Here is a 288,358-nt window from a genome sequence, read left to right as displayed (position 1 = left end):
AAGAGACAGCAGTTTAGTGAACCATTTAAAGGAAGTTTTGTTTTCAAGTGAGAGACTGACCTGTGTTTCTACCCCCCTCCACACAGATAAATAGAACCAGTGAGGACGAAAAAAATGTAGGGAGGGTACCCTTTCAGAGACTTGTTAAGAAACTCATGAGCAGGAGGGATACAAGACAAGATAGCATTAAGGCATGATCTTGCAATTACATACTACGGAAGGACGTTTCAAACGAAATTGAAATTGAAAATGCAAATACTTTTTTTATTGAAAATAAAAATACTTGTGAAAAATGTTTATTTCTCCCATTTTCTTGATGGAACTTGAAAATGATTGATGCTTTCAGTTTGTCAGTTTGGGTTCACACTCCCCACCACCACCATCACCCCCCCGCGGCCCCCAGTCCTTTTCAATAAAAATGTGGGAAAAGGGGGGAAAAAGATGAAAAACAAACAAAAAAATTAAATTATCCTCCCCAAATTTTCTAAACTGCAATTTTTTGCAAACAACACTTTTTTTTTCAAACTTTTTGGTGAAAAATTTTCAATCAACTGAAAATTGTTCCTTTTTGAAACTTGTAAAAAAACCCAAATGATTTCAAAACTTTCCATGCAAAATCTTCACTATATTTCATCCAGCTCTATTTATTACTCTGTATAGTGCTTACTGTAATAACTCCTGGTAATAAAAGCATTTAGGATTGGCCCTGATTTTGTATAGCATCTTTGGGAAGGTGTGCACTACCCCTTTAAAGGACAGACTCCAGCCTACAGTTGGGACAGGGATGCCCTGCCCTGTTTTAGGACTGGGCTACATAAATAGGAAGAAGAAGGTGATGAAGAAAAAGAGGAGTAGAAACCATTCAGACTGCAGCAGGTGGTAGTTTTGCTCTGAGGCTCTAGGAGATCAGCCCTTCCAGATTCAGAGATTTGTGAAAATTAAATCTGGAAACGCTGAATCAGGATCTGGACCTTATGATCTGTAAAGGCCTGGGCTATTTCCACATGCCCTGATCCCTTTCCTGTTTATATAGACCAGCCTTAGGACCTCCTTGATTACACCCAAGGAAATCCTTCACAGTCTTTCATACAAATACTCTTACAACACACTGGATGAAATTATGCCACCATTGAGGGCAATGGGAGTTTTGACATTAGCTTCAATGGGGCCAGGATTTCACCTGCTTTTCAACACTGTACAGTATAAGATCTTGATTTGTCAATATTTCAGATATTCAGAAAGTGGTCCCGTAAAACATTGTATGCTGAAACAATCAAAGCATTCAATAATCAAAAGGGGACATAAATTAATCAGCATAGGCAAGATGTCTACGAAAAGAAATATTCTGAGCTGTGTGTTTGGGAACAGATGGAGAGTTGAGGAGGTGTTGATAAATGGTGAGATGCTGTGGAGGGGACAGAGGAGATGAAGGCTCAGTGTGGGTGGAAGGAACAGGAAAGGATTTGTGTGATGAGGCACAGATCCATAAGGAGGCTGTAAAACAGAGGGCTGTTTACTACAGTATGACTCTTAACCTTCCTAATCTGTTTCAGAACTTAACACACTGGGCGATGACAACAAATAACAGGGATGGAACAGGGTTACAGGAGGAAATGGGTTACTTGTGTGCCGAGTCCACTGTCTATCATGCTGAACAATATTGATTCATTGTTTCCTTGTACTCCCCTGTCTGTGAGTATCCAGCTGTTGTCTCTTGCCTGACATTTAGTTTGTAAGCTGTTTGGGGGCATGGACTGGCTTTTTGTTCTCTGTTTATACAATGCCTAGCACAATGAAGTCCTGATCCATGGCTCAGGCTCCTGGACACTATGAAAATACAAATAAATTATAAATAATATGAAGAAAGGACAGGGTCATGCCAAAATTATTCCATTCTAACCTATTCAGATTCTTAAGATGCCTCCATCATCACAGTATCTGACCTTGAGTGGTTACTTTGGCTAGCTATGAGCACATAATCATCGCTGCCAGGCACAGAAATCCCTGCCAGGCACTGCCCCTTCTCAGTCTATTTAGAGACATGTACAAGATTCCCCAGCTATGGGAATGCTCTTTACCTCCATCAGATTTCACATCCCTGCTGTGTGCAGCAGGAATGACCCACAGGACCTTGCTTCAATAGGTACAGCAGTGCATGGAAAACTCTCCTTAAGGTGGCTTCAGATCCTATTTTGGGAAGCACATAAAGTTTGTCATTCTGAGCAGACAGATAGTTAGATGATTATCTTCCTGTTCAAGGCCTGATAAGCTTCAGAGTTGGGTACAGACTTTTCTCTTCTCCTCTCCCCCCGGTTTCCTATATGCTGTTCCGTTTCTCTGTGTCTCCATTAGGTATTAATCATTACCGCAGAGGTAGAACATAAATGACTCTTGTGAAGCTGCTACTGCTGCACATCTATCCGTTTTCCCATCCCCACTGACTCTGATGCAATTCACTCCCTAAGTGACAGCTCCTCTTTGGCTATCTAAAACCCTCCAGAAGTTAAATGCTGAACAGAGCCCGGTTGTTGGGTTGGCTTCCTGCAACCAAATGATCGATACTTTCTCCCTTACAGTTCCTTTTTAATGGGAGTGTGCAGCCTCCTGCTAAGGTTCATAACCTTGGCGGTCATCTTTCATCCTGAACTCTCTTTGATTAGAATTTTAGATCACACAAATCTCATTCTATCATCTCCCAAGTACAGCCATGCAGTGACCAAAGCTGTCTCAGGATGATGCCAAGTCAATAATTCATGCCTTTATTACATCTCAGCTGGATGGCTGTAATTCATCCTCGTTGTTGTAACTGTAGTACTCTAGCACCTGTAGGCTGGTGTGCCTGGAGCACTTCTCCATCCAATGACAGCTCTACGCCTTTCCTATATCTGATGTATATGTCTAATGGGTCTGTAACATGCCAGGAGCTCTGCACAGCTACCACACCTTTAGCTGGTATTGCTACATGGCTAAGAGTTTATACTTGATTTTATGGGCATTGTTTAGAACTGTACAGGCCAAAGATCAGTCTTCTGTCCTGTCAGTAATGCCCAGGCTTCCCTTTCAGTGTATTATCCCCTATCCTCCCACCTCCTCCCTTAGAATCATAGAAGATTAGGGTTGGAGGAGACCTCAGGAGGTCATCTAGTCTGACCCTGAGCTCAAAGCAGGACCAACAGTAACACCTTTATCTCCAGAATCCCATTCTTACAAATTGCATGGACCCAGATAGGATTTCTTGGCACAGATCTGTCAAAACCAAACCTCTCTGATTTGTTACACAGCAGGGCACATAAGTCCCAATCCAAAACCCATTGAAGTCAGTGGATTGGGCACACAGGCTAGAATGGTGGTACAGATCCAGATGATGAGAAACTACACAGAAGAACAAAGAAACATTAATGGTCCTCCAAAGTCATGCTCATAATCTTAATTCACTTTTGCCTCCCTTTATATTGCATCTATTTTAGTGACCCACAATCGCACCATTGCTCAGACATCCTCTAACATGGATACATGGGAAACCAGCTCTGATCTTTCAACCCAATATGCTAGGGATGCAATGTTGTTGTCATAAATATAAACGGAAGGGTAAACCCCTTTAAAATCCCTCCTGGCCAGAGGAAAAGTCCTCTCACCTGTAAAGGGTTTAAGAAGCTAAAGGTAACCTCGCTGGCACCTGACCAAAATGACCAATGAGGAGACAAGATACTTTCAAAGCTGGGAGGAGGGAGAAAAACAAAGAGTCTGTGTCTGTCTATATGCTGCTTTTGCCGGGGACAGAACAGGAATGGAGTCTTAGAACTTTTAGTAAGTAATCTAGCTAGATATGCGTTAGATTATGGTTTCTTTAAATGGCTGAGAAAAGAATTGTGCTGAATAGAATAACTATTTCTGTCTGTGTGTCTTTTTTGTAACTTAAGGTTTTGCCTAGAGGGATTCTCTATGTTTTGAATCTAATTACCCTGTAAGGTATCTACCATCCTGATTTTACAGAGGTGATTCCTTTACTTCTATTAAAAGTCTTCTTGTAAGAAAACTGAATGCTTTTCCCTTGTTTTAAGATCCCAGGGCTTGGGTCTGTGGTCACCTATGCAAATTGGTGAGGATTTTTACCAAACCTTCCCCAGAAAGTGGGGTGCAAGGGTTGGGAGGATTTTGGGGGGAAAGACATGTCCAAACTACATTTCCCAGTAAACCCAGATAAAGTTTGGTGGTGGCAGTGGAAATCCAAGGGCAAAGGGTAAAATTAATTTGTACCTTGGGGAAGTTTTAACCTAAGCTGGTAAAAGTAAGCTTAGGAGGTTTTCATGCAGGTCCCCACATCTGTACCCTAGAGTTCAGAGTGGGGAAGAAACCTTGACAGTTGTCATCTAAGTGAAGCCTTTGGAGGAGAAAGCAGCAGAAAAGAGAACGCTGTGCATTTTGTAGATTCTACACTGATAAATTTCTAGGCCAGAAGGGACCCTTGTGATTATCTAGTCCAGTGGTAGGCAACCTGCTGCCCATGGTCCATCAGGGTAATCCGCTGTTGGGCCTCCAGACGTTTTATTTACATTTGCATGGCCGCCCGCAGCTTCCAGTGGCCGCGGTTCACCATTCCCAGCCAATGAGAGCTGTGGGAAGGGGAGTGGGCCACAGGGACATGCTGGCCACCACTTCCTGCAGCTCCCATTGGCCAGGAATGGCGAACCGTGGCCACTGGGAGATAAGGGGGGGGGCGTGCCTGCGGACGGTCAACATACACAAAATGTCTCGCAGCCCGCCAGTGGATTACCCTGATGGGCTGCATGACGAAGGTTGCTGACCCCAATATAGAGTTTGGGCCAAATATCTGCAGTGGAACTGCACCTGGGATGAATTTTGCCCTATGGAGTTAGTTCTAAGCCTTAACCTCACGCTTGTTCTTAACATGTTACTGTTTGGAAGTACTGATATGGAAAGCTGGCTGGCTCAGGGAATGGTAATAGAATTTGGGTCAGTAGTTTAAATCTAATCCAAGTCATAATGACCCATAGTCTTTTATTCTCTGACAAGTGATCATTTAAACTCATTTACATTCCTAAAGTCAGATCCTACATAAGGGAAGTATCTAGGTTCTTAAGGCCATTATAAAGGAAGGAATCCCACTAGCTTCAGTGGGTCCTTTGTCAGAGTAAAGATAGCAGGATCAGATCCCTAATGTCAACATCACAACTACTATTGCAATGGATAGAAAGGCCAAGTGCTTCCCAAGGAGTCGTGGAAGTCAGCCTACTTAAGTACAAGTGAACTTGGCCACTCATGTGATTTTGAGTGAGTCAAGTTACATAAGGCAAAAAGGTTCTTTTGTATTGCAGTAGTACCAAGGAGTCTCAGACACGGCTAAAGGCTCCATTGTGCCAGGTGCTGTACAAACACATCCCTGCCCCAAAGACTAAACTGGACACCTAAAAATGGAGTCATCCAAAAATCAGATGCCACTTTTGTATATTTTGGTTGTAACTTTCTTTTGCCTCACTTTCCTCATTTGTAAAATGGGGAAAACAATTCTTACTTTGCATGGGTAATGCAGAGGCCTTATTCATTCAGAGATACATGGATCTACGGTGCAAGAAAAGATAAAATTAATATTAATTATTATTATTTTTATTATTATTTTTATTATTATTTATTATGAAAATCACATCTGCAGTAACGATGCAGTAGTTGTATGTTTTGTTAGCCATTTTCAAAGTATATTGAAGACACAGCTCAATATATCATAGCACATTTAATGCAGTGCTTTCATTTAGAGTTTCACTGATGTACTAAAACTAGATTATAGTACTTCCAGAACCTGACTCTCAAAGGTTTCATTTAGTTATATGGTGTACTGGCTGGGCATGCACAATGTCTTTCCATTGGTAACATGGTTGAAATTCTGTTTAAATGAATAGGGTGGCAGGTGCATTTCCTGCTCTCCCTGGAAGGCTTGTGGTCCAGTTCCACTCTGAAAAAGAGCCATTGGAAAAAAGGGATCACGGGCTTCCTTACTAACACTGGATCCTGCACTCATGTAAATCAATGGCAAAACTCCTATTGACATCAATGGTCTTGGATCAGGCCTTTGGATCCTGCTCCTGATTTTGGATCCAAGCCCCTTGAGCAATGCACCCATGCAGTGCCTCATCAGAGGGCTTTATCTTCTCTCAGTGACTTTCAGATCAATAAATATAATTTATCTCCCCTCCCTCCCGCCCCACATCTATCAGCCTGGAAAGCTCAGCCTGGGATATGAAAGTGAGGATGGATTTTGTTGAATTTAGTTAATAATTCTGGTGATGATGTATGGGCCAAAATAGAATCCAGCTTGCTGTCCCAAAGCTGTATCACCTCTGAAGAGTTAACCAGAGTAATAAGTAGCAAAGATATATTTTAGTCAGTCAAGCCAGCAGAACTGACTCTGAAACAAGCAGGGACAAATGCAGTGGGATGGTCAGGGGGAGTGGGGAAAAATGGAATTCAACTGAAGCTACCTCTCCCTCCAGCACCTTCTGGACTCAGAACCGTGCAGACAACCCCCCCCCCCCCCCCCCCCCCCCCGGCACACACACACTCTGGGGACACTAAGAGTCACATGGGAACTTCCCCATGTGGCTTGGGAGAAAACTACAGGAAGGAGCCAGCCAGAGACTCCTCCTGTAGGAGTAGAAGCTGCCAAACAGGGACACTGAGACCTTTGGACATTCAGAGAACTTACTACAGTTTTGACCAGACTTTCACAACATTGGGCTGGTTGGCTTTTTCCTCCAACCCATCCCCACCCCTTCCATCACAGTCTCTTCACCTCAGCTTCACTCTACACCTGTCTGTCTTACCTTCCTGAACTTTCCATTTGGCTTATCCTTTCTTAAGTAACCTTCCTCCCCAAGAAAAAGAAAAACATATGGAACTAACATGACATTTGCTGCCATTGCATTGTTCGTTCCGGTTGTGTTTTCTACTGTTTCCCCCACCCTGTGTCTGTCTTCGGTATTTAGATTGTAATGGGTGGTCTATTACTCTGTTTGTACAGTGCCTAGCACAACATGGGAATTCTTTTGGTTGGCCCTTAGCCACTATGGTAATAAACATGATTAATAATGAAATAATGATAAATAATAATTAAGTAATCAATACATGAGCGAGTGCAGGGCACTGGACTATTGAGGTCTCTTCCCTTCACCCCTACGCTTTATTATTTTATGACAAAATCAGGTAGATTGAATCATAAGACAACATATTTTATACGGTCACTTTTCAGAGTAGAACCACAGTGTAAAACCTGGTGGAAAGATTTTCAGTTTCCTCAGGCAGGAACAAAATGTGTATCTAGATAGGCGATACTTTCAGTTTATCAAGAGTTTGCTTCTGTGTGAAGGAAATTTCTGGGGAAATGTAGGGCCTGAATCTAACCTCATTTCTACCGGTGTTAATCAAGAGTAGCTCTTGATGAAGCCACTGGAATTACACCAGTGTAAAACCAAGTGTAAATGGGGTAGGAATCAGATCCAAAGACTGGCTGAGACACACGCTGTTGTACAATGATACTGGAAAATCGCCAACGTTTACAAGACATTGTGCTTTTCTCTCTCTCTCTTGTTGTAAAAAACAAATCCTGGTCAATGCCATGCAGCAAGAGTGCCTAATTTTTTCTCAAACAAGGATTGTAGTGTTGGTCTAAAAACCAGTAAAAACATTTGGGGGGAATGTTTAAACCTTTTTTCTTCTTTTTTTCTCAACATTTCTTTGAAATGTTTTGATTGTCAAAAATTTTGACCAGCTGTATTGCTTGTCAAAAAGTCAGAAAACTTGACTTCTCAGGGCCTTATTTAATAGGCATAAAAAAGGGAGCAGCCTAGAGCTGCCCCCATCTTGAGCTTGAAAGCGTGGCCATGGGAAAGTGGAAGTCCAAGCACCAATGTGAGGAAGGTGGTTCTATTGGCTAAAGCGCTTCTCCGGGACTTGAGAGAATGGTGTTCACTTCCTTCCCTCCCTCCCCCCCGCCCCAGACTTCCTGTTTGGCTTGAAGGAAGTCACTTACTCTCTCTGTGGCCAATCATTAAAAATGGGCTAACAGTGCTTCCCTACCTGACAGGAAAGTTGTGAGAATAAATACAGTAAAAATTGGGAGGTCCTCAGATATTATGGGAGCTGTATAAATACCTTAAATAGATGTCACACCTTGACTCAAACAGGAAGATCCTGGATTAGGAATGGGGCTCCCCTTCACACCACATGTCTATACTGAAGTTTATAATTATTAACATCACTTGTATTGCAGTAGTACCTCATGCCTCAACTGAGATGGCCCCCCATTTTATTAAGCATGGATCAAGCACATCATTGCCTTTCCCTTCCCCAGAAAGTGTATAATCAAAGTCTCTGATCCTACGAAATACTCGAGCCCAGCTCTGCCAAGAAGTTGGCCGATGATATAAAGTCTATGGGCTGCATTTGGCCCTTGGGCTATGCTTTGGCCACGCTGTCAGTAGAGGAAAGGAGTGGGATTCACCTGGCTCAGAACGAAATGACCCTGCAATTCTGTCTGACCTCAGTAGTCAAACCCAGACTTTTTAGCCTCTCTGAACTATCAGGTGCTGAAATGCAGCTTCCTTAATGTAAAGAATGTATTTGCAGAGATAAGTAGCAGAGCCTTGTCAGTAAGGCCTCGGAGATGATAATAACATCCATTTTAATCTTGAATTGCACCATGGCTTTTGGCTACATTTATCAAGCTTTACACACACACACACACACACACACACACACACACACAAAGCTATAGATGGGGTAACTGCAGGCAGGTAATCTGTAGAGGTCACTGGGATCATTTAAATCATTGTGGATATTGATAATGACGTGATTTTTCAGGTTTTCAAGTTCTTACGTATCTGTGGCTATCCTTGCCATAAAATAAATTGTCTTTAAGATAAATAGCAGTGATGAGTTATAGCTTAGCTAAACAAATCCCCACTAAAAGTCTGTACAATGGCATCTTGATTTAGCCTGGTTTCTGGGTTCTGTACAAACCTTTTGCATGATCCTAGTATATAGCCCTTACCTATTTCAAAAGGGGGGAAGCTGGGAGATTTAATTAAATGGAGGCAATGTTACCCAGTGGCTAGAGCACTGGCCTGGAGCCCTGGGTTCTATTCCTGACTCTGCCAAGGTGAACATGAGCAAGTCACTTCCTCTATCCTTGCCTCAGTTTTCCCATCTGTAAAATGAGGGGAATGATATTCATTTCTTTTGTAAAGAGCTTTGAGATCTACAGATGAAATATGCTATATAAGAGCTAAGTATTATTGTTATTTATCTAAGATTTCTCAAATGAATCAAAGGGAAATGAAAAATAAAGGGCCTTGAAATTGATAGGAGTCATTGCATTGGCTTCATTGTGTGCGTCTGTGGGTGTAGTGCATGCATTTGATTAATCTGCAGTCTTGATTTCTTGTCCCAACTGCTGGCCTTTTGTTTTCTTTCAGGAAGACTAATGAGCAGAGCAATGGTCAGAAATAACTTTACCACAGGAGGCCAGTGCATTGCATTTCAGAACCCGCTTTGTACCTCTGGCCTTTTTCTATGATGTAAAACAGCTGTACAATTAATTCCCTACATTTCAAACAGCTTTTCTATTCTTTTTCAAAGTTTGCCCCCAGCACTTTCCAACAAAGTCACCCAACTTTGCTCCAGCACAGACATTGTTCCCTTTCAGTGTCCCTCTATTTGAATCCAGACATCGAACCCAGCCATCCTTTTCCCTATCACAGAAACCCTCTTGGGTTTGATTCAACATAATTGTCGCACTGCCTTGTGAAAACCGGCACTGACATTCAGCCCCTCATTAAGTATGTTTGGATATTATGGTTTACAAAATCAGAGCTGTGCCAGCTTGCATCTCCCAACTACAATGGTTAAAACTCACATTCCGTCTCTCTTTTTTTGTTTTTTTTCTCTCCCCCCGGCAGACAAAAGCTTTTACATTATTCAGGTCTCCGTTACATGCCACCCTTTTTTTTTTGGTTTGTAAGTGTGACTTTGAAGATCTGTCGTTCTTTTCAACTTTCAAGGACTTTGGACCCCTTACCTGTATTCCGTGCTATGCCACTTGAATGAGTATTACCCTTCAAAGCCCGATATTTCACAGCAACAGCAGCCACTGTGTAGAGAGCTTTGTCAAAGCTGTTATTGCTCAGATGCCTTTTTGTTTTCAGATGCCTTCTATCTTTCTGACCAAAAGAAGTGTTTGATTGGAAAATCGGCATGTTTTCAGTGAGGAATTTTTCATTCCCTTAAATGACGACAAGAATTAGGTTCAATTGTGTAGGGTTTTTGTGTGTGTGGTGGGTTTTTTTAATGAGCAAAGCGGGAAGCCTGATTCCAGCCCTGCGACATTATGGTCCATTTGATTAAATGGAGGGAAAAAATGACTATCAAAAGGATTGGAGCACACAAAGAGGCTGAATGCTCTGCCTATTTAGGGAGAAGGGCTTCTTTGTTTTGCTTATTTAGCTAATGTTTCTCAGATGAACTAGGGAAGTGAAAAATAAAGAGGCTTGAAATGGATAGGAGTCTTGCCGCTGGCTTCAATGGGAGCGGGACTGGACCATATTATCACTGTGTGGGTCTATCCATGTATTGCACGCATTTTATTTGAACCCACTGGAGTAGGTTTTCAGATTGTACCTTCTGCAGCTTGCAAATAAGAAACAGTAGAAATACTATTAGTGCGAGTGTCATCTTTGCACAGGGACCCAGCTGTTATGCATAGCTGAAATCCTGGTCTCACTAAAGTCAGTGAGAGATTTGCCATTGATTTAATCAAGGCCAGGACTTCTCCCCTTGTAGCGAACTTCTTTGAAATCAATGGCCCTGCTCCAGCCAAGCACTGAAGCACATGCTTAACTCAAAGCGTGTGAGTAGTGCCATTGACTTCAATGGAATGGTTTACGTGCTCTGGCTCCAGCATAGGTTTAAGAGTTTGACTGGACTGGGGCCAATGGAAATAATTGCAGCATCTGGCCACATACTTATGGATTTCTACTTTTTACAGCCCATAGCAGTACCATGCTTACAGTACAAATACAGATAAGAAGACACAGTCCCCTACTAGCACTGGGCAAATAATGGATTTTTCGGTTCTCTGGCAGTTTTGAAAAATACAATTAAAAATTGCATCAGACTGAAGCAAAAATAACAGTTTTAATATATTTTGGGCGAGTTGAAAAGTCAGAAAAATGCTTTAGTCCTTTTGTTACCAAGCCAAAGAGGAGGAGCTTAGGTTAGTGGTGTCTCCTTGTAAGCTTTAGCCCAGTGGTTAGTGTACTTGTGGGCAGCCCCATGGAGAGAAATTTGGGACCCCAGTACATCATACTCCCCCTCCAATTTAACCCCAGTTACAGAAGTTCTGGACCACCATCCCTGTTTGAACACGAGGCCCAAGTACAATTGCCCACCCCACAACTCTGCACGTGGGAGGTAAAAGTTCAAGTCTCATTCCAGCCGGCTCTGGATAAAGGAGTTGAACTTTGCTCTCTTTCATTGCTGGACTGTGGGATATTCTGATATGGGACTGTCTCCATCTCTTCTCTTGAAGCTTATCCACTTTGTATGGATAATTAAATAGTCATTGGAGCAAGGAATCGAATCTGGGTCTCCCAGGGTATGTCTTCACTGCAATTAACAACCTGTGTCAGGCCCCTTTCAAGTTGACCCTGGCTCGCAGGGCTCAGGCTAAGGAGCTGTTTAATTGTAGTGTGGATATTCGGGATCAGGCTGGAGCCTGGGCTCCAGGACTCTGTGAGATGGGAAGGTCGCTGGCAGCAACCAGAGTCCAAATATCTACCCTGCAATTGAACAGCTCCTTAGTCCAAGCCCTGTGGCACGGGCCAGCTGCGGGTGTCTAATTGCAGTGTAGACATACCCTCATAGCCTAGGTGAGTGCCTTCGATACCGGGCTACAGTCATTTTCACTCTCTTTTCCTGTCCCGGTGACTATTGTCATGATTCCCCTAGGAATGGATAATGAAATTGTGGGGGTCATGTTTTTAGCCAGATACAATATACCTATAGTGTATTCAGGAGCATGCAGTTCAATGGTAGTAGAACGCAGCATTGTTATGTCTTCCTCACTGTATGCCTAACGTGTATGTGATGACTGCCATCCTATCCAACTGGGGACTTTCAGCTCTAAAAACAGATGCTGTTACAACTCAAACTAAAGCGTCAAGGCCTTCTAGGTTGGCCTCTAACGGATTCATGTCCTCTGTGGACTGGATACAAAGGAGGAACTTGTAGCACCCATTCACCAATGGATTACATGTACAGTAAATCAATCATACTTCGCACTCTGGTTAAATATTCCACAGTGAGTTTTCAAGAGGATACAGCATTTTGAAGCCAGTCCAGTATCTACCATTTAATGCTTATCAAAGTGCACCTCGCTCATTCACTTTAAAATTCACCATTCCATTTAGAAAGACAGCCAGGTTTTATAAACTTGATATCATTTTTCATACACACATAACCAGTTCTCATCAATGAGCAGGGAGCAGGTCAGGAAAGTAAAGAGAGTTAAATTGACAGTGAGTGTTATTAGACTGTGGAAAAATAGTCTTATGTTTCCCTATGTGGGATACAACATTGAAATTTAATCCTCTGCTGAATGCCTTGAAATTCTCTAATATAGACAGGCTTTGTTTGCTTTTGTTTTAAAAGCTTGCTTTACTGAGCAACATTCAAACCAGTGTAGTGCAGCTTGTCACTACACTTCAGCATTATTTTCGGACACATTTGCACAGGCTTATCTACAGTCTAGATCAAACTAAAAGTAAATAGACAAACAAAATATTACACATGAATTTAGGCCAAGATTTTTCTATCTGAGCACCTAAAGTGAAGCATCTAAAACATTTTAGACACCTAAAATTAAGCATTAACCCTTCCAATTTTTAGAAGTGATGAGCACCTACAGCTCACATTGATGGTAATGACAGGTTTCAGAGTAGCAGCCATGTTAGTCTCTATTTGCAAAAAGAAAAGGAGTACTTGTGGCACCTTAGAGACTAACAAATTTATTAGAGCATATGCTGTAGCTCACGAAAGCTTACGCTCTAATACATTTGTTAGTCTCTAAGGTGCCACAAGTCCTCCTTTTCTTTTTATTGATGGTAATGTGAGCTTGGAATACTCAGCACAACCTCTGAAAACCAGTCCCTTTATAGTTTGGCAGCCCAGTTACGAGTTTAGAAGTGGAGCTGAGCGTAGAACTGATTTTGTGGTTTAGTGGCTGAATTGAGATATTAATATGTAAAAAAATTGTTGTGGGTTGACCTGAAATGAAAATGTTTGAAAGATTTTGGCAAATGAAATGTTTGGGGAAAGTTTCAAAGATGAGGTCATCTTCAAAACCCTTTTTTTTAAAAAAAAATAAAATAAAATAGTGGGAAATTTTGAAAAAAATAATCATTCTGAAATGAAATGCTAAAACAAACTGTTTTGTCATTTCCATTTATTTTTCTTTTCTGGCCCAAAACAATTTGACAAAATTGACCCGAAATGCTAAATTGTTTCAGTCACCTGAATCTGCATTTTGCAGTGGGGAAAAAAAGTTTTGCATTAAAAATTTTGCCCAGCCTAACTTTAGGCATCCAGTTTTCCAAAAATGTTGGTTAAAGAGGCTCACCAAATCTTGATATTTGAAAAATCTCAACCACTTCCAGGGCGACTTTTAATTTACAATAATATTCTGTACTTCTATTGCCATTCTGTGTGTGCACTTTATTAACTTAATCTCATTGCTTCACACTTTACTCCCTTGGGCGTCCTGTTCCACAGAAAATTAGATTTTGGGGGAAACTGCATTTTCTGTGAAAATCATCATTCAGACAGAAAATTCGTCACTGTGTGTAGTAAATAATAATAATAATATAGCAGCATCCGTCGCCTAGCACAATGAGGCCTCAGCCTGGCTGAGGCTTTTTGGTGCTGCTACAATGTAAATGCTTAATAATAACCATGTAGGCACCATCAGAAGCAAGGGAATCTCCAAACTCCTCTCCTAGTTTGGTAGGAGAACTTTAACAAAAGGTTCCCAAAAGCCCCACTCCAGCACATCCCTGGATCTAAGTGAATTACCCAAGTCCGCACTGTGGCTACATCTACACTTGGAGCTGCAGGTGTGATTCCCAGCTCATGTAGACATACACTTGCTAGCTCTCATCTGAGCTAGTGTACTAAAAATAGTAGCGTAGACATGGTAGCCTGGGAAACAACAAAAGGGACTAGCCTCCCTGAACACAAACCCGTCTGGACCTCCGGAGTACATACTTAGGGAGGTTAGCCCCTGCCGCTGCTCACTGTCTCCTGTGCTACCATGACAAAACCACCAGTCTGTCTACATGAGCTGGGAGTCACACCCCCAGCTCCAAATGTAGGCACAGCCGGTGGCAGAATTGTATATAGAATCCAGGCCTTCTGACTCCCGGCTTTTGTGCCTTAACCCACAAGCCCATCGTTCCTCTGTCCGTGGCTCTTACTGTTGCTTTTGTAATTGCTTTCTCAGTTATGAGTTTTTTTCCGCCCTATAAAAGAAATTACAGCTTGTCTCTGTAGAAGATAAAACCTGAGTAACGGCTCTCCTGAAGAAATGCAGCAGGTTTGTGCAATAATACAAGGGAGGGAGGATATGGGACTTGTGGGCAATTAAATGCATCCAACACAAAGGCCCATCACAGAGCCTCTTATTTTTTAACTCTTCCTTCTCAATTCTCTTTAAAAGGGCATACGCCCTCCAGCTTCTCTCTGAAGGAACTTTGAGACTGGCCGCGGCAGGACTCATGTTGCTAGCCCTGCTGGGCAGCATCGCTACAAAACGTGATGACAGAGTCACCCACAGAGAGAACTGTCTTATTTATCCCCGTGCTGGCAAACTAATGCGTTCCCAGCAGCTGTAGCTTTTCCTGTAATCATTTGTATTATTATTTATAACAAATTACATGGCAAGTACGCAATGACATACTGGTGCATGCCATTAATTTTTGTATGCAGGGTGGTGGGGGAATAAAAGGCCATGAACTGTTACTAGGCACACATTGACCATTTATTTTACCTGGGAACTTAGAAGTCCTTTTGTGTTTAAACTTTTATGAGGCAGAGAGAGAGAGAGAAAGAGAGAGAGATGGACATAAGAGAATGATGAGAAAAACAGAACAAGGGATGAGAGGGGCTTGAAAAAGGATTAGACATGGATCTGAATAGCAATGGAACCTGCAGTTCCAGTAGAATAATAGAAGATTAGGGTTGGAAGGGACCTCAGGAGGTCATCTAGTCTAACGCCCTGCTCAAAGCAGGACCAATCCTCAACTAAATCATCCCAGCCAGGGCTTTGTCAAGCCGAGCCTTAAAAACCTCTAAGCACCTTCCTAGGTAACCCATTCCAGTGCTAGTGAAATAGTGTTTCCTAATATCCAGCCTAGACCTCCCCCATTGCAACTTGAGACCATTGCTTCTTGTTCTGCAATCTGCCACCAGTGAGAACAGCCTGGCCCCATCCTCTTTGGAGCCTCCCTTCAGGTAGTTGAAGGCTACTATCAAATCCACCCTCGCTCTTCTCTTCTGGAGACTAAACAAGCCCAGTTCCCTCAGCCTCTCCTCATAAGTCATGTCTCCCAGCCCCCTAATCATTTTTGTTGCCCTCTGCTGGACTCTCTCCAATTTGTCCACATCCTTTCTGTAGTGGGGGACCAAAACTGGACACAATACTTCAGATGTGGCCTCACCAGTGCCGAATAGAGGGGAATAATCACTTCCCTCCATCTGTTGGCAATGCGCCTACTAATGCAGCCCAATATGCTGTTAGCCTTCTTTGCAACAAGGGCACACTGTTGACTCATATCCAGCTTCTCGTCCACTGTCACCCCTAGGTCCTTTTCTGCAGAACTGCCGCTTAGCCAGTCGGTCCCCAGCCTGTAGTGGTGCATGGGATTCTTCCATCCTAAGTGCAGGACTCTGCACTTGTCCTTGTTGAACCTCATCAGATTTCTTTTGGCCCAATCCTCCAATTTGTCTAGGCCACTCTGGACCCTATCCCTACCCTCCAGCATATCTACCTCTCCCCCCATCTTAGTATCATCCGCGAACTTGCTGAGGGTGCGATCAATCCCATCATCCAGATCATTAATGAAGATGTTGAACAAAACCGGCCCCAGGACTGACCCTGGGGCACTCTGCTCTGCTAACTAGACATCAAGCCATTTATCACTTACCCATTGAACCCAATGTTCTAGTCAGCTTTCTATCCACCTTATAGTCCTTTCATCCAATCCATACTTCTTTAACTTGCTGACAAGAATATTGTGGGAGACTGTATCAAAAGCTTTGTAAAGTCGAGATATATCACATCCACCACTTTCCCCATATCCACAGAGCAGTTATGTCATCATAGAAGGCATTCTATTCATTAGAACAGGACAAGGAGTAATGGTCTCAAGTTGCAGTGGGGGAGGTTTAGGTTGGATATTAGGAAAAACTTTTTCACTAGGAGGGTGGTGAAACACTGGAATGTGTTACCTAGGGAGGTGATAGAATCTCCTTCTTTAGAAGTTTTTAAGGTCAGGCTTGACAAAGCCCTGGCTGGGATGATTTAATTGGGGATTGGTCCTGCTTTGAGCAGGGGGTTGGACTAGATGACCTCCTGAGGTCCCTTCCAACCCTGATATTCTATGATTCTATGATTCTATGATTCAGGTTGTTCAGGTATGACTTGCCCTGGGTGAATCCATGTTGAGTGTTCCTGATCACTTTCCTCTCTTCCAAGTGCTTCAAAATGGATTCCTTGAGGACATGTGCCATGATTTATTGAGTACACACTACTCAATAAATATTCATGTTTCAAGACATTAGCTGAGCACCACTTGGGGTAAGGAAGGGCATTTTCCCTTCATGTTTTCTATTATATGAAGCTCATTATGTGGCAGACTTGGGGTGACAGTCCTTTTACTGATGTGGTGTTGAGATCAAAATGGACAAAGATGTATGCTTAGGTTGTTCTAGGAAAGAAAGGGAGCCTCCTAAGGAGGCTTGGAAGGATTAGATTTTTATTGGTAAATGGTGGTAAAGGGTGATTTCACCATATACACACTAACTGATGAAAGGATTTTTCTATGGATGATAATTGCAATTTACAGATAGGCAAAGTAAGAAAAATGCAGCTTGAGAATTTATTCGAGTTTCATTTAAAGACATTTACTTTGTACAGTTTGACATGTGACATTAACACTTTGTTTTAATGGTCAGAAACCTTTAACTTTTAGAATCTCAATGTGTATTCTCGGTAAATAATTATTGTCTGACTCCTCCATAATTTCATGAAACTTGGACAATTTAAGTGGATAAAAAGCTTTAAAGGGCTGAAAAATAAATATCGATATTATCTGTCAAAATTAGAAAAATCTATGTCAATGTCTGCAAAGCCTACTCATTAGCAATCAGAAACAGAGATTGGGGTATTGCTAGACATCAGAGACCATTTGTTGAGCATCTGAGAATGCAAGAGATCATAGAATATCAGGGTTGGAAGGGACCTCAGGAGGTCATCTAGTCCAACCCCCTGCTCAAAGCAGGACCAATCCCCAATGTTTGCCCCAGATCCCTAAATGGCCCCCTTAAGGATTGAATTCACAACCCTGGGTTTAACAGGCCAATGCTCAAACCACTGAGCTATCCCTCCCCCCACCCATCTCTTATGAGATGCCCAGCATGAGAGTGTTTGTCACTAAGGGAGAGGATCAGGGAATTAATTTTCTGACACTATGGTCTGTGTTATGCAAGAAGGTCTTCTTGTTGTGTCCTCAAACTGCTTCCTGCCACATGCAATTGCCCAATCACTGCTCTCCACCACGTCACCATAAAAAACATTCATGCTCAAGCAGCTGGCATCACAGGAGAGGCTTTGTATTTTGAGGTTCTCTGCCACAGTCACAAGTACTGGGGCCAATGATGTAGCCCCACTTGATCATCACATCTCTAGATCGGCCAACTCCAGTGTACAGTTGATTAAGGCAATGCCACATAGTCCAGAGTGGTCTGCACTGGGTGGCAGGTGCCCTTACCTGTAGTGCACAGGCCACAGGGTTGTTCTTCACTCTCGTTTGTCATAACTGAACTCTTTTCTGTTTGGGAGACAGTCTGAGGTTTTTAACGGTGGCAAGATAATTTTATCATGACTTCAGTTGACTCAGCAATGGTGTTGTATCATATAGCAGATGTCTTGAAATTGTGCATTGCCTTGTCCTCTCAATTCTATTAGCAACTTTCCAGCATGTATCAGGAGGATATTGACATGGGTAGGCTTAAGGCATCCTGTAATGTAGCAGCAAGCAACATTAAGTACAGGGTCTAGCTTCTTTGCATGAGGTGATTATGCCCACATTGCACAAGTGTACTGGACAGAGCATTCACTAAGTACTAGTGCTGTAGATCATAGAGTGAGTGGGTCTACACCCCACAGTGATGTAACCAGCTTGCTGAGAATGTTGTTTGAGATGCTAACGTTGGCTTTAGTTTTCTCGGTATGGGCTCTAAGAGAGAGTGTATAACTCTAAGGTTTATGGCACCTATAGGATGAGTAAATTTCATCCCAAAACAACTGATGTTGAGTTCATGTTTGGCCTCTTGGTTTTTGAGATGCAATGCACTGACTTGCGTTAGTTATGCAGGAGATCACACAAGATGATCATAATTGCCCCTTCTGGCCTCCAAATCTATAAATGTATGAATGAAAGGATCTCTCACTCAAAGATTTCAGGTCCAAAGTCAAATTCATCAGTTAAGACTTATGAAAGGACATGATTGATGACTACTCCTGTCCATATAGCATATGTGAGAGGCTACTGCTTTTTAAAAGTGTTCTGACTTACCAAGAGGGGAAGAAATATATATATATACACACACACACACAGTCTTTGTCAACATCAATTTTTCTTCCAGGTTTATTGCAATCATAAACTGTACTGCACTATGAAAAAGTACAGTGTCACCTCGGGTCCATCAAACTTGACACTAAAAGGTTAAATGAATTTCTTAGCCTTAGCTTGATCCAAAGTGGAAAAGTACACACACAATACATGCTGCACAGATTAATCCTTTTTTTTTTGTAGTTGCAGACAAAGTTTATAGACAAAAAATGGACACTGAATTCAACTCAGCAACACAAAGATCACTGTATCAAAAGTTTACACGATTTGCGGGGCTTTGATTCGCGGCGCAAAGCACTGTGGCTCCAAAAGGCACAATAGATTATTGTTGCTGCTTCATCTAGTCTCCTTTATTGCTTAAGTTGCTCTTAAAATTTTGCATCTGCGTAGATATAAGATGACTGTTCTGGCATCTATGTGGAGGTCAGTGAGAAATTTTACTTGCCTCTTTTTAAGTGAAAAAAGGTTTTTTGCTAGACTGTTTCCAGTCTCAAGAAGTGTTCAGGCATTCTGGACACCCTACTGTCATCTGGAGGATAACCGGTAAAACAAAGCCCAGCTTAAAGAAAGTATACAGTGAGAAAAGATACCCTACCTGAGGGACAGACATCAGCCTATAACTGATTTACAAAGAGTAATATATCGCAATAGTTAAAAAGCCGAAGAGTTCTGTTATTTTGTATTTTAGAAAGCGAAACAGGCAAAATTCCTAGGCCAGAACCTCTGTTTACACAGCTGCTTGGTTTGCATTTGTATAAAATGTAAGTTTGCATTGGAAAAAAAGAACAGATGCAAACATATTTAAGAAACTGGTTTTCATGGCTGCTTGGAACAGCATTCTGAGCTATGCAAATTGAACCCAAATCTACTCCAACTGATGAGAGAAGGGTCTAAGGGCCTACTTTCCAAAAGACCATGTGTGCCAATGCATGCATGAAACTGAGCACCTAATTCATGGATACCAACTGGGTACATGTGAATGGTTGCATCTAGTTGGACCTTTGGACAAATACCTGATTTGCACACGCAATTGCTGTAATTGCACACAAGAGTTAGGCATCCAAATGTAAAAACTACACACATTTTTATCATCACATTGGCGTATCTGTCCTTTCAGAAATTAGATCCTAAAAAGTCAAGGGGCCAAATTCTCTGCTGGTGTAACTCCATTGGTAGTAGATATTGGAACCCTACTAGGAGAAGCGTCTGACTCTCGGTGGCAGGAACAGGTGAATAATTGCATCCAGGGGTTAAGGAAGGTGAAAGTGTCCCTCTGATCAAAGTGAGCTGGTGTCTGGGGCAGACAAGTTGTAAGGAAAGACCACTAGGGCTGGCAATCGTGGAATGAGCATGAAGTGATACAACACAACAGAAATGCCTGGTTGTTAGCATTAAGCACACATTCCAAACTTTTAGCATAGCAGAGCCCAAAGGACAGATATATGCCATGATAATAATAATAAAGATTGTGTCTAATGGTTTCCTTTCAGAATGACTTTGGGATGCTGGTTTTTGGTTGGAGTTAAATGGGTGTGAACTAGTGGGGTATCTCTGTAGCTATGTCAGTTAATAGAAAGAGTGTCCTCTACTGGCAGATAAGACTTTGTAGCATTGGCTTTAACTTAGTAGGTTTAATAAAGTGAGAGTGAAAGAGAGAACAAAAGGATTGAGAACACTGACACAAAATGTCTCAAAAATAAAAAAAAAGGAACCAAGTCGAGGTACTCAAACCTGCTACTAAATGTGAAGCAAAAACAACTAAATGACCACACCTGTGTGGAAGATGACAATTCTGTTGCACGGCAACTTTCAAAGTTTAAAAATTTCTTTTCATTCTGCATTCAGACAAAAACAAAAACAAACCTTATTGGAATTGTTTGAGAAATGGAATTGGGTGTAAATATCCAATTTTGGATCAAAAAACCTCAGGTTTTCAATTTAGGTCTCTCTCTCTCTCTTTCTGGTGAGAAGGGGCCAGAGAACCGTGGTCCAAAATAAAACCTTCCCAAAAATCTTCTCCACAAAACATTTCAGCTGTAATGTATTAGCAGATCTGGACAAAATGTCTTTTTGTTGAAAATGTTCTGAGCAACTCTATAAATAAACTTTCACTCCCTGCCCCCAAATAAGAATAGAGAATCCTCATCTGTATGTGGAATGAGATTGCTGGAAACAATTGCACTGGCATCTAAGGGAAGAAGTTATAATGCTGAAATGAATGTGATGCTTCTACTTCACATGTTAGTTTGGAGTCCCTGGGGAAGGCTGTGCACTGCAAATATAGAGTCGCAATTCTTGTCACTAAGTGTGTGCTGAAGCTTGTAATGGGTTTCTTTTGAACCTTTCACACCTCTGCTTTCCATAGAAGGTTCATTTACCTTTCTGAAGCAGAACAGAGCTGTTTTTAGATCGTCTTGATTCCTATAGACACTGAGATCCCCCGAGCCTGCATTAGGATGCCTTTGTCTAGGCAAATTCTTATCTGACAGCTGAACAGTGGAAGGTAGACATGGCACCTGCTCTTATAGGCCTGATCCCCACTGTCTTGTAGTTTATTGTTACTCCCAGTAATTTTTCCACTCAATAGCCTAATCCAACTGCTCAGCTAAATCTGTTCATACGATTGCCCAAAGCAGTTAGCCAAAATTCTAGGAGTCTTGCAGTGCTTCTGTCAGGATAAGAAATTGACACTACAAGTCAGGTCGATACTTGTTGTAATCTCATTTGTTCACCAAAAACAGCATACAAAGCCGTGTTTCCCTAAACGCAGTAGGAACATCCAGCAGGCAACTTCCTGGCTCAGAAATCCCTATGTTTACCACTCCAGCAAGTTCTGTGCCCATGCGGTTCTGTCTCCACTTTCTGTCAGAGACACACTCATAACTTCTCCTGCTGGCTTGCTCCCTCCAAGACACAGCTCACAATCAATATTTTAGCCCCTGCATTTACAACCAGAGAAAACAACTGTATAATCTCCTGGTTTAGTTCTACCATGGCCATGGGGCTTAATGCCTTGGAGAGCTCCATGGATTGTCTGCAGCTAACTTGATTAGGACCAAAACACCCATGATAGCAGCTATGAGCATCTTACAGCATCAAAATGCTAATTGCTTTTACTGTGGCTCTTGGTACCGATACTATGACAATTACTGGACATAGGTGGGTGGAGAAAGGTAATTTCATTCCACAGAAGATTTCAATGTTTTGAAATCTGGTTTCATTCAGATTCAAAATGAAAACTAAAAATCTTGACATTTTCCACAAAAGGGAGTTGACCCCTGGTTCTGGGGCAGTCTGCATATCAGGTTGCTCCTAAGCACACCCTAGATACTCCAGGGTCCTTGACCCTGAGCCAGTCCTCCTGTTGGGCTGCCCTGGAGCCATGGCCCCTGGAAGCCCAGGCTTCTGAGAAGCCATGAGCGTGGCAGTGGGGGTTCACAGGCCCTCAACTACCTACCAGCATTCCAGGTGAGCTGCTAGGAAACCAGCAGGGAGGAAAACAAATGTTCTGTCATCATTTTTCCAACCAGTTCCAGTACTGGTGTTAATTGCTAGAACTATTGTGTGAAATATGCAGGTTTCTGTTGGCAAGTTGTTGGGGAAATATATTTCCTAGTGTTGCTTTATGTGGGTTTGGTACCCCTGAATATCCCTTTGAGTTTGGGAATTATCATTCTATATTTTTCTAATTTTGATTTTTTGACCAAACACAGTGAAAATATGAATTGGAAAAAAGGTGGAGGAAATGATGCTTTCTGGAAATTAAATAATAATTACCAGATATAGACATGGTTGAAAGTTCTCAATTATGAATCATAGTTTATAGCAATTTTGGGTTATGACCGATACCTAAAATTTATCCAACAATATTTTCATGAAATTGTTTTTTCTTTTTATTTATTTTGTGGAATTTCCCAGAATGGGCAACACACACACTGGAGGACACAGCCCCAGGCCTGGAGAGCTTGCAACCCAAGACACTAATCCTGCAAACACATAATTTTAAGCACATACCTATTCCCATGGGAGTCTTCACTGCTTTCTATTGTTTGCTCCAGCTGCACAGCTCACAAAACGTATTTAGTTATCTAGCTCCCAGGTCAGCAAAGCATTTAAGAATGCGATTAAGTCCATCCCTGCTCCGCAAAGCACTTAAGTATGTGCTTAGGTCCACTGAAATCAGTGGGACTGAAATCCATGCCTAGAATTAAGCACATGCTTAAATGTTTTTGTGAGCAGGGATGAACTGCTAAATCAGAGCCCTAGTGACTGCAAGATCTTTTATTTGATCAAACAGATCTGGAGCTGACACTATTGTTCAAGGCACTGCTTTCTGGCCTGCTTCTGCTAATACATATCCTCCATGCCTCACACCAGCTGTAAGCTGCTTAGATGCCCACGTTGGGTGACCAGATAGCAAGTGTGAAAATCAGGATGGAGGTGGGGGAGTAATGGGTGCCTAAATAAGACAAAACCCCGAGTATCAGAACTGACCCCATAAAATCAGGACATCTGGAAACCCTGTGCCCATGGTCCATTGCAGGAGATCAGACCAGTGTAAAATCTATCATGTTTCTTATTGGCAGGATCAGTTTGAAAAGGAGTCACTATCAATAAACTTCTGTGGAGTTGGGAGTCCCCAGTGCTTAAGCTGTAGCAGCCCGATAGAGAACTTTACTCTGAGATTGTACTGTATATCACTATTATAACTCCATCATGGTCAATTAGCCAGACATGTTCCTGGCTCTTATCTTCAAAAATGATGCTTCTTGATTATTTATGTTTCCAGAGGCTATTATTGAGTAATTCAGTGTAGTGATGAACTTCAATATGCTCTACCATTGTGATTGTAAATCCAGGTGTTAACACCCCCGCATGACCCATCATCTCACCGCAGACACCTAATAAAGTTGCCATTAGCTGGCAGGATATACTGAAGTAAACTATACAGCCAGCTGATCTTCCCATTACGGAAAGGGGTGCTGGTGAGCGCTAGAAGATTATCTGAGTGAGGAGCTGTCCGAGTTATTAAAAAGCAAGAGAGAAAGAGCGAGAGAGCGAAAACTAATTCCTATTAAGAGGGATTCCTATTTTGCCAGGGCAGATAGGGAAAGGTAGAATCAGTAGCCTGTGAAATAAAAATAAGAGGAGGAAACCATTGCTCAGCTAAAGGATCCTAGCTCTCCAAGCCCAGTTAGCAGCTGAACATTGTTTTTCCAGTTCTGCTTGGAAGATTAGCTTTAAGAGGAACAAGAGATGGGGAAAATCTTCTACGACATTTCGCTTGTCTCCATTTCTCAAACGATGCAGTTCCCCAACATTTTGCATCAAAGCCCCTTTGAGCCTCTGACAGCTCCTGCATGTGCCCAGACTGCCCATGCAGCATCCCCAAATATGGGACAAAATATGATCGAGCCCAGAGCTATCGGGGCTCAAAAAGGACTTTCCCCCCTGAAATTGCTGATCCTACCAGCTGTGGGCCAGGATGAGGCCAGGCACCAGAAATGAGAGCAGGGAGACTTTCTCTCCTGTGCTATCCGTAATGTCCCCTGACGGAGTCCAGGCAACATGGAAAGGGAAGGTACCTGACTAAAATGCAGAGGGGACAAGAGTCCCACTGAAAGTAACAGCAGAGGAGTAGACTGGGACAAGGCTGGGGGTGAGGGGAGAAAAACTGGGAGTGGGAACCAGTGGAGGGGAAGACTGGAGTTGGCTGAGGAAGGAGACTGGGAGTGGGGTGGAGACTAGGCCTAAGACGCAGTTCCCAGAGGGGGTAAGACTAGCACTGGAGGGGCAAGGAGACCGAGGACTGGAGGCTGGGAATGGTTAGATGAGGAGAATGGCACTATAAAATGAGCCAGGAATGGGAAGAGACAGGAGTGGGATGGGTTGGAGGGGACAGGGCAAAAGAGGTCAGGCTTGGGGGAAATGGGCAGTATGGTCTACATCCACTAGAGAACAGAGCCTGGAATGGAATCCAAAATTTTCAATTCTCACCATTCCTCTGTTGTAAGCAAATGCCTGTGAAACCCAGCAGCAGTGTGTCATTCCCCTGTGCTGCCGGCCCAATAGGTGACAGCAAGCAATTGCTATGAGTTGCTCTGTTAGCTCAAGAGGCCGAGGTCTGTTTGGAGGAGCTAAAGGTTCCAGTCCTGTTGATAAGCCATACCAGTGTTAATATAATACCATATAATAGAGTTTGTTAGTTGGTTTTTTTCAGTTTGCTTTTTAAAAAAACCTAGCAAATTACACATTAAAAATACATTAAAAGAGCACTAATGCTTCAAAGTCCAGCACCCAAAAGTTAGAAATGCCAGAATTAAGGTTAAAACAACAAGGAGTCCTGGTGGCACCTTAGAGACTAACAGATTTATTTGGGCATAAGCTTTTGTGGGCTAAAACCCACGAAGGTTTAAGGTTGTCTGTGCACAAGTCAGAGCTGATCACCAGCCTGGTCAGGATCAGGAGGGAAGGTTCTGCAGGTCTGACTGCAGGGGTGACTCTTAAGAGGGGCTTGATAGCATCCGTATTCACTGTATCAGGGATTTTTCCCCTGCGTGAGGGGCACCATGGGAGAAAGTGCAAAGACTGCTCGGTTCCACCTGTTTGCCTCTGATCTGATCATATCCCATTCTTTTTTGAATCCCGACTTACCCTTACATCACACAATTAATGTATATGTCTGATCTTTGCCTTCAAAGCCCTTCCTAATTCCATCCTCACCTGCGCCAAAGACTTGGGCTCCTCTTGTGTCCCCAAGCAAACCCTCAGCTCTGCCATAGATAGCCTGCATGCTTCCTTCACCGTCTCCACAGAACAAGCTTGCATTCTCTGCTGTGCATCACAAATAGGCTCATGTGATTAAAGCTATATCCTCACAACAATCCTGTGAGGACAGCATTATTTTATAGATGGGCCATAGAGGTTAAATGATCACACCAAGGGCCTGTGACAGTACCAAGAGTGGATCCCAGCACTTGGCTCTCTAAGAATTAAACAAGTTTTCCTCCCCCATTCTGTACGGGGAGATTTTGGCAAACCAGTAAAGTGCCTGAAACCACTATGGCTTATTGCTAAAAGCAGCCAAGTTAACAGGTCATAAAGTGGCCTTGCAGCAGCCTTAGCTTGACCAAGGCAGGAGGGGAGGGGGTTCTGGGTGCCACAGAAAGGGCAGCTTGATGCTGTGTCCAATAAGAATTGTGTTGAAGTTGCTGATGTATGCATTTTAGAAGAGCAGGATGTGCCCTCAGGAATGTCTATTAGGACCTCAAGGCTGCAAACTCTGGGAAAAACCCACACCTGGTTAATCAATAATCAGAAGGAAACCTCTTGCTTGACCATTGAAACTGCTTGCTTAACAAGTTTTCTTTAAGGGACATGTCCTTGTACTATAAATAAGGGGGGAAAGTTTGAGGTAATGGTTATCTTTGGGACTGCACTCTCCCTCTGGATGCATCTTGAGTTCCCCGCCGACAGATGGGCTGCCGCTGTGCCACTCAAGAGCCACACTCAGTTTCGGTAATTATCGAGGGTTGGGGGTGTTTTACTAACCTGTTGCAGACGTGTGTAAGTGCTTGAGACTAAGTAAAGTTTAGCTTTAAGTGAAAGTACTCTTGTGTTGCCCTGTTTGTGCCAGTCATTGATCGGTCAGACGGCCATGTCTCCCCTGATTTATTTCCTGACACCACCTCTCACAGAGTAAAAGTTACCAAGAGCTCTGGGTTGAAAGAACCCAGGGTAACAATTCATTGGTCCATTAATAGGATAGGTCCCTCAATGGCTATTAGCTAAGATGGTCAGGAAACAGCATTATGCTCTGGGTGCCCCTAAACCTCCAACAGCCAGAAGCTGGGACAGAATGACAGGGGATGGATCACTTGAAATTGCCCTGTTCTGTTCATTCCCTCTGAGGCATTTGGCATTGGCTGTGTTGGAAGACACAATACTGGGCTAGCTGGACTATTGGTCTGACCTAGCATAGCAGTCTTCATGTATTTATTGCAAGAGCAGTACAAAGCAGGCAGACTCGAATAACTTTTCATAGCCAAATGAGGTGACCTGCAATACTTAGCTACACGGTTTCTGATGTGCTTCCACTTGGTTTAATGCAGAGTAGTTTAAATAAAAATAGAACTTCTAACCCATCAGGCCCCTTCTTTCTGAAGACATTGAAAGGAAAAGACTCCTAGAAATTTAAAATAAGACAAAATGTTGCAGGAAAAGTTTTTTTTCTGTATTAAACTCACGGCTTCCAAACCAGCTCATTCCAGATGCACAGCTGGTAGCCATTGCAACAACTGTAATTCTGTAATATCCTCCCATGGAGGCTGTTGCAGCTTGTCTGTTTTGCATCCCCTGTAGTGTCTTAGCCTCTTTTTTACTGTTTCACTGTTTATACTAAGGAAAAGTAAACAGGGGAAAAAATATATTTTTTCTGGGTATTTGTGCAAGTTGCAGCAACAGATCTGTGGTGAAGAGCGAATCAGCTGGGAACTATAAGAGATTAGCACATACAGTAGCTTTGGACTAACTGTTTATTGCACAATAAATTCTGGTTTTGTTAATGGATCTGCTATAAAAGATTAAAATTAATTTATAAATATTGATTCACAGACTATTACTATAAGAACATAAGAACATAACGTAAGAACATAAGAACGGCCATACTGGGTCAGACCAAGGGTCCATCTAGCCCAGTATCCTGTCTTCCAACACTGGCCAGTGCCAGGTGCCCCAGAGGGAATGAACAGAACAGGTAATCATCAAGTGATCCATCCCCTGTTGCCCATTCCCAGCTTCTGGCAAACAGAGGTAAGGGATACCATTCCTGCCCATCCTGGCTAATAGCCATTGATAGACCTATCCTCCATGAATTTATCTAGTTCTTTTTTGATCCCTGTTATGGTCTGACATACAGATTATATACAGATTAAATATGGAGTTGATGTTCAGATATCATGACAGACCACAGATGTGCAGCAAAAATTACCATGGTCCCATTTAGACCTATAGGGCCCAATCATGAAATCATCATTGAAGAATAATTTGTGACCCCTCCTCTAACAGCCAGAATGGTCACACTCCAGCCACTGCTACAGTCTACAGAGTCAGAAGGAAAACCAATGCTTCAGACCTGAATGATTCAAGTTGGACTCTTCTGACTGTGAGCAAAGGCTAGTGAGGGTTGGGAAGAGGCTATTAATTTTTATGACTGTTTTGAAGCTCTGTGGTTTTCCCTCTATATGTACATATTAGAGCCGGTCAAAACCAGAATTACTGTCCCATGGGAAATTCAAATATTTTGACATTTCAGTCCTTAAACTCAAGAATATTTAAAATTTTCACAAAAGACGTTTCAAAAATTTTGATTGGGAAACATCAAAACAAAAAGTTCTTACATTTTTTACATAAACAAAATGTTTTGATCTTTCAAACTGGTTAATTCAACGTTTCACATTGAGTTTCATCTTGAGTTGACATTTTGCTTCAAAATGATGCTAGCATGACATTTTAAGTTGAATTGACATTTCGTATTGAAACCTTTTGGTTCAAATCGACTTTTGATTTTGTTTTGGTTCAAAATGTCTTGTTCAAATTTATTTTTTAAATATAAAAATCATATTAAAACTACATTTTCCCGTGGAAAAAAGTTCCATCCTAAAATATTTTGTACCAATGGTTATATTGTAGCCTTTATGCCACAGACCTATGTAGAGGTGGTGTGATGCCACCCCTCTCACCAACAAGGACTCTGGGAGAGACTGGGGGACAGAGGCTATAGTTCCACAATTCACTATCTGGGGTTATCCCTGAGTAGGGGAGTCCCCAGTGCACCCACATCTGGCACAGCTAGTTCCTATACCGCTCTCCCTTCAGTTCCCATTAGATCGTGCCTTTGGGGGCAAGGAGGCATCAGGTTTTTGCTCCGGCAATCCCCAGATGGTGGTGTGCTGAGGAAGAATCAGGAGCTGGTGCAGGTTAAAGCAGTCTGTACACAGCCCAAGCAGAGATTCAGGGAGCTATTACCATCTCACCACCCTTTTGTGCCCAGTGCAAGCTAAACACAGCAGAGAATCTGACCCTGTAACTCATGTAGGCACAGCCTCTCCTTGTGCTTTTCAGTGCACACACAGATTGTGCGCTCTACATTACACATTAGGATGATACAAAATGCTCCCTTCAGTACACTGCCCCATGGCTCCATCCCCAACTCCTAGCGCTGTCTGAGAATCAGGCCCTTTAAAGGGTCTTGAACTGGGTACCCCCAAATTGGAAAATACCAATGGCCAGTTGTACCAGTTAGGCATCATATCCCAGGGAAGTCCCTCGCATTTCATTTACATCGATAGCTACATCTGTCTGTCTATGTAGTTTAGGACAAACATACGAATGCACACATACACACACCAATGCACATCCCTATCTTTTAAGGATTTTTATGTCTAGATGGGGGTGGAGGGATTCCTTCAAGAGTGTTTATTTTAGTTAGTAATGGTGTTGGACATTATAGGACATTTTTTTATAAACATTAAAACTATATATAGCTAAAACTCAATGCAATATAAAACTGTGTATATGAAACCTACCATCACTCTTGAAAGTAATATTAGAGGAATGTATACAGATAGTCATTATTGTGGGTCATTTATATGACATGGGCCAATTCTGTCTGTTATATTCTGTAAATATTTTCTATTTACTTTTTTTCACAGTAGCACCTAGGTCCCCATTGTGCTAGACACTATACACGCATGCAACAGAAAACCAGTCCCTGCCCAAAGATCATACAATCTTTGGGATGGTCTGAAGCCCACTGGAGTTAATGGAAAGACTCAATGATGAGAGAATGGCTGAGTAAACCAAAGAAACATGAAGAAGGGATGGGAGAACACACACATGAATTGGACTATGTATGGTACTGTTTTGAGCTGGGTGAAACCTTGTAATGGGTTGAGTTGAAATCCCATTGAGACTGATAGGTGTGAAATCACCCTTCAGTTAACATAACTGTAAGCATAAGCCTCCACCTAAGACAAAAGTTGCATGTGAACCCACCCAGGAGCATTTGGCTGACTTTAATTTTGGGTAGGTGTGGTGGGGAGAAGGAAGAGAGATCCCATAGGAACTGAGAACATCCAAGCACGGTCAGACGGGGAGAGGCAAGGAAGCCAAACAGGAGCCTGCAACCACAGTGTGACCCTAGAAAAAGATGAAGAGAGAACTTTTGGGTCTGGTGCTGGCTACAGAGGCACAAGCTGCTCCTTTTGTGCTTAGTTCCTTCTGTGTCCAGAGACACAGGATTTTGCACATTTCTTGTCAATAAACAAGACAGATTTAAAAAAATACCAGACTCCATCAATTTCTACTTCCAACTGGAACATCCCAAGGGCCCCAACCTTTGACTGGCCGCTTGGGTTGAAACAGCACAAGTAGCAGTGTGAACACACCAACTGCCTGCATGCATGCCAATGCAAAACTCCAGTAACTCCAGTGACTTCTAGCCCAGTCCTCTGGATTTACAGCGGTGTAACAGACAGCTGAGTTGGATTTCCTGGGTCTAGACATGAAGGGCCAAATCCTCAGGGAGTTATAGAGTAGCTCCGTTGAAGTCAAAGTAGCTGTATTGATTTGCATCACCTTTGGCCATAGCTCATAGTCCCTAGAAAGGGAGAATTCTCTATGAAAGGAAGGCGTGTCCACCTACATTCTGAATTATAGGCCCAGTACTCAAAGAACTGACACTCTGAAGTGGGATGGTACTGGTACGGGCAGATCATATTGATGCCTATATCCAGGGCCAATACACATGTGTAATAAGGTATCTTATAACTGTGATTCTACCAACTTTATAGCAAGTTTTATGCCGATTTGATTAGGGTGCTATTGGCTGACAGTAACCATAGTTTATGCTGCTTAAACATCGTCATTATCTAATGTAGGAAAGGGAGCTAATTAGTTATAACGATGAAAATGATAGTTTTATCTATGTTATATTACAACCAATTTTACACATCTGAGAGGATTTCATTCAGTGATTCACTCCAAAATCAAAAGACTTAAGTAAACTAAAAAGTCAGAAAGGAATAAAAACGGCGAGTCGTTAATTATTTCTCTATAAAATGTGTAGTCAATATATAAGCCTTCAAAAAACCCCAAACCATCCTGTAAATTGTTCTTATACAGTGATCCATTGCTTTTCATGGGCTGTGTGTTTTATGTAACAGTGCATTTATTAATGTATCATAATAGATCAGTCTATATTTCTTTAGTCCATCTTCAGTAACATATTATTTAAAGCTCATTATTCACTGAAATAACACATGCAAAAGCACAAGTTGGTTAGCTGTGATATTTTATTAAAGTGAGCATTTCGGGATTTTTATTCTCCATCCCTCTTCAACATAAAACATAGTAAAGAGTTCATAAATCTAATTAAGGACATTAGAATAAGGAAAAATCACTGTATATTTAGTTAGGCTATGCAAGCCTTTTGTACAAGCAAGCCATCAGAGGCAGTCATAAATGCCAGTCGAAAGCATTCAATAATTGCTAGTTGGTGAGAGTACAACAAGACAGATGTAAATGGGTTGGTAGCCTGCAAAGGTAGAAGGATTATGAGTTTTGTTGTTGTTTTGTTTTATTTTCTTTGTTTTTAAAAGTCTCAAAATGCTGTGAAAGCCAGTGGATTGAAATCCACAGTATAGTCTTTCGGTTTAAAGCATTACTGGGATACAGAAGATCTATCCTCCAAGGTACTGAAGCACACAACTCCCATAGATTTCAATGGAAATACCTTTGAGGATCTGGGCCTTAGGGCCAGATTTTAAGAACATAAGAATAGCCATACTGGGTCAGACCAATGATCCATCTAGCCCAATATCCTGTCTTCTGACAGTGGCCAATGCCAGGTACTTCAGAGGCAATGAACAGATAATCATCAAGTGAACCATCCTGTGTCACCCCTTCCCAGCTTCTAGCAAACAAAGGCTAGGTGAACCATCCTTGCCCAATCCTCCATGAACTTATCTAGGGTTTTTTAAAAAAAAACAACCTATTATAGTCTTGGCCTTCACAACATCATCTGGCAAGGAGTTCCACAGGTTGACTGCTGCCTTCATTTGGTGACCCCTAGTTCCTATGTTATGAGAAAGAGTAAATAACACTTCCTTATTTACTTTCTCTGCACCCATCATGAGTTTATAGACCTCTATCATATCCCCACTTAGTTGTCTCTTTTCCAGCTGAAAAGTACTAGACCTTTTAATTTCTTCTCATATGGAAGCTGTTCCATATCCCTAACCATTTTTGTTGTGCTTTTCTGTCTTTTCCAGTCCCAATATATCTTTTTTGAGATGGGGCAACCAGATCTGCATGCAGTATTCAAGATGTGGGTGTACCATGGGTTTATATAAAGACAATACGCTATTTTCGGTCTTATTATCTATCCCTTTCCTCATGATTCCCAACACTCTGTTAGCTTTTTTGACTGCTGAGTGGATGTTTTCAGAGAATTATCCACAATGACTCCAAGATCTCTTTTTGGAGAGGTAACAGCTAATTTAGACCCCATCATTTTATATGTATGGTTGGGATTATGTTTTTCAGTGAGCATTACTTTGCATTTATCAACATTGAATTTCATCTTCCATTTTGTTGCCAAGTCACCCAGTTTTGTGAAATCCCTTTGTAGCTCTTCACAGTCTGCTTGGGACTTAACTCTTGAGTAGTTTTGTATCATCCGCAAATTTTGCCACCTCAAAGATGCAGCTAGGTGCCTAGTGGGATTATCAAAAGCACATAAATGGGAGTTAGATGCCTACCTTGCTTAGTGTTTTGAAAATCCCACTGCATCTTTAGGTGCCTAAATGTCTGAAAATTTGACCCTAAGTGACTTAGTCACCTAAGTCTTATTAAAAATCAAGGGGACTGAGATGTTACCTTCTGTGCCAGCGTTCCTAATTTTCTCCTTGTCTGAGCTATCCCTTTCTTACACCCTTTGGATAGGTCTGAACTGCAACATAAGCCCATGCTTCAGCCTGTGATCAAGCCTACCATCCCTTGCATTCACATTGCAACTGTGCTAACCCAGGGCTGAAACTCAGGGCCTCAGGGCCCTGCAGAGTTGGGGGGGTCTGAGCTCAAGTTAAGCTGGGATCCACAGTCTGAGCCTTATTGGTTTGCAGTGTAGAATCAGACCTGCTTGACTCCAGTCCCCGAAATTAGCCAGAATTATCCCACAATCCCATGGGACAACTTCCTTAGTCTTTTCTATCCCAACAATCTGCAATCCACTCTATTGAACACGGAAGCAACACCACCTCCTTTGCAAATGGCAGCAGCTTAGGTCAGCATTAATCCATTCTCTTCTAATCACTGATCTGCAAGCACACTGTCAGAGAGTCTACTGGGTTTGTCATGGAGAGCGAACCGACCTTGCCTTTTGTGCTGAGCAGGCGGTAAAGTTTTCCCACAATGCACCATGGTCTTAGGACTACAGCAGCCACATTTTGGAGAGGGGCACTAGAGTCTCTGAGGCATGTTTACTTTCACTCAGGTCTGCACACTGCAGAATGAATGCCAGAGCACTAGGTTGGAGCATTGGTTAGAAAAGTCTTAACAGGGCTAAAACACAATGTAGAGATCCAAGCCCAGGGTTCCTTAACATGGCTCAGCTGATCTGAGTCCCACTTACATTGCAGTGGAGACATAGTCTTTGTCTCTCTTGTCTTTTTCAGATTGCAAGTGCTTATGGGCTGTCTCGCACTATGTGTTTGTACCGCACCAAATGCAATGGAGCTATGAGGCACTAAGGTAATACAAATAACACCAATAATGGGCAACTTGTTCTTTAAGGTCCCAATACTGTGAGATGCTGAGAACCTCCAATTTTTACTGAGTTGCCCCATTGCTTTTAATTGAAATAAGGAAATGCCCCCAAATTTATTTCTTTTTAAATCAAAAAGAACATGTTTTCCTCATGCCGTTTTAAGGCCATTGATTTCTGCAGCCTTATGATACATTTCAGATGTTAAAGGGAACTGGTGAAAAATCAACCTTTCTAGTTAAGTTTCTTTTTCCATCAGGATCATTTTTGTCCTCAAAAAGCCACACACACACACACGGGTAGAGACAGGTTTCCTATACTTCATGTATCCACAAATCTGTAATAGATAATTTGCCATGGAACTGGTGCTGCTGGCCAAGTGGGAAATGCAGTGTCCCGTATGTCACACTGAGTGCTGCCTGTATGATCATCAGACTTCACTGGAAGCTCTTAGCAAGAGAGAGGGAGGTGGAGAGGAAATGAGCTGGGTGAAATAGGGAATAAAGCTATTTGATGGCCTATGGGAAAGGAGTATGTGGTGTCATTCCAGCCGTGTGAGCGTGTATGAATGTCCATATCTCCACACCATTGCTGGCACTGATGGAACTGCCAAAATGGGCATCAAATTCAGAGGACAAGGAGGCCCTGGGCAAAGGAGTATAGTTTAGTAGTTAGGGCACTGGACTGGTAATCAGGAGACCTTGGTTTCATTTTCAGCTTTGCTGCTGACCTGTTGTGTGACCGGGAGCAAGTCATTGACTCTCTGTGCCTCTGTTTCTCCTCTCAGCTTTTGTCTGTCTTTAGATTGCAGGAAAGGCACTGTTTCTCCCAATGTGTTTGTATAGAACCTAGCACAATGGGGCCCTGAACTCCCTTGGGGGCCTGTAAATGCTACTGTAATGCACACAATAAATAATAGCAGACCGTAGAGGCAGTCCCTCCAGATTAGGGTGGATATATATTGGTAGAAGCATTGTGGCTGAAGGAGGAGGTGGGAGAGATAGTTTTGAATGTCCATATCTAGTTCTTCTGCAGATAAAAATGGAATTTCGGTCTCCGGGGTTGCCTAGCTGGTACTTCTTACACAGTCTTACACACAAAGCAAAGAGATGAACACTACTGAGTCTGAAATAGATGAATACAGACCCTGCTTTGTGTTTTTGTTTTAAACAATGTTCTTCCTTCCTTCATCATTGTGGGAGAGAACAGGTGTAGGTGGAAGGGAAATGCTGGCAAAGAATCCAACTAAAAATAAAGATATAAGGAAAACAAAAATGATGAAACGACTGACTTGGAGAGGTGTGGCTTAGAGGGCTTCATAAACCCTCACTCCTCCTGTGAAAAATGCCAAGCAGTAGAGTTGAGAAAATACAGCGGAGGTAGCAGCTCTTAGATCTTTTCTTATGGACTCCTTTTATCTCCCTCAGTCAGTAAGTATCTCATGTTCAGGGAAGTGCTACAGGGGAAAGGAAAGTGGCATAGGAGAAAAAATGACCAAGATTTTCAAAAGTGATCAGGATTAAAGTACTTAATGAACTTGAGCTGAAGCAATCTCAGAACAGCTAGCAATTATCTTCAAGAATTTATGAAGGATAGGTGAGGTCCCAGAAGATAGGAGAAGGTCAGACATAGTGGAACAAATAGGACTTGGGGAATTATAGACCAGACAGTCTAACTTTGACACCTGGAAAGATACTGGAACTAATTATCAGTCAGTTTGTAAGTATTTAGCAGACAGTAGGATAATGAGTAATACATGGATTTGTCAAGAACAAATCACACCAGGCCAACCTAATTTCCTCCTCTGGCAGGGTTACTAGCCTAGTGGATGGGGTAAAGCATCTTGATACATCTTGATTTCAGTAAGGCTCTTGACACAGTCCCAAATGACATTTTCATCAATGACATTAACAAACTGGGGAAAGGTGGGCAAAATTAAATTACTGCAATAAGGGTGCACACCTGGTTGAAACACCGTTCTCAAAGAGTAGTTATCAATGATTCTCTATCAGATTGGGAGGGCATATCTATTGAGGTCACACAGGAGTCTGTCCTGGGTCCGGTACTATTTAACATTTTCAGTAATGACTTGGAATGGGGTGGAGACTGTGCTTGTAAAATGTGCAGATGACATCAAGGTTGCAAGCACTTTGGATGACAGAATTAGAATTCAAAATGACCTTGATAAATTGGAGAATTGGACTGAAATCAACAAGATAAAATCAATAAAGACAAGTGCAAAGTACTACACTTAGGAAGGAAAAATCAAATGTATAGCTATAAAATGGAGAATAACTGACTAGGCAGTGGTACTGCTAAAGATGATCTGGAGATTATAGAGGACCACAAATTGGATATAAGCCAAAAGTGTGATCTAGCTGTGAAAAAGGCTAATATCATTCTGGGGTGTATTAATAGGAGTGTTGTATGTAAGATAAGGAGATAATTGTCCCAATCTACTCAGCAGCAGTGAGACCTCATTTGGAGTATTGTGTCCACTTCTGGGCACTACATTTTAGGAAAAACATGGTCAAATTGGAGAGAGTCCAAAGAAAAGCAACAAAATTGATAAAAGGTTTAGAAAACCTGACCTCTGAGGAAATATTAGCTGTGTTTAGTCTTGAGACAAGACGACTTGGGGGGGGGGAGAGAGGGAGGGACACCTGAAAACAGTCTTCAGATATCTTATGGGCTTTTATAAAGAAGATGGTGATCAGTTGTTCTTCATGGCTACAGAAGGTAGGACAAGACACAATCACCTTAATCTTTAGCAAGGGAGATTTAGATTAGATATTAGGAAAAACGTTGTGTCCATAAGAGGAATTCAGCTCTGGAATAGGCTTCCAAGCAAGATTTGGAATCCCTGCCATTGGAGGTTTTAAGAACAGGTTAGATTAACACCTTGAGGGATGATCTAGGTATACACTTGCTCCTGCCTCAACACATGGGCTGGACTAGAAAACCACTCAAAGTATTGTATTCTACAATTGTCTGATTGAATGCCTCAATTTCTGGATGTCCAACTCGAGAAACCTGACTTTCAGAAGTGCAGAGCACTTACCCTTTGAAAATTAGGTCCCTTTAAGGCACCTCATTTTGAGTACTTGAAAACTGAGGCACACAAAATCTCTAATCACTTATGAAAAAGTTGGTCATAGTATTCTAGCTGAAGTGATTCGCAATATAGTTCACCTAGATATCTACTCTGAAGAGAAGAGCTCTTTAATGGCACATTCTCTTTTATTGTATTCTGTCTAGGTTTTGGGCCTACACATTTACACTAAATGTCAGTTTATGTGTAAAAAGTGAGTGTAAGTTCATAAGATGTCACAATAACTTGTAGTAACAAATGTTGATGGAGTGATGTGCAAGAAAACCAAAGAGAAAAACTGAATTATTCCAAACAAAAAGCCTACTGATGTAGCTCAAGGACTGTGTTGAGATCATGCTTGTTAAACAAGAAAATGTGGGTCAGGAAATTAATGAAACAAAATTGGTGTGTCAGAAACTAGGCCAAAATAGTGAAGGAATAGGCTATTCCACCTATCACTCCCTTTTGGGGTCCATAAAGAAAAAGATTTTGCGGGGGGAGGGCAAAAAGAAATGAAGGCTACTGAAGCAAGCTTCACCACCATGGCTGCCAACTGCAACATTTCGTGGGACCCCAGGCCATCTTCACCCTTATTCTGAGAGATGTCCTGATCAGACCAGGCCAGAGAGAGGCATCTAGAGGGCATCACCACCCCAACCACCTCCAGATGAATTCCAAACACAACTAGGGATGAAGCAGTTCTTACCTTCTTTAATACCCTCTAAGAGACTGTCAGACAAGGGGGCTTTTCCTTCTAAGACTTATGCTAACAACAACAGCAAAACCAGCTCCATCTCATCTCAACCAGCTTCTTCTCTTTCCCCAAAAAGACAGTTATTACCATCTTTGTTACCATCTAAGAGACTGTCAGCCCGCTAAAGGGAAAGGGATCAAGAAATGTTAAAATGAAAGCCTCCCTTAATACTTCACATATTAGCTTTTCAGTATCTGTAATAGAGGTTATAACAATTTTTAATGGTGTGTTTGCCATGCCGCTTAGGTGCTAAGTAAGCTCAGATGTTTGAATATCAAACTCCAAATCTTATTTCGCACTGTTTAACATGGGACAGTGACTGGGTTATGTTAACACCTTTGGCCCATATTTATTCCATCTAAATTGATAAATCAGTTCCCTTCCGTCTATGGATTCCCTCAGATCCTAAGTCAGGACTGGATGCCTCTTTTTAAAAGATCTAATCTAGCTCAACCAGAAGTTATAGACCACTTGTAGTCTGTTATAATTCGTCACTAGCCTTTGTTTCCTTTCAGGAGTAGATTTATTTCTTTATATTGCGTAATATTTAAAAATACAGTTGATGTATCTTCTGTAGCTGATGGAATCACAAATGTAATTGCTCCATTTTCTCTATTACCCTAAGTAATATTTCAATTAAAATGTCCCCTCAGAGTGGCCCAATCTAAATGATCTCAGGCTTCTCTGCCTTCTATAGCCTTATTGACTTGAAAAATAACAAACAAGTGTAAATGACATTTACAGCTCTTAATTGGCATCATTAGCAGATCTTATTATTCAGCAGGACAAGCAGTGGCCCTTTATTGAGAATTCAGTGAGGCACATCTGGTTTGCACTCATCATACTTAAAGACAAGTAATAAAATGAATTAATGACTTAGGGCCATATTCATCACTAAGGATACAGATACAGCCTCTTTCCACTTGATTTTTTTTTTTGGTAAAGCATAATTTCGGCAACTGTGAATATATAAGGGTTAAAGCTGCATTTATGCAGGTAGATATTGAAATAATAATGTACTGATGCATGAATATATAATATATAATATCACACTACATTTTTTTTTATTATCAGGATGATTGGAAGTCAGATCTTGGGCAAATCACTTAGGGCCAGATCAACAAAGATACTTAGGCTCCTAATTTCATTTGATTTCATTAGAAGATGGGAACCTAAATACCTTTGAGGATCTGGTCCTTAATCTCTCCATATCTCTGTTGTACATCCATAAAATGGGGATAAAAGCACATGCTTACTTGTGGTTGTGGTGAGGGTAAATATGTTAAAAACTGTAAGGCACTTGTATGCTACACTAATGGAGGGGATTGTGACGTTGCACCCCATAATGCTTTATGGAAATATGCTTATGAAAGTAAATATGACATAACTGGAATATGTTTTATGCTAGATATGCCATGTAATGTATCTCTGCAAAGGTTATGATCTACTGGATATATTCATCCTATTTGTATGCATGTATCATTTTTGTATTCAGAGTTAAGAATATTGGCTATGTACTAGTTTAATTTTAAGTAGCCTCAGTGAAGCAGTTGGTCAACTTCCTGAGAAAAGACTATTCTCAGTAAGTGCCCAATCAAGAAACACTTAAGCTAACAATGAACTTGGAGATGCCAATCCATATCTGAGCTTTCCTGGGAATGTGGCCTGGCTGGTAAGGAAGTCGGTCATGCATGGACATGTGACTTGCCCATGTGACTCCAAAACTCCATCTTGGAGCTGGATTCTGCATAGGAGAGAGGAGGGGGTCTCCACCTACAAGAGAAAGTCTAAGCTCCTGGGACACCCCTCCATTTTCTCTTCAGCTGGCTCGAGAGATAGCCTCTCCACCCCCAAAGGGTACCTGAAATAAACTGGAACAATGGACAGTAACCGCAGGGGTGTGAGTGATTGCTGGACCCAGACTATAAGGAGTCTAGTCTGTAAAAGAAGCTTACTGGAACATCTCTGAGGGCGAGATTTGATCTGTAATCATTTTCCTATGGTATTAAGTTTAGATTGAGTGTTTTATTTTATTTTGCTTGGTAATTCACTTTGTTCTGTCTGTTATTACTTGGAACCACTTAAATCCTACTTTTCATATTTTATAAAATCACTTTTTACTTATTAATTAACCCAGAGTATATATTAATACCTGGGGAGGGGGGGATCAGGGGACAAACAGCTGTGCATATCTCTCTATCAGTGTTATAGAGGATGAACAATTTATAAGTTTACCCTGTATAAGCTTATTTGGGATTTGGATCCCATTGGGAGCTGAGTGTTGGAGACAGGAAAACTTCTTAAGCTGTTTTCAGTTAAGCCTGCAGCTTGTGGGATGTGGTTCAGACCTGGGTCTGTATTCATAGCAGGCTAGCAGGTCTGGCACAACCAGGCGGGGTTCTGAAGTCCCAAGCTGCCAGGGAAAATGGGCTTAGAGGTAGTCCCAGCACATCAGTTGGCAGTTCCCAAGGGGTTTTCTGTGATCCAACCTATCACAGGGACCATATAACTGGTCCCACAGGCGGTATCTCAGTCCACCCTGTTCTTTGCCTGTAATAAACAATGATATCCTGAGGACTGAAATTCTTTAGCCTAACCCAAGTTTTGGGCTCAATACAGGGGTAATTGGGTGAAATTTATTAGCCTGTGATATACAGAAGGCAGACTAGATTATCTAATTGTCTGTTCTGAATTTAAGCTCAAATGTAAAACTATGAAAGTTATGTAGATAGAATCTCGATAATAATCTGCCTACTAGATAAGTGCACCAGAGAGATAAACTGGGTCATTGAAAATCCAATTTAGGTACAGCCAGGTGTGAATTAAAAGCTTGATGTAGAACAAAAGTTACCTGCCAATCATCCTAAGAAATACTGGCTTAGTTTATCTGGTTTGTATGCTGTGGCAGACATACAACCAAATAATCATTACCACTGTGCTGGCTGTATTGTATGGGGGAAAAAATACTTTTTGGAAATCAACTAGAATTACGCAGGAACATCCTGTAACTTATATTAACTAATTTCTTAGGCAAAAAGTGGTTTATGACTTTCACATTGCTGAACCAGAAGAAGCCCTGCTCTGGTTCAGTTGATTTACAGTGAAGTCAGATTGTGATTTTCAAAGGCATCTAAGGGAACTAATTGCCCAATCCCCATGGGCTTTCTCTGAAAATACCAGCCTGATTCAAGATTTTTACACAGCTTTCATTAGTGAAGGTGGTAAGAAGCAATCAGCTAGTAGAACAAGGGAGAAATTCAACCTGAATTTGAATTCCAGTTCTTCAAGGATTTACTCCTCAATAATAGTATTAATAATTAGTAATACCTAGCTTGTATACAGCACTTTTCAGGTGTAGATCTAAAAGCATTTTAAAAAGAAAGGCCAGTATTATTTTTTCCATTCTACAGATGGGTAATCTGAGGCACAGAGAGGGGAAGTGACTTGTCCAAAGTCACCCAGAGACATACACAACATTCATAATGAAATGATAGGTTTGCCTGAGCCAAAACCCAGGGTTCCACCAGCTCTAAACTTTGGGGAGCTTGAACCTGAATCAAGGCCATTCTTGAGCTTGAATTTATCCTGAACTTGGTAAGAGTGAAATTCACCCCAGATCACAGGACTAGTTCAAGGCTTGCACTCTGCTTAAGTCCCACTTATGCCTAATTTTAAAGCCTTATGTATGATTGAAGTCATACCTTATACTGGACCTTTGTGTGTGTGTGGGGGGGTGAATTTCATCATAAATCAAGTCATAGAATCACAGAAGATTAGGGCTGGAAGAGACCTCAGGAGGTCATCTAGTCCAATCCCTGCTCAAAGCAGGACCAACACCAACTAAATCATCCCAGCCATGGCTTTCTCAAGCCGGGCCTTAAAACCCCCTCTGAGGATGGAGTTTCCACCACCTCCCTAGGTAACCCATTCCACTTCTTCACCAACCTCCTAGTGATTTTTCCCCCCTAATATCCAATCTAGACCTCCCGCACTGCAACTTGTGACCATTGCTCCTTATTCTGTCATCTGCCACCACTAAGAACAGTCTAGCTCCATCCTCATTGGAACCCCCCTTCAAGTAGTTGAAGGCTGCTATCAAAGCCCCCCTCACTCTTCTCTTCTGCAGACTAAATAACCCCAGTTCCCTGAGTCTCTCCTTCTAAGTCACATGTCCCAGCCCCTTAATCATTTTTGTTGCCCTCCACTGGACTCTTTCCAATTTTTCCACATCCTTTCTGTAGTGGGGGGCCCAAAACTGGATGCAATACTCCAGACGTGGCCTCACCAGCTTCGAATAGAAGGGGAAAACCACTTCCCTCGATCTGTTGGAATCCTCCAATTTGTCTAAGTCCCTCTGTATCTACCTCTCCCTCCAGTTTAGTGTCATCTGCAAACTTGCTGAGGGTGCAATCCATCCCATCATCCAGATCATTATTGAAGATGTAGATCTCAAGCACTTTAAAAAGAGAGGCCAGTATCATTTTCTCCATTCTATAGATGGGTAATCTGAGGCACAGAGAGGGGAAGTGATGGAGAGGGGAAGGACCGACCCCTGGGGCACTCCACTTGATATTGGCTGCCAACTAGACATCAAGCCATTGATCACTAACCATTGAGCCCAGTGACCTTGTCAATGTCTATCTACCTTATAATCCATTCATCCAATCCATACTTCTTTAACGTGTGGGCAAGAATACTGTGGGAGACTGTATCAAAAGCTTTGCTAAAGTCAAGATATATCACATCCATCGCTTTCCCCATATCCACAGAGTCAGTTATCTTATCATAAAAGGCAATCAGGGTGGTAAGGCATAACTTGCTCTTGGTAAATCAATGTTGACTGTTCCTGATCACCTTCTTCTCCTCCAAGTGCTTCAAAATGGATTTCTTGAGGATCTGCTTTATGATTTTTCCAGGGACTGAGGTGAGGCTGACCGGTCTGTAGTTCCCTGGATTCTCCTTCTTCCCTTTTTTAAAAAGATGAACACTATATTTGCCTTTTTCCAATCATCCAAGATCTCCCCCAATAGCCATGAGTTTTCAAAGATAATGGCCAGTGGCTCTGCAATCACATCAGCCAACTTCCTCAGCACCCTTGGATGCATTAGATCCGGGCCCATGGACTTGTGCACATCCAGCTTTCCTAAATAGTCCTTAACGTGTTCTTTCATCACTTAGGGCTGCTCAAAATACAAAATCATTCATAATTTAAGGCTGTTCCAAACTCAAATTTGGGCCCATCTTGCCCTGCTCATCTCCATTCAGAATATTACCAAAAAGTTAATTTTCCTAGCCTTTCACTTTGACCACGTCACCCCCTCTTTGAAACCCTCCACTGGATCCCTTTTCTCTACTGGAGCAAACAAACTGCTTTTGTTCACTTTCAATGCCCTTCATGGCCTTTCCCTAAGGCTAAGATTTTGTCACAGTTATTTCTAGTAAAAATCACGGATAGGTCACAGGCAATAAACAAAAATTATCAGAAGTCCCTGACCCGTACCTGACTTTTACAAAAAATAACTGACAAAATGGAAAGAGTGGGGTCCAGTACCCACCACTGTTGGGGCTCTGGGCTCCCCCAGGTGCCCATGGCAGCTCGGAGATCCACGGTCCCCCAGCCATCCACGGTGGTTCAGAGCTGTGGAGTCCTGCCGATGCACCTTGGAGGTCTGAGGCCAGCAGCTGGGAGCTGAGGGGGGCCCCCGCAGCAGCTGGGAGCTCCAGGGTCCCTCTACTGCCCATGGAGACTGGAAGCTGCAGGGGTCTCCCGCCATGGTGTGGAGCTCCAAAGCTGGTGGCTGGGAGTTGCAGGGGACCCCGTCGCTTCTGGCGACTGAGAGCTCCCAGGCCCCCACTGGCTGACAGCTCCAGCCCCGCCATGCCAGGGCTGAGGCAGAAAATGTCACAGAAGTCTCTGGAATTCTGTGAATTCTGTGAGTTAATCTTACCGTTATCTATCCCCCATCCTATCTGTCATCTCTCATTCAGTAATGAGAGGTTGATTCCCACCTCTCATTGGCGCAAGATCCCAGCCTCCTTCACCAACTTCTTACATTTTCAAACAAGCACCTTCATGCTCTCTTCTCTGCAGCCTCTCATGTTTGGGAAGTGCTCCATGTAAACATGTGCAAAACTAAGTAATTATCCTACTTCAAAATCCTCCATAAAATTCTCATTTGCCATGATGCCTACAAAAACCTTGACAACAGTTAGGCCTCTGTTCTGCTGACACCACTGCCTATCATGCTGACCAATACTATCTGATTGTTTCCTTGTACTCCCCAGTCTGTCTGTGACCATCTGTTTTATCTTCTTTTATTCTTAATTGTAAGTTCTTTGGGACAAGGGCCATCTTTGTCCTTTCTTTATTCAGCACCTAGGTCAATGGGGCGCTGGCCCGTGGTTAAGATTGCTAGCTGCTATGGGAATGCAAATATTAAATAGTAACTCTAATAATGTGAAAGACCATGGACCAAACATTGTGAATTTTGCACAGCTCCATCCTGGACTCTTCTATGTAGTTGGACCATACTACCTTTTATTTTTATTTTTTTTCCTAGCACACAGCTTTGTTCACAAACACAGAATCAGGCAGAGTTGTATGCATTAAGCTACTGCATTCATTAAAGCACATTTCTGTGGAATGCTGGATTTATACTAATAGTTCCCACATAAAGAAACACTCGAGAGAGGCACAGTTTATGTAATGTGAAAAGCAGGAAAGTTTTATGTGGTGCCGTTCAAGGTAAACGGTGCTGTTGTGGAGATGAAGACCGAGAAAGAAATTGACACAATTATGGATGCTTAAAAGATTCCAACCTTTGCTGCTGCTTTGCATTGAACTGAAATGTTCATGTTCATTTTAAAAAAAACCCACAACCTTTCGGAATCACTAATAGAATATACGTGTACCTTAAAAATTATAGATACACACGCACTGTAGAACAAGAGTTCTCATCCCATGATCAATTGAACTGCCTGCCTACATTCCTGTTGCAGAACACAGATACTCAAATAGGAGTTTGCTTTGGATTCAGCTGTGAAACAACAAAATGCCAAATTCTACTCTGTCACACTAGCATAAATCTGGAAATATGTTATTGATTTACTCTGAATATACTGTGGTAAAACAGGGAGCAGAAGCTGGTCTCTCTTCAGTAGACTGCGTTGTTAAATGGCCCAAGTATTCAGAATATCCATTTTATCTCTTATCTGAAATTAGCATCTTAGCCCTGTGCCATACTGCGTCTTGGTCCAATTGTGACTCAAAAGGAGATTGGCACCCATTGTGGATATAAACATGATTTGGTACCCTCTTGGCTAATGGGATCTCTTCTTTATATGGTCTATCCTGTAAAGGCAAATAAATATATAATACAAAACTACCACTGGGTGCGCTCTCCACTCTAATGCCTCCTGGCATCAGAATGGTTTCGCGGGGATCTTCATTTTCAGCTCTCCTGGTTGACCACTTCTTTGGCCCTGGAATGACCTGTCTTTGGCTACATCTTCCATGTCCTGGCCTTCTCCATCCAGATTACCTCTTTCCAGTATTGTCCCCTTCCAGAGTAACAAAAGTCCAACTAAAGAATCGGCATCAGTAACCAAACAGAAGCTCCTTCTGCCCCTCTCAGTCTATGTTGAAGTTCCCTGGTCTTCACCCCTATGCCCAGAGACTGCAGAGCTCTTCTTTGCTCCTCTTGGCTGATCTCTGCCTCTCAGAGCTTTTCCCCTGGAGCGCTTCTTCCTGGCCAGTTTTTCCACTACTTCCATTCCCTGTGGACTCTGGCAGCTTCTCCTAGGGGCTTCCCAGTTTCTTACAGCCCTATTTTAGGACCTCCCACAGGAAGCCTTCCCTGCTCCCTGTGGTTATTTCCAGTGTGCCTTCAGCAGCCCTTTCCCAGAGAGAAGGAACTTCTTTTTCTCATCTCTCCTGGGTTTCTTCCTCTCTGAGTTCTCTTCCTTCTCTGTGTAGTCATCCTTGACCATCTCACACTGCTGTCACTAACTGTAATTAAATCCATTCAGGATCAGATGGGGGTTAACTTATCTCACAGGAGAGGGCTGAGCCCAGCTGCCCTGAAAGATGGCCAGTGACAATGCCACTTTAAATATGGTCCCAAGTCATGAAGTTCAGGTGGAATCAATCTGAATTCAAACTTTCCCAAAGTTTCCTTTTGGGGGAAGGGTTAAAGACGGCATATGTGCATTGTTTGGAACTACAGTATGGGCATATTTTTAGCTACATTTTATTTTTTTTATAATGTGACAGTGGAGTTATGCTAATATTCTTATTTGTACTACACTAGAACCTAGATACCTCACACTCACCTTTTCAATGACAGGCAGCAATTTGCACAGCCTGCAGCAAATTTACTCTTCTTCTTTCCTAGTGGGGTAGGGAAACCTGCAGTCTAAATCCAACAAAACTGGCAAAGTCCCTGGAACACAATCCTTATAGCAGACCATGTGGATCCTTGCACTGCTTCACCATTGATTTCTTCTGTGTGGTTCCCACTCTCCTGTTTATAAACCCCTCCCCTACCCCTTTAGTTCTCATTGGTTCCACTCTCAGAGAAAGGCTCTGAGTGTGTCCTCCCAGGCTGCTTGCCCACAATGGAAATCACCCAAGTAGCTTCAAACAGCTAATTAGCACACCTAGAGCTTGCCATACCCAAATTCTGGATGATTCTGGCACATCCAGCGGATGGCAAGTCTGTAGGCACACACAGTACTCCAAATAAAAACAGGAAACTAGGTAGTCTGTACTGTTTCTTCCCTTATTTACACCACTAAATGTTGCAGGGCATACATTTGAGTTACACTTGTACATAATAAGAGCCAGTCTCTCCCTTGAAAAGCGTACACATCTAAGTAGACAAGACAGGTAAAGGAAGCAATGTTATCCCTAGTTTACTGATGAGGAATTGAGGCACAGATAAGTGAAGTGACTTGCCCAAAGACACAGCAAGTTTGTGGCTAATGTTTGGCATTCAACCCGGACTTCCTGAATCATAGTCCAGTGTCTTGACTACAAAAACAGCCTTCCTGCCAGCCAGTGACAATACTGCTCAGGAGAAGAGAAGAAACTTGGGCCACCTGGTCCCCAGCCTCATTCATTCACCCTCACAGAAACACACCTCCTACCGCCTCACAAATCCTAATTAAAGAGGCCACTGAACTTCCCGCTACTGGCCTGGCACTTCTACATTTACAAACCAACTGTTTTTTTCCAACTAGGCTTATAAATGTCAGCTGGTGCCTAAGGATCAGCATAAGTAACTTTCTTCAATGCATGGATGCTGATTGCAGAGTTACTGCTTCTTGGCTGGTTAACAAAGGGTGCTCTTGCAAACAGTCCTTGGCCATTCTCCATGGAAGTTGTGTGCATGTGTCTTTGCTCTCCAATGTCCTTAGACAGCAACAAAACAATTATATTGCAGCGGGAACTAGTTCAGAAGCCATTAAGTGCCAATATGAGGATCTCCTCAGATGGCTAAATTTACTATTAAAGGCACAACTGAGAATGAAGCAGCCCCAATAGTAATTCTAGATGGCAGACAGCACCAGAGTTCGGGTAACTGCCACATTTGTAAAAAGTATTAGACAAAGAATGGAATTGACAGTGTGGGACAAATCCACTGTGGCATGATCAGATGAGACTGTAAAGATGCAATGATCTGATCCTATTGGCACTACAGATGGTGTTAAACCAGGGGGCATTATCACCCCATCTCTATCTGGACTTTTCTTTGCAGGGATGTTAGATGAAACAACTCATAACCCAGCTCTGGGAATGAAGATTAGATTCCATTCAGGCAAACTCTGTATCTCATGTTGTGCGTAGTACCAAAGGTTCTGGATGCTCTTATTAGAGAACTGCTCTCTGAGGATAACTGTGGTACACATATGTAGCTCGCTCAGAGAAAAGAAAAATTAACTCTGCAGATGATGGCATCTCATTTTGCAACTGCCAATGCAAAGTTGGGCTAGATCATTAGAATGTCAAAGACCAAGGCACTGTGACAGTGAAAGCCAAATAAACCCTATCATGAATTGAATGGAATACCAGGGAACTAGCACAGGGCTAAACAATGGCAAAATTCACCTACCGGAGAAGTCCTCAGTAAGAATGGTTTAAGTGAAACATAATAATTGCCATACCGGATCAAACCCATGGTCTGTCTACTCAAGTACCCTGTGGCCAGCAGCAGATATATGAGAGGAAGGTATACAAAGTGTGGTAGAGCACCTTCTCTGCCTCAGTGGGTTCCACGCTTCCTCTTAGTGGTGGGATAGGGGATTCCTGTCTCCCTGGGAATTTCCCCATTGCCCCCACATTGTCTGGGCAGGGGTTCCTCCCAGTCTCCCTGAGAGGGGTAGAGAGCCTCTGTCTCTGGTAACTCCTCCAGGTGTAGTGGTGGCAGACCATGCACCCAGTTCAGTCTCTCCCCTCTGGCAGGGTCTCTTCTCTCTAAACCTCTGGGGCCTAGAAGAGCTGTATGCCCTTGGACAGGGTTGGACAGAGTTTACCACTGTGGTGGACAGGGTTTCCTCCTGCTCTTCACATCTGTACCTGTGAGGTCTGTCTCCGGCGTTTGTCAGTGTCTGCACTGTCTGGCTCTCCAGTAGGATGCCTACTCCCCACAGCTTCTCTTGTACACACCTATCTGACTGGAGGGGAGGATTTTTACAGGTTCTGGTAGGCCCTTGATTGGCCCCAGGTGTCCTAATTAACCTGGAGCAACTCCTGTTCAATTACCAGGGGAAAAGGAACCTACTTATCCTGGGGCTAATATACCTGCCATCTATCATTCTCCTATATCCCTCTGGCCTCACCCGGTCACAATAGGCAGACATGGGATAAGCTGCCCTCAGAGGAAGTTGTCACAGACATTGTAACCTCATACAGTATCTCTGAGAGCCATTCTTTTAAATGAATGGTTTATGTATGTCTGTGCTGTACTCTGTAGGGGGAGACTACCACAGCTCCTACAGGAAACAAAACAACAGGTGTCTGCTTAAGGCAAATCAACCAGGTTGTAAACCCCACCCAGAGAGATACCACCTCCTGTGAAGGCATGCATACGCTAGTTCAAACCAAATTCTCCAGACACCAACAGACAAAGAAAGGACTTTTGGATAAATAGCCTGAGCTTAAATTGACTTGGGGCCTTCCTTCTGATCTACCAAATGGACAGGACTTTCTGTCCATGGCAGGGGACAATTCTTGCGGAAGGGTTGAAAAGACTTTGGCATACTTTGTCCACATAAGACTGATGGGTGACCTCTAGTAAGCTGTTAGCATGTGGCTAGAAATATTAACTGTTTTTTATATATTTTCTCTGTAAAGCTTTTACCTGAAAAATAAATATGCTTGCTTAGAAAGACCCATGTGGAAACTTGTAATTGCTGGAAATACTGTTCATAGCCCACAGAGAGAAAGCAAAGCCTAGGCACTGGCCATCTTAGTCAATCCGATTTGCTGGGGATAACACATGAGATGATGGGAAGCTGTGCACCCTTAAAACACCTAGTCAGGTAGGAATGAGATGCGGGTCTCTGCCAAAGCAACATGACAGCTAGGAGCCAGAAACCTTTAAGTGGGTGCCTCAAGGGAACATAGGTGCAGTTACCCTGAAACTGTGACAGAAGTCTGTCCCTGTCCCCTGACCTCTGAAGTACAAGGTTTTATACTAGTTCCATATCTTTTTCTTTTACAAGTTTACAAACATAACCTGGATTTTCTTCTTATCCATATAAATGTCCTATCCTTGTTTGACTCTTGCTAAGTTCTTGACCTAACAACATCCTGTGGCAATAGATGTAGATATTAAGCTGTGCATCCCCCAAAATAGATGTCTCTGTCAGTTCTTAACCATTGCATGAAGCCTCTGCTTTAGACAAACACATACTGTTCTACTAATGAAAACAAAAAAATGTGAATGATAATTGAGAACTGTTTAAGAATGTTTTACTATAAGCCCCAAAAAGTCATAATCCCACAGTTGAGAAAGAAGGCTACCCTGGTTAAAAAACAAACAGTCTGGCTTAGGCAGGAAATGAGAACAGCAGTAAAATATTAATGATTATTGTTACTATTATTTATACGAAAAGGGAAAAAAGAAGTTCATATCAATGAACATAAATTAGAAGCTAGAAATTGTATAAAATTGATAATGGAAGTAAAAGGACACAAGGAGACTTCTATGACCAGAAAAGGACAATAAGAAGGAAATTTTTACAAGTATCAGAAATAAAAGGAAACTGAACAATAGTATTGATCGACTGCTAGATAGAGCCATCAATAATAATATAGAAAAGGCAAAAGTGTTCAATAAATATTCATGTTCGGTATTTGGAAAAGAAAACAGATTATGTATCATCACAGACCATACAGTAATGCTGAAATACTTTCCATTCCAACAGTAACTAAGGAGGATGATAAGTAGCAGCTACTGAAGTTAGACTGTTTAAAATCAGCAGGTCTTGTAAACTTGCATCCCAAAATTTTAAAAGAGCTGGCTGAGGCACACTCTGAACCATTAATGTTGATTTGTAGTAAGTCCTGAAAAACTGAGGAAACTCCAGGGGAAAAAAAAAAAGCTAATGCAGTGCAGATATTTAACTAAGACAAAAGGGATCACCCAAGTAATGATAGGGTCCCAGTCAGCCTGACCTCAGTCATGGGCAAAATAGTGGAACTGCTCATATGGGACTCAATTAATAAAGAATTAAAGGAGGGTAATATAATTTGTACCAAACAACATAGGTTTATGTAAAATAAAGCCTGTCAAATTAACTTGATCTCTTTTTTTTAATGAGATTGCAGTTTTGGTTAATAATGGTTACAGTGTTATGAACTTTAACTTCTGTAAAGCATTTGACTTGCTATAGTACAATATTTTGATTAAATAACTAGAACAATACAAAATCAACATGGAATACATAGAATGGATTAAAAACTGGCTAACTGATAGGTCTCAGAAAGAACTGTCAATGAGAACTCCTCATTGAGTCGGTATGTTTCTAGTGGAAGGATCAGTTCTTGACCCAGTGCTATTTAACATTTTTATCAATGACCTGGAAACAAAAACATAAAATCACTGATAAAGTTTGCAGATGATACAAAGATTGTGGAAGTGGGAAATAATGAGGAGGGCAAATCACTGATACAGAGCAATCTGGGTCACTTGGTAAACTGGGTGCAAACAAACTATATGTGTTTCAATACAGCCAAATGTAAGTGTGTGCATCTAAGAAAAAAGGATGTAGGCCCTTCTTACAGGATGGGGGACTCTATTCTGGGAAACAATGACTGAAAAAGATTTGGGGGTCATGGTTGCTTTATCAGCTGAACATGAGCTCCCAGTGTGATACGGTGGCTAAAAGTGCTAGTGCGATCCTTGGATATTTAAACCGGGGAATATTGAGTAAGAGAAGGGAGGTTGTATTGCCTCTGAATTGGTGTGATGCAACCACTACAGGAATAATGTATCCAATTCTGGTCTCCACAATTCAAAAAATGATGCTGAAAAATTGGAGAGGGTTTAAAGAAGAGCCATGAGATGACTAAAGGATTGGAAAACATGTCACAAGGTATAGTGAGAGATTCAAGAAATTCAAACTATTAATTTACCAAAGAGAGGGTTAAGAGATGATTTGATCAAATGCTATAAGTCCCATATGGGGAAAATAAATTTAATAATAGATGTTTTTTCATTACAGCAGAGAAAGGTATAACATGATCCAATGGCTGAAAGATGAAGCATGACAAATTCAGACTAGAAACAAAGTGTTAGATTTTGAATTATGAGATTAATTAACCATTGAACAATTTACCAATAGTTGTGGCTTCTCTATCATTGGCAATTTCCAAATCAAGATGGGATTTTTTTTTCTAAAATATCTGCTCTAAGAATTATTTTGGGGAAGTTCAATGGCCTGTGTTACACAGGAGGCCAGAGTAGATGATCACAATAGCCCTTCTGGCCATGGAAACTATGAAATTCATGCTTCCACATCAGTTTACATACCATAGACTGGTCCATCGTTGGCAGGTTACTTACACCATGGAACTGCCTGACTCCATGACTCAGAAAAGACTTTTCCAGTACAAAGGATCAGAGTATAAAAAGGAGAGACAGTGACCTACTCATCACCCTTCCCACCCCGTCTCTGCTCATGACACCTACAATGCTTGAAAGAGCAAAGGAAGCTTTTGGAATGAGGTGGACGGGTCCTAGCTAGAAGGCTTTCTAGCTAGCATGGACTGCAATAAGCTTTTGGGTAAGAGAAACCTTTTTTGCTTATTAGCCTGGGTAAAGTTTAGGAAGTATCTTGCGTGTTTATCTTTTAATTTCTTTTGTAACCAGCTCTGACTTATCTGCCTTATCACTTGTAATCACTTAAAAACTATCTTTCTCTAGTCAATAAACTCATTTTACTGTTCTGTCTAAAGCAATGTGTTTGATTGAAGTGTTTGGGAAATCCCTAAACAGGCCAATGGGGCTGGTGCGCATTCATAACCCTTTGTTGTAATGATGAACTAATTTATGAGCTTGCACAGTCAAGTGAGCTACTGAACAATACAAGGGGTACATTTCTGGAGGGAAAGGCTGGGACTGAGGCATATGTGGGTGTCACCCTGTATATATTCATGGATGGCTGGGCATAGCATTCATGTACTCAGCTGGGGGGTCTTTGCATGCAGGTGGCTATGAGTGATCAGCACCTGGAGAGGTTTGTTGTTCACTAGCAAAACAGAAAAAAAGGCATCCCAGGCTGGAGAATGAAGGGACACAGCAGCTCAGTAGTTCTGGTTGCACCCTGGGGAATGTCACAAATATATACATTATATTCAGCACCAAAGCCATTGCCCTATGGTGAACAAACTCATGAGAAACAGACGGAATATAGAAAAAGGCATCATTCTCATTCTCACAAAGAATACACCGTGATGTAATGATGACTCAGAGCACTGGGAACTATTAGCTGCCATCCTAATGAAGTGGTGACGAACAGTAAAGGATGGAATAAAGCTATTTTAAAATAACCTCCAGTGTGATCACCAAAGACAAACTACAATGCTGGGGACATGGGACTAGATTCACAAAGTAGCCTAGGCATCTTGCTGCCCAGTGGAATCCACAGCCTTGCGTTAGGTGGCCAGATTCCCCACACAGTGCCTGGGGAGAGGTAGGCATTTAATCATTGGAATCATGAAAGCCAATAAGCTGTGCGGGAAGCCACCCAAACTAGCCAATAGGAAATGCCAAGAAGAAGGGTGTGGCCTACATCCTGGCCCTCAAAGGGAGTTAGATGCCTTCCTCCATTTGGGGTTCACAGCCATAAACCATCTCCGGGTGCTAAGCACCTAAGCCAGGTAAATCCCTTCTCAAGAGAAAACAGAGAGGATGAGGCAGTGGCCTCCTTCTTACTTTTAGCCCAATGGGGTTAGAGCTCTCACCCACACTGTGGGATAACCAGGTTGGAATCCCCTTTCTGCCTGTTAGGGAGCAAGCATCTGAATTTGGACTTTTTACCTCCCACGGAAGTACCCTAACCACAGGGCTATAAGGTTCTTTGGGGAAGGCGTTTCTCAATCTCTTCTGCTGCAGCTATTCCACTGCATACAAATAATTAAATATTAGGCACTCTTCTGGGAGACGCAAGCTCAATTTTCTTCGTCCCCCTCAGGCAGAGGGAAGATTTGGACGCCAGTCACTCACAACCTGTGTGAGTGCTAGGACTGCTAGGCTAAAAGTTATGAGATGGGCACCACAACTGCCACCATCTCTTGTGTGAGTTGAAGCGTGCTCAGTGCATGACTACCAGATTGAATGCCGAAGGCAAGGAGGTGAACATCTAGTTTGCGAATCCTGCTGGGGCTTAGGCATGAGAGGTGCTGAGCTACTGGTTAGGGTCAGGTTTTTAGCAACTATGGGCAGGGTGGCCATTGTAAGGTTGGCACCTTGGGGATTTTACTAATAGAAACATAGGCATGTAATGACTTTAAGTGCCTCCAGGGTTAGGATGCAGCTGAGCAGTGGTTTTGTGAATGGCAGCAGTGCCTAGATGCTGGACATAGGTACCTAAAGTGAGAACCTAGATCATGGCTAGTCAATATACAACAAAGGTTTTGTTTTCGAAATTAACACCCTCACCCCAACAACATCAGACCTAAATGTAAATCTATAAGCAAATTAGACATATGGTCCCTCACTCATCCATCTAGCTGTATCCACCTACTCTCTCCTGTTTTGTACTTCAATTGTAAGCTCTTCAGGCTAGGGAACATGTTTTTGTTCTGGGTTTGCAGTGGTGTCATGATAAAAAAAGAAGTGTATAAACTAATCTTCTTGGTATTCCAGGCCAGACAGAGGCATGGTAGGCACAAAAGGTGCAGAGAGACCCTTATTTTGAATTTGGCATAAGCTAGTAAAGTACGTAAAGTAGTAAAAATAAATGTTGTATGCTTTAATGGTCAGCAAAATGTATTGCGTCAATCTATACATGCAGTGAATGGTTCAATGCATAGATTCATAGATATAGATTCATAGATATTTAGGTCAGAAGGGACCATTATGATCATCTAGTCTGACCTCCTGCACAACGCAGGCCACAGAATTTCACCCACCACTCCTACAAAAAAAACCCTATTTTTACAGGCCACGATTTCTGCGACTGATCTGTTACTGAGTGCAACCTGCTGGTAGATTGTACACACGTCATTTGTGGTGGTAGAGCACCCAAGATTTGCTTATCACAGAAGATAGAGAGTAAATGCTTTATTCCTTAAATGAGAAGTGGGTAAACTCTCTGTTTCGCCATGTTTACCCTGCACCATTGTGTGTTTCTACAGTGCCTAGAACAGTGGACTCTACTACTATACAAATATTAATTAACAACACACAGACCAAAAGTGATTTTGATTGCCTCATTTGGTTGCAAAGATTGAGCCCCTTTTAACAAGGCCTGATATTTACCAGATGGTGACCCAAAGCTTTCTGAAAACCAGGCCCCTTTATAGTATCTCACGCTGAACACTGCAAAAATGGAGGACACCCCAAACCACTAGTAACTTCTGGAATTTTCAGCCAGGGTGACTGCAATATTCACACCAAATTGAGCATTGAGCTTTGGAGGGTCATTGAAAGACTAAGCAGATATTTCTCTCCAGATTGAGGACATCACAGTAACTAAACTGTGGATTTTTATTTGTTAAACTATAGCACTTCTTTACCAGTTACTGGCTTCCCCAAATCATGCAATAGTACCACACAAAAACTAAACAAAAACCAAAAAAACCCACACGCGATAAGGACTGTTTAATGCAGAGCCTAAGATTTACAGGACTCTAGATTAAACTCTGTTTCCACAGCCCTAAATGGTTACACTAATAGAAAAGCTCTCTGCATTGTGCTAGCATGTTCAATAAGCCTTGTCTTTTTAGGAAAGATCAAATACATCTTTGATTTAAAGTTATGCTAGGTTTCCAATTAGTCATGTTTGCAGTGGTTCAAACCATAGGTACTTAAAAAAGTCGGAGGGGTACAGAGAACCTATGCATAGGTCAAAATATTTGCCTGCCAGCTCTGCTGTTTTCAGATGAAAAGAAAAGAGCTAAGGAGTTAACATTCAAGGCTAATTTTTTTTTGTTTGTTTTATGGCTCACGGACCTTCTAAAGTTTAAAACCTCAAGCTATAAGTACTGCAAAGTATTTTTTTAAGTCACTGATTTGATTTTCTGCATTGATTTTTTTCTTCATTCCTCATCCCAGACTTATTAGGCCATCTAGCTCATCCTCATGCGAGGGTGGAAAGGGTCTCTATAGTGTATCGTCCAGTGTTTTTTTCATGAGGCAGCATGTCCAGCTGTGAAACTTACCATAGGCAACATATAGCATCCCAGGGGCAGTTGCTTGTAATGCATTAAAATAACAGAGCCACCTCCTCAGCTGGTGCAAGTAGTCATAGTTGCCCAGAAGTTGTTGGAGCTATGTCGATTTATACCAGTTCAGGCTGTGGCCTAGGATGTCCAAGATTGCAAAATTCAGGGGGAACATATTCACAGTTCCTGCTCCTATTGGCTCCTATTGACATAGATGAGGTTTACTTCTGGGTCATCTATACTGTATGTCATAATGAAAGATCTTAGCAAGAGCAATTTAGCCCCATCTTTGAGAAAATGTATTCCTAGGGATCTCACAAAAACAAAGGTGAGCTTCTTTATTGTTTCTAGCTTGCTGCATGAATCACGCAAATAAGAGACAATAAAGACCCATTAGGTGCCCTCATCTTTTTCCAAAACACAAGATTCCCTAGAGTAAAAGTTCCAAGGATTTGTCGTCCCCCCTGGCCCCCGCCCTAGAATGTTTTGGGGGTCATGCCCTTTTCTTTCAATTGGGACCATGAAGTATCTCCCACAATTTCTCCATAGGGAGCTCCAGACTTTTCATCTCGGCCTATCTGGGACTTGAGAAGGTTTGAGTTTTCCCCCATCACATACTCTAGACGTACATGTCCCCATGCTTTAGAAATCCCCTGCATACTCACTGCCCACCCCCCCTGTGCCTCTCTGGATCCTGCAGTGGCAACTCTTATGTGCATACTAACCACAATGAGGATCTCTCTGGTACCTCTGTGGGTGTGTCCTAGGTCATTGTGAGGATATCAAGTCACTGCAGTCATTTGTAAGAACTTCAGTGTGTACTGGATAAACTGGGACTGCTGGCAAATATGCAGGGAAAGGGATTGTGTGTCTCCCAGGAGAATGAGTCAAGGATGATATGGGGATTTTGTTTGAATAAGGACAAAGTGTATCACACTGTCTCGAGAATCCTTATTGAGGTTACAGGGACAAACCATCCCGATGTGTAGAAAGAATAGTAAATATGGCAGGTGACCAGCTTGGCTTAACAGTGAAATCCTTGCTGATCTTCAGCACAAAAAAGAAGCTCACAAGAAGTGGAAGATTGGACAAATGACCAGGGAAGAGTATAAAAATATTGCTCGGGCATGCAGGAGTGAAATCAGGAAGGCCAAATCACAACTGGAGGTGCAGCTAGCAAGAGATGTTAAGAGTAACAAGAAGGGTTTCTTCAGGTATGTTAGTAAGAAGAAGAAAGTCTAGGAAAGCGTGGGCCACTTACTGAATGAGGGAGGCAACCTAGTGACAGAGGATGTGGAAAAAGCTCATGTACTCAATGCTTTTTTTGCCTCTGTCTTCACGAACAAGGTCAGCTCCTAGACTACTGCACTGGGCAGCATAGCATGGGGAGGACGTGACCAGCCCCCTGTGGAGAAAGAAGTGGTTCGGGACTATTTAGTAAAGCTGGACGAGCACAAGTCCATGGGGCCGGATGCGCTGCATCCGAGAGTGCTAAAGGAGTTGGCGGATGTGATTGCAGAGCCATTGACCATTATCTTTGAAAACTCATGGCGATCGGGGGAAGTTCCGGACGACTGGAAAAAAGCTAATGTAGTGCTGATCTTTAAAAAAGGGAAGAAGGAGGATACTGAGAACTACAGGCCAGTCAGCCTCATCTCAGTCCCTGGAAAAATCATGGAGCAGATCCTCAAGGAATCAATTCTGAAGCACTTAGAGGAGAGGAAAGTGATCAGGATTGCATGGATCATGGATCCAGTCAGCATGGATTCATCAAGGGCAAGTCATGGCTGACTAATCTAATTGCCTTCTATGACGAGATAACTGGCTCTGTGGATGAGGGGAAAGCAGTGGATGCGTTGTTCCTTGACTTTAGCAAAGCTTTTGACACGGTCTCCCACAGTATTCTTGCCAGCAAGTTAAAGAAGTATGGGCTGGATGAATGGACTATAAGGTGGATAGAAAGCTGGCTAGATTGTCGGGCTTAACGGGTAGGGATCAATGGCTCCATGTCTAGTTGGCAGCCGGTATCAAGTGGAGTGCCCCAAGGGTCGGTCCTGGGGCCGGTTTTGTTCAATATCTTCATAAATGATCTGGAGGATGGTGTGGATTGCACCCTCCGCAAGTTTGCAAATGATACTAAACTGGGAGGAGAGGTAGATATGCTGGAGGGTAGGAATAGGATACAGAGGGCCCTAGATAAATTAGAGGATTCGACCAAAAGAAATCTGATGAGGTTCAACAAGGACAAGTGCAGAGTCCTGCACTTAGGATGGAAGAATCCCATGCACCGCTACAGACTAGGGACCGAATGGCTCGGCAGCAGTTCGGCAGAAAAGGACCTAGGGGTGACAGTGGACGAGAAGCTGGATATGAGTCAACAGTGTGCTGTTGTTGCCAAAAAGGCCAATGGCATTTTGGGATGTATAAGTAGGGGCATTGCTAGCAGATCGAGGGACGTGATCGTTCTCCTCTATTCGACATTGGTGAGGCCTCATCTGGAGTACTGTGTCCAGTTTTGGGCCCCACACTACAAGAAGGATGAGGAAAAATTGGAAAATGTCCAGCAGAGGGCAACAAAAATGATTAGGGGCCTGGAACACATGACTTATGAGGAGAGGCTGAGGGAACTGGGATTGTTTAGTCTGCGGAAGAGAAGAATGAGGGGGGATTTGATAGCTGCTTTCAACTACCTGAAAGGGGGTTCCAAAGAGGATGGCTCTAGGCTGTTCTCAGTGGTAGTGGATGACAGAACAAGGAGTAATGGTCTCAAGTTGCAGTGGGGGAGGTTTAGGTTGGATATTAGGAAAAACTTTTTCACTAGGAGGGTGGTGAAACACTGGAATGCGTTACCTAGGGAGGTGGTGGAATCTCCTTCCTTAGAAGTTTTTAAGGTCAGGCTTGACAAAGCCCTGGCTGGGATGATTTAGTTGGGGATTGGTCCTGCTTTGAGCAGGGGATTGGACTAGATGACCTCCTGAGGTCCCTTCCAACCCTGATATTCTACGATGCTATGATTCTATGAGAGGCTCACATCCTTTCTGGGATTCCAGGTGTCGCAGTGGGGCCAGTTCCCCTGCAGAGTCCCAGGCAGCAGGGACCTTGGACACCTGGTCATAGTTTATAGAATCATAGAAACATAGGCTTAGAAGTGACCACAAGGGTCATCTCATCTAACTGCCTGCAAAAATGCAGGATTTCTTGTGTCTAAACCATTCAAGACAGAAGGCTGTTCAGTTTCCACCAAAACTCTCTGTTCCCACTCTGAGGTTTTCCTCTTAAAGGATAATCCCCTTTGCGAGCACAAATACTCAAGGTCTTTTGTCCCTAGACCTTCGTATAACTGTGATTCACTCATTGTGATTAACTTTTAGCCTTCAAAACTCTCAATATCAATCAGACTTTTAGCAACGCTGGGATTTATGATCTATAAACCCAATCAGCCTGTGGCATGTGAATGCTCTCACGACTATGCCAATTGTCACACTGTCTGGAGTGGCTCACGACAGTGAGTGCCTGACTCAGGGCAGATACCGCAAATGAGTGGTATGTTCTATGATTAGATTTCACCAACCCAGTGCCAAATGTGAACTTCTCCAGCCTATCTTGCCACCTTGGCAATCTGAACTATGTGATAAATGCTCACTTACACCAAGAATCAGAAATATTCAGGTTGCACCTAGTCTTAGGAGACCAGTCACTTACCCAGGTTGGCTTGCATCTTAGATCTCACACCAAAGACAACACTGGTAACCAATTCTATAGTAAACTAACCAAAGGTTTACTAGTTACAAAAAATAAATGAGCTATTAAGAGGTTAAAGCAGGTAAAATATATTTTACAGGTGAGTCACAGTCTATAATGCCAAATGGTAGCAGAGATTTTATAATCTGCCAGTTTCCCAAAAGTCTTCTAGTGCTATTACTCTGGGGATCTCTGTCTTATTGTGCAGTTATTCTGCCCTGTTAGAATCCAAACAATCCAGAGACGATGAACTTTTCCCTGTGTCCATGCTTACAGCTTCTTCTCACAGAAAACAAGTTGACAGTCTGGCTACCCGCATGGGCTCTTTCTTTGGTGATAGAGAGAGAGAGGGGTGAATGCATTTTCAGTCTTTGCTCTCTGATCATCACACACAATGACCATTTTACTCCTGGGGGAATTCTGCACCACTGCGTATGTGCAGAATTCATGTCCCCCACAGGTTCTTTTCCTTCTCTGCAGCAAAATGACTTTCTGATAGGGAAACTAAGGGCAGCTGCAATAGTGGCCACATACTGCTCCCTAGCAGTGCAGGCACATCGTTTCAGTCACCCGGAGCAGTTGGCGGAGAGGAAAATCACCATGGTGGTTCTTACCCTGCACCGGGATCATCTGGTAGACTAACCCACAGAAACCTCCATTGGCTGCAGGGAGGTCAGCATTCTCCTCTGATTCCTGCCCCCATCACTCCTCAGCCACAGGGAAGGGGTCACTGTATGGGTAGCTTCTCCCGTATCTGTCCAACCCCCTGCATTGGACCCCAACATACTCTGCCCCCACACCAAGCCTCACCCTGTAACACCAAGAATCCCACACCCAGACCTCCATACCTTAAACCCACCCTGCTGAACCTCAACCCCTGCATCTGGACCCCCTGCCTCCAGACCCCCTCCTCTGCACACAGACCACCCCCTGCAACTGGATCACCCTGACAAGCCCACACACACAGACCCCCACCCCACTGAACCCCAGCTAGCTGTACCTGGACCCCCAAACCCCACTCCCCCAGCAGCCAGACCCTCCGCCCCACTGAGCCCCCCACACCCAGACCCCCCACTGAGCCCCAACCACCTTCACCTGGAACCCCCTGCAGAGACCCATTGCCCCTGCACCTGGAACCCAGGCCCCCAACAAGCCTCTGTGCATCCATATCCCGCCCACATCTGGATCCCCCCACTGAACTGTCTGCATCCAGATTGTCACACACAGAACACTCTCACCCCACACCTGGATCCTGTCTGGTTAAGCCTGCCTGCCCGCAACTGGTGTGTCTGGCACAAAGGGGCAGGGCCTCGGGGTGTTTCTGGGGCAGGCCCAGACCTTGTACTGTGTCAGGGTTGGGTGCAGCCTCACCACCATGCCAATGTCCTGGGAGGGAGAACAGAGTCTGGAGGGTGATCTCCCACCTCTGTGCAGACAGTGGCCTGTGCTCCCCACTGCCATGCTGGAGCTTCCACATTTATTTATTGACAAATAAAACTTGCAGAATTTTGCAGAATTTTAAAATATTGTGTGCAGAATATTTAATTTCTTATTGCAGAATTTTTAATTTTTGGCACAGAATTCCCTCAGGAGTACCACTTGCTTTTAAATACACAGGAATTAGCACCCTCCTACTGTAGTTCTTCATTTGCATTACACGAGGCTTCTTTCTGTTTGATAGATTATTAGTTACAAGAGTATAAACAATGCAAATCTTTGCTTTTTCATTGTAACATTGGGCATTGTGCAGTGAGAACAAAACATGCAGCATCCTAAAAGTATTTTATGAAACACTGAACACATTCTTAATAATCTAAACACCTAATATTTATTCTGATAATGCAACCACACATGTAAGCAAGACTGGTTTCCAGCTATGCATTGTAAGTATTCAGTGAGGCCTGGGGTCTTGGCATGAGCTGGCACCTAGTCTTCCTGCATCACAGAGTGAAATACTAAGTAAGGTCCTCAAGATTTAACTTGACATGAGCCTGACAAAAAGACTCTTGGTCTGTATCCAAACTTTACAGCTCAAATAAATTGGTTAGTCTCTAAGGTGTCACAAGTACTCTTTTTCTCTTTGTGAATACAGACTAACACGGCTGCTACTCTGAAACCTAGCTTTACATCTGTATATCTGGATATTCTTCTGGGGGAAATAAAGATTCAACTTGAAAGGTGCTGATCAAATCCTGGAGGTCACGCTGGGTATCCTCACCTCCTCGTGAAGTCAGTGGGGTTAGACATCACTCAGCACCTGGCAGGATCATATCCTGCAGCAGGAATGTTACATTTTTATGAAAATAATGGGGAGTCCTATTTCCAAATATTTCTGATACTTACAAATTCCTCTTAGTTTGGGTGACAGCTTCTTAGCAAAAACTGTAGAGCCAATCAAATGATAAACTAGGATAATCTCTTGTATACATATATTAAAGAAAAACCATTCACTCTGGAATATAAAGCATATTAACAATTATTCACTAGCCCTGAATATAACTTTTCACTGCAGTTCTCCAGCAGGGTAGATGGACTGAGCAGTAAGCCTCAACATGTGGAAAAATCAATTTAATAAGAGATATATCTTCATGTGTCATGACCCCGTGTATGATAGTGCCCTTTCATGTCTCTTTAGCTTACAGAAAATTTAAAGCTGTAACTTTTAGTTCATAGTGATATTAGCAGTAAAATAACTGAACAATTAAATAGCAGCTCTCTCTTTGGTAGCTGACTATAATCATCTCCCAGAAATGACCTTGAGGGACTGGGCATTCTTCTTGGTTTAAGTGCCATTAGTGATATTTTTTTTTTTTCAGAAAGCAAACCACTTAGGTCATTGGCAAAAAAATGCAGATAAAAATCTACTCTTGGTTACTCACTAAATTGCATTGCACTATCTGCTTGCCAGCTGAGGGTGAAGAACATTGTATATTAAAAGATTTTCATTGTGTAATAATGTGAACACCAGCAGCAGTAATTATAAAATCAATAATTCGTAATAAATATGTCCTCCTTATATAATTACTAAATGATTGCAAAACCAATATTATGCACTCGTTAGAATGGAAAAGGTTGCTGCTAAAGACTTTCTATATTATACATTATTGTTCAACTCTTAAACACCCTTGGTCAAATGAAGCATAGCTTCATCCTCATCAGAATTAAGTTAAATGCTATTTTGGTTTGATCTCCTTAAAAAGTATTTGATTCATGGGGAAACTAATTACCAGATTAAAATGCAACAAAAAGTGACTTCAATACATGCTGTTAAATACCCTTCGTTGTGAACTGGGAAGCAGAGGACAATAATTCAGATCACCCAAAAAGAAAAGGAGGACTTGTGGCACCTTAGAGACTAACCAATTTATCTGAGCATGAGCTTTCGTGAGCTACAGCTCACTTCACCGGATTGGTTAATCTCTAAAGTGCCACAAGTCCTCCTTTTCTTTTTGCGAATACAGACTAACTCAGCTGCTACTCTGAAACCTGTAAAATACCCAATTTTTTTTCTGCCCTTACATCACGGCTAAGTATTCATGTTCCATGGGAACCCACATAAACTTCAACAACTCAGCCTTTGTATCTGTGTTTCTGTTTTTCACAGGCTTTTCTTTTTGCCTCTGGTAGCAATTTCTGTAGCTGAGATAACAGGAAAGCTGGTCTTTCTGTGGGATTTACACCCTCTGGGAACTGAAATAAAGTAAGAAGGCCAAGCGATTTGTTATCTCTGTCACAAAATATGGCTCCTGGTTTTTCAAAATAGCTTTTGATTAACAAATACAAATGCAAATACCAACAAGTGAATAGAGACACAAACATAAATTCTAGAACCATTGTTGCATGCAGTGCAGTTGTAGCCATGTTGGTCCCAGGATATTAGAGAGGCCAGGTGGGTGAGGTAATATCTTTTATTAGATCAACTTCCGTTGGTGAGAGAGACCAGCTTTCAAGCCACACAGAGCTCTCCTTCAGGTCTGGCAACTCTCGGTGGCTAGAAAGCTGGTCTCTCTCACCAACAGAAGTTGATCCAATAAAATATATTACCTCACCCACCTGGTGTCTCCAATTCTAGAACCAACATACTTCCCCACTGCCCTTACGTAGCCTAAACCTACCAAGATGTAATAACTCCTTTATGTCCAAAGAATGATGTGAATGGAAAAGCATGGCAGGCATTGTACAGGGTTTATTATTCAACCCTTCATTTTTCTAAAGAGTTACCCATCTCTTCTCATCTTCATACACATTTCGTAGCTGTAGCTTTCTGATCACACTTAGATTATTATTAATTATAGCACCTAGGATATGCAGTCATGAACCCAGGCCCCATTGTGCTGGGTACTTTACAAACACAGAACAAAAAGCTAGCCCCTTCCAAGGAGCTTACAATGTCACTAAAAGACAACAGATGGATACAGTCAGGGCTAAAAGGAAATAACGGGATAATATTGGTCAACATGATAGACACTGGCCCTAGCACACCAGCGGCCAAACCATCATAACATTTCTTAAAGAGAATGCAAAAAGTTCCTTGAGGAGCAGGGAAAAAAAGAGATGAATGGACATAAGACACAAAGATAAAAGCGTGAACTTCCGTGGGACCTTTAAATTGCTGATACTATTCATGCTTCTCACTAGATTCACTACTATGTACCCTCTCCCCTCTTCTTCCCTCACCTCTCAATATAGGTACATGTTGAGTTTGCTAGTAGCCTGTCCCATCCAAGTGCTCAGCATGATTGTCCAACAACGGGGGAGAGATAGCTCAGTGGTTTGAGCATTAGCCTGCTAAATCCGGGGTTGTGAGTTCAATCCTTGAGGGGGCCATTTAGGGATCTGGGGCAAAAATTAGGGGATTGATCCTGCTTTGAGCAGGGGTTTGGACAAAATGACCTCCTGAGATCCCTTCCAACCCTGATATTCTATGATTCTATGAACAGCCTCCCAAGTGTTCAGTGGGTGCCACAGATGTGTGAGAACTTGATCAAAATATCTACTTGGCAAGCAAGTGCCAGATGTTTCAGAGGGAATGAACAGACCAGGGCAATTTTGAGTGAACCATCCCCTGTTGTACAGTTCCAGCTTCTGGCTGTTGAAGGGTTAAGGACACCCGGAGCGCAGTTGGGTCCCTGACAATCTTGGTTAATAGCTATTGATGGACCTATCCTCCATCAACTTACCTACTTCTTTTTTGAACCCAGTTATACTTGTGGCCTTCACAACATCCCCCGGAAATGAGTTACAGAGGTTGACTGTATGTTGTGTGACTAAATACTTCCTTATGTTAGTTTTAAACCGGGGGACTATTAATTTCTCTGGGTGACTCTTAGTTCTTGTGTTGGGTGAAGGGGTAAATAACACTTCCTTATTCACTTTCTCCCCAGCAGTCAAGGTTTTACAGACCTCTGCAATGTCCCCCCTTAGTAGTTTGTTTTCTAAACTGAACAGTCCCAGTTGTTTTAATCTTTCCTCACATGGAAGCTGTTGCATATCCTTAATCAATTTTATTGCCCATCTCTGCCCCTTTTTCCAGTTCTAATATACCCTTTTTCGAGATTGAATGACTGGAACTGCAGAAATTATTCAAAATATGGACATAGCATGGATTTATATAGGTGCATTTTTCTGTTTCTGATATTTTCGGTTTTATTATCTATCAGTTTCCTAATGATTTCTAACATTCTGTCACCTTTTTTGACTGTTGCCACACACTGAGCTTATATTTTCAGAGAACTATCCAAAATGACTCCAAGATTATTTGGGGTATACATTTAGTTTGAGCCTCTATTATGGTGTTTTTGAATACTCCCCATTCATCTTGCAGGCATTTCACTCTTGGGACTATTCCTTTTAATTTCTGTTTAACTAGCTTGTTCATTTTTGTGTAGTTCCCCTTTTGATTATTATCAAATAATAATCGGGACTATTTAGAAAAGCTGGACGAGCACAAGTCCATGGGGCCGGATGCGCTGCATCCGAGAATGCTAAAGGAGTTGGCGGATGTGATTGCAGAGCCATTGGCCATTATCTTTCAAAACTCATGGCGATCCAAGGAAGTCCCGGACGACTGGAAAAAGGCTAATGTAGTGCCCATCTTTAAAAAAGGGAAGAAGGAGGATTCGGGGAACTACAGGCCAGTCAGCCTCACCTCAGTCCCTGGAAAAATCATGGAGCAGGTCCTCAAGGAATCAATTCTGAAGCACTTAGAGGAGAGGAAAGTGATCAGGAACAGTCAGCATGGATTCATCAAGGGCAAGTCACGGCTGACTAATCTAATTGCCTTCTATGACGAGATAACTGGCTCTGTGGATGAGGGGAAAGCGGTGGACGTGTTGTTCCTTGACTTTAGCAAAGCTTTTGACACGGTCTCCCACAGTATTCTTGCCAGCAAGTTAAAGAAGTATGGGCTGGATGAATGGACCATAAGGTGGATAGAAAGTTGGCTAGATTGTCGGGCTCAACGGGTAGTGATCAATGGCTCCATGTCTAGTTGGCAGCCGGTATCAAGTGGAGTGCCCCAAGGGTCGGTCCTGGGGCCGGTTTTGTTCAATATCTCCATTAATGATCTGGAGGATGGTGTGGATTGCACCCTCAGCAAGTTTGCAGATGACACTAAACTGGGAGGAGAGGTAGATACGCTGGAGGGTAGGGATAGGATGCAGAGGGCCCTAAACAAATTAGAGGATTGGGCCAAAAGAAATCTGATGAGGTTCAACAAGGACAAGTGCAGAGTCCTGCACTTAGGACGGAAGAATCCCATCCACCGCTACAGACTAGGGACCGAATGGCTCGGCAGCAGTTCGGCAGAAAAGGACCTAGGGGTTACAGTGGACGAGAAGCTGGATATGAGTCAACAGTGTGCCCTTGTTGCCAAGAAGACTAACAACATTTTGGGCTGTATAAGTAGGGGCAATGCCAGCAGATCGAGGGACGTGATCGTTCCCCTCTATTCGACACTGGTGAGGCCTCATCTGGAGTACTGTGTCCAGTTTTGGGCCCCACACTACAAGAAGCATGTGGAAAAATTGGAAAGAGTCCAGCGGAGGGCAACAAAAATGATTAGGGGACTGGAACTCATGAGTTATGAGAGAGGCTGAGGGAACTGGGGATGTTTAGTCTACGGAAGAGAAGAATGAGGGGGGATTTGATAGCTGCTTTCAACTACCTGAAAGGGGGTTCCAAAGAGGATGGCTCTAGGCTGTTCTCAGTGGTAGCAGATGACAGAACAAGGAGTAATGGTCTCAAGTTGCAGTGGGGGAGATTTAGGTTGGATATTAGGAAAAACTTTTTCACTAGGAGGGTGGTGAAACACTGGAATGCGTTACCTAGGGAGGTGGTGGAATCTCCTTCCTTAGAAGTTTTTAAGGTCAGGCTTGACAAAGCCCTGGCTGGGATGATTTAATTAGGGATCGGTCCTGCTTTGAGCAGGGGGTTGGACTAGATGACCTCCTGAGGTCCCTTCCAAACCTGATTTTCTATGATTCTATGATGTTAAATGCTAGTTTGATGGGTTTCTTTGGCATTTTTGCCCCTAAAGGAAACTAAATTTAAATACATTTTGGTCGATATTACTTTGCAGTTCAGCTATATTTTCCCCTTGTACCCGCTCCTATGCTCCACCTAGGACTACATCAAGAATTGATTCTCCCCTTATGGGTTCCAGGGGAAGCTGCACGAAGAAGAAGTCATTTATGGTGCCTACAAATTTTATGTCTGCCTCCTGTTCTGAGTTTTTGTCCTGTTCTAAAAAGTTTAAGTCTCCTTGATAGACAAAGGGACTTGGGCTCTCTGGCTGTCCCTCAAGTTCTTGTGGCCAGAGAGGCACACTCTACATTGCCCCTCTGGTCCCAGCCAGAAACTGACCTGCTAAGGCCCTGTGGTACTTTTTATCTGAGTCTGCTCAGCTCTGATTGGAGGTCGCTCACCCTTCTAGCTGTTGAAAGATTGGGTCTCTTTAGCTTCCAAGTTGACTGCTCCATTGAGGCCTCTCTAGGCAGGTGAACAGAACAGGGCAGGACTCACCTTTGATGCTTTTTTCCTCCTACCTCTCAGCTTCCTGGTTTGGGGTGCAGCAGGATCACAGAGCCTCCCGTAGGGAGCCACAAAGGCCAGGTCCACCCATCACAGCCAGACTGTGGCTTTAAACCACTTGCTGCACTGAAGACAGTGAAGAGGATTCAGATTTGGTCTAGCTTAACTGAGGTTCTTCCAGAGGTGCTGGGGGAGGACCCAAGGAGGTAGGGAAATAGAAGCAGATATGGTGCAGTGCATACTCTGCCTTAGAGCAACTCAGAACCCCTCACTGGTGTTGAGTGGAATCAAGGGCCAGGCCATGGCTTGACCCATAACGTGCCTCTCCATGCCCTCTTAGGGGAAGTCAGTACTAGCCTAGTGCAGTACCAGCACATGCCACCCTGACTGGGTTAGCTCCAGGGGCATGGACAAGGGGGAGCAAGCAGGGTCATAATCAACAGGGGGAGTGAGCAGTGATGGGGAGAACAAGCTCCTCTAGCCCTGAGGCCATGGTGGGGATAGCGAGTTGCTCCAGACCTGGGGCTGTGGCGAGGTCACAGAAAGTGCCCCTCCAAAAGCAGTGAATTTTTATTCTTGCACACGCCCTTGGCTGGCTCCTGCACAGGGATGCAAATGGGAGGGGTCTCCACATGTTCCTTCCTCTGACTTAGACCCCTGAGCAGGGCTCGTCACAATCTGTCCACTGAGACTGTCACTGCAGTATATGACTTACCCCATCACATCCCCAGCACTCAGTTTGTGTCATCTCTCCTGTTTCTAAAAGTCACTCATTATTTCACCTCCTAGGCCTGATTCTCCACCTGATTGCCCTACACCTTGTGTCACCATTGTTCCCAGGTAGAACACCACCATCCTGATTTAATAGCAGTTGGCCCCCACTTTGCACTGGTGTAAATGACAATGGAAGGGGCAAGGCAACACGGAATCAGATTCTCCTTGTGCATCTGGAGATGGAGCTCAGCTGTATCTGAATAGAGGCAGGAATCAGTGGGTGAGAACTATGGTCTGTGTTATGCAGAGGTTCTCCTCCTCTCTATTATGAAGGGATCATAATGGTACCTGAGGGCCTTAAAAATCTATTAATTTAAGACATGGGGAAATTTTTAAGCAATGCTAGAGACTTGCCTTTCTGGAGCTGCCTATAATACAAGGTATATTTTTATGCATTCCTATATATATATATATATATTCATTCTTCACTGAGTAATTTTTTTTGTATTACATAGTACAGCATTTTGTAAACCTAAGGCATGAACTGCATGGCTTCTGTGAGTCTTTAATGTAAATATCAATATGCCATAGCAGTCAAAGTGTCATTTTTTTTATTTATACTGAATCAATCATGAAAGAGAAAATAAAATGTTTTTGTTGCTAGACCAGAAGGGACCATTATGGTCAAGCGTCAGATGTCCTGGATAATACAGGCCATTAGAATTCCACCCAGTAATTTCTGCATCAAGCACACAACATCCGGTGATTATAAAGCAGGAGACAAGATTTCACATAGACAGGAACCCTTTCCCCCTTGACGTATCTGATGTATAAGCTACCCTCGTTCCTTAATGATGCAGTGTCATTACCATCTGATGACGGTTTGAAGGGAATACAGTGGCTTATACTAACTGATGGCACTGGGGAAGAGGAGGGTCTGAGTTAAATTGATCCCAGTGTGGAGGGATGGCACAGGGAGCTGTTCTCCACACAGCTTCTGAATTAAAGGTTGCCATGGGCCCTAAATGATGATACTGTAATTGTGTCTACAGAGGTGGCCTAGCGATCTAAATACAGATTAGCTATAAGGAACTCCTGGGTTTTATTCCTAGCTATGACAGTGATTCCCTCTGTGATTATGATCAAGTTACTTAACCAGTCTCTGCTTCAGTTTGCCATTGTGTGAAATTATTATTACAATACTTAGCCAATTCTTGAGGAGGTTGGGAGAACTAGTTAGTGTTTGTAAAGTACTTTGAAGATGTAACAGGATACATGAGTGTTGAATTCTATTCTGCTAGTACAATTATCGGCCTATGAAAAAGCACGCTGTATCTCTGGAAGGGAAGTTGTCCAGATACCACAGAGAAGGGAACTACTAAACAGCATAGAATTGAATACTCAGATGTATAAATTAGAGATAAGACTCAGTGTTATCCCCAACCTAAACCCATGAACTTCGGGGAAGCGTGGATTCAAATCCCTTGAATGAAAGCCACTCCTAGAGCTTTGTATTTAGGGCATATCTACAACTGGAAAGGAAGTGGCACCTGGGCCTGGCTCCAATGTGACTCAATAAGGCAGACAACCTGAGAGAACAGCTGATCATTTGGGACTCAAAACTCACAGGAGAACAGATCACAAGGTTTTGTCATCATTGAAACCACACCCAAATCCTTGCCCCAGTTTGGACTTGCTTTCTTTGAGGAAGGAAGGCCCAGTGGTTCAAATGCTAGCATTTGTCTTGGGAGACCTGGATTTAATACCAGGCTATGCCACAGACTTCCTGCGTGATCCTATGTCACAGATCAAGTCAAGCATCGCCTCGTGGCCACTCTCTAGACAGCTGTGAGGGGACCCAGCTGTTGATTCCCCTTGTGTTTATATAACTCCCTGCCTTGTGGGTAGGTGGCATGTGTGTGCATTTGGTGCAAGCAACTCATGGCCCTCAGAGACACAGTACAGGCTCTTGAGGCCAGAGTGGCTGAACTGGAGGAGATAAGGGAGACATAGTGGGACAGCTTCTGTGCTAAGGAGGATGAAAGGGTCGTAGAAGGAGCGCATCAAGCTGGAGTACAGGGAAACCATCCCATAGTGGGAGCCTCCTTCCAGATGACATCATGGAATCTTCTCACACTGAGGAAGAGGCCAGGGAATAGTAAGGACAGATTTCATTGTTAGCCATAGAGATAGTTGAGTTTGTGATGACTGGGAGAACCCGATGGTGAAGTGCCTGAGAGGTGTAAAGGTTACAGATTCCATGAGACATCTAGACAGACTTATGTGCAGTGCTGGGGAGGAGCTGTTAGTCGTGGTATATGTAGGTACCAATGATATAGGGAAAGGTAGGAAAGCGGTCCTGGGGGCCAAATTTAGACTGACAGGGAAGATATTAAAGTCCTGCACCTCCATGGTAGTATTTTCTGAAATGCTTCCAGTTCCAAATACAGGGCTAGAAAGACAGGCAGAGCTGCAGGGTCTCAGTACATGAATGAGATGATGGACTAGGGAGGAGAGTTTTAGGTTTATTAGGCACTGAGGAACCTTTAGGGAAAGGACGATCGTATACAAGAAGGATGAGCTCCACCTAGACTAAAAGAGAACCAGACTGCTGGCATGTACAATTAAACAGGTTGTAGAAGATTTTTAAAGGCTGAGAGCAAGCTGACAGCAGTGGAGGAGCATATGATTCAAGCGGAAACATCCCATATGAAAGAATTTATTAAAGGGGGGGGTGTTGTATCCTAGTAAAGAGGATAGGAAAGAAGTTGGTAAAGTACAGGTAGAAGCTAGTGAGGGACAGTCAAAATAAAAACGTTCCATTTAAATATAACTCATGAAGGCAAACAATTGAATATTGACAACATGTACAAGTGATCACATACAAATCCTAGAAGTCTAAATACCAAGTTGGATGATCTAGAGTGCCTGGTATTAAATGAGGATATTTGCATAATAGGCACCACAGAAATTTAGGAGAATAATGATAATCAATGAGATATGATAATACCAGGGTACAAAATATGTAGGAATGACAAAGTAGGCCATACTTGTCGGAGAGTGGCACTGTATGTGAAAAAAAACCATAGAGTCATATAAAGTGAAAATCTTTAATGAATCAAACTGTATCATAGAATCTCTATGGATAGAAATTCCATGCTTGAATAATAAGAGTATGGCAGTAGGGATATATTGCCAACCACCTGACCAGGATGGTGATAGTGATTGTGAAAAGCTCAGGAAGAACAGGGATGCTACAAAAATAGAAACCCAGTAATAATGGGGGAAATCAACTATCCCCATATTGACTGTGTACGTCACCTCAGGACAGGATACAGATATAAAGTTTCTAGGCACCATAAGTGACTGCTTCTTGGAGCAGCTAGTCCTGGAACCCACAAGGGAAGAATCAATTCTTGATTTAGTCCTAAGTGGAGTACAGGATCTGGTCCAAGAGGCAAATATAACTGAACCACTGAGTAATAGCACCCATAATATAATTAAATTTAACATTCTTGTAGGGGGGAAATACCAGAGGAACTCATCATAGTAGCATTTAACTTCAAAAAGAGTGAAATGCCTGCAAGCTCCATGGAAAATATTTAAACACACAATAAGAGAGGTGCAAACTAAATGTGTTTCCCAAATAAAAAAAATAAAAAGTAGCAAGAAGTCCAAAAAAAAAAATGCCACCATGACTACACAGCAAGTAAAAGAGGTGGTCAGAGGCAAAAAGGCATCTTTAAACATTGGAAGTCAAATCTGAGTGAGAAAGATAGAAGAGAACATACAATTCGGCAGGACAATTGTAAACATATAATAAGGCAGGCCAAACGTGAATTTGAAGAGCAATTAGCAAAAGACAGAAAAACTCATAGCATTTTTTAATGTAATCAAAACATGAAGCCTGCCAAACAATCAATGAGGACAATGAATGATCAAGGTGCTAAAGAAGCACCCGGAGAAGACAAGGCCATTGTGCAGAAGTTTAATGCAACCAAATGCAACTACACAGGATGTGAGGGAGACCCCCACGCCTGAGCCATTCTTTTTAGGTAACACATCTGTGCAACTGTCCCGGACTGAGTTGTCAATAAAGGAGGTTTGGGAACAAATTGATAAACCTAACAGTAATAGGTCACTGGTACCAGATGGTATTCACCCAAGAGATCTGAAAGAACCCAAATATGAAATTGCAGAAAGACTAATTACAGAACTGAAAGCCTAACTTCAGTAGCAGGTAAATTGGTTGAAACTATAGTACAGAACAGAATTATCAGACACATAGATGAACACAATATATTGGGGAAGAGTGAACACAGATTTTGTAAAGGGAAATTGTGCCTCACCAATCTATTAGAGAGTCAACAAGAATGCAAACAAGGATTATTCAATAAATAGAGTGTATGTGGGGTTTCAGAAAGCCTTTGACTAGGTCCCTTATCTAAGGATCTGAAGCAAAGTAAGAAGTCATGGGATATGAGGGAAAGTCCTCTCATGAATCACTATCTGGTAGTAAGGTAAGAATAAATGGTCTATTTTCACAATAGAGAGAGGTAAATAGCAGGGTATCCCAAGGATCTGTACTGGGACCAGTGTTGTTCAACATATTCATAAATGATCTGGAAAAGGGGTGAACAATGAGGTGGCCAAATTTGCAGATGATATCAAATTACGCAAGAGGGTTAGGTCAAAAGCTGACTGTGAAGAGTTACAAAGGGATCTCACTAAACTGGCTGACTGCGCAACATAATGGTAGGTGAAATTCATGTTGATAAATGTGACAGAATGTACCCCTATGTCCCCACCCTACATACTACTGTAATAATCTTTGTACAAAGTTTGTCATAATTTGCTGGTCAATATCGCCCTCATAAAATATGTGTGGCAACATTGTCTGTGAAGTTATAACATTCCACTCTATGGTAACATTAACACAAATTCCAAGATGAGGCTGGCAAACAAGGGAATGTGTGCTTTGCTTAATTTGCATTTAAGCAGTTAACAGGGTCATCAAGCAGGAAGCAGAACAAAAAGAAGCCCTAACAGGTGATGAAAAGCAGCAGGGAACAACTCTCTGTGTCCTGAATCTCAACTAAAAACTGTTTTCCAGGATGGGGACTGACACTACAAAAATAAGAGACAAACACTGCCAAGACTGTCTGCCCATCAATTTACTGCACTGGGAGGGACAAAGGAAGCAGCTATTGAACTGGAAAAGGGTCCTGACCGAAGAATTTTGGTCAGTAAGACTACTGAATGCACATAGTGAGAAAACCTTGCTTTGAATTTAACATAATTTGCTAAGTTAGGCACCAGTTGCATTTTATCTTTATTTTTCTTGTAGCCATTTCTGACTTTTAGGGCTCATTACTTGTAGTCACTCAAAATCTCCTCTTTGTAGTTAATACATTTGTTTTTTGGTTCTATCTGATCCATTGTGTTTGAATTGAAGTGTTTGGGAAAATCCATTTGAGGTAACAACAGTAGGTGTGCAAATCATTTCTATTAATAAAATGATGGATTTTATATAAGCTTATATTGTCCAGGAGAAGGCTGGGCAGTACAGGCCACACATTTCTGGGGGGAAATCTAGGACTGGGGGTGTGTGCAGTATAACCAAGGCTAGTAAGAGCCAAGGTGTGGTTGGCTGACAGCAGCACACACACAGAGACATAGCTGGGAGAGACTTCATGCTGGAGTCTGTGTGGGAGCAGTCCAGACTGGAGGCTACAGCAGCAAAGCAGAGTAAAGGGCACCCCAAGTTAGAGGGCAGCGTGACACAGTTATTCATTAGTCTGGATTGTACCCTGGGTATGTCACAATAATTGCAAAGTCATGCAGCCTGGAAAACATAATTCCAACTATACATACAAAATGATGGGTCTAAATTAGCTGTCACCACTCAAGAAAGAGATCTTGGAGTCATCATGGATAGTTCGGTGAAACCCAATGTGCATCTGTAGTCAAAAATGCTAACAGAATGTTGGGACCCATTCGGGAAGGGATAGATAATAAGATAGAAAATATCATAATACCACTATGTAAATCTGTGGTATGCCCACAGTTTGAATACCGTGTTGAGAAAAAAAAAAGAAATAAATTAGAATTTGAAAAGATCCAGAGATACATTTTTGGCAACAAAGTGATTAAGGGTATGGGACAACTTCCATGTGAGGAGAGATTAAAGAGACTGGGACTTTTCAGCTTGGAAAGGAGGCAACCGAGTGGGAATATGAATAGTGTGGAGAAAGTGAAAGTGTTGTTTACACTTTTACATAACGCAAGAACCAGGGATCACCCAATTAAATTAATAGGCAGTGGGCTGAAAACAAACAAAAGGAAGTACTTCTTCACACAATGTACAGCCAACCTGTTGAATTCATTGCCAGGGGATGTTCTAAAGGCCAAAACTATAACAGGGTTCTAAAAAGAATTAGATAAATTTATGAAGGATAGATCCAACAGTGCCTATTAGCCACAATGGTCAGGGATGCAACCCTATTCTCTGGGTGTCCCTAAACCTTGGACTGCCGGAAATTGGGACTGGATAACAGGGGATGGATCGCTCAGAATTGCCCTGTTCTGTTCATTTCCTCTGAAACATCTGGCACCATTCACAGCTGGAGGAGAGGATAACAGGCTACATACACTGACAGACTTTACAGCCAGACAGAACCATCATGATAATTTATTCTGACCTCCTGCACATTGGACACAGAACCTCAGTCACCAATTCCTGTAGTAAGCCAATAACCTCTGGCTGAGATACTGAAATCCTCAAATAATGAAAGACACACTTCAAGTTACAAAGAATCCACCATTTACATAAGTTTAAACCTGCAAGTGACCCATGTCCTATGCTACAGAGGAGGGTGACAACCCCTTTGGGCCTTTGTCAATCTGACCCAGGGTAAAATTCCTTTCTGACCCCAACAATGGCAATCAGTTAGACCCTGAGAATGTGGGCAAGACCCAGTAGCCAGACACCTGGGAAAGAATTCTCTCTAGTAACTTAGAGCCCTTCCCATCTAGTGTCTCATCACTGGCTGTTGGAGATATTTGCTACTTGCAGTCACAGATCTACTACATGCCATTGTAGGCCGTCTCGTCAAACCATACTCTCCATAAACATATCAAGCTGAGACAGTTAGGTTTTTTTCCCCCACTACTCCCCTGAGAAGGTTGTGCCAGAACTTCACTACTCTGACGGGTAGACTCCTTTGTCTAATTCCAAGCTTAAACGTATTGATTGCAGATTTATGTGTGAGACCCAGCATGGCCATTTTTCTGTTATTAAGTCTTACTGAAAATGAGACATTCTGTGTGACCCTGGTCACTTCATCTGATTTCATCTGATTTCACCTACAACTTATTTGGAGTCCAGTTAACGTCCTTGTTCTAAGAATCAAGTTTGCAAACTGATTGGTGAACACTTTCCCCCCCTCCTCCTCTTTCTGTTTTTATAGTTCTTCACCCATGTTTAATATTTTTAAAGAATATTGTTCTAAAAATAAGGGGAAATGTCTATCATTCTTGTCCAATAGATCTGATAATCTTCAGGTTCTTCACTCTTAAATCAATTTAGCTGTAAGCTCAATTTTCCTCAGTCCAAAGCTCATCTTGATAAACTCCCCAGGAGAGCTTTGTTAACCCTAATTTTATTAAAACTGAGGATATGAAAATCTTGTTTGCATAATTTTCTACATTAAATATTTCTACCTTTTTCTTTGGAGACCTCATTTGTAATCACTCCATTTTTTTCCATTTTTACTTTTCAGAAGGTAATTTGAAATAAAGTCTTCCTAGATTCTTTGTTCGTATGTGTCACAAGTTGATATCTCGATTGCTCAGCCATCTAACTGCTGCATCATTGAGGGCAACAAGGTACTGCAGTGCACCTTTCCATCTTCTAATTGTGCTTTTGAGCATCTGAATTGCTGGCCCATACTCACACTGTGAAGACTAGACTAAGCCAAATTTCTGCACTGTGGCTGCCACTCTGGCTTAGATGCCTAGATTGCAGAACTAAGATTCAGCAGTTATGAAGTTTGCTCAGTTGAAGCTAACTAGGAATCATAAGGCTCTTCCTTAAATACAACATCATTTTGTGGTGTGGTCCTGTCAGATGTTGCACGGTAAGCAAGGTGTAGCCTGGTCAGTACTGGGATAGGAGGCCTCCAGAAGAATATCTCTGTGCTCAGAGAAGTGGTGGGATTGATTTAGAAGAGGACATTCTTTCCTTTGAGTCAGCACTGATGTTCTGGAACAGTGTTGGAGAAATGCCATGTCACATGCTGAGCTGGGCCTTTATGGGTTTGTCTACAGTGCAATTAAAAACCTGTGCCACCTTACTCAGGCTCGCAGGACTCAGGCTAAGGGGCTGTTTAATCGCCATATAGAGGTTTGGGCTAGTGCTGGAGACTGGGCTCTTGGACCCTAGGAGATGGGAGCATCTCAAGCGTTGCAAATAAACAGACCTTTAGCCCAAGCCCCGCGAGCCCACGTCAGCTGGCACAGGCCAGCCACAGATGTGTAATTGCAGTGTAGACATAAGAGATCTTCAAGCCCTAGAAGTGACCAATGCCTATTTTCCTCCCTGCTGAAGAGAATTCTGGGACTTGTAGTCCAGGGACGACTGGACTACTGAACAGGAGGAAAGGGGGTATAAAATGCAGTTCCTGTTCCCTAGTGTGTAGAAGAACCCTCCAGAATCGATATACTATAAATAACCTATACATGAATGCTCAAAGCAAAAGTGTCAACAAATAGTTAATCAACAACACACAGGCTGAAATGTAGTTGCATAAGGTACTCACAGAGATTTAGAAATAATTAATATATTAACAGGAATCAGGACCAGTTCATAAGCTATTTGCAAGCAGAAAAAGGGCCAAAATTAATTAGACACATCACTTGTAATGAATAGCTGAACCATCTCTAATTATTATTAGGGTAATTAACCAATGGGACAATTTACCAAGTGTTATGGTTGATTCTCCAGCACTGGCAATTTTAAAATGACGATTAGATGTTTTTCTAAAAGATCTGCTCTGACTGAAACAGGAATTATTTGGGGAAATTCTATGGCCTGAGTTATGCAGGTCAGATGAGATGATCACAGTGGTCCCTTCTGACCTTAGAATCTACGAGTTCATTATTAATTATTCACATTTCATCAGTGACTAGTGAAATTCATTCACGATGCAGTTCAAATTATTACAATTATAAAAAATACTTTGCTTCTCATCCAAAAATACGAAGGCCCTTTACAAAAAATAATGAAGTTCGTGTCCCAGCTCCCTGAAAAGTAGTATTGTAGTTACTTTGGAGATGGGTGAACTGAGGCACAGAACACTTACGGGTAAGCTACATGAAATCACTGACAGTGGGAAGATTAGAACCCAAGAATTCTATTGCCTAGTCTCTTCTTCCAATTGCTATACCACCATTGCCCTTCCGGAGCAGTTTTTGGCATTCACTGAAACAAGACGTTGAGTGTCCCATTGTAATCAAACCCCTGAGCCAAATACTGACTTCAGCTATGCCATGACATTCTAGTTAATATCCAGCTGCACAAGGATGAATGAGGAAAGAACTGGAACATCCACTCTTTTTGTAGTTACTCTGATAGACTTTCGATAGCTGGCCAGAGAGTTCCTACGTGCCTTGTTGCTATTTGACCTTGAACAGGTCATCTACAAGGAAAGACATCTCTGCTTTCTCCATTTATGAGCAAAATTGTCTGGCAGACACTTGATTTATCCTGACTTTGGGATGCTCTCTATCCCTTTCAAAGCATAAAGGTTTTGTATGCTTCTCTTTAATCCTCCTGGTTACATTCAGTACATGGTTATACATGGAAAAGGAAGCTTACCCAAAATGTGTGAAGGTCTGAGCCTGTGACCTGCTCTGGGCAAATATGAATCATGCCCGTCATCCATTTTCACCCTTCCCCCCCATAATGATATTTTTGCTTTTGTATGTATGATGTCCTTGACTTCCTAGTCCTTCTGAATACAAAAGTCTAAAAGCATTCATTTAATATAGGCAAATACTTCTAATAATAGTAATAATAATAATAATAATAAAATCTATTAGTTTTTGGTGCCCACTTAAGACCTGATATGCAGAGATGCGTAGCCTCTCCAGGTCCCATTAGCTTCATCACAAGTGGCAGGTGCTCACCACCCTGAAAAATCAGACACTTCTTGCCCCACGCTGAGCCCTCAAAAATGGAGGCACCAGAAATGAATAGGCATTCCTGACAATTTCAGAGACAGTCTTCATGCCCATAAAGTCTTAACAGCAACCAGCACGGCTGTAGCCTCCCAAAGCCTTTTGTTTTTTCACCCTTTTAGCGTTAAGGCAGCGTCTGTTTTGTTACCCTATGGTGTTTTATTCGGCGAATTTAATGCTGATGAAAAGTGCTGGCCTGAAAGCTTTGAAAACGGATGTTTTGAGTTCATCTACATAAGTTCAATGAGGACAAAAACAGTATAAGCTTCTCCCATAGGACTTCAGCTGAACATGCACGGATAAGGTGGCAGATCAATCACCATGGCCATTCTAAAAGAGGTGAAAAATGAGATTTTATATATCTCTGGGATAAAAAGCTATGCTCAAAGGATCGCTCCTTTTGATCCATTTTAGAGTGAAAAATGTACACAGAATAGTGAAAGTTTCACGAGAAAGACACCATTTTACAGTTCATTGTATGAACAACCTTGAAATTCATGAATAGTATTTCACATGTACTAATACAAGCAAAATGCTGCAGTGGGGGTATATCATAGAATCATAGAATATCAGGGCTGGAAGGGACCTCAGGAGGTCATCTAGCCCAACCCCCAGCTCAAAGCAGGACCAATCCCCAATTCTTGCCCCAGATCCCTAAATAGCCCCCTCAAGGATTGAACTCACTGCCCTGGGTTTAGCAGGCCAATGCTCAAACCACTGAGCTATCCCTCTCCTAAAAGCTTTTTACATTTCCCTATACAGCTAGCAAAAGATGCACTTTCAGTCTAAAATTATTTCTAGTTTAGATTAAGGAACACAGCAACAGGAAAGAACTAATGTAAAGTCTCCAGGAGAGGCCACAGTGTTTGGCATCTCCTCTGGAATGTGATACAGCAACTCTCCACAAAGTGGCTGCTGAACTTCACACACAGGGAGAGTATTTAGAAATGTAAAAGTGTAGCACATGAAAGCATTATGGTTTTATACTAAAATAATGACAACAGACTGCTGAATGAAGCTATAAAATTTATAGCTTCATACACCAGTCTGTTCTCATTATTTTTCATGAAAGCATTTCTATATACATTTTGTAAAATCCCCACATAAGCCCCAATTCAGCAAAATGAGTACAATTTCCAATGCCATTTATGTAATTTAGACATCTAAATCCCATATTCCATTGGATTTAAGAATCCAGTCCCCACTGAAAATCAATGAGACTTTGCCTCCTAGGTGATTTAGGTGATCTTGAAAATTTTAACCACCATCTCTACTGAGGACAAATCTTTAGACATGTGCTTAAAATTAAGCAAATATTTAAGTGCTTTGGTGAATCAAGGCCCTTAAATAAAAGGAGTTTGGGATTTTAATTTCTTGACATGTCTCTTTAAGGATAACAAGGACTGATTTTGCTCTCTTTTGCACGGGTGCAAATCAGGATTAACTCCATAAGACCACTGAAGTTAAATTGGTGTAACACAAGTGTAAGTGAAATCAAACTCAAGGCTCTAATCAGGACAGGATGAGATCTTGAATAAAATTACGAATAATTTATTATTAATTATTATTATTTGCAGGTAAGAAAGTAAAGCAACAACACATTAGAACAAGTGGCAAATGTATCAATCCTAAATTCAATGTTTTGGTTGTTTTATGTTTTGCAAAGTGGGATGTGTTTTTGTTGCTATTATGCACATTTTGAATCTTGTCCACCAAAAGAAAAAAAAGCCATAAACTTTATTTTAACTATGTACTGGGAAATTTATTTTGCTTGGTTCATCCTAGTGCTATATCTTATTGTTAACTATAAATAACAGGGCTACAACATCTGCGTTCTGCTGAATAGCCTTCGAGCTTTTTCATCAGTAAACACTCATAAGATATGTATGTGGCTATTGGTTTTAGTTCCTCTGTTCTCCTGTGGATTGTAAGTAGAGTCTATGTGTGTTAGAGAAAGTGGCATTTTATATTCACTGAGACAAGCCTAGCAACCTCCAGTGCCTCAGCTGCCATCACAGTAATTCCACATCTCATCCAATTTATGAATGAAATGTAACTCTGTGCTTTTGAAGTTTTGATGTAATAGAAAAAGAATGGAAGGGGCCATCTGAAAGAGAGACGCTTGCGGTAATACAACAGGGCATACATTTCAATACCAAAGATTTGCAGTTGTCCGTCAGCTACAGTGTTTGAGGGCATGCCTGGCAAACTTGGAGAGGATGAGGGACACAGCTAGGGCAGTTCTGGACCAAGCTGGGAGATCTGGGACAGCAATAAGAAAGCCAGTGGCTTTACATGAGGAACAGTGATTCTGGCAGAGTTTTACTGTCTTGTTGAAATTCAGGAGCATGAAACTTTACCCATTTTTTTAAACAAATCCCTGTGAACTGAGAGTTGTGTGTAAGAGACATTGGTGTTCAGTTTGATCTTGGAGAAAATTCACAGCAACAATGCAATGTGAGACCACGTGAACCCAGACAGGTTAGATTTTGCCTCTTCCCAGCAATCCTTGGGACTCATCCTCTTCTTCCCAAGTTATTGTGTCTGAATCAGGAACCAAAAATCTGTAGGCCTGATTCTCTACAGCCTTCCACCTTGGGTAGTCATTCATACCTATAAAAGTGGATAACTACCATTCTGAGCTGCTAGTATGTTACACTCAGCAAAATTGCCCAGCAGTCACTACAAAAAGCGTGACAATCATGTCCTGAATGGTTATTTGAAGTAGAGCTGTGCGGGGACCAGAATTTCCCTTTTGCAGGGAATTTGAAAATGTATTTTTGTTCTGAATTGATATGAAATCATTTTTTTTTAAAAAATCCATTTGAAAAGAAAACCATGTTGGGTCAATCCAAAAGTTTCATTTAGATAAAACTGAACAACTTCATTCCAATTTTGACTTTAAAAATTGTATATTATAATATAAAATAAAATGTTCTAAACAAGAAGTCATTAAGAAATGAAAAATCAAAATGGAACAATCCAATAAGGTCAACCTGATCAAACACTTCATTTGAATACCTTTTTCTAAATGAAATACTGTTGAAATTGACATGTTCCTTTGGAAAGTTTTGGTCTTTGACAAAACATTTTCTGATGCAAAATGTGTCCATTAGAAATTTTTCAACCAGCTCTAATTTGAAACTTCTCTGAATTAGGAACATGTCTGTAGTCTAAGCAAAAGAGTAATTCCATTGGTGCCAATGGACCTAGGGGTTACAGTGGACGAGAAGCTGGATATGAGTCAACAGTGTGCCCTTGTTGCCAAGAAGACCAATGGCATTTTGGGATGTATAAGTAGGGGCATTGCCAGCAGATTGAGGGATGTGATCGTTCCCCTCTCTTCGACATTGGTGAGGCCTCATCTGGAGTACTGTGTCCAGTTTTGGGCCCCACACTACAGGAAGGATGTGGAAAAATTGGAAAGAGTCCAGCGGAGGGCAACAAAAATGATTAGGGGACTGGAACACATGAGTTATGAGGAGAGGCTGAGGGAACTGGGGATGTTTAGTCTTCAGAAGAGAAGAATGAGGGGGGATTTGATAGCTGCTTTCAACTACCCGAAAGGGGGTTCCAAAGAGGATGGCTCTAGACTGTTCTCAGTGGTAGCAGATGACAGAACAAGGAGTAATGGTCTCAAGTTGCAGTGGGGGAGATTTAGGTTGGATCTTAGGAAAAACTTTTTCACTAGGAGGGTGGTGAAACACTGGAATGCGTTACCTAGGGAGGTGGTGGAATCTCTTTCCCTAGAAGTTTTTAAGGTCAGGCTTGACAAAGCCCTGGCTGGGATGATTTAGTCGGAGATCGATCCTGCTTTGAGCAGGGGTTTGGACTAGATGACCTCCTGAGGTCCCTTCCAACCCTGATATTCTATGATTCTATAATTCAATGGTTGCACTAGGTTTATACCAGGGGTAGGGAATAGGTGGACCGCAGGCCAAATCCAGATGTCTAGATGCTTTTGAACAGACCCTGAAATCTTTTTATTTACTTATTATCATTCTTCTTGTTGTTTTTTTTATTATTATTAATTATTATTATTATTTTCTGTGGAGTCTGGACCTTTACTATACATTGCCCAAGAAATGTGGAATTTGACAAAAAATAATTGACTAACCACCCCTAGTTTATACTGATGTAATTGAGATCAGAATTTGATCTCTAATATTTATGTTTCCTGGTTAGGTTAGGAATAACAGCACAGCAGGAGTCCTTGAGCCATTAGCACAGCTAGGTGGAAACTTTTGTCACCCTCCAAACCAAACCAGACTTGCCTAGTAGCTCCACCTTGGTTTGGTTTCCATTACAAACCAGAGACTCACACAGTCCAGGTCTACCCAAAAGAAGAGCACTTAAGTGTCCATATTTTGTGTTTTCTTCCTGTTCTTACACTGCAGGAGACAGCTCCTCAGCTGGCATAAGTTGTCATAACTCCATTGGAACCAAGGGAAACCAACTGGGGATTTGCTTCCAGACATTTATTTCTCATGTAAAGCAAACAAGCCTAAACCCTATTGCCAAAATGTATCTACTTAATGAAGTTTCTTTCTCAATCAGAATTAAAATATCCACATTTTCTACATGTCAACAAACATTAACATTTCACACACTTTTTTTTTTCCGGGTAGGACACATAAAATGTAATTCCTTGACCTCTTTCCCTGATGTATAGGAGTCATTTCCCAACAGCGTTAGACAAGGTAATCTATTCTTAGGGGAACTTCGTCAAGCTTGACTAATATTCTCCATTTTTCTCTCCCTTCTCACACTCCTGTTTTCCTTTTTTTCATTTAAAAATGTGGTAAAGTAAAACAGCAATGGGGGAGATAGGAAGCATAAACAGTCAGTTCTACCAGAATAAAGTGGGGAGTCAATACAATAAGATTAAAAGTGGTTCTGGGAGAAATCTGTCAAACCGGAGATCTAATTCCCCATTGCCTTGTCTTATTGCTCATTATTTGTATTACAGTACTACTGAGAGGTGCCAACTCATATCAGGGCCCCATTATGCACAAACACACCCTACTCCAAAGACAGTCCCTACCCTAAAGAGCTTGCAATCTAAATGCAAGACAGATAAATGGTGAAAGGGGAATCAGAACTTCAGAGAGCTTAAGTGATTTGACCAAGGTCACTGATCAGTGTCAGAGCCAGGTTTACATTACATCCACTTTGCACTAGTATAAATGAATATCAAGATGGAAGGCATTGGAGAATTGAGCCCCATATCTGTAGATTGCTTTTCTATATATTTCTGTTTTCACTGTTGGTGAAAGATTGACACCCCTGTATCCTATGTCTTCTACGTGTCCATCAACAATATCAGTGGATGCTTCCTCCACGCTGTCTCATCATTGCTCTTCAATGTTGACTTGGAGAGATTCCGACTAGTAAGGAGTAACTAGCACACCATTTCTCACTCAGTCCCTAGCTCAGACTATCCGTTACGAAATGCGGGCACATCCCCAGCAGGAAGAGGACTCAGACTACTAAGTCCTGAATAGCTGGCCACTGAACAGTTTCAGATGGTAATAACTTACACTCCTAACCGACCTGGGCCAGGATTAAGTCTATAGTGAAAGGCCCTGCTACTCATTGCCAATGGGCTGAACCAGCCAGCCAACCCTTCTAGGGTAATAGATTTTTAGCAAGGTGTCCTGTTAAAATAGATAGAAGCATACCAGAGAGAGACAGAAGACACCTATTATGGGGAGGATGTTGGTACATTGATTAGAACAGTCATCTGGGAGCTTAAACTTCTGTCTCCTATTTCTGACTGTATGTCCATCAGTAAAGTTACATTTATCTATCTTAGGTACTTCTTTAGCCCTCTTTTCCATAGTATCGGAGCACCTCACAAACTTGAGTGGATTTCTCCTCTCAACACCCCTGTAAGGTAGGGCAGTGCTGGTATTATCCCTGTTTTACAGGCAGGGCACTGAGGTACAAAGAGGATAAGTGACTTGTCCAAGGTCATACAGGAAGTCTGTGGAGGGAGCAGGGACTTGAACCCAGCTCTCCTAAGTCTTCAGATAATGCCCTAGGCACTGGACCAATCTTCCCCTCTTCCTTCCACTGCTACTTAACCTCTTTGAGACTCAGTTTATCCACCTGTATAATTATAATATTGCCTACCCAACAGGGATATTGTGAGGCTTCATTCATGTAATGCTTGCAAAGCCCTTGAATGAAAGGTGCTATGGAATTTGAAAGCACACATATTACTATTATGTAGCAATCCATCCCATGCAAATGCAGGCTTGTTGTGCAGTGCCTTCCTTTCATTTGATCAAAGTCCTCAAAGCGTGTGTGGAGGGCGGGGGTGGGGAGATTTCCTTTCATTTAAAAGTTAGAGAATACCTCTTTGCTTTGAAAGCAAGCCAATAATGCAAGAGCACCTGATTTACGCTGGCAGCATTTCAGGCTGTACAGTTTACAGATATCTAGGCTGGCATTTTATGTTGAGACCATATAAAAAAGCCTTTAGCAAATTGCCAAAGACCATTTTTTTTCTTTGCCTTTTAAGCTCTACCTGGGCTTGTATTGCTGTTCAAAGCAGCAAGTAGCAATTCTGGATACATCAAACCCCAGGTAAGGAGTAATTATGATTCAGTGTGGAGATTAATGTTGTCATAAGTTAAAAAGATGGCTGATATGACAACCGCTGTTTGAGGATAGCCTAGCTACAAAGGCGTTAGAACACCTCGAGCGTTTCCCATAGCATGCGTTGTGCAGAGCATGTTTCAATCCACTTCGCAAATAATGATGGCATGAAGAATAGAAAAAGGAAGAAGAAAGAAAAGCCTGGGGGTCAGGGGGAAAGCCCATCCCATCCCGTGGACAAAACAGTTGTGAAGAGGAAAAAATTGTAAGATGAAATAAATAACTTTAGAGTTTGTTTAAAATCCCCCATAGTTAGAAGTGTTTGGGACATCAATAGGTAATGAATTACAAAGAGCTATGCAAACCCTTTGATGACTTGAGAAATTGTCTCCTTGTCTACTCATTACCACTTAAAATAAAGAAACAAAGAAAGATCTGACAATTCAAGTGCTCGTCTTTAGCTTCTGTTGTTTTCCATTAGCAAGGGGAACATATTCTTTTAGGGAAACACAAAAGCTGGTTTCCAAAGCTACCGCTGAATTCTGTGGCATGACAGGACCGAATTTGCTTGTAGAAATAGCTCAGAAAGGTGGTTAGAGACAGTTTTCAGTACTTTATTTGTCCCCAATTATCCACTCTTGCCTATTAGGATGAATGGAACATCATGGCATTGTTTAGCACAGGCTTTATATTTGCTAATAACACTATTGTTTATTGCTTCAAACATCTTGTATTCAGTCAATGCCACTTCAGTTATTCCTTTCTGCTAATCCCCACAAGCTTTGAGTCCCACTTCTTTCAGAATCGAACTGCACACATCAGAGGCAATGAACTTCCCCCACAGCTTTTAAAATCATCTACTCTAGTTTGGATTGAATGTGCTGATGCTACACTAACAATAAAACATAATTTCTACTTATAAGTGGTCATGAACCAAGCCCTTGGATTCAAGCATCCCCAGAACTTTACAGTCATTTGCATCAGGCTCTGGATGTGAACTTCAAAGCTGCCCTCTATTACTGTAACAGGCAAAACCCAAAATCCTGGATTTGACCAACAGTGCTACGTGGGGCCCAGATGTGAATGCAGTAGCTTAGACTCATCCCTACATAAAGGGCCAACCACCATTCCTGTTCTTCTGCAGGTAGTTCCACTGGGCTAGATTCTATATCCTTGCCTAAGTTTTACACGAGTATAACTCCACCAACCTCAGTGGAGTTACTCCTGATTCACGGGGGGGGATGAGGGCCGATTCAGTCCCAGTGAGCTGTGAGAGTATAAGTAGGTTTTGACCCAACCTAGGTCTGACCCTGCAGCCCTTACTTGTAAGCAATCCCACCCAGGTCCAGGTGAAAGAAATATTTGTATCAGTAAAGATTTATGCAATTGGGCCTTGAGTTAGTGAAAACCTAATCCTTCAGCCAATTTGGGGCTACTCCTATCAGCAGGGATCTAATTGGACAAATAAAGGTAATGCCTCCCAAATAAGCTCCAAGCATGAGAGACACCACTCACAGTAGATTATGCAGCAACTCAATATATGACCACATATACATTCTGTGATCCTTGGACTCAGCTTCCCGCAGCGAGGTCTGAATACACCCATTGATTCTGCTGGGTCTTGGCTTCCCCTCCATGAGGCTCTTTATTTCCCACTGGGCTTCTTGAGCTTAGCTGCTCCTTGAAGGGGCTCAGATGCCTTGCTGGGTCCCAAAAGGCTCTGTGGGCTTGGGTCCTTCTTGATTAGGAGTAGAAAAAGGCGGCAGTGCTCTCCCAAATCCACCTGCTGGTGCACTGCAATGAGGTGTCACTCACAGCACATAATTCAGATCTTTATAATGTGATCCTCCCTCTCCTTTCTTAAGTGCTCTGATGAGCAGTAAGTTAACAACGCTGATGTGTAAAGTACTGTCTTTGGGCATGTGAAGTGGCCTCTGTTGCAGGGAATGGAGCTGATGACACCTCACTCAACCACTTGGACAGAGAGCTGGGCAGCTAACACATTTCCTATCCCTTGAACATTTCTGAGATCAACACATTTTCCCATCCGGAATCACCACTAAAGTAAAAAAAAAAATTTTCATTACTGAAAATCCCTCCTCCACCCCAAAAAAATGGGTTCAGTTAAAAACATTTCATTTGAATAATTCTGGCATGTTTTGTTTCAATTTCCCCTAGTATTTTTTCTTTTAATTTTTTTACTATAATTAGCTTAAATTGTTAAGTGAAAAGTGATTTTGACAGGAAAACATGTTTTTTGTTTTTTTTTTTGCCGTGAAAATGTTAAAATGAAATGTTTTGACTATTTTGAAACTTTTCCCCCCTTTTTTTTCCTGAGTTGAAAAATGAGTCAAAATGAACCCTTTTCCTGCAACCAGTTTCAGTTTTGGTAATATGGCCATTTGTAATTTAAAACGTTTTTTCGGAAAATTCCCAATCAGCTCCATTTGGCCAGTTCTGCAAATGTAAGTAGACATTGCTGTGTCACTTAAACTGGGGTCACATGTTAAAATGAAATCTTAGCCCTGGTCTACACTACAAGTTTAGGTTGAATTTAGCAGCATTAGGTCCATTTAACCCTGCACCCGTCCACACGACCAAGCCTGTTTTGTCGACTTAAAGGGCTCTTAAAATCTATTTTTGTACTCTTCCCCGGCGAGGGGTTTAATGCTAAAAACAACCTCGCTGGGTCAAATTTGGGGTAGTGTGGACACAATTTAATGATATTGGCCTCCATAAGCTATCCCAGAGTGCTCCATTGTGGCCGCTCTGGACAGCACTCAACTCAGATGCACTGGACATGTAGACAGGAAAAGCCCCGGGAACTTTTGAATTTCATTTCCTGTTTGGCCAGCCTGGCGAGCTGATCAGTACAGGTGACCGTGCAGAGCTCATCAGCACAGGTGACCATGCAGTCCCAGAATCACAAAAGAGCATGGAATGAACGGGAGGTACTGGAATTGATCGCTGTATGGGGAGAAGAATCCATGCAGGCAGAACTCCATTCCAAAAGATGAAATGCCTATATATATGCCAAAATCTCAAAGGGCATGATGGACAGAGGCTACAACAAGGACACACAGCAGTGCCATGTGAAAATTAAGAAGCTCAGGCCAGCCTATCAAAAAACAAAGGAGGGAAATGGTCACTCTGGGTCAGAGTCCCATACATGCCATTTCTATGATGAGCTGCATGCAATTCTAGGGGGGACTCTACCACTACTCCACCACTGTCCATGGACATCTGCAAGGGGGGAGTCTCACGCAACAGGGATGAGGATTTTGTGGATGAGGAAGATGAGGAAGAGGAGGAGGTTGAGGATAGCACACAGCAGGCAGCAGAGAATCCCTTCTCCTTTGCAGCCAGGAACTGTTCATCACCCTGGAGCCAATACCCTCCCAACCCCCCCAAGGCAGGCTCCTGGACCATGGAGCCGGAGAAGGCACCTCTGGTGAGTATACCTTTTTAAATATAAAACAGGGTTTAAAAGCAAGCGTGTTTAATGATTAATTTTCCCTGAAGACTTGGGATGCATGCATGGCCAGTATAGCTACTGGAAAAGTCTGTTAACATGTCTGGGGATGGAGCGGAAATCCTCCAGGGACATCTCCATGCAGCTCTTCTGGAGGTACTCTAAAAGACTTTGCAGAAGGTTTCTGGGGAGGGCAGCCTTATTCCGCCCTCCATGGTAGGACACTTTACCATGCCAAGCCAGTAGCAAGTAATCTGGAATCATTGCAGAACAAAGTATTGCAGCGAATGGGCCCGGGCTTTGGTGCCATTCAAGCAACACCCATTCTTTATCTCTCTGTGTTAGCCTCAGAAGAGTGATATCATTCATGGTCACCTGGTTGAAATATGGGAAATTTGTTTAAAGGGACATTCAGAGGTGCCCGTTCCTGCTGGGCTGTTTGCCTTTGGCTGAAAAGAAATCATCCCCGCTGTGAATCACTTGGTGGGGGGAGGCCCGTTCATGCTGAGCTGTTCATGTTTGGCTGACAGGGATCTTTCCTGATACTAGCCATGTGGTGGGGGTGGGGTGAAGCGATCATCTCAGAGAATTGGGTGGGGGGGGAATTGGTTTGTGCTGCACATTCACCCTAAAACTGCAGCCCCTCCTTTTAAATCGCCAACCCAATGGGCTTTGCTTTGTATGGGAAAGGAGGGTGCTGCTGTTTGAAACCATTCCCACATGTTATGAAGGTTGAAGAAGAAACCCTTTGCCTTACCATGGCCGCCCTCAAGCCAAATTCTGTTGCCCAGCCGAGCGTGTGTGATGTCAACCACCAAACCGGCAAGCACTCAATATAAGAGGCAAAATGCGACCTTGTACCCAAAAACACATGTGCTATGTAATGTGAATCGCTTGATTCAGTAAAAAGAACAGGAATACTTATGGCACCTTAGGGACTAACACATTTATTTGCACATAAGCTTTCGTGGGCTATAGCCCACTTCATCAGATGCATAGAATGGACCATATAGTAAGAAGATATATAAGGTGGAGTAAGAGGCTAATTAATTAAGATGAGCTATTATGAGCAGGAGAAAAAAAAATTTGTAGTGATAATCAAGATGGCCCATTTAGACAGTTGACAAGAGGGTGTGAGGATACTTAACATGGAGAAATAGATTCAATATGTGTAATGACCCAGCCACTCCCAGTCTCTATTCAAACCCAAGTTAATGGTATCTAGTTTGCATATTAATTCAAGCTGAGCAGTTTCTCATTGGAGTCTGTTTTTGAAGCTTTTCTGTTGCAAAATTGCCACCTTTAAATCTGTTACTGAGTGGCCAGAGAGGTTGAAGTGTTCTCCTACCGGTTTTTGAATGTTATGATTCCTGATGTCAGATTTGTGTCCATTTATTCTTTTGCGTAGAGACTGTCTGGTTTGGCCAATGTACATGGCAGAGGTGCATTGCTGGCACATGATAGCATATATCACATTGGTAGATGTGCAGGTGAACGAGCCCCTGACGGCATGGCTAATGTGATAAGGTCCTATGATGGTGTCACTTGAATAAATATGTGGACAGAGTTGGCATCGGGCTTTGTTGCAAGGATAGGTTCCTGGGTTAGTGTTTTTGTTGTGTGGCGTGTGGTTGCTGGAGAGTATTTGCTTCAGGTTGGGGGGCTGTCTGTAAGTGAGGACTGGTCTGTCTCCCAAGATATGTGAGAGTGATGGATCATTTTTCAGGATAGGTTGTAGATCTTTGATGATGCACTGGAGAGGTTTTAGTTGGGGGCTGAAGGTGTGGGCTAGTGGCATTCTGTTATTTTCTTTGTTGGGCCTGTCCTGTAGTAGGTGACTTCTGGGTACTCTTCTGGCTCTGTCAATCTGTTTTTTCACTTCAGCAGGTGGGTATTGTAGTTTTAAGAATGCTTAATAGAGATCTTAAAGGTGTTTGTCTCTGTCTGAGGGGTTGGAACAAATGCGGTTGTATCTTAGAGCTTGGCTGTAGACAATGGATCGTGTGGTGTGGTCTGGATGGAAGCTGGAGGCATGTAGGTAAGTATAGTGGTCAGTAGGTTTCCGGTATAGGGTGGTGTTTATGTGACCATCGCTTATTAGCACTGCAGTGTCCAGGAAATGGACCTCTTGTGTGGACTGGTCCAGGCTGAGGTTGATGTGGGATAGAAATTGTTGAAGTCATGGTGGAATTACTCAAGGGCTTCTTTTCCATGGGTCCAGAGAATGAAGATGTCATCAATGTAGCGCAAGTAGAGTAGGGGCGTTGGGGGACGAGAGCTGAGGAAGCGTTGTTCTAAGTCAGCCATAAAAATGTTGACATAATGTGGGACCACGCTGGTACCCATGGCAGTGCCTCTGACTTGAACGTATATATTGTCCCCAAATGTGAAATAAAAGTCACAAAGTCAGAAAGGACAAAGTCACAAAGTTCAGTCACCAGGTTTGCCGTGACATTATCGGGGATACTGTTCCTGATGGCTTGTAGTCCATCTTTGTGTGCAATGTTGGTGTAGAGGGTTTCTACATCCATAGTAGCCAGGATGGTGTTTTCTGGAAGATCACAGATGGATTGTAGTTTCCTCAGGAAGTCAGTGGTGTCTTGAAGATAGTTGGGCATCCTGGTAGCGTAGGGCCTGAGGAGAGAGTCCACATAGCCAGACAATCCTGCTGTTAGGGTGCCAATGCCTGAGATGATGCGGCGTCCAGGATATCCAGGTTTATAGATCTTGGGTAGCAAACAGAATATCCCTGGTTGGGCAATCCTCTGGGGTGGAGTGGCTAGGTTCCCGTAGGCTTCCCTAGGCATGTGTCTGCACAGATCTGTTCCTGTGCTTTTTCAGGGAGTTTTTTGAGCAGATGGTGTAGTTTCTTTTGGTAATCCTCAGTGGGATCAGAGGAAAATGGCCTGTAGAATGTGGAGTTAGAGAACTGCTTAGCAGCCTCTTGTTCATACTCCAACTTATTCATGATGACTACAGCACCTCCTTTACCAGCCTTTTTGATTTTGATGTCAGAGTTGTTCCTGAGGCTGTTGATGGCATTGTGTTCAGCTCAGTTGAGGTTACGGGGCAAGTGATGCTGCTTTTCCACAATTGATTGGTTCAGTGTGAAATAGTCTTCCCTTCGTTCTCTAAAATGTATCTTTTTAAATACTACTCTCCCTTTTTTTCCTCCCACAGCTGCAAATGTTTCTACACTCCCCCATCATCTCCATCCCAGAGGCTAGCGCAGATTAAAAGGCAAAAAACCCCTCACTCGCGATGACATGTTCTCAGAGTTCATGCAGTCCTCCAGCACTGAAAGAGCTCAGCAGAATGCATGGAGGCAAACAACGGGAGAGTCCAGGAAAGCTTTAAATGAATGTGATGAGAGGAGGGAGGAGCATGATGAGAGGAGGCACGATGCAATGCTGAGGCTCATGGGGGAGCAAACTGACATGCTCAGGTGTCTGGTGGAGCTGCAGGAAAGGCAGCAGGAGCACAGACCGCCGCTGCAGCCCCTGTATAGCCGCCTGCCCTCCTCCCCAAGTTCCATAGCCTCCTCATCCAGATGCCCAAGAACGCGGCGTGGGGGGTGGGGCGGGAAGCCTACGGGAACCTAGCCACTCCACCCCAGAGGATTGCCCAAGCAACAGAAGGCTGGCATTCAATAAGTTTTGAACTGTAGTGTGGCCTTGTCCTTCCCTCCTCCTCTCATCAACCACCCCCACCCCATGCTTCTCTCCTCACCCACCCCTCCCGGGCTACTTCGTGAGTTTTCCCCCTATTTGTGTGATGAATTAATAAAAAATGCATGATTTTGAAACAATAATGACTTTATTGCCTCTGTAAGCAGTGATCAAATGGGAGAGGTCGGTTGGCTCACAGGGAAGTAGAGTCAACTAAGGGGACGCTTTTTCATTAAGAAGAAAAAAAACAGAACTGTCGCACCGTAGCCTGGCCAGTCATGAAACTGGTTTTAAAAGTTTCTCTGATGTGCAGGGCACCCAGCTGTGCTTTTCTAATTGTCCTGGTGTCTGGATGCGCGTAATCGGCCACCAGACAATTTGCCTCAACCTCCCACCCCACCATAAACGTCTCCCCCTTACTCTCACAGAGATTGTGGAGCACACAGCAAGCAGCAATAACAATGGGAATATTGCTTTCGCTGAGGTCTAACCTAGTCAGTAAACTGCGCCAGCGAGTTTTTAAACATCCAAATGCACATTCTACCACCATTCTGCACTTGCTCAGCCTATAGTTACACTGCTCCTTAGTACTGTCCAGGCTGCCTGTGTATGGCTTCATGATCCATGGCATTAGGGGGTAGGCTGGGTCCCCAAGGATAACTATAGGCATTTCAACATCCCCAGTGGTAATTTTCTGGTCTGGGAAGTAAGTTCCTTCCTGCAGCTGTTCAAACAGACCAGAGTTCCTGAAGATGCAAGCATCATGCACCTTTCCCGGCCATCCCATGTTGATGTCAGTGAAACATCTCTTGTGATCCACCAGTGCTTGCAGCACCATTGAAAAGTACCCCTTGCGGTTTATGTACTGGCTGCCAAGGTGGTCCGGTGCCAAGATAGGGCTATGCGTTCCGTCTATCACCTCACCAGAGTTAGGGAACCCCTTTGCAGCAAAGCCATCCACTATGACCTCCACATTTCCCAGAGTCACTACCCTTGTTAGCAGCAGCTCCGTGACTGCATTGGCTACTTGGATCGCAGCAGCCCCCACACTAGATTTACCCACTCCAAATTGTTTCCCGACTGACCAGTAGCTGTCTGGCGTTGCAAGCTTTCAGAGGGTTATCGCCACTTGCTTCTCATCTGTGAGGGCAGCTCTCATCTTGGTATTCTTGCGCTTCAGGGCAGGGGAAAGCAAGTCACAAAGTTCCATGAAAGTGCCCTTATGCATGCGAAGGTTTGGCAGCCACTGGGAATCATCCCAGGCCTGCAACACTATGCAGTCCCACCAGTCTGTGCTTGTTTCCTGGGCCCAGAATCGGCGTTCCACGGCAGGAACCTACCCCATTACCACCATGATGTCCAAATTGCCAGGGCCCGTGCTATGAGAGAAGTCTGTGTCCATGTCCTCATCACTATCATGATCCTGCTGTTGTCACCTCCTCGCCTGATTTTTCAGGTTCTGCACATACTGCAGGATAACGCGCAAGGTGTCTGCAATGCTCACAACAGCAGCGGTGAGCTGAGCGGGCTCCATGCTTACCGTGGTATGGCATCTGCGGGAGAGCAGAGTTGCAGCGGAAGCGGTGGATGACAATGGATGCCATGAGAATAGATATTCATACAGAATGACAGGAGGACCTGTGAGGTGGATTCATGGCACCAGGAGAACAGAGTTGCAGCGGAAGCAGTGGATGACGACGGTTAGCAGTCCTACTGCACCATCTTCTGACAGCAGCACCCAGGACACAACAGCAGCGGTGACGGTGAGCTGAGCTGAACGGGCTCCATGCTTGCCGTGGTATGGCGTCTGCATGGAAAAACAGTGCAAAACAATTGTCTGACATTGCTTTCACAGAGGGAGAGGCAACTGACAACATATACCCAAAACCACCCACGACAATGTTTTTGACCCATCAGGCATTGGGAGCTTAACCCAGAATTCCAATGAGTGGCAGAGACAGCGGGAACTGTGGGATAGCTACCCACAGTGCACCTCTCTGTAAGTCGATGCAAGCCACGGTAGGGAGGATGCACCCCTCCGACTTAATGCGCTTAGTGGGGACATACGCAATCGACTGTATTAAATCAATTTCTAAAAAAATGACTTTTATAAAATTGACCTAATTTCGTAGTGTAGACATACCCCTAGATTCTCTTGTACATGAATGTATCATATTAGGGGTGCCATTACGCTGCACTGCCACACACCAGTAAAGAATGGCCATTAATTAACTTCTGCTAGTACAGTTCATAAATATTTTATTCATCAACCCACCACACAGGTATCATGGTCAGGCTTTTTGTAAATATTGGGCTGGGTACATTGTTTCAATTGTATTCATCATGGTATAAAAAAAAAATCACAGATAGTAAATTCATAAGGAGAGGTCTGGGACCACTCAGTCCAACCCCTAGCATCTAGTTAGTCAGATTCTACCACTCATTCATTAAAAATATTCCTGAATATGTAGTTTGACCAAGTATGAAACATACTAAATATATGGAGTTTTGTAATGAAATCTGCAGTTACTAATAGCTTATAATAGAGAAGAATGGCCCATAGAAACCAACCCATCCAGTTTCCCAGAATAATCCCCTGCCTTTTTGTTATTGACCTTTTAACTCCTGAGAAGATGTCAATAGAGCTGGTTGGAAACTGACATTTCTGTTCCAGAGGAAATTCCAACATTTTGAAGTTTCTTTTTGTTCTGTGTGAGAAAGAAAATCCAAAATTACCTGTGAAATGAAAATTCTGAAAAATTTTGATTCAGGACTGTCAAGGTTCCTTCCCCACTCTGAACTCTAGGGTACAGATGTGGGGACCTGCATGAAAACCTCCTAAGCTTATTTTTACCAGCTTAGGTTAAAAATTCCCCAAGGTACAAACTATTTTCCTTTTTCCCTCGGATTTTATTGCTGCCACCACCAAGCATCTAACAGATATATAACCGGGAAAGAGCCCTCTTGGAAACGTCTTTCCCCCCAAAATCCTCCCCAAACCCTACACCGCCTTTCCTGGGGAAGGCTTGATAAAAATCCTCACCAATTTGCATAGGTGAACACAGACCCAAACCCTTGGATCTTAAGAACAATGAAAAAGCAATCAGGTTCTTAAAAGAAGAATTTTAATTAAAGAAAAAGTAAAAAGAATCACCTCTGTAAAATCAGGATGGTAAATACCTTACAGGGTAATCAGATTCAAAACATAGAGAATCCCTCTAGGCAAAACCTTACGTTACAAAAAGACACAAAAGCAGGAATATACATTCTATTCAGCACAGCTTATTTTCTCAGCCATTTAAAGAAAACAGAATCTAACGCATATCTAGCTAGATTACTTACTAAGTTCTAAGACTCCATTCCTGTTCTGTCCCCAGCAAAAGCATCACACAGACAGAGAGAGCCTTTGTTTCTCCCCCCCTCCAGCTTTTGAAAATATCTTGTCTCCTCATTGGTCATTTTGGTCAGGTGCCAGCGAGGTTATCCTAGCTTCTTAACCCTTTACAGGTGAAAGGGTTTTTCCTCTGGCCAGGAGGGATTTTAAAGGTGTTTACCCTTCCCTTTATATTTATGACAGGGACCATTTAAATATTTTCTTTTGATTATGTCAAATCACTTCATTTTAAAACATGTATTTCAGCTGTATTTCTTCAATATATTTTGCTTTGACCTTTATATTATATTGCATATGATGTCAATTATATTTGTACATAACATTAAAATATTTTAATATAGAAGTTTAAATGAAATTAACCAAAGATAAAATTGAAACAAAACATTTTTGTCTTATTGAAGTGAAATGTTTCAACATCAAAATGAAGCAGGAAAGTTAGAATGATTTTACATAGACTTTTTTCCCATGGGAAATTTTGGCAAAATCAACATGTTCCCGTGAAACATTTCAATATCAACAAAATTGAATTTTTGATGGAAAACTTTCAGCCAGCTGTAGTTGCCAGTGGTGACCTTCAATTGGGGCAAATTTTGCCACTCCTCTGTGGTCAAGTTTTCCATTAATCCATTCACAAGAATTGGCTTTTGAGCTACTTTATCCTGTGTTATAGTCACATTCCTTTTCAGTAAAAGACCAAAAAATGTGCTTCATTAATAAGTGATTGAATTGGTAGAGCATTGGACACTTGTTGCTGTTACATGCTCAATGGAAGGAAGGAAGGAAGGAAGGAAGGAAGGAAGGAAGGAAGGGGAGAAATACACAAACAGAGACACTTCAGAAGCTGAACAGAACTCCAGTGCAATAAAACTGACAGATACTGACAATCACTTCTCTTGGTGTTCCTTCTTAAAATGGATTTCCCTGAACTCCTTTAGACTGTATTCCCCTCACTGTCCAACTCTATATCCCATCAAGAGGTAAAGATCACCTGTCATGCTGAAAGGCCCAACAGTTCCCACATTCCTGTGCCATCCATAGTATCTCACTTCTTCCAGCTTCCTCCAGGGCCGTTTTCCTGCCCTCCCCTCCATGCTCCCACAGTGGTGCAGGTAGTCTGCCACAATGAGCTTGCCTCCTAAAAACTGTCTGTCCCTTTGGACAAAACACAGAGGTTAGCATTATTTAAACAGGCTTCCAGGAAGTGAATATCACTGAACTCTACAAAAAACAACACCAATACTGGAATTGTGGCTCATTCTTTCACAGCCTTTCATTGCATATTGGCACTGAAGACTTTAACTCATATTGGGTTAATGAGTGGGTCCGCTTCACCCTTAGCATTAGAAGCCAAAGGACAGGAACCAAGAAATATTAGTTATTTTCTCTCTTTTCCCTATGCTGTTCCCTTCTCCCTGTCAGCTCAACATTTTCCCGCCACCCAGCTGCAAAAAAATCCCAAACCTTCCCTCATTTTTCTAATCCCATAGAGCACTCCCGAATCTCTGAATATGACAATTCAAACACCTAGTTGGTGAAAAAGTCTTGTACTTCCTGGCCACCTTCCTTCCTTTTTGGCCATAAACAGCAACCAAAAAGTTGAGGAGGAAATTCAGCAAGGAAAATGGCCATGGAACAACTTCCTATTCTTTGTTGATACTGTGGAATTATCCTTACACTGATCACAACACACCTACTTAATGAGGACTGCACTTAGTGAGAGGACAGGTGTTCTTGTGTTAAGACCCTAGTCTAGGAGTCAGGGTTTAGGGCTCAATCCCTAACTCTACCACAGAGTTCCTGTCTGACCATTCTCTCTTTATCTCAGTTTCCATCTGTCAAACTGGGATAATGATGCTTTCTTTTCTCTGCTACTCTTTGGCTGTCTTGTCTAGCTAGAGTGTAATTTCTTTGGGGCAGGAACTGACTGCTACTGTATGTACAGAACCTAGCACAATGGGATCCCGATCTTGGTTGGGATCTCTAGGAACTACTACTTATTACTATTAATAATATAATCCTTAACAATTATACAGTTGGAATAGCTGTCAAATATTTAGAGACCATAGTCCAGTCTGGCACTGAACAAAATGTGCAAGAGAAGACCAGTATCATTAAATGTTTTTCCTATTAAATATGCCAACATAAGTAAACAAGTCTTACTGGAGGTGTCGCACATACACTGAATGCTTTGGGCTTGCACATTTGGGGCTAAATTCTGCTCTCAGTAATACCCAGGCATGCCTATTGGCTTTGTTTCTTAATTCACTATTTCTAATGATTCCGAGTAGTTTGTCTGCTTCCCTTTAATTTGCTCACTTTCCAACATGTACTATATACATCTCCAGATCCTGGCATCATATTACGGATGAAGAATTGTTTGTTATTTTTAACTCAATTCAGCTATGATTTAATTTATATTAAAAAGCACATGGCTTATATTTTCTTGTTAATTGAATGCAGAAGCCCTATAGAAAATAACATCATCCTGATAACAGAGTTTATTTACCAAGTTTACCATGAAATACTGAGGGGTTTTTTGTTTGTTTGTTTTTGGGTTTTTTTTATAATTACTAATGTAACTCCATTTATCTGCATGGTAATTCTTAGCAATGCTAAGTTCTATTGGCCATTTGTAAGTTGATACAATTATATAGTACAAACAGATGTTAAATTAGTTTATAAAAACACCTAGGAACAACTGGAGCAGCAGATTGCTTGTAAGTAATAGGCAAGATTATAAAATTCAGATCACAACAAAATGCACTAGTATTATGCACTGGCACAAAGGGAAAAAAACAACACCTCTATATTCCATGAACGAGAAGGAAAATGGATCAAATTAAGATAATGCCAAAATAAATGGACTCAATATTATGTTAATAATAGAGAACTTTACTAGCTCTGTTATCCCACCAAGGGATTTTAATGCATCTTCTACCTATATTGGTAATGTTGCCTGCAAAGTGTTACTTTGAATGTCTTACTAACAGTCTCTGAATGCAAAATATATGCAGCATATTCCAAAATGGATCTATGCTATGGAAAGATTGCATCTCCATTACCTTAAAGTATGGTAACAAACTTAAATTCAGTTACATTCAAACTACAAATTTTCATATACAAGGAAGTTGTATTCAGTAAAATAGAGAGGTTCTATTATAATGGAAGCACTGACATAACCTTAACTACAACAGCTAAAGTGGCATTTCTACAATGAAGTAGAATTCTCTGCAGCTTTGCTAATCTCTAGAGACATGATTCTAAAACAAAAACTAGAAAATACGCCAGAAACAGGCTGATGTTGTTCTCTCCCCGCCCCCATAGGACATGTTGCCAATCCAAATTAGGTAAAATAAGACTTGAAATTAGCTCAGTTTCTATCAACAGCCTAGTAGAAAGAGGGGGGGTGGGGGTGGGAAATGTGATTAAGAACCTGAAAGGTACTACAGATTGAAAAGAAAGAACGGACCACTGGACAAGTGATAGGTATGCTGGGTTGAAATAGGTTTGGTTATTGAGCAAGTTAGAATGTCAGGGGAGAAACTGGGAAACCTAGATTTATTTTTTAACTATTTCAAAATATACTCAATTGATTATAAACAGCCTCTTACTGCTGCCTTGTAAAATCATTTATTGTGGCTTCTTCAAAAACCCTGTGATTCAAGGAGTCTTTTATACATTGTGACTAGCATTACAATGACTGACGCAACACAATGAGTAAAAATATAAAGTTCTCTTTTTCCCCTCGGTCCCCCACCTCTCTGTCTCTCTAGCAGATCAATATGCTTGAAGAAAATGTCACAGACTTCTTTGAAGGTAATAGGTTTAGATCACCATTACATTTTCTATTCAATGAACTGAATCTGTTTGGTCCATTTCTGCTGGAAAATTCACCTGTTTGAAAAGATTCATTTTCTTCAGTGCAGTCGAACACAGCAGCCGAGCAGCGATGCCTGCAGTATACCTGTGGTTCATGAGGTTTCCTTCCATTGCATTTCTAACCTGGCAAATAAATAAATAAATGAAAAGCAGAAAGGGGAAAAAGGGAAGATGCAGGCAACTAATTGAAATACATGGTCAAAGTTAAAAAAAAGCAAGGGAGGTTGGCGTATATAGCTCTATTGCGATATTGGTAGAAAAGCTAAATGTGGTCTGGAGTGAGCCTCATGCCCATAACTCATAATAATAATAATAATGCATTTAAATACTATTTAAATTCAGATGGCTAGAATGATACTTGGACCACAAGTCCATGCCATGAAGTAAGAGGAAGTAAGAAATTCCCTTATACATCAGTGTGGGCTACTCAGACCTTTGTTCCAGGCATGCAGGAATAAGTGGGTACTATAATGCCAGCTTTCTCCCTTACCAGATCAAATAGGAAGGGAATGGAGAGAAAAGGGCAGGGAACAAATGCATAGATTTTAAGGACAGAAAGGACCATTAGATCATCCACTCTGATCTCCTATGTAACACAGGCCCGAGGATTTCACCCAGTTATCCCTGAAATGAGCCCAGTAACCTGTGTTTAATTCAAGCATACTTTCCAGAAAGGCACCCAGTCTTGATCTGAAGACATCCAGAGATGGAGAAGTTACCACATCCATTGGTAGTTCGTTCCAATGGTTAATCCCTCTCACTGTTAAAAAAATGTGCCTTATTTCTAATTTGAATTTGTCTAGCTTCAGCTTCCAGCTGTTGATTCTTGCTTTGTATTTATCCACTGAATGAATTAAGCATCCATTTGTAACCAGTATTTTCTCTGAGTGACAGTATTTATATAATATAATCAAGTCACCTCCTAATCTTCTTTGCAAGGAGCTAAACAGATTCTGAGTGGCCATAGCCTTGGTCCATCACCTTCACTCTCTGGCCAGTGCAGATGAGTTGTCACAGGGATATAATAATTGCTTCAGTTTGATTTTTTTTTAAAAAAATTATCAATTTCCATGATTTTTTTTTAACAAAAAACTGAAAACTTTCAAAATAAAAAAAATCCATTTTGAGGAAAACACAATTTTGTCATTTCATCTCATGCTATTTGGTATTTTTATTAAACTTCCAGCTCCTGAGATCTTCTGACTACATGTGAATCCAACATTCATTTTTAAGAAAAGTACATTTCTAGTCCTCGTGGTTGCAGAGAAAAGCATGAAATTATGACCTATGTTTAACTGTGGGTAGGCCCACCCAATTAGCATCCAGGCCCACCCAAATCTGTCAGCCCATGTTCTCACCCCCTGCCACCCCCCACCAGTTTGCTGCACGGTTGCCAGGAGGGCGCTCATTCTCCCCGGCCCCCCAGAGCCCAGTCTCCGCCTCACACAGAGCCAGGGAGAGGGGTGCTGCTCAGTCTCCATTGCACAGTGGCAGGGAAGCTCTGACGTAGACAGGTCTGATGCATCTCCCCCTGTACCAGGCAACAGTGCCTCTTCAGTGGGTGGTGCTGGACAGCTCTGGCTGGTGCCCAGGGCAGGAGGAAAGGCCAGTCCAGGCCCAGCCGTATCTGAAGTAGGTGGGATGGTGTGGGGAGCCATGACGAGTGACACACACAGCATCCCCACCACCAGGGTTAGAGTGCCTCAGGGTCGCCCTCGCCAGGAAAGGTAACCTCGGGACTGGTTACCCACCTGAGAAGCTCTGGAGTGCTGTGATATCAGATCTTTAGTCATTGCCTGTCCACTGAAAGTTGGGGCCCACCCAAATTTCCATTCCTACTTACACCACTGAAGAGACCTCCCCACAGGCTCAAGAATCAAAAGGCAAATAAAGGAACCCAACATTTACTACTTTTTATTTCAATCTCATTAGTTTTAAGGACATCTCATAATTTTGGAGCCTGACTCATATTTTTATTAAATTATTGGAGCTGGCAATAATGTAAACATACATTCCAGCCTAGAAAATTCTACTTCTTTTCTAGTCCTGTTCTTATACCACTCTGACCAAAATGTTATTAGAGTGCCTGACTCACTGCGGGCTTTGGAAAACAAAAGCAATTTTGATTCTTGAATATAACTTAAGTATGCTGGGTGAAGGATCAGTAAAAGTTCAGAGCTAGATGCGTTGGGTACACTCAATGCCTTAAATGATTTAGCAGTGCAAAGAGAATTCTGATGCTAATGAGGGCTAAAAATTGGAATCACAAGTTTACAGAGTACACCAAAGTGAACAAAATTGTCAGCATAACATTTAAATTACTTTTTTGATAAGCTTGGCTATTTACAAATCATCAGACAATTACATCTTCCAAAAACTATTTAACATCAATTCACTCTGCCTTTTCAACGGTGCACTTGACTAATTCCAAATAAATTGAAAAAAATTACCTTGCAGATTGCAAGAAACTGACCAAAAACAATTGCTACAGTTTTAAATTGCATATGTTAAGCTTACTCTGCATAATAGTTTCCCTTTGCATTGTCCTAACTTTAACCCCTTGGTGCAAAGACAGAAACAAATTATGACAATTAGTTTGATATTCTCATATTACTGTGGACATCTCAGGATAATCTATTTATTTTACCTATGTCAAGGTTCCTCCCCCACTCTGAACTCTAGGGTACAGATGTGGGGACCTGCATGAAAAAAACCTCCTAAGCTTATCTTTACCAGCTTAGGTCAAAACTTCCCCAAGGTACAAAATATTCCACCCTTTGTCCTTGGATTGGCCGCTACCACCACCAAACAAATACTGGTTACTGGGGAAGAGCTGTTTGGACACGTCTTTCCCCCCAAAATACTTCCCAAAACCTTGCACCCCACTTCCTGGACAAGGTTTGGTAAAAAGCCTCACCAATTTGCCTAGGTGACTACAGACCCAGACCCTTGGATCTTAATAACAATGAACAATCCTCCCAACACTTGCACCCCCCCTTTCCAGGGAAATGTTGGATAAAAAGCCTCACCAATTTGCATAGGTGACCACAGACCCAAACCCTTGGATCTGAGAACAATGAAAAAGCATTCAGTTTTCTTACAAGAAGACTTTTAATAGAAATAGAAGTAAATAGAAATAAAAAAAAATCCCCCCTGTAAAATCAGGATGGTAAATACTTTACAGGGTAATTAGATTCAAAACATAGAGAACCCCTCTAGGCAAAACCTTAAGTTACAAAAAAGATACACAGACAGAAATAGTTATTCTATTCAGCACAATTCTTTTCTCAGCCATTTAAAGAAATCATAATCTAACACGTACCTAGCTAGATTACTTACTAAAAGTTCTAAGGCTTCATTCCTGGTCTATCCCCGGCAAAGACAAAATATAGACAGACACACATACCCTTTGTTTCTCTCCCTCCTCCCAGCTTTTGAAATTATCTTGTCTCCTCATTGGTCATTTTGGTCAGGTGCCAGCGAGGTTACCTTTAGCTTCTTAACCCTTTACAGGTGAGAGGAGATTTCCTCTGGCCAGGAGGGATTTTACAGGGGTTTACCCTTCCCTTTATATTTATGACACGCCCCCCAAATCTCAGCTAGGGTGAAACACTGGCTGGGATTTCTTCCTGGAGCTCTAGGAAAAACAGAGTTAATAAGACACATGCATCTCTAAATATACTACCAAGTACATAAAGACTAACAATATTTTCTACATCTCAAGGACGATTTTAACCAGTTGATTCTGGGAAACTTTCACGGGAGAGTGCATCAGCCACTTTGTTAGAAGCTCCTGAGATGTGTTGGATGTCAAAATCAAAATCTTGGAGAGCTAAACTCCACCGAAGAAGTTTTTTGCTATTTTCTTTGACCGTGTGAAGCCACTTCAGTGCAGCATGGTCGGTTTGCAGGTGGAAACGCCGTCCCCAAACATATGGGCGTAGCTTTTCCAGAGCGTAGACAATGGCGTAACATTCTTTTTCAGTGACTGACCAGTGGCTTTCCCTCTCAGACAGTTTTTTGCTGAGAAACACTACAGGGTGGAATTCTTGATCAGGTCCTTTCTGCATTAAAACTGCTCCCACACCACGCTCGGACGCATCTGTGGTTACTAGGAACGGTTTGTCAAAGTCTGGGGCCCTTAGTACAGGGTCAGACATGAGTGTCGCTTTAAGCTTGTTAAAGGCCTTCTGACACTTTTCGGTCCACTGAACCGCATTTGGCTGTTTCTTTTTGGTTAGGTCTGTCAGTGGGGCGGCGATTTGGCTGTAGTGCGGTACAAATCGTCTGTAATAACCGGCCAAGCCTAAGAAGGATTGAACCTGTTTCTTTGACTTTGGGACAGGCCACTTTTGGATAGCATCCACTTTGGCCTGTAGGGGGCTGATAGTTCCTTGACCCACCTGGTGTCCAAGGTAAGTCACTCTGTTTAGGCCTATTTGACACTTCTTAGCCTTAACAGTTAGTCCTGCCTCCCTTATGCGCTCAAGGACTTTTTGTAGATGTTCCAGGTGGTCTGCCCAGGAATCCGAAAATATGGCCACATCGTCAAGGTAGGCGACTGCATATTCTCCTAATCCTGCTAGGAGACCATCTACAAGTCTTTGGAAGGTGGCGGGTGCATTTCGCAGCCCGAAAGGGAGTACATTAAATTCATACAGCCCGAGATGTGTGGTGAAGGCTGACCTTTCCTTGGCAGATTCATCTAGCGGTACCTGCCAGTACCCCTTGGTTAAGTCCAAGGTAGAGATGAACTGGGCCCGTCCCAGTTTCTCTAATAGTTCATCTGTGCGTGGCATTGGATAGTTGTCTGGGCGAGTTACAGCATTTAGCTTACGGTAGTCCACGCAAAAACGTATTTCCCCATCTGGTTTGGGAACTAGAACCACTGGAGATGCCCATGCACTTTCAGAGGGGCGGATTACACCCATCTGTAACATATCCCGGATCTCCCGTTCTATAGCAGTTTTAGCTTGAGGAGACACCCGGTAAGGTTGGACTCTAATTGGGCGAGCATTACCTGTGTCAATGGAGTGGTATGCCCGTTCAGTCAGTCCTGGGGTGGCTGAGAACGTTGGCGCGTAGCTAGTGCACAGCTCCTGGATCTGCTGTCGCTGCATACGCCCAAGGGTCATGGAGAGGTTCACCTCTTCCACACCACCAGCACATTTCCCTTCGTAGTAGACACCTTCAGGCCACTCAGCGTCGTCTCCTCCCTGGGCTGTAAACTGACAAACCTTTAATTCTCTGGATCGATTAGAAGAGCTGAGAGGCGGTGGGTGGCTCCGTGCCGCCGTCCAAGCTCTCTGGAGGCTTTCATCTGCTTCCTGTTCGGTCTGGAACTGTTCCCTTGATGCTGGAGACATCAGTTCCTTATTGGATTGTGGACCTAGGCTTGGTCCCTCTGGAAGCGATATAGGGGATGGGGCTGTTTCTGTTGACTGTGAACCGCTCTCCGCTGGTGAACTATGTTGGGATTCAGGCTCCGGCTGAGCCTCTTGTGTCGGGTTATCGGCTGCTGTCGGTTCAGGGTCGGTGGGGCCCTCTGGTGTTGAGGTTGCAAGTACTGGATTCAGTGCTGGCAATGGGTCTGGTGTTGGTTGTTCGGCTGGTTCCGGTTCTGGGACTGGTTCCGTCTGGGTCTCTGGGACTGGATCCACTACTGCTGTTGCAGACATTGGTCTGGGGTCCGGATCCATCACCTCTGACCGGGTCCTGATAGAAGTTTCCGGAACAGAGCTAGGCCTCACGGCTTGGTTAGCCTGGCTGCGGGTGACCGTTCCCACCCTCTTGGCCTGCTTCACATGATTGGCCAAGTCTTCCCCCAACAGCATGGGGATGGGATAATCATCATAGACTGCAAAAGTCCACGTTCCGGACCAGCCCTTGTACTGGACAGGCAACTTGGCTGTAGGCAAATCGAAAGAGTTGGACTTGAAGGGTTGAATCGTCACTTGGATCTCTGGGTTGATTAAATTGGGGTCCACTAAGGAAGCATGGATAGCTGACACTTGTGCTCCGGTGTCCCTCCACGCGGTGACCTTCTTCCCGCCCACACTCACAGTTTCCCTCCGCTCCAAGGGTATCTGGGAGGTATCTGGGCCTGTGGACCTCTGGTGTGATTCCGGTGCAATGAACTGTAATCTGTTGGGGTTCTTGGGGCAGTTGGCCTTTACATGCCCCAGCTCGTTACATTTAAAACATCGTCCAGCTGACTGGTCACTGGGGCGAGGAGGGTTGCTGGAGAACAGGGTGGTGGGACGATAAGGGGTCTGGAGGGTTCTTTGGGAGGTAGGTGGGGCTTTGGGCGGCCCCCGGTAATAGGGTGTGGTCTGGGGTTGTCCCTTCTGGTCTCCGCTCCAACTGCGACCAGTTTTTTTCTTCTCTGCCACCTCCACCCATCTGGCTCCAATCTCTCCTGCCTCGATTACAGTTTTGGGCTTCCCATCTAGGATGTATCTTTCTATTTCCTCAGGAACACCCTCTAAGAATTGTTCCATTTGCATTAGGAAGGGCAAATTTACTGGAGATTCAACACTTGCTCCGGATATCCAGGCCTCCCAATGCTTCACAATGTGGTAGGCATGTCGGGTAAATGACACATCTGGTTTCCACCTTAGGGCTCTGAACCTCCGACGAGACTGCTCGGGTGTTATCCCCATTCTGACTCTCGCCTTGGATTTAAACAGTTCATACTTGTTCATGTGTTCTTTAGGCATTTCAGCTGCCACCTCAGCTAAGGGTCCACTGAGCTGCGGCCTCAGCTCTACCATGTATTGGTCAGTAGAGATGTTGTACCCAAGGCAGGCCCTTTCGAAGTTTTCTAGGAAGGCCTCAGTATCATCGCCTGCTTTGTAGGTGGGGAACTTTCTGGGATGGGAAGTGGTACTTGGAGAAGGATAGCTAGGGTTTGTTGGGATATTCTCCTGAGCCTTTATCTTCTCTATCTCCTCCACATACTTCCTCTCTTTTTCCTTCTCCTCCAGCTCTTTGTCCCTTGCTTCCATAGCTCTCCTGTGAGCAGCCGCTTGGTGTTGTTCTGCCTCTTTCGCTGCCTCTTTCGCTGCCTCCCTTTCTTGTTCCTTCTCCTCCTTCTTCAGCCGCATGAGTTCTATCTGTCTTTCATGTTCCCTTTGTCTTTCCTCAGCCTGAAATCTGGCTAATTCCAGCCGTAGTCGAGCCGCAGATATTGTCATTCTAACCTCTCTGTTTTTAACTAACTTTACACCCGAGGTTTAGAAATAAACAAAAAAAAACTTGGCTGTAAAATTTTGCTGTGCTGGAATAGAATACCTATTCTCTGATAGTGATTGTCAGCCTACAAAAAAAAAAAAAAAACAATTCCCTTGTCTCTGCTCTGGGCCCAAATCAAAGCAAAAACTTCCAGCTACTTTGAAACCTGTTTACCCAGCCCAAAGAAAAACCAAGTTTCCTTTTTAAACTTGTGCTCCTTGTAAAAAATCAAAATCCAAAAAAAAAAACCCTGCCCCTTTTGTCTCCAGGCAAATGGGTAGAACACCCCCCCTTCTATTTACTTTTAGGGAAAAAAAACTCTGGGTTGGAAGACTGTGAATTTCCCTGCAGGAGTTAAGTACCCTGCCTCCAGGCAAAGAAAACCTGCAATTCACAAAGATAATCCCCTTTTGTCTCTGCTTGGCCACAAAGCAGAGAAAAAAACAAGCTGCTTTCAGTTTCAGCTGCTTCTGGACTTCCTTTTTAAAAATCTGTATTTCTAGTTCAACAAAATCTCAACTGGATCTCAAAATGATTTCAGGTTAATCCCACCACTCTGCCACCATGTCAAGGTTCCTCCCCCACTCTGAACTCTAGGGTACAGATGTGGGGACCTGCATGAAAAAAACCTCCTAAGCTTATCTTTACCAGCTTAGGTCAAAACTTCCCCAAGGTACAAAATATTCCACCCTTTGTCCTTGGATTGGCCGCTACCACCACCAAACAAATACTGGTTACTGGGGAAGAGCTGTTTGGACACGTCTTTCCCCCCAAAATACTTCCCAAAACCTTGCACCCCACTTCCTGGACAAGGTTTGGTAAAAAGCCTCACCAATTTGCCTAGGTGACTACAGACCCAGACCCTTGGATCTTAATAACAATGAACAATCCTCCCAACACTTGCACCCCCCCTTTCCAGGGAAATGTTGGATAAAAAGCCTCACCAATTTGCATAGGTGACCACAGACCCAAACCCTTGGATCTGAGAACAATGAAAAAGCATTCAGTTTTCTTACAAGAAGACTTTTAATAGAAATAGAAGTAAATAGAAATAAAAAAAAATCCCCCCTGTAAAATCAGGATGGTAAATACTTTACAGGGTAATTAGATTCAAAACATAGAGAACCCCTCTAGGCAAAACCTTAAGTTACAAAAAAGATACACAGACAGAAATAGTTATTCTATTCAGCACAATTCTTTTCTCAGCCATTTAAAGAAATCATAATCTAACACGTACCTAGCTAGATTACTTACTAAAAGTTCTAAGGCTTCATTCCTGGTCTATCCCCGGCAAAGACAAAATATAGACAGACACACATACCCTTTGTTTCTCTCCCTCCTCCCAGCTTTTGAAATTATCTTGTCTCCTCATTGGTCATTTTGGTCAGGTGCCAGCGAGGTTACCTTTAGCTTCTTAACCCTTTACAGGTGAGAGGAGATTTCCTCTGGCCAGGAGGGATTTTACAGGGGTTTACCCTTCCCTTTATATTTATGACAACCTAATAAACAAAAGCAATGACTTAGTAAAGTATTGTATCTCAGGCCAACAGTCACCTGGAACGCTGTACTTGTGTTGCACCCTGTCCACTACACCTTTGTAATTACCAGTATTTCTAAAACAGCCAGAGTCTCTGATAGCGATTGGGGATCCATTGTGCACACATGGCTAGAGACAGTCCATGCCCTAAAGAGCTTCCAATTTAAATAGACAAAGGGTGGGAAGGGAACAGAGGAACAAAGAGATGAAGACCAAGTTCCTCAAAGATATTTAGTTATCTTACTCCTATTGAAATAAATGGGAGTTACAAGGCTAAATACCTTTGAGAATCTGGACTGAAGTGATTTGTCTTTGATCACAGACTAGGTCAGTGGCCAGGCTAGGAACAGAACCCCATTAGGCCACACTGTCTTTGTCTCTTTGCCAGTTTGATTGAAGCAAATGGGGATTCATAGAGGTGCAAGGGCCACCCACGCAAATCAGCTTGCAGGCAAAATTTTTAGGATCAACAGCTGACAGAAGCAGCAGTAGGAAAAGAGCATAAATATAGATGCCATTAAATGGTATTTATAGGAGAAAATCATTCAGTGCAGCTATTCTTTGGCTGTATAATACTATTCCACAAAGAAGGCTTGGCACAGATTTACAGTCTCTGGCTTTTGGACAAGGAGTAACCCTAATGATTTAGCATTGTAAATAGGTTTCTAGTCTAGGTTTCTAGAGAGGGGAAAAGATTCCACAATTGCTTCAGCTTACCTCTTCCATCAAAGGAATCACCTTTTAGGACAGCGATTAAGTAAAGATGTATTAGCAGTCTGTAATCAAAAAACAAAACAAAACAAAAAAATCATCCATTGTAGATATTTTCTTTCTTAGTGCAAAAGTAATTAGTTTGATTTACTACAGCCGCAGTCCACAGATTTACCTGAGTTTCCACTGACTCACCAAAATTGAGGTGGGGGGGTGGGGAGGAGAGAGAGAGAGAAAAAACAAGAGATGGTAGGTATGTATAAAGGAATTGATGTGCCAAATTCTGACACCCTTGCTCACACAGAGCAGACTCTTAGAATGGGATGTTCAAAGAGGGCCTAAAAGGAGTTTGATGCCCAAATCCCATTGACATCCAACAGGCTTTGGATGCTTAAACCCCCAAAGCCTTTAATCCCAACCTTACTCCAAGCATAGCTGAAATCAGTGAGACTGCTTCCAGAGCAATGTGAGTAGAAGTATGAGAAATCTTGGCCTTTGGGGCTGGAAAAGTGAAGGACATCAAGAAGCATAACTATCACAATGGTGTAAATAAGAAAAATTACAGTAACTCCCCTCCAAAATAACCCCACTTTACCTATTCCCCAGCCTCTGTTTGTGTAAGATACCACAACATAATTGATATAAAGGCCAGGAGGGACCACTCTGACCATCAGTTTAGGTTCCTTTAAGTCTCGTTTAGCCCTACTTAGACTCCCTGGGCTCTTTTTTTATCCCAATTCAGGACATAGTTATTTTATAATTAACCAGTAATGAATAACTGCTCACGGTTAATGAGCAATCATTACTTCTGCTGAAACCAATGGGAGTTACTGATTGCAGCTGGTAAAAAAAAATGATGAACTTTATTTTGGTTGAAAAAATACCAATTTGTGGAAATGTATTCGTTTCAATGAACATTTTGCCAGGAAGGTATGTCAGGTCCAGGATGGAATTTGTGGGCAGAGGAAAACTCCACAGTAACCTAGTGGTGTGGAAGATGAGGGACATTCAGACAATGGTCTTGGACCGCTAGGTGTCCTAACCACCAGGCTAGTCTGGGGTCTCTCTCCTGTTCTGCATTTGAACAAAAACAATTTCAAAACCTTGACATTTTTCATGAAAGAAAATTGTTGTTTTCCAGCCAGCCCTGGATTCCTGGAACAGGTCCTCTTTCTACCTGCATACTCACACAGTAAGTTACATCACTTCTGAATCTGGCGCAGCATTTTGCTTGATGCTTATGTTATCTACAGCATAAATGTCTCGATTGTAGCTTGGGGTCTTTGATAACACCATGTGACACATAGCACTGAGACTCCATAATCATCTCCGAGCCACAGGAGCTTATGACCAAGTCTTAAGCCATCTTTCAAGTATGAATGCACAAGTAAGCAAAGACACTAATTAAACTTCAATTGCTATTTCATTTTTAATTCAGCTGCAAAGAGCAGGATCTCGTCTTCAGATTTAATTAACAACCTTTCCCTCGGCCCCCTCCCACATACGCAACCATCCATATATTAACATGCAGACAAATTCTCCTCTCACTCCACCCCACTGAAATCAAGGTGGAGAATTTGGTCAGCAGTTTACAGAGTGCCAGTGAGAACTCTGTCATAAAAGCATGAACTTTGAGCTGAAACTCCCACCTACTGTTAGAAGATGTGAGAGGACTTCTTGATTTTATTAATAGAAGTCTATCCTGCCCTACTCCTCCTGAAGTGTCTTTCTTATCCACTGACGTATGGCCTGCATATTGGCTCTTTTTAAAAACTTTGGATGCCAGATTGTCCAGTTTTCTCCTAGAGTCTGAAACCAACGTAGAATACTACACGCAGATTCTCACAGGAAAGATTGCCAAATGCTTGTCAGAGACAATTAGAGAGAAAGAAGAGAAAACTTCCATTATTGACAGCCATGAAACAGGGGTGAGAATGAGGTGTGCAGCAAAGCTGAAAAAATGTTCAACTTTGAGTCAGGAGGGACAGCTCTCCTCTTACTTACCTCGTCTTTGTACAGTGTTACTCATCTATTTTTCATTTTTTCCTCTACTTTTCAAAAAGCACGCCCTGGCACAGGCTTGCAGATTACAGCCTGAGAGAGGTGGCAGAAGGCATAGAATAGAATCATAGAATATCAGGGTGGGAAGGGACCTCAGGAGGTCATCTAGTCCAACCCCCTGCTCAAAGCAGGACCAATCCCCAACTAAATCATCCCAGCCAGGGCTGTGTCAAGACTGACCTTAAAAACCTCTAAGGAAGGAGATTCTACCACCTTCCTAAGTAACCCATTCCAGTGCTTCACCACCCTCCTAGTGAAAAAGGTTTTCCTAACATCCAAGCTAAATCTCCCCCACTGCAACTTGAGACCATTACTCCTTGTTCTGCCATCTGCTATCACTGAGAACAGCCTAGATCCATCCTCTTTGGAACCCCCTTTCAGGTAGTTGAAAGCAGCTATCAAATCCCGCCCCTCCCCCCCACTCTTCTCTTCTGCAGACTAAATAATCCCAGTTCCCTCAGCCTCTCCTCATAAATCATGTTCTCCAGCCCCCTAATCATTTGTTTCCCTCCGCTGGACTCTTTCCAGTTTTTCCACATCCTTCTTGTAGTGTGGGGCCCAAAACTGGACACAGTACTCCAGATGAGGCCTCCCCAATGCCAAATAGAGGGGAACAATCACATCCCTTGATCTGCTGGCAATGCTCCTACTTGTACAGCCCAAAATGCCGTTAGCCTTCTTGGCAACAAAGGCACACTGTTGACTCATAGCCAGCTTCTCGTCCACTGTAACCCCTAGGTCCTTTTCTGAAGAACTGCTGCTTAGCCAGTCGATCCCCAGCCTGTAGCAGTGCATGGGATTCTTCTGTCCTAAGTGCAGGACTCTGCACTTGTCCTTGTTGAACCTCATCAGGTTCCTTTTGGCCCAATCCTCTAATTTGTCTAGGTCCCACTGTATCCTAATCCTACCCTCCAGTGTATTTACCACTCCTCCCAGCATAGCCACCTTCGCTTCACAAATGGCAGGAACTGGTCTGCAGGAGCATTGTTCTCGAAACAAAAACATTGGCGGTGCAAGAGGAATGAATGTCCGGCACTGGACAAGCATTACTGTGAATCATCTTTCAATTCTATTTGGGTTCTTAAGCCCACCCATGACTGTGGTATCTGAACACACTGTCTTTGACTTGTTTCTTCAGACAGTAACGGGAAGACCATTGCCATGGACTTTATCCAAATATTTTGGGAGGGATGTTCGTTTCACTCCATTCTTGCACCAGAAAGATACTGAGAAAACCTCATGCTTCAAAGAATAAGTCAACTTCTAACTAAGGGAGTTAGGAAGAGACTAAGCAGGTTATGCCATAACTGCCCACTATGGGGTCTCTTGTGTGACCCCCTTTTCTTCTTTTCTTTTCTTTTCTGTGTTCACCCAAAAAAAGTATTGGTGTAATTACAGGTGCTGTTTCTATTTGCTCTGAGTTGATATGGTAACATTCCCATGCAAGGAGGCAGTATAGATGCTTGAGTGACTAAGCAAGTAATACCAATTTCAGCACACAAGAGGGGGTGCAGGAATTTGTTAGCCATGCTCTCTAGCTGTTTTGAAGGTGGTGTGGAAGGCTTTGTTAAGGGCAGATGTTTCTGATGTACACACATACACAGTGAGAATCTGGAAGTTCCTGAAGAGTCAATCGAGAGTTCTATCAGGGGTATGAAACTGGCAGCCATTTTCAGCACCACTCAGATCCAGCCCAGCCTTGGAGGAGGAAGTAGAGCTGCAGGCATAACCCAGACTGAATCTGTAGATTGGATCTCAATACAGTTCCCTGGAATTTTACAGAAGTCAGTGGGATTGAGACTGGGAAACCACCACAAAGGAGGAATTGTAGACTGGAGGCCAAGTGGTTCTGTAAGTTGCATCACATCATTGGACCAAAGACACCATGTGAGCCTAGCAATTACAGTAATTGTCAGTTTTATTTAAAGTTCTTTATGCACTCAATATTGGGATGCTGAAACACTTAGTTATGGGGGACAATTAAATGTTTTATCTAGTTCTCAATAAAATATCCTGGGGGAACATATGTGAAAGCAGAAGATCTCTGATTATTAGAAGACCCAATGAGTTTGACAGACAGATAGTGGGATATAGGCCCCATGTTATATTTTTCATTTTAAAGAAAAATAACAAACCTTGAGTTGGTGATGTTAGTCCAGCTTGGGTGCATTGTAATTGGTGTGCTGTAATATTTTATCTTTTATGCATCCAATGAAGTGAGCAGTAGCTCACAAAAGCTTATGCTCAAATAAATTTGTTAGTCTCTAAGGTGCCACAAGTACTCCTTTTCTTTTTGCAGATACAGACTAACACGGCTGCTACTCTGAAACCTATCTTTGGAGTGTTATTCAGTAAAAAGAAATTTGAAACTGCTAATTGTGTGTGTACATACAGGTGTCTGTGTGGTGTGTGTATAGCCATCTTATGGTAAAGACTGGCATTGGATTCTTAGAAGAAGAGAAAATAAATCTTCTTATAATTTCCACTTTTAGTATTTAAAGGTTTCCTATAAAAATCCAGCTGCAGTCTCCAGCAAGTATATGAATTCAGGTCTGTGCAAATACTTCATCATGTAGAGGAATTCTGTAGCACAGAATTGCTAAGTAAACTGACTTACTCCCCTTGATGTAGGCTACATTTGCATCTTCCTCTTATACATCTGGTGCTCGTCTCTGTCTCAGAGACAAGATTCTAAACTACTTGGACCATGGGTCTCATCCTTTGTGGTAATTATGTTCCTATGTACAAATTTCAGGGAATTCAGTGAAAAATCAGCAAAATTAATTAGGGCATGGGCTATATTGGCTTCTGATGAAGAATTAAATGAGAGAGAATTTAGCTCAACACACACATATGTGTAGCTTTTTGCTAATTGATTTCTAAGAAAGGGGATTTGATAACAATTATAGACTGTGAACGGTATACGTTTCAACGAGCGTGAGGTATTATTTACTGTACTTCTCGAAGGCATAATTAAGAGAAATATGAAAACAGGAGAATTTAAGTTGAATACTAGGAAAAGCTAGCTTCCAAAAGTGGCTCTCATTTGCTACACTCTATTGGCCTGTTTTGCTGAGTGATGGCATAATACAATTTTGTGACTCAAACAGAACTGGTTTAAAACTCAGGGGTTTTGGTTAGCAACACGTTGGTGTTTTGGAATTTGCATTTGTTCTGTTTCCAAACAAAACCAAATGTACTGAAATTTCTTGTGAATTTAAGCCTCCTCCCTGAAAAAATCATGTTGGATACACTGAAATATGGTGTGCCCAAAACAAAATATGAGAAATTGATGGAGCGGGGAACCCAGCAGCTCAAGAACTGGGGCTCTGGACCCTGGAAGATTGGCTTGCAAGCAGGTTTCCAATGTCAACATGGCTGTGTTTTCAATGAAAGTTTTATCAAAACTATAACAGATTTGACAAAAGAGTTTGTTTTAATCCAACTGGCATTTTTCAATAAAACTAAGTTTCATCAGAAAATTTCAAATCATCTTGACTCTTGAATTTATCACTGTGGACGCACTATTTGTAAAGTCTTTTGAGATCCTACAGTGAAAGGCTCTATAGGAGTACAAGGTTTCATTATTGATAAGACCTGTTCAGCATCTTTCAATCCTATAAGCACCCACCACACAATGATTACAGGGCCTGATCCAAAGCCCAGCGAAACCAATGACAAGACTCCCTTTGACTTCAATGGGCATTGGATCATGGCCACAATGAATAACTCCTTATGGAATTCAAATCTATGGCATTTATGCCTCTTTAAGTCTTTTAGGTTGGAGCCTGCAAATGAGGTTTGTTAGCACAAACCTTCCCTCTTAGTCTGAGTCTCAGTATAATCGGTGGAGTTCCATGCAGAGGTTAGGGTCTATAGTAATGGCTCCTGTCGCAGTACTGGGGACCAAGAAAGAAACTCTATAAAGGGATTATTTTGATGGTGTATTACGTAGAGCTGAGCTAATTTTTTTTTTAAGCACAAAATGCACATTCAGTGATACTGACGCCAAGTCTACAATTGGAGCTGGGGGTGAGATTCCCAGCTCACATAAACATGCTTACGCTTGTGCTCGTTGAGCTAGCATGTTAAAAACAATCGTATAGCCATGGTAGGATGGGCAGCAGCAGAGGTGGCATGGACTTGCCACCAAGGGACGTACCCACGGGGTAATGGTGAGTTTGTACTTGGGATGACTAACTCATGCTGCCGCTGCCCATGCTACTGCAGCTACACGACTATTTTTGACATGCTCACTCAATGAGAGTGAGCATGAGTATGTCTACGTGTGCTGGGACATCCCCCCCCCCCCCAGTTCCGAGTGTAGACGTAGGCTGAACCATTTCATGGATTCTTTTCTGTTTCACCAAATTGTTTCAGGCAAAGTAAAAATGTTCAGAAAAGGTCAACTTGTTTTGATTTTGGGGGAATCAAAGTGATTTGCATTTCAAAGTCTCTTCAGTTTATTTTCCTAAATGTTAAAAATGCTCAAAATCAAACATTGGGCTTTGGGTTAAAATGATTTTAAATTTGCAATTTGCTGAAAATTTTGCAAAAAACTGAGTTCAGGTCAACTCAAAATAACATTTTCCCGCAGATTTCTCAGAATTGCCAGCAACCCAAAAACATTTGTCATTAGCACAGCTCTCATATTAAATATACAGACCCTATGAATCATAGACAGTTATTAGGTCATACAGTACCTAAAGGTAAGCAGATATATAATTCAAATAATGAAAGAATACAAATGAATGTCAAACAATTTGTTAAATGATGTCTTGTACAAAATCTCTTCTACCTGACCTTGTTTTGTTTTGCAGAGGAAAGAATACAGCTACTTCTAATAAGTCACACACTAGTTAAATCATATTCTAAACACATGGATATAAAGATATTACAATCATTTTCCTTCCTACTGAAGTCTGCAGATACCATGGTGACACTGAAAGGAATCTTGCTTACAGGAATAAACCTAGACACTAGGTAAATATAAAGAGCCTTCTAATAATTATAATCTGTTGAAAAGCAAGTTAGGAGTGAAACAATATAGCCAGCCTAATTGAGTAGTGGAAGTGAGTTAACAGTCCAATAATGTAGTATAAATTAAAATGCCATGAAATCATGGTAATATAATAAAACTGTCTAAATAAGATTCAGTAAAAATACTATTTCAGAAAAAAATCCCTCTTTAACATAGAACTGTCTAAATTATGCACACAAACTATGTTAAAAGATCATTAAGGCTGAAAATTCAAGCACTCAGAACAAACTGGCAAATACCAGAATTAAGGTTGCCTATGCAAAGGAGTTTTACGATAGTAAATATCGAGCAACCTTAATATTAGGCGGCATTACCAGTCCTGCCTGTAATTGGATTTTCATATTCCCCATCACTGTACTATCGGAGTGCCTTCCAAAACATAACAGTTACATTCACTGATCTGAACTTTTTCCCCTCTCTAACCACTCCCCTCAAGCAAATGCAGCCATCTATTTCCTCTATTTTTCCTCTTGCCATTCACCTCTTTTGTGTCCTCTTCCTCCTTCATATTGTTTTTAGTGAAGAGATTTATAGATTTTTAAAGCCAGAAGGGACCATTAGATCATCTAGTCTGACATCCTGTATATCACAGGACAGAGAATTTCACAGTTTTATTGACCCCAATAACTTGTGCTTGACTAAACCACATCTTCCAGAAAGGCATCCAACCTTGATCTGAAGACATGGAGGAGGAGAATCCACCACTTCCATTGGTAATTTGTTCCAATAGTTAATCATGTTCACTGTTAAAAATGTGTTCCTTATTTCTAATTTGAATCTGCCTAGCTTTAACTTCCAGCCATTGGTTCTTGTTCTGCATTTCTCTGCTAGATTAAAGAGCCCTTTCATAGCTGGTATTTTCTTTTTCTGAAGGTACTCATACACCGTAATCAAGTCACCTTTCAATTGTCTTTTTGATAAGCTAAAGAGCTCTTTAAGTCTCTCGCTCTAGGACATTTTCTCCAGCACTCAACTCATTTTCATGGCTCCTTTTTGCCCCCCTCTCCAGTTTAACATCCTTTAAAAATGTGGACACTGGAACGGATTCCATTTTCTAGTATTTGTCTCACCAGTGTCATACATAGAGGTAAAATCACCCCTCTACACCTATTCACTACTCCCCTGTTTATACATCCAAGGATTGCATTAGCCCTTTTTGCAACAGTGTCACAACTGGGAGCTTGTGTTGAATTGTTTGTTCACTATGATTTCTAAATCTTCTCCAGTGGAGCTTCTTGCAAAGATACAGCCCCCCCGCCCCCCATTCTGTAAGTATGGCCTGCTTTCTTTATTCCTAGATGAATGAGCTTTTGCATGTGGGTGTATTAAAACATATTTTGGTTGAATGGGCCCATCAGCTGCAGGAAAGTCAAAAAACTAAACAAAAAAATTAGCTCAGAGCCAAATTATGGCTTAGATAGCCCAATAGCACTGCGGTGTAAAGGGACACATGCTGCACAGGAAGTAGCATAGGGAAAGTAGTTAGCTTTGTGGTGCCACCCTATTCCCACTCCCCTACCATTGCACAAGTAGGCAGGAGAGGATGGACTAGGGCAAAGAAGCAATGTGCCCAGCTGCCTCGTGTAGTAGGAAGAGAGCCTGAGACATATGACAAGCCCGGCATGAGGCAGAACCTGCTCACAGAATCTGGCAAGAACAGGGCTGATATTGTAGAAATACACATTCCTAAGAAGCGCACAGAGTACTCACGCAAACACATCCCAATATAAATGGTACCAGAACATCCCGATATCAAGGATGGTACAAAAACGTTCCCCAAAGATAACAGGAACACGCTGACCCCTCCTAAAAGATAAGGTCAGGATGACAGCATGCACTAAAGATGTTTTTGATCGAACCAGCATGTACAAGGTGATGGGTGATAACTAGCTACATCAGTAACTAACTTTGTCAGAGGCAGTACGTAACTTGTTTGTATCAGGGTATAAAGATGTATCTCAGAGGGAGTATCTTTGTCCAGCTGAGGGGGGAATGAAAAGTCGCACCTTTCACTGAGCTGCATCCATTCTCATGGGCATACATGTCTTAGTATCCTTGAAAAGTCTGCCAGGTGATATTACCGTGCTTTGTCAAGAAGAAGTCTGGCCTGCCACCTTCGTACTTTAATGGATCTTGTGGTCACTGGGCGGTTCATTCAAGGTCTGCTGAGCGGCTCTGCACAGAGCTGGGGCAGTACACAACGTGAACACACACACACATGCAGCCAAACATCTAACACCACCTAGTTGCACCAGCACATTAGGTAATGTACATGGCCTGGACATAGACTGGCACCATTTACTGCATCAATAGAAGAGCAGTGAGAATTGAAGGGGGATTATGCTAGATCTGGATGGGAAATTTTGCCAATTTTTTTTTAAATATACGCGCTTTTGGTGACACCAAAACATTTAGCATATTTGTGACAATTTCACCACATTATTTCAGTCCAACAGTTTTCACAGAATTTTAAAAAAATCTAAATATATTGACATTTTTGAAACTAAACATTTTGATTTGAAATGACTGTTTCAAAATTTCCTTTATTATTTTTAATTAAAACAAAAAAATTGAGATTTTTTTTCACTCATAAATTATTTTTTTAAAAAATAACGTTTCTATTTGATTAAAATTTTGGAAAAAAAAATTGGTTCAACCCACAATGATTCCTCTCCCCACCTCTTTTTCAGAATTGCCAAAGAACCGGGCGGGGCAGGGAGGACACACACCACTCTTTGCATGGCTATGTAGTGGAAGGAGAGCGCCTGAGGCATGAGGCCTGAGGGCCTGGTGTAAGGCCTAAGGCCCAAACTAAATTCAGGCCCCTCCCTGTTACAAAGTAGATGGCTGCTTGTGGATTCACTATCCAATACATGAATTTAGAAAGAACTGGGCTTGAACTGCAAAAACACAAGCATGCCTTGGCATTAAGTATTCATGGAAACACATTTCAGAAGGGTAGTATCAGAACACCCTGATACAAGGTTATGGTGTAAACACACTTCCCAAAGATGATACAAGGATACACTGACCCCCTCTTAAAGATAAGGTCAGGATGACAGGATGATGAATAGAGATATTTGATCGAATCAACACATACAAAGTAAAACTAAGCATGTCAGAGGGGCAATACATAACTTGTTCGTTTCAGCATATAAAGAGGGGGTGTCTTTATCCAGCCGAGGGGGGAATGGAAAGTCATTCATTGAGCTGAGTCCATTGCAATGAGCTTCCATGTGTTTGTGTATCTGTAACCATTGAAGTAGGACCATGCTTCGTTGACAATAAACCTGGCCGAGTGCCTTCGCTATAGAAACCGAGTCTGTGGTCTTTTGGAGAGTTCAGTTGGGGCTGCCGTACAGGCTATCTGGCCAGAGCCAGTGCAGCACACACAGAGAACACACACACAGCCAGCGACTGACTACAAGCTGTAACTATGACTCCCCACATACCAGTCACCTTCATGTCTGCACAAAGGCATAGTATTAACATGCAGCCCTATTCTCCAGGCAATTTAAGTTAACTCCTTCGGTAATGGGTTGGCCTTGTCAATACCAGAGCCTGCCCTTCTGTTATCATGAGCTTCACCCATGAGTCTGACAGGTTCATGGTTCTTGAAGACCATAGCTTTGGAGGAATTGTCATATGCAGAAAGAGAGGTGCTGTCCGAGGTATCTTGGGCCAGATCCATGGAGGGGATTAAAAATGAATCAAAATTCCAGGCTCATTTACACTGATGTCAATGGAGTTACGCTAGTTTTATACCAATGTGACAAAGGTAAGAACTACAGTCCTTGAATTATACCTGGTATTCCATGGGGAGGCAGTGCACTGAATGGAGAACCAGAACAATATGCATCTCAATGGTTGACATTACTGTGGATGGGTCCTGCTGTATTATGGACTAATAGGAACTTTTTTTACAATGTTGTAGTTCTTTGCCCTGGATACAGAATTAACTGGAGGCAGGTGCTGCAGAATCTTCATGAAAGAGTGGTGAATTTAGACTGGAAAAATGGAAATCTCATCCAATCAGGGAACAGATATATTCCATGTAACCTGGGCATCCAACCAACACAGATCAGGTTCCTTGCACTTTTTCTAGCTATAGATCTTTTGTTTCTTTATTTGATTTCTGTGTGCTTACTTTTTTTGGACATATCACAGTGAGACATGACTACTGCCGGTGGTTGCAGAGCCAAACTCAGTGGCACCAGCATCCACTTCCCAGGTTTTCTTTTCCTTTTTTTTTCTTTTGGGTTTGTGTTGTTCTATATACCTAGATATATAGAGCTGATGAATGAATAGTCCTGAAATGTTAAGCTTCATGTTGCCTGGTGCAGCTGAGGAGAAGTGGCCTCTGACATTAACTCTAGCAACAAATTTCTCTCCTGATCTGGAGAAACTCATTTCTTTCAGTATGACAGGTGCAATTAGATACTGATATGTTTTCCATCTTTTTTCCCCTTCCCGCCCCCCTTCCTCCAAAGGATGCTGACTACTGTGCATTCTGCTGAAATACATTATATATATCTGCACCAGGGTGAACTACTCTGCTCAGAGCAGCAGTGTAGAGGCCATGATATTTGTTTGGCACAGGGTGACTTAAATAGGTTTTCAGACTGTATTTGCTGAAGGGTAGGAACCAGAACATTAATTGTTTATACTCTGTCCACAACTCTCTCTCTAAATTAAATACTAATACTTTTTTTTGTATTCTAAGTGGAAATGTAGTGGTGGTGGAAAGTTTCCCAGCCCTGGAGAGAAGAAGGCTTCAGTTTATGCTGGAACCACTGTGAGGAGAGAAGGTAGTTCAGTCCCCATGGAATGCACACTCTTGACTTCTCTATTGAGACGCAACCTGATCCAATGCCCACTGAAGTCAATCAAAAACCTCCCACTGATTTCAAGAGGCATTGGCCCAGGTCCAGTGCGCATGATGGTAGCAGTTAGTATGTATTATGTGGTATTTTTTCATAACATGGAGATATGCCTACTAGCCACCAGGTTGAGCAAAAATATATTTCATGAAGCCCATTCACCAGCCATTTAGTTTATATACGTGCTAAAGAGATACTAGATATTAGATAGTGCTAACACTAAATAATGATGATTAATACTTTGCACCTATATATTGCCTTCAGCCTGAGAGTTCAGAGGTCTTGATACAACCGATTGAATATTATTAATCCTCTTTGGGAAAACTGAAGTGCAGAAATAGCCCAAGATCACACAGTTTTTTGAGCAGAATCCAGGCATCCTGTCTCCAGTCCCAATTTCTCCAATCACTACAAAAAAACCTTCACTCAATGGAAATGCTGGATACTTTGGGGTCTTTATAGATCTTCATCCATATTCCAATTCAAACTAAAATGCCAAATTCTGCTTTGCGTAGGCCAGATCCAGTTTGCTTTGTGTTACACTGGCAAAGCAAATAGAACTTACAGCTACCATAAAGGTACAGGATTCCCCCAGCATGGAGAAATATTCAGTTGTCACAAAGTCATCAATAGCTACCACTCCAGGCCTTGCCCCCTCTGTAGGGGGGTATCAGGAGGCATGACTCAAGTGTGCTGTGTTTCAGCAACCATTGCAAATCCAGTGACTCATAGAAGGCTGTTAGACTCAATGCAACTTAGAGCAGTCCTGAGCAGGCTGTAACTGATGCTGAAGGATGAGCCAGGATCTGCTAGCCCCAGGATTAGGAGATATGGGAGCAAAGTGTCAGAAAGCCAATTTGTCCCAACCAGCCACACCCCAGGTGCACCAAAGACTGCCCCAGTCAATTGGAGGTCTCAGCCCTCTAACTCCAGTGGGGCCATTTCAGACCTGGCCCCTGTGAGAATAGATCTGGTCCAGAGACCTTATATTCTCTTACCAGTTTCATGAGCCATTGTATTTTTTAAATCAGGATACACGGGGGAATTCATTTTATTACAGGACACAAAATATTAGCTATGAAAGTGGCTGAAACTATGGTTTTATGGTATACCACAAACAAAACAAAAAAACCCAACAAATCAGGTAACCCACAATTCAGACTCTCTAGTTATGGGAATGATCACTAATCCTCCATGTAGCTATTGCTTTTTAACTATTCATGGGGGTCATTTTTCAGCTTTTATACCACCTACTAAATCCTCTCACCAACAAAATGAGCAGCCTTGAATACCAAAAAAAAAAAATTGTTAACATCCTTCTGATCTGTATGTGCTAATGTAACATTTTGCACGACTGACAAGCCAAGCGCTGAACAGAAGCTGAGAAGCCCAGAGCAGAAATACTTTGGCACATTAGCTTTTTGATACAAAATAAGATGGGAGAAGAAAGCAGAGTTACAACATAGTTTGTTTTCATTGTTATTTGGCTGAAATACCAAATGGGACAATCCTAACGAGGTCTCGTCAACTTGGTCAGCAGATCTCAGATAGATATTAAGAGCAGCAAAACACTAGAGAAAAGGTTTGCCCAGATGTGAGTTATTCTGCAATGCACTGTAAATGTCAAAGCCCTGGTGCCTATGCTTTCTTAGTTTGTCATTAGCTAAAGTTGCTAGTGCACAAAAAGCTACCATTTATGGATGTGTAAGTCATCCTAATGCACTGAGACTACCAGCATCCACCTTTCTGATATATGATGAATGTTTCATTGTGGAACATGTTTTTTGGGGGGAGAGGGGAAAGTTTAAAGCAACTTCTCTTTACAGATCATCTGATTCCTTTTGGTAATTAAATTTCTATTGATTTTGTTAATTTAAAAAAAAATGGTTTTAAATATAACAAACCATGGATAAAAGATAACAAACAAAAATAAAGACAACAGCCCAAAAGGATCCATGTTTTATACCCAGGAAGCACTCTGTCTTGGGGTCTGCTCTTGCTCCCAATAAATTGCCACTTACTTCAGAATTGGGACAGGATTGCGCCACAAAAGCAGAAGGTGGAGATTTTCAAAAGAGCCTATGGGAGTTAGACACCCAAATTCAATGTAGTTGAGTGCATGGTTTTCAGGGCTGGCAGGCCAACAAGAACTAAATGAAAACCCCAAAAGGTCTAGTTTTCATTCTTTATTTTGTGGTGGGAAAAAAGAGAAAGTGCACTTCCCCTTTCCTCAATAGCCTAGTGGTTAAAGTACCTACACAGGACCTGAGATACCTCAATTCACATCCCTCCTCTGTCTGATTCACAAACCTGGGTTTCCCAGGTGACTGTCCTAAACACTGAGCTATTGGCGATTCTGGAGCGTGTGACTCGCTCTCTCTTGGATTTTGACCAGAAATTCAAAACAAGACCTGAGAAACCTTCCAGATTAAATTTTTCATTGAAACCAACACATTCCTGTGAAATGTTTCATTTTTAATAAGTAAGCATTTGCCACTACAAGAAAACTTCTCAGTGAAAAATGCCTGACCAGCTTTAATGGTTTACTTTGTATCCTTTGGAAAGTGCTCATTAGGGTGTTGGAGTGAGGGATAGGAACAGGGTCAGGAAGGGTATGATCTTACTGCCCTGGGTGGAGTGAAAAGGAACTAAACTGAGTGAGCGTGACCCTTGTATGTCTGTTTAAAGATTTGCACAAGCATCTGTACCCTGCTGGTCAATGTGTGTTATGTAGCCCCTCTGGGCTAGTCCAGAAGGTATTAGTCTGTTACTACATTTTCCTGGGGAGCTTACCTCTTTAGCTCATTCTGTAGACTCATGTTTTTAGCTTCAGAGGTCACCACTGTTCAGTCTCATCACAACCATGCCTGCAGTGTCCATAGCTGCCTCAGACTTAAAGCAAATCTTTATGGAAATGTTGCTTAATGACCACTATTGATCCCAGCTCGGGATCACTCCCTTGCTTCAGTCTATCCTTTTCGTGCTACTCTAGGGAACTGAGTAATGGTGTTGCTCAAGCAAAATGTGGTGTGTTGTTTCTCCCTGTGCAATCTAAGCTGCTGTCCTATAGGAGAGCGGGAGTGTTCCCCCATTGTGATATGAACAGTGAACAAAATGTCCTGCTTGTCTAAACCCTGACCACACAATGCATGTGCAGAGGTATGTTACTTTGTGCTTTAAAAGAAATAAGTGAACTGAGTGCTGATTACAACAAATGAGATGGTCTATTTATCCAGAGCACCTGTACACCACTGGTAAACTTCCCCCATACCACTCCCGCAATGTGCCTCTACTCTGCCAAGGAAGGATCATTCCTAGCAGGGAGAGGACTGCATTTTGCCCAGGCCAGCCAATCCTTCACCTTGCCAGTTAGGTGATCAACAAGATTGTGATGTGGGATTCCAACCACAGGTAATTGGCTCGAGACCTCTCAAACTCATAAAGGACAGCCACGGTCAGGCACTACTGAGCTGTGCTGGCTCTGAACAGCTGTTCCAAATCTCCCTACTACCCCACTGAGCCAGCCCCTCCTTTTCTGTTTACTGCCAAAACCTTTTCACCAATGCCCAGCCCTAACATATTTGGGTGTATTACACCACTATCCAGGTGGGGGAGCTGTGGAGATGCTTCACAGCTACGATTTCAGCATAGAGGCTGATGCGCAGCAGGGTCTGATGGAAAATACAGCTCTGGCCTGCGAACAAGAAGACTAAGGTTCTATTTCTGTCTCAGCTAATGACCTGCTTTGTAATGCTGGGTGAGTCATTCTACCTCTCTGTGCCTTTGTTTTCATCTCCCAGAATTTGTCTCTCATATGGCCAATCTGTGACTGCTATTAGCAACTATCTCCAACAGCCAGAGCCACCTGAGTTACTACAGAAAATTATTTCCCAGGTGTCTGGCTGGTGGGTCTCACCCACATTCTCAAGGCATAACTGACCACCATATTTGGGGTCTGAAAGGAATTCCCCCCCCCCGCCCCCAAGCTCAGACTGACAGAGACCCTGTGTCAGGATCCCAATAAGGGCAGTCAGGGCCAAGGGTCAAAGCAGAGTCAAACCTGAGGCTTGGAGTAGCCAAGGAGATCATAGTCAGTTCCAGACCAGGGTCAATGCTCAGGGTCAGAGTCCAAGTCAGGTGGCAAAGTCCAAAACAAGCCAAGGTCAAGAGCATAGAACAACCCTACAAGCTACAAAAGAGCCATACTGTTGCCTGGATGCTTCCTGACATGCTTCTTGGGTTTATATAGGACAGGGAGCCAATCAGGAGCCATGGGGCTGGGGCCAATCAAATCCTTGAGGCGGAACTGCCCATGGTCCACAGCAGGTCATGGGAAATGGAGTGGGAATTAATTACAGCTGTTGCGGGGTGGCAGGCTATAGACATTAACTGCCTAATAGCATGACAGGTCTGGGTTCTAGCCTCTTGAGCCTTACACCCTGAAGGGTTTTGCCTTCCTCTGCAGCATGGGGCACAGGTCACTTATTGGTTTGATCTAGAGTAAAAGGTGGATTCTCTGTAACTTGAAGTCTTTAAATCAAGGTTTGAGGACCTCAGTAACTCAGCCAGAGGTTGTGGGCCTATTGCTGGAGTCGGTGGGTGTAGCCTGTGATGTGCTGGAAGTTAGAGTAGATTGTCATGATGGTCCCTTTTGGCCTTAAAATCTACGTGTCTGTTTAGACGGTGAGCTTTCTGATGCGGGGACTATCTCTTATTACATGCATGTACAGTGCCTAGGACAAGGGGACCTTGTCTTGTTTTGAGGCCTCAAGGTACTACTGTAATATAAATAACAATAATGGATAATCCAGGCGGCACATCATTAGGACTCACAATAATCAGGGACTGAGTCCTCAGTGCACAGAGTCCATGTCTCAGAAAGATTACAGGATATTACAACACACCAAAATATGTATCTTTGTGTAAGAGGCCTTAAATGCAGCTCCCTGACCTTTAAAATACTGCTAATAAAGCTCTTTCAGTAGAGATCAACCTCCCGCTATGTGCACTCTCTCTGTTTGAAAGTCTTGCTAATTCAAGACCATTAAAATAGATTCTCTTAAAGACTCCATTCTGTCAAACACCAAAAACGGAGATATATAGAGAGAGGGATTTAATTATCGTTGTTCTCCATCTCCAAATGTGAGTTTTTCTGAGTAATAATTGCCTAAGTTTGTCTTCAAAAGGCATTTTAATAGTGCTAATACTAGTAAATATTGCTCATTTTGGTACTGATGTGCCGTTTTAATAGTTCCCACGGTTTCTAAAAGTCATTTCTTATTGTTTTACTGTAGAAAGAATCTTACTTTAATTATGTCATAATTGTTTGTAAGCCATAGAATCTTAATTAATGCGAATGGCTTAAAGGCACACACTGAATGCACAGTTTATGTTTGTTTTCCAGGCTCTCCCTGCCAAAGCCAGGGCCCTCCATGAGTTCCCAGGAGCTGCTTTCATTCAAGGCCCTTTATCCATGTTATCCATAATATGATTTTTTTTAGATACATATAATGCCATCTATTCCATTTTAATTATTATTTTTTCTTATCCCATCTTAACACACATTTTCTGATGCAATGCAAAGGGTGAAATCCTGGCTCAGTTGAAGACAATGGCAAAACTCAAAATGCAGTGGGGCTTGGGATTTCACCTACGTTTTTCCATTAGGAATGGTGTGTGTTTTATTGCAACAATAAGATCTATCTAGCTCCCATTGGCCGTGAATGGCGAACCGCGGCCACTGGGAGCTGCGGGGGGCCGGTCAATGTAAAAAGAAATGTCTTGCAGCCCGCCAGGGGATTATCCTGTGGGCAGTGTGCCGAAGGTTGCCGACTCCTGCCGTAGGATTTCATCAGCATAACTAAGAGCAGCAGCTAATTTGTAAAGCACTATGGAAAGTAGTAAAGCCAATGGAAAGGCTCTCTCTGCCTTCAATGGCAGCTGTATCAGGCTCTGTAGAAGTGTTAATTGCAGTAAGAAGTATGATCTAAGGTGGGAAGGAGGTACAGTTGGAGCATGTAGGCTTAAGTTCCAGCTGATCTAGAGCTCTTGCCCCTTGAGATGTTGTTCCATTGAATAGCACTGAGCTCCTGTAAACAATTAAATATCCTTAAAGCAGGACAACTGGAATTTGAACTCCTGAACTCCACACATGGTGAGGGCTGTGACCAGTTCAGATATCACAGGCATGAAGATGACAGGTGAGAAGAAACAACCAAAGTATTTTTATGTCAGTTATGCATCCAAAGATTCTCTTGTAAAGGGAAGCAAGCATGAGTGAATAGATAGGTCAGGGGTGGCAGAATGAACAGTAGCAGTAGATCCTTCCAGGGCTTTTATTTTATATGAGTAGTACTGTGGTAGTATCTGGAGGCCCTGAATAAACTAGGGCCCCATTGTGCTAGGTGATGCACAAACACATAAAAAGAAACAGACCCTGTCTCACAGAATTTGCATTGTAAATCCTAAAAGTTGAGTGAAAGGGAGTATTATCCCCATTTTACAGATGAGAGACTGAGGCACAGCAATATTAAGGGCCAGATTTCCAAAGGTACTGAGGTGCCTGAAGCTACAGATAGGTGCTTTGTAGGATTTTCCGAAGCCACCAAGCAGGTTCTGCACGTAACTCCCCTTGGTGTCATAACTTTGTAGCATGATCCACGTTTTAGTAGGGCTAGTCTAAAGACTAACTGAATAACTACCTGGTAGTAAACTAGCAAAAAAAGTCACATCACACTAGTAATTTTTCAATTTAAACCATATTTTAAAATACTAGTTTAAAAAACCCACTGACACATTGTCTCATGGGTATAAATATATTTTACCACAAATATAACTCACACATACAGGGGTGTTAATTGAAAAAAAAAAAAATCTGTAATGAAACAGGTGGTAAAACCAAGAACTATTCCCTCACCCCTCAGCTCTCTGGAACTAATTTACTAGGTAGAGTATAAATATTGTTTATTCTCTGAACCCTAGAACTTCTGAATGATTGGTTGTATAGAGTACTGCCCTATAGGAATGTGCACTGAAAATAAAGAGACACCTATGCTTGGAGCTAAGCCAGTATGGTATACAGTCCTATATCCTCAGGAGCCTGAAATCTTGTACTGCTCTTTCATACCCATTATGCCGGGGTGACCACTTACTCAGCACTCTCTTGTGGTCAGGGGTCCTGCCCCTGTTAGCCCCCTCTTGCTAGGCTTAAGTGAGCCACAAGAGAGACCATGTGGAGAACAGCACCCTCAGCTGGGCTGGTTTAATAAAAGAATAGGTTGAAACAATCCTCAGAGTCCTTAATAACAAAATGGTTCAAACAATATTCAGTGAGTTTCCAAAATAAAGCTCATAATGATGACACAAAAATTCATACCCAGCCCTGGTTCTTCTGCCACAACCAGAGCTCTTCCTTTCTCCTAAACCGATCCAGCCAAAGCCACCAATCCCAGACCTTTCTTAATGGGGCCCTGGCCCTGGCCCTGGCCCTGGCCCTGGCCCTGGCCCTGGCCCTGGCCCTGGCCTCCTCCTCTTGTCCAGTGTCTCCTCTGTTGTGAGGGAGAAGGCAGTCTATATACTAACCTCATCCAGAGACTGTCTCCTGATTGGCTGAAAGAGAGGGGAGCCCTGCCCCACCTATACTACAGGGCTCCAGATCGCAGGCCTTTAAAAGAACAGTGTCCTGGGTTGTTTCCCTCATCCAACTCCTAATTCCCTGGGATTGCTTCCTCTCATCCACTACCAGGTCATTTCTTGGGCCTTTGTTCATTCCAACTCACTGTAATGGGTTCTTCTGGTCCCCTTTACTCTTAAAAGGCCAGAATATCCCATTATAGCCATCCTTAAATTTTGCCATTCCTAATTAGGCACTTATGAAAAGCCTGTCTGCACCTTCAGGTGCCTAAATATCTTTGACAACCTGGCCCTATGTGACTTCTCCTAGATCACACCTTTTTTCTTTCTTGTTTCTTTCCTTCAGCTGCTTATGTTTGAGGCCTCCATGCCACAATTTCAAAATTAAGATTGGATGCTTCTGTCTTAAAAGTCTCTCTAGCTCTGCCACAGATTACTGGACTAGATGGAGGTATTTCTGGGTGAAATTTGATGGCCTGTGCTCTGCAGGAGGTCAGACTAGATGGTCCTAATACTTCTTTTCTGGCCTTAAAATCTATCATTCTACGAATAAACAAAAGAGAGAGAGACATTGTTTCTCCATACACAAGAACCAATCTCTAATTTAGGGGGCTAGAAAGAGATGTTCCCTGTAAGCAGATTGTTCCCATAAATGCCTACCGAAAGGTTTCTTGCATCATTCTCTGCACCGTCTGTCCCAGACCACAGTGCCTATACTGGATGAGACACAGCTTTTATCCAGCCTGGCAGTTCCTAAATTCTTCTGTTCCTGTGTTCCAGCTTTCACTGCAAAACCCAAGGATGTGCACCCAGATGCCTTAGTGACATGTGCACTATTAACATGTAATAAAAGCAATTCTCACCTTCAATTTCTAATTGTTGAAGCTCTGAAAATCTAAAGCATATTGGAAGAAGCATCATGACTGGGATACAATTTCTCTTCAATTACAACAAACACTTTACTTGAGACTAGAGAGGTTCTTTGATCAAACATCTCTGTTTGTTTTTAATACCACTGTGCCTTGTCATATAATGTCGACTCTTTATTTCCCAATGATATTAACAGTCTGCAAGCAAAAAGAGAAAGAAAACCTTTCCAAGACCCCAGAGTCTTATAAATAAATGTGTTTAACCTCCGTTGTAATACAGATAACTTTCAATACAATATTAAGAGTTCTGTGACAGGATCTGTCATTTAAATACAAGAAAATATTATTCCATGGAGTGAAAATACTTTATTCGGTGGATGAAAATGTTTGTGCTTAACTTTTTTACTGAGTTTAATCATTTATTTTGTTGAATTAGATTTCTTGAGTGAAATAAATTAGGATTAGAGCTAGACCTGCGTGAACATTTTCAGTTAACCCCCTCTTTTTTTTTTTTCCTGAACATAAGAACGGCTACACTGGGATCAGACCAAAGGTCCATCTAGTCCAGCATCCTGTCTTCCATCAGTGGCCAATGCCAAGTGCTTCAGAGGGAATGAACAGAACAGGTAATCATCAAGTGATCCAACCCCTGTCACCCATTCCCAGCTTCTGGCAAACAGAAACAGAAAAATACAGATTTGCTTTGATCAAAACATTGTTTTGGTCAGGAAAAAAGAAAAAAAAATCAAAATGTTTAAATTGGATTTTTCTACTTGAAACAACTTTTTCATTTTAAAATTTACTTCAATGGGATTTTTGGGGTTTTTTTAAGTGTAAAAAAACTCAAAGCTGAAATGAAGCATTTAATTTAGGGTCAAACTAAATGATTCATTTGACCACATGTTGTTGTAGGTTTCTTTTTGACATTTCAGTTTACGAAAAGAGTTGGAAAAATTAGTTTTGGGTCAACTCTAATGTTTAGCAGTTAATTATTAATTATTAATAATAATTATTATTGGTATAGCCAGCTAATTGAAAAAATAGCCCTTTACACAGCTCTAGTTAGATTAGAGCCAACCAGAGTGAGTAGCTGGAATTCTCTGTGCTATAGTTAAAAATGATGCAGTCGACCAAATGGCGTAGGTGGGTAAAATTACAACAGACGTCAACTTGAGTTGTGCCCATTTATTCCATGGCTAAATTTGCCCACTTGGATGAAAGAAAGGAAGAAATAAGGGAAAGAAAAAAAATGTGACAGTGGATCAGCAAGTCCGCTATGTAGGAATAACTCACAGAAAGCTCAGGAAACTCTGCGAGAGTCTCTAAATAGTATCCCGTTGAGATGGTGGGGTTTGCTTCCGCTCAGGAATAAGGAAAAGTCTGAGACATGCAAACCCATGAAATTCCTGGTGATCTATGGAGCATCCCCACAATGGACCTGTTCTTTCTTACGGTCTCCCTGTAGTACTGTCTCTGTTGTAAGGCAGCATTCCACCACTGCAATGGGCTTTTCCTCTGCCCCAGGGGTCGCCAACCTGGGGCTCCAGAGCCACATGCGGCTCTTTGGAAGTTAACATGCAGCTCCTTGTAGAGGCCCTGGCTCTGGGGCTGGAGCTACAGGTGCCAACTTTCCAGTGTGCCGGGGGCGGGGCTCACTGCTCAACCCCTGGCTCTGCCATAAGCCCTGCCCCCACTCCATCCCTTCCTGCTCCCTCCCCGAGCCTGCAGTGCCCTCACTCCTCCCCCTCTCCCCGAGCCTCCTGCATGCCATGAAACAGCTGATCGGCAGATGTGGGGAGGGAAGGAGAGGCGCTGATTGGCTGGGCTGCCGGTGGGCGGAAGGCGCTGGGAGCGGATGGGGAAACTGATGGGGGGGTGCTGACCTGTTACTGTGGCTCTTTGGCAACGGACATTGGTAAATTCTGGCTCCTTCTCAGGTTCAGGTTGGCAACTCCTGCTCTACCCAATACCTTTGAAACTCACTGTAAGTGTCGGAGAACTGAATATTTGACAGAACACTGAGCAATATTGTATGGAAGGGTCCTGCATTGGCCTGGACCTAGTGTTTTTAATGTATTTTATATCTCTAACTTCTATGATTCTGTACAAAATAGATGAAGAAAAAGTCTCCAGAAGAGATCCTCAGCTGATGTAAATTATCACTGCTCTATTGACCTGTCCCTTAGTTGCTGAAACTGATGGGGGAAAGGGGCAGGAGAAAATCAAGCTTTTGTGGCTTCACCAAATATTCTTCAATCTCACCTTGTGTTGTCCAGGGCAATGATAATCATATCTTGAAGACAACATGTAATTTGGATAAGGGTAACTGTTTGCTTGAGGCAAACTCACAAATGTTTGTAATTTTGTTCTGGGGCAGAGGTGGAATGTAATCATAGATGCCACCAAAACAGCTCTTTTCATAGCCAAAACAGAGGTGAAATTTGTCAGTACTTGTGAAGATAGCACGGCTTGTGTTGAGATGGTTGTAAGTGAGATTCTTATTGTAAGGTCAGGTATATCAAGTTTCTAATGTGGGGGTGACTATGCAAACAAAGGGCTGTGCTGATATGGGGAAGGTGGAAAAGGTGGCCGAAAGCCATCTATTATTTTCCCTCAATCCTTGCAATATTTGAAACCAAACAAGCCTGTGGCATACATTAAAACAGTCACTGAGCTGCTGTGGGATGGTTCCAGCAGCCCAAGATTTCTGCAATGCACTATGTTCAGGTCCCGTCCTATCAGAGTCCCTCCCTCCGGCAGTTGTTCACGAACAACAAATAATATGACCCTGCAAACAATAGCAAGCTGACCTCGGCATTTTTACCCAAGAAAAACATCATGTTTTGTACTAATGGGCTAACAGACAACCAACTCAGTTCACCTTGACTGCCCATGGAGCCATCAGACGGCAAAGAACTGGGATCACTGTGGACCCCAGTCAGTTTTGAACTAGTGAGTTGAAGATAAAAAACTTCAGCATCCTGCTACTATTTAAGGCTTGTCTACACAAGCTTTTAGCTTGCAGCAAGATGGGAGGGAGGGTAAATATGCCCCGCACTAGCTTGCTGTGCTCTAGGTGTCCGTGTGGACCCCGCCACTGCTCCCTAAAAGTTCTGCAGTGCCCTTTGATCTACCCCGCTTTGAAACAGGAGCATATTAAAGTGCACGAGGGACCTTTTAATGCACAGCAGCTGGGTCCACACGGACACTTTGTGCGTGGCCGGCGAGTGTTGGGAAGATTTGCATCCCAGCTTGCCGCGAGCGGTTTGTGTGGACAAGCCTTTAGCTCCCCTTATAACAGGAAGCTAAACACAGAGCAATAGCTGTGCTCTGTTTTTAAAGTGTCCCTAGTCTGTGGTCTCATTTTCATTTACACTAATGAGAACCGCTCATGACGACGGCGAGTTTCTTTTATTTCTTGTTTGTACACGGGGCCTTAAAACTTTACCACCGATGGCCACTTTCAAAAGTAAAAATAAAAGTTAATTTATAGTTTTGTTCCAACTGCTTTTCCTGACAGACAGTTGCCTGCAGCTCAGTGACTGCTCTGTTCGGTATACTTTAATTCTGAGCTTTCACATTTTTTCTGCAGCCCATTCAGAAGTAAATTCTCAGGGAAAATTGAGCTCTGTCATGGATGGATTAGTACTATAATAGTTGGTCACATATCTTGCATGAAACCTTTCAAAAGCAAGGTAAATGAGAAGGAAATGAAATTCATTTCATACTTCTTCAAGCACGCTAAAAGACTTTCTCTCCAAGTAATCTGTGAAGTACCACTAGTTTATTGGAGGTTCACATAACTACCATTACATTATACCTTGTCACAATCTCATATATTGGGTGACTGCTTTTTCTGAACTGATGGTACCTGCAAAGTGTTCTCCATAGGCACTGAGCAGAGAATACTGTTCCTTTGATCAAAATGTATAGGTCCAAGGAATGGCATAAATAAAAGTACTTGAAGCAAATTGGGACATTACAGGTCATAGGTCAATGAAATCTGAAAGGGAGATATATGGAGGAAACATCACATTTGCTATTTGATGAATTGATGAACTAAAACGAGAGAGAGAGAGAGAGGGGTAGAGAGAGAGAGCAAGGGAAAGTGCGGGTGGAAAAAAGTAATAAAGTTCTTTCCAGAGAGCTACGTTACCAAAGGCCATTTTCCCTTGTGGAAGGAACAGAGGCTATATTGCTTTTAGCAATCCGTTTGCTTTCTTTGTCATTTGCAATGATGGGAGCGTTTCATTCCTTTAGCATATGTGTGTGTCTGTCTCTGAGTGTGTATAATGTGCGGTTTATTTCTTCTTTGGATAAGATAAACAAAAATCTGCATTATTTTGGACAGCTATTTGATGTAGCCTTTCAGATGCAAACGATTTGTGGAAAAATAATAACAATAACCTGCAGACATATTTCATGTGATGCGGTAGTGCATTAAATATCATAAATATCAATGGAGCTGGTTATAGGGATAGATTATATTAATCCAGATGAGGTAGGTATAGATATAAACATTCAGGCCTCGATTCAGCAAAGCACCTAAGCACTAGTTTAAGCCCTATTAAAGTCACAGCACATGCTTAGGTGCTCTGTCAAGCAGAGGTGGTTGCAAGGGCATATTTATAAGTAAGCCTGCATTAAGTGCTTTGCTGACTGAATGTATCCATGGATTCCTCTTACATCTGATCCTACACTTCCAAGAGTTGCTGATGGCCCTCTATTCCCATTAAAGTCAGTGACTGCAGGATCAGGTCTTCAATTGCTAAACCTCCATGAGTAGCCTAGTATTCAGATTAAGGGCCTGACCCAGCGAAGCGCTCAGCACATTCCAAAAAAAACCCAAAACCAGGCACTAAGAGAAGAGGCCTTTAAAAATATGGCCTGAAAAGTTTTAAAAATGAAACATGCAAATGTAGAATAAAAACAATAGTTCATCTTTTATTTATTTTAATCTTTATTTGGCTACTTCCGTACTAGAGTTTACTTTTCCCCACTTTTTTAACACCCAGTTAAACACCACTCAAACTCTTGGCTTTAGCCAAATGTGCTCTCATTAAGCAGATTAGTTTGTTTTTTTTTGAGGGGGGGGGTTATTAGTAAACAGCAAATATCAAGCACCTTGATTTTGATCTCACAACATTTTTAAACCATATATTGATGGTTTAAACGCCCCCCCACCCTTGATTTAAAGTGAAAGGACCCACAATTCATAGTGTTTATTCTCAATCCAATAAGAGTAAACTGATTTTTTTAACAAGTTTTCTTTCCAAATGTTTTCCCAAGCTCCTCATCTCTGCTAACTGTGTCAGTATCGGAGTCTTCCTCCATCTCCTAGGGACAGCAGGAACTGCAGGAACACCATAAGGATGCGGGTCAAGAAGTGCAGGGGAGCAGCAGATGATGCGTGTTAAGTTTTTCCACACATAGTGAGCCAGACACTTTCAGTCAGCATGACCCTTTTTTGTCCAATCAAGAAAACAAGAAAGAACAAAACTAAAGTCTTCATGAGACAGCATACATCTTCTCTCTCTCGGAGCCTACACTGAATTCTGAAGACAAAGCTGACTGCTATATTTCATTCACAGAGGTGCAGCACCCCCAAAACAAAAGGTACCACAGTTTCAAAACTGAGTGCACCCCAACAGCCACCTAAAAGCAGCCTCGTAATTGAATGACTCGGGTTGCCCTTAGACATGTCCACGGAGAAGCAGCATCAGTAGTAAAATAGAAGAGCACCTGCTATAGAAATTTTCAAGTTTAAACATTTTTAACTGCATACAAAATAGTGAAGAAAACCAATATTGCGTTTTCTATCACTTAATCTACTAATATGTAATACAACTAGTACTGTCAGATAAGAAAGTTTGGACTGGCAAAGCAATCTGATTAGTGAAGAGATGCAACAAATGTTGGGAGTAAGTGTTAATGGAGTTACCCTTTTCATGTTCCCCAAACCATAATGATTCCACCGATTAACTGACTTAGTGCTTCTGGTCCTCAACAGCTTCGAAGCAACCTGTCAACAGGGAAGAGAAGAAATTAGAGCTGCAAAAGACTTATGAGGTTAACCTGTCAGTCTCCCTTTTAATACCGGATAGTTCCATACAGCATGGCAATACAGCAGCCAGAATATTTTCCAGAACAGAACAGTCTATAACTACACACAAGCAAAGTTCTTGGAGTCTACCCAGAGTTAAACTTTCATTTTAGTTTCTTTGGGTTTGACCCAACAGTGCCACTCATTGGTCAGTTGGCTGCACTGCCTTACGCTGGCATCATAATCCAATAAATAGTAAAAACTATTTTTAAACAAAGTCTTCAAATTCAATCTAGAAATTAACAACCAGATCAAGCACAGCACTTAAGCATGTGCTTATTCTTGAGCATTTAAGAATAAGAATTATAATGCTTAAAGTTAAGCACGTTCTTAGGTGCTCTGGTGGATTTGGTCCAAAGGGCCCAACAACAGCTATAACAGCACAGTAATAACGGCCTGCATGATTGAACCTTAAAAGAGATTGGATTCCTCACACTTGTTGTAGGAGACCAGATCCTGAAAGTTTAGTCTCCATTTTTATACCTGGAAGTTCTGGGTGTAAAACAATTGGGGTGCACTAGTAGGGTTGCCAACCCTCCAGGATTGTCCTGAAGTCGCCAGGAATTAATCTTTAATTAAAGATTATGCCATGTGACAAAACCTCCAGAAATCCATCCAACCAGAACTGACAACCCTATTTTGTGCCATCAACAATTTCCACCCACCAGTTAGGTCAATAAGGTCCATTGACTTCTATGGGAGTTCTGGGTGCTCAGGCCCAGGGTGGTTTGATGTTGGACACCCAGAATAGAGACACACACTCAGAGGCCACTTTTGAAAATTGGATTCTATGGGGCAAATCTCAACTGGTGTAAATCAGAACAGTCTCCTGCCCCTTGGTGTTCAACTACTCATGGGGGCCCTACAATCAGTTATTGGGATATAAAAATTTAGGCCCCACAATGATTTAGACACATATTTCAGGTAACGATGGACACCCATTTAAGCTGGTCTAAAGAGGTGTCCCTTCCTGTGGTGTATCTGCAGGAGGGCAGGGCATATTGCACTGTTATAACGAGGAAGGATCATGCTTCAGTAAATCTAAAAGAATGTCTGGAATATAGGGTATAAGAAGGTCAGTGAGACATGCTGGACTAGGACCATGTAACAAATTACAAGGAGAGCAATGCTAAAATCAATATGATATTTGACTGTCAGCCAGTACAATTTGTTCAAAATAGGTTGAAGGCATTTCCTCTTTTATAAGAAACTTGGCAGCCTCATTCCGTTATCAAGTGCAAAGTCCTCCTGGAGATCTGACTGAGGTGGAAATGAACGCAACTTTGAAATATTCCATAAACACAGAGTGATATAGGGGCTGTGACAGGCATGAAATCAGAGTGAAACTTTTTATCTGCTGTATATCAGGTTAGCAGTGAGATGAGACGACCTTTGCAAGATTTTTTTTCCTCAGAGGAACACGTAATATATTAATAGTACTTACATTTCATCCCCTTCATCTGAGGATCTTAAAGCAGTGCATAAACATCAAAGTCATTAATTATTATTTTCATTATCATGGTCATGGTAAGACCCCTGAACAGGAATTAAGGTCCTATTGTACTAAGCATTGTACAAACAAATGGCATAAAGACAATTCCTAGTTGATGCCAAACTTCACCGGCATCAGTGGAATTGCAGCTACTGGGCCAAATTCTTCTCTCAGTTACATCAGTGTAAATCTTAGTCAATGGTATTAGACCCGTATAAAACTGCTGTATGTCCGTGGTGCTGGAACTATAGGTGCTGGGGGTAGTAGGTAGTAGGGATGCTTTTGAAGTAGTAATAACAAACACCAAATATATGGTTCCCATGGTCTCCATCATCAGACTCCCCCCCCCCAACTATAAAATTTGTTGCAGGACCCCTGCTGTAAGTGAGATCAGAATCACTTTCTACAGGTCTGAAATTGACTATTAGCTACTAGCTGCAAAATTTAGATCTATATTTGAACTTTCCCAAAGTTTGGGGGATTTGGATCCACTCAAGCTCATTTCATATTCAAACAAAAATGCAGGTAATAAGATTAACTTATCTCTGTCAGAAACTTCTAGTTATTCTTTCCATTTCATGCAGATGACTTTAATATTAAAAATAAATTATGATAAATCTGTTTTAGTCTTTCTGTTTCTGACTCCATAATGTATTAACTCTATTTTTGTTAGGATTTCAGTCCTACTCAGGCTGGGGTTGGAGGAGAATTGGAAGTTACCCACAGAAAATGAATTATGCACCAAATTGTAAATATTCCATTTCTTTTTCTGATCTGAAAGTCCCCAAAGAAATATGAACACTTTATTTAAAATTCATCTGCAGTGACATTTCCTGGCTGCACAGTGTGCTTCCTCAAATGCACAAGTATCTGCAAAAAATATAGCTTTTTATGGAAGTGCTACTGTGTGTTAATTCTGCTTTTTTGCAGCCAGCCTGCTCACTCCTTCTCAAATCAAATGAAATGGTTTCCAGTGATATGCTGTAAAAGAATAAATGTAAATAAATGCATCTTTCAAAAATGGGATTTAACTTATTTATACAGCTGAAATTATTTATACCATAGGATAAAGATTCATCCAGATAAAAATACTTATTAGAAGATGCATAAAGGCTGCAGGGCAGGTTTGATAAACCATCTACCACAAGTAAACGAGAGGGCAGATGGGTAAAATAATCTAACTACCAGAACAGACAATTTGTTCCATTGTTCTCTGATTATTTATTAAAGTAATAACAGTATTTTGCATTTCTATAGCAGCTTTTATCTTAGGACCTTTAGAATTAGAGCAGGTTGGGGCTTTCTTTTTCATTTCTTTTCTTTCTTTTTTTTTGTGCTCCTGTGGAGAAAAAATGATGAAAACAAAACATCTTCATCGAAAATGACCTTAAAAAGTTTTGGGGTTTTGTTGAAAACCCCAAACCTGACATTTTTTTGGAATTCACGAAGGGAAAATTAAAAAGTTTTAGCTGAAAACTGTTTTGGTTCTTGGTCAAAGTATTTTAGGTTTGGGCTGAATTGTTTCAGTGTTCAAAACATTACTCCCTGCCCCTAGTTTCTTCTCTTCTCTGATCTTGTTTATGAAGTCCCTTCACCCAGATCAGCTCTCAGGCATTACAATTCAGTGTCATATCAAGGTGAGGGTACATCAGTATTTCCGCAACATAGTGTTTGATCAGTGCAGCACCTGGAGGAAATGCAAGAGCCTTGGATCTAGCTATCTTATCTATTTGAGGGTTTTATACTGTGGCCCATCACTATAGTATCTGAGCATCATCCATGTAAAAATCAATAGCTATAGCAAAGGTCCTAGTGGACTTCACAGAGACTCTGGCGATCTCCCTTTTGGGGGTTAAAACTCTGATTGTAGGGTTTTTTATTTGTTGTTTGTTTGTTTTGTTTAAGAGGTAGCTGGGAAAGGTTTTTTTTCCTATGAACATTTTCCCAAAAAATAATATTTTTTTCAGTTGTCTTGATTTTTTTCCTTAATTTTTTTTTTACGTAAACAAACAGAAATCCCTGAACAATTTGGAGTTTTTCAATTTTCCAATGAAAACCCAAACCATTTCTTCAAAAAGGAATGTTTCCCATGCACTATTCCCCCCCCTCCCCCCGCCGCGGTTTCCTGACTTCCAAGTACAGCATTATCTAGGACACTTTGTAACTCTTGCCCTCAGCCCCATCCCATCAGTCAAGATGACGGAATGGTGATTTGCATGCTCTTCGTTCTTGGCTATCGATGACCACACAGTCAGTCTGGCTGGATCCTGTTTGCAATTAGGCAGAATGCTTCCCCGACCCCCATCAGTATAAATCCCTCTTACCCATCTTCCCTTGCGATGAAATACAAGCTACTGACAGACCCCATGTCACAGAGTTACTTAAACGTAGTGAATACTCTCTGATGCATAAGTGCCGACTTTGTGGGTGCTCCGGGGCTGGAGCACCCACTGGAAAAAATAGTGGGTGCTCAGCAGCCACAGGCAGCCCCCCGATCAGCTCCTCCCCCTTTCCCCCAGAACTCCAGCCCACTGGCAAGCCCTGCTGATCAGCTCCTCCCCCTCCCTCCCAGCGCCTCCCACCCACTGCTATCGGCTGTTCAGCAGCGTAAAGGAGGCGCGGGGGGGGGAAAGGGAGGAGTGGGGGCAGGAAGAGGTGGGGGAGGGGGCATAACAGGGCAGGAAGAGGTAGGGTGGGAAGAGGCGGGATGGGGGTGGGGGCACAGGGAAGGGGAAGAGTGGGGGCAGGGCCTGGGTCGAAGCAGGGCTCGAATACCCCATAGGAACTGAGGAAGTCGGCACCTGTGCCTTGACCAGGGTCTGAACTCTTGTGAGTGCTGACTGACCGAGTGTCAAGGGTGATATGTAGGGAATCAGGGATCTTACCCATACCGAGCACTCAGACGTGCTGAAGATACTGCTCATACTGGCAGCATCTTCTTAGTGGTGTTCTCCTTGCCTTTGTCCTTATCCACTGGTACCATTGGCCCGGTGCCTATGCCCATTATGTCTTTAGGCACATCAGTGGTATCTGCCACTCCTGCTCTCTTTTTAGAAGCCCTACATGAAAGGTCCACGGCTGTTTTCTTCAACCTATAGTCCCTGGATGTCGAGGGCTGTGGGGAAGATTCACACCTTGTGGATAATTCCAGGCATGGGTCCTGGGGAGGCTGAAGGGTTGCCTCCCTCAGGATAAGTTTTTGTCTCAGCTCTATGTCCTGCTGAGACCTGGGTTTGAGTTGTTGACAGAGATCACACTTCTGAGGAATGTGGCCTTCCTCAAGGCAGTGGATACAGTGGGGATGTTTATCCACCACAGGGATGGCCTCTTTACATGAGAACCACTTCCTGAAGCCCAGCAAGCCAGGCATACCCCAGGACAAAGAGGAAACTAAAAGTCTCTTCTTTTTTGGAGGGTGTGGGGCAGAAATTAAAGAGAAAAAAATCTACAACTAAAAGAGAAGGAGATTAACTAGCTACTGAAAACTGTAAGGAAAGAGAGTAGAGATAATGATCCACAAATGGACTGCTAATGGGTCCGTCTCTAGCCAGTGGCAGTTAAGAAGGAACTGAAGGGGGTTTGCCCACACACGTTGGTTAGCCTTGTGGTGGAACATGGGGGAGGAGGGGAGAAGCATGTGTGGGCCAAACGGACACTGCAATCAAAATTCTCCCGTCAGCGCAGGGATGCAAGCACACCTAGAGTGGAGCATCCATAGGGACACTACTTAAAGAAGAAAGAGCTATTCAGACACTGTACTTATAGCAGGCCAGAAAAAAAAAAGAATTCCTTCTCATGAAAAAAAAAATGAGGTTTTGACATTTGTTTTTGTTCCACACCAGAATGAAAACAAAATATTCCAAGAAAAAACAAAACAAAACAAAAAATAAAGGGAGAAACTAACTCTCTAGCCTGCTAGCTAGTGCATTCACCGGGGGTGGAGCTGATGCAGAGCAGGGATGTTCATCTGGGTTTTCCGCATTCTCAGTTGCGTGCCCTAACTACCCCTTCTGGCTACTCTGGGGTGGTTCTCGTTCCTCCCTCTCGCCACCAGAAATTCCATCCTGGACCTGAGAAACCTTCTCCATGAATTTTTCATCAAATTCAATACATTTCCATGAACAGTTTCGGTTTCAACTAATTGGCAGCTTCCAAAGAAAAAAGGTCAACAAATCCCAGCTAGCTCTACTTCTACCCATTTTCTAATGTCAGCTACTTTTCTAATGTCATATATTTGGTGTCCTCCAAAAAGAATGTAAAGGTTAATATTAATACAGTAAATTGACACCAGGAATGGCTAATAATCATTTCTGCAATAAACATATTCAGATTTCTAAATCATTTAGCATTGATCTATCTCTGCTCCCACTAATGTCTATGGGAGTTTGACTGCTGATTTCAATGGGAGGACAGTTAGGAGGACACTTAGGGAGGACAGTGCTGCCCTCTTTTGAATAGCCTACTCTCCCACAGGCGCCGACTTCTGCTCATGCCGGTGGGTGCTCGATCCCCCCTCTGTCCCTGGCCCAGGCCTGCCTCTTCCCTGCCTCCTCCTCTGAGTGTGCCACGTTCCCACTCCTCCCCGCTCCCTTCCGGAGTTTGCTACTGGGTGGGAAGCGTTGGGAGGAACGGAGACGTGGCGCGCTCAGGAGCAGGGGGTGCGGGGCGGGCAGGGAGCTTGGCTGCCGGTGGGTGCAAAGCACCCACTAATTTTTTCCCGTGGGTGCTCCAGCCTCGGAGGACCCATGGAGTCGGCTCCTATGTACCCTCCAACTTTGTTTTGCTTATCGCCTTTCATACAAGGTCTACCTCAGAACTTGTCACAAACTTAAATAGTTAAAATCAATAAAATACTACAAGAGGGAGACAGCAACTGAGAGGCACAGACAAATGAGACAAGGTATATTTTTAGCTGATGTTTCAAAACAGATGGAGTGTATAAGGAAAGCCATTTCAGTTGGCAGTAACTGCACAGACGAAGGCTCCAACCAGTGGCAACAAATTTTTGAGAAGGTGCAAGAAGGATTTCTTTGTCAAATGAGCAGGATAGAAAGAGGGACAGAGAAAGGAAAGTCTTGTGTCTCAGGCTTTAAGCAAATCCACTGAGGAATTGAATAACCAAGAGGGAAATTTTGAACTGGATCTTGAAAAACTTGATAAGTTTTTTTCATAGATTGGGTTCACATGTTTGCGCTTCTTTGTATATTGGGGAAATGAAGGCAGGTATCAGCGTTCTCTACTTGTCGGAATTCAGGGAGCTGGGGCACAGAGAAGGAAGATGAAATATACAAGATCAGAAGAGAAGATGAAGGCATGGTTGATGATTTTAACAGGTATGATGCTGAGGAAGTGCCATACATAGACAATGTTGGGCAGGGGACAATACACATATTGATGACAGAAGATGTGGGAGGAACAGGAAAGTTTACTAAAAGACAGGATGCCCAGCATAATTGATGGTTCGGGCCATATGTTGGCTTTGGTCCATACATGCAATTATGATGGACATGAATAAGATTTACATATAGAGCTGTGTAAAATTTTTTGTTCGAATAATACATTTGCCAAAAAAATGCAGCTTGAGGGGCACCGAAATATTTGTGAATTTGGGCTGACTTTAGTAAATAGTTTTGTCCAAATAAAAAATGTAAAAAATAGGGAAAAAAAATCAAAATAGTTCATTTTGACATTTTCAAAACAAATGTTTTGACTTTTCATTTCAAAATTTAGTTAGATTTATTTAAAACAAAATTAAAGAGTAAAAAAACACATTCAAAATTCACATTTCAATTCAAAACCTTTTATTTTTGGTTTTGGCCACTGAACCAAAATCAGTTATTCCCTCAGCTACACTTACACACCTGTTTGAAATGCAACTGTCCCTTTGAACAACATTTGTTCCCAGAGGTAGAACGGATAAATGCACTGTTGCAAGATATAATGGTGGGTCTTGAAAGCCCCCATTGTGACTCTGTAGACTGGACTTTCCATTGCACAGTGTGATACAAGCCAATCTTGACATGCACTCACACATTGTGTGTTCCAAACATGTATAACTGTGCATCTGCCCACGAGTATTATTTTTATTATTATTACAGGTGAGTCGCATTATACGTGTATTTAACTTATGCAAATTCAACTATACATGCTCGGCAAAAAAAAAAAAAGAAAAATAACAAAATACCTGTAAATAAGCGGGCGATTCCGCCCACCATTCCACTCAATGAGCGTATGCCCCGGAGTGAGCGTGAGATGGGAGAAGTGAATCTGCTGTTTCCTCAGTCGGTCTCAGTTCCCATGTGCCTCTCATAGAGTGAGCATCTCGCCGCACTGACTGTGATTCTAGTGTTTAAGGATACATATTTTTCGTATAACATGGCCCTTAAACGCAAGGCAAATACTTCATCTGGTCCTCAACCGAAGAAACAGCGATCTCTTCCAATGCTGGAGGAAAAACTGGCTGTGTTGGACTTATTGAGAGGCGGTATATTGATCTCCAATGTGGCACGTAAATATGGCTGCAACGAATCTAGCATGCATGCCATCAAGATTTGAGAGAGAGAAATTCGTCAAGCCGTTGCATCAAGTGCTCCAATAACTGCTAAGATGATGAGCCAGGTGCGTGATAAGACGTTAGTGAAGACTGAAAAGGCATTAAACTTATGGCTGGAAGACATGAACCATAAACGTGTGCCTATTGATGGCAACAGATTGTGAGAAAAGGCTCTTAGCCTCTACGCGCTGTTCAAACCTCCTACCGAAGAGGGATAGCCTTCTGATGAGAAGGAATTCAAAGCCAGCCAAGGTTGGCTGAACAGTTTTAGGAATCACTTCAACCTCAAAAACGTGCAGACTACTGGTGAAGCTGCATCTGCCAATGAAGAGGCAGCAAAAGCCTACCCCGCACAATTAAAGAAAATCATAGAAGAAAAGGGCTATCTTCCAGAACAAGCTTTTAATGCTGATGAGACTGAGGCTTTTGGAAAAAAATGCCCAACCGCACTTACATTTCGAAATCAGAAAGACAAGCCCCTGGCTTCAAAGCAGCTAAAGACCGTGTGACTGTGGTGTTTTGTGGCATTGCGGCTGGGCACTTAATAAAGCCGGGCTTGCTCTACAGGGCTGCAAACCACCGTGCCCTAAAAGGCAAGAAGAAAAATCTCCTGCCTGTGTTCTGGCAATCAAATAAAAAGGCTTGGGTGACAGCAGCATTATTTCTGGATTGGTTCCACAAGTGTTTCATTCCGGAGGTCAAGCGGTACCTCCACGAGAAAGGACTTGACTTTAAAGTGTTGCTGACCGTAGACAATGCTCCTGGCCACCCTGCGGCACTCCAGTTTGCGCATAACAATGTTGAAGTCGTCTTTCTCCCCCCCAATACCACCTCCATCCTCCAACCTCTCGACCAACACGTGATTCGCTGTTTCAAGGCCACGTACACGAGGCTTACGTTCTCACGGATACGTAGCGCTATGGATGCTGATCCCAATCTTAATGCGATGGAGTGTTGGAAGTCCTTCAACATTGCGGATTGCATCACTTATATTAAACAGGCAATGGATGCAATCAAGCCTGAAACAGTCAATGCATGTTGGCGAAACCTATGGAAAGAATGTGTGAATGATTTTAAGGGATTTCCTACCATTGACAAAGAAGTGAAACGCATTGTTCAGGTGGCCAGGCAAGTCGGTGGCGATGGCTTCATCGACATCCTTGAGGAAGAAATTGAAGAATTAATTGAGAGCCATAGAGAAACGTTAACTAATGAAGAGTTAGAGGAACTGATAAAATCGTCTACAGAAGACGAAGATGATGACGATGAACAGGAAGAGCCAGCAAGTTGGAATCTTCATAAATTTGCTGAAGTGTTCCAAGCAGCAAAACACTTGAATGATTTAATTTCTGAATACGATCCCTCTCTGGAATGAAACCTCAAAATCACACATAGTATTATGGACGATTTGAGACCGTAGCAAGAAATGTTTGAGGAGCTCAAGAGACAACAGCGACAGTTGCCGATCACCATGTTTTTCAAGGAAAAACAACCAGCAGCAGATGAAACTGTGCAATCAACTTCTTGAGCTGAACCAGAGCCAACCACTTTGTCTACCACTCGCTCTCCATCACCCAGGCTCTCTGTCACCTCCGTCTCCTGGATCGACATCAAGCCCTGATGACCCCCTGTAATTACACCCTGTAATTAAAAATACAGTACTGTAAAATTATATTTTACATATATACTCTTTATTATATACTATACATTACTGCATACATTATACATTTATACATATTACTGTACAGGGTTGTATACACAAAACTATGTACAGTATACTGTACTTTATGGGCAATTTAAGGGATTTTCAAGGGTAATTTGGACTATACTCGATTTTCGCCTTACGCACTGACTTTAGAACCTAACCCCTGCATAAGATGCGACTCCACGGTATTTATAAAGCTCCAAAATTGTGCATAGTTTAAAACAGTCAAACACAAGATATTGGGCTCAATACAGAAGTTACTGGATGAAATTCTCTTGGCCTGTGTTATACCAGAGGTCAGACTAGATGATCTAAAGATCCCTCTGGGCTAAAAATCTCTGAATCTATTAAATGAACGATGTAGTCATTGCTCCAGTTAGGTTAGGGCCAGCCTATGATACATATTCAGTAGTACTTTAGACATCAAATAGTCCCACTAACTTAATTAGGACTACTTCTGATGTAAGGTACTATGCAAAGTGAGAAAGGGTGTCAGAATCTGGCCCCTGCTGTCTGAATGGGGGTACTGTGGTATAATCTTATGTCCACACCTGTACAATGAATCCCACACTCTGGCTCAAATATTTCTGCTTGGCCATCATTAGAGCATTATATTTCTCCTTGTTAACATTACCTCCTGCTCAACAAACTACAGTGTAACTTTCTATTTTGTTTCATCAAATTAAAAGGAGAAAGGAGACTGTCTTGTGAGTCTCTCATTTTATAGACAGCCAGTCATTTCATTAACACTTTTCATATTCTTGTTTGTCATGCTGACTGACTGGAGTAAAAAGATTTTGTTCCCATTAACATATGATACAGCTGTACTTTTTTTTCCCTGGGAAGTATTGATCGGCAGAGGAGTACATTTATTAAAATGTAACCAGCATCAACTCTCTGGCTCATGCTAGAGGTGCACACTTGAATCAATTAAATGGTAATGATGAAGAAAAATCAATATCCTGGGATCCTTCTGCTCTGAGCCTCACCAGCAAAGTGGCCTTAGCATTTAGAAAATGAATAAACAAATGAGCATAAACCTTGGTATTTTATTTTAAAATATGGGTTGGGTTGGAAGGACACCCTCATTATTATTTTGAGCAAGAGGATCAAAGGTCAAAATAAATCTGATAGGGGGAATGGTAAACTAACATGGCCAGAAAACTTTGTATATGCTAGCCAGAATCAGAATCACTCCATTCTCATAAGTACTTTGAATGCATTACATCCATTTCAGATAGGGAATATCATATCCATGAGTAGTGAGCAACAAACACAATGGCCTAACTGTTCAAAACTGACTAGTGGTTTTGTGTCTATCAGTGTTTGGATGCCACACTTGAAACATCATAAAGAAGACTGATTTTCAGAAGTGCTAAACAGCCACCCTCCGAAAATCTGGCCCTTTTAACATGTCTCAGTTTGCCCCTCCCCCACACGCACACACAACTGGCATTCTCAGTGTTGCCAACTCTTGTGATTTTATTGCAATTCTTACACTATTTGGTGTTTTGTTAAAAGCCCCATCTCCTGAAAATGAGTGATTACATGACAATCACAATTTTCATTAAAAAAAAAAGGAAATTTCTAGCTCACATGTTTGTGAAGAACAGCCTGAAGGTATGACCCAGGTGTACCCAAGAAGTTCAAAACACAGAAGGTAAAACACACAATTTTTTAAATCCCATGACTTTTTAGCCAGTCTTCTGGGTTTTTTTGAGGATTGGGGATCTGACCCATCAGTTTTCAGTGTCTGAGGCTGGCAATACTACACACTTAAAATCATTACTCCCATTTGAAAATTTACACCAGTAGAGTTATAAAGAAATCACCAGTAAGAATTGTCCTGATCACAGGATGTCCATCCAACTTAGTCTGGGTACCTCTTGGTCAGATGATAATCCCCACAAATCTATCCCATTAATATAAACTCAGTTCATTCTTTAAAATATAGTCTAGCATTTATATTATCAAATGCTATAGTTTAGAAAGCAAATCAGCTTACAGTATAAAGCCCTGGTTTTCGACTGCTCCTCACTTTCTCTGAAGTGTCTCTGAAGTAAAGGGTGAATCTGGCAGCTATTCCTAAGGATCTGGTGTTAAAAACCACTCCAGTCATTGCAACCCTAGCAGCATGTATTATATTCAGGGATTGACAAACCCTGAGGAGGTGTCAGTAGGTGTGTGGGGGAGAGGTGAAAGGTCAAGGTGGGGCGGGGGGAGGAGGAAAGTGGGGAGGCCTATATGGAAAAGGGAAAAAGAGAGGTTTGGAGTGTGAAGTGAACAGATCAGGATATCCACAGGAAAGGCAACTATGACCCTGCACAGCTATTTAAAAATATTCAGATAGATGGAATTTTGGTGTAAACTCTGAAGACCTAGTTTGTAACCTAATCTGATGAGAGAGAGAGAGAGAGAGAGAGCGAGAGAGAGGCAGATGTCAATTGGTGCTAGTTACATGCTGAGTAGAGTTACATTGGAGTTGCATAAAAAGGAACCAACAGCATGATGTAAGAAGTTTTAAGATAAAGTAGGGTCGATCTACTTACCTAACACCTTCAATCCTCCTGTCCATTTTATTTTTTATGCCACAATCTCACCCCTTTAAGCATGTCTTGTACCCACTTACAAAGATTTAGCAATGTGTAACTTGTATCAATATTTCCATCATCCCTGAACTTACTTATGAGAGTATATTAAAGTTACTATTCCACAAAACCAGCTATGTACATTTCAGCTGAGCCTGAAAGGCAGGCTGGGGACAAGAATGCTTGCAATTATGGGTATAACTCAAAATTTGAGCAAATTTGGAAACTGGCTTCAACCAGCCCTATTTGAGCATGTAACTGGTTTGTTCAAAGGGCATAATTTCCATAGACAGATGGGACATTTAGAAGCACAGGTGCATAGTCTGTAAGCACAATGTTCACATGCCCAACGAGATAGAACTCTTTTGATAGTCTGGACCTGAATTTGAACAGGCAATTTCAAAGTCTCCAAGACCCATTTTACAGATACTTACTACTCTTATGAGTGGTCTAATTTCTTTATAAACCATATCCCCAGTAGTAACCCTTTGCAAGACTGGGATCTGGATTTGAACATTTGGCATGAATTCAAAAGACATTTAATCTTTTAGGTTCCTAAAATCACTGGGAATATTTGTATGGAGCTGAACAGAGCCTCGAGAGAGATTATTATTCTGTTACTATTCTTACTATTTCTATTATTAGCATTATTTAAAGCACAAAATATAAGCAAGAGACCCCAAGAGGAATAATTCAAGAGAATGTCTCTCTAAGTACACATCTTAAAACTAATCAACTGGGTTTCAAAGGAGTAAAGATCTCCCAAAGATCCTGGAATTAAGAGACCTATTAAGAAAGAAAACAAAGCAGAAAATAAAGTCATTAAAATGAAAGAAAAATATGAGGCACAAGAAATCGCTAGATAAAGGAGAAATATGTACAGACGGAGGATCTTATCTGACTTATACAGATAATAAATAGAAACCTGCGGCTTCCACTGAGCAAAAATACACTTTGTGGTGTTGCATTAGGGACAGAGACATAGTGCCGACATGGGGAAAGAACAGCTGACTTAGCAGGTTTTGAGTTGTGCTTTTATATCGAAAGTGTTGCAAGATGAAGCAGGTAGTTGAGTATATTTCACATAGAGTCACAGAGCATATTTCACATAGAGTCACAGAATGTATGGCCAGAAGGGACTACCAGATCATGTAGTCTGACCTCCTGTATGTCAGAGGCCACTGACATCGCCCAGAACCTGCATACCAAGCTCAACAACCAGAATGAGAAGAAAGGTTTACAGACCACAGAAGACTAAACTATTGTCCACCAAAGGCAGAGAACAGGAGGGACCAAGGTGCCACCAATGCCTGAGAGCCCTGAAATTTAGAACTAAGTTAGCTATTAGGAAAAAACTTTCTAACTTTAAGAGTAGTTAAGCTGTGGAATAGGTTTCTAAGGAAGAGTGTGGGATCCCTATCACTAGAGATTTTTAAGAAAAGCCTGGACAAACACCTGTCAGGGATGGTCTATGTTTACTTGGTCCTGCCTCAGAACAAGGGCCTGGGCTTGATGACTTCTGGAGGTCCCTTCCGGGCCAAGCGTTCTATGACTCTATGGATGGCAGGGAATTGATTAAGAGAGATAAATGCAGATGGCACTGGAGTCTGATCTCAAGTTACGTCAGGGTAAACCTAGAGTAACCCCCATTCAAATAAATAGAGTTACCCTGGACTGATATTGGTGTAATTTAAAGCAGTGACAGAGGGAGAAACAAGCTTGGCTCAAGCATTGCACAGCCCATGTAGGATCCCAAGCAGAAGTTTCCTTTAGTTCTGTCTTTGGCCAGTCCCGCACGGTGCAACAATGGGATGACACAGTGCAACAATGGGATAGGCTCTAAATTAGCTGTTACCACTCAAGAAAGAGATCTTGGAGTCATTGTGGATAGTTCTCTGAAATCATCCACTCAATGTGCAGCGGCAGTCAAAAAAGTGAACAGAATGTTGGGACTCATCAAGAAAGGGATAGATAATAAGACAGAAAATATCATATTGCCTCTATATAAATCCATGGTATGCCCACACCTTGAATACTGTGTGCAGATGTGGTCGCCCCACCTCAAAAAAGATATATTGGAGTTGGAAAAGGTTCAGAAAAGGGCAACAAACATGATTAGGAGTATAGAACGGTTTCCATATGAGGAGAGATTAATAAGACTGGGGACTTTTCAGCTTGGAAATGAGGCAACTAAGGGGGATATGATAGCGGTCTATAAAATCATGAGTGGTATAGAGAAAGTAAATAAGGAAATGTTATTTACTCCTTCAAATAATACAAAAACAAGGGGCCACCAAATGAAATTAATAGGTTGCAGGTTTAAAACAAACAAAAGTATTTTTTCACGCAATGCACTGTCAACATCTGGAACTCCTTGCCAGAGGGTGTTGTGAAGGCCAATACTATGACAGGATTCAAAAGGGAGCTAGATAGATTCATGGAAGACAGGTCCATCAATGGCTATTAGCCAGGATGGGCAGGAATGGTGTCCCTACCCTCTGTTTGCCAGAAGCTGGGATTGGGTAACAGGGCATGGATCACTTGATGATAACCTGTCTGTTCATTCTCTTTGGGGCATCTGCCATTGGCCACTGTCAGAGGACAGGATACTGGGCTTGATGGACCTTTGGTCTGACCCAGTATGGCCGTTCTTATGTTCTTATGACATGCTTAGCTATGGACTGTAATTCTTATTCACCAGTACAGTTCTAAAGTGATCCCCACATTTAGCATCAGGAATAATTTTAATTCCAGGAAATAATGTCCAGGATCTTTGAGAGTGTTCTGGTCTGCAGGGATGATAATCCTGTAGGAATAGAGATGGTTCTAAGCCACATTTCTAGACATTTTAGGGACATCTGAAGTGTTATCTCTTTAATTTTCTATCTTTATTTCCCTGGGATTGCAGGGCTGGGTCTCAAACTTTCTTGGTGTCTTCTCTGTTTCTATAAATGAGTAAAACTTTAGAGTTTTGTTGAAATTTATCTTCTACTTTTTTTTGAAAGATAGAGATGTGATGAAAAATATGGCATATACCCTTTTAAACTTAATGAGTCACTTGCCATAAATACAGAAAGTGCCTCTGATATTTTGGGGGTGAGCAGGCTGTTATTAACCTTGCCCATTGCTTTTAATGCATGATAGACCATTAATGGGTGTGCAGTAAACAGAAACAATTAAATAAATTTGCTGGAAAATGGCCTTGTAGGTAACACCCTCCTCCACTTGACTATAACAACCTTTCCATCATGATCAATTAAGCACTGTGAGTAAAATAGGATACTCAGTCAGAAATATAGTTTTAACCTTGTTCTTTGAATGAAACCATTCTGGAGTGTTGCCACCCCCTCCCATCACATCCAGGCATGATTTAAAAAAGGTACCAGATGTAAAGAACTAAATATAAGTAGCCTAACTAAACAAGTACCAGTGGATGGAGGGAGGGGGATATGACACATGGCCAAATGTATTTGAATGATATTCATAGCAAAGAGGGAGATGATTTGTTTAGAGTGATCCAAGGGAGTAGAATTAAGAATAATGGGAGGAAATTGAGCAAGGGAAGTAGTGAAAGCCCCACAGCTTGAGAAATTTAAAACAAGACTCTATAAAGCTTTAGAGACTAAGCTATAGGCATCTGGCCAACTCTGCATTGTCACTGGAGGACAGATAAGTTGGCCTAATAAAAACAGACATTTTGCATTTTTAATTTCCAGGACTTTCTCATAGACTCATAGATATTAAAGTCAGAAGGGACCATTGTGATCATCTAGTCTGACCTCCTGCACAACGCAGGCAACATAATCTCACCCACCCACTCCTGCAACAAACCTCTCACTTATGTCTATTGAAGTCCTCATTTTTCTGGTCCGTCTCTCATTTTCTTCTTCACTTCTGCCTCTTTTCCACCCCACCTACACCCCCAATCTAACCAGATAATTCTCTCTTTTATCCCCAAATGCATCTCTCTCCTTCTTGCGTTCCTCATTTCAATCCCTTTGATTCCAGATAGGCTTGACTGAAATGATTGGAAAGAATCCCATTGATCTCAAAGAACTTTGGAGCAGGGTCTTCATCTGACCCCACCAGGTCACCTGTCAATGGTGCTACTCCATCAGTTGTTTCTGCTCTCAGACACTCTCTGTTTCTGTCACAGACCTCCTAAATGATTGTGTGCAAGCCAGGTTCCCCTGTGTAAAATGGAGATGATACTCTTTTTTTCCCACGCTTTGTTTCTGTTGATTCTAAACTCTTCATGGCTCACATTACTTTTTTTACAATGTTCATGTACAGTGCTTAGCACAATGGGGCCTTGAACTTGGCTTGAACTCCTAGGCACTATTGTAATACAAATACTATCAAAAATAAGGAAAGAGTCAGTCCATCTCTTGAAGGCTCATTCCCTAGGTCACTGCTCGATTCCACAAACCCTTACTTGCATGGGTATTCTTTATTCTTGCAGACTGTCCCTTTGATGTGGAATCACTCTCTTTATTTCCTATTTTTAGCAACATTTTAGCTGGTCTTTTTTGGGAAGCTTTCCATTCCATTTGCTGACCAATCTCTATTCCACCTCTGTGTGTGTGTGTGTGTGTGCGTGTGCGTGCAGGTCCACAAACATCCCCAGTGCTCAAGTACACTCCATCTGTTGGGACTCTTTAAAATCCACATTTAAGAGCTAATTCCTTTTTTTTTTCCAGCAATTTCAAAATGATACTTTAAGGACAGTTCCCCCCCGCCCCCCACCCCCCCCCCACTATAGTACTAATTTTAATTTTTAGTTTTTCTTTCCTCCTGACTGTAAAAGAATTTAGGATCCATGCATGCAAGGGGCCAGATATGAAAGTTTGTATTGTGCCATCATGTACCATTTATAATGGTTAAACGTTTTGTTTTCTATGCACCCTGAGCTGCAAAATTTCCAACATTATGCAAGACACTGCTCTAAAAAGAAGTGATAAAAGGAAAAACGGTTACAGAAATAATTTCTCTATTTCTTGATGATGTGTTTAACAGTTCTAACATGTATAACATTAAAATTTTATCAGCAAATCAAGAAAAGGCCATTTTGTACAGAGAAATCAATTTACCTAGCAACTATCCACCAGACTCACTTGTAATTTATTTTGCCTATAAAACACTTTACTTTTAGACCTAATTTTATTTCTTCTGGGGAGTAGAGAAAGAGAAAACACTACACATTTTTTGGCAGCCTGCAGGAGGTAAACAGGCAACTGCACAGACACAGAACAGGGGGGTTGGACTAGATGACCTCCTGAGGTTCCTTCCAACCCTGATATTCCATGATTCTATGATTCTATGATCCTAATAAAGATAAAGAAACTGGATGTAAAATGAAAGGCTGTATCCTTCAGTAACTGGGGGAATAGTGTTGAACACCATACTTGGTGCTCCACTGAGAATGTGGTTTATTCCCCATAGGGTGTACAATTTATGTTGAAGAAAGTGTGTGGAATATGGAACTCATGAATTGTTATGGGATTATGTTATAGGGATAGGGATGTCAGAATAGCAACCATATAACAATGGTCTATCTAGCACAGTATCCTGTGTCTTAATGTGTCAGATACCAGGTGCTTCAGAGAAACGTGCCTAAAGCTCTGCAGAAAGCAGTTATGAAACAATCTTCCCATGTACAAAGTCTCATCCTAGTCTTCTCAGTTAGAGATTGGCACATATCTTCTTTGACTCTTTAAAAATTCTTGCTATTGTAACTCTGGTTGTTCTTGTTATCCATATAAATAAATATCCAATGCTTCTTTGAATGCTTCTGAACTCTTGGGCTTGGTGATGTCTTGTGTTGATGAATTCCACAAGCTAACTGTGCACTCTGTGTATGTTTCTTTTCATCCGTTTTCAATCTGCTGTCTTTCAACTTGACTGAATGTACTTCTTTATACCCTTTATTCATCCGTTTTCGAAAGTAAATGATTTCTATTCACATGGAATTTTCTCCACGTATTTCATCATTCTGGTCATCTGACCGCACCACCTCTGTAGAACTGCAAAAGTTGATTATATACGTGTGTGTGCGTGCATCTGTTCATCTATCCTGAGGATAGAACATGCACTAGAATGTTATCTATCTATACCAAGATTTCTATTTTTTATATATTATATATATTGCATTGGAGGTGGATCAAAATTAGGGATGAATGAGTCCTGTCAGATAAAAGAGAAATCTCTGCCTCCCATGTAATTACTCATTTTTATACACAATCTTGACACAAAACTTTGGAAGCTCTGTAATATTCAGATTGCAATAATCCACCCCCCAAGCCACTAATCCTCTCCTCAGAGGATTCTCCTCTCACTTAGACAGACCCAAGAGGTTTGAATAAGTCGGATAAGCATCTGTACTTTTGTGTTATTAATAGGGCTGCTTGAAAAATGGGATGAATTTCTTTGCAAGTATTTTCGCACATTTTCCCAGAAAATTTCTAAAACTGTTTTTTGTTCATCCAGATCTAGTTATTAGTATTGTTTATCACTTATTTTCTTGGAGCATCCAAAATGAACTAGGCAATAGCCACACACAGAGGAAGAGACAGTTCCTGCATCAAAGAACTAAGAATCTAAGGGCTTGTCTACACTTAAAACACTGCAGTTGCCCAGGGGTTCTCCCATTGGCCTAGAAAACTCCACCCCTCCGAGAGGCAGTAGGTAGGTCGACCAGAGAATTTTTCTATCAACTGAGCAGTGACTACATCAGGGGTTAGGTCAGTTTAACAGCATCTCTTAGGGGTGTGGATTTTTCATACCCCAGAGCAATGTAGTTATACCAACCTAACTTCCTAGTGTAAACTAGGCCTAAGCAATTAATCAAACCGCAACTCACTGAGATTCACCCACCACTAGTGAATGTTTCCCTAGGGTTGGCCTATTGAGTAGAACCAGGGCATGTCCTAAGGGTATCTTACTGTTAGCTCTTCACTGTAACCTCTAGTTTATTGATCAAACCATCTTCTTTCCTATACAGCAGGAAAAGTTAAAAATCCCTGTGATGGGGCACACTCACCCCACATGAACAGGAAGGGCTTTACGCCACATTATGGGCTCAGGAAGCCATGCCCCCTTCTCCCTACTGGGCATGCTCCAGCTGTACCAGTATAAAAAAGAGCAATCCAACTCAGTCAGGAGGAGATGCTGGCGGGGAAGGACGTGTGCCAGGAGCTCCAGCTGAGGACGGCCTCCAGCCTGTGCCAGAGGGGAACGGAGACGTGGACCACAGCCTCAGACCCCAGCAGCCCACGGAGCCCCAGGGAGCAGCCAGTGCTGGGGAACTAAGAGATCCCAAAGCCTCCTGGACTACAACGCCCGAGACTGTGGTAGGAAGTGACCCATGGGTGGTGTTGGAGTGGTATCTCCCACCAAGGTAAGCTTGGTGTGTTTTGGTGCGACTCCCTGCTGGGCTGGTAGCTGGTCATTCCACTGCTACTAGGGCCCTGGGTCGGGGCCTGGTGGAGTCGGGTGGGCCTGGGCCCTCCTACCTGGGCTGCCGGCCCTCCTGCCGGCAGCCCCCATGAACTCTGGCTTTTGGGCCACACTGCCCTGACAGTAGAGGCGTGGTTTGTGGACTCCGGCCACTAGGCCGTACTACCCTGAATGAGCAGGGCATTCGCATTGACTCTGGCCATTGGGCCACTCTACCCCACAGCTAAGCCCAGACTTGCATACTTGAGTTGGGGGAAATAAGCACATAAGGCTTGTGTGCCTGCCCCATTCCTCAAGGAAGGCGGGCACACTCGCCCCACACAGGACAGGGCCCACCTTAATCATGTCACAATCCCCTTGAGCCTTTTATTTCCTTCTTTGAAAACTTAGATACTTCTCAACATAGCTATGTTTCTAGTTGCACTTGTAAACACCAGAAGGTGGGAAGATTTGAAGCCTAAATATAGTTTGCTGAGGCTGGTCAGATGTTATATTTCTGACACCAATAAGGAAATTTGCATATAAAACTGTACTATCAACATCTCAGTTCAGTTGTCTAAAAAGCTTGCTGTATTAGGCATGTTATTGTTTCCTGTCCATTTTTACTGAGTGTATTTGCACTTTGAGATTCTAGGCAGGACAAAAATTGGAACGTCCCAAATACTGTGAGGAAGATTGTGTTTCACATTAGAGCTAGTCAGGAAAATAGACATTTTTCCACAAAAAATTTCAATGGAAACAAAAAGCAAAAAAATCATTTTCATCAAAATTTTCCACAGAAAAAATATGGAACTGAAATATTTTGATTTGAAAGTGCTGCCATGGTGTCTCATGGGAATTATAGTTTGGATGTCTCATGCTCTCATTGTCCTCTCTCGACACAGAACAAGCTCCCCGTCAGACTATACCTCCCATGATGCACCCTGGTACCCACTCATGGTGACATGAGGCTCTTAATCACAGGAGACCCTGGCCATGATGTCCTGTGGGAGATGTGGTCTGACTGGGGAGAACAGCCAATACGGGCACATGAGAAAAACAAACTAACTCCCATAAGGCACAATGGCAGGATATCTGAATCAAAATAGTTCATTTTTTGGTCAAAAAATTTTGATTTCTAGCTGCAGTATTTGGATTTTCAGGCTTTTGATTTTTCTGTCCAAAAAAAAATCAAGTTTCTGCAGAAACCAAACACTTTTCAGAGAAAATTTTGTTCAGTTGAACCCCCAATTTTCTGTCAAAAACAGTTTAGATGGAAAATTTTTGACCAGCCCGGCTTACCCTATTTCCATCTGAAATCAGAAACAAAAACCCTACTAGGAACATTGCCTCGTGAGTTTAGCAGAGACCTAAGAGGCTTGGATGGTTAAACAAGTATTTGAAAGCCTGTGGAGATGGAATAATGGATTTCTTTAAAGGATTCAAAATCTAAACCCCGACCCATATCCCAATCCGTATTCCAATTCCACAGCCGCTCTCTTTATTATTCTGTTCTTAACCAACTTCCCTTCCGCAGTATGAGCAACTCCAAAGTTGGGGCTGTTTGATGTCCCACTTTGAATCCAAATTTTGCTCCTCATTCTCAACTCCAACAGAAATGTAAACAAAGCCTGAGAGTCTTCTTCAGTCAGTGCCTCAAGAGTGAACACAATTTTCTGGTGCTTTGTCCTGTTCTGTAATGATTTATGTGATGGGGCCCCCACCACTTCCCTTGAGACGCTGTGTTTTTCCTGATATTGGGACAGATCCTGAGGCTCTAATTCAGAGTCCGATCCAGAGCCATTGAAGTCAATGGAAGGAGGAATATTAACTCCAGTGAACTTTGGATCAGGGCCTTAGGATTTAAGCCCACTCATTGCATGTTTTCCTTTGCTTAATCTCATTACTGGTAGATATACCCCTGGAGATTATTCATTTTTAGCCATGCATTTAAGAAACTAGAGGAAAATTTGCATCTATATATTATATCTACTGCAGATACAGTTTAAAGAAGATTCTCTTTAGAGGTCACATGCTCTAGTTCTCTTCCCCGTGTCAAGAGGTGTTAATGGTGCTTTTAGGACACCCATCACCAGGCACGCCAGTTTTTGAATGTGCAATTTGGAGGACGGCAGCAATAAGTACCATGCAGCAGCACACAAACTATCTGAGCCCTCCAGCATTATCTGAGATACATTCACATCAGAATAGGGGCCTTCATTGGCAACAAGGTTTTACATTCCACAAATAATTTATTAAGATACAGAACATTCATCTGCCGGGATTTAGAAATAAGCCTGCATCCTGTACAGATTGCACATTTCAGCTTCAAATTGGAAACAAAGGAGTCACCAAACATTATTAACACAGCTGCAGTTTGTAATAGATGCCGCGGGTGGCTTCCAGCTGAGACAATCTCAGCACGGCTCCTACAGGCTCAGCCAGAGGGAGCCTCCCATTTGGCACAGCTGGTAGATCCTACAAAATGAAAGGGATCTGGGTCGAAAGTTTGGCAGCAATAACATGCAGAATGTTTCCTATGTACGTGTCCGTCTGTGCCTCTGTTTATGCTATTGGTTAAGCACCTATTTATACTTTCTATCCAGTGAATCAAGTCACTGGACAGGGGATGCTGCTAATTGGATGAATCTGCTTCAGGGCCTGGCCACCAGTTGCTCAAAGAAACCTAATCTAGGATAGAAAACTGCAGCAACCAACATGTACTATGCCTGTAGCTCGTATGCAATGCAGGTGCTGAGGGTCTGGTGTTGCTCCCAGTCAGTGCAGGAGGAGAATCCATTGTAGAACATCTACTGGATATTCAGTGAGAATTTCTCCTGCTTGACACATGCTGCCAGCCTGCGCAACGCCTGAGTACATGGGCTTTGTGCATGACATCTCAGAGAAGTGGAGAAGAAATCCTACATCCTGGCATGAAAGCTTGGTACAGAGCAACTGTGCAACATTTCAGGGGTCAATTCAGTGTGCAGTGTAGGAGTGCTTCTGGATTCCTTGCTGATGCTAAGCTTTCACATAGACATGTACACAACTCAAGTTTTCTACCACCTTTGCTTGGCTAGGAAATGCCATCACATCCTGATGGATGGTGACCTGGCCTTCAGTTATTCATGGCCTTTGTCTCTGCCTGACTGGGCACTCTTCAGGGACTAATGCACCCCAGCAAGTATTCACAGTGACCCCAAGCAGCGTTTTCAAAACACAGTAGGATTTTGCTGGAACACAAGAATGGAAATCCTTCAGTTAGCATGGAAAAATGAAGGTTAAAACATAGTATATAGCACAATCCAGCAGCCAGGCTGTAATGGATTTCATCTTAGACTCTTTTCAGAGCAGTAGCTGTGTTAGTCTGTATCAGCAAAAACAACGAGGAGTCCTTGTGGCACCTTAGAGACTAACAAATTCATTTGGGCATAAGCTTTCGTGGGCTAGAACCCACTTGTGTCTCTCCCTGATTCCCTAGTCAGTCCCAGGTAAGAGCAGCCCACTTGTATCAGAAGCCCACACTTTATCCCTTGCTGGTCACCTCCCAGTCCTTTTGGCTCCAGGCAGACCACACTGAGTTCAGAACCCCATGTGCTGGAACTTCCCACAATTGAGCGTGGATTGCTGAATCACTGGGGTTTTCCATTGTCCTTCTGGACCTCTTCTTGATCTAGGTCAGCTTCAACCAGTTTCTTAATTAGCTATTCATTCTATCCACACAGCGCGGGCACATACGCACCCCTGTGTCTCCTGTCCTTAGCCCTTTTACACCCACTGAACAGCAATGCAATGCACAGAGGGAAACTGAGGCAAACACATAGGCTTCATAAAAATATTAAAGAAAATCCCCACTTTGTCTCAGCTGAAAAGATAAAATAAATCTGTATTAAGTAAGCTGCCAGCACAAAATCATGCCTGGCCCTGTGTCTGATTTCAAAGGGCTCCAGAAGTCACATTCCTTATTTTTTCATACCTTCTAACTCTCAGGAAGACACCTCTACCCTATTCTCACTAAAGATCTCTGCTTTCCATTTTCCAGGAGCATCTAAATCCCCATGTTATTAAGAACAAAACAAAACAAAAACAGACTTTGAAATTACCAATAAGGCACAGGATCTGAATGTTAAAAATGTTTTTAAAGGGATTTTTTTTTACCCAAGATTACATGTGATGTACCAAACTATTTAGAAGCAATTGGAATAGGCAGTGAACCATTCTATCCCGTGGTTCATGAATATCAGAGATAGTATGTGTAGTGCTCAGGCAAGGTCTATACATGGCAATAACTGCATGTCAAATGCGGCTTTGTATCCACTTGCACGACTCATAGTTTCTGAAAGGCTCCAGCTGTTGTAGAGACATGCACCTGAAAATCAGTTGAGAAATGCCTTTGTCTGAGGAATGTAGTTATATTTGAAATGATGGCAATTACAAATTATTAAATAAATACACATGTGCATGTTCTGCTAATAAAAAAAAAACTTAATACAAATATGTGACATTGTTGCAAAATTATAGGAGTTTTTTTCCTATCATGTTAGTCAATCTTACCAGTGAAAACGTTAAATGCGATATAATTGAAACTCAGTTATACACCTGAGCTTCTCTCGCATATTAAAAGGTGAAACTCAGTACAATTCAACAAAGAAGGTCTGTATTTTGTTGGAGCCATAGCACTGGGGATGCTAGGCAACTGAATGGCTAAACAATCATAAGAAAACATCGATGTTAATAATTGGCATGGTATAATGAGAGAGAGGTAATTTTTTTTCTTTTTCTTTTTTTTTTAACTGAAGTTGGGACCCAATTAGTGTTCACATTTTGATAAAGACTAGATTCAGGCTAAGGGTGAGATTTGAGGGCTTTGGAATTTTACAAATATTCCCACAAAATTTTGGGAAAAAATTACAACTGTCATATCATCAACTGCTTTTGCTGTCCACTTGTCAGTATGTATTATGTATCCCTGTCTGTGCTTGATCCAGAAAGGATATAAGTCTACTACAAGAGCCACCTGGGATAGTCAGACATTTAGCATAAGCTGCAGAAACTCAGACCCTTAGCTGTAAAAGCCCCTGGGTTACTCTCTAGTGATGACCCGGATGATGATGATTGTAGTGCTCTCATGAGTGTTTCCTTGGTTTGGGCAGCATCTAAGTTCTAGAAATAAAGTTTTCTTTCTTTGTATCTATAGCTATTTCCTCAGTTATACAAAAAGTGCTGGTCAAAAATAATGCAGGACAGGCCAAGAGATGTCAGGGAATTCTTCCCAGTTGACTCTTCAAAAGAGGCCTCCACTGAGAGACTTCCCCTTAGTTGTGGGAAAGCTGGGCAAAGTGACCAACACACAGAGGGGCACCTCTGGTGTCTGTGTGTGCTATGGCGTTCCCCAACAGTGACACAGGAAGTTGGCAAAGTGGATGGAGTTCATGGGGGCACAGAGATATGGTGCCAGAAGCCAGGATGCGGTGAGGAGCTCTTCTCTATGCAGTTGTCATAGGTGTCTGGTGAAGATATCAGTTATTGATACGAGGCTCCATCAATGAAATTTTGGGCATGAGGTTCTGCTCTTCCCTACAACCTCGTTAGAGATCAATATGAAAAGAAAATGCAGCCTCTGTTTGTATTAACTTTCTGCGTTAGCCTCCTTAGCAGTAGGAAATCTAATTTTAAGGGGATCTCTAAGCTGCCATTGGTTGAAGAAGCCTTGACATCATCACTGCAATGTAAGCTTGTTCACTAGAGCAATCTCCTCTAGTGAATGGTTGCCTGAAGCTCTACCCTATGATACTGTTTCTCAAAACACCTACAGTTTAAGTTAACCGAAATGTACAAAACAGAGGAAGGATGTGTCCAGTCTAGGGCTTGGGAGACTCGGGTTTCATTCTCTGCCCTAACCTCCTGTGTGAACTTGGGCATGTCACTTAGCCACCCTGTGCCTCAGTTCCCCATCTATGCAATGGGGATAATAGCACTTCCCAACCTGACAGGGTGTTCGGATAAAATACGTTAAAGATTGTGAGGTGGTCAAATACTATGGTTCTGAGTACGTAAGGTAGATAGAAAGCTCAGTAAATCTAAAACACAAAGATGTTTGTGTTTGAAACTAGCTGTGCAAACATACAGAATTAATAGACTATTTTCTGTGTGGTGGTCTATGTGAAATCAGTGTTGAGTGTCCAGTTCTCAGCAGAATGCACAAATCCTCTATAGTTTGCATTTGTTAACTCCTCCTTGGGGAATCTCAGCACAGGAGCCATTGAGCAAAACAAGTTTTGGAGAATGAACAACCCTTTCACAGAAATGGCCCCTATAATCAAGTGTTGAGAAGTTTGCATTGCCAATGCTCACACTGCAGCTGTTCTAAGATAGGACTTTGGCTTCCAGGGCTATCAATCTGGTTCCTTTCAGCAGTAATAAATTCATTTTATATATATATATACACGTACAAGAAGTAAGAAAATCCAAATGCAAGGCGGCTGTTTTTACATTTTTTTTAAAGGAAAACTGCTGTCTTCTTTGTTTGTATAATGTGGTTAGCAGCTCTGTTGACTCCAAAAGTAATCACTTCTTGATTCAAACTGCTTCACCGGTAAATAGAATATCTTAGGACATTAATTATATGGGAGAGAAGTCTGTGCGAAGGAGCTGTTACAATTCATTACTGTACAAGAACTATCCAGAGAAGGGAGAAAATGTAAGGATAGAGATAATTGTTATTGCCCTGGCTTCTTATGGGATTGGGATAGATGGATTGGAAATGGGTTATCTTTCTCCTTAGTAATAAAGTGAGTATGTATGTGTGTATATATATACATATATATATATATATACACACACACACAGCACAAATAAGAGAGTTAAAGTGTAGCGAGTTAAAGTGTAGCCAAAAAGCATTACATCAACTGAGCTGCAGGCTGTCTGGTGGGAGCTCAAAAAAGAAAGGCAATTGCAGGTGTGGTACAATGCTCTGGTATTAACCTGGTAGCACCTGGTTTTCCCCTAGAATAAAGAAATAAATTGTATGGTCTGGTAGCTGGTGAATGGAGACTGGGGTACAAAATTTAAGAGATCTAGTCCCAATTTTGCCACTCATAGAATCATAGAATATCAGAGTTGGAAGGGACCTCTGGAGGTCATCTAGTCCAACCCCCTGCCCAGAGCAGGACCAGTCCCCAACTAAATCATCCCAGCCAGGGCTTTGTCAAGCCTGACCTTAAAAACTTCTAAGGAAGGGGATTCCACCACCTCCCTAGGTAACGCATTCCAGTGTTTCACCACCCTCCTAGTGAAAAAGTTTTTCCTAATATCCAACCTAAATCTCCCCCACTGCAACTTGAGACCATTACTCCTTGTCCTGTCATCTGCTATCACTGAGAATAGTCTAGATCCATCCTCTTTGGATCCACCTTTCAGGTAGTTAAAAGCAGCTATCAAATCCCCCTCATTCTTCTCTTCCGTAGACTAAACAATCCCAGTTCCCTCAGCCTCTCCTCATAAGTCATGTGTTCCAGCCCCCTAATCATTTTTGTTGCCCTTTGCTGGACTCTCTCCAATTTTTCCACATCCTTCTTGTAGTGTGGGGTCCAAAACTGGACATAGTACTCCAGATGAGGCCTCACCAATGTCGAATAGAGGGGAACGATCACGTCCCTCGATCTGCTGGAATGCCCCTACTTATACAGCCCAAAATGCCATTGGCCTTCTTGGCAACAAGGGCATACTGTTGACTCATATCCAACTTCTCGTCCACTGTCACCCCCAGGTCCTTCTCTGCAGAACTGCCGAGCCATTCAGTCCCTAGTCTGTAGCAGTGCAATGGATTCTTCTGTCCTAAGTGCAGGACTCTGCACTTGTACTTGTTGAACCTCATCAGATTTCCTTTGGCCCAATCCTCCAATTTGTTTAGGTCCCTCTGTATCCTATCCCTACTCTCCAGCATATCTACCACTCCTCCCAGTTTAGTGTCATCCGCAAACTTGCTGAGGGTGCAATCCACACCATCCTCCAGATCATTAATGAAGATATTGAACAAAACCGGCCCCAGGACCGACCCTTGGGGCACTCCACTTGATACCGGCTGCCAACTAGACATGGAGCCATTGATCACTACCCGTTGAGCCCGACAATCTAGCCAATTTTCTACACACCTTGTAGTGCATCCATCCAACCCATACTTCTTTAACTTGCTGACAAGAATACTGTGGGAGACCGTGTCAAAAGCTTTGCTAAAGTCAAGGAACAACACGTCCACCACTTTCCCCTCATCCACAGAGCCAGTTATCTCATCATAGAAGGCAATTAGATTAGTCAGGCATGACTTTCCCTTGGTGTATCCATGCTGACTGTTCCTGATCACTTTCCTCTCCTTTAAGTGCTTCAGAATTGATTCCTTGAGGACCTGCTCCATGATTTTTCCGGGGACTGAGGTGAGCCTGACTGGCCTGTAGTTCCCAGGATCCTCCTTCTTCCCTTTTTTAAAGATTGGCACTACATTAGCCCTTTCCCAGTCTTCCGGGACTTCCCCCGATCGCCATGAGTTTTCAAAGATAATGGCCAATGGCTCTGCAATCACATCCGCCAATTCCTTTAGCACTCTCGGATGCAACGCATCCAGCCCCATGGACTTGTGCACGTCCAGCTTTTCTAAATAGTCCCGAATCACTTCTTTCTTCACAGAGGGCTGGCCACCTCCTCCCCATGCTGTGCTGCCCAGTGCAGTAGTCTGGGAGCTGACCTTGTTCGTGAAGACAGAGGCAAAAAAAGCATTGAGTATATGAGCTTTTTCCACATCCTCTGTCACTAGGTTGCCTACCTCATTCAGTAAGGGGCCCACACTTTCCTTGGCTTTCTTTTTGTTGCCAACATACCTGAAGAAACCCTTCTTGTTACTCTTAACATCTCTCGCTAGCTGCAACTCCAGGTGTGATTTAGCCTTCCTGATTTCACTCCTACATGCCCGAGCAATATTTTTATACTCATCCCTGGTCATTTGTCCAATCTTCCACTTCTTGTAAGCCTCTTTTTTGTGTTTAAGATCAGCAAGGATTTCACTGTTAAGCCAAGCTGGTTGCCTGCCATATTTACTATTCTTTCTACACATCGGGATGGTTTGTCCCTGTAACCACAATAAGGATTCTTTAAAATACAGCCAGATCTCCTGGACTCCTTTCCCCCTCATGTTATTCTCCCAGGGGATCCTGCCCATCAGTTCCCAGAAGGAGTCAAAGTCCCTGATTCATTATGAAACATTTCACTTCTCTATTGATTCATCTACCCCATTGTAAAAAGAGGGATAAACTGCCCTAACTCGCAGGGGCATGTGAGAATCTTTTTCTTTACGTTCAGCTGTGCAGGTCAATATCAACAGCCCTGTCTCTTTAAAATTCCTTCTGTGCTAGAGGGATTTCCGGTCCTGCAGAACAGATCCCTTTGGAAATCGCTGAATATCAATATAATAGACAATTCCTTCATTCAGGATAGGTGGAGGGTGTGCTTCTCCAAGTAACATGATTAGTCCAAATTAATATCTGCGTTGACAACATTATATATATACACACATGCACATTTTAGGTTATAAAATCTAAATTTAGACCCTAAACAGTGTCACTTTAAATAACAAATGTGTTTTTGATTCCTCGTTTTGGACCCTTATTTTTGCAGCTGAATTTGCAGATCAGAACGGAGTGGTCTCCAGAAGGCTTTTGTTTATTATAATAATAATACAAAAATGGCGCTCCATATTGCTGAATTCTCATTTGTAAAACTACTCATATTTAAAGAACAATGTTTCATTCCCAAGCTGAAGAATGTTTTCCACTAGGGTCCTACCCTACCATTTAGTCCAATATTTAGAACATGTTTCTGCAGTGAAATATTCCCACTAGAAAACTTGCAAGTCTAAAAGTGCACAATTTATTTCAGTTTAACTAGGCCATAACAATGCCCTCAAGTGGATACATATCTGTAATCTCCAGCTATTCATCTGAGTGCTGTGTTTGCAAACTGAGAGCTGCATTCTCCACGTTGTCTAGTGTTGTTTCTATGTGGCATGTCACTTAACTCTTTTCAGCAAAAGCTGAATTCCATCCAAGGATGCATTTTGCAGGAATGAAATGTTTTGTGCATACCAGCTGCAGTGCACCAAGGGGCAAATCTTTACCTTTGCTCCCAACTTGAAAAACCTGGTTGGGTCTTGAGGATCTTTCGGGGGGGGCGGGGAGGGGAAGGAGACAGGAATCCAAATCCACTGGCTATTGGGAAGGAGCAGAGCTGCTCCATGGAGACACAGTCAGCAAAACCAGACATTGCTGTTTGTTTTTCATTGCAAGCCCTACTGTGGCTTAGTTGTGGCAGGTAGCCAGAGCACCTGTGTTGGGAGGAGATTGTGCTCAGCCACACTACCCAACCTGGAATTAGGAGAGGCATCTGGGCCTGCTTCAGGCGCAAAGCCTCCTGGAGCTCTGAGGAATGCCTAGGGAGGATATAGTGTTCATATCACTCTGTACCTGACTGCAGGTCCCTAGCTAGTGGGGAAAGGGCTGGGGCCACAGTCCGGGGCCCTTCCTTGCTACTCTTGGAGAGGGCTAGAACCAGTGGGGACGCTAACTGTAGTGCAAGGACACCTCTGGGCTTGGTCTTTGCTGAAGCCTATTGTCCTCTCTTTCCCTTGTGAATCCAGGCATGCACTGGAACAGTCTGGCCCTACTTCTCTAAGTGGAGGATGGAAGCTCCTTGTGAATGGGTGGGTTGGGGTAGGGCAGAGGGGTAGGAAAGGGACTGAGGAAAGGCACTGACACTTAGTGAGGAGACAGCTCACTCCCGGCTGGGAAGGAGGGTGCCAGGGGTCACTACCTACTTGAGGGCCTGCTCCAACCCCTCTGGGTTCTACTCGCTGCTCTCCAGCCTGATCCCAAGGCCCCCAGTAATCACTCCAGCCCGTCAGTCCCCTGTCATATCCACCCACTGGGCATGCATGAGTATACATGGGGGAAGCTCCCACAATATTTCCATTGCAGGGGCTGTGGGCTTCCCAACCCAGGTTCTGACACCCCTCTTCTCTAGTCCTCTTCGCCCTTCATCACTCTGTGCCAGTGCTCTCTGATTCACTCTAACACATGCCTCAGCTGCTCTTTCTTGTACTCCATCAGTCCTTTTGTAGCCCTTCTGCAAGACGTTGGCAGCAGCAACAAAGGCTTGGTTCCATTTTATAGGGCTTCCCTCTAAATACTCAAATAACATCAGCTTGAGCTCCCATCCAGAAACCTGGGGAACTATATACACCAGCCTGGGCTGCCTTCATGGGCAATACTTTCCCACTCTCAAATGCAGGGGGTTAAAACAAATAGAACTTTCTTGGGGGGAGGGAATTTGGAGGGGGAGAAGGAGGAGGACAACAGAATAAACTTGGGGAAACCTGAAATTGACAAATTAATAATATTAGGTAAGACTCCATCCTGGGGTCTTAACAAGAGTCCTCTTCTGGAAGTTGTGAGTGGCTGACATGTTGTAGTCACTTCCCTCTTCCCCATTCACAGTTTGTTTTCTGGTGTGAAGTCCAAGGCTTCTGCTAGGTCAGTGGTGTTCGGGCAGATTTGGGGGATCCAGCTGAAGTGATTTCAGCTTTAATTGCTGGTTAGGAAAGCCTGCAGCACAATTCCTTGGGTAGGCTGCCTCATCTCAACCCCATCTATCACCTTCAAACCTCCTCAACTCCACACCATCCAATGCTTTGAAGCTACCTCAGCTCAACCCTTTAGAGACAAACCAGTCATTCCTAGTCCTTACTACCAGTGGGACACACCCACCAAAAGATAAGTCTCATTCCTGTCTCACTTCTTTTCTTTTTTTTTAAATCTTCTCCAGTCACGCATACCCCTACCCAGATGTGCCTGACTGTAATTACAGTCAGGGTGACCCCAGGCTTTTTGGTGTAGATTCTTTCTCTTCATTTCCCAGCAGGGACCATAGCATTCCACTGCCCCCACACTCAAACCTTAACTGTATTTTCACTGAAATGCCCCAAACTGTCACATACATGAAATGCAAATGAGTCCTGGCTCAATCAATCAACTCCCTTTGTTCTCCAACAGATGTCAGCAGGGAGCTCTCTTTCCAGTGAAACCTTTCTCACCTCCATAGTTCTCAAGCAGCTCTGGACCACTCTTCTCTCTGTTCACCAGCAGGTGTCAATAGTGAACCCCCTATTCTCTAAGGCTTCAGACCACAGGGCTTATACTTCTAAATCTTTAGGCCTCTGGATCTGTTTCCAGCTTTCTTGTCTACTTTGCTGACTTTTTTCCAGGACTTCTCTTGGCTTTTTATAACCCTGAGTCCTGCTGATAGCACCATGGGCTTCCTTGAATGTATGTGCTGCCCTTACCCCCCCCGCCCCCCAGTGTTTTGCTATTCTGACCTAGATTCTCATTTTTAGCACCATTCCCAGTCACCTCTGATATTCTCCAAGTTCTCCCAAATGTCCAGCTGGACATTCTGGGTATTTTTGTTGCTCTTTAGAATCTGTCTTTCTCAGCTTCTCCTTTTCTGAATGGCTGAAGTCAATGCAAGGATTTCAAGGGGTTTTTAAAGGGTTCACTAATTTGACTAGGTCGCCAGCATCTGCTCTTTTACTGAATGGTCTAGGGATACAGTTGTAAAATGTCATGCTGAATGAACCAGGTACTTCCTAATATTTCAACAAATTTCAAAACAACATTAATGGTAGCACAGCAACAGCAGTACAGAGACCATGAACTTTTCTATAAATACTGATGGAATGACCATCAGGCACTATGGGTCTCAAACCCAGGGCTAGAAAGCAAGAACCTTCCCTGCTGCGCCGCTAGCTGGGGAAACTGCAGTTGATACCTCACAAACAGAGGCTACACCTCTGACTCAGTGGGATCAGCTGACTACCGGCAGACAGCTGATTGGTCACCCCTTAGCACAGAACTTCCTGTTCCTGCCACACACCCTGTCTGAATAATTGGTTGCTAGGCCTGCTGCTGACCAGACCCCTTGAGACCACGTTCCGGACTCCTTGTCTGGTTCCTGCTCCTTGTTCCTTTTACTTTGCCTCGTTCCTGCTCCCTCACTCTAACTCGTGTTATTGACTCTGGTTTGACCCTTGGCATGACACCTGACTCTACTCTGGGCTCTGACCATTAGGACAAGCTGTCCATATACAGGCCTTGACAAAGACACAGACTTGGAAAGACAATCAGTGCACTAGCAGCATTGGAAACAAAAAGGTTCTTAAAGAAGGTCCTAAGCCAGCCATAGTCCCTACGTATATTATATTGCAGCCTTCTGTACCCTATATACTAACAGTTAAGATGATCCCATCACAAAGATGGAAGGAAGAGTTTAAGGGCCATTGAACACTGAGATTTTTCCTACTGAATCACAATTACAGAAAACCTGTGCTAAATAACATGGTGCTGGTCTGCTGTGAAAACAAGTGTTTGTGTTCTTTCCACATCTCTCACGGTCATTCTTTTTGGTGCCCGTGGTATAGTAACCTTTTGGGCTGCAATATACATTGATGTATGTAAGGACATTTGGATGCAAGTTCTCTGTAAAATACTGATACGCTCCATTCTTTGTTACTTATTATTAGACCTGGGCCAAAAGCGAAACCACAGATGTGAGGGCCAGAGAACTTAAGATATGGATCCCGATTTGAACTTTGTAGTTAACCAGTCACAGGCCAAATTAAATTCCTGGATCCCAACTGTGACAGCTACTATCTTAGCCGAGGGCGAATGGGGGATCTCCCAGACATTGGATCTCATTATGGCTCTGTCTGTGAGATGAAAGTGCCCTTACTATGATCAATCTTCTCTCCATTTAACTACTTATGGACTGTGGTCAAGTTCCCTCTTAACCTTCTCTTTGGTAAACCAGTTAGACTGAGGTTCTACAGTCTTTCACTAAAAGGCATGTTTTCCAGACCTTCACTTGTTCTTGCAGTGCTTTTCTGAACCCTTTCCAAATTTCCTTTCCGGTCTGTAAAGTTGGGATAATAAGCTCTACCTATCTCATAGGATCAGCCCCTATTATTTCCCCTGGAACTATTCTCCAGTATTATGTTCAGATACAAAAAGGAAAGAAGTAAGTTGTGTGTTGTGACAAGCATTTTAAAATATAATTGTTACATTTGACAAATTTCAACTTACTGTTTTATTAATTATATTTATATTATTATATTGCTATTTTGCCTCCTTATAAATATTGTGGGGGGCGGGGCAGGAGAAGGTGGGATACCGATAACATTAACTTTTTTCAGACTCCTCTGGATGGTAGCTAATATTGCTGCTCATCTAACACACTCCATCTAATTGGCTCGGTTGATGTGTCTTCTCCCATTCCAGCGCTGTTTGTTCTGATGCAGCAGACACTTCCAGGGGGAATCTTTGCAACCAGCAGGCATGTAAAATACATTGCAGGATGGGGTTCATAACGGAGATGTGGTGATCACAGCGATGACAGTGCCAAATTCTTTGCTCCTTGTCATGAATATTGATTTTCTTTTCAAACAATAAGCACTCTCCCCTTCCCTTCTATTCCTTTAGTAATGCCAGTTGCATGGTAGAATTCTTTAAAGAACTGATTCTAACTTCTATTGTTATATGCTTGGTTTCACTCTGCAGTCTAAAGCCTAAAGCACCAGCTTTCTAAAGTTTTCCAAGAGCTGCTGCTTTATTGGTGTCCCTCACCACCTTTTGTCTTGGAAGTATTCATCTAGCTCTAGATAGTGGCTGTGTGTTGGACCCCACATAAGGAGTGGTGCATTGTTGAGCAGGCCAGGAACCAGACTGGGACTCAGGGTTCACAATCTTGTTCTTGGTTTTCCCCCAATCTGGGAGGGAGGGGAGTTATCTGTGCCAGATCGGTACTTTGCTGGCCAGCACTTCACCACTCTACACCCACATGTGCAGGAGGGAAATCTGCACCCTTGTGGACATTGATCTTTTGCTGTAATGTAGATGGCAAACCTAGGGGAATTGTTGGGGGCACCCATTCTCATGGACAGGTGCACAGACTGGTCCACATGCTGGCGTAACCCCCTTGTGAGGACGTGTCACAGGTCTCCCTCTGTGGTGCTCCATAGCAGATGTGCGTCCGTTAGAGCACCAGCTGAAGAGCTTGGTATAGTTCACGCTTTTAGATTCTGAGGTCCCCACTTCAGTCCTCATGTATTGACCAAGATGGCGACCATCACGCTGTCAGTTAAAGAAATAATCTAGTCTCCACAACTCCATATGGTACTTTTGTTTTTATAGTGAAGCTAGTGGTGGGTAAACCTAAATACAAACTATAATGATAATTAGTAGTGAAGCGTTACTTACGTGCAGAGTTCCTTTCCTTTAAGCTCTAGCGCGCTCTGCGATTATCACCATTTGAGAGAAAGGAAAGGGAGAAACAGAGATGTGAAGTGACTTCACAGGAAATCAGAGGAAGAGAGAAAAACCCAGGTTGCCTGACCCCCAGTTCTGTCAATTGAACTACTTTTGTAGCAAAGAGGGGGAAAATAACACATTGGTGTCCCTTAATAAATGCATCACCATGGACCTTGGATCTGAACTACAGCTAAAGCAAGAACCTAAGGCGCATTGCTGCTGAACTCTCATGCAAATCTTTCAAGAGCCTTACAGAAACAACAATAAATTGCCAGCACTGCCATAGTTTCATGAATGCTGTGTTTTCTGCTGTAATAAGAACAAGAAATGAACTTCTCGGGAATGGAATTTCATATCTCTCTTTTGCATCTTGCAATATCCTTTCTGGTCAAGTGCCCTATCTCTTCTAGAGCATGCAGTGATTTTCACAGCTACAGTACAGTGGCTCAGCATGCTACTTCCTGCCCCACTCCCAATTCTAACAGTTTCTCCCTGTCTTCTAATTATGAAATATTAAAAGGCACAGCTAGGAATTTTCGGGGGTGGGGGGATAAATTACTCAGAAGATCATCAAGTTTGAAAGATCTTAGTAATAAGACTAATAATATTAGTGGCAAAATTATTTTATCCCTTTTGACAGGACAATACATATTTGCAACCCTTTAAGGTGCTTCTCTATTTCTTCTCCTACTATCTTTCCAAGCAAATACTTGTAAAAAGATATTGCACAGGGTATAAATCCATCACTGGATGCCATTTATACCATCCATACAGCCCACTGCATTGCCATATAAGGACGTGATGCAGCACATCCTTACACATAAATGTCCTTTTTTTCAAGGCAAGTAGTAATAGGATAAAGGACTACTCATGTGAGTACAGGATTACAAGAGTGCCTTAACCCTTTTGGAATAAGCTTGGTCCATCAGCACTATTATTCCCTTTCACCGGCTGGCAGAGCAGTGTCAGTCTCCTGTGGAGCAGCTCCTGAGTTAGGGACATTAAAAGCATTTTAGTGGAGCCCAAGAGGGGCAGAAGAATGACTTATTAATTCAGCAGAGAAGGGAGAAGCCAGAGGTCTGAGAACCAAAGGGAGGCTGTGTTAAGCACAGGCTGCAGGGAAGCAACACGGGGGGGCTTAGAGGTGGGAAGTAGCCCCGAGAGACTGCAGCACATCTGAAGAAGATGACCTAGCTCCTTAAGACAAGGTCCCTGGAGGAACCCAGGTCCACCTTCTACTCTGGGTTGTGGCCTACCAGCCTTTGAGAAGAGGGCATGCAAGCCCAACTGCAGGAGTAGATTAGGCTCCTGGGAGGGAGGCCCTGAGGGAGGGCCAGTAAGAATGGTACCTGAGAGAGGGAAATCATTATTATTTGGATGTTTAACTTGGACCTTTTGTTACCCTGGAAGGTGACTGGACTTTCTATGATTTGGCTGTAGGGCTGAGCCAGGGTAGATCTGGTGAGAGGCAGATGGCCAGCAGGTGGTGCCAGAGATAAGGATCCCATGCAGCATCACACCCTGACGCAAGGGTGCACAACTGATGGTAAGTACACTACTTTACACTTCCACTGACTCCCAAGGGATGACTCACGGGAATGAAGGTTGTAGCGTTCCAGTGCTGAGAGGTCTTGAGCAGCTTTTCTGTACCCCAAAGTTCAGCTGACACTGTAGCGGTTTGGTCATGAAACATACTGATCATTTCTTGGAATAGCTGAATACCCTCAAGTGCCACAGATTTCAGTGGAGTTGAGCGCACTTAGTCCTCGGGGGGTTGATTTGCTGTAGCATGAAGAAGCTATGAGTATTCAACAGTGGTCTGAGCCATCTTCAACTGAAGTCAAAGAAAAGCATCGCATTGCCTTTCGCAGGAGTTGGATCAGGCATTGGGAGTCTAGCATCCCTCAGAAGGAGACCCAGAGGGGTCCTATTGAAATCAATGGAGCCAGAATTTCACTCATACTTTATGCTGGATCATATTCCACTCTCAGCTAGACCACTGTAAGCTGGAAGGACTCCATGGAAATCACAGGAGTCACTCTAGATTTACAACACTGTATCTAGAAACGGAAGTTGGCCCTCTATACAATATGCCCTTCCAGCTTGACTGTGAACCATTGATAACTCGTCTCAGTACAGTTTTCCAACAAGTTGTGCACCCACTTTGTGGAAGATTTCCCTAGTCTATATTTCCCTAATATGCTTACGTGAAGGTCATGTGAGATAGCATCCTAAGCCTTACTAAAGTCAAGACATATCACATCTACTGCTTTCTCCCTATCCACAAGGCTTGTTACTCTGTCAAAGAAGTATATTATGTTGGTTTGACATGATTTGTTCTTGGCAAATCCATGTTGACTGTTACTTACCACCTTATCTTCTAGGTACTTACAAATTGATTGTTTGGTTATTTGGTCCATTATCTTTCTGGCTACTGAAGTTAAGACGACTGTCCACAATTCCCTCTGTTGTCCTTATTCTCTTTTTCATAGATGCTATATCTACCTTTGGCCAAATGGTCAAACCTCTTTCAATAGATTACTATGTCTGTACCTCACATCACTCACAAACTCCCACTTGTTCAATGGAAAACTTTGCCAGATTATTTTTACCTTGAACAGATAAAATTTTAAAACATTGAGACATCAGTTCTTATATTTCATCTTTTTATTACAAAATAGCTTATTTTAAGTCCTCTGTTTATTTGATGACTTTCAAGATGAAATCTAAAAGTGCCTGTTGTAGTCAAATAAGTCTGTATGTAAAAATGGCAACAACCTATTCTCCAGCTCAGCTCCCTGTGAGCCTTTGAGTTGTATCTGCCAATGTTATTGACACAAGTTTCTTGTAAACTTCACTTTGCAGAGTTGGTACAACTCTGGAAGAGAGAGCTGAATTCTGGTCTGTCTCATGCATCATCAACAATGTTGTCTGCTGGTAGGAATCTTTATTCCTTGTGATGGTCCAAATGACAAAAGAGCACAGCTTAGTTTATCGTATCTCAGGGTGAGTTTGTAGGGCTGCAGTCACAGGAAAAAAAACCCACCATCTTTTGACATGAGTCAAGCAAATTTGATCTGGAGGTCAGCATAAAAATCTAAAAATGACAAGTCACTTTTCTTGAGTTTAAAACTGCTTAAGAGATTTCATGCTTAAACTTTCCACGATGGCTGATAAACCTATTGGTGTTCTTACTGGTGTGATGGGGGGGGGCATTTTACTTACACTGTGTGTGTGTGTGTGTGTGTGTGTGTGGGGAACAACTGCTGCAAAGGTGAATACCTCTCTGATGCTAATTTCATCATTTAATATGATTATTCCAAGAAATCAAATAGGAAGCTAATCTTTTTGAAAATAGCTAGCTTTTCATATTTTTTACTGTAAGCACAGACATTATTAATTTGCTACAGTAAATAAAAAAAAGATATGTTCGGATAAAAGTCAGGAAAAATCCTCTGCCAGCATGTTCATAATCTTATTATTAAACATTTGTGATATGTGATGGGGGGAATTATCCGTTAATCCAAAATATCCATGGAGTGCTTGAAATACCTGCTTTCCCCCAGATCAGATATATCCTTTCAAAGCAGGTCTTTGTTCTGGATGTAATTCATCATAGTTATCGCATGTCACAAAGTGTTACACCGTGTCATTTTATACTGCAATGTGGCGAGACATGGTATAATTAAGGGAACACAATGCAATGGATCCTATTTAAAAAAAAAAAAAAAAAGACTACTTATTTGTCAGATCAGCTAATGAGTCTCAATTCCAACAGTGGCAGCGTGGAAAGGAAGTTTACGTTCAGTAAAAGCGAGCAAGGGCCTTATCCAAAGCCTGATTAAGACCATGGAAGTCTTAAAGCTGGACAAGCATCCTAGGTCATGTTTCTTTTAAAATACATCTTTCACATTCAAGTTTGAAAACCGCGTTCATAATGTGATCAGTATCATTCCAGACCTGTGGCCTCTATGCTGAATCTCAATAAAAACCTAAAGACAACATCAATGTTTAGCCTGTGTATTGTGCTACAAAGACATGAAGAACTGTATGGTGCACTGTTTGGGCCAAAAATATGCACAGGTGTCTGTTGCAAAAGAGCCGAAAGAGAAACATACCAATCACAAGTTTCAGAGTAGCAGCCGTGTTAGTTTGTACCGCAAAAAGAAGACGACTTGTGGAACCTTAGAGACGGACAAATTTATTTGAGCATAAGCTTTCGTGAGCTACAGCTCACTTCATCGGATGCATTCAGTGGAAAAATACACTGGGGAGATTTATATAGACAGAGAACATGAAACAATGGGTGTTACCATACACACTGTAACAAGAATGATCAGGTAAGATGAGCTATTACCAGCAGGAGAGAGTGGGAGAAATCTTTCATAGTGATAATCAAGGTGGGCCATTTCTAGCAGTTGACAAGAACGTCTGAGGAACAGCCGGGGGAAGGGGGGAGGGGAGAGGAATAAACATGGGGAAATAGTTTTACTGTGTGTAATGACCCATCCACTCCCAGTCTTTATTCAAGCCTAAATTAATTATATCCAGTTTGCAAATTAATTCCAATTCATCAGTCTCTCGTTGGAGTCTGTTTTTGAAGTTTTTTTGTTGAAGAATTGCCACTTTTAGGTCTGTAATCGAGTGACCAAAGAGATTGAAGTGTTCAACTGGTTTTTGAATGTTATAATTCGTAACGTCTGATTTGTGTCCATTTATTCTCTTACGTAGACTGTCCAGTTTGGCCAATGTACATGGCAGAGGGGCATTGCTGGCACATGATGGCATATATCACATTGGCAGATGTGCAGGTGAAGGAGTCTCTGATAGTGTGGCTGATGTGATTAGGCCCTATGATGGTGTCCCCTGAATAGATATGTGGACACAGTTGGCAACGGGCTTTATTGCAAGGATAGGTTCCTGGGTTAGTGGTTCTGTTGTGTGGTGTGTGGTTGCTGGTGAGTATTTGCTTCAGGTTGGGGGGCTGTCTGTAAGCAAGGACTGGCCTGTCTCCCAAGATCTGTGAGAGTGATGGGTCGTCCTTCAGGATAGGTTGTAGATCCTTAATGATGCGTTGGAGAGGTTTTAGTTGGGGGCTGAAAGGTGATGGCTAGTGGTGTTCTGTTATTTTCTTTGTTGGACCTGTCCTGTAGTAGGTAACTTCTGGGTACTCTTCTGGCTCTGTCAATCTGTTTCTTCACTTCAGCAGGTGGGTATTGTAGTTGTAAGAACGCAGAACACAATGTCATCCACAACCTCAGAAACAACTCTGACATCATAATCAAAAAGGCTGACAAAGGGGGTGCTGTCGTCATCATGAATAGGTTGGAATATGAACAGGAGAGCTGCCTAGCAGCCTCTTTCTACACCTCTTTCTACAAGCCATTTCCCTCTGATCCCACTGAGGGTTACCAAAAGAAACTACACCATTTACTCAAACTCCCTGAAAAAGCACAAGAACAAATTTGCACAGACACACCCCTGGAACCCCGACCTGGGCCATTCTATCTGCTACCCAAGAGCCATAAACCTGGATATTCTGGACGCCCCATCATCTCAGGCATTGGCACCCTGACAGCAGGATTGTCTGGCTATGTAGACTCCCTCCTCAGGCCCTACGCTACCAGCACTCCCAGCTATCTTCAAGACATCACTGACTTCCTGAGGAAACTAAAATCCATCGGTGATCTTCCCCATGTTTATTCCCCTCCCCCCCCCCCACCGCTATTCCTCAGACGTTCTTGTCAACTGCTGGAAATGGCCCACCTTGATTATCACTACAAAAAGGTCCCCCTCCCCCCTCTCCTGCTGGTAATAGCTCACCTTACCTGATCACTCTTGTTATAGTGTGTATGGTAACACCCATTGTTTCATGTTCTCTGTCTATATAAATCTCCCCAGTGTATTTTCCACTGAATGCATCCGATGAAGTGAGCTGTAGCTCACGAAAGCTTATGCTCAAATACATTTGTTAGTCTCTAAGGTGTCACAAGTCCTCCTTTTTCTTTATACAAATCACAGTTCCTTTGTCTTTGGTTCTTATTAGTCTTTGAGGGGAAATTTTTATCCAGAGAGTCTACTGTGTTTCCAGATTCAGAGACATTTTAACAGTTCACATCTATTCCCAGCTCTGTGGCTAACCTGTTCTGTGACCTTGAGCAAGTTATTTTTGTTTCCCCTTCCACTCTTTGTATGTATTTGAAGCTGTTTGGGCTAAGACATGTCTCTAAGTGTTTGCACAACAGGCCCCTCCACCCCCCATCTCAGTTGAAGCCCCATACTACATCGATACACACAAACTCGAGCTCGGGGGCAGGGGAGAGAGTCACCAGGGCTGAGAACAGGCACAAAAAAATTTGTTCTTTGAAAATGATTGATTATTAAGGTGGTTCAATGTACTTGTAAACTACAGCTATAGTATTTGCTACTCTAATTTCACGGATCTAGCGTGACCGCCTGTATAACAGAAGCCATAAAATATTGCATAGGCCTTACTTTCTCCTATCGGGACCAGTAGAAGATAGTAGTGTCTCATATCTTGTCATGATCTGAATCACATCTTAAGAGAGAGATTGTCTCAGGGATACTTCCCCTCCCCTTTGAACTCACATGAGCCCCTTCCTCTCCCATCTGCAATTGGCAAGCAACTTTTCCTCCTGTTCATGATCACAACTCTAATTGTGATGACCCAATTACCATAAACACCACTTTGGGTTTTATACCTCAATATTCCTCATAGTTTGTATAGGGAATGCTGCAAATATTAAAGTTTAATCTATTGAGCTAAGACAAAATTGGCAAAGTTTGAAGGACAGCCTACCATGTGTGGTTGACACTCTGTTTTTGCATTAAAGGCTGGAGTAATTTAAAGAGGAAAATAATTGAAAGAATAATTTTTAATTTGGGGTATTTATGTAGACCCCCAGTATCCTAATAGATGAGCAATTCACAATCTTTAATGTATGTTCCCTTGCAACACCCCAGTAAGGGAGAGATCTGCTGTTATCCCCATTGTACAGCTGGGGAACAGACGAAACAAATAGAAAAGGTAACTCACTGAGGTTAAACCAGGAAGTAGCAGAGAAGGGAACTGAACATAGGTTGCATGAATCCCACAGTAGTGTCCTAACCACTGGACCATCCTTCCTTCCCTCACTTTATTGGCCGCTGGTAGATCTGAGGGTTCAAGCAGTGACAGATTTTTCTCTTGCATTCAATTGAGCCACCCCAATATGCTGTAAATAGTGCCAAGCATATTCATCATTTATCCCTTATGAGATCATGACCACTGCATTTATAGACCTAGAAAAAGATGGAGTTTGGCCAAGAAGACTGGAAGAAACATCCTTTTCTCAAGGCAAGAACATTTCAGAGTTTCTCAGAGTTTATTTTTGTCTTCTACGTGCAGAACTATGAATTGGATTTTTTTTTTATTTTTACAGTCTGAAAGATCACTTGCTATGGTTTTGATTTTCTACATTTTAAGGGGGAAAGAAACAAACTTGCAGGAATAAGTAAAACTAATATAGTCTCATCCTAGGTCACCTTTTTTCTGTCTCTAGAAGAAAATACACAGAGTTTCAAGGTTAAAAAGAAAATCGAAACTAGAGTGCACCAATGCCAGAGCTACTCCACTGTAGGGTTAGGCTTAGTTAGCTACTCAATATCTAAAGCCAACTGAAAGATCTCCGAGTTGCAAAGGTAACTGAAGGTCATTACCCTGGGTGCACAAAAGAATCTAGCCAATGCTGTAGCATCACACTAAATATATAATAGTAATAGCTATGTCTACATCTCTAACTTTAGTTTGGTGAATACTAGGCATACAAAGAAGCATCTTATCTTATAAGGTATGTACTTTGTCACTCCTTCACTTGCTGGACACCACTCAGAGCATCTTGGATTGCTCCCAAATTTAAGTCTAGCTCCTGTGTTCCACACCACACAGGGGCTTTGCAGCCTGGACCCATATAACAAAAATATCAGCTACTATTATTCAGTCTTTCAGACTCAACAAATTGCTCGGCCGTTCCTTCAGCCCATTCGATCACGGGTTCCCTAGTCCAAACAGGCCCTCATTGCTCTTTGACAATTAACATTTTCCTCGCTGTCAGATGCATGAATGCGTATGTCCCTCTAGGTTTTCAGAGGTTAAAGGAAGGTTGCAATTCTACAGGGATTTGTGCTATACAATAATGGGTAAATTCCAGACCTATTCTAATCCATCGGAGTTTTGCCATTGACTTAGGTGTGACTCCAGTATTTGGTCCTGTAAGAATACCATTAGTTTTAAACAGCATATACATGATTTGAAATATATAACAGAGGGGTTTCTTTTTTATTTAGGTTGCAGGAACACCCTTTTGGGCTATGTGTGGATATTATGAATCAAGCAGCAACAAGAAAACCCCATCTTCCCTTCCTAAGCACTGAGAGCAGAAATGTGGTCTGTTCCCTGACTTTGGCCAGACCAAATGTATGCAGCTCTTCATTTGCTTCTCATGCTCCATTTCCATAAAATGTCTTTTCAGTTAAAAAAAAAAATCACTCCCAGCCAGACTTTCCTTTCGTCTTGCACTGGCTTAATTGCAGAAAATTGCACTGTTTGCTCAATTTTTGCAAATTGAGCTAATGCAATCCTATGTAAATTATTTACTGAAAAGGAAAGGGAAAAAGAAATCAGACAAGTAAATGGGTTTGTTCTGTGCCTTAAGGGAGAAGAGAGACACAAACTGCTCCTCCCAATGCTTCTCTTAGAACTGCATCTTTATTAATTCCTCTCCAAATGGCACATTTTGATCACACTAGGTTGGCTTTGGTGGGGCTGCTTTCACCATTTTTCTAGGGTTTTTTCCATCTCTTCCTCCCCCCCACCCCCAAAAAACAATTGTTAGATTTCTGCCCAATGATTTGATGTAGGCATTGAGATGGGGTGGACTAGGCCGAGAGGCCTCTGCTGTAGGACTCAGGGCCCTGCTGCACCCACCCAAGGAAAGGGACAGTGAAGTGAAGTCCTCTGAGTGGCCTACAGCAATTGCAGAGGAAGCAGCCAATCGGGGGAGGCTGCAAAGTGCTAGCCAATCAGGGCCCAAGAGGGCCATATAGAGAGAAGCTGCAAAGCCAAAGACAGTCATTTTCTTCCAGGAGCCAGAGCAGTGCAGATGGTGCTCTTGGCTGGCCAAAGACGACTGCAGCACCATGGACAGCTCTGTGAGGCAGGGAGCAAGGAAGAGCTCCTTGCTGGCTGCTAGGCCTAAATATAAGAGTCCTGTAGTAAGCGTGAAGCATCAGTGAAGGTTTGGGCTGCAGGGAACTGGACCAGGGAACTGAAGCTGGTTTTGTTAGAAGGACCCAATGCTGTATGGCTGACATTCTTAGGGTCATTGGGCTGGGACCCACAATAGGTCACTGGCTGAAGTGGCCTACAATCAGACAGCAATAAACCCCTGGAAAGGAAACTGAACTATTTAGAGGCCCAGCTGGAGAGCTGGGACCAGAACAGACCAAGAGGGCAAATCCATTGCCTCCAGGGAGGAATCCCTGGTGGTACAGCCTGATACCAGGGCCAGGACTGTTTAAAGACTGCAGACATCTGACCAGAAATGGTGCTTATGAGAGGTGGATGCCACACTGTTACAGGCACATGTTGGCTATTGCAAGCATTTCCCCAAGAATGACATTCTATATAGCACATAGGTTATTAGTGTTTATTACAGTAGTAACTAGAGGCACCAGCCAAAATCAGAACCCACTTGTGGTAGATGCTGCATGTACAGAGAGTAAGAAACAGGCCCTGCCCAGGAGAGCTGGTGATCTAAACAAACAAGATAAAGGAAGAGACAGAAATGAAGTGACTTGCCCAAGGCCCAACAGGAGGTCATTGTCAGTGCTGGAAATAGAACCCAGATCTCCTGAGTCCTACCCGAGCGGCCAATTCACACTACCACACTTCTTCCTACATATGTGCAAGCTATGAATAAGTACTACTGTATATAAAGATGGCTAGAACTGGGGAACAAAAAACAAAACAACCTATGTCTTTCAGGAGACAGTGTCCTCATTTAAAAAAATGAATCAAAACCACCAAAACAAAAAAATCTGTTGAAACGGTTTTCTGTCAGAAAAGAGTGCTTTGACAAAAGGGATTTTTTTCTTCAAAATTATATTGACTGACTAAATTTTGTTTTGAAAAAATATTGGAAAAATCATTTTGGATATGTCAAAATTGTGTTTCAACATTCTGAAATGGAAAGTTTTGATTTTTCAGTTTGAAATGACTGTTTCAAAATTTATTCTATGTAAGAAATGAGGAAAATGGCCAATTGAAATGAAACTGTTTGAAATTGAAATAAAGCACTAATAGATCCAAACTGTTTTTTTCCCCAGAATTTCATTTAACCAAAAAACCCAAAAATTTTGGCTTTGTCCCAATCCAGAATGACTTTTTCCCCCCTTGAAATCTCAACTTTTTCACAGGATAGGATCTGCGTTTTGACCAGCTCTGTTAATTAGTGTTCTCATTGGCAGACTTAACAGAGAGGCCGAGGACTGACCAGGTATTTGAAAATAACTATTCTCACTCCTACAGATGGTCCCCCTGGTGAGGTTTTTGCACTGCTGCATGGAGTACTGAGGAAAGCTTTACTCTGCGACTGCCCACTAGAGCTATTCAGAAAATGGTATTTCTGCCCTGTGGGAAATTCTGGTATTTTGACATTTCTTTCTGTGCTGAAAACAGAATGAACAGTTGAAAGAGTGAAAAAAAAAAATCACAGAATAAAAAGTTCTGAATAATTTCAATTCTGAAATGTCAATGAAAAAATTGTATGCAGTGCTGTTATAGCAATGTAGGTCCCAGGATATTAGAGATACAAAGAAGGTGAGGTAATATCTTTTATTGGACCAACTTTGGTTGGTTAGAGAGACCAGCCTTTGAGCTTGCACAGAATTCTTCAGGTCTTTGAAATGTACTCCGTGTCCCAGCTAAATACAAGGTGGGAGATATTTTGATGAAAATAAAACATTTCGTTTCAAAATGTCAGTATTTGGGGCCTTTTGAAATGTCAACTCAAAACAAAATGTTTCATTTTCAGTTCAGGTCAAAACAAAAAAGTTCATTGCTTTTCTGTGAAAAATTTCAATTTCAACAAGCATTACACAGGAACCAGTTTTCAGTCCAAAAATTACAACCACCTCTATTAATCCATGCTGTAACCATGCTGTGGATAAATACAGGACTCCAGTTTCCAGAGCTCAGTCCTTCCCTTTTCGATTCCACTAAATTCACATCCAGGAATGTTTAAACAATTTAAAGAAAGAAAAATACCCAAATAAAGTTTGAGATCTGTTCAGACAATACAGGCCAAATACGGAGCTAGTGCGTATTTCAGTGAAGTGCTATTGAATTAATGGAGTGAAGCTGATTTACACCAGTAGAGGACCCAGCTCTATATGTAAAACAAAGAGTTAAGCGTTTATCATATCCCTCCCCTGTCTGGTCTATTTGAAACAGGAAACATATTTGACTTCAAAGGTTGCAATTGCAAGGGGAGTGAGGAAAAAGTGGAAGAGGGTAGATAGAAGTGTGTTAGTTAATACATTCAGATCTTTACAGAAATGGAGCGCACAGGGGAGGTGGGGAAGCATGTCCCTATTGCAATCTGCCCAGAAAGAGCAAGAAATATTCCAGAGCCCACCTACCTTATGGAAAACTCTCCGCAAGGCAGCACCTCTGTTCTACTGAGGACCAGTGTAGAGAAGAGATTTTCCATTTTTCATTAGTGTACAGCTTAGACAGTTGAACTCTATTATAATGTCTTCAGGAAGTATCTGATCCATTCTATTATCGCTATGACAAAGAGAGAGAATTGGTTAGGATTTCAGAAAGGTCACACTGAACCGATGTTCTGCCTGTATGTGCTCTAGGTATGCGGATGATAATGGGGAGGGGTGAATTTAAAAGATGAAGTTTACAGCCAGATATACACAAAATAAGAGAGAAAAAAAATTAACATTTAAAAAGAAATTCTTATCGGCAAGACATTTCCTAACTTATTTTTCTTCCTTGCAGTTGCTGACAGTGTGTGTGTGTGTGTGTAATATAATTATATAAACAGGGGCCTAGATTCCAATCTCAGTTCCAACAGTGTAAATCCAGAAGAATGTGAATAAAGCCACTGAAATTAACTATTAACATTTGTATTACTAGAGAGCCCAGAAGACACATCGTGTTGAGGACTGCACACACACAGAAAATGGGGCATTTTGCGCTCCAGTGAGCTTATATTCCACACAAAGCGAGGGAGAGAAAAGAGACACTGGAAGTGGCTTGTCCAAGGACAGGCAGTAGCAGAGCCAGGAACAGAACCAAGGTCCTGTATGTCGATAAGACACTGCCATAGATCTTCGGGTAGGTCTGCACTGCAATTAAAAGCCTGTGGCTACTCATGCCAGCTGATTCGGGCTTGGAGGGTTCTGGCTGTGAGGCTGTTTAACTGTGGTGTAGATGTTTGGGTTTGGGCTGCAGCCCAGCTTCTAGGACCCCATGAGGTGGAAGGGTCCCAGAGCTTGTCCTGCAGCCCGAGTCCGAACATCAGCACCACAATTAAACAGCCCTCCAGCCTGAGCCTGAGCCAACTGCCATGGGCCGGCCGTGGGTTTTTAACTGCAGTGTAGATATACTCTAAACTCCATGGCACTGTCTTATCTACTGGTCCATACTCCATCCTGGATAGTCTAGACTGACCCTGGCATAAATGGGATCAAAATCTAGTCCAGGCTCTTGCTTTAGCTGCTGGTTAAGCCGATACAGAAGCACCAGAGACAGGAGGAAAGACTGTTGCTATGGGAGTTATTTGGATGTCACAAGTGGTTGATATTTCATAGTATGATAAAGAAAAAAAATGAATTGTGAAGGGGAAAGCAGGTGGTCTGTGTTTCTGGCTACACTTGGCAATAATTATTATTCGCTAATTATTATTAATTCCTTTAGCAATCTTTGTAATAACACTGATCGCAATGAAACTGCTTGGGTGTTAAGGTGGCTGGGATGTGCTCCACAATTGCAGTCAAAGAGGGGTCTCAGTACATCACCTACAAGGTCCAACCAAGGAGGCAACAAACTTGCATTTAAAATGCACATGCAGACAGTTGATCTGCAAAATACTCCTACGGAAGAGGAGGAGGAGAATGATGCATGGCTAGGAGATGTACATGTGATGAGGCAAGGGCACTTCTGCAGGGCCAGCAGCCTCCCCCAGTTTAATGGGCTATGTGCAGGGCAGTCTTGGGGTTAGAGGGTGGGAAGGAAATAGAATTCATTCCCCCAAGCTCCAGCATTTCCCCACCTCTACACTGGAGGATTAGGCTAGCAGATTCATAAAGTTGTAGCTCCTTAGCCATATGAACACTGAGTCAAATTCAAAGTCTCAGTCACTATCTACAAGGCACTCAATGGCCTGGTCCAAGGATATCTAAAAGATCACCTAAAGCTCCATGAAGATGACCAGGGTAAACAATTCTTCTCTTCTGGTACAGTCAAACTCGATAAGGGCAACTCCTCTCTGCAGAGAGCTTTCCTTGGGGGAGGGGGCAGCCCAAGACTAGAACGACTTCTCCAATGACTAAGGTCCATCCCAAACCTCATCACCTTCTACTCCAAATCCAAGGTGCACTTTTTTAGACTATCTTTTTATAATATAAACACAGCGCAGCCGGTGCATAGCAAAAACCCTAGAAAAAACAAAATACACAATTTTCCCTGTGGGAAGAGGATGAGAGAACAAACAAAACGTGACAGATATTAGTCATATGATTAAATGCTCAGATCCTACCGTGATGAGCCTGGTATAAGAAACTATATAGTATAGAATACCCCAGCTTATATCTATTCCAGCCTGAAAATTACCCTTTTTGGGGGGCGTTTGGACATCTCTTGGAGCACTGCTCTACAATAACCAGTGGATGTCAATTCCGAATGCTTGCCCTTAACCTCCAACTCCTGTTATTTCCATTGGTTCTGTTAAATCAGTGGCTTTCTGTGATCATTATTTGAGCCAGAGGATTTGTTTCTTGGGGAATGCAGATGTGAATTCTCTTCAGGAGAGTGAGAAGTCTGTTTCTTTGGAAAGACAGGGTCGGATTCTTCTCTGTACTGCACTGAAGTCAATGGAGTAACTGCAGTGAGATCACTCCCAGAGCATAAGGTTAAGAGCCTTGCATATGCAGGATCAGGGCATAAAGCGTCAGCCAAACCAGGAACAAAATGTCCCCAACATGTGGACAAATGCATCCAGAATGCAGTGTTGCCAACTCTAATTTAAGGCCAGAAGGGACCATTAGATCGTTTGGTCTGAACTCCTGTATATCCCAGGCCTTTACATTTCACCTGGTTACCCCGGTATTGAGTCCAATAACTTGGGTTAGACTAAAGCATTTCCGTCCTTGGGGACTAAACTGTTGTGTGTTGCAGGCAGAGAACAGAAAAGACCAAGGTGCCACCAATGCCCAAGGCCCTTGCACTAGCAGGGGATGGATTAGGTAAGACATGCTCAGATGATCCCAGCAGGCGAGCCAAGCCCTATGTTGCAGAGAAAGAGTGGAAAAAACATCCAAATTTCCTGCCAATCTAAATACCTTCCCAATCCGAAATGTAGTAACCAATTGGACATTAAGCATGTAAGCAAGACACAGATGTAGTTAGGTGTCTAAGACAGAGATTCTATGCACCATCTGAGCATCCTGGTCCATCCTACCTGGTTCTATCTCCAGCCAGGGCCAACCCCTGATGCTTCAGAAGATGGCTGGGGAGGAAAACCCAAAATACTTTCTGTCCAATTGTGCATTGGGGAAAACAAATCCTTCCTGACCCATGTAAAATGACCAACTGAAGCCCTGAAGCATCAGATTTGATTATGAGTCTCAAAATAGGTTGTGTTTTTTTTCTTAAAGCCTCAGCCCCTGGAGGCATGTGATTACCTGACAATCTCTGCTTTCATTTATAAAAATGTAATTTTCTCTGCAATTGTAAGGGCTAGAAAATGACCCAAGGGCACTGTGAAAGATTAGAAGTCAATTAAAAGACACCCACTTATTTTAAAAAAACCTAATGTTTTTAGGTAACTTTTAAGAGTTTTGGGGGCCTGGTTCATGAGTTTTGAATGCTCAGGGTTGTCAATCCTGAAATTGTTACTCCTGCTGTAAACAGAAGACCCACCAAGACAAGTGGATGACATGCAGTAACCAGCAGTATAAAAGCACCACAGAAAAAATGAATCACATATAAAGTAGAAAAACAGATTCAGAAGATTCCTTTGCATAATTTTTTCATTTTCATTTTGTTGTTTTCATTTTCCTGTTGCAGATCTAGCTCTATAAAACATAGAAATAAGCTGCATGCAATTAAAATGGCATATAGCTGAAATGAATGCATTGATAATGATGTTAAAATCTATAACATTAGAAGAGTCTAGCATTGTTCACAATCCCCAGTTTGTCATCTGTCAGCATTAGCAGCTCTATTGTAACTGAAATTTAAAGCTTCCTTTTGGCTAATGTCTTACAACTTTTGCAAAGTTGTTGGGGGCTTTCCCCCTCCCCCCCAGGGCCATGTAATATATTTCCGCAATTCTTGCAAAGAAACAGTAATACAGGGGTGTGGAGCTAAATCAAATGCAATTCCATTTTGCCTAACAAAATATTTCATGGTATACTTTTGCAAGTTTGAAGAACCAAAGCTTCAATGACTAACTCATGCACCTTTCCTCAAGGAAAGGGATGGGAAAGTAAATTTCAAGCATATACAAATCAGAGCCTCTTTACAAATTTTGGCTCCTGCTTTCCACCTGAATCACAACATAATAATTTTCAATAAAAGAGGAGCTATACAGGGAACCTGGAGTGCTGTCATGTGTATTATCTGTGCTGTATTAGGCCCCAATCTGGCAAAGAATTTACAAATGTGCTTAATTGTAAGTACATGCTTAAGATCTTTGCTGGATCAGGGCTATAGGGCCTGATCGAAAACCCACTGAAGTCAATGGAAAGACTATTACTGATTTCAGTAGGATTGGATCATGAACTAAACACTTGATTTTGGTTGGTTTCAGAGTAACAGCCGTGTTAGTCTGTATTCGCAAAAAGAAAAGGAGTACTTGTGGCACCTTAGAGACTAACCAATTTATTTGAGCATGAGCTTTCGTGAGCTACAGCTCACTTCATCGGATGCATCCGATGAAGTGAGCTGTAGCTCACGAAAGCTCATGCTCAAATAAATTGGTTAGTCTCTAAGGTGCCACAAGTACTCCTTTTGATTTTGGTTGTGCATTAAGGTCCTAATCCAATAACTGTTACATTAAATGGGAGTCTCTCCTTTGACTCAAGTAGGTGTTCAATTAGACATTAATAATAAAAGATAATATTGTTGAGTGGGATTTGCAAAAGCATCTAAGTGATTTTGGAGAACAAATTCCATTGACTTTCAGTCACCTATGAAATGCAATGAAAGATTTGGATCTCATGATGCCAGGTCCTGTGAAAACAAATGACAATAAATAAAATCTCAGGGTGTTTTCCTGTCCCCTCCCCCCAACCCCGACTGAAAATAAAAAATTGCTTTGAGCCAATCAAAATATTTGATACATGTTTTTAATAAACTATAATCATCTTCAATTTTGAAACAGGAAAACTGACATTTCTAAAAAATCCAATATGAAACATTTGAACAATTTTGATTAAAAAACTAATTGATTTAAAAGTTGGTCAAATCTGACCATTTCCCACAACGTGTTTTGGTTTAATTACAAAATGAATCTGCTTTTCTCCACTGAAATAGGGCTAGATTCATAAAGAAAGAATTTTAAAATTAGTTTTTGGAGCAGGGGGGATTGGATCTGCCACCTGCCGGTTCGGTGCACATCACCATCAAGCTACAGACTCACTCTCCTACTTGCTCTGTGTGGCCCAGTGACTCTGCAGCCTGGTGGTTAGCACACTCACCTGAGAGATGGATGACCCAGGCAAAAGTCCCACTGCTCCAATGACTAATTATTTCACCACCTTGGAATTGCTTAAACAAAGGGGACCCCCCTCCCCCCAACAGCAGACATAGACCAATGGTTAGGGTGCTCATCTGAAAATCATAAAAACAAAGGATTAGAAGTGACCATAAGGGTCATCTAACCCCCTGCCAAGATGCAGGATTTGGAATTTTGAAAAGTGCAAGATCCTAGCTCAGATCTCTTCTCCTGCCTCAGGTGGAGGGGAGAGTTGAGCCTAGGGTCTTCCCCATCCCAGCTGAGTACCCTAACCACTAGGCCAAAAGTTATGAGGGAACTCATCCTTCCTCCCAGGGGTTTTGTGTAAGCTCAACTATAGGGGCCCAATCTGGTTGGGTCCCTCAGGAGAGTTAGGTGGCCCAACACCTTTCTGTCCCTGGCTCATACATTGTTCTGAGGCCTAGGTGTTCGGCTGCCCGATAGAGGAAGATAGTGCATGTGCTCAGAGGCAGAAACATAGGCACCTAGGGAACTTTTACTGCAAAAATGTAGGCACCAAGTAGCTTAGGCACCTACAGGATTTGGAAGCAGCTGTGCAGGGGTTTTCGGAATCCCATTGGGGCCTGATTCTGTGAATCCAGCCCTTTGTTGGCAAATTCCTATCCATCTCTAACTGAAAATGGAAATGTGAGCATTTTTCACACTTTTGCTTACAGCCCAATATTGGGTGCCAGGAGATCCTTGTCTGTGTATCTCGCTTGTGGTTTTACCCTAGGCAAGTCATTTAGGGTGTACTTTTCAGAGACAATGAGCATCCCAAACGCCAGCTGAAACCAATGGGAGTTGCTTTTCAGTGCTCTGGAAAATCAGGCCCTTATACTTTCTGTTCTGCATTTATCATTTCTATATAATTATGAAAATAAAGGCATCATGTGGCTTTAAGTAACACTGCTAACTTGAAGTCCAGTACAGAAACAAAACAAAAAACCCCACAAAAAAACTAAAAGTTTCACATAGTTTCAGAAGTTATTTCTGCCACAAAGTGACCTGTAGTTTTTGTGGGTTTACATTTACATTTGCCTTTCCCCACCCTCTTTACTACAGGAAAGAAAAAAAAACCTGGAGAAACTTATGATACACAAAGTGCTATTAAATACAAAAAAGATAAAGGAAATAAAATCTGATCCCAGTAATACTAATGTTAGCAGTTACTTGCAACATAGGCAAAAATGTGTTAAGACAGAAAAGTGATAGTTAAGTTGTCCCTTCAAGTCCTTAAATACTGAAAGTCATTTTACACACCTGAATTGAACTACTTATATATGTAAAATTTACTCATGTCAGAAAGTGTTTGCATGACCAGGGTCTAAGTCTTTTAAAACATTCAAGAATTCTCAAATGAAAGGGGCTACATAAATGCAAAGTATTATAAAAGCCTGCCCTTACGGAAAAATCCTATAGAATTTAATAGGGATCAAATCAACGTTTTTCCAGCAAGATTAAATAGGATGTCATAAATTGCTCTACAACATTCATGGAATTCAATAGAGAGTGAGAACCTTTCCATAGACATTTTGAACCCTGCAACAGATTTGTGTAAGATACTAATACATATTCTATAGTGTTTCTTAACTATTATTACGTTTTATAGGACTGGCCTATAAGGGTTCAATTATTCAGGATTGTTATTTAAAACCCGTTTTTGCATATGCAAAATGGGTAATTGTGCATATATCTAACTGCACTATCTGTTTGCACATCAAATAATGTGGAGGACCTAGAGGTAGAATCCTACAGGTAGAATCCAGATTCTTGTTCCTGGTATAGATATAAATAGAGATACATTATTAAAAGACTGGCGAGCTCAAGGGCTAATAACTGGCTATGAAACCTTTCACATCTAGGTCACAGATTGGCCCAGTTAGGTAATAGTCAAAGCTGTTAGTATCTGAGAGCTGTACAGTGGCTTATATTTGTTTATAACATGCTCATCCATACTTCAGGTTCATGTTCAAGATGTAATTAAATAATGCGAATTGTTACATTGTTGAAATGTAAAACCCTCCCAACCCAAGACTCTACCAACACCCATTCATCTTTATCTTTGCACAGCCTTGCAGCTGTTAATTTGGTTTGTAAATGCTATGTGCCTCAGTTGACCAGTCTGTACAATGGGGAATAATAATAGTTATGCCTTAGAGGGTTGTGTGAGGCTTATTTGTGACCCTCTGTTGGAAACGCACAGCTGTATGAATGGAAACTACTAGTGGTCCAACAATGAGGTGGTGCAGGATAGTGAGAAGCAGAGATCCTACCCTTGGTAGCTTGAGGCTGACTTGGAGTGGGGACACCTGAATTCTATTCCATCCTCTGGGTATGGATTTTCCAAAGTGCTTGGCATTGTTCCAACAGCTCCCACGGAAGCAGAGCTAGCAGAGCCTGTGACTTGCTGTGTGACCGTGGGCAACATTCTCAAACTCTGTGCCCCTCCGTGTTTCCTCATCTGCAAAATGGGGATAATGACACAATATCCATCTCTGTAAGGCACTTTGAGATCTTTGGCCAAAAGGGGCTTTAGTGGAGAAGCGCTAAGTATTATTAAAAATATCAATTGTTACTTTTAAACAATGCTTTAGAAAAAAACTCTCAGTAGCCCAGTGGAAGGCCTTATTACAACTTGACAACTTTTCTTGATGTTGTTGTTGAAATTACAACAACTTAATCATATCGATGCCGTGTTCCATAAGCTACAGTTGCTGCTTCTCCCTCTGGACACAGATATAAAGAACAACAAAGCAGCAAGTTTAAAAGGAATTTAGTATCCATTTATTTTGTCTAAACATAAAAGGCCTTCTGTAAGGAGCTTTTTTAAAAAAATACTTTTGTTGATATTCGGTTTGGTAGTCTGCTAGCACATAGCACCATTCTGTCACAGTTACCTTTCAATCACACAAGCATCACCTCCCTTCTACAAATCCTTTCTAAGCAGTTTAATTCTCATGTGGGAGCAAGGTTCTGTTTTGCCTGGATTCCTGGTTGATAGTTGAACCAGAAGTGTCCCGGACAGCATAGATTTTGCGTTCTCTGTAATAAAAAGGGGGACATGCCTAACAAGCATTTCTCCTGATTATTTTAAAGTTCATTACAACGGAAGTGAAGAGGAATAGGAGCATTTCTAATTTCATTAAGAATTTACTTCAAAATAAGAGTCAGCACTGAACAAAAAAGATGAGCTCAGATATGGCATCAACCGCTGTGTGTTTTATTTAATGGAAAAGAAGCCCTTGAGGAATTCCACCATGATTTCAACAATTTCCATCCCACCATAAACCTCAGCCTAGAACAATCCACACACGCGGTCCATTTCCTGGACACTACGGTGCTAATAAGCGATGGTCACATAAAACCCACCCTATACCAGAAACCTACTGACCACTACACTTACCTACATGCCTCCAGCTTCCATCCAGACCACACCACATGATCCATTGTCTATAGCTCTAAGATACAACTGCATTTGCTCCAATCCCTCAGACAGAGACAAGATCTCTATCGAGCATTCTTAGAACTACAATACACACTTGCTGAAGTGAAAAAACAGATTGACAGAGCCAGAACAGTCATTTATTACAGGACAAGCCCAACAAAGAAAATAACAGAATGCCACTAGCTGTCATCATCAGCCCCCAACTAAAACCCCTCCGATGCATCATCAAGGATCTACAACCTACGCTGAAAAATGATCCCTCACTCACAGATCTTGGGAGACAGACCAGTCCTTGCTTACAGACAGCCCCCCAACCTGAAGCAAATACTCACCAGCAACCACACAACAGAACCACTAACCCAGGAACCTATCCTTGCAACAAAGCCCGATGCCAACTCTGTCCACATATTTATTCAAGTGACACCATCATAGGCCCTAATCACATTAGCCACACCATCAGGGGCTCGTTCACCTGCACATCTACCAATGTCATATATGCCATCATGTGCCAGCAATGCCCCTCTGCCATGTACATTGGCCAAACCAGACAGTCTCTACGCAAAATAATAAATGGACACAAATCTGACATCAGGAATCATAACATTAAAGAACCGGTAAGAGAACACTTCAACCTCTTTGGCCACTCAGTAAAAGATTTAAGGGTGGCAATTTTGCAACAGAAAAGCTTCAAAAACAGACTCCAATGAGAAACTGCTCAGCTTGAATTAATATGCAAACTAGATACCATTAACTTGGGTTTGAATAGAGACTGGGAGTGGCTGGGTCATTACACATATTGACTCTATTTCCTTAAGTTAAGTATCCTCACACCTTCTTGTCAACTGTCTAAATGGGCCATCTTGATTATCACTACAAAAGTTTTTCTCCTGCTGGCAATAGCTCATCTTAACTAATTAGCCTCTCACAGTTTGTATGGTAACTTCCAACTTATATGTGTGTGTATATATAGTAACATATAGTATATATATGTTCCATTCTATGCATCCAATGAAGTGGGCTGTAGCCCACGAAAGCTTATGCTCTAACAAATGTATTAGTCTCTAAGGTGCCACAAGCACTCCTGTTCTTTTTGTGGATACAGACTAACATGGCTGCTACTCTGAAACATTTAATAGAGAGAGCTGGTAAATACTTGACATTTGGGGGATAGTTACTTCTTGTATTAAAGGATACACAAACACCCTTCTCTCCTTCTGCTCTCCACTCATTTTTCACCTGCTTCTTCTTCTTGCACCACTACCGGTGTAAGTCTTCTCCTCTGCATCTCCTCACACTTGGAACAGGTTCTCTGTCTCCCTCTGCCTCACGGTCTTGCTATTCTTCCTCCCTTCTGTACTAGGTATTAATCAGGCCCCATCAGTACAGCATCTGAATCCCTCACAAATTGTCATGAATTTATCCACGACACTCCTCCAAGGCAGTGGAGTCTCATCCCTTGCTTAAAGATTGGGAGCAGAGGAGAGATGGAGATTTTCAAAGGCACATTGGAATTTAAATGGGAGTTGGTCACTTAACTACCTGAAATTCTCCCCCTCAGAGATAATGGGTGAAATCCTTGCCCCGTTAAAGACAATGGCAAAAATCCCATTGACTTCAGTAGGGTCAGGAAGTTAACCCTATGGAACTTATGCAAGGTCAAACTGTGTGATTGTGTGAGAGCCAGGAATTGAATACAACCATCTTGAGTGCACCAGTGGTGCCTTTCCCATAAGACCATCTTCCTCCCCCTTGCTGATACCTCAAAGTCCCCATAAGGTTTTAAATACAGAAAGGAGAAGCAAAAACTTTTAGCCCGAATGACTCTTAGTTTAGATTATGGAAAAAGGCAAACACAAAAGAACAAAAGTCAAGTCTCAATGAGACAGCACAGCGTGTGTTCGCTCCGCAACGTGCTATATTGAATCTGCCTCACAAAATTTCAGCTTCTCTTGAAGATCTAGACATTTAAAGATACTCTGCACAGAAAACAAAACAGCAATTACCTAGCTACATACCTACACACATAGATGCCTAAATCCCATTTTCACAAATGACTCAGGCACTTAAGAGCCTAAATCTCAATCACTGTCAATGAGACTCTGAAGCCTAAGATCCAGATGTTCAAAGGTATTGAGGTGGCTAAAGATACAGATAGAGGTCTATTGGGATTTTCAAAAGCTGTTAAGCCGGTAGGTGCCTAGGAGTTTGGCTGGGATTCTTTTAAAAATCCTGCTAGGTACCTATCTGCCTCTTTATCATGGGAAAACCTGGATCTCGATCCCTCTCAGAATCAGACCTGCAATGTGGAAATTAAGTTGGTCTCACTGATACAGCATTGGAGCTTTCTGTATTGGGGGTGAATTCATCCCTAATTAGATATTATCTTCCTGGTCGTGAAATGACCAGTCTTGCATGTAGCATAGACAGTCTCTCCTTAACAGTTCTATATTCAGGGAGAGGTTACCACCACCTGACCATGACTTGGGGTCTTTGTGTATGTGATAGAAATTGTATCAACCTTTTTTACTGCTGTCTCACATTATGTTGTAAACTTATGTCTAATCTGCTGTGAAGTGTTACCTCTACGTCTTTTCCATATCCATTACGGCTTCCTGGAAGTCACCTTCCCATTGTACCTTGATGTTCTGGTTGTTTTTAGCGTATGGTATAAGTTTGAATCTCAGATTGTTCTTTCGTCCCCATGTCTCAACGATACTTTTAGATTATTCCACTCACTCTGCTAGTTTTTGCGACATTTCCTAATTTAGTAGCATCCATTAATTTAATAACTGTGCTATTGACTCTCATTTAGAAATCATTAGTGAAAATAAAACTGGGCCCCAACACCAGTCCTTGAGGCATGTCATTAGATGACTTCCCACAACTCAATACACTGTCATTTATCACCACCCTTAATTTAATGTCCTGTAGCTATTCTTTGGTTTACATGCATTTATTCATAGGCATCACCATTTGAAGAAATTAAGATTTTGTGATATATTGTATCAACTGTGCAAAGTTCAGATATAATGCTACTGTAGTATTCCAGCTAATATTGCATAACCAACAGAATCAACTGTACTGTAGCGATGTGATGATTCACTGGCACAGCACCTCCTGCTGGTCGCCTCTGGAATTAGCTCTCCAGCATACGGAGCACCTCCTCCTGGCCTGTGTCTCACCTGCTGCTGGCCCCCCGTGTCCCTCCCAGACCCCAGTGCCCCTTTACCTTGGGGTGCTACCCCCAGCAGTGCCCCCACACTCTGGGTCTCCCCTCTCAGCGGAACCCCCTACCCTCTATCACCACCTTGCCTCAGTGGCTACTGCCAGTCATCATTAACCCCTGCTCACTGCTACAGACTGCAGTCTATAAACCACTTATCACTGGCAAGGGGGTTTGGACCTGCTGCCTTTGCCTATCCTCAGGCTACCCCTCTGCAGCCCCAGTACCTTTTGTGGGCCTTCAATAAGGCCTGCAGCCTGGGGGTTTACCAGGCTGGAGCTCTCCAGCTCCCTTTTGCCCTTCCCTAGCTCTGCCCTGCTTCAGGTACCTTACTCTCAGACAGCTAGCTATTCCCACTCCAGAACTAGAGTGAGATTCCTCCAACTCCTGGCCCCCAGCCCTCTTATAAGGGCCAGCTGGGCCCTAATTAAGCTGGCCACACCTGTGGTCAGCTACTCCCTCAGCTTCCCGTAGCTGTTCTCACTCCATTTCCCAGCCGCAGCCCTCTCCAGGGCTGCTTTGAACCCCTGTTCTGCGGGAGTGGGGAAACTGCCCCACTACAGCACTGTACAACTAAAAGCTAGTGGACATTCTCAAGACTGAGAGATGGGGACCTGAGCTTTCAGAGCAGGAGGGCACACATGACTTCTATCCCTCCAAACACACAGCATTCTGAGTGGCCCAGCACTGTAACAGTGGTGAAGAGCTGGATAGCCCTAGGTGGGATACAATACATCTAGATAATTAATAATGTCTATGATGGTGGAGCCTCGAACTCAATTCATGAAGAAGGAGATGGTTTTAATTAGTCTACATCTCTATTGTCCACCTATGTGAGTGGAAGGATCCTTTTGAGATCCTCACCTTCTCCAACAGAAATGGTAAATTCCAAATGTTTTCTGCCCAGAACAATGATCCCTTTTCACATTACTCTATGTTATTGCCAGTATAACCTTTTAGTGCTGTTTCCATAGCGGGTTTTATTGCACAAGGAAAATGCTGCACTCTTATTATTGCTCATCACCGCAGTACAAGCCAGGTGCCTTTATGCCAAATTTCCCTATAAGAAAAATGATGGGGCTTAAATGTTCATGCAGTTGAGGCAATCATTGCTTAGTGCCTAATAATATTGCATCATGAACAAAATTCTCCCCTCCTTTACATCTTCTTGAAGGCAAAAGGAGGCTCCATAGATTTGATCAGAATATTTTATTTTGCTTTATGCATTTTATCTATTGATCTTGTATTTGGGTGCCTTCTATTATCAAAGTATCTGAGCACATCAAACATTAATAGATTTATGCTCACAACTCTACTGTTTTTCCCATTATACAGATTATATTTCTATTTTTCCCATTATACAGATGGGGAACGGAGGCACAGAATGCCTATGGTCGTGCAGGAAGTCAGGTGTGTAGCTAGGGGTTGAACTAGGGTCTCCCAATTCCAAGGCTATCTTTCCCCTTCCATAATACAGCTGGGATTCTGAAAGTTTGGGCTTGGAAGTCCAATTCTCATTAATTTCTATTCAGAATTGAGCCATCAAATCCCACCCTGCACGATGGTTGGGTGCAATTCACTATGTCCTCTTCCGATGCCAACCACAATGCAGTGCCACCATCAGGCAACTAGTTAGCTCTGGAACTAGTCCAGTGACTCATATGTATTATGAGTCTATGATAGTTCTTAAAGGCCACTTTCTCTCCTCTGAGAACACTGTCTCTGCAGATCCTGGTCTGAGGATAGAAAAGGTGGGGGAGTTGCATTGTATGTAAGGGAGCAGTATGACTGCTCAGAGCTCAAGTATGAAACTGCAGAAAAACCTGAGAGTCTCTGGATTAAATTTAGAAGTGTGAGCAACAAGGATGATGTCATAGTGGGAGTCTGCTATAGACCACCGGGCCAGGGGGATGAGGTGGGCGAGGCTGTCTTCCGGCAACTCACGGAAGTTACTAGATCGCAGGCCCTGGTTCTCATGGGAGACTTCAATCACCCTGATATCTGCTGGGAGAGCAATACAGCGGTGCACAGACAATCCAGGAAGTTTTTGGAAAGTGTAGGGGACAATTTCCTGGTACAAGTGCTGGAGGAACCAACTAGGGGCAGAGCTCTTCTTGACCTGCTGCTCACAAACTGGGAAGAATTAGTAGGGGAAGCAAAAGTGGATGGGAACCTGGGAGACAGTGACCATGAGATGGTCGAGTTCAGGATCCTGACACAGGGAAGAAAGGAGAGCAGCAGAATACGGACCCTGGACTTCAGAAAAGCACACTTTGACTTCCTCAGGGAACTGATGGGCAGGATCCCCTGGGAGAATAACATGAGGGGGAAAAGAGTCCAGGAGAGCTGGCTGTATTTTAAAGAATCCTTATTGAGGTTACAGGGACAAACCATCCCAAAGTGCAGAAAGAGTTGTAAACATGACAGGCGACCAGCTTGGCTCAACAGTGAAATCATTGCTGATGTTAAACACAAAAAAGAAGTTTACAAGAAGTGGAAGATTGGACAAATGACCAGGGAAGAGTATAAAAATATTGCTCGGGCATGCAGGAGGGAAATCAGGAAGGCTAAATCACACCTGGAGTAGCAGCTAGCGAGAGATGTTAAGAGTAACAAGAAGGGTTTCTTCAGGTATGTTGGCAACAAAAAGAAAGCCAAGGAAAGTGTGGGCCCCTTACTGAATGAGGTAGGCAACCTAGTGACAGAGGATGTGGAAAAAGCTCATATACTCAATGCTTTTTTTGCCTCTGTCTTCACGAACAAGGTCAGCTCCCAGACTACTGCACTGGGCAGCACAGCATGGGGAGGAGGTGACCAGCCCTCTCTGGAGAAAGAAGTGGTTCGGGACTATTTAGAAAAGCTGGACGAGCACAAGTCCATGGGGCCGGATGCGCTGCATCCGAGAGTGCTAAAGGAGTTGGCGGATGTGATTGCAGAGCCATTGGCCATTATCTTTGAAAACTCATGGCGATCCGGGGAAGTCCCGGATGACTGGAAAAAGGCTAATGTAGTGCCCATCTTTAAAAAAGGGAAGGAGGAGGATCCGGGGAACTACAGGCCAGTCAGCCTCACCTCAGTCCCTGGAAAAATCATGGAGCAGGTCCTCCAGGAATCGATTCTGAAGCACTTAGAGGAGAGGAAAGTGATCAGGAACTGTCAGCATGGATTCACCAAGGGCAATTCTTGCCTGACTAATCTAATTGCCTTCTATGACGAGATAACTGTCTCTGTGGATGAGGGGAAAGCAGTGGACGTGTTGTTCCTTGACTTTAGCAAAGTTTTGACATGGTCTAGTTGGCAGCCGGTATCAAGTGGAGTGCCTCAAGGGTCGGTCCTGGGGCCGGTTTTGTTCAATATCTTCATTAATGATCTGGAGGATGGTGTGGATTGAACCCTCAGCAAGTTTGCGGATGACACTAAACTGGGAGGAGAGGTAGATACGCTGGAGGGTAAGGATAGGATACAGAGGGCCCTAGACAAATTAGAGGATTGGGCCAAAAGAAATCTGATGATGTTCAGCAAGGACAAGTGCAGAGTCCTGCACTTAGGACAGAAGAATCCCATGCATTTCTACAGACTAGGGACCAAATGGCTAGGCAGCAGTTCTGCAGAAAAGGACCTAGGGGTTACAGTGGACGAGAAGCTGGGTATGAGTCACAGAATCATAGAATATCTGGGTTGGAAGGGACGTTAGGAGGTCATCTAGTCCAACCCTCTGCTCAAAGCAGGACAATTTTTGCCCCAGATCCCTAAATGGCCTCCTCAAGGATTGAACTCACAACCCTGGGTTTAGCAGGCCAATGCTCAAACCACTGAGCTATCCTTCCCCCCCCCCCCCAGTGTGCCGTTGTTGTCAAGAAGGCCAATGGCATTTTGGGATGTATAAGTAGGGGCATTGCCAGCAGATCTAGGGACGTGATTGTTCCCCTCTATTTGACGTTGGTGAGGCCTCATCTGGAGTATTGTGTCCAATTTTGGGCCCCACACTACAAGAAGGATGTGGAAAAATTGGAAAACGTCCAGCGGAGGGCAACAAAAATGATTAGGGGTCTGGAACACATGACTTATGAGGAGAGGCTGAGGGAACTGGGATTGTTTAGTCTGCGGAAGAGAAGAATGAGGGGAGATTTGATAGCTGCTTTCAACTACTTGAAAGAGGCTTCCAAAGAGGATGGATCTAGGCTGTTCTCAGTGGTAGAAGATGACAGAACAAGGAGTAATGGTCTCAAGTTGCAGTGGGGGAGGTTTAGGTTGGATATTAGGAAAAACTTTTTCACTAGGAGGGTGGTGAAACACTGGAATGCTTTACCTAGGGAGGTGGTGGAATCTCCTTCCTTAGAAGTTTTTAAGGTAAGGCTTGACAAAGCCCTGGCTGGGATGATTTAGTTGGGGATTGGTCCTGCTCTGGGCAGGGAGTTGGATTAGATGACCTCCAGAGGTCCCCTCCAACCCTGATATTCTATGATTCTATGATTAAAGGGTGGTACAAGCTCTCTTCTCATTTCCTTCAGTATCCATGCATAGGCCTTGTAGATCAGACACACAATCCAATAGATTCTAGATCCTAGGTCCGATTCTGTTCACTGTCTTCATCAGTGATTTAGATAATGGCATACAGAGTACACTTATAAAGTTTGTGGATGATACCAAGTTGGGAGGAGCTGCAAATGCTTTGGAGGACAAGATTAAAATTCAAAATGATCAGGATAAACTGCAGAAATGGTCTGAAGTAAATAGGATGAGGTTCAGTAAGGACAAATGCAAAGTACTCCATGTAGGAAGGAACAATCAATTGCACACATACAAAATGTGAAATGACTGCCTAGGAAGGAGTACTGCAGGACGGGATCTTCAGGTAATAGTGGATCACAAGCTAAATATGAGTCAACAGTGTAACACAGTTGCAAAAAAAGGAAACATCATTCTGGGATATATTAGCAGGAGAGTTGTAAGCAAGACACAAGAAGTAATTCTTCCGCTCTTCTCCATGCTGATATGGTCACAACTGGAGTCGAATTCTGGATGCCACATTTCAGGTAAGATGTGGACAAACTGGAGAAAGTCCAGAAGAGAACAACAAAAAATAAAGGTCTAGAAAACATGACCTACAAGGAAAGATTGAAAAAATGGGTTTGTTTACTCTGGGGAAGAGAAGACTGACAGGGGACATGATAATAGTTTTCAAGTACATAAAAGGTTGTTACAAACAACAGGGAGAAAAATTGTTCTTGTTAACCTCTAAGGATAGGACAAGAAGCAATGGGCTTAACTTGCAGCAAGGGAGGTTTAGGTTGGACATTAGAAAAAAAAACTTCCTAAGTGTCAGTGTGATTAAGCCCAGGGAGGTTGTGGAATCTCTGTCATTGGAGATTTTTAAGAGCAGGTTAGACAATCATCTATCAGGAATGGTCTAGTTAATATTTAGTCCTGCCTTGAGTGCAGAGCACTGAACTAGAAGACCTCTCAAGGTCCCTCCAGTCCTACAATTCTATGATTCTTGCCAACCCAAAACACATAAGGTAAATCAGCACAAATTAATGATGACTAAACTAGCATTAACCTGTATGGGCTCCACCTCCAACCAGTGTCTTAATACTATCGAGAGGGAAAAGGAAGGGGAAGGCAATCAGAGATGACCCAGGAGCTCCATAAAGCTGGTATGAAGTGCAAGAGTCAGTCTAGATGTAGCTCTCTGGTCAGTGTGTGTTACACCCGATCCACATGAAACATGTGAATCTGTTATAGCCTTCGGCTTCAGATATTGACTCTTTACCATGAGTCATAGAGACTCATACTTCGATCTTTGGAGGGCCTCGGTATTAACCAACATGGCAGCCATCACATAGGTGCACAGGTAATCTTGTGGCTCTGTTGAAAATAGTGCTGTTTTTTTCTGATAGAAAATTACATTGAGTTTTCACCAAAGAGATTTTTTTGTTGTTATTTTCGCAAACAGCATCTGATGTGATGGAACACTGCTGTTTAATTACTCAGCATCTGAAATAGTTTATCCAAAATGTCTTGGCCTATAACCAAAATATTCTGATTCAAAATGATGTCACAGGGCCTCATGGGAGTATATTTCAGTTGCCTTATGCTTCCATTCTCCGCCACATGGTGGACTCTCAAGCTGGACTACAACTCCCATGGTGCACCATGGCAAAGGACTCATAACGCACCCCACCAAGAGGGTAAAAAGCTCCTTATTTTCCATCCAACTCTACTTGAGACCCATTCTATGTCACAAATCTCTGCTCATGCAAACTCACTCTATTTCAGTCCCCTCAGAGTTACTGCTAAGCATGACTGTATTTGACTGTATTCGATATAGGCTCTTCTACCGTGCTCATCACCATGATATCTGAGCCCCTGAGAGGCCCCTGCCCCCGGCCTGTTCAGTCGCTTACTTGAAAGGATCTGTTCCTTTTAACTGCAGAGGGCAAATATTAGCTTGACCTAAGAGAAGGCAGCCACGATGAAGGCTTCAATTAAAATTCAGGCGACGATGTCAACGGTTGACAAACTAGGGAACCTGACCCAAGTTGAAATCCTCCTAACTGTACACTTTTTTTTTTAAACATAATCACTGAAACAATATTTTTAGCTATTTCCCCGTTTTAATGGCAAACTATTTATTTCCCTGTTTCAAACAGTTCCAGCTACCAGAGGAAAATGACAAAAAATCATGTAATGGAATCTGAGAGCTGCCAGCTACTGATTTACTTTTTATTTTTTTCCCTACTGTATACATGATTAATTCCTTTTTTGTGCATTGGACTCCTAGCTACAGCCACTGTGACAGGCCTCATGTTTTAAAATAATGACAGTATTTAAGACCAAAAACAAAGCAAAACTTAAAAGGTTACTTACTGAGCAGAGAAATAAACGGTAGACCTGTTTTATTTGGCAAACCTTAATTATTCTGCTCTCTCACAAGGATACAGATAATTAAAGCATATTATTTTCGAATAAAGGGTTTGATTTGCCTAACCATTAGGACTTTAAAAATAAGTAAATAATGTTGACATTTCATTTATAGGTATTTTAATTACTTGGATGGCCTCCTTTAAATACTAGATGTAGGAAGTGAAAATATGTACCTAGAGAAGAAGAAACTGCTTCCACGAGTTCCTAATTATCATGTGTTATGGTTTTTAATATTTAGTATGGGTAAGGTTTTCATAGACTTAGAAGAGGGAATACATGGACCTTAAACTATTGTACCGTTGTAACTGTATATTTAATCTCTGTTGAGTATTTGCAGGTAAGAATTATATTTTGTTTATGTATTCCCTCTCCCCCCCACACACACTTCATTTTTATTTCCATAGTAGCAGAAAAGCCTGAAGGCATCAGAAAACAGGCTCTTCCCTCTCCCCACAGAACCCCTCCACCCTTCACCCCCAACTTTTAAAAAGACAAATACAGAAAGCTGTGAAATCTTCTCGTCCACAGGGTCAAGAAGTCTTCACCCACCCTTGTCAGTATGGACTGCTATTTTTGAGATAATGAATCCCTGAATTCCCCTCCTGCAGTGTTTCCTATTCATGAAGCTGAAAGTAGTTTCCTCCCACTCCTCATGTCCTTTTTCTCCCTCCAAACTTCTCTCTGCTCCTTATGCTGGTAGGCATGCAGGCCATTGACCTTGTGGGGAACTTTTGGAAATATTTTTATTTACTTTGAATCTGGTGTCATTTTTGCTTCTCCTTATCCACTTCCCTTCCTCTCTTAGGTACTTTAGCAGATGGCCCTAGCTTGTGTCTTGATATTTCCCAAAACATCTTACTTCACAATTAGTTCAAGTATCTCAACACCTATATGAGACCTGGAATTATAATCTTCTCTACATTTCTTGTCAGTGATTTAGAACACAGGAACCTATCTTTTCAGAGAGCAGATCTCTACCCAGATAACTTGGGTAAGTGAGTTCCATTGCATTATTTTCTTTATGCGACTATTTCATGCCATTTTATTCATAACAATAATCCTTAAGAGCTAGGCTGGGATATGCTTATTGTAAAAGGGATATTGACATATTGGAAAGGGTGCAGAAAAGAGCTATAAAAATGATCCAAGGGCTGGAGAAAATACTTTATAGTAAGAGACTTTAAAAGCTCAAACTGTTTATCCAAAAGAAAATTGACAATGATTTGATAGAGTGTACAAGTACTTTCACAGAGACAAAATACTGGGTAATAAAGGTTTCAGAGTAACAGCCGTGTTAGTCTGTATTCGCAAAAAGAAAAGGAGTACTTGTGGCACCTTAGAGACTAACCAATTTATTTGAGCATGAGCTTTCGTGAGCTACAGCTCACTTCATCGGATGCATACTGTGGAAACTGCAGAAGACATTATTTACACAGAGACCATGAAACAATACCTCCTCCCACCCCACTTTCCTGCTGGTAATAGCTTATCTAAAGTGATCATCAAGTTGGGCCATTTCCAGCACAAATCCAGGTTTTCTCACCCACCCCCCTCCCCACAAACTCACTCTCCTGCTGGTAATAGCCCATCCAAAGTGACCACTCTCTTTACAATGTGTATGATAATCAAGGTGGGCCAAAAACTTGGATTTGTGCTGGAAATGGCCCACCTTGATTATCATACACATTGTAAAGAGAGTGGTCACTTTGGATGGGCTATTACCAGCAGGAGAGTGAGTTTGTGTGTGTGTGTGGGGGGGGGCGCGGAGGGTGAGAAAACCTGGATTTGTGCTGGAAATGGCCCAACTCGATGATCACTTTAGATAAGCTATTACCAGCAGGAGAGTGGGGTGGGAGGAGGTATTGTTTCATTGTCTCTGTGTATATAATGTCTTCTGCAGTTTCCACAGTATGCATCCGATGAAGTGAGCTGTAACTCACGAAAGCTCATGCTCAAATAAATTGGTTAGTCTCTAAGGTGCCACAAGTACTCCTTTTCTTTTTGGGTAATAAAGGGCTCTTTAAGTTAGTTGAGAAGGACATGACATAAAACACAATGGCTAGAAACTGTGCCACACAAATTCAAATTGGAAATAAGGTGCAAATTTATAATAATGGGGGCAATTAAAAATTGGAACAAACTATCAAGGGAAGTGGTGGATTCTCTATGACTTGAAGTCTTCAAATTAAGACTAGACGTCTTGTTGGAAGAGAAGTCAAACAAGTTATGTGGCAAAATACATGGGTAATTGGGTGAATTTTAATTGTCTGTGATACAAAGGAGGTCAGACTAGATGACTTAATGGTCCCTTCTGGCTTTAAATTGCATGGAAGACATTGCATAGTACCCTAGACTGCAAGTAGTCCAAGGGAAGCCATAAGAACAACTTGTGGAGTCAGGTAATACTCAGGTTTCAGAGTAGCAGGTGTGTTAGTCTGTATCCGCCAAAAGAAAAGGAGGACTTGTGGCACCTTAGAGACTAACAAATTTATCTTTTAAATTTTTTAAAATTTAAAATCTTTTGTAGTGATAATCAAGGTGGGCAATTTCCAGCAGTTGACAAGAACGTCTGAGGAACAGCCTGGGGGGGGGGGGGGGAGAGGAGGGGAAATAAACATGTGGAAATAGTTTTACTTTGTGTAATGACCCATCCACTCCCAGTCTTTATTCAAGCCTAAATCAATTGTATTCAGTTTGCAAATTAATTCCAATTCATCAGTCTCTCGTTGGAGTTTGTTTGACGTTTTTTTGTTGAAGAATTGCCACTTTTAGGTCTGTAATCGAGTGACCAAAGAGATTGAAGTGTTCTCCGACTGGTTTTTGAATGTTATAATTTGTGACGTGTCTGATTTGTGTCCCTTTATTCTTTTATGTAGAGACTGTCCAGTTTGGCCAATGTACATGGCAGAGGGGCATTGCTTGCACATGATGGCATATATCACACTGGTAGATGTGCAAGTGAACGAGCCTCTGACAGTGTGGCTGATGTGATTATAACATTCAAAAACCAGTTGGAGAACATTTCAATCTCTTTGGTCACTCAATTACAGACCTATGACGGTGTCCCCTGAATAGATATGTGGACAGAGTTGGCAAAGGGCTTTGTTGCAAGGATAGGTTCCTGGGTTAGTGGTTCTGTTGTGTGGTGTGTGGTTGCTGGTGAGTATTTGCTTCAGGTTGGGGGGCTGTCTGTAAGCAAGGACTGGGCTGTCCCCCAAGATCTGTGAGAGTGATGGGTCATCCTTCAGCATAGGTTGTAGATCCTTAATGATGCGTTGGAGAGGTTTTAGTTGGGGGCTGAAGGTGATGGCTAGTGGCGTTCTGTTATTTTCTTTGTTGGGCCTGTCCTGTAGTAGGTAACTTGTGGGTACTCTTCTGGCTCTGTCAATCTGTTTCTTCACTTCAGCAGGTGGGTATTTTATTTGTAAGAATACTTGATAGAGATCTTGTAGCTGTTTGTCTCTGTCTGAGGGGTTGGAGCAAATGTGGTTGTATCGTAGAGCTTGGCTGTAGACAATGGATCGTGTGGTGTGGTCTGGATGAAAGCTGGAGGCATGTAGGTAGGCATAGCGGTCAGTAGGTTTCCAGTATAGGGTGGTGTTTTTGTGACCATCGCTTATTAGCACGGTAGTGTCCAGGAAGCGGATCTCTTGTGTGGACTGGTCCAGGCTGAGGTTGATGGTGGGATGGAAATTGTTGAAATCATGGTGGAATTCCGCTAGGGCTTCTTTTCCATGGGTCCAGTTGATAAAGAGGTCACCAATGTAGCGCAAGTAGAGTAGGGGCATTAGGGGACGAGAGCTGAGGAAGCATTGTTCTAAGTCAGCCATAAAAATGTTGGCATACTGTGGGGCCATGCGGGTACCCATGGCAGTGCAGCTGATTTGAAGGTATACATTGTCCCCAGATGTGAAATAGTTATGGGTGAGGACAAAGTCACAAAGTTCAGCCACCAGGTTTGCCGTGACATTATCGGGGATACTGTTCCTGATGGCTTGTAGTCCATTTTTGAGTGGAATGTTGGTGTAGAGGGCTTCTACATCCATAGTGGCCAGGATGGTGTTTTCAGGAAGATCACCGATGGATTGTAGTTTCCTCAGGAAGTCAGTGGTGTCTCGAAGGTAGCTGGGAGTGCTGGTAGCGTAGGGCCTGAGGAGGGAATCTACATAGCCAGATTGTGGAAATCTGCTGGAACTGCTGGAAATGGCCCACCTTGATTATCACTACAAAAGGTTTCTTCCTCCTCCCGCCCTGCTCTCCTGCTGGTAATAGCTCACCTTACCTAATCACTCTCGTTACAGTGTGTATGGTAACACCCATTGTTTCATGTTCTCTGTGTATATAAATCTCCCCACTGTATTTTCCACTGAATGCATTCGATGAAGTGAACTGTAGCTCACGAAAGCTTATGATCAAATAAATTTGTTAGTCTCTAAGGTGCCAAAAGTCCTCCTTTTTTTTCAGTAATACTCAGTGTGAGTAAGAGTTTCACAATCTAGTCTTATGCTCCAGGGCCTAAGAGAACCATTCGCTAATGAGGATTAGGAGAAACTTCTCCTATGGACAGGTTATTCCACAGTTGTTCATACTGCTGTTTCTCATATTTTCCTCTGAAGCTTCTGCTAATGTCCACTGTCAGGAGTGGGATACTGCAGTCGATGGACCACTATCTAAGGTGTTATGGCAATTTCAAAACTATTCAGTCTCATTTCTCTTCTCTATTGCAGGTGTGGGACTTTTGAATGCTCTCCCTCTTAACTTCTGCCAAAGTACAACTGTGGCATTCTTCCAGGTGAAGCGAAAGCCTTTGGTGTTTATGTTTTTGCTTGTCTTTGTTAAGGCTCCACTCCATCCTATATCCCTATCCTCTGGGATCATTCGTAGGAGGTAATGTAGGTAGAGATACAGACTAACCTCAAACTTTTTTCCTTACCTCTAGCTTTGCCTGATGCTAATTCCATGCCCTATTTCATGCCTCCCTGTATGCCTGGAATACCCACCCAATTCACGTCCATCAAAATCCTTCTCTTTACTTGAAAGTGTCTTTGAAAAGTCACTTGATCTGTGAAACTTTTCCTTCTGTCAACATCAAACCCGACTACATGTTTTGTGCTGTTCAGAATTGTATTGTACCAGATCATGCCCTTAAACCATTAGCCATTTAGGGCAAACCTCCTTTTATTTGCATGAGACAGTTTATTTTGCTCTCCATTAATATGTACAGTAATAATAAAAAATAATGACTATTGCTAATACTATAGGTGAGAGGGTGGTTTCCTGAAGGATTTTTTAAAATTGTTTTGAATATGCATGTTATTACAGCACTTCACCATGATGCCTCTTTACAGTTTTAGATATTAGTTATGTCCTATTAGGCATTCAGAGGTCTTATAGTTTAGTATTATAATATATGTAACAGGATGTCAGGTTCTAAGACTGTGCAGAGAAATGCAGATCTCTTCTGCTGACTCACCCTGAGCACAGAACCTGGTGTATTCCAACCAGGCACATGTAGGATATGAATCTCTCACTGAAGCAGACAGAAATAGGTGAAGATATGGAGATAAAACCTTTAGGAACACCCAAGAGAAGGAAAAAGTTTAGGGTGAGGTCTCTTTTATTGCTAGTAAATTATGTACATTTGGTAAGAGAGGAAGGATGGTCTAGTGGTTAAGGTGCTAGCATTGGGATTTGTTCAGCTCTGACAACAATGAAATCAGTCATTTGTTCTTGTGAGGTTTGGGGCCAAATATCTATTGATCCCACGAATGTTTTGGATGATGCAGATCTCCTTAAACCAGCAGTTCTTATGAGATTTTTGTCATCTTGGACCATACGCAGAGACTAAAAATGAAGGGGTGAATTCCTGTAAACTGTGATGGTTTTGTGATTGCGGATTATTACTGTTATTGCTTTCCTAGTGTTTCCAGAAACAACCAAACACACGCAACAACCCTTGGAATGTAATTTGCAAATGGAGATAAGACATAGGCCTTAAGCAGATCCTCACATTTGAAATATGAAACCACATTTCTCCATGTGCTCTGGGTGAAGGGATTAGGATCTATGCTCAATACTAGGATCTTGGTTCAAAGTCAGATACAAAGGTAGAAGAAGTCTAACTCTCTCAAAATGGTTTCCACAGGCTCAAAAAAAACCTCATGATAACAGCTAGGTAAAGGAGATGGTGGAAACTGCATGGGATTAATAGATTTTCAGCCCAAAAATCTCACAAGAACAAACTGCTGCTTTCATTGCTGTCAGAACAGAACATGGACTTCAACCTCAAATGTCAGACTAGATCTGGATTAGATTTGAGAAGTAAACACCTCCTCTAGATTAAAATGGCATTTAAACCCATCTGCCCACACAAACCACAACCAAGAATGCTCATGTATGAACCCTGATCCACAAGATTAAGAACAATGGTGTGAGGAACATGATCCATGGTATTCACAGTTATATTTAGTAGGATTTGGGGGGTTTATTGTTATTAGTGCACAATCCTTATCTAATCTATCTATCCACGTACATATATGGCTCTGATCACCACAGTGTCTATACACCTTCTCCTCCTCAGGACAAGGGCAAAACAGCCATTGGGCTGTGATTTCCTAGATTTGTAATGATGACACAAGGGAACCCACATGTTTGAATGTACCATGTTGCTTTTACCATCACATTTTTTATAGGTATAACAGCTTGGGGCTTATTAGAAAATAAGAAAGAAATTATATCCAGGATATGAGAGATTCACAGAGATGTCCCTGTCCTTAATGAGAAATCAGAAAGAAGATTACTACCGTCGCTTGCCTATATGCTCTGGCTTATCAGCTGGTCTGGGAGTTTAGGCTCCTGCGATATTGAATGAAGATTGTAAGCCAGATGGGCCACAAATTCTGTCAAACCTTCTTGGCAGCTGGTCTCATTACAAAAGCCAGCCAGCCTTTTCCAAAAAGAAAAAAAAAAAAAGAACGTGAAGCAAATTGGGCTTATAGACCCTTATAATGCAATTGCACCCAGAGATGAGGGCCTGAGCGGGCAGGCAGAAATATTATTGATGGCTGCTGAAAACAGGGAATAAGATGTTATTAAGCCAAGTCAGAGATAGATATCGATAGCTAATATAAAGCCTTTATTGGTTTACAGGCTTCAGGAAAGAGGGTTCAGAGCTTCAACCCTTTGCTTTGCTTTTAATTTCACTGGAGGAGCAGGGTTTATGAATAAAACATATCTTCTCTCATGATTCTGATATTAGTCACTACTCTCTCTGTCCCTTCTTCACTCAGAGCAAGCAACATACACTAACTACATAAACTTTGAAAGCTATATTGTATGGACAGGGAGAAGGGGGAGGGAGCGGCAGTAGAGGGCAAGGAGAAAAAAAAATAAGAAGCATGGAGAGAGAATAAGAGATGGACAGCATGTGTTAAGGGAGAAAGAGAGAGATACGGGAACATGGGTTGATAGAGAGATAAGAATGGATAATGTAATGTGGTTAGGGGACAAAAATAAAATCGTCCTCCATATGTCCCATTGTAATAGAAGAGCTGCACCACAGCTGGACGAGTACCTCCGCATTCCTTGCTTACAAAGGCCAAGGATTCCATGCAAGGAACATGAAGGATTCTCACGTGCACATGGCATATGCCCTGGCTCCATCCCCTGCCCATCCTTCATTCTCCCTTACAGCTACCTCAAGAGCTCACATGGCATTGGGTCCCATGACAGGGGGTTCTGATTCCTCTGCTCCTGGCAGTCTGTCCCCAAAGAACTACAGACGTTCTACGAAGGTGAGAGTCCTCCCAAGCCATGGCAGGCAGTGGAGAAGACAGGGGGTAGAATTTTCAAAAGTGATTTAGAATCCTACATCCTATTAAAAGTCAATGGAATTTAGAATCCTAAGTCAGATACTTTTGAAAACGTTATTCTTAAATAAAAACTCTTAAAGGCCAACATAATGATGATGGTGGCTGGAGATAGCCCAAGAATTTGTCAAAGGAAGAAAAGAGCCTTCCTGCAATAATTCACAGAGTTTAAGTGCAGACAGGACCCTTATGTCCATCTAAGCTGATGTCCAGCACAAACCACAGGCCCTAGATTTCACCCAGGCATTCCTCCAACGAGCCCAGCCATCTGTGGTTGGACCAGGATTTATCTTTCTGAGAGACATCCACTTTTGAGCTAAAAGCTCCAATTAAATCCAGGTAAAACTCCAACACACTTGTCAAAGACCTTGATGAACTACTTTCTCCATGTTAAAAAAGAAAATCGCCCTCTTAAAAAAAATCCACTGACTTAATAACAGAAAAAAAATCAGTTAGAATAGTTAATTAGATTTGTTTTTAGATTTTATCCACCAGCTAATCCTGACGCATTATGGTCGAGAAAGAAAGAAAACAGCGTGATCTTTGGGTAGCTCATTTGCTAAGTGTGCATGATAAAGGCAACCATGTTGTTTAGCCTCCTGCTTCTGAGTCAAAAATAATAGCTGAAATTTATGCCGAAATGACTAAACTAATCAACCATCCATTTCATGGGCTATTATGCAATCACTCCACTTTCTTCCAAAACATTTATGAAATCATAGAAGATGCCTTCCAGTTTTTATTAGTATTAGTTCAGAAACAGATTTAAATTCCACCTCCACCCCAGCCCTCGGTGTTTCACAATTAACACTGAACCTGAATTTTGCTTAGCAGTTTTTGAGTCAGAGACAAGGCTGCCACTCCATCTTCCTAAGCCATGAGGAAAGATGGTTGTATGGTTAAGGCATTCAACTCAGACTCTGGTTCCAGTTCCTAGTTCTGCCACAGACTTGCTGTGTGACCTTGAGCAAATCAGTTAATCTCTCTGTGCCTCTGCAAAATGGGGTTGATAATCCTTTCTTTCCCCTACCCTTTGTCTCATCTTCCTAGATTGTGAGCTCTCCAGGGTAGGCACTGTTCCTTACTATGTCATTGTACAGCACCTGACACAAGAGAGCATTGATCTTGATTAGAGGTGCTGGGTGCTTCTATAATGTTAGTCATAAGCACAATCACAGATAGTTGTTTCTCTGGGCAACACTGGCTGAACTGAGTGGATTAAGTAATTTAAAATTTACATTTGTATATTCCTGTCTGTGTTGGTAGATTACTGTAAATGTAAAGCTCTTACAATTATGCTTGTGATAGATAGAGAGCTGATAGGTAATTTAATTCTTCTGCTTTTCTGATCATCATTTGCTTAAAGTAAATGCTCTGAGGATGCTTAGATGTACTGTAGAACAAGGCATCATCTCTTTTAGATAAAGAATATTAGGTATTGGGATCCAATGTTTCCCTGCCACTGCCGGCTAGATTGTGTCACCTTTACTCAGACAACATAATATCTTATTCCTTGATGGGCATAAGAACCCATTTACTCTTATGCACCCCATTTCTCTTCTCCACAAACCTTGGTTCCAGCCCCATTGGGTAAGTTGCCATTGTCCACCTACTATAGCCAACCCCTTTCCACCCTGGAATAGGTGAGCAGGGATTGGGAAAAGCTATAGCATTGCCCCTCCAACACAGAGGGGTGGCAGACCTGAGCTAGCACACAGAGGGAAGTAATTTGCTCATGTTATGGACTAGCAGCAAATTGTCTCCTAGATCAGTGAGGGGAAAATCATGCCTCTCTGAGGTATGATTCTCATCCCTATGCTGCTCCATACATAGCTGCTATGGTAACACCAAAACTTAGCCCTATAGGACTATTCGTGGGTAAGATGTTACTCATGCATAGATTTTAAGGTAAGAAGAGATGGTTGTGATCACCTGGTCTGACAGCACAGGCCAGAGAACTTCCCCCAAATATTTCCTATAGCAAATCTTTTAGAGAAGTATCCAGTCTTGATTTGAAGATGGTCAGAGATGGAGAATCACAGAGAGCTTAGGTGGAAGAATCTGCCCCATAATATACAGTAAAAGCTCTGGAAAGACTTGGCCAATAGCATGACTGGAGTTGTGTTTCACTCACATATTCATTTATTTTAAACAAAACAAACCCATTAGGAAAGGGAAGAGGGTGAGGAATGAGTATCTTCTAATCCCCGAGAATCCCACATGCTCTGAGGTTTTCTGAGACATGACACTGGGTGCCATTAGAGACAGTAGCTCTTCGGTTTCCAAGGGCACTGACTAAGTGTTTCCCTGCCACAGCTGCTTCAGCCACAGCTGCTCTTCGCTGGTTTTACTTTAATTTCTCTTTTCATTTAGATTTCAGTGGCCCCTTTCCCATTATACTGAGCAATATAGGAGTCTGAATGATGTGTGTAATGGGAAACTGATGTTATGTGTGTATTTTATTGACACAGATGACCAAAAACCCGCCCCCCCCCAAAACACCTTAGCCTACATCTGTAAGTAGTGTAATTTATTGTTTACTATCCCCTACTCACCTGCATATAACAGTAAATGAGAGCAAAGAAGAATTGTAATATTACTCTTTCCCCAAACACTTACTAACACACAAAACAAAATGATTAAACCCAAACCCAGTGTTTCCTGCTTCTCAGACTCTGTGGGTCTTTCCTGAATTTCAACCCTTTGTGGACAGTCAGGCAAAGGCCAATTTGCCACTTTTATCTCCCACTTAATTATTCATACCATAGCATCTAGAAGCCCAGGAGCCCCTGGTCCTAGGCACTAGATAAATACAATAAAAAGTGGGTTCTAGCCCACGGAAGGTTATGCCCAGATAAATTTGTTAGTCTCTAAGGTGCCACAAAGACTCCTAGTTTTCACAAGAAGAGCTTACTATCTAAGTAGAAGACAAGAGAGGATAGAGGTGGATATAGACTGATGTGATATATAGGGAAACAGTGGGACAAAAATTGTCAGCATGAGGGGCAGTAGTGTCAGCACAACCGCCTGATTGTTGTCAAATTTTTAGTAGACTTCACGGCAGAGAGATTTACAATGAGGAGTAGTTTTGCGGATGTTTATGGGAAGTACATCCCAAGTATGAAGGGCCATATGGTAGAAAGCATGAAGGTGCCCATTTAAGTCCTAGACCTTGAGCAGACCCTCTGTGCCGGGGTGCATTTCACCCTTACTAATTGATGTTGTATTTCTCTGCTCCACAATCAATAGCCTTGCCCCAAAGAACTTTGGGCATATTAACCGACATGGCATGGGCCAGGGGGACACTAACTTCACAGGGAAGAGCACTACCACCATGCATAATACAAGCCACAACATGATGTGCATAAGCAGACCCTGCTCAGGGTTGTTACGGTGTTGATTCCCAAAGAAGTGCACCAAAAGGCAATTAATTCCCACCCTGGCAGTAGGGAGCCCAGGATTGCAGCAGATGTCATAGAATCATAGAAGATTAGGGTTGTAAGGGACCTCAGGAGGTCATCTAGTCCAACCCCTGCTCAAAGCAGGACCAACACCAACTAAATCATCCCAGCCACGGCTTTGTCAAGCAGAGCCTAAAAACCTCTAAGGATGGAGATTCCACCACCTTCCTAGGTAATCCATTCCAATGCTTCACCACACTCATAGTGAAATAGTGTTTCCTAATATCCAACCTAGACCTCCCTCACTGCAATTTGAGACCATTGCTCCTTGTTCTATCATCTGCCACCACTGAAAACAGCCTAACTCCATCCTCTTTGGAACACTCCTTTCAGGTAGTTTAAGGCTGCTATCAAATCCCCCCTCACTCTTCTTTTCTGCACACTAAACAAACCCAGTTCCCCCATCATCTCCTCATAAGTCATGTGCCCCAGCCCCCTAATCATTTCCATCTCCCTCCGCTGGACCCTCTCCAATTTGTCCACATCGTTTCTGTAGTGGGTGCCCCAAAACTGGACACAATACTCCAGGTGTGGCCTCACCAGTGCTGAATAGAGGGAAATCACTTTCCTCGAGCTGCTGGCAATGCTCTGACTAATGCAGCCCAGTATGCAAGCACGTGTTTTTAGAGTTTGCTTTTCTCTACCACCCCAATATATGTGCTCAGCAGAGGGAGGTCTGAGAGAAGGCTATTGTCACACAGATTGTCAGTTGGTGAGATGGCCAAAAGTTCATTCACCTCCTGCTTCTGAAACTTATCACATGGCTATCACTGCTGGAACATGTGGTAGATGTATATATTTATGAGTGTGTATGAGTTAGAGGTTTTAAGGTGCTCTTCTAGGACAGAAAGGGGACTCTTGTGTTCTTGTTATCTGACCCGATGCATGAAGACCAGATGCAATGGTTTCTACATTGAGTTCTACAACCTGAGCTTGAACCAGAGGATAGCTTAGAAAGACACCCAGTCCCGGGTTAAAGATTTCACATGATGAAGAATCCATCCATTATAGGAACTGAATAGAGGCTATACATAAAGTTGTCTTGGGAGTTGTATTTAAAAGCAGGAGTAAAATCTGTTTTACAGCTCAAAGATTGAATTTAGTCTTCAAATTTGGCACAATCACTGCACCTGGGACAACTGAATTTACTATGTAATTTTATTAGAAACAAAAGATTTGGGTAGCATTTGCTTAAAGAACATTTAGAAATGCTCCCTTTTGAAATTTGGCACAGTTTTCTTCACATTTATTGGGGCTTCTTTAATTAAAACTTCAGCTGGGTGGAAAACCAACTACTTCCCTACAAAATTATCCCTTTTCAAAATTTACCTAGTAGAAAATTCCATGTTTTCCCATTGGACATTTCAAAAAGTGGGACTCTTCCCCCGTCCCCATTTTCTCACATATCTTTATTTTTTTTCCTGACTAGAGACAGTTGGTAAACAGTAAGCAAGCAAGAGAAACATTAAGTATTGAAAGTGTTATTTTTTAAAAAATAAAAGGGGACATTTTTAGCCTCTGAAATTTTTCAGAACAAAAAATTGATCAAAACCAAAATTTTCCCACAAAAAAACTTTCAGTTTCAATGAAACCGAAATTACAGCTGCTTGAGGCCAAGGAGCAGCAAAGAGCATCTCTGCATCTAAAAATCTCATTAAAAGTTCTCTTTTTTAAACGCTGTGGGGCTACAGCAGGATATTTCACCATAAGGAAAGGAGGATTCCCAGCATCTCAATGGGGGTGAAGAAATAGGCCTTTAGAGTTCTGGCAACAGATTCCAACCCCCGATGCTGCCCCTGGGCTCCAGCCTGATAACATTAAAGGGCATCCACTTGTCCCCAGGAGCATGCCCCTAGTCCAGGGACACTGTAAAACTCACATATATAGGTATAAGCTGTGAAAAGCTCCCTGTAAAGAGCTACATACCCTAAGAAGTTTGCCATGCAAGACAAGAAGTTTTAGCAATCTGACAAAATCCAGGAGCTAGTCTACATATTATTGAGGACTATCTGCTGACACTGTAGCTGTGTACATATATACAGAACACAGCACGCTTGTAACATATACTCATCCCAGTTGCTGGTGTAAAGGCATGGTGGGGGTGGGGCTGAAGGCAGAGTGGGTGTGGCCAAAGTTCTGTCCACTGGCCATTCCGGCTTTCAGTTCAAGCCATAGGCAGCTACAAGGAGAACTCACAGTGCATCATAAGAAATGTAGTCCATCTGTGAGCAGGGTCCATAGGGAAAAGTGTGGGCATGAAGGACCTAGAACTATGACTCCCATGAGGCATCACAGCAGCTCAGGCAAATGCAGATATTAAGGTCAACCCAACCTAAAATGAAATAGTATATGATCATGTAATTAAAGATGGTATCGTAGTGCATACATTCAAAAAGGTTGCACTGGTAACCTCAATTCTAATTTCCTACTTTTTGAGTGCTTGACTTTATACTGGACTGCATACTGTTATTTTAATGTAAATTTTGTGGATGTAATACATACATATGTATGTGGTAACGTAGCAATATTGCAGCACAAACAGATTTGGGTAGGATAAAATATTTCACAGATGTCACCCCAGTGGTCAAACTTCAGCAACCAGCTCTTACGGTGGGTCTGGGTGGGCGAAAACAAAAACAAAAAATAGGAGTTCTTCTTATTACCTGTGTTTCACTCCTAGCAGCCCAGAGTAGCAATCAAACACTTCGCTCGCTGTAGCTAATTCCACCCTGTCTAGCAGAGCACTACCTTTATTTTTTTAAATGGCAAGCACTTGTATCTATTGGATTGCTTGCTGAGCTTTTTCCCTGTTGCCATAAATTATGAGGGCGGAAAAAAGGTCACTCTGTCCAGAATGACTAGATAAAGTGAGGGAGAGCAACATGAGGAAAGGAGATGACCCATACAGAACTTAAGCCCTGATTCATCAGAGTACTTAAGTGCATGCTGAATCCCATTGATTGATTCCAGTGTGACTAAAGCATGTGCCTAAATTCCCTGGTGGATCAGGTTTTTTGCAGTGTTGTAGCTTTGTCCGTCCTAGGATATTAGAGAAATGAGGTGGGTGAGGTAAGATCTTTTATTGGACCAACTTCTGTTGGTGAAAGAGACAAAAAGCTCTTCAGCAGAACTGAAGAAGAGCTCTCTGTAGCTCAAAATCTTCTCTCACCAACAGAAGTTGGTCCAAAAAAAAAAAAAAAGACATTACCTCACCCACCTTCTCTTTCTTGGTGTGTCAGGTTCTGATTTCCAGTTTAAGGTTTCTGTCCAGATTTTAAAAATGCAGAAAGGAATTAGTCCTGGCTACATGAGAAACATTGACAATTAAGGTTGGAAGCCACCCCAGGAGGTCATCTAGTCCAACCCCCTGCTCAAAGCAGAACCAACACCAACTAAATCATCCTAGCCAGGGCTTTGTCAAGCTGGAGCTTAAAAACCTTTAAGGATTAGATTCCACCCCTACCTAGGTAACCCATTCCAGAGCTTCATTACCTTAGTGAAATAGTTGTTCTTAATATCCAACCTAGACCTCCCACACTGCAACTTGAAACCATTGCTCCTTGTTCTGTCATCTGCCACCACTGAGAACAGCCAAGCTACATCCTCTTTGGAAACCCCATTCAGGCAGTTGAAGGCTGCTATCAAATCCCCACTCACTCTTATTTTCTACAGACTAAATAATCCCAGTTCTCTCAGCCTCTCCTCATAAGTCATGTGCCCCAGCCCCCTAATCATTTTCAGTGACCTCTGCTGGACTCTCTCCAATTTGTCTAACTCCTTTCTGTAGTGGGGGGCCCAAAACTGGACTCAATACTCGAGATGTGGCCTCACCAGTGCCAAACAGAGGGGAATAATCACTTCCCTTGATCTGCTGGTAATGATCAAACTAATGCAGCCCAATATGCCATTAGCCTTCTTAGCAAGAAGGACACACCGTTGACTGATATCTAGCTTCTCATCCACTGTAATCCACAGGTCTTTTTTCTGCAGAACTGCCACTTAGCCAGTCGGTCCCCAGCCTGTAGCAGTGCATGGGATTCTTCCACCCTAAGTGCAGGACTCTGCATTTGAACCTCATCAGATTTCCTTTGGCCCAATTCTCCAATTTATCTAGGTCACTCAGGACCCTATCCCTGAACTCTACCTCTCCCCACAACTTAGTGTCATCTGCAAACTTGCTGAGGATGCAATACATCCCATCATCCAGATCATTAATGAAAATGTTGAAAAAAACTAGCCCCAGGAATGACCCCTGGGGCACTCAGCTTGGTACCAGCTGCCAACTAGACATTGATCCATTGATCACTACCCATCGAGCCTGACGATCTAGCCAGCTTTCTATCCACCTTATAGTCCATTCATCCAATCCATACTTGTTTAACTTGCTGGCAAGAGTACTGTGGGAGACCTTATCAAAAGCTTTGCTACATTCAAGATATATCACATCCACTGCTTTCCCCATATCCACAGAGCCAGTTATCTCATCATAGAAGGTGATCAGGTTGGTCAGGCATGCCTTGCCCTTGGTGAATCCATGTTGACTGTTCATGATTACATTCCTCTCCTCCAAGTGCTTCAAAATGGATATCTTGAAGACCTGCTCCATGATTTTTCTGGGGACTGAGGGGAGACTGACTGGTCTGTAGTTCCCTGGATTCTCCTTTTTCCCTTTTTTAAAGATGGGCACTAGGGCTGTCAAAAGATTTAAAAAATAATTGCAATTAATCTCACGATAAACTGCACTGTTAAACAATAGAATACCATTTATTTAAATATTTTGGATGTTTTCTACATTTTCAAATATTGATTACAACTACAATACAGAATACAAAGTATACAGTGCTCACTTTATATTTTTGATTACAAATATATTCATTAAAAATCAAATAGTATTTCAATCCATCTAATACAAGTACTGTAGTGCAATCTCTTTATCATGAAAGTTGAACGTACAAGTGTTGAATTCTATACAAAAAAATAACTACATACAAAAATAAAACAATGTAAAATTTTAGAGCCTTCAAATCCATTTAGTCCTACTTCAGCCAATCGCTCAGACAAACAAGTTTGGTTACATTTGCAGGAGATAATGCTGCCCGCTTCTTGTTTACAAGGTCACCTGAAAGTCACGTTCGCATAGCACCTTTGTTACCAGTGTTGCAAGATATTTACCTGCCAGATATGCTAAAGATTCATATGTCCCTTCATGTTTTAACCACCATTCCAGAGGATATGCATCCATGCTGACAACGGGTTCTGTTCGATAATGATCGAAAGCAGAGTGGACTGATGCATGTTAATTTTCATTATCTGAGTCAGATGGCTCCAGCAGAAGGTTGATTTTCTTTTTTGATGGTTCGGGTTCTGTAGTTTCCACATTGGAGTGTTACTCTTAAGACTTGTAAAAGCATGCCCCACACCTCCTCCCTCTCAGATTTTGGAAGATACATTCGGAAGATTCAGATACATAAACCTTGGGTCAAGTGCTGTAGCTATTTTTAGAAGTCTCACATTGGTACCTTCTTGCATTTTGTCAAATCTGCAGTGACAGTGTCCGTAAATCAAACAACATATGCTGGGTCATCATCCGAGACTGCTATAACATGAAATATATGGCAGAATGTGGGTAAAAAGGCAGAGGAGCTACAATTCTCCCCCAAGGAGTTCAGTCACAAAATTTAATTAATGCACCTTTTTTTTTAAATGATCATCATGAGCATGGAGGCATGTCCTCCACAATGGTGGCTGACACATGAAGGGGCATGCAAATGTTTAGCATATCTGGCACATAAATACCTTGCAACGCTGGCTACAAAAGTGCCATGCAAATGCCAATTTTCACTTTCAGGGGATATTGTAAATAAGAAGCAGGCAGCAGTATCTCCCATAAATTGAAACAGACTTGTTTTAGCGATTGGCTGAATAAGAAATAGGACTGAGTGGACTTGTGGGCTCTAAAGTTTTACATTGTTTTTGAGTGCAGTTATGTAACAAAAAAAAATCTGCATTTGTAAGTTACACTTTCACAATAGAGATTGCACGACAGTACTTGTATGAGGTGAATTGAAAAATACTATTTCTTTTGTTTATCATTTTTACAGCGCAAATATTTGTAACCAAAATATAAAGTAATCACTGTACACTTTGTATTCTGTGTTGTAAAAAAATATATATATTTGAAAATATAGAAAAAACATCCAAAAATATTTAATAAATTTCAATTGGTATTCTATTGTTTAACAGTGTGATTAATCAGGATTAAATATTTTAACCACAGTTAATTGTTTTGAGTTAATTGTGTGAGTTAACTGTGATTAATTGACAGCCCTAATGAGCACTATATTTGCCTTTTTTCAATTGTTCGGGACATCCCCCGATCGCTATGAGTTTTCAAAGATAATGGCCAATGGCTCTGCGATCAATCACATCAGCCAACTCCTTCAGCACCCTCAGATTCATTGCATCTGGCCCCATGGATTTGTGCATGTCCAGCTTCTCTAAATAGTCCTTAACCTGTTCTTTCACCAATGAGGGCTGCTCACCTCCTCCCCATATTATGCTGCCCAGTGCAGCAGTCTGGGAGCTGACCTTGTCTGTGAAGATTGAGGCAAAAAAAGCATTGAGTACTTCAGCTTTTTGCACATCTGTCACTAGGTTGCCTCCCTGATTCAGTGAGGGTCCCACACTTTCCCTGACCACCTTCTTGTAGCTAACATACCTGTAGAAACCCTTCTTCTTACCCTTCACATCCCTTGCTAGCTGCAACTCCAATTATGCTTTGGCCTTCCTGATTACACCCCTTCACGCTCAGGCAATATTTTTATACTTCTCCCTAGTCATCTGTGCAAGTTTCCATTTCTTGTAAGCTTCTTTGTGTTTAAGCTCAAAGATTTTTCTGTTAAGCCAAGCTGGTTGCCTGACATATTTGCTATTCTTTCTGCACATTGGAATGGTTTGTTCCTGTGCCCACAATAAGGCTTCTTTAAAATACAGCCAGCTCTCCTGGACTCCTTTCCCCCATCCCCCCCTCATATTAGCCTCAAAGGAAATCCTGCCCATCAGTTCCCTGCGGGAGTCAAAGTCTGTTTTTCTAAAGTCCAGAGTCCGCATTTTGCTACTCTCCTTTCTTCCTTTTGTGAGGATCCTGAACTCTACTACCTCAGGTTGCCACCCACTTCTACTTCTCCTACCAATTCTTCACAGTTTGTGAGCAGCAGGTTAAGAGTAGCATGATTCCTAGTTGGTTCCTCCAGCACGTGCACTAGGAAGTTGTCCCCAACACTCTCCAAAAACTTCCTGGATTGTCTGTGCACTGCTGTATTGCTCTCCCAGAAGATGTCAGAGTGATGGAAGTCCCCCCTGAGAACCAGAACCTGTGATCTGGAAACTTCTGTTAGTTGTCCAAAGAAAGCCTCATCCTCCTGGTCTGATGGTCTATAGCAGATGCCCACCATGACATCAGCCTTTTTGGTCTCACCTCTAAACTTAACCCAAAGACTCAACAGGCTTTTATCCAGTTTCATATTGAAGCAGTGAGCAATCATACTGCTCCCTTACATACAGTGCAACTCCTCCACCTTTTCTCCCCTGCCTCTCCTTCCTGAACAGTTTACACCCATCCATGACAGTACTCCAGTCATGTGAGTTACCCCACCAAGTCTCTGTTATTCCAATCACATCATAGTTCCTGGACTCTGCCAGGACTTCCAATTCTTCCTGCTTGTTTCCAAGGCTTCGTGGTTTCAAGTACAGGCACCTACGATAACTAGCCAATTGCCCTACTTTCTCAGTATGAATCAGGAGGCCTCCCCTGGTGCACCCTCCTCCTTTTATTTCTTCCTGATATCCCACTTACCATCGGGCTTAGGTCACCATCCCCCTGCGAACTTTAAAGCCCCCGTCACTAAGTTGAAAGCCTGCCTGAGAAGATACTCTTCCCTCTCTTCATTAGGTAGATCCCATCTCTTCCTAGCAATCCTTCCTGGAGCAACATCCCATGGTCGAAGAATCCAAAGCCCTCTTTCCAACACCACCTGCATAACCAAGCATTTACCTCCACAATTCGATGGTCCCTACCTGGGTCTTCTCATTCATCCTCCCTGTTGAAGGAAAACGGGTTTTGCGCCTCAAACTCCTTTATCCTTCTTCCCAGAATCACAGTCTTCAGTGACCTGCTCAGGATCATTCTTGGCAGTATCATGGGTGCTCACATGGAGAGGTAGGAAGGGGTATCAGTCCAAAGGCTTGATCGGTCTTGGCAGACACTCCGTCACATCCTGAATTCTAGCTCCAGGCAAGCAGCACACTTTGAGTTTCCCGGTCTGAATGACAGATGGATAACTCTGTCCCCATCAGGAGGAAGTCCCCATCCCCAACCCCCATCTCCTCCTCTTGGGAGTGGTGGTCGTGGAACCCCCATCCCTAGAAAAATACATTCCATGCCTTCCGGTCGATGGGGTCTCCTTCTGATCCCTTCCCTCAGATGACTTTTCCAAACCATTCTCCGCCATAGTACCTGTGCAGAGAGCTTGAAGATGGTTTCTTACCTCTATTTGCACTGGGGGTACATGGGATCTCCTCTTTCTTCTGGAGGTCACATGCTGCCAATTTTCTTCCCTGTTCTGCACTGCCCTCCTTGATTTTTCACCATGCTGTGCGTGCAGTACCAAACACTGACCTCTATGAAAGTCTTCATTTTCTCTGACGCAACACACGGTTGATACTTGGGTCTCTAGTCATCCCTCTCTTCAAAAAAAAAAAAAAAATCCTCTCCTCCATGACAGCTACACTCCATTGTAGCAATGAACCTTTTTTAAACTTAGACTGGTCCAAAAATTCCCAGCAAAAATATTTTCACAACAGTATATGGGCTTTTGTCAAAAATCAATTTTTCCATGGGAAGAGACATTTTTTGTTGAAATTAGTCTATCAGAAAAATTAAAATGAAATAGAGCCCCATGAGCAGAGCTGGACAGGACCCAGATTTTCCATGTTTCAGGAAATCCTGCAATTTCTAATTTTTCCATTTTGAAATTTAAATTTAAAAAAACCTGTTTTGTGGGATTTTTTAATTCAAAAAACCAAAACCTTGAGCTCAACAATTTTATAAAAATCAAACTATTTAGTTCCCATTTCTTAATTTATAAAATAAAGATTGAAAGGACTTTCATTTTAAAAAAAGGAATGTTACCATTACTGAAATGCTTTGTTTCAGGTATGTTTTTCTACATGCCATTCAATCCAAATGGACATTTTTATCTAACATGACATGAGTTTTCTAAACAAGGCATTTTTGTCAAATAAATAAATACATGAAAAGACACAAAAAACTCCTACCAGCTCTATCTGTGAGGCACCATAGTGATTAGAGAGACCCTGGGGCATCATGAAAGATGGGGACATGAGGAACCCAGAACAACTCCTATGAAGCATCATGGCAGATCAGGTGAAAGCAGAAATTAATGTTGACCCAAAATGAATTATTTCAAACCAGGAATACTGAAATGTTTTATTTTGATTGAAAAATGCCCACATGAAATGTCTGAATCAAAATTTTCATACCATGAAAAGTTGACATATTTCAAATTTTTGACCCACTTTGGGATGAAAACAAGTTTCAAAAAATGAGAATTTCCACACAATGGACATTGCTTTGGGTCAGCTCTAGTTTTGACCAAAATGGAAACAGCTGTAACAGAACCTTCACGGGATTCATACCAAGACTGCAGATATGGTTGCCAACTTTGGTGGGCTGAATTCCTGAAGGTTTCATCACATGACATTATCTTTAATTCCTGGAAACTCCAGGACAATCCTGGAGGGTTGGCAACTCTTGCTGCAGAACTCACTACTGGAGGAGGAGTTAAGGTTGACCACAACTTCACATCATTCAGTGCAAAACACAAAACCTTCCCCACAAAACTACTTCATTCAGACTGAGTCCCGCTCACACTTTTGAACTCAATAATAATTAAAAAAGGTAGGCCTGTCTATGATTCTCTTGCTGGTAGGAAAAGAAAAAAAAAGTCTGTCATGAATGTTGCATTGGGAGGAGCCCAGGTATAAATGGTTAGAGGCAACCAAAATAACCCCCCCCCCCCCCCCCGAAGATTTGCTCTAGGAATTATTTGGGGGAAATTCTATGGCCTGTAACATACAGGAGGTCACACTAGATGATCACACTGATTCTTTCTAGCCTTAGAATCTATAAATGTTAGAGGCCCAGAAACTAGAAGACAAAGAACATGAACCAAACATTTTAATTTTAAACTCTTGATTTCTAACCAATCGTGTGATATTTTTGGTTCTGAATCCTGATATTTGACTGCTCAGGTTGTCTATACTAGTGCTATTTCTGTTAGCACTTGCATTTCTCTGTTTGGATAATTAAATTAGATGAGCCATTTTCACTTCTGGACCATTTAACGCAGAGGAGCGTGAAAGCGAGCTCTCGGTTCCTCCTTAGTCTCCTTTTACCACAACACTGGCTTTCTCAGCTGGATGATGGAGACACCATATAGAGGTAGGCCAACCCTTTGTGTGTCTCTTTATGCTGTGTTTGTCTTTCTGTAGTTTAGTTTTGTGAACTTCCAGCTAGGCTTTGCTTAGAGCCTTGAGTTTTTTGGATCATATTCATATGTACATCCTTTTGCTACATGGCAAACAGCGTATTAAGGGTTAACATAGCCTTGCTCTATTTCTCTCTTTCCTAGTCTGCCTAGCTGTCCAAGGCCTTTTGTTGCCTTCCCTCCCTTCCTTTTAATACAATTTTTGGCAGGATTGTCCTCCCTCCCCTCCCAATCAGTTGTTTGTTTTCCACATTAGCAGAATCCTTTCCATTCACAGCTCTCTGTCACTCACTCACTACAAGCTTATGTCCTTGGAAACAGTTACCAGTAACCATAGCATCTCAGTCAGAGGAATGGCCCCAATAACTTTTTTCTGCAAGGGAAGCCCATAGGATGAGGCTAAAAGGGAGGAATATTTTCTCCCCAAACCATTCTGTCACAAAGGTTCAGGTGGAAATGGGCGGGGGGGGGGGGGGGAAGGAGACTTTGTGAAACTGTCTATGGAGTATGTGCATGACCTCGCCTATGCCCAGTTTCACTGAGTTAGTGGCCCCCCCCCGCCCCCCCGATGAGGGACCAGGGGGAAAAGGGAGAATTCTTCTGCAATTAAGTTTGATCCCTCTTTTAGCAGGGGAGTGGAGTTTCTGTGTGCCCTGAGCGTGCTGAGCACAGATATTCCATGACACCATTGGATCCTTGACTATTAATAACGAATATTAACCGTAATAACTATAAATCCTTTAGACTCGCATTTCTTTTCAACCCATAAGATTCCAAAGGAAGTTACAGAGATTGTGGGACAAATTTAGCCAATACAAACATTGACGCAAATCCCAGTGAAGTCCTTGGGAATTCTACACATGTACCGGAGAACAGAATTTGGTCCCATGTAGAGAAAAAAACTCACCCATCACTTGGATGCAGCCATCTCTGGAGTGGACAGTGGCAGCTGCTAAAGAGAAAATTAAATAATCTATAACCAGTCCTCAGACCCAACTCCTCCCCCCCCCACCCCCCCATGGACTGACCCTGTCTGTTTCTGTCTCACTCTTTTAATGTCGTTTTAGCTCCAGATAGTGTCAGTGTCAGTTATGTTTCCTTCAGTGAGCCACAAAAAGGACCTACAGCATTTTGTGCAGTCAACCTGCAGGCAATCTGCTCAGACTCAAGTGCTCATTGATTGGAAACTGATGCAACAGTTTGCTAGCTAGAAACATTAGACTATGCAATAAACATGCTTTTCTATTGTCTCCTGCTCCACTCATCACAAAAAAACATCCCTCAGCCCTTCATCTTCATAAGAAAGTAGAGAATTAAAAGTAGGGTAACTTAGAAAATAAATTGCTGAGGAGGAACAAAGCTGGCTGAATGGGCCTTTGACTGGGTATTAAATAACCCAGATGTTCCAGCTTTTGTGACTATGTTTAAAGAGGGAGCACAGCTGGATTGATTTGCCCTCTTCCCCTTCAGACCGACAGTGCCCTGGAGTGGTTCTCTGTAGTAAGTTTTCTTTAACACTTTTAACTGTAGTGCCATGGAATAATCTTTATTGCCCTGCCAAAAAGTTTGACAAAAAAACCAAAATTGTTCCATTTTCCTGAAAAGTACTATTTGATTTTGTTTATGTTTTTGCCAAAAATAACGCTCCCTCCCGCCCCCAAAGAAAATGCTGGGGTTCTGTCAACCACAACAAAAAAGTTTGCTAAAAACTCAATCTTTTGACACTTTTTCCCTCCAGTAAAAACAACCAACCAAACAAAAAGGAAACTACACAGATCATCACTTCACATGTTAAAAAAAGTTTCAATGGAAAGTTTTCCTGCCAACCCTGGTTGAGATGATGGGGGTTTTCTGGCTGCTGTGGCTTCTTTTGGTCGTTGATTTTGGGTGTGATATGAGTCACTGGCCTAAACATTTCCCTTAAATGTTCAGATTCTGTTGGAGCTTACTGCTTCGATTGCCTCAAGACTGCATCAACTACTCCACCTTCCTGGCATGCTGTATTTCTATGGCCTTGGAGTGGTGAGGTCCCTCTAAGAGCAGGGCTGTAACCTGCCATGATGACAGTAGAGAAGGCATTAAGGGGTACAAGGGTCACAGCCCTCCCTTGAGCTTCAACTCCCCCTCTCAAGCAAGGGGGTGGGCAATGGATGGACCATTAACTGTGCCCCATCTCCTAAAGTGCCAGCTAGTACAGCTGAGCCAGAGTTGCACATGAAGTAATCTACTACTGGTCTAGACCAGTAGCAATTTATTTCCCTCCTTTGAGTCACAATTCGCTCCCTGCTCTGCTCCTAGGGATAGATTTTAATGTTACAATTTAACCCTCAGTTCTGATCCTTGGTGCTGTCTCTCTATTGATTTTCTTTGTTCTTGTCTCCGCTGCTACATTTGACAGTGGTGACGTTCAATCCTTTGAGATTCTGTTGGGGTTTCTTCCAGTCACGGTGACATTACAACATCCTATCTGAAGAAAACGGAGCTGCTCAGATCTCTTGAGGCTTCCAACAAGTGTCCCTGACCTGGGTGCTTTGAAAGCATCTGCCTTGATGTGGATGTCTGAATCAGTATCTGATGTTTAGCCTTACTACTCTGCCTGGTACAGAGAGGCATTGATACAGAAAGGCATTAAAGTTTGGAATATCAGTGCAGAGCCACCCCTTCAAAACTGAAGTCCACATGTCAGTGCAGAGTAGTGTTTTGGTGTGTGACACATTGAGGCCATGGAGTTAAGGTAAATGGTCTCTCCTGAGACTCACGTAAACCCAACCTCTTCTCAGTCTGGAGTGTTTTGAAGTTGTCTGTCTTGAAATGGCTGCCCAAGTGAGGATCTAACACATTGCTTTCCCAGCTCTGCTTGATGGAGAGAGGCTTTGACACAGGAAAGCATCAGGGTGTGTGACACCAGTGCAGAACCATTTGTGAACTGGCAGTCCATGCCAAGTGGACGGAAGAGATTCCTGCAACACGGGATGGATGAAGCTAAAGCGCTGATGAACTTCAGTCTCTTTGTTAATGCAACTCCACACTTCAGGATGGTGATGCACTTCACCAAAAGATATTTGTTCTAATGCAACTGCTCTGTTGTTCAAGTCTCTCAGCACTGGCGCAGGGCCACACCATGAAGGCTGAAGCTCCAAGGATGGGAATTAATGTAGCAAGACCTGTCCAAAGATAGCTGAGTGCATGTCATTTGACATTGGACCAGTAATGTTCCATGTTGTTAGTGTGAAGTAGAGAGCAGTCTTATGCTGTTCTATAGTATAGTATATCTAATCACGAGAAGAGATGAAGTCACCTATAAACACAAAGCAGGTATGGTGCCTGAAATAAGACTATGGTCATTTCTACACAGCAAAGAAAAACCCGGGGCTAGTCCGTGCCAGCCACCGTGGGCTCACAGGGCTGTTTCATTGCTGTGTAGATTTTGGGGCTCAGGCTGGAGCCTGGGCTCTAGGACCCAGTGAGGCCCAAGCCTGGAAATCTACACAGCAATGAAACAGCCCCACAGCCTGAGCCCCATGAGTCCAAGGCGGCTGGCACAGGCTAGCCATGGGTTTTTCTGTGCTGTATAAACATACCCCAAAAACTACCTTGAGATATTACCAAAGCCCTAGAGACAGGTGGATTCAAAGTACTGCAGCATGGTTCTATGGCCAGCAGAGATGTTCAGCCTGCATGGTACCAGAATACTGGACATTCACATTCACCTTTTCAAGAAAATTGATCAGCTTAGTGGAAGCCTAGAAACTGAGATTACTAGCATTTGAGCGGAAGACGGCCCATTGGTGCCTCTTAAAGGAAGTTACTTGCGCTACATTTGCTGTAATAGAGCCAGTGCATTAAAAACGAAAACACACAGATAAACTATCCAGGAACATCTTCCAATGAGGGTTAGATAGCACATACTCAGGGGAATATGTAGGGGATGACAAGCAGTGTGGAAGACTTTCTTCCAGCCATAACTTCTAGGATATAAATATGATTATGATGCTGGTGAACAAAGTGCCAGCTCCGGCCAAGGCCATAGGCATTAACAAAGAACGGACAACCTCATATCTGGAAACCAGACCAGCTCATGTCTATGTTAGTTTTGTTCAAAATAGGTATTAGTCTTAGAAGAACGTATTTAGACTAGGAAATGCTTGCAAATTGCTGCATATGTTAATCTTATTTGTAATGCCTATATTCCATGCTATAAAGGAAATATGTAAGTTTCGCTTTAAACTTTGAAAATGTTTGCTCTGAACTTGTGAGCCTAGGCATGGAAATCATCCCCTCCCTCCCCCGCCCCCACTCCACCCACCCACCCAAAAGGCCTGTTAAGATTAAACAGGCCATTAAGGAACATAGATACACAAAAGAGCACAATTGGAGTTGCAGCTAGCAAGGGATGTGAATGGTAACAAGAAGAGTTTCTACAGGTATGTAAGCAACAAGGTGGTTGTCAGGGAAAGTGTGGGACCCTTACTGAATGGGGGAGGCAACCTAGTGACAGATTATGTGGAAAAAGCTGAAATACTCAATGCTTTTTTTGCCTCAGTCTTTACAGAAAAGGTCAGCTCCCAGACTGCTGAACTGGGCAGTACAGTATGGGGAGGAGGTGAGAAAACTTGTTCTTTCACCACTGAGGCTAAGGATAATTTAGAAAAACTGGACATTCACTAGTCCATGGGTCCAGACCTAATGCATCTGAGGGTGCTGAGGGAGTTGGCTGATGTGATTGCAGAGCCATTATCTTTTAAAACTTGTGGTGATCGGGAGAGATCCTGGATGATTGGAAAAAGGGAAATACAGTGTCTATCTTTAAAAAAAGGGAAGAGGGAGAATCTGGGGAACTACACATGGATCAGCCTCACCTCAGTCCCCAGGAAAAAAAAAAGTCATGGAGCAAGTACTCAAGGAATCCATTTTGAAACACTTGGAGGAGGAGAAGGTGATCAGGAACAGTCAACATGGATTCACCAAGGGCAAGTCATGCCTGACCAACCTGATTTCCCCATCTCCACAGAGCCAGTTATCTCATCATAGAAGGCAAGCAGTGGATGTGATATATCTTGAATTTAGCAAAGCTTTTGATAAGGTCTCCCACAGTACTCTTACCAGCAAGTTAAAAAAGTATGGATTGGATGAATGGAATAGAAAGCGGATAGAAAGTGGGCTAGATCTTCAGGTTCAATGGGTAGTGATCAATGGATCAATCTCTAGTTGGCAGCTGGTATCAAGCGGAATGCCCCAGGGGTCGGTCCTGGGGCCAGATTTGTTCAATATCTTCATTGATTATCTGGATAATGTGATTAATTGCACCCTCAGCAAGTTCATGGATGACACTAAGATGGGGGAGAGGTAGATAGGCTGGAGGGTAGGGATAAGGTCCAGTGACCTATATAAATTGGAGAATTGGGCCAAAAGAAATCTGATGAGATTCAACAAGGACAAGTGCAGAGTCATGCATTTAGGATGGAAGAATCCCATACACTGGTACAAGCTGGAGACCAACTGGCTAAGTGAAAGTTCTGCAGAAAAGGACCTAGGGATTACAGTGGATGAGAAGCTGGATATGAGTCAACAGTGTGCCCATGTTGCCAAGAAGTCTAACGGCATATTGGGCTGCATTAGTAGGAGCACGGCCATCAGATTGAGGGAAGTGACTATTCCCTTCTATTTGGCAATGGTGTGGATGCAATACTCCAGATGTCGCCTGTTTTGGGCCCCCCACTACAGAAAGAATGTGGACAAATTGGAGAGAGTCCAGCGGAGGGCAACAAAAATGATAAGGGGGGGGGGGGGGGTGGAGAACATGACTTATGAGGAGAAGATGAGGGAACTGGGGTTATTTAGTCTGCAGAAGAGAAGAGTGAGTGGGGATTTGATAGCAGCCTTCAACTACCTGAAGGGGGTTCCAAAGAGGATGGAGCTTGGCTGTTCTCAGTGGTGGCAGATGACAGAACAAGGAGCAATGGTTTCAAATTGCAGTGGGGAAGGTCTAGGTTGGATATTAGGAAAAACTTTTTCACTAGGAGGATGGTAAAGCACTGGAATGGATTACCTAGGGAGGTGATGGAATCTCCATCCTTAGAGTTTAAGACCCTGCTTGAGAAAGCCCTCGGTGTGATGATTTAGTCAGGGTTGGTCCTGCTTTGAGCAGGGGGTTGGACTAGATGACCTCTTGAGGTTGCTTCCAACCCTGATCTTCTAGGATTCTATAGCCCTATCACACCTTGGAAATGCTACATGCAAGAGAGCTCGTCTCAGAGTGGAAGATTCAAAGTAAAAGAAAACAGGGTCACAAGTGAATTTTTCCATCTCTTTACTGTTTGAACTCTCACAGGACCAGAGACTCTAAACTGAAGCAAGAGATCCCCCAGAATTACTCCTGGGTTTGCCCCGAAAAATATCTTGAATTGGCAGATCACCACAACTCTGTCACTCTTAGTGTAGACGTAGCCTAAATCCTATCTCTTATTTCTACAAAACGTGTCATTCTGGGGAGTGAACCCTCCCCGAGCAAAGTAAGTTATCCCGATAACGTGACGGTGTGGACACCACTACCTTAGTGGGAGAGCTTTTCCCGATGATGGTTACCACCACGCCTGGAGGTGGTTTTATTATGTCGACAGGACAGCTCTCTCCTGTCAGCGTAGAGTGGCTACATGAGAGATCTTACAGTAGTGCAGCTGCATCAGTATAGCTGTGCCACTGTAAGCTCTCTACTGGAGACAGCCTTTGATTGCAACTCACTTGTTGTTATAGGCTTGTTTACTTGAACCTGTAAATAACCCTTATTTCTTTTTCCTACTTAATAAACCTTTAATTACCTAATTGGCTACAAGCATGGTCTTTGCTGTAAGATCTGAGATACAAATTGATCTGGGTAAGTAACTGGTCTGTTGGGACTGGAAGCAACCTGAGTATTTTGTGATTGTAGGTGTGACTATTTATTACTCAGGCCAGCTTGCCTGGGTGGCAAGGTTTAAGTCTAAGGGAACTGTCTGTGACTCCATGCTAAGACTGTTACAGTGATGGAGGAGTTCACATTTGTTACTGGGTTGGTGAAGTCTAATTATTGAGCATATCCACAGTTTGGTGCGTCAGCTGGGTTTTTGACATCTGCCCTGAGGTAGGCACTCATCATTGTGAGCTTCTCCAGACCATGTGACAGTGATTTCTAAGATAAATCAGAAGCCTGGAGAGAAGTACAGTTTTTCAGCAATCTATATTGACCAGGCTGAGAATAGTTAAACAGGTTCTAATGATATCAGCTAAGTGACTTGTTCCATATAATACAGCTATAAACTCACAAACACAACCTCTAGAATAGGAAAGAAACTTAGTAGGAAAAAATTATTAGAAATAGAAGTCAAGTTGGCAGCTCTAATGGTCTCATTTTCATTCACCAAATAGCTTATAAACCATTCACAGTGTTCTACCAACACCACCTTCTTTTGATTTATAGTCATTTTTTTTAATGGGTTCAGGATAGAATCAATGGCCTGGAAGAGCACAGTTGGTAATGTTTCCCAGAAGATATATTCGAAAAAGATGCTGCCCTTGCAGCTTTTGATGGACTTGGATATTGGTCCACAGGTTGTTTGCTTTCTCTTTAGTGATCTGAAAATGGAAGACCAGATGATGTCCATAAATGTTCCAATCTGTGTCTCTCCAATTTAATTAGCACCAATTGCTTTGGAAATAATAGCCACATTTTGACATGTTGGAAGTTCTTAATTAAAAAAAAAATAATTGCTGACATTCCCAGAATTGTACAAGACATAAAAATGAGGAACATAGGAGTTGCCAGACTGGACAAGAGCACTGGTCCATTTAGTGCAATATCTAGTGGCTAGTACCAGTTGCTTCAGAGGAAAAAAACAAAAACAGTATTAGGAAGTTTGGGGATAACCTGGTTCTATAGGGAAGTTTCCTCTGAAACCTTTGAAGAGGTTAGCTTATGCCCAGAAGCAGGAAGGTTTAGATTAGAGCTGGTTGAAAAAAAAAATCTGATTTTCTAGCAAGGACAGCAGAGTAAATGTGTAAAACAGGGATATAAATACTTCCTTTTGCTACATTTATCCTCACAGATGCCTGAGAGGTGAGGAAGTACTTGTATTCCTATTTTACAGATGAGTTGCTGAGGCACTGAGAGAACAAGTGAGTTGTTTAAAGTCTCACAGGATGGTTGTGGCAGAGCAATGAATTGAACCTAGTTCTCTCATATTCCCATCTAGCACCCTAGCCACTAGATGATCTTTCTCTGGTCCCTGACCTAGAAACCTACTTTAAAAAACATTGAGAAGCCAGAAACAACGATTGAAGGCTCTGACCTACCTGAGACACTACCTCTCTCACTGTGTCTCAAACCCAGGACCACAAGGTTCACAGGAGCAACCATGCACCAGCCCTCCACCTCACAACCTGTGCACAAAAGCTTGTGGGACCCATGAAGCCCATCCCTAGTGTGAAGCATCCAGCCTGACTGACAGAGTCCCAGAGTGGCTGATTGGTCCAATGGTCCTACTTCAGCCAGTAGCAAGCACAAAAAGGCTGCCTGAACAACTGGGCTCCATCCTGTTCTGGACTGTGTGATACCTGCACTTTGATTTCCTGTCATCCCAGCCCTGCTTGATGCCTGGCAACTGACTTGCAGTTCCCGACCTCCAGTTTGTCTCCTGCCTCTAACCCCCGGTATCCTGACCCCTCCAACTCTTGCTCCTGTCTTGTGACTGGGGACTCTGGTTCCAACCACAAGGTTTGGGTGCCCGTGACCCAGGCATGACACCTTGTGGCAAATACATACCATAGGTAGGTTGGTCCCTCTCTACAAGGATAGTGGTATTTTGTGTAATTGGGGCTACATAAGTACTACTGAGAGACTTTAAAGTCTATGAAAGGTTGTCATAGGGATGTGGAGATTCCTCCCACCCCAACAATTACAAGTTATTTCAGGTTCCGCAACTAAAAAAGGCTATTCACGGCAGGCCTTTGCAGCCCACCGGACCTTTCACACATAATCCTCAAACCTAACAGGCCAAGTAGATGAGGAGGGCTGTATGACTCACCAAAAGAAGATGGAGGTAGGCACACAGCATAAATTATTGTCTTGTGAGCCTTTTTGCTAGATGTGTCCTAAAACTTAACCTGATGTGATCATCAGTTGCTGTGTCGTGTACAATAGGCTACATGATTTAAATAAAGAGGTAATTCGTACATTGAAAACAATTTAAAAATTAACCTTTTTCAGTATAATCACCTGTGCTGTATATGGCAAGGGAGATCTGAGGAAAGACTCCTTCAACATTCCTCATGGTTACTCTCCTGTCAAACCTATAAAACTCATTCTGATATCAATTATGGCAACTCACAGATAAACATGTAATTACAGGTACAGGGATGGGGGGAGTCAAGCCAATATGAAATGGTTTTGAGAGTGGAGGGACATACTGGTGAATGGGTTTCAAGTCCTGTTGCCAAAGCGAATAATTCTGCCTCCAGGATAATTATAATCTGAGTTCTCTCTCCCTTGGGTGTCAGTTTCCTCTTTGTCATTCATCAGCAAGACATCCTCCCTTCACTTAGTTTATTTTAAAATGCCATATGAACTCAACTCCTACAAGGCAATAATAATTAGACATAAATGGTGATTTCTATCCCAAAGATTTTGTGTGTTTTAAGAGGTATGCATTCATCACTGGGGGGTGGGGGGGTCAGTCATGTCTGGAGTAATCATTACAGAATGAGCATAAGAATCCAGAACTCTTAAATTGTGCTCCTGGTTCTGTCACTAGCATGTTGTGTGGTCTTGAGTTTTCTCAGCATCTTGTAGAACTGACCCCTAGGTAGGGGCAGCTGATGTGCATGTATATACAGTAGAAATTGTTTTGACAACTGAAATGCAGCTGCCCCTGGGGTGTGGTATGTTCTACAGTGAACAATAATGCCCAATAATATTTAGCAGAGGACAGAAAATACACCTCTACTTGGTAAAAGCATGGAGAATTTAGTTGGCCAGAATGTACACTGGAGCCTGCTCCTGTAATACATTCCATGGAATGTTAATGATCATATTTCATCAGAAAAATCAAGTCTCATCTGAAAGATGGCTGATCCAGTAGCAGAATGCCCTTTATCACCATACTGTGGCCTTTGGGTACAGACTCGGATAGAAGAACACCACCCATTGAATCACAACGTAACTTCCTTGAACAGCTAGGTTGTCCGTGGAGGTCGCCCATGCTGATCTGATTTGGCACTATTTAGTAGAGCTGTTCAGGATTTTTTTTTATTCCCCCTCCCACACACGCACATTGGAAAATGCCCATTCATCAAAACTGAAACTGTCCTTGAGAAAGGTCAGTTTCAACAAATTCCTGGTTTCAAAAATTGGTTTGAAAAAAATAACTTGAAAAGTTGTAGTCAATATTTTTGAAATAGAAAAAAATTTCAGTTTGAAGTGAACTTGTTTTTAAATTAAGGTTAAAAAAAAGAAAAAGGTCAATTAAAATGAAATGTTTTGAAATTGTAAAAAAAAAAAAAAAAAAACAATTAAGTGGATGTATTCTTTTCTGGATTTTCAGTTATCTAAGAGCAGCCATACTGGGCCAGACCAAAGGTCCATCTAACCCAGTATCCTGTCTTCTGACAGTGGCCAATGCCAGGTGCCCCAAAGGGAATGAACAGAACAGGTAATCATCAAGTGATCCATCCAATCGACCATTCCCAGCTTCTGGCTAACAGAGGATAAGGACACCCCATTCCTGCCCATCCTGGCTAATAGCCATTGATGGACTTATCCTCCATATCTAGTTCTTTTTTAAACCCTGTTACAGTCTTGGCCTTCACAACATCCTCTGGCAAGGAGTTCCACAGGTGGACTGTGCATTGTGTGAAGAAATACTTCCTTTTGTTTGTTTTAAAACTGCTGCCAATTAAAGTCATGAAATTTTTGGAGATTTTGGCTTTTCCTCCTACAGTAGAACCTCAGACTTATGAGCACCAGAGTTATGAACTGACCAATCAGCCACACACACACCTCATTTGGAGCCCACAGCAGCAGAGAGGGAAAAAACAAAACAAAACAAAAAAAAAAACCCACACATACTACTAAAAAAATAAAGGAAAATTTTAAAAAAGATTGACAAGGTATGGAAACTTTGTGCTTTTTAAATTAAATTAAGATAGTTAAAAGCATCATTTGTCTTCTGCATAGTAAAGTTTCAAAGCTGTATTAAGTCAATGTTCTTTCCAAAGTTTAAAACTGAGCAACCATAATATTTTGTTCAGACTTATGAACATTTCAGAGTTATGAACAACCTCCATTTCCTACATGTTTGTAACTGAGGTTCTACTGTATTTGGGAAGCTTTTGAAATATCAAACTCCTGCAGGATGGGAAAACTGTTTCCCACCCAGCTCTAATGTTTAGTTGTGAGAACAGAGACATATATTAAATTGTGGCATGGCCTCCCAAGGCATGCCAGGGAAGCCTTGTTGACTGAGTTATTTAGAACAATACTGGACAAAGCACTTGAGAATATATTGTAGAAAAGATTCTTCCACTGCCAGGTGGGTGGACTGAACAACAGTATTTTATCCTTATTTTTTTATAATAATTTGACTTCACCTTTGCAATGCACATCATTCTAAATTCCTGGCAAATTTGTTGTTGGTATCAGTGCATCTGTTGTTGGTGTAAGTTGAGCAGGTTGGGTGAATCTCAACTGGTTGCAAGAAAAGGATGAACAGTCATGTCCTGCCTGCGTTGAAGATGTAAGGACACCAGAAAGCCATTAATACTTTGCAATTCATCTCATCATTACAGTTCATCTCCTTTTATAGTTTGTCTGAATATTTTTAATTGCACAGATTTTTAAAAACAATCCTCAGTAGTGACAATAGACAGGTCTGCTAGTCATCCAAACCTCTTTCAGCAACATTCTGTACCATCTGAAGATCATTAATGTGCTAATCATTAAATGGAGAGGAATTTGCTGAACTTTATGAGAAGTTAATGCAAAGATTCCATGCTGACATTTTTAAATAGGGTGGAAAAAATGAATAATATGCATAACTCCTCATATCACACAGGCAGAATAGCTTGATTGGCCAAACTGGCTCCTGGCCAATAGCACATGTGCATCACTCCTGGCAGGTGGGTTTGGCCATCCTATATATGAGACATCTTGCTGATGGATTGTAGAACAATATTGATAGGATGTTAGGAATGACTGGTTTAATTTTCGCTGGGGCCAAGGTTGGTTCAAGCTCTATTTGACTCAGGACCTGGACCAAAGCCCACTGAATTTAATGAGAGCCTTTCCATTGACTTCAATGAGCTTTGTATCAGGCCAAAAGAGGTTGTCCGAGTTTAATCAGGGAAGGAAGAAAAGAGACACTAAGAATGAAGTGGTGCATGAAAAATTGAAAAGCCCTCACAGATTCTTGAGCTGCACCCAAGTCTTTCCCTACGGTAAGATGAGCAACCTTACAGCTAATGTCTCAGGTTTGGATTCTTCAGGAGAAATAGCTTGCTGCCAAATTAAAAGAATGATTTTGAAGAGTTTACTTTTAGCCAATATCACACATTTATTGCTCTCCAGCTGCTTGCACAAAAGAAAAATGATCCAAAAAGGAGGGAGGTGGCAGAGAGGAAAGACATACAAAGTTGCAACAACACAGGATGGATCATCTTCTATCAAGCTCAGACACGCTCAGACACTTCTAGTCTTGCTCAAGGTTGAACTCCCTTAATTGTTCATCTTAAAGCAGCAGGAAACAAAATGATCATCAGCAGTACTTAGAGGAGAGCAAGAAGCAGGATATGGACTACTCTATTAAAACTTCCTGGTGTTTAAGTGCCCATTGCTTCAGAGCAAAGGATACCATACTTGTGCACAAGGAAGAGCTTATCCTCATTATAATGAGGAGTCTCTTACCAGGGAGACATCCTTAAACAGATGAGCGAACCAAGGAATCAAATGGACAATTAGTTGGCTTCATTTTCCTACAAGGTAGTTAAGTGGCTGATAAATAGGGGGAAATAAAAAAAAATGCTCAAAGCTAGGCACTGAAGAGGAAAAAAAAAAGATAATTTAAATGGCAAGGACTTTCAGGTTAGCCTGAAAAACCCAAACATACACCAAAAAAAGGAGGAATGGCTTCTGCTTTACAGGAAAACACAAACACAGAATTTGTTCTACTCTGAGGACAAAAGCAGCCACAAAGAAAAATAGACTAATGGTTAACACATCAAAAGATCAGAGTTCTGTTCTTGGTTCATACAAGACTACTGTCCAACACTGGGCATATTTAATCTCCCTGCCCCTCGATTTTTCCATGTCTAAAATGGGAATAATTATGCTTCACATACCTCACAAATGTTGAGGCTGAATTCATTAATATCTGGAAAGTGTTTTGAGTTCTCAAATGGAAGTTGCTATAGAAGAGAAACAGTAGCACTCAGAGACCAGTGGTGAGTGTCACAAATACCAGTACTAAATCTGGCATAGAGTCATATTAGGTCGCACTCAATGTTTGCATTAGTCCAATTGTATTCACCCTTAAACACATGTCCAAGTGGATGGTCCAATGTGGAAGTAGCTTGGGGTTTTGCAAAATATAGCTGGATGGGCTTGATTTTTTGCAAACCACACACCAGAGGTGGTTTAGATGGGTGATTATGATAAAGGGGAAACCAAAGTATAGAGGAGTTTCCCACTCTAGCTCCTTCCACACACTCATTTCTTCATTAGATTGACAAGGCAGGTATATTGTCCTTACAATTCACCTCTTGACATTCAGAGGTGTAACTTCTATGTAACTTCTCTAGGGGGGAGATATGATAGATGTAAGACCTGGGAGTTAAAAAAAAACCCTATATTTAAAATGTACCAGATAAGTACAGTCTTTTGGGACAATAAATGCTAAGTAGATTTCCTGGAGAATCCCTAGGGAGAGATTAATATAAATTACTCAACTCTGGTTATACAAAAACCCAGCCTTCTGAAGCTATGTTCTGAGAAGAAGGCTTTTGTCTGCTGATTACCTGTTATAGAAGTCAAAGGCCCAAGCTGTAAGAAGAAATGGCTGATCTGCCCAGCCTTGGTTCTAGTTCTGATCTAAGATGGATGAATTTGTATCGGAGAGGAAAACCCAGTTGGGGGTTTTGAAAAACTAACACCTACCAGAGCTCTAGGCTGGAGTTGGGGAGGGACCTCTGATAAGCTTTTCGGCATGTGTGTAGGTTCTTTCATTGTTTTTCCCCGTAATACTTTCACCCGAAGAATAAGTGTGTTTGCTTAGATAATAGCTGCACAGTAATTTAAAACTGCAGGCAACATACTGGTCATAGCTAGGGTGGCCACTGATGCATCCCCAGAATACTGGACATTCCAATACTTCTGGAAGTAGTCAGTGCCTGGTGGAGGTCACACAGGTGGGGGTGGGCCCAATCAGTCACATCCCCACCACTCCACCCTGAGAAGTAACCTCCCCACCCACCTGTTTCAGCAACCAAGTCAGCAGGTGCCTTTGTGCTCAAACCCAAGGGCCAGATAGCCCACACAAGGGATAATGGAGGGTCTTACCCCCTACTTCTTCCTCTGAGAAGGAATGTAATCCAAGTCACAGTCTAGCCTTTGCTGCTGGCTACTTGCTTGCAGTAACTCTGCACCACAGAGAAACAAAGAAAGCAAGCTACATCACACTGAAACATCAAGGGAACTTTTGTGGAGAAGAATATGCATTTTTGACAGCCCCAATGTGATAAGTATATCAAGATTTAGTGTCCCTTTATTAGTTTCTCAGTACAGGGGAACCCTGTGGCTGCCAAACCTGAATCATTACCCTCATTTTTCATGATATCAGTATGAAAATGGTGACTACCTGGATGTTTTCCTGGACATGAGGTGTTCTAACTAAGTACAGCTAGATTGCTGTTATTGCATCACTGACTGATTAATGTCCCTTCTTTATTTTCATTCCCTGTACTGATACAATGCATATGTCACTGAGTAATTATGCCCAGTGCCTGCTTCTGAATTATGCCCTTGACAAGCATGTGTCTTTGTCATTGATATTCCAGGTTCATTCACACTCTTGAGCCCTTTCCCTCACAGTCAAATAAACCATCACTCATCTGATAAGGTTTAATCGAACTGAGGGACACTGGGGCTTTATCCCCATTGCCTTATCTATTCCACCCACCCCTTAATCATTCTAGCTCCAAGAATCCACCTGAAGTAGGACTTCCTGCAAAGTCCCTGAAGTAGTTCAGATGTTTTGGAAAAGCCTCTCAAAGCACCAAAATAGCCACATCTGGATGGAATGAGGAAGCCATTTTGACGACACATAGCAACCCTACAAAGCCATGGAAGAAAAAGGAGTAGAGAAAGATAGTGGGCCAAATGTCTAACTTGCCTAAATCAGCACAATTCCACTGACATCAGTGAAGTTACTACAGTTTACACCAGCTGAGAATCTGACTCCAGTTAAGCAAAGTAAATAAGGTTTTCGTTTGCAATTTGTGAATAAAGGCCACTGTCATAAAGTATCCAGCTTAACCCCCCGTCCCCACCACAACAAAAAAACCATTAAGGAAATTTAGCATGGTGACTGCACTAGACTATAGCAGCCTTCTTCACTGTGGCCAACATTTTGCTACTGTTTACCCTTGTACCTTAGTCCATTAGCAGTCCCACAGAAGTCAGTGGGTAGTAATTGTGTAGAAAGGCTCTACTCAACCCAAGTAAATGTGGTGGTGGTGTCTCGCTCATAACTGTTTAAAAATGTGTGGGTGTAAATTTGATCTCACTAGATTTCTGGAGAGAGAGAGGGGGGATATCTTTATGTTTCATTGATACTGCAGCAGCGTGGGCACTTACTGAGTGTCCCATCATGGCAAGGGGTCATTTTACAGGTACCCTGCCTCTACTAGTCCCCTCTTGCAGGCCCCTTAAGCACTCCAGATGGTCCCAGTTACAGCTGTCACACTCCGTTCTGGGGCTGGCTTAATATCAAAGTTAACACAGACCTCAGAACCTTTAATCACAAAACAATTCAAACAATCCTCAACATTAAGCCCCAAATCATCAACAGTTCAGATTTAGCTGCATTTCTACAGCCACCTGGAGCTCTCTCTCTCTCTCTGTCTGTCAGCTTGCTCAACCTGAAGCATCCAGTCCCCAGCCATTTCTGGCTGGAGCTGAGCCCTCTGGCCCTGCATCCTTTTCCTGTTACGACCTCCTGCTTCCCAAGTTTCTCTCAACACCACCCCCTTGAAGCTTCCTGCTGCCTTTTATATTAGAATTACCTAACACCCTTCAGGCAGAGGGGTCATCTTGTCATCAGGGCTGGCTTAGCCCCAGGCTCTTCATCATTGGGGCAAGCCACCCTGTTACAGGTGCCAAGAACTATTGTGAGCAGTCAGTCAAATGCCAAGCTCTGATCCATAGGACACATTTAGAATTCTATTTTAAAAGGATGTAATTCCCTTTCCAGAATCTGGTTTTGAAGGAGAAATAGTATGATTATCAGTAGTCCAAAGGGACACCAGTCAATAATATACAAATAAGTGTTCAGATAGCCATTTTTAGTGCTCATGAGAGGTGCTTGGTCGACAACCCTGGAAACTTTAGTCCTTTGCACATACAGCGTAACAGAAGAAGCTGAAAGAATAGGACATTCTTCATAGCAATCCAATCTCTGACCACATTTATCTATACGAGGCACTTTATTTAGGAATTACATCACCGCTCTGGCATCCTCCTAACTCTTAATGGGTTATGTATTCCTGTGACTGAAACCTTAAGGAGGAAAGCTGCCGTCTCCCAAAGGTCTCTTCCTATGCAACACAATGCAATCATTGTGATGATTTAGTAGGGGATTGGTCCTGCTCTGAGCAGGGGGTTGGACTAGATGACCTCCAGAGGTCCCTTCCAACTCTGATAGTCTATGATTTGAATGTTTTAATAAAAAGCAGACTCTTACAAGCTCTGCCAATTGTCCTCGTAAATAGAGCCATGTTAAATCCATTGCTGATGTGAACGGTGCCTGAAGCTACCTTAAAGGGGAATTATAAGTAGCATGAAGACAGGTTTCAGAGTAGCAGCCGTGTTAGTCCGTATTTGCAAAAAGAAAAGGAAGACTTGTGGCACCTTAGAGACTAACACATTTATTTGAGCATGAAGTTGTTCAGCACTTTTTGTTGCCAGCAACGTAAAGGGAATTTGTGAGGAAATGGAGATCATGTGGGCGGTGTCTGCTGTGGTGAAATATTCATTATGTACCAATATTTCCTCCTATTGTGAAGGGCAGGTTTGTGGCTATTCTCTTCGAAGGCAGAAAGATGGGATTAGAGAACACGCCTCTTGCATAGTTGTGGAATCCCAAACAATGGATATGTGGAACAGAATTTAAGGAGAATTCCAAGATTTCCTGTCATTTTAATTGCGGGGGGAGAAGAGATCCATAAACTAAGCTGTTTATTTCTTTTAAGATAGGAAATAATTATGTTGCTTGTGTAATTGTGAGAACAATTGTAACTCACACACCTCCTGGGTGTGGTGTTCTGTCCCATCTGGGGGAGGGGGGGGGAAGGGGGAGAGAAGAGAGAGAGCACACTCTACAGCCTTAGCTAACAGCCAGCTGGCTTTTAGTTCATGTGGTAGAGGCTCATGCACTGAGGTCCCAGGTTCGATCCCACCTGCTGATGACAGGGATCTGTCAGTGTTACACAATGCCATAGGCTGGAATGTAGATGTGAGGTGATTACCACCCCTTTATTCTCAAAAGAGGGCTGCCTTTTCAGCATACCATGAAAAAAAAAAAAAAATCCACCATGGCCAGCACAGGCATGGTTCATGGAATGTTTCCATAGAGACATTTTTGTTTTGTCAGGGGCCAACATTTGTAAACCTGGGTGTTAAACAATCTCCTAAGCACCTATTTAGAAGGTTAACATTAGGCACCCAGCTTTGAAAAAGATGTCCGCAAAGCACAGTAGTGTAAAATCCTGGTATGTACCCTTATGTGTAGCTGATGTGTTTTATAGGCTTCCAGAAATCACAGCAAACAAACAGACAAACCAACCAAAACAAAAACACCTCTTATGTGACTCGAAATTGGTGGCGTGATTTTCAAAAGGTACTAAGCATGTACACGCTGGGTTTGTGGGTGCTCAGCGCTCCTGACCAGCAGGCCACTGGTCCTTTGAGTCGTGGACAACAATGGAAAAGACTTATTAGATCATCTAGCTGATCCTCCTGACGTGTGTAAATTCTTCCAACCCTACAATATGCCTAAACTTTCTAAACTCGCCTCAAATGTTTCTAGGGATGGGTTTACCACTATAGAATCATAGAATCATAGAATATCAGGGTTGGAAGGGACCCCAGAAGGTCATCTAGTCCAACCCCCTGCTCAAAGCAGGACCAATTCCCAGTTAAATCATCCCAGCCAGGGCTTTGTCAAGCATGACCTTAAAAACCTCTAAGGAAGGAGATCCTACCACCTCCCTAGGTAACGCATCCCAGTGTTTCACCACCCTCTTAGTGAAAAAGTTTTTCCTAATATCCAATCTAAACCTCCCCCATTGCAACTTGAGACCATTACTCCTCGTTCTGTCATCTGCTACCATTGAGAACAGTCTAGAGCCATCCTCTTTGGAACCCCCTTTCAGGTAGTTGAAAGCAGTTATCAAATCCCCCCTCATTCTTCTCTTCTGCAGACTAAACAATCCCAGCTCCCTCAGCCTCTCCTCATAAGTCATGTGCTCTAGACCCCTAATCATTTTTGTTGCCCTTCGCTGGACTCTCTCCAATTTATCCACATCCTTCTTGTAGTGTGGGGCCCAAAACTGGACACAGTACTCCAGATGAGGCCTCACCAGCGTCGAATAGAGGGGAACGATCACGTCCCTCGATCTGCTCGCTATGCCCCTACTTATACATCCCAAAATGCCATTGGCCTTCTTGGCAACAAGGGCACACTGTTGACTCATATCCAGCTTCTCGTCCACTGTCACCCCTAGGTCCTTTTCCGCAGAACTGCTGCCTAGCCATTCGGTCCCTAGTCTGTAGCGGTGCATTGGATTCTTCCATCCTAAGTGTAGGACCCTGCACTTATCCTTATTGAACCTCATCAGACTTCTTTTGGCCCAAACCTCCAATTTGTCTAGGTCCTTCTGTATCCTATCCCTCCCCTCCAGCGTATCTACCACTCCTCCCAGTTTAGTATCATCCGCAAATTTGCTGAGAGTGCAATCCACACCATCCTCCAGATCATTTATGAAGATATTGAACAAAACCGGCCCCAGGACCGACCCCTGGGGCACTCCACTTGACACCGGCTGCCAACTAGACATGGAGCCATTGATCACTACCCGTTGAGCCCGACTAGCAGACTTCCACAGCCTGGCCTTCTCTCGGCCTTCCTCAGTCGAGTAAAATTCGCAGAAGCAGATGTAACGGAAATGCAGCTCTAGCAATTCAGCCCCTTGCCTTCACCTATAGGAGCTTTGTTGTGCATAAAGACATCTTTGTCTGGAGCAAGAGCAGAATAGATGCATTTCAAATGCGTGCCCTAGGAAATATCTAAACCAAGACTGAATGCACGTCTCAAAACTTTATATTTTCATCACATACCATCCAAGTTAACACACTGCACTGTTTACAGTCCTCCACTACAATATATTTTGAAACGATTTACCTTGCTCTGAGTCATTTGTGTCATAATGCTCTCCATAGGTGCCCATAAAATGAAAATGTAAGCCTCTTTTATTGGAGGCACTACATCTTAATTGAAAATGTTAAAGGCTATTGCTTTCCTACTGTGTGTGGGGGGGGGGGGGGCATGCCTCCTCTCTGTTTAATTGGCTAATCATATGATTTTTTTAATGGAATATTTGTGAAAGAAAATATGAAGCTAGTTTAAATTCAAAATGGATTTGGGGATATTTAAGTGATTATCCCAAAGTAGCAGAGGGTACATGAGGTAATAAACATCTGCTACATTCATGACCGGTGGCCTCACTGTTTATGAGCTTGGAGATATTTATTTTCAAGAGACATGCTTCTCTTTGGGTTATATTCTATTCCTATTTCCCCCCTCTAAAATTTTAAATTTATCAGGGTTTTTTTGTCCTCTCTCTCCCCCATCTTCCTTTGATTTGGCAATAGAGGGCCATTCACACAAATCAGAAGCCGGTTCCAAGAAATCTCACCACCAACAGGGACAGAGGATTCAGCTGTTTCCCCACTTACCAGCTCCACATAGCCTTTTCAGCCCATAAACCTGCAGTACTAATAGGAATTCTGCATTGAAAGTGGTTAAGGATTCAGCTACCATAGCAATGGGATGCAATAAATACAATTGTGAGTTCAGCTACACCTTTTTATTTTTTCCGGTCATCCAGTAAGGACTGGGGACTCAGTTGGACAACGAGTTGTGACCAAAAGCTTTATGCTGTCTTTCCCTCCCCACCATCTTTCCCTCATCTCACAAGGCTTTTTGCGATGTGGGAAGTTTTCACAGCCTGAGTCTGGTCAAAATCTCGGAAATTTTTCCCACGAACCAAAAAGAGGGATTGGATTGATTGAAGTGTTTTGTTTTGATAATTTCAGAATGTTTTATTTTGTCTTAAAAAAAAAGACAACCGCACACTAACTTCATTAACTTAAAGTACAACCTCAGAATTCTGAGTACTTCGGGAATGGAGATTGTTCGTAACTCTGAACAAAACTGTATGTTATTTCATAGAATATCAGGGTTGGAAGGGACCTCAGGAGGTCATCTAGTCCAACTCCCTGCTCAAAGCAGGACCAATCCCCAATTAAATCATCCCAGCCAGGGCTTTCTCAAGCCTGACCTTAAAAACTTCTAAGGAAGGGGATTCCACCACCTCCCTAGGTAACGCATTCCAGTGTTTCACCACCCTCCTAGTGAAAAAGTTTTTTCTAATATCCAACCTAAACCTCCCCCATTGCAACTTGAGACCTTTACTCCTTGTCCTGTCATCTTCTACCACTGAGAATAGTCTAGAACCATCCTCTTTGGAACCACCTCTCAGGTAGTTGAAAGCAGCTATCAAATCCCCCCTCATTCTTCTCTTCTGCAGACTAAACAATCCCAGTTCCCTCAGCCTCTCCTCATAACTCATGTGTTCCAGACCCCTAATCATCTTTGTTGCCCTTCGCTGGACTCTCTCCAATTTTTCCACATCCTTCTTGTAGTGTGGGGCCCAAAGCTGGACACAGTACTCCAGATGAGGCCTCACCAATGTCGAATAGAGGGGAACGATCACGTCCCTCGATCTGCTGGCTATGCCCCTACTTATACATCCCAAAATGCCATTGGCCTTCTTGGCAACAAGGGCACACTGCTGACTCATATCCAGCTTCTCGTCCACTGTCACCCCTAGGTCCTTTTCCGCAGAACTGCTGCCTAGCCATTTGGTCCCTAGTCTGTAGCGGTGCATTGGATTCTTCCGTCCTAAGTGCAGGACCCTGCACTTATCCTTGTTGAACCTCAGATTTCTTTTGGCCCAATCCTCCAATTTGTCTAGGTCCCTCTGTATCCTATCCCTACCTGACACCGTATCTACCACTCCTCCTAGTTTAGTATCATCCGCAAATTTGCTGAGGGTGCAATCCACACCATCCTCCAGATCATTTATGAAGATATTGAACAAAACCGGCTCCAGGACCGACCCTTGGGGAACTCCACTTGATACTGGCTGCCAACTAGACATGGAGCCATTGATCACTACCCATTGAGCCCGACAATCTAGCCAACTTTCTACACCTTATAGTGCATTCATCCAGCCCATACTTCTTTAACTTGCTGACAAGAATACTGTGGGAGACCGTGTCAAAAGCTTTGCTAAAGTCAAGAAACAATACATCCACTGCTTTCCCTTCATCCTCAGAACCAGTAATCTCATCATAGAAGGCGATTAGATTAGTCAGGCATGACCTTCCCTTGGTGAATCCATGCTGACTGTTCCTGATCACTTCCCTCTCGTGTAAGTGCTTCAGGATTGATTCCTTGAGGACCTGCTCCATGATTTTTCCGGGGACTGAGGTGAGGCTGACTGGCCTGTAGTTCCCAGGATCCTTCAAAGTTTACAACTGAACATTGTCTTAATACAGCTTTGAAACTTTACTATGCAGAAGAAAAATGCTGCTTTCCCTTTATATTTTATATATCAGTAGTTTACATTTAACAGAGTACTGCACTGTATTTGCTTTTCTTTCCTTGTCTCCGCTGCTGCCGGATTGTGTACTTCTGCTTCCAAATGAAGTCTGTGGTTGACTGGTCAGTTCGTAACTCTGGTGTTCATACCTCTGAGGTTCTACTGTATATTTCTAAATGGAAAATCAGTTCAAGCTGAAAAAACACTTTCCCTCCTCCCCCATTTTGAATATGTCAAAAATGGGATGTTTTGACAATTGTGAAACTTTTTTCAAAATAGGAAATTTGTCTAAACTGACCCTTTCCTGCAAAATGTTTCCATTTCAATGAATCAGCATTTTCCAACAAAAATGAAAAATTATCTATGCTATGTGTTATTCTGCATGCATCAGTCATGTGCCCTTTTATTCATCTCGTAAATAAAGAGTCCTACTCTTTTAAATCTCTGCTCGTATGGAAACCTTTTCTAACTTTAATCATATTTGTTGACATTCTGATTTTTTTTATTAATACTATTTCTTGTTTCAAGGCTGAGCAATCACAACTGAACCTAGTATTTCAGCGATCAGGTCATTTAACTTGGTCTAGATTACCTCAGTTTAAACTTTAGGGAACAAGAAGTGACAGAATAAAAAGATCTTGCCAGAATTTACAATTCAGGGATGTCAAAGTTATCCCATTAATTAAACAGTAAGACATGGCAGGGCATGAACTGTATTGCACTAATTCACACCTTGGGTTAAATGTTCAAAGTGGCACTTGGGAACGTAGTCACGCAACTCCCATTAAAGCCAGCAGAGTCTCAGGTTAAATGTCCACACAGTGTTTTGAAAAGACAGCCACTATTTAGTCATTAGGCACAGTAGTTAAGGGCATGCATCTGATTAATCTTTACTTGTAAGTCATTCTCACCAGCCCTTGGACCAGTTTTTTGTTGCTCTCTTGAATTCCTTCCAGTTTATTAATATTTTGCAGCACTTGGCTATTCCTGTTAAAAACACATTCACCATTATTGATGATGATACAGGTTTGAGCCTCAGAATTTGGATCCCAAGTTTGGATCGGAGTTTTTGGTTCAGGCCCAACCCTAATTATCACATTTTATATTGAAAAACCTGGGCGACTCAGGTTCTAAAATGTAAAGGAGGATGCAGTGCCTGCCCTGAAGAGATTGTATTCTAAATCTGGCAGTGTCAATGCTGTTCAGACCCATGTTTTACACTGGTGATGGTTGAGGCCTGAAGATATATTATGTCAAAGATGAGGGCCTTGTTTTTAAATGCTGCACATGCATATAGTAAGAGATAGCCATTGACCCAAACAGCTTACAATCTAAATGGGCAAGACAGACAAAAGAAGTGTTGTCCTTGATTTACTAACTGGAAACTGAGGCACAGAGAGGTCAAGTGACTTAAAAAAGATCACACAGGAAGCCTGAGGTAAAACATGATTTGACACCCCCCCCCCATAATCCCAGTCCACTACCTTATCACCAAGAATATCCTTTTTCACCTGGACAGTGCAGGAATTCAGAGGTCAAATTCCATTCTCTATAGGAGACAAATCTAAGCTGTGAAACTCAGATCAGATCTGGTCTTTGTATCTGACCTTCTCCAGCGTTTGGGGAGGTTTATATCTAAACCAGTGTTCCACCTCTTGGAAATGTGGTCCCCTAACAAGTTCTCTTTTCTTCGGCCGCTGTCCTGGCTGTGAAGCTCTGTGCAGCACTTGCATAAAAGTTTGTATGTAATAAATAAACCTGTGGTGTGTGAGGTGGTGGTTTAACAAACATCTACATGTCACAGCCCACTACACTGTAGGCTGATGTAATGAGACAGATCTTATTGGGGGAGTTATTCTGTTTCTCCTGAGGACGACAAAACTCCTTGGGGCAGAATATTCTTGATAATAATCAGAAGAGCAATTATTTTGCCCCTCAGATTTCCATCGGGCTGAAGAGGAACATATATTTGCAAAGGAAAAACTGGCACATTTCACCTCTGCTTACACATAGCTCATGCAAACCTGAACTGCAGCTCCAGGGCACAGCTCGAGATTTGATATTAAAGTGTTTCATTTGCAACCAATTATGCTCAGGATTAGATTCCACTGCCGTCTCGCTTAGCAGTATAGTACCTTGATTTCTAACAACCTTATATAGTCCCCCCCCCCCTTCCCTGTCCCTCAGAACCATCTCCGCCTTCATCAAAACAATTTCATTTGTACTTATGAAAGCATTACAGCCGGTAAGCGGAAGGTACAGAATAAGCTTAACCATTGTAGCCTTTTTCCCATCTGAATATCACGAATCTTGTATCTCACCATGGTGTAAGGTCTCTGATTACATCAACCTCTCCAAATTATGCTGAAATGGAGGCCATTCAATTTGCTACAATCAGTAACTTTCGAAAGAGCCCTGCATAATTGATTTCACAGTAATATAGGCATAGGTGAATGAGTGCCTCAGCCTCGTTTATACAATGTTTTCTTTCATTCCAAAGTGCAGCATTCAATAGAAATCAATTTTTTCCCCCAACAGTTGGCAGGTAAGGCTTTTGGCACATACAAAGTTGAGAGAGAGAGAGAGGGGAAAAAAGTGCAGAAACATGAAAATTGAAATTGATGCCCTCAGTGATCTAATAAATGCAGACAGGCCTTGGGTGAAATGACTACTCTCGTCTTTTTGTGTTGCAGGCCAGAGTGATATGATGGGATATGAGCATCTGTTGAAGATTAAATGCAGTCCCAATGGCCTGTTAGGGTTTCTGCTACTGATCAACTCTCTAGGCTTAAAATGTGTATACTCTAGCTGGGTTTATTATCAGAAGGGAATATGGGACAGTGGTTTGAGTGTATGTATGGGAAATCAACACTCCTAATGTCTAGCCATTATTCCCTGCCCTTGAAGAGTGGACCCATGCAACTCACATTGATACCTCTGTGTCTTCCTCTACTGGGTAGACCACATATAGAGGTTTCCAAGACAGCTACTGCTTGAGTTCATGGACCTGGTCCTTTAGCAAGTAGCCAAGGCTCATACTTTTAGCCCAAGAGATCCTGGATTCGAGTCCTCACCAAAAAATATTCTCATTGTATCATAGTGACACATACAGCATTCAGAAAGAGGCCCGAGCGTGGGGAGTGACATGGGTGTCTGAGAAGAGGAGTTTGCAATGATTAAGAGAAATAATCAGGGCATGGGGCAAGTGTTTAAGCCATCACAAGCTTGGATGCAATGGGAGACAGGAAGGAAAGGGGTCCAAATGACCCTATGACCTTTCAAGAAAAAGCCTTTTTTAACCAATAGCAGATTGAACAAATGGAGATGATTTTAAATGTCTTTCTTCCCCAGCTATTAGTCTCCATGAATCCTCTCCCTACCCAATACCAAGACTCACATAGAAGTAAGACTGCTGAGGAACAGGTTTAATCTTTCTCCAGCAATGAGTTCCATTCTAACCGGGCAGGAACTGTGAATGCAGAAACAGCAGCTGTCTGGTCTCAGTGCTACCTCACAGAAGGCCTGACCCAAAACCCAGTGAAGTGAGTGGGAATCTTTCATAGTGAAAAATGAGACTATGAACCAAGATAGGAGATTAACCCCTACAGTCCGTGAGATTGTTTTTTTTTTTTTTTAAGTCATCCTACGGGTATGTTCTTTGTGTCCTTCACTTTCCCACCTCATCCAAAAGATGGTACCCAACAACAAAGCAACCTTAGTACATGTCTGCTGTAGCACTGCAGAATTCAGTATGCACTGCAGTCTTTCTGGGTGAAATTTGAACCGAAAGCTTTCAGGCTTAACAGCAATACCAACAGCTCACACGAGTCACCCTGTCTTCTGCTGGATGTGAGATTTGTTTAAGTTCTGCTCACTCTGGATAGTTAGGCAACCCACACAACTCATTCCTCCTTTAGGATATGGGAAAGGAGAGTACTGGTACCTTGTGATAAACAAAATGTTACCTACCTATGAACAACTCCTGTCTAGAAAGACTGCAGCAGTCTATGTCTATCTGACTGACGAGTGAGCCATTTTATGTGCTCCTTCTTTCAGTTCGATTATAAACCACTGAGGAGATATATACACACAGTATCCAAGTCTGAGAAGCTTTAAAGTTTATTCTGCTTATATCACTTCAGAATCTGAGTTATTTGGATCTCTGAATTTTATGTTAATATTAACAGAGCTTCTGATGAATCCCATTAATTATTTTTTGTGGGAGGGTATTGTTTAATTTTACATGAGTAAATATAATTACTCCTTTTGTCACAAGTTCTAATACCAATTTATAATTCATGGAGTTAATTATGTTAACGAGGAGGCAATCATTCCTCAACTATCTCCCCTGTAATTTTAAAGGATTTGATTCCCCCCCCCCCCCCCCCCGCATCTCACTCTCACCTCTCCTTTTACAATTTCTCTTCCAGCCATGAAGTGGGAGCGTACACAATTCATCTGTGATATAATTATTTACCATGGCAACAGTTTGTGAATGGGATTGTGAAGTTGCAAATAACTAAAAAGAAGCTTAAGTAGAAGAGACTGAAAAAAAAAATACACACACACACAAATACAAAAAGACCTTTTCAAAACAAGTGAAGAGAGTCTTCTCAGGTCAGAAAAGCTTTTGTTCCCGCAAAATTAAAATGGGCCAGGGGAGGTTCTTTTCTCTTCTTCGTTGTTGAAGATCTTCTTGAGCAACAAACATACATAAATACTGTTCATGGTGGGGAAGGGGGAGAGAGGGAGAAGGGTTATTGACCAGAAGGAAAGAAAAAAAAATATGACGTGCTGTTTCAAGATCTGAATCTGACAGTTCCCAGCAAGAATGAGAGAGGCTTTGGAAGATCAGATATTGAAAAACTATAGCAAGAGGAGGCAGCACCGTAGTGGTGGTTGATTTTTCTTGTTATATTTATGAGATAAACAGATGGTTCAAATTCACACTCCTACCCAAAGACTTAGAGGCAGGAAGAGGAAATCTACTGGTATAATCTTTGTATTTCACGTGAAGCTGCTGCTGACAAAACCTCCCTCTGCAACCCACTCTGTTCAGTCGTCTATTGAGTATTTTAGCACTGCTGATCTAGAATCAAAGAACTCTATTGATGCTCTTCAAAGGCACACCAAGCTGCATAAGAAAAGAACAACAAACTCCCTTCCAGATATGCCATTGTTTGCATTTTACCCACTTGGGAGTGAAGTCAGGTGCTACACTTACCCCTAACTTGCAGCTGTAATGATTTGAGAATCACAATATTTCAGAGCAAAAGATTCCGAGCAGGCAACGTGCATTGCTGAGATGCTAATGAACCTAAGAGCACTTTGAAAGGTCTTGTGCACGTACGGTTGTGTGTACAGAATATACAGGGGGTGTCAAAGGTTATGTCACAAGTTCACCCCCTTTGGGTGAAAGCAGGTGCCTCACTTACCTCATACAGCATTCTCTGGGTGGCAGCAATCCTGTTCTCTGGTTGTGAGTGCAGTCTGTCCCCCTTCCAGGGGATATAAAGCAGAACAAAGAAAAGGAGAGGGAAGCACTCTTTCCAGCCCTGCAAGCTGTCTCAGCTCCCACTTTCCTGCACAGCTAAGGACTGAGGCTTAGTCCAGGGGGTTTCAACAGGGAAAAAAAAACAGACCCATTCATTTTCTTCCTCAGAGGGCTTGGGCAGGCAGCATTCTCAGGGCATACATCAGTAATGCAAAGCACCAGTGCAGAAGCCTTAGCTCTGTTTGTGTCAGAGTACCTCTCCTCCCCCCCACACTGAATTCTTCCCTCTTAAGGCCTGAAAAGCTGCACAAGTGTGGCAGGTCGGGGCTGATTGGATTCACAGGTATTCTATAACCCCTTCTTGACTGGGGAGGGAGAGAGGGTGTAGGTCATCTGCCCTACCACACAGGGTGCGATTTTTTCAAGCATGCCCCAGAGAGTTCGCAGGCCAACTCCTTTTAAATATCAAATGGGGTACTTTTGAAAATCCCACTTCCATGTAGACAGGCTGATCCAAATCTCCATAGGAGCCTGTCCATTGACTTCAGTGGGCTTTGGATGAGGGCAGAGAGTGCGCATGAAAGAGTAAAAAGAAAAGGAGTATTTGTGGCACCTTAGAGACTAACCAATTTATTTGAGCATAAGCTTTCGTGAGCTACAGCTCACTTCATTGCATCCGATGAAGTGAGCTGTAGCTCACGAATGCTTATGCTCAAATAAATTGGTTAGTCTCTAAGGTGCCACAAATACTCCTTTTCTTTTTGCGAATACAGACTAACACGGCTGTTACTCTGAAACCTGTCATGAAAGAGTGACAGACATAAACATGTTAATTGCCCAAATCTGCATTAATCATCTGCAATGAAGCCACTGCATGAGTTATGTAGCTCAACCCCACTGACACGGTTTTACCGAGTGGCTTCTACCACATAAATGCCGCCGTGACAGAAGTGCCCCTAAGGTAAATTGCAGGGCCAAGCGATAAACTGCATTTATCCTCCACTTTTAACTGCCTCACCTGCACTTGCCCACTAATCCATCATCCCTCCACAACTACTTCTAACATTCCGAGCAATCACAAACAAACTCCATTAATAACAAAAATTGCTACCTATTTTTTTCCCCTCTGCAATTCTCCCCTCAAGCGTCACATTAGTCTGAGATGCAAGAGGGACAGTACTTAATCTGTGTCAGATTTAAGGACTAGTGTTTCACCCTTCCGGGCAAGAAATGAGAAACAACTAAACCATGAAAAGGAGATATCCCCAGCTTTAGAAATAAGACTTTGGAAATAAGAGCCAGATTTGCAGGGGTATTTAGGTGCCACCAGATGCAGAAAGGCATCTAATGGGGTTTTGCAAAAGTGCCTAAATTTCAGAGAGCAGGATGGGAACAGTCATGCTTAGTGGCTGGACCAGGAGTTCATAGCCAGGAATAAGAGCCCAGGGTCAGAATCAGAGGCCAGATGCCAGAGCCAAGGCTCAGAGCCAAAGTCAGAAATCGGAGCTGAAGGTCAGAAACAGGTTATGCGGGGCGAGGAAAGGCAGTGGCAAGGCTGGATCCAAAGCAGAAGCAAGTCTGCGTCCAAGGCCAGAAAGAACACAGTGCTGGAGCTATTGCAGCCATGGGCAAATGTTTTGAGCAGCCAGGACCCTGCTGCTGGTGGGTTTAAGAGCTGGTCTGTTGCCTCTTCCTGCCAATCAGGCAGCCTGCTACAGTCCAGTTGCACTCCTTAGGCTGCCCAGAGACCGGCTCTGCTGCAGGCTCTGATTCCTGATACTAAGACACTTTGGTAGCTAATTTGAAAGCCATAGGCCACAGAGCCCAAGCTCCAGCCTGGGCTGCAGCTCCAAAGAGCTGTCTACACAGCTATTTTCAGAGCTCTACCACAAGCTCCACTTGCCTGAGTCCGTCAACCCCAGGCTGGGAAGCTTGCTCGCACAGGCCATGTAGACATACCCAAGATCACTTAGCTGCCTCCCTATTCTTGGCAGGTCCTGAAAATATCAGATTGCAATTTCTGGCAGGCCAGAATAGTTGGCTTGTTCTTTGCAAGATGTATCTTTTTGCTCTCTCTGTGCATACGTGCATTGTATGCACAGCCTAACAGAGGGAGAAACTCATTTTGAAGGAACTCAAATTTAGCTCAAGCCCACATTGAAGCAGAACAAACCCACCAATTATTTCAGTTCATTGCATCGTGGCTGGGCTGGTTATAGTGACTCCCTGCTCATAGCAATGTTTTTCTGTGCACAGGGCCGGGGGGGGGGGGAGGGGGAGGCGGGGGGAATGCCTTCACTATAAAGATGGCTCCACTATATATATGTTCTGCATCAAAAGGGAATTAGAAAGTTTACAGCTCTTTCAGCAGCTTGCATCAAGCCTATCCAAAGCACAGTGCCAGCTGAGGAAAAGAGATATAGCATTTCAAATGTCACTGTCAATACTATTTAACTAGTGTACATATATCAAGAGAGGAATAAGCTTCTACGAACACAGCAGTGATGCCTTTCCCAGAAAGGCTTCCTTTTGGGTGACATTTCCAGGCTGGCTGGGAGAGAGCTCAGCCAGTGGCAGGGGATGATATTTTCCCTCACCAGTGGCCGAAGTGAGGAAAGAAATAACAGATTCCTGGCCCTGCAAAAGAGCAGCTTTTAAAACAATTTTGTGCTTCTCAAGATCATATTTCAAAGCAACGATAAGGCAGGTTTGTGCAAGTAGGTGGTCACATATGATTTTGCCCAGCGATGTGGGATTTGATATGGCATGGAATTCATCAGTGCTTGCGAATGGGCATTTTTGCACAGCGGTGCTACCTGCTTAGATGGAGAGAACACAGCTGAGCTCCACTGTGCATAATCATGGAGGGAGGGAGGGAGGAACTTTTCCCCTCCCTATATTGGGGGGCTATTTGGGCCCCCAGTGCCAGTTAGAGCAGTCTCAAGGTTGCTCTAACTTACACTCTGCTTCCTGTGGCCCCTAAAACAGTGTGAATAGCTGGAGCACAGTGTTTTCTGATCATGCCTCTTCCTGACACACCCCCTTATGCTGGAAGCGAGGCTATTGTTGAGCTGCTATAGCAGCTTTCTTCCAGCAGAGAAGTCCCCTTTCACAGGGCATATTCTCCAGGGGCCATTTCTGCTCCTTTTCTGCCACCTTCGTGGTGTAAAGGGGCAACAGCACAAGAAAGAATCAGCCTCTCTTCCCTGAGCCTCCACACTTCCACGCAGGGAGACCGCACGGTTATCAGCAAATCTGTGAGCATACAACAGCAATAGAAAGCTCTCTGCTCAAAACCCAGGTGCGTTTATGTGCCACTTGAGCTAACGCAGAATCTCCATCGTCAAATGCTGCTGTTGGTTCTCATATACTATCAGGGCAGATGCTAGAAGGTAACGCAGCTGCCAGTGCCCGAGTAAATCAGATTCCACTCAGGAGGGGGCAGTGGCACACACACCCCTTAAACAAGTTCATAACCTGCTTCCTCCCATCCCACCCCATTTCCCCAGGTCTGTCACCAGGCCTCTGAGATTTATATCTAAGTCACCCATCGTTCCTTCCTTGGTTTGAAGTCCATTTTCTAGATTGGCTCGGATTTGCAATAAAAAAAAGCCCGCCCCCTTTCCTTTTTTGATAGCAACCTTTGCTGGCCTATTGACGCGCAACCAGTAACACGGCCAGCTCATGGCTCAGATCCAAGCTCTTTAGAATTTCTTATGTGGCTCTCTGTGAAAACTCATAGCCCTGGACTGTGCAGCAGCTGCGGCATACGAAGGGTAAATCAGATCAGGGTTCCGTCTTGGTAGCTTTCCTCCTTACCAAATTGTATATATATATATACACACACACACAAACACTATATTTATATATATATATATATATATATATATATATATATGCCCATCAGCAGATAGCAATAGCCTGCAGTGCAATAACACACTGGGTCTTAATGTAAAGTTTAACTCCATTTCTCTTCCTTGACTATTTGCTTAAGTAAATTTGACCTTCCCTGTCTTTCTGTCCAAAGTCTTCCCCTTGCTCATGTCATTACAGTATGTGCCACTATGTAAGGTTTCCCTGTTTCTTTTCTCGGGCAAGCAGGCAGGTTAACAACTGTCAGGGAGAAAAGCTCTTTCACCGAATTCTGTTGGGCTCCTGGCCCGCGTGGCAGGGGTTGAGATAAAAACCCCACCTACACCCCTTGCCACCCCTTTCTTAAGAGTTTTTTTCTTAAAAAAAAAATCTATCCTGTTCCAATCTGAACCCAGCAATGAACTATAAATCCATCTACTCCTTCTCTCCGCTGGGAAAACAAAATCCAAATACAGTAGCATCCAAATAATTACCAGGCGTCTATCTGTGCTGGCAGGGCGCAATGTACAAGATTCAATTTTAACTAGTGATTACAGCCCTGCAACCTTGTAGCCCTGAATGTCAAACAGCCATGTCACTTTCTCCTGTCAGGGAGCACGTCAGGACTCTCAGAGGCAGGGTGACTTTTCATCAAAGGTAATGTATCTTGTATTCAAAAGAGTGAGGGGAGGGGAGGGAAAGTCAGCCAGTCTCTGGTTCCCTCCCTTCCCCTGCTGACACAGAGCACAACAAGCAGAGAAGATCCTCAATGCGACCCCACCAATGGCAACCTTCCCCCACCCCAGTGCCCCCAGCAACTGAATTAAAATGTAGCCAGCTGCCAAGTGAGGTTCACTCTTCAACTTGTAACAGTATGTGATGAACTAACCATCCCAGCGGACATTTTATGGGGCTTGAATCTCATGTATCAACTTCTCTTGTCCTTGAGTAGTAAAATAGAAAAGCAGTTAAGCTCTGACCTTATTGCCAGAGTGGTTTTGGGCTCCCATCCAACTCTTGATAACTTGCCTTAAATCTAATGGACTTGCCACTTTTTTTTTTTTAAACTTCGTTGTTGGCAGCTGGTTCACATGAGGGATCCCCTTTCCAAAGGCAGATTTATATTCCAGAGCAGAAGGGCAAAGTTTCTCAGTTACACCATAGAGTCACAGATTCTAACTCCAGAAGGGACTACTGCGATCATCCAGTCTGCCCACCCAGCATATCACAGACTATAGAATTTACCTGGAATAATCCCTGTTTGAATTAGAGAACATCTTTTAGGAGAAAAAAAATCCAATCTTGATTTCAATATGGCCAGTGATGGAGATTCCACCACGACCCCTCAGTATATTGTTCCCAGGATCGATGACCTTCACTGTTAAACGTGTGTGCCTTATTTTCAGTCCGAATGTGTCTAATTTCAATGTCCAGTATCAATACAAACTGACTCCATCAAAGTCAACGGACTTACTCTGGGTTCACATCTGTGCCACTCACATCAGAACGAGGCTCATGGAATTTCTAAAGAGATACTTGCACTTTAGACAAAGGGTTGGAGTTTTCCAAGCTGGCTACAGGTTTTGGATGTCCAGTGCCCATTTGTTTCTAAGGGAAATCAGGTGCAAAAATCCATTAGGTGGCGGAAATCTCAGTCAAAGTTCTCCTCCCAACATGAAAAGGCTATTTCCATTTAACCACAGCTAATACATAACAGGATGACATATTTAGGGCCCAATCCTATTGGGTGCTAACCACCCTCCACTCCCAATAAATGTAGATGCTGGGCAACTCACAGGAAACGCAGTTTATAGGATCATACCTTTTCATATGCAGGCATGTATTCAGACCCATTTGTCGCACCTGCAGTGTGTGTTTTGATTCCTGAAGGTGGATCAGTCAATGTAGCAATGCAGCATTCTCCCGTTCCTAGATGTAATCTCTCCAGATTGCAGTGGAAGCATATTGGCAAGGCAATATGGGGGAAGCTTGGACAGCTGATTGCTGCATTGTAATTGCTCTTTGAGTAATATGGAGGATTTCATTCTCTAGGGCTTTCCATCTGGTACTTTTCTCTGGTATTATATTCACTTGATAAGTGTTGATAAAGGAAAAGAAAAGGCAAGGGGATCAGGGAAAAAATATTTTCAGCATTGAAACCTGGCATGACTGGAAGAAGCTAATTCTTTTCCATCTTAAAATATTGCTGTTCCAAGAGAGAGTTAAATGGTTTAAAGCTACTGACTGTGCCTTCTCTGTGCACAACACTCTGCTTCGGTGTCCTCCCTTGGCTATATTTTCCTAGCTTCATTCTTTAATGCTAAGGACATTTGCAATGAAAATGGGATCTTTGCTTCTTAACAGTTCATCTGCTCCTGCTGCTCATTTCCCCACCTTCCACTTGTGACCTCACTGCAGGTTGCTGTGGTGAGAGGCTTATGGTGTTGCAAATAGAGGTTTTTAACTTCAGGAGGGGAATGAGCTGCCGGAGCAGATGGACTCCTTGGAAATGAAGATCCTGTTTTCATGCAAATGCTCTGAGCAATAAAGGGATGATTGGGGTGAACTGCAGAAATTACATTGGCAAGGCTGTTTCTAAATGCAGGGCCTAATTTTTAGTCATTCCATTCTTGGGGCAGGCCAAATGTCGGAAGACAGGCTACTGGGCTAGACGGACCCTTCTGACACAGTAGGGCCGTTCTTCTGTTCTGACCTTCATAGATGTATTCGTAGGGGCTTCAGGTGCATGCACTTCCTAAGTGTGGTGTTCTGTCCCATCTTGTAGCACCAAGACCACTTACAGAGCGATATAAAATGAGTCTGCTCTACACCGTTAGCTAACAGCCAGTTGGCTTTTAGCTCATGCAACAGAGGCTTGTGCACTTAGTTCCAGAGTTCCCCGGTTCTATCTTGCCCGCCGATGACACAGGCTCTTAACACCTCTGACAATCAGGCCACAAACATCTTTCTACAGTCACCCTGTGAATCAGCGGCAGGGACTGGGAACAGAATTCTCAGAAAGATCCAGACTTCTGGCCTTCGATTATGCCACAAGATCACACTCCTCATCTCATCCATTTCACACGTGCACAGAGTAAAATTGATGTGACTTTCTAAAAAATATATAAATACAGCCCCGATGGGAACTTTTAACAAAAAGAACCAGACTGGCACTGGGACTGAAAGCACCCGAAAGCTCTGGACAGACAAAGACTGACTTAGACTCCACTACTGAAATGGTATGATGTGTTGGACTTTGTGACACGATCATTGGATACATCAAAGACTGAATTAGAAGCATGCTTACTACAAAAGGAGACACTGGTTGTGCATCCCTGGAACGCAACAACACTGACACAAAAAAGCTTGTCACAGATAGCAAAGGGAAATGCCAGGAACAGTTTAGAAATATAACGATTCCATCGGTATGTTGGAAAGAGGAGCAATAAAAATGATCAAGGGAGAGCTGGTCAAATTATTCTGTGTACATAAATTTGTTATGAATTGGATGGTTTTCTTCTCTTTGGAAATCCTTCATAAAGCAGTCCAGATTGTTCTGAGACATTCATTATTCAGGGGTATTAAAGGTCAAAAGGGACCGTTAGCTCACGTAGGTTCGACTGCAAAGGTATATCTGATTACTATAGAATGTGTATTACAGACTATGAGTTATTCTATAGTAAATAACACTCAATCACTCCAGCAGTTGTTGGATTCCTCAGATAAGAACAGGGCCCTATTGTGTTCATTCCAGCTATTCATTATCAATTATTCAATATGTATGATTGGTCACTGAAGTCACATGGTGAACAAGGAGAAAGAGGCGTTATTTTGAATAATAAATAGGAGTCTAATTATAAGTGTGATGGGGTGTCTGCCCCGCACTGGCCCTGATAGGGTTAAAACCCAGCCTGGAGGGCTGCAAGGAAACAGCCAATTAGGGTGGTGGATGGACCAGCCAATCAGGGCCCAGCCAGCCCATATAAAAGGAAGTTGCAGGTCAGAGCAAGTCAGTCTGCTGCAGGAAGCCCAAGGAAGGGGACTGGCTTCCTAGAGGGCTGCAGAGACTTGCACCATGAACATGGCTGCTAGGACTTGCAGGCACAAAGCCCTGGGAAGAGGGTGAAGGAGCCAGAGGCAGGAGTCAAAGGTGCTGGGGCTGCGGGGAAGTGGCCCAGGGAACTGAGACAGACTGGTGGAGAAAGAAAGGAGGGGCAGCAGGAAGCTGTTGTTTACAGGGTCCCTGGGCTGGGACCCAGCGTAGTGGGTGGGCCTGGGTCCACACACACACACACACACACTCGCCACAGAAGAACCGGCCAGGCTATGGATTGCCAAGCCGCTGCGAGGAGCAGCTAGACTGTTGCGGAAGGTATTCCCCAGAAGTGGGGAACACGGATTGTGACACGGCCGGAGGGCTGTGCCACGAAGCAGAGGCAGTGAGACCGGAACTGCAGTGGGTCTGGAGGTGGAGACAAGGACGGGAGCGCCATCACCACCAGCTGGCATACTTGCTGACCAGAGCTAATTCAAAAAATGGCCAGCAGGAGGCACCAGTGTGGCGAGAGAACCCCGTGACAATAAGTAATAGAATGTAATGGAGGAAGGGAGGATTTAGGTTGAACAGTGGGAAACACATCTTGATGATGCTGACATGTATTAGGGTCAAATTATTCTCTAGAGGGATAATGAGGAAGCACTCAAAATGGAGACTCTTAAAGCAAGACTGGGCAATAGAAAGTCTATAAATTGTAATTGCCTTTCATGATCTGCTCTGGCCCAGGATTGCCCTGTTTCAGCACAGCAGCTCACCAAGAGGAGGAACTATAGTGTACCATGGGAGAGTAGCAGTGGGGTAGCTGTGTTAGTCTGTATCCACAAAAACAACAAGGAGTCCATGGCACCTTAAGGACTAACAGATTAATTTGGGCATAAGCTTTCGTGGGTAAAAAAAACCACTTCTTCAGATGCATGGAGTGAAAATTACAGATACAGGCATAAATATATATTGCCACATGAAGAGAAGGGAGTTACCTTACAAGTGGAGAACCAATGTTGAAGGCCAATTCCGTCAGGGTGGATGTGGTCCACTCTCAATAACTGATGAGGAGGTGTCAATACCAAGAGAGGGAAAGTTGCTTTTGTCGTGAGCCAGCCACTCGCAGTCCCTATTCAAGCCCAAACTGATGGTGTTAAGTTTGCAACTGAATTGTAGCTCAGCAGTTTCTCTTTAAAGTCCAGCCAAGGAGCTGGGCCCAGTGAGCAGAATGGATGGATAAGACACCTGAATGACAACTTCCAAGCAGCAGCATTTCTGAATCAGAACTTTTGCTTTTCAGCTGAAAGTTTCCACCTAGGTTTAGATTTTTTTTTTTCTGAAAACTTGATTTTTTTCCAAATTCTCTGACCAGCTCTAATAGAAACCCTCATGCTTCAGGGCATAAATCAACCACTTACTATCAGAACATACTGCTTATGATAGTGCCTGGGGCAGTGAGGCACCTCACCAACACCTGCCCTTAGTGTGAGGCAGCCTTATATGTACCTGTTGTGGGTCAGATTGCTAGGAGTGTTGGTGGCAATGTGGGTTCAGGCTTTGTATTTTCGTCTGAGATAGAATTTTCGGTCAAACAGAATTGGACCATAAATTGTGAGGGGTGGGACTTTGCATTTCAGGTATAATTATGCCTGCTAAGGAGGTGGGGAATGGGCCACTGGGAAACAAGGCTCTGTGGCATCAGAGTTATGGATATGTTTGCTGGAAACTAACCCCAATAAACATTGCATTGCCTGCACCTCAGACTTCTGGTCTTTTGCTTTCTGTCTGCATGACAAGAACCAGGGGAGAGGGTGAAGGGAAAGCCCTGTAACACAGCTCCCTGACTCCCCCAGCTATGGGCAACGTGAGAAATCCCCTCTTGCCTTATACAGGCTTCACTGTCCCTCCCGAGGTTAACAATAGGCATGCTCCAACCCCCCAGTCATCTGAGCATCTCCCTGAAGTGTCCAGCCACTGGCTCTTTGGACATTCACAGAATTCACAGATTTGCTACTCCCAAAGGAATGGTACCCCTGGCTCACCACTGGCACCTTAGATCACCGCTCCACTTAACACCCAGCACTTAGGCATGTTTATAATGAAAACAAGCAAAAGAAAAAAACAGAGATTCAAATGACAGCAAGCACAGATGCATAATTCCTTAAACATTATCTGTACATACATTTCACAATGATTATGAAGATCAGTGGGCTCTTAGCAGATACCTCACATGCCACCTTTTGGAAAACCTAATATATATATACACCTGATATGGGGATCTTGGTAAAACTCTTTGTAGTCCTCTGTCAGTTGTCACCAAGTGGTTCCTGGGCCACACTGAGGTTAGAAGGAAATTTTCCCTGTGGACATAATATTCCAAAGTTGTTCATTAGTTATGAAAATGTTGTCCTGAACCCCTCAGTATCTCAGTTTCCCTATGTATAAAACAAGGATAACAATACTTATTCTCAGGAGGTTGTCAGGATGAATTGTTTGTACAGTCTTAGCGTCAGTCATGGTTTCCTTGCCAAATACATTTTGGGAACTAAATGGAACATTTTTCATCTTTTCCTCATTGGGTCATTCCAATTAGGATTCTGCAAAAGCAGAACTGCCTGTTGAATAATGTAGTATATTCAGGCAGTTACAGATTCTGCCGAGTCTAAATTTAAAAGATCTAGCCAGAGAAAATAGTCTTCATTACTACTATTATTACATATGTGTTTCATTTTCCCTGTGCTTGCTTGCAACTCCCCTGGAAAAGACTAAAATCTCCCCGGGGGCAACCAGCCACACAGTGTGAGAAGCACTGAAATAGACAGATTTGTTTACTGCAATTCTTGTTGATCAGTCACTTGGAAACCATCCATGAATAGCACAGGACATACAAGTCTTATCAACTCCGTGCCACAACAAGAATGTGTAATAGAGCACCAGGCTAGGAAAGTCACGCACACATTCAAATCTGGATTGCATTTCCATTCACTAGATTTCTCCCCAAAACATGAGCAGGACCAGAAAAAGAAACTAAACCCCGCAGGAGCCATGGAGATTGTGTCTCTTTCCTCTACAGTACAAGTTCACTGAATACATTTCTCGTAAGTCCTACGCCTGTGTAATTACTGGAGAGCTGACAACTTTTCAGAGAGAGGCCATTCCCTTTGGGGCTCAGCAGAAATTCTTCTTTTAAAAAAAAACCATCCCTTTTGTAAAATGAAGTTAGGGCTGTGAGAAGTGCTGGATTAACAGCCCCAAACACTGAACTTTCCTTTTTATCTCTAGGACAGCGGCAGTGCCAGTTTTGCCTACACCACTGTGCCTGAGCTGGAAGCAAGATGGAGCTCAGCCTTCATGTCTATGAAACCCTTAGTCTTTCTGATGAGGTTACCAGCAAGCGAAGCTTTCTTGATGTGGACTCTTCTGTCCAATAGGAACTGTGTCCATGGGCTTGCTCAGGCTCTCGCTGAAGGAAACCCCCACTGACTTCAAGGGGTGTTGGATCAGGCCAGACCTCATGGATGCAAAGCAAAGTAGAAGAAAAATACTCTGGGGGGTTGAATCTCCTCTCACTCCCAGTGGTTTTACACTTTACAGTAATGGAGAATCAGGCCCTTGTTTTCCAGATTCTACAGCTACTTAATAGAAATTACATAGCAATTAAAGTAAGCTCTCTGTCTTAAAAATGCGGCATCTGTGTTGAGCCCAGTAGGGTGCAACTATATGGACAATGACGCTGAAAACTGCTGGTGCCAACGTGGCCCGAAAAGGCGGTGGTTATGCTGCAGCCCTGGTGGGATCAGCTTATTTTTAAGCAAATGTTTTATTCCTTTTGTCACCAGATTCGCTTGTCTGTCATATTTATTAGTTCATTAATAATATACTTGATGACTTACCCATCCTCCTCAAAAACCTATTCCGTTTTGAGCCCAGGGTCCCCTGCGGCATCGACGGTGCACAATGCATCTTGTCAACCTTGCCAGCAATGGAGCTAGTTGCCTCATAACCAGTGAGAATAATGCTTACACTTCCCCTGCTTTTCTGCTTTTGCCTCCCAAAGTAGTGCAGGACTTTCCTGTGCCCAGATTGGAACGATTGCTGTCTCCTTGCAGTATAGCCGTTGGGTCAATTCCTCCGCTGGGGTAACTCCATTGAAGTTATTCCAGCAAAGAATTCGGCCTACTGCTTTCACAGCACTCCTGTGAAGGGAGACTGTCAGATACATCTTCACTCTGATATAGCACCACTGTTTGGCCGAGGAAGGATTCTCTAGTCAGTGGGCTTGAGTACGAGACTGGGCTGTAGAAGACTCAAGTTCAGTTTTTGGCACAGCCATAGACATGGTGTCTGAATTTGAGCAAGTCACTGAATCTAACTGGGGCCTCAGTTCCCGAACTGAAAATCGGGGATAAGACTTCTCTACCAAAAGCCGTTCGTGATTGTGTGGGGCTCAGATATTGCTACGATGCAGGCTACAGGAACAGCAGTTACAATGGTCAGTTTTAAAGCAAAGCAGGGTCTCAGGTGATGGTCCTTTAGCCGACAACTGAGTGATGCTTATAATTTTGTAGGTGGCACTTTCTCCACTGCGCACTGAGTTAGCGTTGAGCAAATGCCAGAACAATATGGTAGAGGGCACTGTTCAGTTGGATGGTAGCACAGTCATAGAATCAGAGAACTGTAGGGCTGGACGGGGTCTCGAAAGGAAATCTTGCCCATGCCCCCACACTGACGCATAATGAAGTATATCTATAATTTTTCGGATAAGATGCTAAACGAAGGTCCTGACCAATCATGATAATTAAGGATTCGTGGTTGGGAAGGATTGCAAGAGAAGGCATGTGAAAACTGGTGCTCTGCTTGAATTTCAGCTTCATTATATCTATTGCAACAGCTCCCACAGTCCCCAGCTGAGATCAGGGGCCCATTGCACTGGCTGCTGTATATACATAAATATAGTGAGAGACAGGCACTGCCCCAAAGAGCTTTCAATTTAACTACACACAGCAGATTAAAAAAAAGTACCATTATATCCAATTTGTAGCAGGATTAAGTAATTTGCCCAAGGTCACACAGGGGATCTATTGCAGAATTTGGGATTAAACCCAAATCTTCCAACTCTCAGACCAGTGACTTAAACACAAGACAATTGTTCCACTCAATAAACTGTTTTCTGCCTGCAAACTTCCCTCTCGCTGCAGTTTTGATTTTTCCTTGTATGGTGTTTCTGTGTGCTGTTTTTAAATACCCTGCACATCCCAAATATGCCTCCATTTTAGGAGTGGACAAACTGAGTCCTATATTCACTAGATACAGGGCTAAATTCTTCTCTTATTTGCATTCCCATTTCCTTCCACTAAGTAGAATTTGCATGATGGTGGGCAAAATTGGGCCCGTTGTTTGTACAGCCATCAATGAATTCATCCTTCCAAATGAACGTTGTGTTTTCGTAACACCTTTTATCCTAGATGATGTTCAGTGAGATCTACTCTAATGGCCTGTAACTTCCCTCAGCTAGTCTGAAGGAAATAGGTAGGTTCTCTCCAGTTTCTAATGGGCAGGTGTCCATAGGAGACAAGACATTGGTTGGCAGTCTAAGAAGAAAGGTTGTGAAGACACTGGGCATAAGGGCTGAATAATAATGAAAATAATAATTTGCAACTTCCATCCAAAGATCTGTAAACATGTTACAAACAAAAATGAATTAAACCTGACAGCACCCCCTTGTGGTGGGAATGAATTATAATAATACCCACACATTAGCTAGGCAAACTGAGGCATAAAGAGGCTACAGAAGGATTACAGAAAGAGGGGGGAAAGAAAAGGAGTACTTGTGGCACCTTAGAGACTAACAAATTTATTAGAGCATAAGCTTTCGCGAGCTACAGCTCACTTAAGAGGGGAAGATTTGCAAAAGCACAGATGGGAGTTGGGCATCCAAATCCTGTTGACTTTCAGGGTCTATTTTCCCTCTGTCCCTAGGAGAATCTCCCTAAAAATCTTTTAATAGGAAGCAGTTCTCCTGACTGTCAGTCTTATACTTTAGCCACAAGGTGATCTTTCCTCTCTTTGTCTTTCAACAGATAGTCTTTCTAGGCATAGGCCTTGATCGGCACTCCTGTACAACTTCTGGAGAGAGGACTTCATGACTTTCAATTGCTCTATGTGGTATGGTTTTGTCCATTCCAGTTTTAAATGACTCATGTGATGGTGCTTTGTCCAGTGTCCTCAGGAGTCTATTTCACAATCCAGTATATCTTGCTGTTAGGACCATTTCCCCAGCATTCAGCCTGCATTTCCCTTTCTTTAATTTCACCCCATTTGTCCTCCTTGCACTTCTCCTTAGACCAATTTGCAAAGTGCACCAATATCTGTGCAGCCCGGAAAGATTGGGTGCTTGTGTTCCAAACTGCCACGCTTCGGCATGAAACATTCTCCACGGTGGGAGATGAAAAAAGGTTTCAACTCAGTTCTAAGCACAGTTGAAGAAATTCAGACTCATGACTCCCACTGGAGCTAATGACAGTCGTGTGTCTATTTATGCCAGGTCTGGGTTTGGTACTATTTCTGTGTGTGGTTTGCACAACATAGGAACTGGATCTAGATCAGAATGATAAAAATTACCTGTAAATTCTCACTGTGTGGAACTGCAAGGAAAAGCTTGAAAGGCATTTGTCTGCATTCTCTGCATAATGCCTCAGAAAAAATATCAGTATGTTCCAGCAACAGTGCTTCCATAATATACTAGGGGTGCTAGGACTGCAGTGGCAACTCCTTGTTGGGGTGGGGGGGGTGTGTGAAAATGTGTGTGTGTGAGAGAGAGAGAGAGGAGATGCTAGTGAATGCTGGGAGCAGAACCTTGACAGTTTTCTTCTGATGGCTGTGTTTCCTTCGTCATAAATCTAGCTAAACTTTACCCTGCCATGGATGCATTATGTGAACGATTCATCTATGGTCTTCCCAGCTTCCCACCTACTTCTTGTGCACAGGGCTAAACAAAGGGGTTTATGATCAGATCAGGAGCCAGTTCTGAAGGCGAATGCTTCCAGTTATCTTGACAGAGATAAGATGCAAGGTGGGCTGCTTATTTAGCATTTAGAAAACAAAGGCTGTGCTTACCTCTTAAGCAATAAAACAATTGATCACCAACCGTGAGTAAACATTGTTTATCCATAGAACACAGACCCGGAGGGATTTATGAGCAGCAAGAAGGCACATCTCTTGACTTCAATAGGAAGTTGGCCTGCTTCACTGACTTTCAGGCTCTGGCCAGTAATGTTTTGTGCAAATGAATTTAGAGATTTTCTCAGCTTGTATTCATATTCTACAAAAGGGAAATATCCCCAATTGCACCTTCTTGGAGCTGAATTATCGACTTCAGCTTTGAAGTGCAAATGAGCTGAATGAAAACATACTTAGACTGCAACATAGGAGCTGTTCCAACCAGCTGATTTATGGTGCATTAACTGTCTAGTAAGGAAAGCCTTCTATTGCAATGGATTTGTAATCCCCCAGTCCAATTATCCTGAAGATGAAGGCAAAATGCCATCCACCGTATGAGGCGATCAATAGTGGTCATTTCTTAAAATTCTTTACTTCCACTTCTTTCCAGCAATCCAAGTTACAGGGTCTTCCATAAATTGCTCTTTCATGGTTTATCAGCCCTGCTGTTTCTAAAAGCCAGACTTATGGACTCTGGTTAGGAAAATAAACTGCTATAAACAACTTCTGAGTAGGCTCAAACCATCAGAATTTATGGTGAATGAAAACGCCTTTAGAAACTTCTAATCACCATAATCTGTCTATATAAAAATAATCTCTGACTAAATAAATATGTCAGGAAGGGAAAATAAACCAAACTTTTATATCACCACAAAAAAGTACTGCATGTCAGATTATTAAAGGCCCATAGATTTTTATGACTTTTAAAAATATATATATAAAAAAACAGTGACATGCTAAAAATTCAAGCCCCATTATTTCCATTGGGCTTGTTAAAGGGCATTATGTCTTCATGTAGCACTGACTTGAAATGATCTTATAAAACAGGTGTCCTCCTACAATTCCATTAAGGTCTCAGAGGCATCTGAATGCCCTTGTAAAGCTACCTTCAGTCAGTTGTTTTTCTCGATGGAAAACTCCATTCTCCTTTTCACCTTTCGCTTGCAGGCATGTCACCAATGCTGGATGCTTGTCAGAACTCACTAACTAAGCACCAGCCAGTGTATATAAATGACACCACGGTATCTGAGTGCCTTGAAAACCTTAATGTATTTATCCTTTTGTGAGGTAGGGAAATACCCTTATTCCCATTATACAGATGGGGAGCTGAGACACAAAAGGACTTTCCCACAAGACGTATGCTGTGTCGAAGCAGGAATTAAACTTGGGTCTCCAGGGGTCTTAAGCCCCAACCCATCCTTCCTCAGACTGGTGTTGAGTTTCCCTAGGAGCAGGCCAGGAAGCAAATTGTGACTCCAAGCATTACAACATGCCTCTTGGTTCCCATCCTGCTCCAGGATAGAGGACATAGAGGGCAGCAGCCATATACAAGGCAGCGCATACGTTCCCCAACACATCATCTGCACGTCATCTGATACAGCACCATAGGATGAAGACTTAAGTACAGGGGAAAAGAAGGTGCCTTATATTCCTAATGCCCCCGTGCAGATAATTAGAATGGGACATAATCTCAGCCTTCCTAGCCTCTTTCCTAGCCTTGTATATTGGACAATATGCTACAAAAAGTGCCCCAGTCTCCTAGGGCAGTTGTGCATTGATTCATTCCTGTTTGTAAAGTGCTTTGAGATCCTCAGATGGAGACACTAGGGGAGTGGCATGTGTTATTATGTTCCAAACAGATAAGATTACTTTGAATGCCAGAAAGGGAAGTATCTTGCATGACAAAGGGTGCCAGTTTGGTTTTTGCTAGCTGTCTAAGTTACATATGATGAGGTAAATCAGGACATTAGTCTGTGTTAAATCCTGTAGGATATAATCCTGCATAGGATGTATTATAAATATAAGAAACTATCTACATTCAGGCAAGGAGGGTGCACTTGATGATAGAGTAGCTACTTAATTGCTGGTACTTCTATTGCCCACATCACTGTAGAATCTGAGCACTGCACAATCATCAGTGGATTGCATCCATACACATCCCCTATGAGGAAGGGAAGTATTAGTCCCATTTTACAGACAGGGAACTGAGGCACAGAGGAAGGGAAGCTGCTTGCTCAAGGTCACACAGGAAGTCAGGGGCTGAGCAAAAAAATTGAATGCAGTTACCCTGAATCCCAGTTCAAAGCCTTGCCCGCTGGAACATCCTTCATACTAAGTGGAAATGCTGAAAAAGCAGTGGACACCCAGAAATAGGGTTTTTTTAAAATGAATTTTACCATGTGTGGGGAAACTGAGACACTTCTCTTAGGGATCATTCTGAAACAGACACTGCAGGTGCAATGGAAACAGGCTGTCCCATTTCTAGGAGTATTTATATTTCTACCATGTTATAATGCTTTTGTCTAACTTCAAAGTTCAGATCTTACTTTGTAAAGGCAGAATTAATTTTCTTGATTGCTAATCCATCACCAGTAAGTATGATGCATATGGTATCAAACATGGGTATTTCTGCTATCATTAATTGTGGCATATTGTCACAACCGATAAGAAAATGCAATATGAGAACAAGAAAACAGTTGCTGGATTTGGCAGGTAATCCTTGTTTTCCTAGTAGCAATGGCAGGTACCAAGAGGTACCTTAACTCTAGAGGAAGACTGTATGAATAAACGAGGAAAAGAAACACAAGACTTGGGAGCATCAATCAGACAGCTGTGTTGTCTTGCAGTCTGCAGTGCTGTTGCTCAGTGCATGATAAAGACAGAGAGGTCTGAATAAAGAGTTGAGTAAAATATCCTAACGTTCCTGAGCGTGGGTGCCACATTTGGTCCTGGCGATTTTGCCAGAGAAAAGGAGGGCTAGTGACACAGAGGAAAGGAGAGGAAATTAACACAGGCAAGATAAAAAAGAAATCAAATAATGAACTGTGGTTTAAATGGCAGATAAAGTGCAGCTGAAATGATAAATGTCCCATGGGAGACAGGAAAGGAAATTAACAAAATGTAAGTTAACATAAGGGGAAAATATTTGAGTCCAAATCCAACAGCAGATGGAAACATTCAGGTCAGGAAATGGAGAAGGATGTTATGGAATTATTTTATTTTCCTGGAAATAAAGAGCTGATAAAAGACGATGATGTGGAGGTTGTTGGTGTTTTGAAAAAAATATAGAATCATTGAAATGGCCGTGAAACACTGATAAAACCCCTTTATTATTCTATTACAAATTCAGTGGAGACAGTTCCTTTTAATTTAGTAAAGATGTTCTCTAGAATATTGCTGTAACATGCCAAGATAGTAAGAGACAAGCAGGAGAGAGAGTCAGAAACACTCTAGGAAGTGAATTCATAGATTTTAAGGCCAGTAGTAGGGACCATTATGGTCATCTAGTCTCACCTGTATAATGGAGGCCAGAGAACTTCACCCAGTAATTTCTTCATCAAACCCTTAACTTCTGGTTGAGCTATGCCACATCTCAGAAAGACATCCAGTCTTTAAATCAAATCTTCGAGTGATGGAGAATCCACCTAAATTGTCCCAAAGGCAAATACCTTCCTGGTTACATTTAAGCCTTATTTCAAATCTTACATCCCATTATACCTTTTTTTTTCTGGTAGACGGTCTACTAAATGGCCAAAATTGTAAAAAGGGCCCAGATCCACCAGGGGGAGAATTCTGCCAGCACAGGCTCTGCGGAGACAGCGATAAGACTTTCTTCTGAGGACTGCCCTCACAAGACTTGGTGTATAAAGGCAGGGCTAGGAGTGAGAGGGATGTGTGGTGAAGTGGGGTACCAGCCCACAGTGCTGTGGAGATGCTGGTCAGCGTCATCCTCCCAGTCCCACATTTCTTCTTACCTTGCCTCACCTGTAGGCTTCTCCCAGACTCACATTCTGATTCTCCCTTTCTGGAAGTCCAACTCCCTGGGTAGCTTCTTGTCCTGCTGTTGCTGAAGGAATCCCCTCTCAATAGTTCACCAGTCTCTCTGGCAGCCATCCCATCCTCCGATCTGTAACCTTTTATCCCCCAGCTGTTAAGAGTCCAGCAATTAGCTGCTGTAGCCAGAGGAATAGCTTAAAAGCATTTTATTTAGTAGTAACAGAAGAAACTACAGGCCTGTATCCTGTAAGACATGAGCTTGAGTTTGCATAAGACTTTGAGGCCTATGAGCCTTAGCATAACTAAGTGGCCCAACAGTGACCATGAGTTTAGGACCCTGCCGTTGGCCCGTTGGGATACCCGGGCCAATGACAGGGTCCAAAGCCCATTGCTTACGTCCAGCACAGAAAACTATGCTGCCTTGGGGTCGAAGGGCTTAATCAGATCTGGCATCTTGGTTACAGTGGCCACACAAGCACGTATGGCCTGATTTAGTCAATGTTAAGGTGCCAGAATCCACCTAGTTTCTTAATGGGCAACAAGTGGAGTTGGTCACTGAGACACACCTACTAAGGACTCCCTGTTCCATTAGGGATTTAATAGCACTTGCATATATATATGTTCTGGCCTGGCCTGGGAAGGGATATTATTTTTGTGTTGGTATGTCTCCTCCTTCAGAGACAGTTACTGCCATACGCCCACAGCCAAGCTTGTGCTTGGCACGGGCATCAGCCTGCTTACGAAGTGGGGTTTGCCATTCTGGTTGACCCGTGTGTTCTGACACTACTTTGTTCAGGTCGTATCCTGCTGGTCCTTCAACCGCTGAGAGCAGGGCCACATTCATGGTGGTGCAATGCCCGTGCTGTACAACCCACCACAACTGGTTCGTCAAACCCATGAGTCACTGCTAAATAAAATGCTCGTGGCTACTCCTCAACTGAGGAGACAACTAGTCTCCCACTTAGTTGCTGGAGTAGCATGGGGTCTAAACACCCCATGACATACCTGCTTCTTTCTTTCCTTCCTGGAGCAGACGGGCAGTGAGTGGGTAGAAAGGGAAACAGCCCACTAGTTAGAGGAGCTGTGCCAGTGCAGTATAGAACCCAGTCATGCTCCCGCAGGAGCACGCACAGACACAGAATAGGCATGAGACGATCCTCCAAAAAGGGCCATATTTTGGGAGTTTAATATACCCACTTTACACCTCCCTCCCAACACATATCATTTGAAGATTATTCTATGTATGTTTCAATGAGGTCTGAGGTGGAGCTATCAAATAGTGTCACAAGCCTGGAGGCAAGATAAAACAATAAGAAAGTGAGAAATCTGTTTCGGAAACTGCCAGAATGACACTGCAACATGAGTACAGTGTACTATATGCAGTGTTGTTGTAGCAGTGTCAGTCCCAGGATACCTCAGAGACAAGGTGGGTGAGGTCAGATCTTTTATTTGACCTTTTATTGGTCTCTCTCACCAACTGGTCCACCTCACCCACCTTGTCCCTTTAAAGCATTTTACTCTTTCAGTTAATTCCAACACCTTAATGTGGTACTTACTGGTCAAAGGCACCAAATAACTATGTATTAAAAGCTTTTTATTGGTTTCGGATGGGCAAGATTTTTTGTTTTGTTTTTTTTAGAGATGATGAAGCTGTTTAGCACGTGGCAAAAATGGCAAATAAAAACAATTTGAAATATACCAATATGAAACGTTGTCACATTGCATATTCTTAATTGTCAAAGTATCTCACAAGTGATTATAATAGTTGTCTATATTTTCAATTGAAATTTGTTGACCAGGCCAGTCTCACGCTAAAGATTGTACATCAGTAGCAGTGCATTGTGTACCCATAGTTTGTACTACATAGTGGGTAGATATAAATGTACATGAATTCCTAATGTAATGATTCTCCATTTGTACACTTTTATACATACAATGTAGCATCTAGTCTGCCTGGCAGAAGCTTTTAATGTGTAATTGCCGATGCATGCAGCATTAGGTTTTTAATTCAGTGACACTTATGCACAGGTCAGTATTAGTAGTAAGGGTGACAATACACACTTCATATTATGAATACACAAAAACAATGAGAGAAAGAAGCAGCTTAACAAGAAATAATGGAGACAGAGTCCACAAACAAATGCTTGCCTCTGCAATGAAGAGGACATTACAGCTCTTACCAACCATGTCATCAACAATATAACAAACCTATTTGACCTGAATCACATCCAGAAGTTCTTATCAACATATGCACATGCAGTCCAGTAACATCAGATGTACGAACGTTTCCGATGAAAATAGCAGATGTTGGTGAAGAACACATGGGAAGATTTGTGAGAGGTGCACTTGATTCTGGTGGGACACATAGTTTCTTCAGCTCAGTCAAGAAACCTGGAATCAAAACATTTCCTGATATAGACAAGGAGACCACATTTAAGTTGGTCAAGGGAGGGACAATCACAGTAGATATCACTGCAGAAAGTATTTTCTGCAGAGCTCTGTCCTTAGCAAGAGGCAGAGATAATGTTTCAATGGCACATGTACTTAGTGACTCCATAGGACCTGTGCCTATGTCCCTCTTCCATGCTGATGGAGGAATGAGAAGAACCAACAAAGCTGAATTAGGGCATCAGCTTGAAGCTCAAGCTGAAGGAATCCATGAGCTAACAGCTTGCAACAGAGAAACCACAGTGTACATCACAGATGCCATGGCTCTCATGCAAATGATGGCTGGACCCAAATTCTGCACATTCCGATGAGTTGGCTACTGATTATTTGAGGCAGGTCCTAGAAGGATTTGACAAAGCTAATTTTGTAATCAAAATCTTTGACAGATATGACAACTGTAACTCTCTGGAAAGTGCAGAAAGATAGCACCAGGCAGGATCTAAAGTCAGATGCAAGAAATACAAAGTGATTGGTGAATGCCCTGTGACTCCATGGGGAAAAAATTCAAAATGTGGCACACAACAAGCTGTCATTTGCAAAACAAACAAATAACAACAAAAACCCACCATGAATGTATGGTTCAAAATACACCTCAGTATAGGAGCACCTCCAACAAAAAACACCTCTTGATGGATGCTTTTGCAATGGTGAAGAAGTAAGGTCCATCACCAGTAGAGATGTTGAGGAAGCCCAAGATCTCTACAGTACTCAAGAGGAAGCAGACACAAAGCTACTGCTGAATGCTGTATGTGCCCTCATGGCTTGTGGATCTTTTGGTATCAAAGTAACCATTGTCATTAGATCACCTGATACAGATATTTTAGTCCTGGCTGTTCACTGCTTTCCAAAAATGGAACACACAGGTAACATGTGGACTGAAACAGGCACCATTATCAACACAACTGACAAGTGTCGCTTCACACCTGTGTGCGCAATTTGTGACACACTCCTGACTTGTGCAACACACTTCCTGCTATACACCCATTAACAAGATGTGCCTCTCCGGCATCCCGATTTGGTATTGGGAAAACGTCTGTGTTTAATGTTGTCACAACAAAGGGCGCTTAGTGTTACAGAGATCTTTCCAAATTGGAAGAGAGTGACGGACAATCTGCAATTTCTGCTGCAAGGAAGTTGCTGTATGACCAGAGCAAGAAAGAAACGGAGAGCTACAGAGACCTGAGTTGCTGGCACCTCAATCTAGCTTTGAAAAAGGACAAGTCACTAGCCAAACTCCTGCCATGGGAGGACAATTTGGAAGAGTGTGTCAAAAGAACATCTTGGCAAACAAAAATTCTAATGTCTTCGTTCAGAGGTAAACCAGACATTGGATCACCCTTACCCATAGCTGTAGTTTAACTACTATATTTGGAGGTCGGGGGAAGCACGCGTGCAGTGAATCCAGTTCCCCGGCTCACTGGCTCTCTCTCTCCCCCTGCCGGGAGTGGTACCTGAGCTCCAGTGCTGGGTGTGGGGGTGACAGGCTGGCGTAGCAGGGGAGTCCCAGCTGCTGCTGCGGTCTACTGTGGTGACCTGAGTGCGGGAGCTGCAGACACTCTGGCACCGGCTCCTCACAGCAGCTGCAGCAATGCTGCCGCTCTAAGGCCTCCCAGTGATACCGCCCTTGCTGAGGAGATGCCACATATTGGCTCCCACTTCCCCCACCATTCCTCTATCCCCTTCTCTTCCCCATCCCATCCCCCTTTCTCTCCCCACCCGATCCCTCTTCATCTCCCCACTACTCCCTGACTCTATCCCCCTCCCCACCTTCCCCAATCCACTTCTCTTCCCCCTGCTCTATCCCCATCCCCCTACCTCACCTGCCCTTCTCCCCCGCGGGCACTCACCTTTCTACAGGAAATAGGATGGTGGCCATGCCGGGAGCCCATAGAAGGTGATGGCGATGGGCACTAGGACCTGGCGGGAGGCAGCCTCCAGCTGCAAAGGCAGAGACCTGGAAGAGCCATCACTGACGGGAGAAGGGGCTCCATCCCACCCCCTCCGTTCCTGGGCCTGGCTGCCGGGGAGCGGGGCTGAGCGAGGCAGAATGTGCCGGGGAGGAGGAGCAGCATGAGAACAGAGTGCCCTCCTTCCCCCGGCAGGCCAAGCAGAGCAGTTTGGCGCTTGCAGAAATCCTGGAGGGGGCAGTGGCACATGTGTAAGGGGACTGTTGCCCCCTTACGAACATTCAGTGGGGGTGTTTTAGTTGCTAGCTCCCAGTACTGAAAAGGGGGAAGGGTCGATGGGGAATCAGGACCCTGAGACTGACAGCCCCCAGGAACAATGGGGAGAGGCCAATTCTCCAGGTCTGCCTGAATGACAGGGCGAGCAGGCTAATCAGGGAGTCCGGAGGCCAGGGAGGTCCCGTCCTCGGTGTGAGCTGGATTTGCCTGGGTCAGACAGAGTGGGGGCTGAGCTAAGGAGAAAGCAGGGGCCCAAGCTGAGCTGGGAGCTGAGCTGGGCCAGATCCAGAGGGACCAGAAAAGCAGCCCAGAGAGAGCAGATCCTGTCCTGGGAGCAGAGCTGCAGCCCCAAAGCCAGAGGCACAGCCCAGGGAGAGCAGACTTGCCCTGGGAGCAGAGCTGCAGCAACCAGAGCCAGAGGGGCCAGAGAAGCAGCCCAGGGAGCTGGAGGCAGAGCAGCAGCAGTGCTGAGGCAGAGTGGTGGAGCTGGGGCTGGAGCAGTCTGGAGCTGGGTGCGGTGAGCAGCTGGGGAGAGCGAGGGGGGCCCTGGCAGCGGGCCCAGCACAGGGAGACGTCTCAGCAAAGAGGCTCTGCAGGCCAGGCTTGGATCATAACCCCGACAGGGCGGGGGCGACACTGGGAAGAAGGGTCCTACCACTGAGAGCCTGAGAGCGTGTGGCCACCACCAGAGCGAGTGTCCAACCCACAGCATCCCTGCAGCACAGCCAGGGCCTGAGAAGAAGGCCTGGGACTTACAAGGAGCAGACTGTGAACTGCCCGGACGTTCCAGAGACTCTGTTTGAGATGTTCCCTGCCTCAGAGCGGGGTGATGTGTTTCCTTTCACCTTTCCCATTTTTTCTTATTCTTTTTAAAATTAATTGTTGATTAAATAACTTGCATTTGCTTTAAATTGTATGTAATGGTCAGTGGGTCAGAGAATTTCCCACTCCATTCAGTCGAGCCCCCCAGGAATCCTGGGCCCAGCCTTGTTGGGGTTACAAGGACTCTGCCAGACAGGAGGGTGGAAGGGGAATCCTCAAGGACAGGGAGGCCACTGGGTAAAGGAAGTGGGAGCGAGGACTCAGATCCTTTCGCTAGCCCACTTCAGCAGGGTAGTGCAGAAGACAGGAAAGTTCCCCACAAGAGCGGGACTATTCCCCTCTTACACATGCATCCCTCAGGCCTCGCCTTTGTTTGGGGGGATCAATGCCTCCCCTTCCACCCCCCAAACTACGCCCATACTATTGCAATATGGATGGAAACATGCGGATGATCAACTACTTTCTGTATCCTTCAAGGGCCCAATGGCATCTGAGTGTCTACAAGACCTTATTTGTGCCTGTACCAGTAGAATACAAACTTCCCTGCACAGAACTGTGTACATTCCAAGGCAATGAACCAACACACTCTTGTCCAAGATCATAATGATGAACAACATAATGATAATGATATGACTAGAAATGCCACCCGTGCTATTGTATTTCAATGTTACCTGCACACATTAATTATTAGATTTTGGTTTATCCTTTAGATTATTGTTGTTCTGCTTTGAGGTCTCAAATAAATACAATTTTATGTCTTGAAATAATACAGAGTCATTAAACTAACAGAAACAAGTGCAAATATTTCAAAGTGGTCATTCTAACACATCCCTCGGCCCATGCCACTTCCCGCAGACCCCATTGGCCTGGAATGGCGAACCGCGGCCAGTGGGAGCTGCGATCGGCTGAACCTGCAGATGCTGCAGGTAAACAAACCGTCCCGGCCAGCCTGCGGATTTCCCTGATGGGCTGCGTGCCAAAGGTCGCCAATACCTGTTCTAAAGCTTGATGGTGTCATTGTTTATCCTCGTTTCTATTGAAACTGCATCATTTCCCACTCCGTATCATACCTCATCTTAAAGTAGACATGTATGATGTGCATGTGAGTAGAAAGGGTACATTAGATGGACCAAACTGGTCGTATCTGTTTAGAAGGGTGTGTCAAAAGGCTACTCTAGAAGTGATGCGGCATACACACCATCCATAGCTCAGGGCTGTGTGTAAACTCCAGCCCTTTTTTTTTTCCCCAAAAAGGTACTTCTCATTAAGGAAATCTGGCTAATACATTGCAGGTAAAACAGAGGGAAGTTAGCACTGTATTTGTAACGCTGTTCTGGAACCCGGATTTCTCCAACTTTGTATTTCAAAAGAGTGAGTTGCGGAGTTGATGACTTACAGAGTGTATTGCTCTCCTCCTTAGGACCCCTGTATCACATTTCTCTGTTGGCTAATGCTAACCTATTTTGCCACCGTAAATAGTTCACGCTCAGCCTACTGTAACTTCATGAATCTCCAGCTGTATTCTCCCTGCTTCATGTATCTTCATATAAGATCACCAAAAATTGCTTTCCTTCCATCAGAAACTAAAATAGGTTCTGTGACCGTGCTTACAACTATAACAACAATAATAATTAATAAACTATGGTAAAGGTTCCTCTAAAATATGTTAGTAGATAAAATATGACAATTAAAATATACTATGGCTAATCATATACTTGAGCCTAGTAAACTTTACCCAAGAAAAATAAATACCTAAATTCACTAATCAGGCATTTAATTGACTCAGCTGTTTAAAATCCATTCTTACTTCGTTTCATGTTATCTGTATCTGTTAATTGTATTCCTGCTGGAGGAATAACTCCCTTCATCACATCAATAAATCCACATAAATCCAACTGTATTTGTGTCTACAGTTTTGTTACAATATTCCCTGCCATAGAGATATTACAGTCTAAGGCCCCAGTCTGACAAGTTCTTCTGTTTCAGAGTAGCAGCCGTGTTAGTCTGTATTCACAAAAAGAAAAGGAGGACTTGTGGCACCTTAGAGACTAACAAATTTATTGGAGCATAAGCTTTTGTGAGCTACAGCTCACTTCATCGGATGCATTCGGTGGAAAATACAGTGGGGAGATTTATATACACAGAGAACATGAAGCAATGGGTGTTACCATACACACTATAACAAAAGTGATCACTTAAGGTGAGATATTACCAGCAGGAGAGCGGGGGGGGGGGGGGGGACACCTTTTGTAGTGTTAATCAAGGTGGGCCATTTCCAGCAGTTGACAAGCTCTTCTGTGTGGTCTCAGGTGAGTCCATCGGGCATGCAACAGGAACAGTGTGCAGGATCTGGGCCAAATATATTGATCTCAGAAGATTTTGATAACAATCTGATGAGGATGCCCTTTTTATGGTAGTGTCTACAGTCTTGTAGGACGAGCCGGTTGAAAACTTCCCATTCAAACGCTTTCTCGACAGAAAATTAGGTTTTTCAACAAAACAACATTATTCTCAAAACCTGTCAGCTTTCTGCAGAAAATTCTGATTGTTTTTGTAGAAAAACAAAAATCCTGGAAACCGAAAATGTTTCATCTGAAAACCAGAATATTTTCATTCAGAAATGCTGCTGCAGTAGCTCGTGGGAGTTTCTGTTCCGTTCCCTCATGTCCCCATTCTCAAGCATGGGCTGGGCTCCCCAGACAGAATTAATCTCCTATGATTCACTACAGCTATGGGACCTGTATGATACACAGCCTCCCCTCACCCAGAGGGGAAACCATGGTGCATCATGGGAGATGTCTTACCCGAGGAGCCCATCTTAAAGAAAAGAATGGGAGCATGAGGTACATGAACTACAGTTCCCATGAGGAATCACAGCAGCATTTCCAAGCTGAACTCCTGATCTGGTTGAAATATTTCTTTTTTTTTTTTAACCAAAAAGTCAAAATTTTCTGTGGAACCCCACCCCTGCCCCACCCCACTTCGAGATGCATTACAGAAACTCCGAAAGAGACAGGCTGAATTCTTTGGGCTAGGGAATAAGAACAAAGAGACTGCTAGACAATACATTAGTTTTTCTACATGCAGCATGACAGGAGGAGGTTTTTAACCTGGACATAAAGGAGGAGAGGGCAGGGTCGTAATGTCTTTAATCCCAGTAGGTTGTAGAGCACACAATGGACTCACCAAACAGAGACGGAAGCCACTCTGGAGTGAAACAGAGCCACAGTTTGGGAGCCTGACCCAAATCAATAGGAGACTTTCTACCGACTTCCATAGGCTTGGATCCCGCTCTTAACAGCACACAGCAGAGAAGGATACTTTATCCAGCTGAATGTGTAAGGGGAATTCAGGGGCATAGGATTTAATCCACCTAATAGAAATTTGGCCATTCACATTGATGCTGACTCCCCTGCTGTCACAAAGAGACCAACGGGAATGATCGCAAGTGGTCAGGGTCCCAACTGAGCACTGACACTGTAACACAGCCCCTTCCGCAGCCCCATGTGTCGCGTACAATGCAGACAATGCAAGTCCATGTCAAAAGTACATTTAGTGTAAACTCCATATTATTACTCTGAACAACTAAGGTAATAGCACACAAACTACTGTTTTTACTAATGCATGCTATTTACAGTGGGAAATGACTAAATATGAATTCACTTGCCACTTCATTTACATTATAGATCTAGTCAGCTTTATATTCAAAAATAAAATTCATGACTAATTCCTAAAATAAACTTTAAAAACATAGCTGCTCCTTGCAGAAATCTGTCATATGCCATAGGAGTGAACTAGCAGAAGCCATTTCCAAGTGGTTCTGGAACACTTTAAATCCTGTGGGCCAGATCCTCAACTGGTGTAAACAGGTGTAAACCATTGACTTCAGCTGAGCTACAGCAGCGAAGGAGTTGGATTTATGTGTGTGTGTGTGTTATTTTTTTTTCAAATTCAATGGGAAAAAAAAGACAGAAAACCACTTCAAACAAAAGAGCAACAACACACAAAATATCACAGCATTCAAAAACATCCAGTGCACAGTTAAATAGTGACAGGGATTAAAAATGAAACATTTCTGGCTCGGACTTATTCAGGCATAAAGGAGAGCAACATCCCTGCTCTATTTCCCTTGACAGACCGCCCCACCCCAGACTACTGCCCCAGGTGTGGGAGGGATAAAGAGAAGTCATGGCTGAGATGCCAAAGGGCTGTTAATTCCCCTCAGGCCTAGGTGGGTGGGATATGGCCAAAGAAGGGCAAGAGTGTGGTGGGCCTTGATTCTGTCCATTGGCTGATGTAGGGCAGGATAGGTGAGGAAGGATGGGCGTGGGTGGATCCTTGATTCTGACCACTGGTCTACATCAGAAGGGGTGAGGAAGTGAAGAGCTACTGGCATCAGGCAGAAGCAGAATACTTTCTCCCAGGAGCAAGTGGGGGACAGGGAAGAAATTATGGCTACACCTGTTCTCTCACCTTTGTTATAGTCAGGTGTCAGCACCATCTTCTCTCTCAGGTTGCCCATTAGTGGTTGTACCCACTCACCAGCGGTACAAGCAGTTTGCAGTATCTTAAATAAAATGTGAGCATATTTAGTTGAAAGTAGAAGACACAAGAAAGTGGCAAAATAAGATTAATTGTAAAATAAAAGCATCTAGTCAAAGAGAAAATGAAAATCTAGATGCAAATCTTGCATTGCTGTACCTGGGACATTCCCGACTGCAGAGCTGAGTACAGTTTCTCCCCTTCTCTTCACAGAAAGGCTGTCAGGGTCTGCTAACTTGGCAGCTTAGTAACCTGTGTGTCCTATCCCAGAATGGAGTGGGCATGGACTTATCCTATCAGCTTGAACTCTGGGGGAAAGCGGATAAAAATCCCTAACAAGAAGAAACTGTATTTCTATTCTGCTTGGACTTTAGGAAGGCAAGATTTCTAAGCATAAGCAATGAATCCCCAGCTGTTTAGCCTGGATTAGCCCTACAAGACAGATAGAGCTTGCATATTACAGCAGCTTTTATCAGCTTTTGAAACCTCATATTCTAACACCTTTGTGCGTGCATGCTTACTTTCTTTAACCGTGTAAATAACTCTCTGATTTCTTTTTCTTAGCCAATAAATGTTTAGTTTATTATAGGATTGGCTACAAGCATTATTTCCGTGTAAGATCTAAAGTGCAATTGACCTGGGGTAAGTAACTAGTCCTTTGGGACTGGGAGTAACATGAGTATTGTTGTGATTTTTGTGCCATCTACCACTACGGCAAGCTTATCAAGGTGGCAAGATAGACCAAAGTACCCAAGGGGACTGTCTGTGACTCCATGTTAAGGCTCTTATAGTGCCTGAGGACTTTACACTTAAAAAGTGATTGATGAAATCTAAGTCCAGGACTCACAACTAGTTTGGGGATTGTGCCCTGCTTCTTAGTAGTCTGTTCTGAGGTTGGTACTCACTCCCTTGCATCACTGCAGGACAGCTTGACAGTTTCATTGTTTATATAATGATCCATGTAGCAGCTATTACAGAGCCTTTGCTTAATGTGTGTGCTCAGAAGATGACCGGGATGTTTTAATGCAGGTGCAGCCTTCGGGCTGCTCTTACTTGTGCCTGTCAACTGAAGCAGTGCAAAATAACTCCAGGATGAGTGGAGATTAAACAGGGCTTAAAATCATCATTGCATCCTCCACCCTTAATGACTCGTGTCAAGTGTTCCTTCGCTGGAGGTCCAGGATCTGGCCCATGATATCTGGAGTTAAACAACCTTATACTTTAACACAGTTCATATTTTTCTTTATTAATTATTATAATTAATTATCTGTTATATTAGTAGTAGTAGTATAGCCCTGAGCAGCATGTGAGGCCCCTTCTTCTGACATCTTATAAGCCAGCTCCTAGTAATTTACAGCTAGTATTAATATTTGCATATCCATGTAACTCTTTTACCTTCATTCTTGATGCAATATTTAATGATCACGCATTGTAATCTACCACTCTTGCGTTATCATCTCCTATACTGGTAATGTAATTACCTGCTTTTAATTATCATTAATAAAACAAAAGTTTGAATGCGATTAAAAGAGTGAAGATAAAGCAGAGAAAGTTGAAATAACTTTTTGACAGACTGAGCCATCCTCTGAGCAGCTCTCTGCAGTCAGTCAACTCATTCCCCAACTTCCCTAGGAACATATGGACAGAAAAGGGCAAAGTAATGAGATTTGGACCTAAAGGTCTCAATAAAAGCCAAAATGAAAAGATTTTATAGACCAATTACTACGGAAGACCTTGCACCTCTCTCTCTTTCTCTCTCTCTCTCTCTGCAGATCCTCCGGGTATTTACTCTGGCAATCTATCTCCTCTGGCCATTTTCTTTACGTACAGTGCTGGTGGTACAACAGATAAGGATTTCTGCTTCACCTTCCTTAAAGAGTTCAGCTGTCACAGGGTATGTCTACACTGAAAAAAAAAAAAAAAGACAGCAAGGCTCAGAACCAGGGTCAACTGACTTGAGCTCACGGGGCTTGCGGTCTGGAGCTAAAAACAGCACTGTAGATGTTCAGACTCGGGCCGGAGCCCAGGGTCTGAGACCTGTCCCTTTCACCATGTTTCAGAGCCCAGGATCCAGCCAGAGTCTGAACATCTATACTGCTATTTGCAGCCACATAATGTTAGACCACATCAGTTGACCTGGGCACTGAGACACGGTGGTATAGGTGGTTTTTTGGGTTTTTTTTTGTTTGTTTTTTGCAGTGTAGGCATCCCCAAAATGACTCTGCACAAAACAAAAACAATCAGAAATGTAAATCCAAATGTGTAGGTTCTTTGAGGCAGAAATTATCTTTTTGGTCTGTGTTTGTACAGCATTCAGAACAGCCAGGTCTTGGTCCACAACTGGGGCTCCAAGACACTGGGGTAATACAAGTAACACTAATTAATAATGATGTTAAAATTTTAGCTGATTCCTGAACCTGTATATCAAATGCCCATTTGTAGGTGGATAGCTCAGATTCCTATGGTTCCACACCCTGATTTCACTGTGGGAAAGCAAGTGGTTAAAGTGGGCGGAAATCTGATGAATATTAGAAACAAAGCAACATGGAATGCTAGTTTCCAAAGCCCATACTGCAAGTGTCACAATATTCACAGAGACAACCCTTTAATCGTTCAGAGCAAGACAATTGTCATTAGTATCCTTTCACTCACCCACTCATGTAGGAAAGACACGGAGCTGGAACCCACAATGCCAAATTCTGGCCCTGACTCTGAGTCTCTGGCCCACAACTTTGACAGATGCTGTGGGCAGCACAGCTTGGGAAGGACTGTGCAGGTATACCCTTCGAGCCGAGTCTCATTCTTGGAAGAGCTGTGAACCAAATTGGTCCCTGGGTATAAGAAGTGTAACACTGATGGACTGAGGTCGTCAGCAGGCAGGATCGAACCTGGGGCATCTGGAGCTTAGTGCAAGAGCCTCAAGCCAACTGGCTGTTAGCTAAGGCTGTAAGTAGACTCATGAATCTCTCTCTCTAAGTGGTCTCAGTGCCAGTGGATGGGACACAACACCACATCCAGAAGGGGTGTGGGTTACATACTTCCCCTAGCGCATCCCGAGCTTCAGAGACTTCCCAGTTGAAATCCAGACAAGCCCCCACTTGTAACACTGACAGTCGTGATGGTCGTCAGCGGGCGGGATCGAACCTGGAGCCTCTAGAGCTTAGTGCATGAGCCTCTACCACATGAGGCACCTCTCAATTCTGCTGGTTGCCAATGGCTGGGGAACACCAGTCTGCACTCCTTATATCCCCCCTCTCCAAATAGCATCATATTGGGTGCCTCCCAATTTCTCATGTATTTATCTTTCAAGCCCCCTTGTAATGTAGGAAGGTGTCAGTATGCCTATTTTATAGATGGGGAACTGAAGCACAGAGAGACTAAAGCCCAGCTCCTCAAAGGTATCTAGTTCCCATTGAAATCAATAGGAGTTAAGCACCTAAATATCTTTGAGGTCCTGGGCCTAAGTGACTTGCCCAAGTCACACAGGAAGCCCGTGGAAGAGCAGTGAATTGAACCCCGGTCTCTTCAGTTCCTTTGACCACTGGATCAGCCTTCCAATCCACCCTTTTCTCTGCCACATCCCTTATGATGGCCCCACAGAAAGATGGCTGGCATACAAGCCCTGGCCCCAATTCTTCTCCACCGGAGGATTCCCCTACATTGGGGTGATGACCTTGTGCCCCAGTCTTCATGCCCTCATTGCATGGGCAATGCTGCATAAAATAGCTGCAGATCATTCCAGCACCTGAGTCTCTTGTGGGTATGTTTCCATTTTAAGCTGGGCGTGCCATTCCCAGCTCAAGGAGGCATACCCGTGCTAACTCTGATCGAGCTAGCATGCTAAAAATAGAGCACAGCCATGGAGACAGGAGGGGCTGGCCCTGGTCGCTGATTGGCGTCCACTCAAGATGCCCAGACCCTCATGCTGCTGCAGCTACAGTCCATGTTTAGTGTGTTACATCAATGACAGCTAATGCAACTATGACTCCCTGAGCTGGGAATCACCCTCCCCTGCTAGCTCAAAGTGTAGATATACACTGGGTGACTTTAGGCAAGTCATTTGTTCTTCCTGTGACTCACTTTCCCTACCTGTAATATGGGGATGCTAATCATAGGTGTTAATAATACTAAACTCTGAAGTTGGGCAAACAATGTACATTATTATTAGGAGTAGTATTCTCACAGTGCCAACGAGTCTTAGTTATGGAGCAGGACACCATTGTGCGAGGTGTTGTACAAACACAAAAATATGTGTTCGGAAAACATATTCATGTTCATTCAAACTTCTCCATGAATTAGCTTCCTTCATCTTTCTTTCCCTTTGAGTTCCCTTTCCACGAACATGCGAGAGATTGAGTTGTGCTGCCAGGAAAGCTTGTGCAAAGCAAATTTCTAGCTTTGTGTGTGCAAATATTTGCAGTAGACATGCTTGCTGTCTCACCCAGTCGAGGAAACAGAACATCATGTGACTTCTCTGACCAGTCACAAATAAACACCACCACTGGACTAGCAAAAATCATGATAAAGCCACAGGGGTTAATGAAAAATGGCAGAAAACACTGTCAAATCATTTCAGATAGCAAATAAATCTGAGCAAACCGTAACCTGCTGGCAAGCAGAAAGAGGCTAATTTGTCAGATAAATGACTTGCTGTGAATTGTTTTTTTCTCTGCTCAGTTTGTGGAGGATTGAGCTTCGATCCTGCAAGATGCACAGCTGATCCTGGCGTCTGCTTAACAGCCTCGACTCCCATTGCAGCACAGTATCCATTGACTTTATATACAGTACTCTTTCTGTAAAACAACGGTGAGCCAATATTTAGAGCAGAGGAATGGAAATCTGCATTCTGTTCCTAACTCCACCAGCCGTCTGCTACGTGACCTTGGCTAAATCACTTGTCCTCTCAGGGCTGCAATTTCATCATTTGTAAATTGGCTATGATAGTGCTCCTGTATAGCACTTTCTTGATCACTGGATCTCAAAGGGCTTTACAATGGAGGTCAGCATCATTATCCCCGTTACAGAGGGGGAAACCGAGGCACAGAGAGGTGAAGTGATGTGTCAAAAGCCACGCAGCAGCAGAGCTGAAAATAAACCCTAGGTCTCCTAAGTACCGGTCCAGTGCTCTAGCCCCTGGGCCACACTGCTGTAATGACATTATAAACCCACTCTTTTAAGCTCTTGGAGAACTATGATGAAAAAAATGATGGATGTTATTATTTTCAATGCTAACATCTATTACAGAGTGTGTCGTTCATGATGACCACTATCAGAGTATGTACATTTCTGTAATGACAACTATTACAGCAGGTATACATCTAGGATAACTACAGTATTATGTACATTTTTATGATGAAAGCTATGACCATATATATTGTTTTAAAACTATATATGTAATTGTCATATACTTTTAAAAGATATGCAATGTGGTATTGTATGTCAAAGTATATTTCTCATGTTAGATTTATACAGAGAGTATATATATATATATATATATATATATATATATATATATATATATATATATATATTCCACTTTGTTTGACATCCATCAAATTACCCTATCCTAACAAAGCATTCTTGCACGAAGCAATCTCTGGTAACAATGTGTAGAAATGCATGTAATATGAAAGGGTTTTAATGGCTAACTATTCAGCATGACAGTATCAATGAAATCTTTCACAGCATACATTAGACAGTTAAACATTGCAATCTGCTCTTCCCACTGATATCCAATAAGTAAAGAAAATGCCAAGATCAGTCATGAGCAAAGTGGGGTTTTTCTTTGTTTGCTTGCCAAAGGAATATACATATATATATATTTTTAAAAAAAGAGTATTTATTAAGTAGTCGAAGGCAGAATTTACATCTCTGTAAACTGAAAAATGAATTGTTTTCTGCTAGCAGTGCAGTTTTCAATAGGATTATATCCAGCTGGCTGCTTGCTATCAGAACGCTTGTCTATGTTACAAATTAAAAATAACCTGCAGGGTTTTTTTCAAATAAATACATAAGTAAATGGGAGTTTAACCATGTATTATTCTTGCAATGACTTATCAAGCTTGTTGCATTGTTGTTTTATTGTTTGGTTTTTTTTGGTTTTTTTGTAATGGGAGCTCAAATTACATGTATAAGACATATTCACCAGCGAAGATTGCAAGTTTCACGTTAAAAGAAAGATTTAATTTTAAACGAAAGATTCGGCTAACCATCAGGAAAAATCTCTTTATACCATGGAAAATCTCTGAGGTTGATCTGGATTCAGATCCCAGTTTCCAGTTTGAACAAATATATTTTATATAGGCCCAAAGCTGGCCAAAAAAAACCAACTTCCCAGCTCTGTTTAGTTAAGTGTTTAGTAAAAGTGAGGTCCAAGTTTTTAAACAATTACCTGAATTCTTAAGGTTGGGCTCATAGGGGGATCTTTGCAGGATGACATAGGGCAGTTAGGTGCCTAGCTCTCATTCACGTCTTTGAAAATCTCTCCCTTAAATCCATATTGAGGCACATGAAATTGGCCTAATTTTCAGAGGTGCTGAATACTCACAAATGACATGGAAACTAATAGGAGCGGCAGGTGCTCAGCACTTTTGAAAATCTGGCCAAACCTTTACTTAGCTGCCAAAATATGGATTTAAGAGTCTGGTTTCCACAGACTAATAGAGTGCAAGGCCAGAAGAGACCACTGTGATCATTTAAAAAGAAAAGGAGTACTTGTGGCACCTTAGAGACTAACCAATTTATTTGAGCATGAGCTTTCGTGAGCTACAGCTCATGCTCAAATAAATTGGTTAGTCTCTAAGGTGCCACAAGTACTCCTTTTCTTTTTGCGAATACAGACTAACACGGCTGTTACTCTGAAACCTGTAATCATTTAGTTTGACATATAGCACAGGCCATAGGATCCCCCCATACAATTCCTGTTTGAACTAAAGCCTATCTTGATGCATCCAGGTTTGAAAGGATTGTGTCTTCAATCTTTCAGTACTGCAGAATAGACCAGTTTGATTTCAAGGCCTACTTCTCGTGGCCATCAAAGTCAATGATACTATTCCCACGGACTGTAGTGGAAACAGGATCTGGAATTCCAACTCAGGACATCAAACCAGTTCCAAGCTGCAACCCACTGTCTGAGGCCCTGATCCTTCATTGACATGTGGGTGGGCAGTAGGGTTGCCAACTTTTTAATCACACAAAACCAAACACACTCTTCCCAGTCCCTGCCCCACCCTTTCCCCACCACTTCTCTGATTCCCCACCCTCTGCTCACTCCATCCACCCTCCCTCTGTCGCTCTCTCTCCCCCATTGTCCCATGGTGCGGGAGGGGGCTCTGGGCTGGGGCAGGGGGTTGGTGTGCGGGAGGGGGTGAGGGCTCTGGCTGGTGGTGAGAGCTCTGGGTGGGGCTGGAGATGAGGGGTTTGGGGTGCAGGCAGGGGCTCAGGTCTGGGGTAGGGGGTACGGGCTCTGGAAGAGGGTGCGGGATCTGGGGTGGGGCCAGGGATGAGGGGTTTGGGGTGCAGGAGGTGGCTCAGGACTGGAGCAGGGGGTTGGGGTGCAGACTCTGGGAAGGAGTTTGGGTGCGGGAGAGGTCTCACAGCTGGGCAGGGGGTTGGAATGCAGGAGGGGGTGCGGGCTCTGCCTGGGCGGGGCTTACCTGCCTGACCTGGCTCCATGTGGCTCCCAGAACCGGCAGCATGTCCCTGCGGCTCTTAGACAGAAGGGCTAGGGGGCTCCATGTACTGCCATTGCCTGCAGGCAGCATTCCTGCAGCTCCCAATGGCCATGGTTCCTGGCCAATGGGAGCTGCAAAGCCGGTGCTTGGGGCTGGGGAAGCACTCGGAGCCCCCACGTCTGCTTCTGGGCCTAGGGGGCCACAGGGAGATGACAGCTGATTCTGGGAGCCAGGCAGATCCAGGGCAGGCAGCGAGCCTGCCTTAGTCCTGCTGTGCCACCAAGAGGACTTTTAAAGGCCCAGTCAGCGGTGCTGACCGGAGCCACCAGGGCCCCTTTTCGACCGACCATTCCAGTTGAAAACCAATGCCTGGCAACCTTAGCGGGCACATGTAGATGTCAATGGGGGATCGAGGCCTAAGTTTCTATTGCCTGAAAAGCAATGTGTATATTGCTATGTTTATCTCCTCAGGAGTGAGAGCCTGTGAAGTAGGTTGCCCTTGTTAAGCATCCTTGGTTGGTAATGCCACTGTAGACTTGTATTTTATTTAAAGTGAATTTTGTAATGTAGTGTTACACCACCGTGAGTTCGGCTCTGGTGGCTACAGTTTCAATACATCCGATGAAGTGAGCTGTAGCTCACGAAAGCTTATGCTCAAATAAATTTGTTAGTCTCTAAGGTGCCACAAGTCCTCCTTTTCTTTTTGCGAATACAGACTAACACGGCTGCTACTCTGAAAGTTGAACAGAGTGAACGTCGCCACTCTACTTGCTTCAGATTTAGAGTCTCTAGGAACCCATAAAGATCAAGGGTCGTGACCACACATACATTTACACGTACAAGGTTTAGTCTGTTTTTACAAGTTTTATTAAAGTTACAATTAAAGTTATGATTACCCAAGCATATAGAAATTCTATAAAGATCTATGCACAAATTACAAATATAGTTATGCTCACATTCTTTACAATAGAGTTAGGGTCTCTCATAGATTGATCATCGGTAGAGGGATGGTTCCTGCTGGATTTTCTGATAGGGAGCTCAGTTTTGCTCATCTGGACACCCTCTTGTTATACTGTG

The sequence above is a fragment of the Chelonia mydas genome, chromosome 5, assembly GCF_015237465.2.
Source record: "Chelonia mydas isolate rCheMyd1 chromosome 5, rCheMyd1.pri.v2, whole genome shotgun sequence".
Taxonomy (NCBI): domain Eukaryota; kingdom Metazoa; phylum Chordata; order Testudines; family Cheloniidae; genus Chelonia; species Chelonia mydas.
The sequence above is the reverse complement of the archived record's forward strand: the minus strand, read 5'-3'. Positions refer to the sequence as shown.